This window comes from Bombyx mandarina, chromosome 05 (genome assembly GCF_030267445.1).
Source record: "Bombyx mandarina strain Sakado chromosome 05, ASM3026744v2".
NCBI lineage: Eukaryota > Metazoa > Arthropoda > Insecta > Lepidoptera > Bombycidae > Bombyx > Bombyx mandarina.
In genome coordinates, this window is record NC_143212.1 from 6,126,315 (window position 1) to 6,414,672 (window position 288,358).

Here is a 288,358-nt window from a genome sequence, read left to right on the forward strand (position 1 = left end):
CAGTTTGCTATAGATATATTTTTACACAATACAACATATTTTCTAAGTAGTGGTGGTAGGACGTCTTGTGAGTCCGCACGAGCCGCCTATTTCTGCCGTGAAGCAGTAATGCGTTTCGGTTTGAAGGATGGGGCAGCCGTTGTAACTATACCTACTGAGACCTTAGAACTCATATCTTAAGGTAGATGATGGCATTTACGTTATAAACGTCTATGGGCTCCGGTAATCACTTAACACCAGGTGGGTCGTGAGCTCGTCCACCCACCTAAGCAATAAATTAAAAAAAGTAGGTAATAAGTACCTACTTCTTTTTTTCTATGAATATTTATTCGTCCAGCTCTTTCAGCAAATAGGCTGTAATCACCGAACTGTGATAAGGACTTGCTGGTTAAAAATAAAAAAAAATTAAAGGCAGTCAGTTCTCTGAATGCACAAAAAGAAATATAGGTATTAGTTCAAAACTTCACAAACTTCTTTTTATTTTAAAAATACCGACCTATTCTTTTCGACCCTTCTTTTTTTGTATTTCAGGGTGATCAATATTTAACTGAATTAAGATACATTTATCTGTGAGAGCCTGGTATCGTAACTAATACATGTCCTAGGGAATGGTACCTGGAACACATCACATGGAATTGAAAATAAATAATTTTAAATAGAACATGGTTGTCGATTTCTATCGACCCCGTGTCGTATAGTGAGTAATAACATTTTTAGCAACTTTATTTATTAATGCCGTCAAAGACTGACGATGAAGGTCAGTAGTGATTATTGTCTAGTAAAAACATAACCGACGCTAGAGATTAGAGGACCAACGAACGAATGACCCGGACAGAATGGAAAGCAGTCTACGTCGCCCCAATCACGTCATTTAGGATCCTCACGATCCACTAACGGTGCTTTTAGGTACCTCAAGCACTGGTCATCATTCTCGTCGAGCCCTTCGTCGCGAGCGACGGGTAAATTAACCTGAGGGTTAACGGCCCACTGAGTTTCTCGCCGGATCTTCTCAGTGGGTCGCGCTTCCGATCCGGTGGTAGATTCTGCGAAGCACAGCTCTTGCTAGGGTTCGTGTTAGCAACATCGTCAGGTTTGAGCCCCGTGAGCTCACCCACTAGTTAAGGTTACGCTGAAATAGCCTCTCAAGGCTCTCAGCTTAGGTAGGAAAAGAAAAAAAAAACCTTTATTAATCTAATATTAAAAAAATATTCTAATATTTAAAAAAAAAAAAAAATATGCCCGCTGAGTTTCTTGCCAATTCTTCTCAGGACGGAGGCTAGTTCTTGTGAATTAGTGGTAGTTCTTTTGACGTTCAACAAGTATGCACTTTCATTTATGTTGAATAATTTTTTTTTGATTTGATTTGATTTATTATTGGAATTAAGTTGTAAAACACAACAATAAATTAAATTATTATTTTTGCGTTTATTATTCCTAGTGCACATCTATTTTATACTGTGGTCTATGTACGAGGAAGTTCTCTGAGAAATTATTTAAAATAATCCCTCGCATTTCCTGTTTTTGAAACAAATTTGTTAATTGGACACAACAGCGAACGATGACATTTAGGTGTATCATGATATATTATATATGGTTTCCTGTAAGCATTAACACTACATTCAATTTAAGTTCGGTCGCCCGTTGACGCCAGTAAATTGCACCAAATGAGTAATAAACACCAAAATCGGAAAATTTCTAAATTTGCATAATTACTGGCTATCAGACGTACTGTAACGACGGTACTATTATTCTGCCTATTTCAGCCCCTAAGCATTACCTTGTTTCCAATTGGAAAGGTGATACATTACAACTAATAGTTAGGCCGCCTGTCAGAAGATTGATATTCATGTTCTAATGTTGTAAGGGTTCCAACGACGACTAGGTACATACTGAAGAAGTGTAAGCTTGTCCACAAAAAAAAATCAAGAGTTGTACTTTTCCTGTTTCTATACGGTGTATATAAAGCTGTGTGCGTTGTTTGAAATATATTCGAACGAGCCGCCGAATGTGAATTGTGTTCCTACCTACGCATACATTTTAACCAAAAGAATGCAATCTTTAATTTAAAATCCCAAGGTTAAATGACTTGCAACAGGTTTTGTTACTGCATCGGTTATGATTTAACCTCTAGGAATGATTAAAGGTTGCTCAGTCGTACGAATACATTAGTTGGATTTTTTTTATTTTTTTTATTTAATTCATTTATAACTTCACTAGCGACCCGCCCTCGCTTCGCTTCGGAAACATTAAAACACACATGAAACCAAAAAAATATATATATTTTTTTTTTTTAAAAGTAGCCTATGTTCATCAGGGACAATGTCGGCTTCTAATGGAAAAAGAATTTTTCAAATCGGTCCCGTAGTTTCGGAGCCTATTCGAAACAAACAAACAAACAAATCTTTCCTCTTTATAATATTAGTATAGATATAGATTAACTTCATATACTAGAAAGTATAACGGAGGACTTAATGCCACAGGCATTCTCTAACAATCTACCTTAGGGGAGTGCAGAGATGAAGCTTGGTAGGTGTAGTGTGTACTTAAACATATGTGTATATCGACGGCAAAAAGCAAACCTGCTGTAACCCACATCAGTCACGATTTTTTTTTTATTTCATATTTGGAATCAGAAAAAAAAACTCAGTCGAATGGTTCTATTCCCGTGGCTCAACGACGATTAGAAATTTTTGTACAGCAATAGAATTAATCCTATTTTTTCAAAAAGACAACTGGTTACTTGAAGTAAATAACATGAAAAACAGCATTTTTCTAGCATTTGTTATTTACACCAATTTTGCTTTTCCTAATAAAGTAATCATTGTAGTTACAGCACCGTTGTATGCTGGTTAGTGCGGTTTACAGCAAAATTGCATATTATTTTTTAGTAAGGTACCACGTTTACGACATTTAGTATATAATAAACAATTGATCCTTGTAGTGTACTACAAGAATAACAACTATGATATTGTAGACAATCGCTAATTACGGCAACATAAACACATAAAAGTTTTTAGATTCCTGTTATCTATGCCATTTTTAATACAATATTACTGTGTTGATTATGTGCGTTTACCGCCATTAAATACGCGCGCTCGCGCTCACTTGGTCTCGGCTTACCGCGTCGCTCAGTCGCTTCGCGGCACCCAGGAAGGTATGACGTATTTGCTGTTACTGTGTGTCTTCGCGGAATTGGAGTGACTTTAAAAGGTAAGTATTGTTCTTGTTATTATATAATTTAAAAATGTTATGTTAGTTAGTTTCCTACCCACTGCAAAGCAAGTTCGTATAACTATAAACATTAATTGATTTCAGATGTCTAAACGCCGTCTTGATTGGAAAGAATCGCTAAAACCGGATGTTACTGTTGGCAAAAAAAGAGGAAAAATAAACATTTTAAAAGATGAAACCTATAAAAATGAAAATGGTAAATTGACTCTTGTGTCTAGTATTAAGACTAAAAAGACATCCACGCAAACAAATACGATTAATAAAAATAATACCATACAAGAATGCACAAGTACACTCAGGTCAGAAATTTGTACTCCTGAAATGTCTCATGTTGAAGAAAAATTTCAATTTATGAACAATGATGTGGTCCCCACTAACAATGATACTGATACACAAAAACAGGACAATGAGAATATTGAAATGACTCCCCGACAGTTATCACGTAGATTAGATGTAGAAAATTTAACTCCAACATTCAGATAACCCGACTGTTTTTTAGCAGAAACTAAAGAAGTGATGAAAATTATTACACCAGTAAAATTATTCCCTACACCATCCAAGACGCATATAAAAGAAGCCTTTAAAATTATTCTTCCGTACGATTCTGAAGAAAATGAGGAAATTAAACATAATTTTAGTAATTTAAATAACATTACATTAGCGTTGAATGAACAGAATCATGAGGATAATAATGGTGAAGGGAAATTTTCTCTAGACTTAGACTCTAGACAAATACACAACGAGCCTAGATCAGAAAATGAGGCTAGTAAAGACCACCATGAAATTGTAAAACAATGTTATATTGAATTTGGTGATGATATAATTAGTATAGCCGAAGATGAGACGGTCTCTGTCTTACCCAGACCCACGAACGAAACATCAATGTCTAGATCTGATGTCAAAGCTATCAATTTCAAAACTAAGTATTGCTACCTTCAAGAATCAAGAACCCAACTTGATGTATATTAAAAATTCAATGTTACCTGACGCAGAAACCATAACAATTCCTTTGAGTCCATTAAAAAATACAAATTGTTTGAAGGATATGTTATACCCTACAGCATTAGGAATATCTGCCAAAAAATACAAGGATTTAACGAGTCTAGTCAATAAAAACATAATTCCTTCAAGGTTTGCTGCAGAATACAAAAATTTAAAAGTAAGCATTAAAGCAAAGGATTACTTAATGGACACAGATGAAGAAGACATACAAGAAATAGATAGTGCAAATTGATTTAAAAATTGTTAAACTGATTACATTTTGATTTTATGATATTTTATAATGTTTTTAATTTACCCTAAAATAATTTATTTATTCAACATTTATTGTTCACAAAACATACATAAACTTTTGTTTTTGTTCTTTCCAGATAATTTCCAGATAAATATTTTATTTTGTTCTCACAAAATAAATAAATTTCCATAGTTACAGCGTTATGTTTTACCATCCTTTCAGTATTTCTAGCAGTAACGACAAATGAAATGCATCTAGTTATACACAAGAATATCATTTACTTCAGAATTGACACAGATAATTTATTGGTTTATGTAATTACATCAAATATTCTTTGCGCATAAATGTTTGATTTTGAGTCTCCCATACATTTATATGCTTCATTTACAGCAAATTTACGTAACAGACAAAAAGTTGCTATTGTTGTAACCAACACAAACACATAATAAAACTTACTTCTGGTAAAATCTTAGTATTCGGCTTGATAGAAAACAAAAAAATACATTTTGGTTCTTAAAATGATACTTCTAAGTTTTATAGTTTAGGAGAATTTTTTTTTTTTTAAATAAATAATTTTCTTTTGCCTCTGGTGAACATTTTTCATTTTGTGGGTTATAGCAGGTTTGCTTTTTGCCGTCGATATATAACATACATAATATTTATAGATACAAATACTGTTACTTAAATAAATACATATACATAAATATATACATATACATATAATAAATATATACATATAAAAACATATATAAACAAATATTATCAATTAGATGACTCTGCTAACTCTCTGAGAAACAGTTCTCGAACCTTCGTCTTAAACGCTTCACGTGTAGTGGCTGACCTTATTTTGAGTGGGAGCGCATTCCATAGAAGAATAGACTGAATGAAGAACGTAAAAAGTAAGAACTATGTGGAGGACAGCGAAGAAGAAGATTGTGAGATGAACGAAGATTTCGACTGTGGTCAGACCCTAAGTATTGAAAGGAAGTAGTTAAATAAGCAGGTGCATTTGGGGAGTGCAACAAAGAGTAAAGAGTACCGAGAGCACGCAAGCTACGGCGTATTTGTACCTATTAAACTTGAATTATAATCAAGTTTAAAAAAATATGATCTGCTTCATAGATTAAAACTTCGCTGACAGTTCAAAGACAGTCAAAAACAAAAAGGCGAAAATAAATCAAACAAGTTTCAATAACTACCTAACTGTTTAGTTGGAGAGTTATTTATGTCTGTTTCTGTATTTAATCGAGAAATTAAGTATTTGCGGAGTGGATTAAAATTAAAACTGTTTGTACAACTGTGATGTCGGCTGTTTTATAGAAAAAAACCTTGGAAAAGTTCGATTAATATTGTCGAAGTTTGTAAGTAAAAGAGTTTAGATTCTCGTACTATTAAGACATTTAATGATTTATTTCTGCGATAAAAAAATCCTACCCACTGAACCGACCTCAGACGGTATAAAAGTCGACTTGTGTTTTAATAAGAACGCGAGCATAAAAACACATCTTTTTTTTTTATTGCTTAGATGGGTGGACGAGCTCACAGCCCACCTGGTGTTAAGTGGTTACTGGAGCCCATAGACATCTACAACGTAAATGCGCCACCCACCTTGAGATATAAGTTCTAAGGTCTCAGAATAGTTCCAACGGCTACCCCACCCTTCGAACCGAAACGCATTACTGCTTCACGGCGGAAATAGGCGGGGTGGTGGTACCTACCCGTGCGGACTCCCAAGAGGTCCTACCACCAGTGACACAAATACGATAGATGGCTACACTACATTAGCTCCATGGCAAATTGTACATTATATTATGCTCATTTCCCTTTACCATAACTAAACAAACAAAATAAATAACTATGAAAGTTTTTGTTAGTGTGTCATAATTCTGTTCCTTTAAAATGTTTAAATTGAATCATTTGATTGCTTGTCATTTGTTTGACGCTATGTATAAATACGCTTCATAAACTTAACTTTATAGGTAATTTGATTATTTAGGCAAACGTCTTTTTTTTTCTGAGAGCAATAATAAATAATTTTTTTCATTTGCAGACCAGAACCTAAAAGTTCAGGTGTTTTTAAATAATTTTAGCAGCGTTAGGTATTAATTTTAATAAAACACGATATTTTAAACACCTTTTACATATATTTTACTGATAATATTTACAAATGTTTTTTAGGTGACCACACTTATTCAGCTAGGCGTAGATATTGTATGAAACGTGCAACAAGTTATTACAATGTAATTGAATTACATTAATTATGTAAAGAGTAATTATGTTTTTATAAACTTATATACGGCATTTGGCAGGATTTCGCTTGACAAATACAAATTCCAAATTTCCTTTCTATTTTCAAATCACATAGCACGAACGTGTGATTCAAAAACAACTTTTACATAAAATATTTTATATATTACGTTAAACTGTAATAAATAACAATTGTTTTACAAATAAATATTAGATAACAAACATTTAAATTGATAATAAAATTTATCTAATGAAATTAATTTAATTACACAGCGTGTGTATAGGACTTCAGGGATTGGCACAAAAATTGTAGATTACCGTAATTATTAGTCTATATTTCATATTAATTCCAATAAATAATTACAATTTATGTTAAAAAATCTACAGGAGAGACTTAATATTTTTCCTAATGTTATACTTTGAAAGTTGTATAATCAGTACATTTGTATCTGTTACAAAAAAAAAGGATTTTAAATTAATATATTTTTCTATTTTCTAATACAAAAACATTTTATTTGTTCGAAGCACGACATTACTACGTGATCATAATATCTAACTAAAATAAAATATGTGTAGTAAATTAACAACAAAGCTGAAAAGTGATGGAAAAATTCGCCATTAAAGCGTCATTTCGTTAAATAATTAAATATCTAAAAAAATCTCTATACTATTCACAGTCTAATGAGAAATTTTACTTATAGGAAAAACCGATCTTCTCTAAGCGAACGTGTGATACAATAGCCTCCCCGTGATTTATATTCATTACAAGACATGATAGCAAACCAAATATAACCTTAAATGAGATCCTTCCTCGGCTTGACGTATGAAAGAGCGCGAAAAGAACTTTGTTCCGAAGCGTTACACTTAACACTGCACTAACGCCATCTAGAGTACAACTACAGTAGCTTAGTCCCGTTCACTGGTTAGAACTATTCACGTCATGTATCACGTCTCCTTCTTTTTCTTTTCACATTCAATGATATCGAAACGTATTTACTGCCGACACGGACACTATACGAATTCTGTATTCGGCTTATTGAGTGGTTCTTGGGCCTGTTGGAGAAAAGAAAAAATGTGAATTATATTTATGAACTATAACAATAAACAGTTGCTTTATGACCACGATATGGGTTGCCAACCTGGTAAAGGGCATATGATGTTTCCAGGGTTTGTTGTCTTATCTATAAATCTAATATCGCGTACATATCCATCAGAGACGGTAACCAATTCAGAGGCAATTTCTTGTTTTCTATTTTTATTTATTGCTTAGATGGGTGGACGAGCTCACGGCCCACCTGATGTGAAGTGGTCACCGGACCCTAAAGACATCTACAACCTAAATGCCGCCACCCATCTTAAGGCAAGAGTTGTAAGCTCTCAGTTTTAACAGTAAAACGGCTGCCCCACGCTTCAAAACGAAACGCATTACTGTTTCACGGCAGAAATAAGCATGTAGGTGGTACCTACCCGTGCGGACTCATAAGACGTCCTACCACCAGTAAAAGTAACTAGTAAGACTTCTTTGATTTCAAATTGCGATATTTCTACTAATGTTACTAAACGTGTAAATATTCAGAAAGAATAAACTTAATTATGTTGAATCATTAGACTAAAGGGAATATTGTTCACAATACTTTATGAAGTATTTTTGGTTTCAATAGTTACAAAGAACTCACCGTAAAAAGCCCTCGTACGATAATGCATGAAAAATAATTTGTTTTTGCGAATAAAAGTGTGTCAACATGAAAACATTTTTTAAGTAAGTACGTAACTTAGTCAAACAATCACAAAATAGCTCTCAAAAGGGACTATTTACAGCGTATCAACTACCATTTAGAATTAATAATTTGGCAACTACATATTAATACTGATGCGGTAAAAATGTTGGCACATTTATAAATTTCGCCACGATTAATCTAAACGAAAATATCTTCTATCTTAAATAAATTTTAGTTAATACAATTCTAAATACATAAATACATCAAGTTTTTAAAAATGTCTTAGGCAGACCTTAGTTTATACTTAAACAGAATAGATCTAAATCTGATATTTACATTGGCCGCGTACGGGGGTCTCTAATGTCAAAAGAATTCTTTTGCTAAACTAAAAGAGTGGTTATTATAATTTTTTAATGGTTTAATTTATCGATAGACCCGTAACACATTTTAATTGGCTTATTTTTGGATCGCTGAGATGTTCGCGCGACTTATCTAAGACTGTTTTGTATGTTTAACGTGCACTCCATAGCGGTAAGAGCCCTCACCTCTTCCCCCACGGTGCTCGGGTACAGCTTGCTTCCCGGTGCGTAGCCATTTTTCTCCAAAGCGAATTGGTCTTCTGTTGTCTTGCGGTACACCGGGTTGTCGAAGTTCATCGATGTAACGTTATGATGTACGTAGTGTCTGTACATAACACCTGCGATCTGTAAAAAGTAGTCATCTTTAATTTTACAAGTGCTTCCTTTTGCATACACAATGTGAGGGGGGACCGTAACCCAAAATCGATCAGAGACCGCTGTAACTAACGTAAATTTTAATACTATTATTCATTTGCTTAACACGTTGACTGCCATGTAGGCGAACTGAAGTAATTATCCCGATTTGTCTCTTCGATCTTCTTACTAAGGTACCGGATTTATCTAGTAGGCTCTGGGAAAGACAAATCTGAAGATACCGAGAACGAATCTATTTCTAAGAGACCTAAAATATTAAAACAATGTACCTAACATTAAAACCAACAAAAGAAGGAAAAGTTAGGCAATCCAGACGCTTAGTAATCGACATAATTACTTCAGTGCGCCGCGTAGGGTACCGGTAACCGACATGGCAGTCAACGTGTTACAAGAAGGAATTAATACTTTATAATAAATATTTTTTTGGGAGATAATTTTAATTTGTCTTACATTACCGGCAATGCAAACTCATTTATTATAAAATATAATTTTTGAATTTACCTTTTTGGTTTTATCGTGTTTGGAATCACCAATTATATCTATTATATACCTATTTTCATTTTTTTTTATATTATAATAAATTTGAAACATTGTAATTTAACTGTTTATGAAACAGAAAACGGAATGATGTACTACTTTCAGGAAATCAATATTCATTTACTAAGCATAAATACCCCGTATTGTTTGAATGCGTTTTATATGGCCCAGTAATTATATACTATGTAACGAACAATTATTTCAAATACTACTAAACTCGTCGAATGCGTCAAAGCTAATAGAACAATTGCCGCCAATTAATGTTTCGCCGGCTGGTGGGTATGCCGTAACGTAATGCAATTAAGAATGATTGAAACATAAGTTTGCGATACGATCGCATTCCTTGCTGAAAAGTTAAGGTCGTTTAATTTCGGTAATTATAATATTTTTTCGTGTGCATATTTATTTAGAACAGGTGCGTGATCGATATTTGAGTCGACTATTATCAAAGCCGGCAATGTGACTTTTGGACAATTATTGGTAAATCAGAAAAACGAATTATTGACTTTGTATTCCATTGGCAGTCACAAAACTCTTCTGAACGACATCTTAGATAAATAACAGGTTAAGTATTAACCTTTATTTAATGCAGGTTTTGAACCGTATTCTTTGAAGGAGACGATTATATTCAAATCAATCTGTATTGACATATCAATAACATTTTTTTGTCCAAATGCACAGATTGCCACTTTGAGAATAGACGACCCATTTATAAGTATATTCGTGCTAAATTATTTTATGGGAGAGTCGTGCGGCGCGGCCATATTTGCTTCCGTGCAGTTTTGTACAATATTTATTCCATTTAAAACATTAAAACAAAGATACATTCAAGTTGCTTAGCTATTTAAGGTTGTCCTTGATGATTTTGTTGACGTAGAAACGTGTCGCAAAAAAGAATTTCGTAATTTCTCAATGGTAATCGCACACATGGCACGTCGGTCGATGAAATAAGTAACTCATCGTAAGGACAATACTGAATTAATGAGGTCGAAAGGTAAACAATTGAAGCAGTATCGGGATTGGTTTGATTTGTTTACAAAAAAAGAAGGAAGTTTCTTTAAATAACCACTTAAAGTGTAAAATGAATCTATACTAATATTAAAAAAAGCTGAAGAGTTTGTTTGTTTGAACGCGCTAATCTCAGGAACTATTGGTCCGAAAATTCTTTCAATGTTAGATAACCCATTTATTGAGGAAGGCTATATAACATCACAGTAAGACCAATACAAGTGTAGCACCAATAAAGAATGTTTCAAAATAGGGGGTTTAAATAGTTTCTTAACATTCTATAATTCAAATGTATTTTCACTTTCTATGTAAATGTAGTGGGGATAAAATTTAGCGTTCTGCCAAAGTAGCTAATTATTCCACGCGGACGGAGTCGCGGGCAAAAGCTAGTGATTTATAAAAGAATCCTTACCACTGCAGCCAATAATAAAACTCCAGATATCACTGCTACCACGATACCGGCGACCACTCCGGCATCGCGACCGCTGTTTGAGATTTCTGTTCCGACTTTTGGTGTTTCTGGTACACCTAGAATAAAGAAAAATATATTTAATATTGATTTTTTGGAGCCTGATTTAATGATTGCGTCGACTCCTTCATGAAAAATATGTACCAATGTTATCAAAATACAGTCGAATGTATTTTGTTTTAAAAACGTAGGTATGTTACTTTAAATTTCACTGAGAGCAGAAGCTGTAACATGTTAATTCGATAGTTTATTTAAAATTAAAAGTTAGATACACGTGTAAAATGTTTGAATAATATTAGTATTGAAGCAAATTCCTCCACCAAAGAAATGATCAGTCGAACCACACTCAGACACACTCGACAAAGACACAGAATGCTACAACTTGACAATGATTAGTGTACTTCAATGGATCAGTAGTGAAAACTGGTACAAGACACACGAAATCGCAATGACTAACTGTCGACGATATTTTAACCGTAAAGTTTCATGTCGCGTAGGCGTTCTTACCGGATAGCATTAGGCGTTCTATTTACAGATGTCGTCAATGTAACGTGCCAACTAAGACTATTTAACTAAAATATCTTAGTCTATACTTTATTAGCTTTTATATTTGCGTTTTGTTAAAATATTTAGTCACAATGTTAACAGGAGTATAGAAACAAAAAAAAAACAAAAAACGGACAGGAAGGAAGGAGTTATCAGATGGGATGTTTATCTCGCGATTAGAATTCTTTACAATGGGATGGACCTTTCGCATGCAACCATAGTTTCGCAATTATTCATGATTGAACAAACTGTGAATTGTTAATGAATGAAATATTCTTCTACTAGTTACACTAGTTTTAATTTCTTTATCATAATGTCAGTACGTGCCGAACTCGGATATTTTATACGTATTCCCAACAACCTTACATCACAATAAAATGTTATTAGTTAAAACGAATTACAAACATGCACCCAGAATTAATCTGTGTGTCTTCTTTTCAATGTCTACATTATTTAAATTAATTTATGAAATTGCATTGAATAATACGTTACCATCCAAAATTATATTTTTCAGTGGCAACTGAAATACTTTGGCATATTTAAAATGAGATTCTATGACTGGTTTCTCAGTTGTGTCCGGTATTCGGCCCAGAGATGCGTCTTCCAAATATAAATCGATAAACTGCTGATTATTGTTGTTCAGTTCCTTCTTATCGCTTTCCCAGTAGACCGGCATTGGTTCAGTTTTTTCTGAATCGGTCGTTGGATCTTTTTCCGTTACGGTCTCAGTCTCTTCAGCGGTCTCGGCTTGCTCTGTTTTCCAGGCTTCGTGTGCTTCCTTTGCGAGAAGGACGATTCCTTCTCGGAGTATTTTCAACATATGGTTTAAAACTTCCGTTTAACCGATCACGTACAAAACCGTATGACCACTTTTGAATTTAGCAGTTTGGCATGCCCTGCAAATCAGTCAATGAAATCCCATATTGAAGACACACAGATATTCAATTCATACATTCACAGTATCTAGTTCGGTTAGTAAAAGTGTGATAAACCTTACTGGTTAGTTCGAGAGACAAGCCTCACACCAGAAACTTTCAACTGACGTTATCTTGATAAAACATGATCAATATGAATTTGTTACGATAAAAAAAATATATAAAAAGAAATCCGATTTGTAATTGCGGCGTTTGAATCTTTACTTCTGGCTTCAAAATAAACTTTACTCACTAACTTATTATATTCAGAGAAAATTACTGCAAATCATTTATTAAAATTTGGGCCAGCATCAATCGCCGCAAATAGTTATTAGTCGATAGTGAATGAAGACGTGAATGAGGACAGGATTCAAATCATAATCGGGAATTAGGTTTAAAATACTCACTGCTTATAGGTTTTTTCTCAACTACTGTTCCATTTGAACTGTTACTCGTTTTATGTAACTCTGCATCTCCTTTTATTGCATCTGTAGATATTGCGAAAATAAAACAAACTTTGTTTTAACTGATGATTTCAATGTGCGGATCGTAAATATGTGTTTGTTGTCGGTATTTGGATGGTAGGTTTTAAAAAAAAAAAAGGTTAACACCACACTACACGTTGTAGTCGATTCAAATCATGAAACCGAATGAGGGATCGGACAGGTCGGAGTTACTGGCCGCGCGTTACTACACTGACGTCGCGTCCCCCCTACAATTTCGTACAGCCGGCTAACAGCAGCCACGGCTCGGTTCTCGGTCGACGTGTTATATTTATCGCTGTCCCGCGACTTTGCTTTTTCATTTTGTGTGTGTGTGTTGTCGAATTCTTTGATTTACGTAACGAGGAATGTAAACCTATAATTATATTTTCTTAGACATACGACATAATCCAAACTAACTATCGACGGTTTAATTTCGATTTTTTATTATTAAACTATTTTTTATTTTGAAACACTTTAGTCATAATAGTTGGAAATAACAATAAAAAAGGCAAGATTAAACCGTAATAGTTTGTGTGTACTTCTAATTAAGTGTTATATTTTTTTAAAGTTCTCAAATAGTAAAACAACGGCGTGGCAAACAAAAATTTAAAGTTTACAAACAGCTTTTTAGCAGCTTTAACGTGGAAATATTATTGTTTCAAATCGAACACTATCAACCTTAACATTGCTTCTTAATATATAATATTGTTGTATAAGTTTAACCTGTTTAATTTTTAGAAGATACAGACTGACATACAACCTTTTTTTTATATATAGGTAGACGGCGTTCTGGGTTTTGAACGCACTGACTAAACAAAAGGTGGCGTGATGTCGTGACGTCACGTCGCCTTATTCGCCAGCCGGTGGGTTATTGGGCGTACGGCGCTTCATTTCAACATTTCGTTCTAGGCCTCTATTCACCTCTCACATTCACACGGCGCGTGACACACCTGTAGAGTGAATATTGAGAGAGAAAGAGAGAGAGAGTATTCGTTATTGTACCCAAAAAAAACAAATAAACAGTGCGATACATTAAAATTAAATACAAGAAAGTACAATTGGCGGTTGAATGTTTCTCATTCGACACTTTTATTATACATTTTTTAAATTGCTTTTATTACGGATTAATTACGATTTATTAATATTCACTTAGCACCTCCGAAGGATTTAGATGTCTACTTAATAATGTAATGATGGATTTAGAATTTCTTTTATCTCTGTCAGTCTGCTAATTCCCACTGAAGGTTACGTTTTGCTTAATACATATTATTATCATTTGTATACATTATTATGTCTACTCGTAAATTCACCCACATTCTGAACGATAATGACATACATAAACAATAAGATGACTAATTGTTACTTACTATAATCATTAACGTGTGATAAGAAAACGTATGGAAGGCGTGGTTTATTTCCAATCTTGTACATGGAATTCTAGGTATGAACGTGTATCAATGTTGTAAAAATGTTTTCCGACGATAAAAAAAAACATCGTACGATATGACGCAATCGAGTGACGTGGAGCGTTACGTGTCGACCGTGTGTGTGGCTGTATTTGATATTCGGCATTGAAGTCGCGTTTCAAAAAAAATTACTAAAGAAATGCATTAATGGCGACATAGATCCAGTATGATATTATCATTTAAAAACATTTTAATTAAATTAACAATCAACTTAATGATATAACACTTTAGTGGGTATACACTGTACTAACATTCAAATGGTTTCGTAAACTTGTATCTTCCATAGTAAATAAATATACTAAATGACATTGCTAAGCTTGTTTTAAATTTCCTGTTTTTTTTAACTGTCAAGGAACTCCAGTTCCGAAATTGCTCATCATTCACAAACAGCTAGAAGGTCTTTTCCAGAATCCAATCAAGAACTTCAAGTTAGATTCATGGTTTTTGCTGGTTCCGTCGTTGTTGATACAGGAAATAAATTAGTTATATAAAAATATATATTAAGGTCTACTCTAATATAACATTATAACACGTACACTGCAAGAAAATCATATCAGTTAATGTATTATTATTAAAATTAGATTATCGAATTATTTTAAGAATTCAAATTGAAAAGTTTAAATAAACGCATGTACCGTAATGGCCCAACAAAGAACTCATTGAAATCTTAATCGATCAATCATTGATTCAATGATTCTAAATTTGTATTTTGTTGACCCGGTCAATTGTATCACAGTGGATGCTTCAATAGTATATCTTAATTTTTTATTGGTTTTTTATCATAAATGCGTCTTGAATCAGATTCATTCAAAGGCTTTATAAAATTTCTGCTCAAATAGCTCGTTACATATTGTAATTAAAAATATTAAACAAATTTTACCGATCTGCTGATATAACTTTCGTATTTTAAAGAAATCTTATTCTTTTATCTTCATATAATTGAAAGAATTGAATGAAACGACGTAGGTCTATTTTGCTAACATTTCCTAGGTGCCTTCATAAGACCTTCATCAAATTGAACGGAAATAAATGGGACATAAATTCTTGAAGCACGTGTCTGTGAATAAAAAATGACCTAATCACTACCACGGTCCACGAATTATAAGTTCGGACGCACATTGTGGTCCGACGGCATTTTGGCTGTCAATGCCTGTCTTTTGAGACAAGTAAACACGCTAACGTAAAGATTAGAAGACGACGAATGATCCACCTATTTTCTTTTTCTAATATAAAATGTATGCGAAGAGTATTTTCCAGATGCGCGTCGGTAACTTTTCTGTTTGATTGACAGAGGCCCCCCCGCTCAATACTAACTGGGAGAAATTATGCAGCTTAATTGCAGCTTAATGAAGTGCTTGGGATGGTATGGACGTGTGATGAGATGAAATGAAAATGAGGTTGGTCGGAGAATGTTAACTATGAATGTGGAAGGATATAGAGGAAGAGCTAGACCTAAGAAGAAATGGATGGACTGCGTGAAAGACGATATGAGTAAGATGGAAGTGAGCGAAGAAATGGTATAGAAGAGTATGGTAGGGGAAAACATGTTGCGCCGACCCCAGGTGACTGAGAGAAGGGCAGGATAATGATAATGAATCAAAAAAACAAAATAGCGCAATTGTGTAAAAAAAAATTTTTCGACAAAAATGTCGAAAAATTAATAAAAATTCCAATTGCTTCTCAAAGCTTTCACAGCGAATGTTCCTCTTCGAAATACAAGTCTACTGCGGCCTAAACATCTGCATTCCATGAATATTCCTGGCCTAAACTTTTGTTTTTAGATTTTGGGGACATGGAAGTTAAAAGTTTCCAAATCAGATGAATAAGCTTGGTGGTCAGTAATTCGAAACCACAGTCGCGTGTTTGAATCATCAACTCGGCTGACGTGTGAAAGATTTGATGTTACAACAATTATTTCCTGTCCTGCATTTTTCTATTTCATTTTCTATTTAAGTAAAAGACGCAAAATCGTGCAATACAGTTTCTTCTTTCAATATTTAGAAGGTGATCTAACGTAATAAGATCCTTGGCATTCCAAAAGAATTGATATAGCATCACCTTATCTGCACCTTATTTAATTTGCTTTAATTGGGGTCATGGCCCTAGTCTTTTGTAGCATTTTGTTTCTTGTTTGTTTGACCTTAGAATATAGTGGTAAACTTAGATTCATTGTCCTAAAATAATGATTATCTATCAGATTAGTACCCTAAAAGAAACAAATCACCCTCGATATTATCTCGTCTACTTTTAAATTCTGCAACCCATTATTGGTAGGTACAATCTGCAACCCCCAGTCGTATAAAACAGCAAATTCCCTTGGTGTTGTTTGCTTGGCGTCAAATCTAATCAGGTGTTAATAATTTTTATTAAAAACTAATATGACCTAATTAAATAAAGTACGATGTTCCGATGTCTCCAATATTGATAATCAGGTCGGTACATATATTGGGATTGGTTATAAAATAAGATCTATTTAGTATTATTACTTGAACATTTGCAGTTTAGGAAAATTACAGATCGAAATGTGCTATAAAATTCAATTTCTTTTCAATCCACCCATGTACTACTACTTACTTCATGAGTAAGGTTAATCGAAAGATATTCTTTCTTAAAACATGTTTGAATCATTTTAATACGACTAAGACAGTTGAAATCATAAACAAAAATGTGTGTTGGCCTGAAATAAAGCCGTACTCACTATTTTTATTATCGCGGCTCTGAATAAATGTGAACGATAAGATTGAATGTAGCGAATATCCAGTCGAATCTAGTTTCAGAATAAAGACTAGCTTATAAAATATAATATTATAATCAAATAATTCGAGCTTATTGATTTAATGACTAGCGTGCTTGATAACCGATGTACATACTAACAAAAAACTAATCAATCATAACTAACATCAATTAAGACGCTTTAAATTTCCGGCATATTACAAGGCTATTTTCAAGAAACAATGTGTTTTTCAGTGTGTTTTTTTTTTTTTTTTTTTTTTATTGCTTAGCTGTGAGGACGAGCTCACAGCCCACCTGATGTTAAGTGGTTACTGTGTTTTTCGTTGGAAAAGTTTGTGATCGAAGTTTTCGTGTACGCAGCTCGTGTGCCGCTTATCATCTTCAGTCACGAGGTTTAATTCTCAATTACATAATTATAATATACTAGAGGTCCCGCAGTAGTCGAAATTCGACTATAATTGGAATTGTAAGTTTGTACACTATTATGATTGTATTTTATACTTCTATAATCACAAATTTCGCCAAGGCCACACTATAAAAAAATATTAATAAAGACAAACAATATTTAAATATATTCTCTATTTGACAACAGACGTCAAGAACAAAAGTTTGACAATAAATAGTATGTATGCGTGTGTGCGTCAAAAACATGGTATGTAGTGTGTGTAATGTTTTCATTATTGATTTAATGTATCTTTTATGCATTATTTTTAAAAAATATTAGCACTGTGCACTTCTTCTCTATTTTCTCTATAAGTGTGCAAAATTTCATACATCTCCGTCCGCGCAATTTTCGTAAAAAGGGATACAAAGTTTTTGCTTCACGTATTAATATATAGATAATATAACAATATACATATATTGTTTATTGACTACTTCAAAATTCAAGGTACGGCTAATACAGGCAAACAAGCTCACAATACCGTACACAAATTTACACCTTTACTGGTGATAGGACCTCTTTTGATTATTGGTGAGGACCTCTTGTGAGACCACACGGGTAGGTACCACCACCCTGCCTATTTCAGTCGTGAATCAGTAAAGCGTTTCGGTTTAAAGGGTGGGGCAGCCGTTGTAACGATACTGAGACCCTTAGAACTCGTATCTCAAGGTGGGTGGCTCATTGTAGATGTCCATGAGCTCCGGTAACCACTTAACACCAGGTGGGCTGTGAGCTCGTTCACCCACCAAAGCAATAAATAAAAAATTGCAAACAAATAATATTCGTATTTTGTATCGTTGCACTAACCGCTTCCTTGCTTCGATTGATAAAAACTTATATGCTTAAAACCCATAATGAAGTGTGTAATTGTGACAGGACCCTAATAAGTTGTGAGATCATAAGTAAATAAGGCTGCCAAAAAAGTACCAAATAGCCCACTATAAAAAACTGTTGTTGTATTTTTAAAGTAACATTGAAAATCAATTATAAACCACAAAACATAAATGACAATATAACTTCAAATGTTTACAATTAGTTTTATTGTAAGCTTATGATTAGAAAGATTCAAAAAATTTAAATTTCAATCAAGGCTACTACCAACGCACGACTGCTGTAGCCTCGTGACGAACAAGCCAAATTTAATTTACATATTGCAATTAACGTTGTATCCTTAAACGAAAAAAGAAAAGTATTGACGAAATGCTTCGTGGTTGCAATGCATTTTTCCGTTTTATTATTTAAAACAATACATACATTTATTTCTAAGTTGTACAATTAACTTGAAAATGTTAGAGCTCTAAAATTAAAGTTTTAATTGAAATAAAAACGATTCCGTTCTTAAGTATTAGTTTAATGACGTTAATTTGATTCTTCATAATGTGTGACCTCTACACTCCGTCCACTTGATGATTTCAAACACTTTATTTTTTTCATTAACCAAAAAAGTATATGAGCTCCGTGCTTACAAATCTGCTATTAGGTTTTATGTTGCCCAATATCCTATGGAAGTAGCGTTGGCTAATCCCCGATGCTCCTGAAATTATTATAAAACAAAAACAAAAATAGTACTTACTGTCTTCGACGCACATCTGGTCATCAGGCAGGAGCTTTAGCCCATTGGGACAGGCGCAGGATACGCGAGGCGAGTTGGGACCGAACCTCGGGGCGGGCAGGCACAGGTGAGAGCAGTGACCGTTGACAGCAGCGCAGTGATTCACGCCATCGGGTTGCCGGTACGGGTGATACACGTGAATCACCATCGGGTTTTGGAGCTGATGATGATAGCATATTGTATTAGATCACTGCTCAGACTAAAGCACGAATTTAATGCAGACCTTGAACGATATAATGCGATGAATCATTGAACTCTAAATTTTTTAATATTAGAATTACGTGAACAAAATAGTTTTTTTTATTGGTTAGATGGGTGGACGAGCTCACAGCCCACCTGATGTTAAGTGGTTACTGGACCCCATAGACATCTACGACGTAAATGCGCCACCCACCTTGAGATATAAGTTCTAAGGTCTCAAGTATAGTTACAACGGCTGCCCCACCCTTGAAACCGAAACGCATTACTGCTTCACGGCAGAAATAGGCAGGGTGGTGGTACCTACCCGTGCGGACTCACAAGAGGTCCTACCACCAGTCATTACGCAAATTAAAATTTGCAGGTTTCATTTTTATTACACGATGTTATTCCTTCACCATGGAAGTCAATCGAGAACATTTGTTGAGTACGTATTTCATTAGCAAAATTGGTACCCGCCTGGGATTCGAACACCGGTGCATCACTCAACACGAATGCACCGGACGTCGTATCCTTTAGGCGACGACGACTTCAGTATAGCAGATTATAATGGACGTTGTTATCCTTAAAACAAATCTCTTCCAGACAACCCTGGTTGGGAAAAACCGTGAGCTTAACGTCACATTCGCAACCAATAAAACTTATGTTAATTTCGTATTCAATGTGGTAAATGTGGACGAAAATTTTCGCATGTAATTAAATATTTACTGTTTAACATTCACGTACGTGAAATCAATTCTACAACTAAAGCAAATTTATAATTACTCACTAGAATAACACTGTATTACTGTAACATGAACAATCCTAAAAATTAATTGGTACATAAATACTGTACCAACATCTACCGAATAAACTCACCAGAACTATTATGACTTAATAAAACAATGAAAAAAATATACCATTCTATAAATTTGGTATCTACACTAAAACTTCAGTAACAGGACATATTTCAACATATTAACATTTCAGACATATAAATTTTTGACGAAGCGTTTGAGGTGATTTTATAATCTTAATGCGCCATTACAAACGTCTTAAACAAAAGTCGATAAAAAATAAGCACCTCGCATTATTTCACGTTAACACTTCGACAATTGTTTTCATAATTCGATATTGTTAAAGTGTATATCTCTGAGCAAATTTTTTTTATTGTTTTCACAACTTCGCACCTTTGACAATACGCCATTGACGCATGTTTGAGTACCATATTATGAAGTACCTATTATTTAAAATTTATGTTCGTACACTTCTGTAATTTTCCCATTTTTTGTAGTGGTTAATGTATTCACGAATTGTTCGAATCCTCAGTAAGTAGCAGTCAAAGAAAAATTAACCAAAATTTAGCTATTAAATAATGGAGAGAAACAAGCCTTAGCTCTATTTTGTAACGCATTGAATAAAATACGGTTCAGTATGGCGAATAGAAACGTTGAGAATTGTTGTAGCTCAGAAGACTCAATTCCCTTCGAAACCCAAATAAAAAATAAGTGATAATAATACTTGTATGATAAAAACATACTTTATTACCAAGAAAAACGTATTTTTTGTTAAAAATATAGTTATGTTCATGAATATGTAAGAAAATACCATCATTTAACCTTGAGATTTTTTCAGATTTTCTTGTGTTTAATATTATTTTACTTAGTATCTACATTGTTATCTAGCACAAAACCACGACCGATTCCCACAATGATCACCTTCATGAAGCAATGAAATTAACTCGCATTTTTTTTAAATATTTGGTCTTTAATTGTTGATTCTGGCTAAGGCACCTGAAACTGCACAGATCTTTAATTACCATTGCGTATTTCTAGAACGTAACGGTCGTTCCGATTCTAAGAATATGATAGCCGATATTACGACGGAATCGTATCTCAACTTCGAGATTCGAGATGAGTTTTATTTACGTTGTGAAACTCGAGTCGATAACGACGACACCCATCGTCGGTTGTTTTGTACTGTACGTCCCATTGGGTGCGCTCCGATGATTTGTTCGAGATTCGAGGGGTAATCCCTTTGGCATGGCCCATCACCGGAGCAGAGTTCAACCATATTATCTGGATGAACGCAGTGGACTATGGCCACAGTGCGTTTTCAGATTTCTTTTGACGTGATAACGTGTTATAAATCGATGAACACCGGCTCCACGCACGAAAAAGTGTCACGTTCCGCCCGAGCCTGAGTGTGCAAACGAGAGCGCGAACATAGTGATACAGAGACGATCGGCCCAAGCGTTGGCTTGTGACATATTAATCTCTCTTCTCGCGTGACGTCACAGCTAGCAGTTCAAATAATTCTGCTACTGGAACGCCGCCACGCGAGCTTCTTCGAGAACTTCTACAATAAGCTCCGTAAATCTCGAATCTGTCATCTAATTCATAAAGTATGCAATTTTTCATCAATGTTTTTTTTTTTTTTTTTTTTATTGCTTAGATGGGTGGACGAGCTCACAGCCCACCTGTTGTTAAGTGGTTACTGGAGCCCATAGACATCTACAACGTAAATGCGCCACCCACCTTGAGATATAAGTTGTAAGGTCTCAGTATAGTTACAACGGCTACCCCACCCTTCAAACCGAAACGCATTACTGCTTCACGGCAGAAATAGGCAGGGCGGTGGTACCTACCCGTGCGGACTCACAAGAGGTCCTACCACCAGTAATTACGCAAATTATAATTTTGCGGGTTTCAATTTTATTACACGATGTTATTCCTTCACCGTGGAAGTCAATCGTGAACATTTGCCGAGTACATATTTCATTAGAAAAATTGGTACCCGCCTGAGATTCGAACACCGGTGCATCGCTTCAACACGAATGCACCGGACGTCTTATCCCTTAGGCCACGACGACTTCATTGGACAAAATGCTCGTGTGCCTACACTGGCAATCAATGAAACTCTTGCTTTATAACCATTTAAGCAAAAGGTGAAGAACTCATCCGTCGGTGAAGACCAAATTCATATTTAATGTTATTCAAATACGATTACAATTTAATTTATCCAGTTTAATGTTATACAACCCGTGACCAGCGGTTGGCATTTTGTTTTTGGAACGAAGTTCCTTATGGGGCATATGCGGAGGGGTACCCTAAACGGGAAAAAACGTCCGTAACGTAACATTTTTACTACTAATGCACACAGTGTACGACTTAGCTTTGTTATAACGTACAAAAAATAACATTTTTTTTATCATTCATTGATCATCATGATGTTACCGAATGACCGTGGGTTGTTGCGAATCCTCCAGTTTTATTTTCTTTATACCTCGAATAGAACTTAAAATTAATATTTTTATAATAAGGAGCTTCGTTCCTATCCGGTGTCCCACGACACCACGCATCTTTTTTTATTATGCCTGTAGTAGATTTAGTATTTTATTCGGTTTTCGTGTAGGTATCGTAAAGGCTATTAAAATTGCTTTCACTACTGACGAAATGACGTCAGTCAGTCGTTCGTGACAACAAGTCCGAAATAATATAATGACTATAAAAAACGTTAGAGATTTCCTCGCAACAGCAGTTTAATTATGTAGTAGGTAGATTTGGTTTGTTCGCTCGAGAACCAAACTAAAACTAAAAGATAGATTATAATGAAATTACAAAAGTTGATAATTCGATCGATCACAATCAATTTAAAAGACAGACTGATTTTAATTATTAACGCGCTGTGGCGATAAAAGCTGTATTGATAAATAAAAAACAAGAAAAAAAAAAAACACGCAATTATTTAAAACCTTTGAGGCTATTACTTTATAATACATGCTTTTATTTCTTTATTGACGAATAGAATGTATCTTTTATGCTCTTTGTCTTCCTTTAACAGTTAAATGTTAGTTAGAATAACAATAAGTTAGAATAACAGATAATATAAGAATTAGTTAGAATAGTTAGAATATAAAATAATAAGAATAGTTAGAATATTTACTGGTGGTCCGCGCGGGTAGGTACCACCACCCTGCCTATTTCTGCCGTGAAGCAGTAATGCGTTTCGGTTTGAAGGGTGGGGCAGCCGTTGTAACTATACTGAGATCTTAGAACTTATATCTCAAGGTGGGTGGCGCATTAACGTTATAGATGCCTATGGGTTCCAGTAACCACTTAACACCAGGTGGGCTGTGAGCTCGTCCACCCATCTAAGCAATAAATAAAAAAAGAATAACAATTTTATTGTTTTTAAATACTCACCGTGTGTGTAGATGTGATTGCTTCCACGTCTTTACCGTTGAATTTATTCGCTCGGTACACGGCTGTCTTGTCCCAATCAGTCCAGTAGACCCAGTCTTCGAATGTGGTTATCGAGAACGGGTGTCTCAACACTTCGGTCGAATGGAGAATGAGCCGGCGCCCGGACCCGTCGTAGTTGCACGATGAGATTGTATTCATTTTCGCATCCACCTTTTGTATTTAGAGCGATTTCGTTAATTATTGACCGGTATTTAACGCTATTAAAAGTATGTTTTACAAGTAACTTATATACATATTAGAACATAAGAAAAAAAAGATTTTTTTTTTAAGGAAGGAAAGATTACGGGTGCCCCTATGCCTTTCCAGTTTCACTAGGACAGGTGGGCGAGCAAATGCTCAGCCAAAAGGGTTAGGATTTGCTAATAGTTGCCCGAGCGCCTCCAAAGGAGACTTAACAACTCAAAAGTAGCTGCCTCGCGAATGAATCTACTACCGGATCGGAATCGCGACCCGCTGAGAAGATCAGGCTAGAAACTCAGCGGACTGATGTACGGATTTAGAAAGCTGGATGTTTTTATAGTAAACTAATTAAGTATAAAACAGTAACATAGTATTTTCTCTTAGATTTTTAAATGTATTGGATGCGCTTAAATTTTTGCGCACAACGCATGCTACGATCCTAGAGTGCGATGGTAAAAAATGTTTCCCAAAGCTCCCAGAAAAACTCAGGCTTAATCACATAAACGATTGGTGAATGCAAACAACACAAACAAACTAACACACACAGAATGCTATTTTTCAGTAAATGTGTTTAGCATCTAGTAAAACTCACCCAAGCCCACTGAGTTTCTCGCCGGATCTTCTCAGTGGGTCGCGTTTACGATCCGGTGGTAGATTCTGCGAAGCACTGCTCTTGCTAGGGTCAGTGTTAACACCACTCTGGTTTGAGCCCCGTGAGCTCACCTACTAGTTAAGGTTACGCTGAAATAGCCTCTCAAGGCTATCAGATTAGGTAGGGAAAAAAACTCACCCAGTAAACTCGTTGGCGTACAAGGTCCAGAGTCAGACCGTTGGGCCATTTTACGTCGTAAGACACAATGGTGCTCCTATGTGAACCGTCCATGCCAGCACGTTCGATCTTCGGCACTTGACCCCAGTCGGTCCAGAACATCCAACTACCAAAAATACACAATTTGAAAATGGTTTAATTTTTAAAAAAAAATCTTTACTATTTTTTTTTTGCTTTAAAACAAAAACATTGATAAATGGTAAGACGTTAACACTTAACAATTAGGATTTTTTGTTTTTTATGTGTCTGAAGAACAATATAGATATAAAAAAAAAACCAACTAATCAAAAGACTCTTATTTGTGGACGAAGCCAATAATTTTTCTATTTGAATACTTTAGATTGCAAAAAATCTGTAACTACATTTCTAAATCTAGTTGCTTTAAAAAAAATTCAAACAAAATATCACTATTTTTTAACGTTCATTTTGATTAGATATCAATGTTATCTTACATAAAAAAAATTATCCAAAAGTTGGTCTGCGAAATTATCGAAAATAATCTACGAGTATAATCGCGCCGCACCCACGTCATAATCCACTATCTTATAGTTTTGTTGTCTACAAAATGTCTAATTAAAAATCTTCGTCTACTGCCGATAAGAAACAGATCTTATCGACCTTTCCGTCCAGCTTTGGAATAGACTTCCCTTCGTGGTATTCCCTCTGTACTGAGCTTAGCAAAACCGCATTAGCAAGGATAATTATTGTGAATTAAATCTAAAAATAATGCTGCCATACCCTTCTAAAGGATTCAGTGCAATTGCACGTGGTTCTTCCAGGCGATCTCTGATCAGTATTTTTCTCATGTTCCCTTGTAAATCGGAGAGCTCGATGTGGTTGTGCCCGGTGTCGGTCCAATACAGATGGTTATAGACCCAGTCGACTGCGAGGCCGTCGGATGTAATCAGCTGTTCACCAATGACGACTGTACGTTGAGTGCCTTCATCAATTGGTGCTCTGTAAAGACGTGAATTAAATGTTTTTTTTATTTTTATTGCATAGATGGGTGGACGAGCTCACAGCCCACCTGGTGTTAAGTGGTTACTGGAGCCCATAGACATCTACAACGTAAATGCGCCACCCACCTTGAGATATAAGTTCTAAGGTCTCAGTATAGTTACAACGGCGGCCACGCCCTTCAAACCGAAACGCATTACTGCTTCACGGCAGAAATAGGCATGGTGGTGGTAGCTTCCCGTGCGGACTCACAAGAGGTCCTACCACCAGTAATTACGCAAATTATAATTTTGCGGGTTTGTTTTTATTACACGACTAGCTAACCCGGCAGACTTCATAGTGCCTCAATCGATAAATAAAAGACCCAAACTTTGTATAAAATAAACTTAAAACAAACAAAAGGAATCCGTCCGACGGGGGACACATCATAGGAAAAACAAAATTGTTGTTGTTTTTTTTATTTTTTTTTATTTCATTCCAAGCATTTTCATATTTATCTACCTTTTAAACATTCTCTGGACTTCTACAAATAATTCAAGACCAAAATTAGCCAAATCGGTCAAGCCGTTCTCGAGTTTTAGCGAGACTAACGAAAAGCAATTCATTTTTATATATATAGAAGATGTTATTCCTTCACCGTGGAAGTCAATCGTGAACATTTTTGTTAAGTACATATTTCATTAGAAAAATTGGTACCCGCCTGCGGGATTCGAACACCGTTGCATCACTAGATACGATTGCACCGGACGTCTTATTCCTTTAGGCCACGACGACTTCCATATAATGAGGTCGTCAAGGCAGTAAAGATATGACGCTCGATGTACTGGTATCCAGCGATACGGCTACGCCGGTGTTCTAATCCCGCAGACAGGTGCCATTTAGCCGAAGAATAACATCGTAAAATAAAATACGCAAAAGTTCCGGAATCACTAGTGGGAGGGCGTATTGTGGGCCTGCTCGGTTAGATACCACTGTCTCGCCTATCTCGTCATCTCCGCCAAGTATAGTTCTGCGTCCTGTTTAAAAAGTGGGACACCCATTATAAAATATAATGGAGACATCAACCTCATGGTGGTGGGTTTAAGGCATACATATGCGTTGTGATGTTAATAGCCTGTATGTATCTAGTCCTTAAAAGCTGCGGTAGCCGCTTAATACCAGGTCGGCTGTGAAAACACCAGAAAATCTTAGCTTATTTAATTAATAGAAATAACATCAAAATTTTGAAACATGTACTAACTTGTAAATCTTCTCGTCATTGACATCGCTCCAAAAGATCATTCCGGTTCTGAAGACGTAGTCGAGTGCCGTTGCTGATTTGGTGTCGTTCACAATCGCCACCATTTCATGATGGTCCAGGCTTATCTTGCGAATGTCGTGTTTTCTTGCGAACAGTAATGATGGGTGCCCCTCCGTTGCTTTGCACCTGGTTCTGTCACGAGGGTCTCTGGCGTAGCCAGTATGGCATTCGCATTTGAAGGTACCTTTTTCGTTGATGCATATTTGGGAGCAAGATCCAGGGTCCGCGCATTCGTCTATATCTGGAATTTAAAAACGTTTTGAATTATTATACTTTCATCCAATACTAATAAATTTAATTTTTACACTGAATATAACTATGGGTTTTCTTGATCAAATTGACGAAATAGAAATAGAATTAGCTCTCAGCGATGTTCTCCATTGAGCCAATGACAGTTATAGATGGAGAGACAAGTACCTAAGTGATTCAAGAGTCTCGGTTCTCGTTCGATTTTCAACAATAAAAAGATGATTGAAGAAGAAGAAGTTGGTAGTGACAGATATCTATAGTGAAAACGGTACTTTAAGGTGACCATGGAGAGTATGAAATAAAATTAAATTTAACAGTCATCAAGTAACCAGAAAGAAATAAAACAAACAAATAATATGAACCATCCCAATTACATGACAACTTTACAAAGGCTGCGTCTAGTAAATTTTTGGATCATAAGGTTTTTATTAAGGTTAAGTTTTTTGTTGCTTCCATACCTTCACAAGTCCTGTTGTCGATAAGCTTGTAGCCCTTTTCACAATCACAATAGTAAGCAATTGGTGTATCCACACAAAGTTGAGAGCATCCACCGTTGTTCTTTTCACATTCGTTCTCACCGCATCTGTCTCTTGGCTCGTCCTCAAAGTTGGAGCAGTCCACATGTTTATCACAAACTTTGGCCAATGGGATGCACATACCGCCTCCGCAGTCAAATTCTGTCCTCTTGTCGCAAATAGTTTTTTGTCGTGCTAAAATATAGTATGAACAAGATTGTTATGTATTTTTGCTGTTTTATCATTAATACCGAGAATTAATAAGAATAACATCTAATTAATAAGAAGCGAGTTCGTGAATGGTAGTGCAAGGTAGAGGGGGAAGAGGTCGAACGAAGAAGACATGGATGGAGTGTGTGAATGACGATATGAGAGAGAGAGAGAGGAGTGAGTGTTGAGATGACGGATGATAGAAGATAATGGAAGAGAAAAATTAGATGTGCCGACCCCACCTGTGGAATAAGGTGGAGAAAAAGATCAATACTTAATACCACGAAACATCGGGTGTTTCTTTTTCGCTCTCATTTTTCTTGGGCTTTCTAATGAATATGAAAAGAGAGAGTGTTGCTACATTCGTCTCGTATGTTCGTATGTTTTTTCGCTATCACGACTACGGGTCATTGTATTCTAAAATTATACTTACTGCAGTTGTGCTCATCGCTGCCATCAGGGCAGTCCTTAACCCCGTTACAATAGAGGGCTCCCGGTATACAGCTATGGTCCTTGCATTGGAATTGATCTAGTCTGCAAGTGACATTGCCCCGACATAGTTCAAGAGCTTCGTCACCACCATCGGGGCAATCGTGGTCACCGTCACAGACCCAGGCCCGGTGGACACAAGTAATGCGATCATTGCATTCGAACTCGGTAGAAATACACGGAGATCTGACTTTAGGTGTGGAGACGCATCCCTGAAAACGTTAATAGTACAAAATTGGCTTATTGTTGTTCTGATTAATGTTGTTAAAACAGCTGCATAACATTTTTTTTTTATTGCTTAGATTGGTGGACGAGCTCACAGCCCACCTGGTGTTAAGTGGTTACTGGAGCCCATAGACATCTACAACGTAAATACGCCACCCACCTTGAGATACAAGTTCTAAGATCTCAGTATAGTTACAACGGCTGCCCTACCCTTCAGACCGAAACGCATTACTGCTTCACGGCAGAAATAGGCAGGGCGGTGGTACCTACCCGCGCGGACTTACGAGAGGTCCTACCACCAGTAATTACGCGATTAAATACGTATTTCTATTCTACAACATAAAAAACTTCGACTACATATAGGCAGTTATGTAAATGCCATCAAATATTTCACTTGGCAAGATAATAGAGTTATTCCTGTTGTTATAATTTAACACTGAACCATATAAGCCAAATTAATAGGTATCGATATACAATTTATTATACGCTTGGATTACATCGCCGCCTTATAAATCTTAGCGGATAGTATCTCAGAGATAAGAATGAAGTAACTACTACGCAGTGAATTAGATTACACATACTAGAAATGTCCACAGTTTCACCCGAATTAAATTTATGATTCAGAAATAGTAAAATACATTACATTTTTTCGGGAAAGTCGTTTGTGTCACTCTCTGACCCGAAAAGTACCAATCGATTTAATTTTGTAGGTACCGTATTTCAAATCACGAATCAGCGAGCACAGTGTCGTATTTATTATGTATAGTAGATATAGCCTACGTTTCCAGGGTCATGTCATTATTATGATGAAAGAGTACCCCTTTATTTATCCAGACTACAACGATCCTTGTACGAAATTTCATCCAAATCTATTTTACCATTTTTGTATTGTTGCGTAGCAAAATTACAAACTATAATAGATTATCTATATTTTTATAGATTATAAATTATCACTGTATTCTCTACAATAATTTTTTAGTTCTTAATTTCAATACTATTATCAATTTACTATTGCGGCGTAATTTATAGATGAAAAATACTATTATAGATATTATCTTTTATATTTTATTCCACTGTCCACATCGCACCGTGTGTTCTGCTAAAATGAGGGGCAATAAAGTAAGGACGCTCAAAAAAAAAAACTTTACGCCTCTAGAAGCCACGATAAATTAAATTTGCAAAACAATAAAATACTTAAAAATGATCTAGAAGCAGGACCTTTTAAAAACCTGCGTCTAGGCAGTGAAGGAAACGAACCTGGTGATAATATTTCATCATCAAAGCGGTCTAATTTTTTTTATTTTCTCTGCTTCAGTATACCTAGTCAGGTCATAAATTCTGTCACATGTTTAATGTAAAATAATTGAAACAAGTTTATTCATTATGTAACCATTCATATACCAAAATGAACTTAACAAAACATAGATTCTTATGACACTAAAGTTTATTCAAAATGACCTCCGTGATTTTGAATACAGGCCTTCAATCTGCGCGGCCAGTCGTCTATCGCAGCACGAACGAGGTCCATGTCAATATCGGCGGCTGCCTTAATCAAGGATGTCTTGAGTGACTCCAAATTGGGATGAGGCTTTGAGCACGCCTTTCCCTCCAAGTGTTGCCATATCTTGTAATCTAACGGATTCAAATCTGGACTGGAGGAGGGCCAGTCTTCGTGCCGGATGAAGTCGATTTCACGCGCCGCCAGCCAGTCTTGTGTGCTCTTCGCTCTATGAGCTGGCGCCGAATCTTGTTGGAATACCCAGTGCCTGTTATTGAACATGGTATGAGAAACAGGTTCCACAAGGTTCGTCAGGACTGTATTTTGATACACAACTGCATTCGTTTTTACACCTTTCTCACAAAAATGTACCTCTGTTAAGCCCCAATAAGAAACTCCCAACCATACCATGAGCGAGGATGGAAAATGACCTCGTTGGACACGCGGAATACGGTTGCTCGCTTCTTCACTACTGTGTGCGTACACCTTATCATTTTGTTTGTTGTAGCTCTCTTCTACGGTAAAAATTTTTTCATCCGAAAAAAGAATTTCCCGATTTTTTTTTCCCGCGTACCGCTTCAACAAAGCGCGGCATCTCTTCAGTCTCCGGTCCATTAGACGAGCATTCAATGGATGTCCTGTTTTTCTTCGATATGCCCGAAGCCCTAAGTCTTCATTTAACACCTTTTTCACCGTGGTTCTGCTTAACCCCATCTGAAGGGCCAACAGTTTCTGCTTACGTTTGGGATTTCTTTGAATTCGCGCCTTCACAGCTTTTATCACTGCTGGAGTCCTAACAGACCGAGGGCGACCACTTCTTGACCTGTCATCTACACTAGAGTCTTCATTGTATCGTTTGATGGTACGATAAACGAATCTTTTGGTTATATTCAAATTTTTCAGTATGTTAAAAATTTGAATTGGCGCGTAACCGCAACGATGCAACGCAATAACTGCAACACGGTCTTCTTTAAGCGTCCACTCCATATTTAAAAATGAGTAAAATTCTAAAAGTATACATTTTTATTTTCATGAACAATTCAAAATTCGAATTCAATAAACTTTTTTGTGGCCAGCATTCTAAAATAAAAGTTTTTACTGTGTGACAATACTTATGACCTGACTAGTTAGAGTTATCATGGAAAAGATCATAGTAGGTATATCGCGGTGTATTTTAATTAAAAACGTTATTTATTATAGTTTTATAACATCCACCAAACTGGTCATACGGCATATTGCAAATCTGCACGGTTACATACCCTCAACGTGTCTATTTTAAAGGCGAAGTAATCACGTATTCCGGTTTAAAAGGTATAACAATCGTTGTAAGAATGCAACTGACTTTTAATCAAACTTCAAATCATATTATGTCTCAAGGTAAACGTTCAGGTTGTCTTGTTGGGAATTCGGTCCTTATTTAACATAGGGCGTAAGCTGTATCAAAATAATGAAATACTCGGTCTGCAAAACAATGTGAGGAACTGAAATAGAAAAAAAAAATTACCACTTCATCGCTTCCATCGGCACAGTCGACGTCACCATCACAGTGCCACCACGCTGATATACACTGACCATCTGTACATGAGAAGTGCGACTGCGGCTGGCAAGTTGGGGTTGGACATTTCACTTCGTCGCTGTCATCGCCGCAATCGTCGTCGCCATCACACACCCATCGCATTTGAATGCACTTCCCATTCCCACAGGTGAACTCATCGGAACGACAAGTCTCGTCTGCGTTAATAGATTCGTGTTTATTTTTAAACTAATGTCTTTTAGAGATCATGTCGATGTTTTGCTTTATACTGTGTACTCAAAGAACGCGGTTATGAGGGGAAGGTCAAAAACAGTTAGTGATAAAGCGACATATACTTATCCGTTAATAGCCTAGTTACATCCTTTACGCCATTTTGCATGTTGATACTCGTTATCTGAACTGAACGAAATTACTAATTAGTGTAATCATTAAAAACGGACTACGAGATAAATATTATTATTATTAGTGCAGTAAATCGTATTTCTGAATTTAATTTTATATTAAGGCATGACGAACTAGTGCTATTGAATTATTTTTTTAATAAACTGTCATAAAGGACATAGAAAAACTGGATAAAGTTATTTTGAATAAATAAAAAACTAATGCCAATATTCAAAACGTGAAGAGGCCAAAGCGATGGTACGCATAAGTAATCTTGGTAAGGCTTTCAGCGCATAAGAAAAGCTTACCGATGTTGGAGTACATACGCAACGTCATCGCTCATGCTTCAAAGCGAGTCCGGTGCGGGTAGATAAGAATTTATAGACGGATGAGCCGGGCGCTGATAGAATACAGAGTTTGCTTCGGGGTTCGACCCTAATGATTGATTGATCCCTCCAATGCCAGGCCAATAGTGAAACGTTCTTGCTTTCTCACTCAAGAAATGTTTTCCAATCGCGTGAATACACAGACATAACATAACATAGACACGAATAATTAAACCAATGAAATTTTCAGATACGCATCTGGTTAATGATCTTTGTACTGGTCTTTGCACTAAGCAAGATAAAATGGTAGTATGTAGGTCGGCATCATGTAGTTTCCAGGAATATTGAAATAATGAATTGCGCAGTTTGATAAAAAAACGTTCGATGAAATTTTTATGATTTGTCTTCCACATTGTGTTTTAAATTAACTTGTACAGTTGATATTGCCACCTTAGTGAAAGTTTATACAATATACTACCAACGAACAGTATGCGAGATGATACGTATGCAAGAAGCTACAACCAATATGTAAATTTTAGCCATAAATATCTTTAGCAGTAAATACTATAAAGCATAACAAGGTTTCATGCTAAATGTGGCCTAAAATGCAAAATTTCCTAAAGATGTGCGTGAAACGTGCGTGTGATAATAAATTACAAAATTCAAACACGTAAGGAACTCTAATGTCACATAAACGTTTACACAAACTGAAATATATTTGCGTAAGGACTAATTAAATTACTCGCATTATTTTAATCTGGATGGTTGTACAAAAGTTATTCTTACAGTGAAAAGAATAGATATTAATTAAAGTGACGTATCTACTCATGCGCTATCTGCATAATTGCATTAAGCATTAAATTAGTTTGTTAGTAGTTTTGACTCGTGTTCGGATTCTGAATTGTGGTAAATGTTAATTCAATTGCCGAATTCCCTTACTGCATGCTTTTTCATCTGATCCATCGGAGCAATCGGGATTGTCGTCGCACATCCAAGTGAGTGGGACACATTCACCAGGCTTTCCCCTGCACGTGAACTCCTCCGGGCCGCAAGCTTCCACTTCTGTCAACCCAATTCATGCACATGCTGAATATAACGTTAACGATGGTTATAAAACAGCATCGGACAAAGAACTTCCGTTGCTAGGAATATTTTTATCAAGTTTTATCTCATCCGGCGCAAAGTTGTATCTTTACTATTTAAGTTTTGGTTCATTTTTCGGTATTACACAGAAAGTAGCACTTTAAATTGTAGCACGTAAGTATAAGGTTATTCTTTTAAAAATCATATATGTATTATAAAAAAAATCGATTTATGATTTTAGGTTTATCTATATCTATACTAATATTATAAAGAGGAAAGATTTGTTTGTTTGTTTGTTTCGAATAGGCTCCGAAACTACTGGACCGATTTGAAAAATTATTTTTGCATTAGAAGCCGACATTGTCCCTGATGAACATAGGCTACTTTTTTTTATTTTATCTTTTTTTTTTTTTTTTGGTTTCATGTGTGTTTTAATGTTTCCGAAGCGAAGCGAGGGCGGGTCGCTAGTAATGTATATGAAACGCAATCAATGTTCCTGAAAAATAAAATAACATATTATGAATCCCACAATCCACGTGCGATATTTCCGGTCCATGCTAATGTTGAACTTCCCAATTGTTGAGCAAACTCTTACCGCATTGGTGTTCATCTGAGCCATCGGGGCAATCAGCAGTGGCGTCGCAACGCCACGAACGAGGAATACATAGACCGTCACTTAGACACTCAAATCTGTATTCCTGGCACACCATTTTAGTCGCCGCTGTGTATTTAATTTTGAAATGTCTTATCATCTTTTTGTCCCATTTCATTTTAATAAACGATAAACGTTTTTAGCTATTTCCCAATATTAAATTGCATGGATAATTAGAAAATAATTTAAATTATATTAAATATTACATATAATATAATGAATTAAATTCTAAGACAGGAACATCACAGGTATGGAACGGTAGATAATTACATTACATTCATATAATTAATCTTGACTTTACCATTAGCAAGCGAATTCTCTGAAGTTGACAAGCACGCTTAAAATTCTAGTCGGGTGCCCCGCAAAATAATAAATGCTAATGTTCAGCTCAGGCACGACTAAACCGTAATTAATGATTCTAAACAGTCTTTTATTACAGTATAATGTTGTTTAGCTGTGTACGTAACAAATTAAATAAACATGAACCGAGATTTACAACTGAAGTTTGCAAGTTTTTAGACGGTAGCTGTAAAATAATTTTCATTTCATAGTTAGGAACTATAATAATAATATGTATTCATTACGTTATTCTTAACATATATATTATTATCGTTTTAAAAAAAAATAACAGATTTGTTTTAGTTACGTTTTTGCGAGTCGCATACATGATTAAAACTACTTTTACAGGTTTATTATTGTCTGTAACTAGAACTCTATAACCGGGAACAAAATCACGCACGGTCATTTGGCCCAAAATTAGGATTCCCTATGTTACGGGTACCAGAGGCTGACATACCTTCTTATATAGTATATACAATTAAATATAAACATATAGATAGATAATAAACACACAGACAAAGAGCAAACAAACATGGTCATCACACGAATGTTTGCCCGATGTGAGAATTGAACCAACGACCCTCGTGGTACGGTCAGACATTATCATGTTACTAATTCCGATATTTCTAATTAATTTACCGTTTTTGTGGTCACCTATAATCGAGAAGTTTTAATTATGTAAACTCACTTGCTCAATAACTTTTACTAAAACACTTTTAATCAACTTCCTAATAAGCTGGGAGCTTGATAATTTGAGCATAGCTCAGAATAGAACGAGATCAAGAGGAACAATTTTGGAGCCCGTAAAAACGTGAGCTTTTTAAAATTACTTTATGAAGTTGGCAGCCTGTTTCTTACATAGGTTTAACGTTCGTGGTAGTAACAATACTAATATTTTACAAATTCAGTAATGGTGTTAGGAAACGAAGAATGAGGAGCCTTTAATTTCATTTCCTTGATACTTGCATAGGTAAAATTATACTCTGTGTACTTTTATAATTAGCGTATAAACGAATGACGGCCCGTCCAGAGCTAAGTGATTACTGACGTCCACAGATACAATAAGGTAAGGAAATTTAAATTATACTTATAACATGTCCCTTCTTTCAAACTACAGCATGGTGCTACTAGTCGTGCGGGCTGAATACCTTCCACTTAATCCATAGTTTAAAAAAAAATTACTATTTTAATTCCCAATTTTACTAGCGATTTTTGCGATGAGTGGATAAATATAGGTAGTGAAACAGAATATGTAGTAGAATTTTTTTTATATGAATGAAGGATTACTGGTGGCCCGGAGGCCAGCTGTGGTAGTAGCTCGTATTATCAGCCCACATGGATAAGTACGCTCACTCTTGTCTATTTCTGTCATGGGCTTTGATTCGTTCCAGCTTAAAGTCGTTGATAGGTCAACTGTTTACAAAAATAATGAACATCTCGATGTGGGCAGCATTTTTGCTAAGACATCTTATGGGCCCTGGTCACCACTGTGGCCCGTGAGTTAAAAGGAATACTAAATGCTTTAAATCTCGATCAATGCAATATTTTTTGTCTGATGTAATAATTTTATTACACCCATGCAACGTTCATAATCCATTCAAAGGTGGGGTACCACAAGTGCATAACATTAAATTAAGTTAAACAAGAAACGCATTTGATTTTGTCGTGCGTCTTTTTTATTTTTATTTTATTGCATAGATGTGTGGACGAGCCCACATGGTGTTAAGTGGTGACCGGAGCCCATAGACATCTACAACATAAATGCCGCCACCCACTTTGAGATATGAGCGCCTACATCTCAAGCCTAAACTGTAGTAGCCCAAGCTACGCGCCTCGAAAAAACAAAAATATATTCCGGTGAACATTTTTGATATTAAGACGGAAAGGTCAGAATTCTAAATTTCAAATTGAACAAGTTGAATTGAGTGGTAAAAGGTTGGCTTTAAATAAATTGAATAGCCGATCTGTTCAGTATTGAATCCTAATAGTAGGACTAGTTATGACTTACTGGTTAAATTCTACAGTTTTATTTCTTTTCATTGACATAAGAAATTTCTCATAAAAACGCCGCTTAATGATTCGATTCTCAATTACATTTTATCGAAACGCCCAAGAAGGCGAATGTTTTTCGTTTGTGCCTTATTCTCTTTAATTGGCACTTTTTATTGCCAGAGCGATAGGCTTTACACTCCAAGTGTCGATTACATTATCTATACTAATATTATTAAGCTCCAGAGTTTGTTTGTTTGTTTGAACGCACTAATCTCAGGAACTACTGGTCCGATTTGAAAAATTTAAGTGTCAGATAATGTAACGATTCCAAGCAGACGAAGTCGCAGGCAAGAGCTAGTTTTTAATAACGGGAGTGCAAGTTTTTAAAGTTTCAATTATTTGTATGAAATTTTGATATAAGCTACAAAAAAGTCATTAAAATTACTTACGTAGCCAGGTTCTTATTTATTTGGGCTTATTACTATTATATTTTGCCATTTATTTACGTCAAAATGTGGTAAATGTGTTGTTTAGTAGTTGAGATTGTTTGTTGTAAAATTTTTCAACTGGGGAACGGGTGTTATAAATATTCTGAATCAATTTTCCTCATGCTTCCGATGATAATCCACTTACAAAATTTAATCGATTACTATAATATTTGTTGGTAGAAAATCCACACATTTTGGGTCGGAATCGTAAAAGGCAAGCTAATTTTACGGGTCACTTATGTTGAAAAGTGTATGCGATAAAATTCAGGATTTATGGTAAGACCCTTGTGTGGATCCATTGAATGCTAAAAATAATCCAAAATAGATTCCACAAAAAAAAAAAAACTTTATTAAAGCTTTCATTTTGTAGACGTTAAACGTAGTTAGTTACGAAGGGTTTAATAAACCTTTTAAGTTTACCCTCCTTCGCGCCTCGATGTCCTTAGAACTGAGGGTCGTGACCTCCAGGTATAATTTTATCACGAACCATTATCTTCCACATAGTTCTGTTCTCTGCGGTATGTAGACACTCATAAATTCTTTTTTTTTTTAATTGCTTAGATGGGTGGACGAGCTCACGGCCCACCTGGTGTTAAGTGGTCACTGGAGCCCATAGACATCTACAACGTAAATGCGCCACCCACCTTGAGATATAAGTTGTAAGGTCTCAGTATAGTTACAACGGCTGCCCCACCCTTCAAACCGAAACGCATTACTGCTTCACGGCAGAAATAGGCGGGGTGGTGGTACCTACCCGCGCGTACTCACAACAGGTCCTACCACCAGGAAAAAAACATTAAAACACTAAACAGTAAAAAACGCTTAACATGTGATCCCCAAAAGAAGAAAAATTGAGAACACAAGACTTGTTTATAATTTTTTTTTTGTCTTCGAATGAAAAAGTCGTTCAAGGCACTTCTGAGGCCTTGCGCGAAATCAAAGTCACTACTAATATAATACATTCAATTGTCAATTCAAATTCCAACAATTTATTTATGTCAGGCTCGTTTAGGGATAATAGTTCTGACGTCAACATTTCACAAATCAGTTGCCTCCAATCACGACGCCACCTTTCCAATATTGGCATAAAAATTATATTTAGTGACTTGTTTGTTGACAATTTCAAAGGAGACCGTACCTAATTTGTTTTGTGATTGAGAAAACGTTTCAATTTACCAGTATTTAGTACCCCTACCCCTGAGAAGCAGCTCGTGAATTTGGTTCTTACTTTTGGAAAACATTAGTGTAACGAGCCGGTTTGTTTGCTCTGTGTCTAGATTTTTTTAATATCTACCTATACTTATAACTTAAATGTATTATATATTTGGCACATATGAGCATGTATAACAATCTGTGTTTTACACAGGAAACCTTACGCTGGGTTCAGATTTGTCCCGGACTTTTTTATTTACTTTGTGTGATGACGAGCATTCGGCCCACCCTGAAAACGACGACTAGTCACGACTAGTTTTTACTGGTGGTAGGACCTCTTGTGAGTCCGTACGGGTAGGTACCACCAACCTGCCTATTTCTGCCGTGAAGCAGTAATGCGTTTCGGTTTGAAGGGTGGGGCAGCCGTTGTAACTATACTTGAGACCTTAGAACTTATATCTCAAGGTGGGTGGCGCATTTACGCTGTGGATGTCTATGGGCTCCTGTAACCACTTAACACCAGGTGGGCTGTGAGCTCGTCCACCCATCTAAGCAATAAAAAGTAAAATATTGCATTTTATTTTAACGTAATGGTCTCATTTTACGTAACGAAATTGGAACAGCTATGATCGGAGCACCAACAAATGTTCAGTTCATTTTGGGTAGAACGCAATTTATCAATTCGTTTGTTTCGAATGCGAATTATGACTCTCCGTGCAATTCACCGCACGAACCGCTCCGTTATTCCGTATATGTACAATAAATGAATTACGACCTTCGAAACACCCTGCGGAATGTTCAAATTCGTACGATGTGTCGGGTATTTAAATAACCGGGAACTTTGGGGGAAATTTATTATTTTCATGTCTTCCAACTTCGCCGTTTTCAACTTTACATTATGTGTTCATTTATCGAGAACATGTCGAATCAATGTGTAATTCAACAACTAATCTCAAATGAACGCTGTTTAAGTAGACATTTATTAACGTTAACGTAAATTACGAACTTTCATCGATTTGAGTATTGGTTCAAACTTTGAATAATTTATGCTCAGACTTTTTTTTTTTTATTCCTTAGATGGATGGACGAGCTCACAGCCCACCTGGCGTTAAGTGATTACTGGAGCCCATAGACATCTACAACGTAAATGCGCCACCCACCTCGAGATATAAGTTCTAAGGTCTCAGTATAGTTACAACGGCTACCCCAACCTTCGAACCGAAACGCATTACTGCTTCACGGCGGAAATAGGCGAGGTGGTGGTACCTACCCGTGCGGACTCACAAGAGGTCCTACCATCAGTGAAAAAAGACTTTGTTCGAATTAACAGAAGTATATTATACATAGCATGCTTCATTTGAAAGAATATTTTTAACGAATCATGACGTTTTTAAATGAGTACCTATACTTTAGGTATTTTCACAGATAACACCCATCTGGGTTATCTGTGGATTTTTTATTCATAAATGAGCGCGATAAACAAAAGATGTTGTTTTAAAACTTTCAAACAAGGGCATTCAGGAAAAAGAATGTTATAATTCTCAGTGCCATACCATAATATATGTACCTTATAGTGTTAAAATATATCTTTTATTGCACGCCCACGGGCTTGACTATTTCTGTTGCGGACCTGTCGCGCGGTCAGAAGCAGGTACGATACTCCTATTAATATACTTCAGCTTGGTGTCTAAATAAATAGTGTGGACGGCGATATACAATAATTGCTAGGCTAAAGGCTTCAGTAGCCCCTTTAAGGTAATCAAAACGAAGAAATTTAAAATTTAACACTTCAAAGGAAAAACGGAGGAAGCCAAACATTTATCCAAAAAGTTTGTTATAATTAAGATTTAAATCTCGGAAGCTTCTGTAATGAAATGTATGTTCCGATTACTTGGAAACTTTTACTGTAAATTTTACTTTTTAACTTTTCGATTAAACGTAACTGCAAATAACAGTTTTAAGAACAAAGATTAGTGAATTCGATAAACACTTATGTTTGGTAAATGAAATACTAGTCGAATGTTCTTAAAATAGAGAAACAACTTACGTACATAAGTAGATCTTTCGTTAGCAACGAACACAACCCTTGGGGTGGGTTTACATTAGTATTGTCCGACTCTGCCGTGAAATCCGGCTTTGTCGTTTCGCGACCTTGTTTTTTTTTTTCATTTTGCAACATATAAACACAATAGGAACAGGCTGCCAACTCGCTCTTGAGTAAATTTGCTAAGGTAACAATGTCCGTTTATTTATTTTTTGTCTTTATAGTCGTCCCACGTTAATCTAGTACTTCTACAATACTTGTATTGTTCATCCGAAAATTATCACGTGAACCTTCATGTAATAACAACTTATATAAATGTTGGTTTTTGTTTTAAAAAGATAAAAAACTTATCTGTTCTTTCTTGAACTTTTTGTTCGTATTTTAAATTTAAATATTGAACCATTATAAAATACCGAAAACAGTTTACTTCAAATCCACCAAGTTTCGACTAAAACTTTAGGATCAATACTAACTTCACCTGAAATGGACATCTTTTTTGAGTTTATATCTTATTTATGAAATTATTTAAGAAAACTTACTGCAGACGGTAGGGTCCTCGTCAGAACTATCCGAACAATCTTTTTCGTTGTCACATTTCCACGATAATGGTATGCATCTTCCAGTTTTGCAACGGAACTCCGAGGACGTGCAAGTGCGGCTCTCTGAAAACAAAAAAAATTGAAACATGAACGATGTTATTTTCTTGTTATATCTCATATTTACGCTCTCCATAAATATTATTACGAGGAAAACATTGTTATTCTTCTATTCAATAAAACTTTTTTTTTTTTTTTCTCCTACCTATGCTGATAGCCTTGAGAGGCTATTTCAGCTTCGCCCTAACGTTAGTAGGTGAGCTCGCGGGGCTCAACCGGAGAGTTGCTAACACTGACCCTAGCAAGAGCAGTGCTTCGCAGAATCTACCACCGGATCGGAAACGCGACCCACTGAGAAGATCCGGCGAGAAACTCAGTGGGCTGTGTCTATGGGTTAGTTCGCTCGTCGAACCCTTCGTCGCAAGCGACGGGTTCGACGAGGACGGTGACCGGTGCTTGTGGTGCCTAAAAGCACCGTTAATGGATCAGGAGGATCCGTAATGACGTGCTTTGGGCGACGTCGACGGTTTACCATTCGGTCTACTGGGTCGGGTATGTAATTTCCAGCGGCTACGATGAGAGGGTTCTCATGTCGTGCCGCCTTCTCAAAATGGCGCAGCGATGCCGACTGTAGATACTTACTAAGGGAGTCGAGCTCCAGGTCGTCGTGGAGATCCACATTCCTAAGGAACCAAGGCGCTCCGACGGCTATCCTGCAGAATCGTGATTGAATAACCTGAAGGGATTTCAAGTTGGTGCGGGCTGCGTGAGCGAACACTACGCTTGCATACGTCATGACGGGGCGTATACAAGTTTTGTAGAGAGTTACCTTATTACGGAGGGACAGTTTGCTTCGACTACAAAGCATTGGATAGAGTCGTCCTAGAATAAACGCGGCGCGGTCGCGTACCGTTTTTATATGGGGACGGAATGTCATCCCTCTGTCGAGGGTGACGCCTAGATATTTGACCTTCGAGACCCACGGAATGGGCTGGCCAAAGAGAGTGATGGGACTAACGGCGGAGGTGTTTGCGCGCCTACTACGGAGTGGGATGCTCGAAGTGATGTTCGGAGGGCGACCCCTTTTGAAGAGCACCGCTGCGCTTTTCGTGGGGTTGATGTCTATTCGCCACTTCCGGAACCACTGTCCCAGGGTGGCTACTGCGATCTGGAGTCGCCGATGAAGCAGCGACATCTTCCTACACGAGTAGTAGATAGCCGTGTCATCGGCGAAGAGCGCTAGATGGGTCTCCGGAGACCGGGGTATATCATTGATATACAAACTAAATAATAACGGGGAGAGCGCGGAGCCTTGCGGGACTCCGGCGGTCAGTTGACGGGGACGAGAACGAGTTCCCTCTACTCGATATCGAAACGAACGGTTCGACAAGAAGTCTCGTATGATGAGCACGAGTCTGTCTGGCACTCCCATGTTGTACAGTTTATAAATTAAACCGTTGTGCCAGACTTTGTCGAACGCCTTCGCGATGTCGAAGAAGAGGGCGCCGGTCGGGATTTGTTTACGCCTATTTAGTCCTATCAGAATGTGCTCCGTGAGGCGGTGCACTTGTTGTACGCACGAGTGTTTTGAGCGGAATCCGAACTGTTCGTCAATGAGAATTTTGTTCGCGGTAACAAAATCCCAGAGGCGTTTCCTAAGGAGCCGTTCGTAAATTTTTCCTATCGTCGAGAGGAGACTAATCGGACGGTAACTAGAAGTTTCGTTTGTCGGTTTGCCCGGCTTATGTATACCGATAACGTCCGCTTCTTTCCACACCGCGGGAAAGATGCAGTGCGTCATAGCGGCATTTAAAATTGTAGCCAACATTGCTATCAGTTGGACTGGCAAAAATTTTAGCGCGCGGTTGTGGATGCCGTCGGAGCCGGGTGCCTTCCTAGGTTGTAGGTTGTGGATCGCGTCTCTAACTTCGTCAGTGGTAATGGGGGGTAACGCGTCCGAGGGCGGCAGGGAAGCTCTGCGCTCGACCTCCCTGTCGACTAACTCGGTGTGTTCGGGGTCCGCGTGTTGAGTGCTGGTGGTGCACTGCTCTTGCAGTGCATCGGCCAGCAGCTCAGCTTTGTCATCGTCATCGAATGCCGGTGGTTGGCCTGAAGGGCGTACGAGGGGAGGCATAGTAGCGGTAGTTTCGGATTTGAGAGTCCTAGCTAGTCGCCAGTATGCTTGGTGGGAGGGCGCGAGTTGTTCTAAATAACTATGCCAATTATCGTTACGCGCGTCGCTTAAGCGGGAGTGGACTTCGCGTTGTAGACGACGCATCCGAATCCGGTTTGAATGCGTGGGAAGACGATCGTAGGCCCGGATTGCCGCGTTCCTAACTCTTAAGAGATTCCTAAGATCGGGGGACAGTCTGATGCGGTGGAAGCTGTCCTCCACATCGACTTCTTTAGAAGATCTAATAATCGCGGAAGATATGTGATCGGTAATGATGTTTATGGATTCGACGGTGTCCTCGGGGGATAGATTCGAATCCGGGCCGTAAGGGAGGATTGGCGGAGCGGTGTCGGCTAGGCACGTGCCCAGCTTATTCCAATCCACCATGGTCCTCGTAACAGTGACTGGGTTGTGGGGGCGACCGAGCTGCATAACGACAGGTCGGTGGTCTGAGTCGAGCTCTGACATTGCTTCGATGGAACGCAAGCGCAGAGTTACGTTCCTAAGCAATGCCAGGTCTATAGTGCTCGGACGGAGCGCGATGTTATACGGATAACATGTTGGAGTTGGGGGACCGACTATTTCAAAGGTGAGGTCGTCTATAAACGCGTCGAGACGCCTACCGTTGACGTTTGTACGATGGCAGTTCCACCTAGTGTGGTGGCAATTTAGATCGCCTGCCAGGATGACAGAGTCTCCCATGCCGAACAGTGACTCGATGTCACTGCTCAGAAGGGGCTTGTCCGGGGGGAGATAAGCGGATGCGATGACGATCGGCTGGTGTCCCGTCAGCGAGATACGGCACACTGACGCCTCGATATGTAAGAGCGAGGGAGTATCGAGAGGGACAACGTGCAGGGCCCGTCTATAGTAAATGGCAGTCCCGCCTTTGGAGGCGGTGAGTCTGTCATTCCTAACCATGACGTAGTTCGCGACTTTCGGGTCGCGACGCGAGGGCTTCAGACAGGTTTCCTGCACTAGTAGAATATCTACAAGATTATCGCGGAGGAATTCGAAAATTTGATCGCGTTGCCGCGCGAGTCCGTTAGCATTGTAGAATGCTAACGTAAGGGAATACGATTTTTCTCTACCTTTTTGCGCCATTGATTACCGGTAAAGATTTTTATAAAGTGCGGGACACGGACTCGTATACGTCCATGTGATCGAACGCGGCGGCGAGTCTCTGTTCGGGGGTTACCGACCTACGTATCGCGTCTGCGAACGATCGCAGACGGTCGAAGTTAACAGCGGTGACGAAGTCGCGCACGAGCGCGAAGTCGTTGACGGCAGAGGGTTGCGGGGGGCGGAACGCGGGCGCGGGGCGAGGTGCGAGCAGGGGCTGGGGCGCGGGGCGTGTCGCGAGCGGGGGCGGGGGTGCGGTTTGCGTTCCCGCCTTCGTATACGGCAGCGGCTTTTTCCACGCTGAAACCGTGGGAACTGCAGCCGGCACGAAGGCAGGTTTCGGCACTGAGGGTGCCGAAGTCTTTGGGCCGACGGTTCGCGGAGCTGGGAGGGTTGAACGCTTGCGCGGAGCCCTAGGACATCCACGGTAGTTCGCGGGGTGCCCTTGCTTAAGGCATAGGACACAGCTTGGAGGTTCGGTCGCGGTTTCCCTAACTCGCGAACAATCTAATGTGGCGTGATCGCCGAGGCACTTTACGCAGCGGGGGCGCGCGTGGCAATTACGAGCCGAGTGGCCGTAAAGCTGGCATCTGTAGCACTGCCCGGGAGTGCCACGTTTATGGGGGGCTTCGATGGAGACCCCGGATAGGCCGCAAACTGTCGAGAGGCATGAGATTTTCTTTTTTGCCTCCGGGGTTGGCTCCAACGCGACGAGAATCATATTATAGGGCTGCTTGCCCCGCCCACTGTGCATCCGATGCACACTAACTATAGGGAGTGACTGAGCGGTCAGATCCTCCTTTATGTAGTCAATGTCTAACTCCTTGGGGACTCCGCGTATCACTACGCGGAGCTCGCGGTCCTCCTGAAGAGCATAGGTGTGAAAACCTATGTTCTCCTTTCGGAGGTATGAAGAGAGGGCCCTATGGTCGCCCGGCGTTGCGACCTTTATCTGAATCCCATGCGCGACGTTACGCGCATGGGTGTAATTAATTTTGTTGGCCTGAAGGGCCTGGGACACGCGATTCCACGCTGTCTTCTCTTGAAGTATCAGCGGGGGCGGGGCAGCTACTTTAGGAGCGGGCGCGGGCTTGGGACGCGGCGGTGGAGTTACGCGGCGAGCGGAGTCCGACTCCGGTGTTACGACTACCTGCGGGCGGGAGGCGGTCGCGGATTTAGTCTGCTTCGTCGTGGAGCTCCGGGACTCCACGGCGCGAGAACGCTTTTTACCGCGCGTTACGGTTTGGAACCCATCCGAGGTTCCAGGCTGAGGGCTTGACGCGGATTCGAAATCCATCTCCGATTCGGTATCGGAGCCTGAACTCGAAACGATCGAGGTCGCGACGGACGAAGCGCGCGATGACGTAAACGACGCGGGCGCGGGGGTGGGGGTAGCGTTAGGCGCTATGTGAGCCGCATCGTCGGAACGTGCGCTCGAACTTAACGCGGCGGCGGGGGGCGCGCGGCGTGCCTCCGAGGCACGGTTGAGAAACGCGGCGACGGACGCGGGGGGGGAGGGATTGCCACGAGAGGCCCTATACCTAAGATACTCGGCCCTAATTGTCGGGTACCTTTCCCGGAGGAACCCGACAAAATCACTGTCACTAACACTTTCACTATTGTCTTCCATGCTTCGGTCTTCTTGCCCGGGGGGGGCGGCCCCGGGACTTTTGTTGAACTCGCCGAAAGGCGAGGCCCCGGATAGGATTTGTAACCCCCCTGTGCTGCAGGACAGCAAGGAGCAGGGGGGGGGAATGCCTATGCCGTGAAAACGGCAATCGGCGGGGAAAAGGAAAGGAACCCGCTCGGGCTGTATAGTGCTACAGCAGGCAGAATCGCGAGCGGGGGTCTAGTCTTGAAAAAGACTGTTGTTTTTGGGAAGGGTTAGGAAATCGCTAGCCTGTGAGTGCCACAGGAAGCTGAACGTAGCGATTGGTTTTGCCTTGAAAAAGGCAGTTGGTAAGGGTGGGTTCGCGGTTACAAAACTTTAGCGCACAAAAATGGACCTCGATACGCAGATCGCAAGCGACCAACGGATCGGCACGTCCGCACTACTGAATTGTACGCACGATGTATTCACGGTCACTACACTGTCGAGCACAACTGTGAGTTCTGAGACGCAGCTCGCAAGCGGGCCACGGATCGGAAAGCACGTCCGCGCACGACCGAGTCGTGAGCGAGAAAAGTCAATAAAACATTTTTCAATTGTGTACTTGGACCAACAAATTCACGCCTCATCTGGTGTTAAGTGATTACCGGAGCCCATAGATATCACAGCATGAACGTCACCGCCCATTTTGAGACACGAGACCAAGTATCAATTGCATGTACTACATAGCGTCTGTCCTACCCTTCAAACCCCGAACCAAGACTGTTTTTCCGCAGAAAAATCAGGTTGATGCTCACAGTACTTTGGTATAATACTAAAAAAATGTTGCTGCCTATTCTCCAGTGAATCACTTAGTCGCCTTTCACGACACCCAGGGGATGGGATGAGGTGTTACCATTTTTGGCCGACACGACACAGCAAATTTATTACTACCGCTTGCGTTAATTTATATATCAATATAAACTCCCTTGCCATTGCTATAAAGCCCTTGTACTCTGCCCTTGTACTCTGTATCCTTATTGTCGTGTTTCTTCTAACAGTGGTGTACAATATATATTAAATAAAATAAATAAATAAATATCCTTTAGCTTTAAAGAGCCACGACGGGCTTTCAGGGATACTACCTTCAGCAATGAAGTATGCGACTAAGAAGAAGGTTTAACAGAATATTTTAAACGCGGCGAATTTTCAATTAATACACGCACTATGAAAAAATTACTGCCAGTATAAAATGTTGTAGGTACATTCGAATTATCATGGCGTTTTGAAAGAGAAGCCACATGGCACAATCAAGCGCATTAAGATATGAACTATACGACTCTTCAGTTCAAATGAAGTCAATAAATGTATTGTTACAGCCACGCGTGCGTGGAACGAGAATTATGACCTGATGTTAAGTCTTGCTGAAAGGACCATTCTCGGCTCTATAATAGAACATGGTAATTCAATGTAACTCACCCGATAATATAAAAACATTATTAGGGATTTATGAAGTGTATCCAGAATGAGAAGTAGACATTTTTGCATTTTAAATACCGTCACCAAAAAATGAGACGTTGCGAAAGCGAGGTCAATATTTCAAATAAAATGCCTTCATTATTAGGCCATTCTAAAAAGAACTTAAAATACATTTGAAATTAGATGCTCTTTGGCATTCGTATTCAATAAATTTAGTGGGGAATTCAGAAGAATTGTTAAGAGACTTAACTACCTTCTCACGAATCGTATCTTGTTACACCTGCATCTGTATCTTAATACTTTTTCACAAAAATATGACTCAGTTTCTCTTTCATTCGCTGAAACCGGATATTGATGTTGTATTCCATTAACAAATTAAAAAGCTTTAAATTAAATCCGGTTATTTTACTTTTAAAAATATTGTATACTGTTAAGAAAATTAAAATCACTAAAAGTCACTAAATTTTGTTTGTAAATTGGCTCCTGAAAATTATTCCCTCCCATTACGCATTGCCTAAGAAGCTATTTAACTTTTACGACCCAATTTCAAATTATCTTTTAAGTAATGATCAGTACAAGTTACAAATTCTGTTAATTATGTAATATTAAAATGTATAACACGAAACATATTGTTTTCTTTCGAACACAATTTCGGCGGGATCTTTCCTTCATTGTTTTAATACGAATCGTCTTTTTAATACGAATATTACGTGAGGAGCCTGATATTTTTCTGTGAAAACAAAAGATGTTTATACCTATTTATTTATTTATGTACACACAAAAATGAAGACATAGTACAGAGTAATTGGAAAATTATGTACAAAGGCACTGCTATCCTATCAATATTCCGGAACACTGGTCTAATACTAATCAGATGGAGAGAATTAATTAATGATAGATTCAAAATAAAATTGTATAGGTACTTTATTTTTAAAATTGTAACTGTAATTATCAAACTTAACTTGATGTCAAACTTTTATAAAAAGAAAATTAAAGAAGTAGGTACTTCTACTAAAACTACTATGAGTTAAATACTCGAAACTAAACAAATAGGAATAAAACAAGATCCATACAAGTATAAGGTTCTCAATTCTAAAACAAAGGATCGTATTCATCAATTTCTTGTTGCTTTTCGTTTTTCTCATTTCAGAATACGAATTTTTCATCATCGTAGCCAGAAGGGCAAGCTATAAACAGGATCAATCCATTTACGTCCGAAATAGCCGTTCAAGTTGCGCATAAAACAGGGTTGAAGAAAATTATCGGTGGGTAGCAGCAGCCAGCTTTATCTTGAGGTGATTCAAGCCGAGGCACGCGCAACCGAGCAATTTGCAAACAAAAAGCACCCCTGTTGAACAACAATACAACCCTAGCGAGGAGTACGAAGACCTTTCAATGTAACTCGACCGTTAATATAACAAAAATATTAGAGATTGATGAAGCGTTTCAAGAATTTGAAATAGAAAGTTTTATTTTCGTGTTTTGAATACGGTCACCAAAAAGGGACGGTGTGACAGCGAGCCTAATATTTAAATTAAAGTGCCGTCGTGATCATGCTATTTTAAAAAGAAATTAACAGTCATGTGGAACAAAACCCTTTCTGGCGAATTTGAATCAATGAATTCACTGTCGCCTTTATTGAATACATTCGTATTTATTCCATAAATTTGATGGTGAATTCATAAAAGTGCATTATTATGTGTCTTGAAATCGATCTACCTTTCACGATAAAGGAAACTCTATTTGATACCTCTTCGCTTTTCTCTATTAAGAGATTTTATTCAAAACAGCCTTTCTATTGGTTTTCGATATTTAACATTAAGGTTATAACGTTCAGCCTTGATCATTACGTTAAAACGTTCCAAAATAATTAGGGTTTCAAGTTGTGGATTCCTTTTTTATCTTTGTATGTAAAAATAATGGATGGTAAATTTAATCCATCATAATGGTAAAAATCACATAATTTAATTTATAATAGGCATCACAACACCATTCACTATTTTATACATATATCTAATATTGCCTCCATTCACAACCCTACTTATATAACTCAAGCACTATCTGCGGAACAAAGAGATTACTCGCGATCGCAGTTAATTAATCCCTAGGATACGGTCCTATTAGTTGACGGTCAACTGCATTATGTGGAAGCGCTTGAATTTAGATTTCGTGTAGAGGTAACTTTGACTTATGACATTCAACTATGGAGTTGAGCTTATAATTTCAATATGGAAAATTATTTCAGTCTCTCCTTGTTTTAATACAAATTAAAACTGATGAACTCTACATAATAATATGTACGATGAGAAATGAAATAGGAAAATTTCCTTCCAAATGCGAAACAAGGCGAATCATCTAAATCAAACGATACACAAATCTATAAAGCTACAAACGACGACTGAACCCACATACAACAATAAAATTGCACTAAATCAAAGATCACTGGTTAATTCAATTTAGATTTTGTCATTGGGCAAGAGAAGTGACCCCCGATGCAAGTCTATTGTCTAAGCTTATCTGCTTGTAGTGTGTATATTGACGGCAGATTAAAAAAAAAAATATCGACGCTTGAGAGGCAAACGTGACTAAGAGACAATGCGTGAACTTTACAGAAGACTAATTTAAAGTTGAAATTAATTCAAAATATAACTGAAAAATATCTGAAAAAAATTATATTTTAACGAATCTAGCTGTAGGATTGAAATGATTTTAATAGACCTAGAAATATATTTCTTTGCGCATCGAATATGGTTATTGCCTATCATTTATGTACAAAGCAGTTATTGTCGCTTAGTCACGTTTGCCTTTCAAGCGTCGATATATATATCAAGTAGAATTTAAAAAGATGCAAGAGAGTTAAACAACGAGTGCTAGAGACGAATTAAAGTAAATCGATGATTGGAGACGCTGTGCCAGCCCGATAAGCTAGTCCGATGAATATGTCTTTTGTGGAATGAAATCGGTCTGACGTGAAATGGCGACAAAAATTGTCGTCCGCGAAATTGCTTCTGAGGCCCTTCGACTTTGGATTTCTATTGAAACTCGAAAGACTGAATGTTATAAGTTTAGATAGGTACCCTCGTCCGAGTAGTATCTATCTAGTTCTAGATAGAATGTATTATAAAAGTGTATATTGAGTAATACGTTTTAAGAATCTCGAAGCATATTAAATTGACATGGTGATTCCCAAAATCTAAAGCATAAAAAAATAACCTTATTTTACAAAAAGTTGTACAGGGAAGCGTTGATGTAGAATGGCCTCAAGCAGGGAGAGATGGCGCGACATCGTGAGACGCATCAAGTCTGCCCCTTCCAACACTACATGACGATCACGACCACTCTGTCAAGAGTGACACGACTGAGAAGAAGAAGAAACAAAAAGTAAAGACGTTTACGACCATCAATTGGATCAATAACATAAATTTTTGTGCTGTCGAATTCATTAAAAAACACACAAATACTTATTTATCTAGTGAAGTTACTCGGTAGACTGACCCTCGGAATGTTGTTATTCGAGATGTTTATAAATACAAGCTTATCTTGAAAATTTCGTTAGTGACATTCAGATATTTGTTAAATATCTTGCGTTCTATGTTAGCTACCCGCCACATGTGGTACTTTCTTGATCTGTGTATTTCAAACACTTATATTCGTAACATAAGTGTGTATTGAATATAAAACATCTTCATTCGATTTTATTTATGGTGAATTTTTTTATTGCTTATATGGGTGGACGAGCTCACAGCCCACCTAGTGTTAAGTGGTTACTGGAGCCCATGGACATCTACAAGGTAAATGCGCCACCCACCTTGGGATAAAGTTCTTAGGTCTCAAGTATAGTTACAACGACTGCCCCACCATTCAAACCGAAACGCATTACTGCTTCACGGCAGAAATAGGCAGGGCGGTGGTACCGGTACCCACGCGGATTCACAAGAGGTCCTACCACCAGTGAATGGGCAATTTCCTTCTAGCTTGTTACTTCCGATCCAAATTGTGAATGCATTAAATATTGATTAAAAGGTATATATTTTCAACATCACAAGAGTTGTCTCGAACTTATTAATTCATAAATATATTAACCCATTCTCTTTTTCCTTGTAACATACGAGATCATTTCGAATAATAAAAACGAACGAACAGGGGTTTTGTGTTTCAAAGGGACTTTGCGGCGGTCGATACGGGTCGTATTCAAAACGGGCTAGTCTCAGTTTTATTTTTGATCCACTTTCAGTAAAAATACCCTTATTCTTCTTTTTGTTCTCATCAATTTTCAACTCTACAGACTTTTTGTTATTTAAACAGTTTTGTTCTTGATTGAGTGTATAGTATCCGCCATTAAGTATTGAATAATTAGGTACAAATATCAAACAGTTTACCAAAGCCTATTAATCATTATTTACTCCATAATATCAGTTCCGTTTCCACAAAATATTCTAAAAGAACTGTTGAAAGCGCTGGATGCACAAGCATTAGGCCAAATTGGCCCCAAGATTGTAGTATCGTGAGAGCAGCAGGAAATTGTATTACCGAGTCTTACTTGCATGCGATGGCGACTAGTGCATCCATTACGGCCGTAAGTGTATGCTTTCGAGGACTTTTACACATGTAACCAGAGACTCGTACCAACTCTATAATTTGGGCATTATGACTGTATATCGAAAATGTTAAATTTACCTCAATCAACTTCAATGATATGATTATATTGCAAATTAATCATTTATTATTTTACAATTAATCATTAGGGTACTCGGTATTTAGTGATTAGTTAGATTTTCGCGAGTCATATATAAAACGATAACAACAATAAAAAACGTGGTGCCAATTGATATCATTATCTTGAAGTATGTTTTGTAAATATATTTATGGTTATATCGAAAAAGGATATATTTTTTTATAAATGAGAAATAATATCGTTAAAGTAGTCACCGCTACACTTTATACTAGTGGAATATATTCGGTAAGACCTTACTGAGTAAAAATTGAAAAATCTCAGTCAAACTCTGATTAAGAAACGCACTTTGGTATTTAAGTATTATTTGATGAGTTATTATTCTGATAAACAAAGAAATTAAGACGAGTTTGATAAATTCTTCCACGGTTATTAGCTACTTACAATATTTAAAGAGATACAACTCACGAAAATAATTCAGTTTTCAGGTCTTCGAAATGCCAAAAACGACAATGGGTACAAATTTCATTGATATACATACAGGAATTAATTTTATAAATAAAGAAATACAATTTTAAATAAGACAATACATTTGATTACGTAATAAATGTTACTTTTAAATGGATCGTTAACTAGACAAAACGTTCTTTCACAAGAACTGAACCAACTCACACACTAAGAAGAAGTGCCTAACTAAAATCTAGTTGCGAGCTTCGATAACTATTGCCTTGGAGGCTTCGTTACAAAACTCAATTCGAGACGGGACTCAATTGACTACGTTCCGAAGTCACGACAATAGAAATAAAATTGGACTCACAATAAAATATTTGGATTGTCAATAAAATGTATTTGGTTTCAACTTTACCTGAACTTTTGTAGTCGTAAGCCTTGGTGTAGCTGTCGTAATCGTCATCGTAAAATGTCGCTTCCGTGATAACGATGAATGTAAAAATCAGGACACACACCCGTAGATACATTCTGTATCGAGTTTTCAGCCTCGTAAACAACCTTATTCGAAATGTTTGAAACGTTTCAACATCAGTCGTGACTGGCAAAAAAAAGATAGAAATTCATTGAACAAATTCCATTGTTAAATTTCCTAATGTGTTTTTACGATTCCTTGCGTTGGCGAGCATACGTTTACATAAAAGCAACACGTTTTTCCTAAATAATAACGTAATCAATCAGTAAATAAAATAAACAAAAAAAATATTTTTTAATTTCTAGAACAAAACTACATATTTACTAAGCTAGTTTAGTGAGAGAACGCAGTAGTGTATCAGTCGTCCGAAGTTAAATTATGAATCTACTGGGAATACTCTGCATTACATAGGTAGCCAGGATTATCCCTTGAACCCTTTGTCTCTCATAGGTGTAATCCTAAACTTTTTCAGCTATAAATATTGTGAGAATTCGTGTTTATTTAGACGGGGAAGTTAAAACCGTATATTTTTTTTATGTTTATAGTGAAATTGGATTGGGTTTTAATTTAAAATAAACATTGCGCCGTGTTAACACACTTCTAACCCCAAATTTATTACTTACCTAAGACTAATTGATTAATCAACAAATCAGTAACAGTTATTCACAATGACAACACATTTGGTTTATTATCCACTTAATTCTAAATATTCACGAAATACACAAGAACTTTTCCGACTTAAACTAATAGCTAGTTGTCTTCGGAACAAAACCACTACTCCTAACTAATTTTCCTTTATCTATCTGCTATAAATTTCTTCATTCACGTCATGATTGAACGAACCACGTGATACCCCTTAATTTATGATTTCAGGGCGAGGGCCTTAAATGGGTCAGTGATTATAGCAGGAGCATTTTATTAAACAGCGTCATGATTAATTGACTTGCATCGGCTAATTGTTTTACTATTTTCAATCGGATTAAGCTTCCGTAAATATATCTCAGCAAATGCACGATGGAATATAACAGCGCTTAGGGCTACTTCTTTTAATTCCCATGTTTGTGTTATTATATGTTTTTCCATAATAACTGAGATGTTAATATAGCAATATGATGCAAGTTGATTTGTAAAAGTTGGAAAGAAAACAACGTTCTTTGATTGAGATAGGTAAAAGTACGCAATAAATAATACGGTCCGCGTAAAAATATTTCATTATATCATCACTTTGCGTAAAACGATAGCCCATAGGAAATACATTAACTACAAAAATAGTGTATGCACGTTTTATGGATACGATAAAAGCTTTTGCTGCTATTCATTTCATTCAATCCTTACTTTACTAAACTCCGTGAATACAAACATGAAAATTCGGTACAGTTAGTCGCGAATAAACAAAATTGTGATTTTTTGAATTCTACTTCGGTATATACGATCTGAATTTTATCTTATTATTGGGGTTCAGAAATATTAATAGGTACATATACGATTACTGCTATTCTATAACACAATCCTAAGTTAGTGCGCGTTATCGATTTCGCTTTACATACTGTTATTAAGGTAAGTATTCGAGGGTAACGTTTGGTAAAATTATCCCACATTCCTGTGAACGTTTTAAATCGATGGGCAACTCGCAATAGCTTGGTTTTATCGATATACATTAAGGTTAGTTTATCGAAAACTGTATCTATAGGCAGACCTTACGTTCCAAAACAACCACTATAGGTTGGCAGAAATAATTGGAACGAAGTTCCTTATGGGACGATGTGGAGGGGTACTCTAACTGGGAAAAAACGTCCGTAACGTAAGATTTTTATCAGTAATGCACACAGTGTACGACTTAACTTTGTAATAACGTACAAATTAGTAATGCACACAGTGTACGACTTAACTGTGAAATAACGTACAAATTAGTAATGCACACAGGGTACGGCTTAACTTTGTAATAACCGTGAATGAAGTGTACCACAATAAGTTCGCACGTTACCGATTGACCGTGGGTTGTTGCGAACCCAGTTTTATTTTCTTTATACCTCGAATAGAAATTAAAATTAATATTTTTATAATAAGGAACTTCGTTCCTATCCGGTGTCCCACGACACCACACATCTTTTTATTTTATTTAAGTGACAATAAAGAACAAAAATATTCGTATGACTGGCTCGCGCTATATATTGCCAGGATTGAGTTACACACTTTCGCGGACTTCACTGGCTCTAAAATATAAATTTTGAATATATGTAATAACCAAGTGCCATGTATTACGGCTATTCTGAACACGGAACGGAATTTCAATTATTTAGTAAGAACCATCAAAAATCGGAACCAATCACAAGTAATCATTCGAATCGATTCATTCAGAATGCCTGGGTGGTTCGGAAATTGAAACCAGGAATCATATTGTATTGCCAACACAAATCTTCTGGGATCTCTTGAACCGACACGCCAGCGCCATGCCCAATTTAATTTAGATTGCAACTCCGATAGGCGCATGTGAATACGGGACTTGTTTGTTTTCAACCCACTCATTAAATGTGGTGTTAGCAAGCATTTATGTGACAGTGTATTTAGTTTTAGGAAAATTATATTGAGATACTTATCTCTTTCATGTTTATACTAGATCGTGTTTCTGATGAAAGTCCTGTACATTTTTATTCATATTTAATGGGCGTTTTGGGTTGTGTTAGATATACCTACTGGTCTGATGCGGAATGCTATCCGTAAAGATTTAGTCTTGTTTAAATATTAAAAGGTACAACGCCGAAAAGTGACGTAACTACCAAACTATTCATTGTACACAGTTATCAAACGCATTTTCTCGCTTTCATTGAGTACTGTTATATCAGCAAACTTTGCCACTACAATTCCATTCCAATCAAACCAATCATGGTAGCTTCGCTTGATTGTGCTACCTAAATTTTGGACTAGAACATTAAAACAAACTTAAATATTAAACAAACTAATAAATTTCTTTTTTAAATAGGTATTTACAGTAGTCAGAACTACGCGCCGAATACGAATTTTTATAAATCCCACATAAATTCTGATATATTGGATCGAGTAAAAAAATAATTACCCAGAGCTTCGGGGACCCGTCAGTTACGTCGCGTCTACATTGGACGCAGATACGCGACAATGGTCGTATAACCGAAATAAAATTATATTCAATATATTTTCTAAAAACACTTTTTAAGAAACAATGTCATCTTTTTTTTAGTTTTTATTCCTGGCAATCCGTGCATTTAATCTTAAAATATTCGAATAAAATGTATTTGAATCGGCAAGTGAAGAATTAGTATTAGTTAGTAGTGGTCACTGCTTATTTTTGCTGCGAAATAGTCATGCTGGAAGGCAGAATGAAGGGAGAATACACCTGTTATCTATCTATCCATACTAATAAATATAAATAGGAAATTGAGTTTGCTTTCACATCTTAATTGCTCTATTGATAATCGCAACATTTTTCGTACACTTTCATCCAGAAAGGAGTAATATTCCCGAAGGATTTATTTTTTTCTTGATGCAAGTGTTACCGCGTTTAAACGGCGGATAGCTGTGATCGAATTCGTGAGCACTATGGGATCCTGTAGCCAATTGACAATCCTTAATCTGTTAGCTCATTTATCTTACTATTTATATAAATAAATATAGTACTTATAACACAGATAGCCCCCAATCTGTGACTTATAATAATAAAAATTCGATATTAAGCACTTATTATTCGCCTATTAGAATTTTATCGATTGCATGAAATATAAATAATAGATTTTAACTAAATCTAGATAAATTTTTCATCAGCATCTAAAAATTACAATATGATGTATTCTTGATTTACTCAAATATTTGTTGATCGATTAAAGGCTATATATTAATTATGAGGCCGTCAGCGCAAAAGTGGCTTAAGCTTACTATAGTTAGTAGTAGTATCGAAATAAGGCGTGGATTTATTTTTACACTGCTTCGCAGGCAAAAACAATACTCGCAAACATAATGTTTACAAAGCCATCTGTTATCAATGGGTGAAACTAGGGATAGGCCGGTTTTGCATCAAAATGTATTATGTTTTAAATAATGTAATACATAAGCATGGATATGAAAAATTGTGGGTTAGGCCGCTTTTGCACTGACGGCCTCATATATTGAAGAAGTTATAGAGAAAATTTCAAACCTAGACAAATGTAATTCTATGCTTCTATTGAGTACATCTTTCTTGAGAATAAACACACAACAAGGCTATTTATTAACTACAGTGGATCTCGCAAATGAAGGTTTTAACAAAACAAACATTACTGTAATGCGGTCTGTACTATATACTAAGTTCGTGTTCATTTTATAAGTTTCGCTGTCAAGTGTGAAGCAACAACTAACTTATTAACTTTCGGACAATGTCATTCCGTTCAAACAGTTTCGAAGAAATAACTAGACACTTAATAAAATTACATTTCTTCGACTTCGAAGGAAAATGTGAAATATAATAAATAACATTTGACCTTAACATTTGTATTCAGTTGTAGCGCTACGTAAAATATATTTTTTTAACAATAGCCTAATTATGTTTGTGCTTACATCACTCAATAGTCTAATCCAAAACTACGAAAATATTATATGTGTAATTCTCCCAACACTATATTATACCTTTAAACGAGCAATTCTTGTATATTAATATTTATATATAATCTGAATCTCGGAAATGGCTCCAACGATTTTTATAAAATTTAGTACCTATACGGGGGATTTCGGGGGCGATAAATCGATCTAGCTACGATTTATTTTCAGAAAATGTTGTTTTATTCGTGTTTTCAATAACCAACTCTTCCCGACATCTATTGGCGAATAATAATACAATTTTACTTAATTGAGGGCAACTAACCGCTTTAAAGACACAACAAGATGGCGTTATAAAAAAAAACCGAGCGAAGCTCGGTCATCATCTAGTGATTTAATTATGAAAAGTAACCAGAGTTCCACTGGCTCTGCTAATCTTTATTTTAAAGTTACAAGTCTTAGCAGATTTTAGGGAAAAAAAATCGGCGTTTTGATGAGGAAAGAAAAATGTTCGTCGAATATATTCGAATTTCATTTTGGGGCATCGTTAAGCAGTGCGCATGTTAAACGAGGCATTGACTGTCGTAATTTTCCTTCAAACCACGAGCTCCCCGATCGACGCCGACAGCCATACAATTAACAGCGTCTGACAAATTTACAGCGATCTCTCCCCCGCAGATTCCACCCTCTGCAGTGTAAATCCTCAGATGAATAGGAACCAACGAGGGGCGACTTTTTACACGCTAGCCTCCGATATGTTCCCAAGGAATATTCTAAGTTTCAAATCGAAGTTATAGAGATCGCCGGCCGTGAAATTTGAATTAAATTTTCAATAATGAATCAAAACTTTGACTGAAATGCGGTCCGTGCAATTTTATCTATCTATATTTTTAAAATATGACCGATTGCTAGTTTCAAGTCTAAGGTCGTAAATCACAGACGGACTCTGAGCTCATTACCCCGTAAATGCAATAAAAACTCCCTCTCATCAATCATCTTAAACACTTTGTCTTTACGACATCAGAGCTTATAGTGAGAGCCTCTGTTCTCTATGGCTTCCACCTACCGATGTCTGAAGTACATACGAAGATCGTCGGCTGAGCGACCATGACGGAAATCGTATTATCGGTCACTGATCAGCTGGAGATCTCCACGATACCATACATGTCATGGATAAAGCTAAATTCGAATATTTAGCGGTGCAGAAAATATTTTTTATTTAAATGTTAAAGATCGAGAAATACGGAAGTCTGTTTTTATAGGGATAATGCGAAAACTGCATATCTCGTTTAAGAACATATTGAATTGTTATTACATTTTACGTCGTAAAAAAATCGAAGCTTTTTTTTGCATTTGTACAAGTTTTTTTTTTTTATTGCCTTTGTATGCAGACGGGCATACGGCTCACCTGATGGTGAGTGGTTACCGTCGCCCATGGACTTCAGCAATGCCAGGGGCAGAGCCAAGCCGCTGCCTACTGATGTATATTGTATATTGTAAGTCGTCGTGGCCTAACGGATAAGACGTCCGGTGCATTCGTGTTGAGCGATGCACCGGTGTTCGAATCCCGCAGGCGGGTACCAATTTTTCTAATGAAATACGTACTCAACAAATGTTCACGATTGATTTCCACGGTGAAGGAATAACATCGTGTAATAAAAATGAAACCCGCAAAATTATAATTTGCGTAATTACTGGTGGTAGGACCTCTTGTGAGTCCGCACGGGTAGGTACCACCACCACCCTGCCTATTTCTGCCGTGAAGCAGTAATGCGTTTCGGTTTGAAGGGTGGGGCAGCCGTTGTAACTATAATTGAGACCTTAGAACTTATATCTCAAGGTGGGTGGCGCATTTGCGTTGTTGATGTCTATGGGCTCCAGTAACCACTTAACACCAGGTGGGCTGTGAGCTCGTCCACTCATCTAAGCAATAAAAAAAAAAAAATATATATATATATACGTACATATTATACGTTTTAGGATTATCTCTATTTATTTATTTTAATATTCTAAATAATTAATAATAAATTAACGTTTGACACGTTAGTGTTACATATACAAAGATGAAAGCTGTATTAATCAGTGAAGACTTGTATGTAGCTGTGTCAGGTGCTCGCTCAGTTCCCTCAGTAATTGAAATTTCCAATGAAAGAACAAACAAAAAGGTACAGTGACTGCGCTTCCAATACAATAATGGATGTAGGAATCATTTGCATTTGTTTTAAATCAATAATACCCTATTACAATAATTTTTTACAATAAAATTATTTTATTTTTATTACGTGCATTTTCTACAACGCTATCAGAGATGATTTTTGTGCCCATTTATAATACAATTTTTTGAATTACTTATACTGGAAACTTTACTTTTATTTTACAATCGACACTGAAAAAGATACGCCATTTTAATTGTTTATGTTTATTTCTTAATATGACGTTATTATATGTGTTGCTGTTTATATGTAGGTAAATAGCTGTCAAACTAATTGATTATTATCAAACGTGCTTAGAGTAAAAACGGAAAATAGAACGATAATCAAATCTAATATTTTTAATAATTTCTAATCTCTCTCAGTCAGAGCATTCTTGTTTTCTTCGAGAACATTCCACAAGAAATATTTGTCGATTTTGTCAGTAACGGTACAAAGATTTAGAAAAATCAAATTGTATTGTGCATGTATTTTGTTGGAAAACCTAAATAAATAAAAGCGAGCTGTTCGTTCAAAACGAGGGTATTTAAAAATTTATAGGAAAATTAGCTGACCCGGCAGACTTCGTAGTGCCTCAATCGACAAGTAAAAGACCTAAACTTTTGTATAAAATAAACCTAAAACAAACAAAAGGAATCCGTCCGACGGGGGACACATCACAGGAAAAACAAAATTGTTATTTTTATTTAATTCCCAGCATTTTCGTATTTATGTACCTTTTAAACCTTCTCTGGACTTCCACAAATAATTCAAGACCAAAATTAGCCAAATCGGTCCAGCCGTTCTCGAGTTTTAGCGAGACTAACGAACAGCAATTCATTTATATATATATAGATTAATTCCCAAACCGGCAGTACTTTTTTTTGTTATTCGGTATAAAATTAAGTCATTCTATATTTTTAAGTACTCCACTTACATCAACCAGCTTTGTACTTACTCAGACATTTCGCGAGATCTTTACAGTAAGTACAGTTCAATTATTTATCTTGTGTTCGAGGTTATGTATTACAAGACGTTCCTTTGTATTTCCAACTTTTTCTAAATAAGAATCCCTTCAACGGTTTTATACAGACACGAGGTAATAATTGTTTTTGGGAGTATGTATATAAATACGCGCTATATTTTACGTCTTCTTATTGTACGAATTATTTCAATGAATAAATTATGAACAATTTTACTGATACTCGTAAAAGAACTCATAGAAATTGAAGTAAAACAACAAACAACCGCCAACACTCATATATACACATGTTATTGCAAGGAAGTATTCAAAAGAAACCGAGGTAATTTAATTATAAAGAAATTAAAACTTTTCCGTCTTCGCGAAGGAAATATTGTTTAAATTTTTTTCATGACCAAATAAAGTGTTCTTGTGTTCGATCTTTTTTATACTGAATAGGTAATAAATCGTGTCACATGTACGTACAAAAATAGCTATATATCATACGATAACTTCGTTGGAACGGTCGCAGTAAATTGTAGTTATCTTCGAACCTATTACGACGGTAAATCTTCTAGGATATCTGAAATCCGAAATCGGGTAATATCTACACTAATATAGTAAACATTATATGATTTCGTTTAGCTATTTATTTTTTCTAATTATGTTATGTACATGATTGTTTTCATTGATGTACTTTGTCATGTAATAATATAAATATTACACTATATCGTAATCATTTTTTTTTGCTTTTTTGGTATTATTAAGTGGTTACTAAAGCCCACAGTACAATTGCCGCTCCACCCTTCAAACCGAAACTGCTTCAAGGCCTTTAGATACATAGCTTTATTTTATATTTTATACGTTAGAACAATGATTAGCTTTCTCCTAATTGAAAAATAAGAACTCATCATTTTTGCAGGATAGTGGAGATAACATAAAAAAATTAAATACAATAAAGTATGTATATCTATATAAATATAATTATACTTTTATTTTGAAATGCTTAAAAGAAATCGACAATTTGGGTTTTTGGGGTGAGATATTATGCTTTGTTTTTTATTTAATTTCTTACAATCAAATAGCAAGTAAAATTACATCATAAGAAGTCTTTCTGATAAAATATTTTCACTATACCTCGCAGACTCCCTGAGACTTGATAGATCGCTCATTCTCTTGTAATGTTTGCATTAGAGAGAGATAAATATAGAGAAATTACACTATGAGTCCATCCTAAAAATCGGAAATGAATTTTTGGCGTGTCATAAGTTCAAAGCGCTGGAATTCGATCGTAATTTCTTATACAGTTCTGGTCTATTCAATTTAATATTGAGGTTCGACAGTAATGATAATAAGAATCAGTTAGAAAACATTTTTTGTGACATCTTTTTATTGCTAGGACGGGTGAACGAGCCCACGGCTCAACTGATGATAATGGCTACCAAAGCCCATTGACATCAACAACGTAAATACCGACACCCACCTTGAGACATATTTTCTAAGTTTTAGTCTAGTACAAAGGCTACCCCACCTTTGAAACCGGTCCGCATTACTGCTGTGCGGCAAAAATAGGGAGGGTGGTGATAATTATTGATGCAAGCTCAATAGACGCCTTACCGCCGTTAGATAAATAACATTTGTGGAACGAGTGAAAATCATTCACTAGAAGAAAGTACACGACTTTAATTGAAAATAAAAAAAACTCAATCGAGAACCAGGTCGACAGCGAGGTTTCATCTTACTAGAGACACGAGACTTCATTTCTATTTCCCAATAAGGTAAGTGGCACGCACTTAGTTTTTTATTGATATAGGTACATGCGAAGACAAACTCAGGCTCACATGGAATTAAGCATTTATTAAACCTCATACACTGAATGTCTATCTACGGTGATACACTGATGGAATGAATATCTTAAGAGGAAGTCTGAAAGACCTGTGACAGAGAAGTTGCGAAGTACGCGTTTGGTGGCCCGGACGCGTTTACAGTTTCACCAGGACAGGTGGGCGAGCAAAGGCTCAGTCAGGAGGAGTGGGATTTGCTAACAGCTGCCCGAGCGCCTCCGAAGGAGACCTAACAACTCAAGAGCAGCTGATTTGGATGGTATGGACGTGCGGTAAGACGAAATGAAAATGAGGTTGGTAAGAGAGTGTTAACTATGAATGTGGAAGCATATAGAGGCAGAGGTAGACCTAAGAAGAAAGGGATGCATTGCGTGAAAGAGGATATGTGTAAGAAAGGAGTGAGCGAAGAAATGGTATATGATAGAGGAGTATAGAAGGAGAAAACATGTTGCGCCGACTCCAGGTGACTGGGAGAAGGGCAGGATCATCTTACCGATTATTGCTAGGAAGCTTTCGTCTATTCCGGTGGTGAAGTGAGATAGCCTTGAAAGAATTCCGCTGGGACTTCGTTTTGTGGTAACCCGCAAAATTATAATTTGCGTAATTACTGGCAGTAGGACGTCTTGTGAGTCCGCGCGGGTAGGTACCACCACCCTGCCTATTTCTGCCGTGATGCAGCAATGCGTTTCTGTTTGAAGGGTGGGGCAGCCATTGTAACTATACTTGAGACCTTACAACTTATATCTCATGGTGGGTGGCGCATTTACGTTGTACATGTCTATGGGCTCCAGTAACCACTTAAAACCAGGTGGGTTGCGAGCTCGTTCACCCATTTCAGCAATAAAAAAAAAGTAGCCGTAACAAGAGCGAAGTCTGTTCCTATAGAACAATAAAAAAGTATTCCTAATTATTATTAAGCATTCCTCAATACAAGTATGATACGGATGATAATATTTTTGTTTTATTTCCCTTGAACTTTTTAGTGACCATGAATCATTTAGTTGATATTATTAGTAAACAAATTTAGTTCGACATTCAAAGTTCACGCCTAATCACGAAAGTTATACGATTCAAAATCATACAGACTTGAGTAATTAGAGCGATAATTTGATATTAATGACAATAATTGACAACAGCTACGAATGATATCAAATCGAAGCAACAGAAAGGTCAAGTGTTAAATTTAACTTTTGTACAGAGTTGAACGATTTATCGGCGTTTTGATACATTTGGGTCATGAATATATTCATTATCTTGATTAGCTTATTTTGTGCTACAAACCTAATTTTCTATTTGTGTTAACAGGTCGTTGGTACAACAACAGTATTTATGAAGTGCAAGAGCGAATGCTTTTTTCATTTCATATATAAAATTTAAGGAATTGTATTTGCGTGCATGCAAATTGTTACACCCACGTCACTCACTATCTACAGTACAAAGTTCATCTTCTCTGGATAAGTGACCGGCGTTATTTAGCAAAAATTTATCAAAAAAAAAGTAAATTCTCATTTGTAATAAACCCTATTCGTAATTAGTATGTGCTTAAATTAATTGTGTACGTAAATTAATTACCGAACACAACATTAAACTCATTAAGATTTATTTAACATATACATATTAGTAAAATTTAGAATTAATTAGCGCTATTTAAAAAAAAGTCACTTATGAGTATGGTGCATACCTTATTTTGACTAAAATTATAGGTATTAATTTTTTTTATATATTTAAGACAAAAAATTTAAACCTATAAAGTTTCTAAGCCAACGAAATCGTCACATTATTTTCTAAAACAAGATCGAAGCAAACAATTACTCTTGTTGTTTCTTTGTTTTCCAATGCAAATTTGTTGTCTAGTCTGTCTGGAGAAAGTTTAAAGTGAAACATGAATAGATTTATCGATCGAACTTATTCATTTGACTTGGCAAGTTGTGCCCGAATTCGTCGGGAACAATGAATCTTGTTCATATATTAGGTGACCTATTAATTATCACTGGGTCTAAGCAAACGTGAGCCTATAGACATCATTATATGTAGCCCGATAATTAAAGACGAGCTAACATGAGCTCAAACTTTAAACTATTTTCCTTCAAACTAGACTCTAAATTTGCTTTAAAGCAAAAATAAGTAAGATGGTGGATAGCTATGAGGACTTTATACCCGCGCCACAAATAGCTTTCAATTTTAATAGTTCCGAAGGTACAAGCTTATCAGCATCAATATCGTACTATCATGAAATAAAATAGAGAAGAAAATAAGTAGAAATAATTATTCGGAGTCCTATTTCATTTTAATTAAATATTATTTTGAAATTAATTCGAAATTTATATTTTTAATATCCTAAAATTTTCACTTTGGATTTTTTTAACGATCACCTTGGAAAAGAATCGTAAAAACACACGTATTTAACACTCTGAGTATTCACAACAAACCTTTTGGCACAATTTAAAAGCAACTTTTGATATTTAATTAATTTGTAGCGCGTAAAGGGACCCTTTGTGGGAACCGCGGATGGCACACGATCGGGCGCGCCGAGTGTCGGGACGCAAGTGCTACTCTGAACGCGGGGGCGGGAATCCTCCACTAACATAGAGCTTTTCTACCCCTCCCACCCCACTACTCCCCTCTACGCCCCCACATCTGATAACCTGCTACTTGGGAAGTCACTAAACTCCATCATGAATGTTACCAAGGCACCAAGACGCCTGTGAAAGAAAATGTGGATTTTATTGAAACGGGGTCGATGTTACGTCTTTAACGTCGTTATGTGCGAAAATCGATGGTTTATAGTCGATTTGGTGTTGCAAACTAAACACGTGTTGTGGCGTAGAAAGTGTTGCGTACTAAAGGTTTTGTAAAGGCAGCCCTGTTACGTTTTGCGGTAATAAAACCCTTTTCATTGCTACAAAGTCGAGAGTTTCTTTTCTGAGGCATAGGCCTTTATTCTTGTACGCTCCAATTCGTTTTATAGTATCCGCCTCGTGTACTAAAGTGGAATTTGTTGTTCTTAGACATAGTACAGGAAATAAAATGCGACGCACAAATATTGTTTCGCAAGCTTCTAAAAGCATAACCAATACAAGCATGGATATGATCTAGACAGGGAAATATAAAAATTGTTTTCACTTTATACATAATAAATTTTTTTCGGGAATAATTGAAAAAATTAACTGATCCCATTTTTGTTTGTTGATAACACTATCTCGCTCGTTAATTGCTACAAAGAAAATCGGTTAAGAAACAGAAGAAAAAACTATTATTTTCCTTAACTAATATATTACATATTAAATTAAACTAAAACTATTATTAAATAAATAAAACTTAAATTATTATTTAAAGTTAATTATTAAGTTCTATAGAAGTCGTATAACTCGAAGAAGTAAACACAATGGTAAAAGAACCGCTAAGAAGAATATCCGAAAAACAAGTTTTCAGTAAGCAGGTTTCAAGACAGAACAAAGAATTTGTACAGAAGACTAATATGAATATAATGTTTTGTGAGTTATAGTTACGAAAAATCTGGTGGTGGTATTATCCTGGTCAGTATAAATACGGTCAAGCAGCGAAAAGAAAATTTAAATATGTTAAAAAATTAGTAAAAGAACAAGTTGTACTTCTACAAGAACAGACAGTACAGCAGTAGAACAAGAAGAGATAAGAGATTTAATATCATATTAGACAGAGAGTCAATCATTTGTAACATTAACGTTGAAGTTCAAGAGTGTTATACGAATTCTATACTATTCCATGACAATGTAATAACTAATAACCATATTTTTATAAAAACTTGTCTAGGAGAGACCGCTCTTAGCTATGAGACCGCCCACATTGTACTTTTCTATTAAAATTGTTTGCATTTGTGTTTATTTTGGGATACAATAAAGCATACTTTACTCTGTATATTGTTATGAATTCACCCATCCATCCCAAGACATGGAATTGAAGACCAAATTTTGTTGCGTAACGGCTGTAATAGTAAGAGGCAGATGGCTAATAGTAATAGGCAGAATGGTGGTGCCCATCCACATTTTTTGCATACAGCAATTAATAAGTCCTAACATGAAAGTAAAATTACATTCATAAATGATTATACGGCAGAAGCAGTAATGCGTTTCGGTTTGAAGGGCGGGGCAGCCGTTGTACCTATACTGAGACCTTAGAACTTATATCTCAAGGTGGGTGGCGCATTTATGTTGTAGATGTCTATGGGCTCCAGTAACCACTTAACATCAGGTGGGCTGTAAGCTCGTCCACCCATATAAGTAATAAAAAAAAGTATTTATACAGTTTCGGTCTCTTATTGGCGGCAGTGCGGATTTCATGAGGCAAATAGCTGAGCGGTACTTGAGAGCTACTTGTAAGCGCAAAGCAATTAGCAGCGTTCTCGTATGTTAATGTTATTAAAGGTGGAAAATGGTTATTTTTTTAGATGAATTTCTTGTCGGCGGCGTCGGATACATTACTGGTTATTTTCTTGTTCCTATCGTTTACTTTAAATACGATGAGTTTTTTTTTTATTGCCCTTGTAGGCATACGAGCATACGGCCCACCTGAGTGGTTACCGTCGCCCATGGACTTCAGCAATGCCAGGGGCAGAGCCAAGCCGCTGCCTACCGCTCAATACTCTCCACAAGCCTCGTTTGAAGAAGGACATGTCATAGCGCTCGGGAAACACCGTGGAGGGGAGCTCATTCCATAGCCGGATGGTACGTGGCAAATAAGACCTCTGGAAACGCACTGTGGATGACCGCAGTAGCTCCAAGTAGTATGGATGAACTCTACTCCGATGGCGGGCGGTGCGATGGTAAAAACGAGATGCCGGTATCATCTCGAATAATTCCTCAGAGCACTCTCCATGGAACGGTACAAAATACAGAGGGAACCGAAGTCCCTCCGCAGACCCAGAGGTTCCAACCGATCCGTGAGAATGGGATTATAATTATCAACAATCCGAACGGTCCTCCTCTGTATGGGCTCAAATGGAAGAAGCTGGTATTTGGGAGCCCCGGCCCAGAGATGGGAGCAGTACTCCACGCGAGGCCGTACTTGTGCTTTGTAAAGCAAAAGCCTTTGTCCAGGCGTGAAGTACCGCTTCGCTTTGTTGAGGACTCCCGTTATTCGTTATATTATAATATGATGTTTGGCGTAAGGTTAAGTTGAGTAGTCTTCTTAATTTAGATCAAGATAAAACCTAAAGCTTTTAAGCAAATTACTTCTCTTCGGTTTTTGCGAACCTAAAAATCATTAAAAGCATGTACCTTCCATTTTGTCCCGTATTCAAGGTTGTACATAGAGTAAGTAGACTTGGAAAATATTCGAAACTTCAGAACTTGTAAAACACAAAAATTATAAGTGAATGGAAATGAACACGTGTGCGCGATTCACTTCCGAGACGGAGGAATAACTTCGAACAATCAGACCCGGAAAATAAATTTGCATAGCTAGCCTCGTGGCCGATCGTATGGAGAGTATGTGCCAACACCTTGGTACCTGGTATTTACTGTCCTTGACCGATGAAGAAAAATCGGTACTTGTAAATAATTTACGGCTGTACGTAAACTGCTTCTCGGCAGAAATAGGCAAGGTTGGTAGCTACCCGTGCGGACTCACAAGAGGCGCTACCATCAGTAATTACACAAATTATAATTTTGCAGATTTGATTGTTGTTACGCGATGTTATTCCTTCGCCATGGAAGTCAATTGTGAACAATTGTTGAGTACGTATTTCATTAAGAAAGATTGGTATAGTAACCGGCAAACATCGTGAGCAAATGACCTTGGCTGCGCAGAACCGAATTTTAGATCACTTTGGTGGTGAGGGTGAGGCGCGACGGCAGGGGAAATCGTATCGAGCGCGTTATTGGTAGATCAGTCGAACCTTGCGTAAAGTACGCTTGCGTACAGTGAAAAATCTATCGTTATTAATCGTTAAGTTATATTTTATTATAATTGCTTGTTGACTTTGTTGCCATTGCTATTTGTTGAGTGTTTGTTGATTTTTTATAAAAAATACACTATGCCGCGACAAACTGGTGGAGTATTCAAAAGAAAGGGTAGAAAAATTGTGTACGACGTATATTGCTTCATTATAAAACAGGGGAAGAATGATATTATGGAAAAAGTAAAACAGACTTCGGAAGCAACAAAAACATCAGTGAGTACTGTTAGGTGCATTATTAACGAAGCTAAAGGCTCTGGCTTGCTCATCGTGCTTGGGACTCCGGGTAAGAAAAGATCAGGGAAGAAGAAAGTTACCGGAATGGATAGTTTCGTTCAATCTGTAATAAAAAGGCTTCGAAAATTTTAAAGAAGATATACATTTTAATGGCTCGGAATGAAGTTTACGACGAATTATGAAAGAGCTAGGCTTCAGATGGAAAAAAAAACAGAAAATAATCGGAAGCTGGTAATTGAAAAAAGTAACATTCGATTACTACGAATCGAATATCTTCAAAAAATAATAGGAGTGCTTCACGTGTCCCTCTTTAGAATAAAGTCTTCGCCGGTAAAATGGATTGTGGCTGTGAATATGTGGTTGCTCCCTAGTTATCGGAAGCAATAAAACATGCTTTAAAGACCGTCTGCAGTTTATATTTTCATACTTACAATGTATTCGACTTCTGCATTAGCACGCATACAATTCAATGTTCGTGTAGATAGGGAAGTAAATATTCAAAGCCACACATCGGTAATAATTAATTTATTGAACCATTTATTCAATGAGACCCGCTACAATAAACATTACAGTTGATTTATGGTAACTATTAATATTTAATTACACACATTATGCAGTTGTTGCGGTTTCGCATTTATTTATCTGTAACGTAATCTGAACTTGATTTTGCCCTTTGATATCGTTCGAGCGTAATATTAAACAATTTAAGCAGCGTCATATGCTGATGATGTATGATGTACTGATATAATGTTTTCCCTATTCTATTTTTATTTCAATTAAAGCCTTTTCACACTTAATTCATGGTGTTATTTAGTTAATACACGACTACTTTATATGGCAGACTCGCGATGAAATTTCTCATTACACATCGAGATAATGGGCGCTATGCATTATACGTTTTAGATATTACTAGTAGAAAGCTTATCAACAAAATTATAATTTATTCACTACAGCTTTCTTCAACTTTGGCGCCATATTGATTTGTTAAAAATTTTTATTATGTCAAATTTTTTAATTTTAATTGGGTACTCGAAAGAAATTTTATTTCATTAAAAAAACTGGCCATTATTGATTACTCCGTAACGATTTGTACGACAGCAACAAAACAGATTAGTGTGACCCTTAACATTTAATCTTAATTATTTTTATAATTGCAACATTGTAATGTTCCAACAACTCTTGTGTTAATGTCCAATAAATTAGTCAATTATGATTCGATAAAAAACACATAAATTAAATATGAAGATAGATTAGGGCTTGTGACTGTAAATAAATTATTTTGAAGTCGTCGTGGCCTAAAGGATAAGACGTCCGGTGCATTCGTATCTAGCGATGGACCAATGTTCGAATCCCGCAGACGGGTACCAATTTTTCTAATGAAATACGTACTTTTTTTTTTCCACAGGAGAAAATCGCCGGATCCCCACCCGCACGGCAGGTATGTGGGAGTCGAACCTCACTAAAAACTCCTGCCGCTCACAGGCGGCACCCTACCCCGGACCGGGTGGGAACCCAGTCGGAGCTATTGAGACGGCGGGACAGGGTTTACGCAGTGCACATTACATCCATCCCGGACCGGCGGTCGCCATCAACACGACCGCCGGTTCCCTCGGTCGACGGGAATGAAATACGTACTTAACAAATGTTCACGATTGACTTCCACGGTGAAGGAATAACATCGTGTAATGAAAATCAAACCCGCAAAATTATAATTTGCGTAATAACTGGTGGTAGGACCTCTTGTGAGTCCGGACGGGTAGGTACCACCGCCTTGCCTATTTCTGCCGTGAAGTAGTAATGCGTTTCGGTTTAAAGGGTGGGACAGCCGTTGTAACTATACTGAAACCTTAGAACTTATAATAATATGTCAAGGTGGGTGGCGAATTTACGTTGTAGATGTCTATGGGCTTCAGTAACCACTTAGCATCAGGTGGGCTGTGAGCTCGTCCACCCATATAAGCAATAAAAAAAAATTACGCTATAACATCCAAAAAGATATTTTTACTGGTTGTTCGAAACCAATCTGTAAGTTTTGAATTTTTTACCACGGCAGCACTGGACGCGAGTTGACGCGGGCGTTCATGACTAGATTTTTGACACTTCTCGGTTGGCAAACTAGATTCGCGGGTCGGCCGCGCTGCCCCTACTTTTATTAATTAATTTTTAGTCATCATCTTTATCATCCAGAACTCCAGATGAGATACCCTTTTAATTGGTATAAAACCGTAACAGTGCCCGTTCCAGTAGACCCTATAAACTGAAATAGGTAAGAAACCTGAACGCTAAATTTCTTTTTTCTGTGATTCGTCCCCCAACCCACGTATCATCGATTTTCTCATAAAACACTCCTCCCTTTCGCAGCATTATTGTTCGAGTTATCAAACCAGCTCACCAAAAGATTATCCATTTTTAAGATCGCACTTTTCGAATGAATCGTCTCGGGTACAGTGCGATCTAGGTTTTTTAACTTTTCATCCCTAAAATACAATCATTTAAAGTAAGTTTTGAGTCATTTAGGATTAATATAAAAATTTCCAGATCAGATTGTGAATCAGTATTTCGAAAACTAAGTTTTTTTATTAATTTTTTATTGCTTAGATGGGTGGACGAGCTCACAGCCCACCTGGTGTTAAGTGGTTACTGGAGCCCATGGAAATCTACAACGTAAATGCGCCACCCACCTTGAGATATAAGTTCTAAGATCTCAGTATAGTTACAACGGCTGCCCTACCCTTCATACCGAAGTGCATTACTGCTTCACGGCAGAAATAGGCAGGGCGTTGGTACCTACCCGCGCGGACTCACAAGAGGTCCTACCACCAGTAATAATAATAGTGATGAATAAGCAGTTCTTGTTACTAAAGCTGCATTCAGACTGCGCTATAATATAATAGCATATAGTATATAGCTCATAGCACAACAATATCGCGCACCATACATTGTTATGGACACGTTCACACTGTACCGTACTATATATTATTGCCTAAATATAGGCTGCTGTACTATATGGCACTATAGCATAGCGTAGTCTGAAAGCAGCTTAATTATGAGGATAAATATTTAAAGTATTTCATATACAATAATGTAAAGTATGTATAGCTGCAGCTAGGGTCACGGATTCGTTGTGTTAATTGTATTATACAATAGTTATCTACATATTATGTGGATACTTCTTGTTTTTTTTTGGTTTTTTTTTTTTTGCACTGGATGTTGTAATTTTATTTGTAATTTTGTTTTCAATAACCAATTTGGATGCTCGCTTGCTATGTACACTAATATGGGTTTGCTAAGTGCACATGTCATTTAGATAACAATCCAGATCAGATTTAGGTAACATTTGTACGTCTTAGTTAATATGTAATGTAATGTTATCATTGTGATCTGTTTTGTGCATCAATAAATAAATAAAATAAATAATGTAAAACATAATTTATTCATATATACGTTTTCCAGTGCCCACTAAATGTGTTAGAAACGTAATGATTTTTCGACCTTAAAAATAACTAGACTTATTCGATGAGTATAATTCGTTTATTTTTCGGCCCATTATAATATCTACGCATATTAATTCATACATTTAACTTAATAAGCCCTGCAAAAATATAAGGAAAACGCAATTACAATTTCCGTGTGTACCATTCTGAAATCCAATTTTAAACAACATAATATCATAATATTGGCACGTGATAAAGAAAATACCAGGAAAAGTTTCATTAACGCCAAGGGGAGTCAAGTGGGGTAAATATGAAATAAGCCCTCATGAACCTCGGATTAGGCTGGGTGGGTGCTAAATTGAGGAATGAATAGGGTCACCTTTCGACTTTGTTTAATCCAACAATAATATTTTTTAGACTTCGTCCCGCTGTTATTATAAAAAAGTTTCTGTTATTTTTTGCGATTCCATTATTAATATTTTCGTTCCTCAGAGTATCTAGTACTATTTGTATTCCCACTGGTAAAGAGTGGGCAAGTAGAAAAAATGTCACATCAAGAGAATAGATTTCGAAATTCACACAGTAACTTAAATGCAAATATTATTTGCTTTCTGAACTATTTATTAAATATTTACGAATATCTTACAAAATGATATAACCACGGGTGTACTAATTTACCAATAATACAACAAACCGCCAAAGGGTAATATGGTAAATCCTAATCATCCCTCAACGGTAAAACAGTAGCAACATTTACTAAAGTTGGCTTAGAAATTTTCGCGATATGTAACCCGAGATTAAGGACGGACATGTACTGAGGTACCCTCAGTAATATATTAAGGGCTTACACGGCTGACATCAGCGGTAGTTGAAACTTGGCTGTGATAAACGCGTTGAATAAATAGTTTCTGATTTATATAAAAAGCAATCATCAAGTATACTCGAACAAAAAACGACTTAATAAATACTCAGTTCTTGAAAATTCGAACGAGGTGTTCGAATGTTTGAGGAAAAGCAATTAATAAGAATGGTTCTATAAAAATAGAGAGATCGTGATGAAAAATATCAAAGGTTTTAAAGGAGGAAACCACTAGCTACAAACGTTACGAAGGAAGATTAAAGAGAAAGCCAAAGAAGAGCCAAATAGTTATTTATGTAAATAGACTTTTCCAAGCTAACATGCATCCTACAAATCTTTATGTCTATCATTAATCTTTGTCTAATAAACTAGGGACAAGCGTTATTGTAGGACACAATGTGTGTTGTTTGACTTTGTTACGTAATATAAAATTAGAAGCGTGGCGTCTGTCTTCGATCATTATATGGTCATCATACTATGGTTAATTAAAACACTTTTTTTTTTCTAAGCTCAGTAATTCACCTTACTGATACTTCGACTTTTATTAGTAAATTATATCTACACATTTACAGCAGCTATTTCATCTCCTAGATTCAACTTTTCCTAAAACGCCAGAGTTTAATTGAAACAAAAAAAAAACATTGTTATAGAGATAACGATCAAATTCATGAAAATAAATTCTCATTTCGCAGATTTTGCTCAAAGAGATTTCAGAGAAACAAATAAACAGAAATTTTCCCATTAAACTATATAGTTGTTTTTAGCATGTAGATAAATACAAAGGCTTATTTCATTAAAATAACCTGTTCCAAATAATCCTGAAGCGGACCAAAAAGATTGAAATATCTTTTTTATACGATCCGAAATTATTTAACACATAGACAAGGTAGCACTATACTAACAAAACACAAACAAATAATATGTATATTTGGGCTAAATGGAAGTATAAGTGTAGGCAAATGTTGATGCCAGAGTACTTATTATCACGCGTGGTTATTTCGGTAAATTACATCTACTTTCTGATACAGAGCAAATTGAAAAGTGCTTCTAATAATGCACGAATATAATCAAGAATTTAATTGTAAAAAAATACACCATAAAAAATAATATAAACGAAAATTAAAATAAAGAAATACAAAAAATTCCAATGTTATAAACAAATCGTTGTTAAGTTACAAGAGTGAAACCGAACTATCGCTCCGGTTGTTATAACAATAATCTTAACGTTTGATCATTCAAGATATTGTGTTTCAAAGGCGCTAATGTGTATTGGGAAGTTACGAAAGGAAAGGAAAATATATAATAATAATATATGATCATAAATATAAGGAAAATATATCAGTTTTGGGCCAAAAGTTTGGCACTTTTACAGTTTCGACTTCTTATAAATTGATCAAGAAATAAATCATACTAGTCTTCCCGTTTTCCACCTTAAAGTTATCGAAGGGGTTGAAAATGCTATGGGCTATATTATGATCAGGTAGACATTAATTTAGTGTCGACAACGTGACTGAATCCATTAAATGTATTTTGCTCACGAATTAGTGTTACGCTTTTGTGTTAACTTGGTACACTATAAGTAGCCTTTGGATAAAATTTGCTTGAGTTTTTTGAGAGTTAGAAATATTATCAAAACCAATTAAACTGCTTTAGACTCAAAATCGGGAAGCGGATATTCAGATATAAAAAATATTTATTAGAATAAGGACGACGAGAGGACGTGTGTCATTGAAAAAAAAATTACAAATTATCCAACCCAATTCGACATTACAGTCGCATTGAAGTTCGCAAGATTTTTAATGTAGTTAGCAAATCGAATCAAATTATATGATGATATAATGATCATATAATTTTGAATTTTGAAATTGAATTGTAAATATTGCCACTAGAATCTGTATGTGCAGTAAATTTAGAAAACAGAATGCGAAAGTAAAGAGCTGAAATACATTATATCTTGAAGTTTAGTGAAGGATGTTTCAGCTCTCGTTAAGGTTGCCTTTAAATCATACGTAATAGAATACCGAATAAATATAAAACTAGTTTTCCAGAATATACCAGTTTCAGGAAAACTTATTTATATCACAAATTACATCTGCAATGTTCGGTAAGGGATAGCACTGTAATATATCATACATAAATTCGTTTTGAACAAAGACCGATCGCATTCCTGCTGAGGCAAAAAAACAATTGCCATTTCTCGGTATACCTCAGTACCATATTATTTTGTAATACGTATATATTAATACTTCGAAACGAAAGATATTGAATGTAATATTAATTAATTTTATTTAAAGCTATAATCTAAATTTAAACAAAGCCGTAACCGAGAGGAGGTAGGCAAGAGAGTTACCATGCAAATACCTGGCTCACAGTGAAATTGGCGTCTAAATAAGTCCAATTTCACAGCGAAGACGCTAATCTCGCTCTTGCAGCTCGGTTTTCATTAGCATTTGTGTAATTTCATCAGTAGCTCTCAGTACTCCTGTAATAAATAACGGGTAGTAGAGAAGGCTCACGCCCCGGGGCACTTGTTGAGCCGGCAACCACCCGCTTTTGTTGTGTACTATCCATTATGTTCAGCACAATATTTTTGTAATATTACAATGACTTTTCTGGCGTACTTAGTGTTAATGCCGTCCTTTGTGTAAGTATAATCAAAATAACTACGTAATCCTGAAATCTTCGACTTTCGCCTTATAAATATATTTGAGAGGTAGTCTAAAATTTGACAAGTTAAAATTCACAAAGTCGCAAAAAGAGAATTTTCGACATAGATTAATTAATAAACCAAATACCTTCAGTGGGTATATCTTCCGCAAATAAATGTAGTTTTACCCATAGCCCATACATATACTTATTAAGTCTACTAAGCAAAGTTCTGCACTGCGCTATTATTAAGTTTTTTTTTAGTTTTGGGTATCTAAATCGTAATGTGCGCTCGGTACGTCAAGCAAACCAAATAAGTTTGACGAAACAAATTTTATGAATACTTTTAATTCTTTAAAATAACTGCATTTAAACCATTCGAAGGAGCCAAATATATTTTATGTGGCTACTTCCTAACAGTACAAGGAAAGTAGCCTTTCTGAAGAAAATTAATATTTTTGGGCTGCAGAAAACAGTTTTACAACGATACCCTATAAAGTGTCGCACCCGCTTTGTTTCTGTCCCATCCTGTTTATTTCAATTGTCAAGTCTACTTTTCTTTCGCTTTTAAGTCTACATCAAATTAAGTTTTCTCGTTTCAGACATTCAATTATTCAATTCGATTATCCAGGATAAAAGACATTCTAATTTTTTTTTAAATTTATTTAAATGTTGCTTCTTTGTAAAATTTAACCTGTGAGACGCATTGTTTTATCGCAAAGGAAAAAAAACTGTTTTGTTGAAATCAATTATGAAATTATGTGTATTGTGAAAATTATAGACTAATCGAAAATTTGTGAACAATCTATCTTCATAAGATACTTAATGTATACTATGAAGATAGGTAGAAATGTAACAGATTCTGTTTTATTAACTGTTTAATTTGATGCGTGCACAAGCCTACTTACTATAAGGTCAACCACCCAGTGGTATTCTCGAATTGATTTAAACGATTTCACTTTGGTTCAAATCTCTAGGCAGACTTTAGTACCTGTTACTGCTACATGCTGACGAATAACATTGACGACGATTACAAAGTCTCACATTTTCAAATTCAATACTAAATTGTCCTTGACGAAAACTACAGTAATAATAGAATCGTACTAACTACTACTAATGGCAATTACCAATATCAATATCAGACTTATTCGTTCGCGAAATCTGTAAACTAAGTTTACAGAACACTTTAAAATTGATACCTTCGACTTCAATATGAACTTTGTGTTTTCTTTTTGTTTATTATTTTTCAGCTTATTTACCTCACTTAGGGATGAAGTTTTTTCACCACACCTAACTTCTACTCCTTGTCTCTACTCGGGTATTGCCGCCACACACCTTGAAGTGTCACCTTAGAGTGAAATATATATTGTATTGTATTCATAACGGTCGTATTCGTCATTTAAACTAAAACGTATGATTCCTTTGAGGCAGAAATAAGCAGGATGGTGGAACTCACTTGCGCGGGCGTATTAATGCGCAACTGTGTATCACCAAGATATAAAAATTAATTAACCAAACGTAGTACTATATTAGGTACTATATAATCCACCATCTGTTAATAAATGGGGCTGGTTCAGAAGGCTGTCGGATATTTGCGGCACGGCGATATCGTTCCCTTGTTCAGCTTACTTGATTTTCCATTAGGATCCAAAAACTTGTCCCATATTTTACGTGAAAGGCAGCAATTACCCAACGTCGTGGTCTGTAATGGACGCCGAACTTAGACAAATTAATGAAATTCAAAATAATGAAGGCTGTGTCGTAAAAAGTTTTGCATTTACTGGACACAGGTTGACGTCGCGGTGCTAAAGCTTATAAATGATTGGTTTATTTTGGGTCACAGCAATATTTCGTTTTTTCTAAAAAAAAAAGTTTTTAAAACTTAGAAACGTGTTTTAAAATTGTCTTAAAAAAACGTAATGTCAACATTATACCGGTTTATACTTTATATTATGGATTATATTATTACGCAAGGCCTATAAAGTTTACACAGCCTGGCTCTGAAAATGCTAAGACCCCTATACGGCTTAAGGGAATAAATACATGCTTACGCGTCAAACTAGACGAATAGTATGAAGCTAAGGCCTTATGTACATCTGACAGGCATATCTAGTCGAGGGCAGGCCGCATTGAATAGCAATTTGCCGTCCAAAAGACTCCCTCGGGTACCTATAATGCGGACCTTAGAATTCGACGCCAGGGAAGTGGAGTGCGGATCCACATGACGTCATTATTATTACGATTTTCAGATTGGACCCTGAAGAGCTATAAAATATCGATCCCCAAAATCTGCAAGGTACACGTGAAAATCAGCCTTAAGCTCAAGAAGGTGAAATGTTATTTCTCTAACTAAGAAAATACAAGTTTGTTCCTACATTTGTCTACTCAAATAACGTGATTTGGAAAATTCACGTCACATTCTATTTGGCCTTTGAAAGCCGAACTAGATTTGGAGTGGCAGTTAAGACTCGGACCTCATGTCTCATGGTGGGTACACCATTCTTCCGCCAATCTTCTACTTAGTCAGAGCGGTTGTGGTTGCACTGATGAAGTAAACGTAGAAGAAGCATTCGTTTTGAAGGTGCTTATTAACAAATTCGTAATTCAACCCATTTTTGTTGCTCTACTGGTAAACAGAGCGACATCTTCACAAAGGCAATGGCAGATGTTCACTAACAAGAGCTAAGAACACTTGATTTGATTATCTGTGAGAAAATTTTAAGAAACAGTGAACGGGCAATTCATTGTCATGACAATGAATTGAAATCATGATTATAAGTTTTCGAAAAAAAATTCTTTTAAATTACCTACGTAACCTAGTTCTGATGAAGTGTGCGATAAATGGAACCCCAAGAGACTGTTTCTCGAAAATTCAAAGATACGATACATGAATATTTTGTTTTATATAGTGAAACCCTGTTACGCTGTGACTGACTGAAACGTGAAGATTGCTAAATATACGTAAACCATATAAATACAACCATTTGTAGACATGAGAGATATTGAGATACATTAAATTTGTTTTTATTTGTGTACTTACTTACCTACTAGTGTTTCCGGTCGGACTCCAATGTGACAGTCGCTAATTTTGTGTAATCATAATATATTTCATTAAACTAATTGCCACATATCGTACCTTGACGGTACCTGACGGTACATGACAAAAAATCCTTAAATGCCAACAATACCAAGCTTTATCTAAAATACAAATATAAAAACATTAATTTTCATTAAATACTTGATAGGTGAATAATAAATAGTTGATACCGAGTTCACCAAACTTTATTATATTATAGTTAATTGTTTTAATTGATATAACACAACGTTTATAGACTAAGTAATAAAAGAGTCGTCGAACGCACGTGTTATCATTATAATATTGAAATTGTATTTTTTATTACTTTCAATTAAAAAAAAGACAAGCATCTTTGTATTGCTATTACTGAATCAACATCATAAGAATCGAATAACATCAATAAAAAACCCAAAGTAGAAAAACAGACTATCGTAACTGGATTACTACATCAAATTTAAGAGTATCCCAAATTTATTGTACAGAACAAATCAGTAGCAAATTAGTAGTAGCAAAAAGGAAGAGAGGCCGCCCCAGAACAACTTGGCGTCGCTCGGTGCAGGAGCTAGGGGTCTTGGGCAAGACGTGGGAGAAGCTAGAACAGACTGCCCAATACCGATGTAAATGGAACAATTTGAATCGAGCCCTACACCCCAGCAGAGGGTAATAGGAAAAAATGATGATGATGATGAAATTAGTAGCTATCAGTCTCCGTTGTTCGTATTAAACTCTACTTTAAAGCATACACTGTGGTTAAATTTTAAAGCTTTAATTACAAAGTCTGATGTACAAAGTTTGTGTTGCACAGGGTTATGCTACGTTGATGCCGTGCGCGTGCATAAACACCGGTGCTACCGTCGGCCATTAACGATCCACAAACACCCTCATTTTTATTACCTGAGCGTAATAAGAATGAATTCACTTCTTTCAGGCTATTTTACGTCGTTAACTCCCGTTTTATTGCTATTTTAATATGTTCCTGTGATATAAAAGTTACGGAATGGCGTGATTTTTCTGCAATAATCGATTTGTTTAATAGTAACTTTATTTATGTTAAAAACAATAAAAATAAAACATAATCGTATCATAAATTAATATTAATTTCTTAGAAAACGGTCCGTAATGTTTGTTGTATTTTAACTTGTTTCTCCGTAGTCGTTGTTTATTTATCATGTCTTCATAGGATCCGACCATTATATTTCAAAACAACCCTTCGAGTCCAACGTGAAAAGATTTAAGGTATCTTTAATCAAATTTGCTCTTCAGTAATTTTTATGCCCGCTAAGAAACTCGGTGATAGGACGAAATTTTATTTTCTCTTTTCTCATTATATTAAAGGCACGGAAAGATTTTCTTACTCGAAGAGATCTTTATTTTTACGTCCGCAAATAAAAAGCCCTATAAAAGTCATATTGCAGTCCCAAAAAGAGCTCACAGTGTGTTGTTTTTATTATCACATCACGGGACAAATCTAAGCACCCCTGCGTCTTTGTCTGGTACAATACTTATCTGTGGGCAGGTTGTCGGGCGATAAACCTCTGACTTAGCAAATAAATAGCGGGCAGCCTTCGTCGCTCTAAGCACGGGCCGTTTGAGAAATTTATTGTGTGCACTTAACCACAAATAAATTGGCCACTACCATGTGAATCAGCCCTGGGTGCCGAGCTTTTAGTTGCATCGTCTACGTCATTTGTCGGGAACAAAGTCTTCTTTACAACTTCTATTTTCTTTTATTGTTCTTATATTTTTCATTTAGCTAGATTTGTTGCAAACATGTTAGTATCTAATTCAATGATACTTGAGATCTTGCCGCAAAAATAATTTTTGAGACAAACAAAAGTTTAATTTCGTTTGCGTCAGTAATTTTATGAAACTGCATCGTTTTTTACAACTTTTATCGAAGCAAAGAACGTTGAATGATTAAGACTTTTTTTGTTTTCAGAAATTCACAACGTATTTCCACTTACTCCATATTTTTCTGAAGCACTCTTGAATAAATTAAACCTTTCTACAAAATCTCTTGTAATTTATTTCTGTTTTCATAAAGGCTAAGTACAATTCTGTAAAAACAAGATTCACACAATATCTCGGCCTTTTGTCCCCAATGAATGGTGAACCCAAGTGAAATTTCGTTATTGGTCATAAGCAAAAAAAATACAATATATATTTTAACATAAACCGTCATTTGCATGTAGTCAGTCATCTACGGCTCTTTTTCTCCATGGTGTAGATAAGCTGATGCTCGCCTGGTATTAAAACAGTCGCTAGAATTACACTGTCATTTACACTGTCTTTTATCAATAATACGATAATTTTTAAATTTTGATCATTTTTTAAATGTTTGTTTGTTTGAGCTAGATGAACTCATTAATTATAATATAGTTGTATAAAACAGATCTTTTCAAGCAAGGAAATGCGGCGTTATCCATTTTGAATATTAAATCCATACAAGAGACGTCGAGGTACCCGTTTTTACCAAAAATTCGGCGAATAAAAAGCTTAGAATACGTACAGTAACATAATATAGGATAAGCCAGTCATAACGTAAATTGAATTTTGTCTCGAGTAAACTAGATCAATCAATAATTCGCCACAAAAATGACAACGCAGTACGTGTTCGACGGGGTCGACGCAAACAGTAGGTACATACAATTCGGCTGAGGCTTATTCTTATACATATTTCGACTCTTTTTATTTTTCGAATTCATATAATGTTACCCGCTGACATTTACAACATAGTAATTGAAATAAACGACTGAAATTCGACGTTAATTTCTGTGTTATTGTTTTGTTACAAACGTTTGTGTAAGGCGTCGAAATGAAAACAGCCTGAAAAGTTTGTTGCGAAAACCTTGTTGCAAAACAACACGAACCACATGCTACGTCACTAGACTGAATTGATTAAAAACGTTCAGCCAACGTTGTTCTACTTTTCATTCCTTTAACGCCAATGCAGAGAAAATCTTATTTAATTTTACCCTAGTGAATGTAATCGGTAAACTTGAAGTAGTTTATAGATGTTCGATGCCATCAATTTTCGTGATGCTAATACAGTTGGGTGAGTGTAAAAATAAAATACATCCTCGGCGAACTAAGCTGCCCTTAAAGTAGTGATGGCTTACAGAGTAAACTTCGCACACGTACAGGGCTCTTCGTTACCTAACACAACGCAACGTCAATCTTGTTTCGGTACCTGAATGTGTAGGTGTTCAGGGTAGGTGTTAGTGTTCATTCACTAGAAAAGCCGGTTTAGCGAATAAGGGTGCTAAAAAGCCTTAGTTAGGACGTGAACTATGTATGTATTTACTACGATGGTGGTCCATAATGCACGAAGGCACTTCTAAAAACCAAATCCACAAACAAAATCTTGGGGTTAAAATATATCACGGAGTTTCTAAGTAAAAATCATATTTGGATCGAGTCCTTACAGGGAGTTTTGCTACTGGAGACCACCTAGTCCACCTACCTACAATCTGGCTAAAGATGTGACTTGTAGATGTATGAAACGCACTCTGTGATTGACAAGCTGGCAAAGACGAAAATGGACATTTACCCACCAGATAACCCAACAAAGTTGCTGATAAGCTCTAATCTCGAAACATCACTACAAAAGTGAAGATTAAAAGTCAGGGGTATGACTTAAGATCCCGGTAATCGAAGCTTCTGGTAATTCTTACCTATCTCCTAATAGGTTTCTATTTTTTATTTTCATAACGTTGATGGATGAACGAGCTCAAGACCCACCAAGTGTTTGGTGGTTACCGGAATCCATAGATATGACACTTGGATGCCGACATTCTGCCAAATGCTTACATAAGATTGGCGTTTATTTTAACAGCAGAATACGCGATATGTAACATACATGATATAACTTAGGCCACAACGTCCGTGACTTAATCGGTAAAACGTCCAACGCATTGCATCGACTGATGTCACTGACGGTCGGTGTTCAAACGAAACGGATAATCTGATGGGTTTTGAATTTTTCAACACAACCGTTTCTGACACATGTACACAGATAACTTCCATGGCGACGGGCCATTCTATAAAGATGTACGAATATATGTCTGTTCATCGCCTTATATTTTTATTGCTTAGATGGTTGGACGAGCTCACAGCCCACCTGGTTTTAAGTGGTTACTGGAGCCCATGGACATTTACAACGTAAATGCGCCACCCACCTTGAGATATAAGTTCCAAGATCTCAGTATAGTTACAACGGCTGCCCCACCCTTCAAATCGAAACGCATTACTGCTTCACGGCAGAAATAAGCAGGGCGGTGGTACCTACCCGCGCGGACTCACAAGAGGTCCTACCACCAGTAAAAATTATTACACAATATTACGCCTTTAATCTATGAGTTACTAGCAAACCCGGCCACACGTTGCTGTGGCTAAGGTTTTTGTTTCTGAATAACACGTGGCCGGCTATGCTAATACCAAAAATTAACAAAGTAAGAACAATTGGATTTCACTGTATTGCGTTTACTACGAAATAAATTTCACTTATACTTTAGCCTCAGTAACACGTGGCGTTTATGCCATTATGTTGTAGCTTATGTGAAACGTTGGTACTTTTAACACAGCGTCATCTATGAGATATTAATGTTTGAAAAAACTAATTTAAGGTGCCATCTGTTTTAGACTTATGAAACTAATCAACATAAGAAATCATTTTATTGTTAATTAATAAATATTGCGACCATTAATCGAAATAAAAACCATCTTATGGCCTAAGTTGGAACAAAGCACATATTAAAAAAAAAGTTAAAATCGGTTCAGTAGTTTAGGTGTCCATCGCGGACAAACAACGTGACACGTAATTTATATAATATATTAAGATGTATAGCTGGGCAGTTAGCAACATCGCCGTTTTACATATTATTATACGATGAATCAGCCATGTCTTCCGGCTTGAAGGACGCGGTAACGGGCATACATTTGGAACTTCGAATTCATTTTTCATGATAAATGCTGCCATCCATATTGTCTGTGTAAGAGAGAGACTGAGAGAGCGAGAAATGGAGAAAACTTTACTACAAAAATACAATTTACATCGTAGGTGGTTCGACTCCCGGAAAAAAAATATCTTATTTCTTTCAGATATCTTTGTTTTCATAGAGGGAAATTCTGAAAATATATGGCAGGTATGTAACGGTGTACTATGACTAATAATAAAAGACTAAAATATATACTATTTTTGAGTGGGTTTTTACCACGATATTTTAGATTTACTCCATTTTCGACATTCCAGTGCTGCTTGACACACCGTGGTGCACTCATCGTATCGACAGTGTATGTGGTGAGTCCGTTGATGTATTGTCAGCCAAAAGCGGAGTAGAAAGAGGACAGATTTTGTTGCCATTGACAACCTACCTGCAGACCTCAGTCAATCCGTGATCATGGCTCTTGCAACAGCATTAAAATATCGAAACTGACTAAAACTAAAACCCGTGGAAGAACTCTTCTTTACTAAAATCTGCGATAAATAGTTAAATATCAGGTGGATTATATACAACATCTTGTCCCACTTATCTATCTACCCACTAATCAAGAATTAATGATTAACATTTAAGAAAAAATCCCTGCCGACTAAAATAAGCACTTCAGTTGAACTTTGAAAACTAGACATTACCCATTGGTGAGAGAAATACAGTTTTATTAAATTCCGCGTATTAAATTATCTAAAATAGCTGTACTGAGTTTATATTGCATTGTTTAATAGTAGTGATGATTACGTGAATTTTCCAGTATCCAATCCCTCATTTATATACAAGTACTCTTTTACGTCTGAGCTGCCACGTCTTTCTGTATTCAACAAAGCATTATAGAACTTATTGTTTGAGAGAGTTGCAAAGAAAAGTTCGACGGTTCCGCGGTGCAATTACGCTGCTACTTCGTTATAAAGCCGCGTCTGCCATCCGTCTACTTTTTCTTAGCACTTATTACAGTTGAGGGCTGCGCTAGAATAATTTTGTTGCATCTCTGGGCTGAATGTAATCTGGTGCAAAGCGAGTTTTCTTTTTGATCTTCGTTCGTACGAAAAAAACGATTTTTAACTGTCTTAGAAAAGTCAAATCAGCCGTTTTATGTATGTTACCTTATTTCTTTTTCTAGGGAAGCCAATTTCAATGATTTTTTTACTTAAAAGCTGGTTTGCTTCGTTGTTAACTATCCTTAATGATATAATTTTTAATTTACTAGTCGATGTGTCGGTTTTCTTTATTATTAAATTCCGAATTTAATATCGGCTAATAGTTTCCTAAACTAATTGGTCGAGTGAGCAGGAACGTTTCTCAAACGTTTCACATTCCTGTTTCATGGCGGTGTGTTTCGTAGACTCGCTAGCAATCTGTAAATGCTTTGTGCGGGTCACAGGGCTTACGTATCCTACCTGCTATTGCACTCTCTGGACTGGATAATTACTGCTAATAAACGCACGTGAATACAGCAATATATGTTCTATAGCAAGGTTAGACTTTATATGGCACATTAAGCCATGAATTAATTCCGATGCTAGACATTATTGTTCGACAGTTATGGCTTCTGTCGTATTAACACTTAGATTTTAACGTCAACTGATTTCAACTAACAGTGATTGTATTCAAACCATAAATTTTTGGACGAAATGCTTAGGAAATTGTTTCGGTTGAATGTCTAAATAGCTCTTAATCTGTTAAAAGAATTGTTAAAATAACTCTTAATCTGTTAAAATGACTCTTAATCTGTTATTGTTTGTATAAGGTCCTATGGCCCGCGGATGGGTAAAAGGGCTTCGACAGTATTTCGCCATCGCGAACGGTCTTGGGCCGTTTTACACGCCAGTTAGCTCTATTTTCTTTATCTCTGCTGCCACAGTGCACCGCCAAGTTAGTTAGAACGGCCTATTTTCCACTTGGCCTAGGGGGTTCACTCCAAGGTTTGTCTCAGGTCGTGTGTCTCCTGAGAGTATGACCTGTCCATGCCCATTTGTGATGCAAAAGCTGCTTGTTAATTGGCATTTTCCGATTCACCTCCCATAGGCGTTCGTTGGCGATCTTTTGAGGCCAGAAAATGCCAAAAGAAAATATTGACCATACTTAAATTCAATACTTCAATTTCTATTCTGGGTACAAGTGCTATAAATAAAAGCAAGCGTACAGATCAAAAACCAATCAATTCAACCAAGGTCGCCATCAATTGGATATTCGTTTGGGAGCAGTGCGCTCAGTTCACCGCGACTAATCCAAGCAGATTCGGACAAACCCCCATTACCCTGATTGATTTTCGTTGCTTCGGCCATGGTTACAAATACAAAGGTCTGGAGCAATTTGGGAGCGCTTTCAATTTGCACTGAACCGCTCGCCTCTCAATTTGTGGCATACGAAAATCGGCCCGTTGCGTGACGCTTCTGACCGACCGCTCGTCCCCCAAGCCTTGAATGTACACCAATTTCTGATAATCCTACGATTGACATCTAAATCCGAGCACATGTATCTAAATCGTTTCCAAATAATGATTATGGACGGCGAGGAAAATCCGGGCTTCGTTTTTAAATTGGTTTGAATTCATGAATATTTACAAACACACGTTCGCGCTTTGACACGACCTGTGTATGTCGGTGTGTAATATATATATAACAATATGATTTTTTTATCTCGTCAACCAGCATAGATATACATTTCAGCTGAATTCATAAACTAGTAGGCATACAGCGACAGATAGGGGTGAATATTGCAGAACCTGCCTACTGTGAAATTCATGACGTGTGCCGGGAATACTGACTGATTGAGCTCGTACGTATGTTGGCAGTCGTATGTATAGTCGATGTGACTGAGATAATAAGAAATGTATTTATTCCATTTGATATTCGCTGCCAATAAATGAGTGAAATCAATAGATTGGCAACAAATTTTGAATGATCTTCAATTGAAGTTTAATAATATTACATTTCTGCTGTGATTAACATAGATGGACCGGAAAACGATATTATTTTATTTTTATATTTCCACTCTTTTTTATTTATTTATTGCTTAGATGGATGGACGAGCTCATAGCCCACCTGGTGTTAAGTGGTTACTGAAGCCCATAGACATCTACAACGTAAATGCGCCACCCACCTTGAGATAAGTTTTAAGGTTTCAGTATAGTTACAACGGCCCCCCCATTCAAACCGAAACGCATTACTGCTTCACGGCAGAAATAGGCAGGGTGATTGTACCTACTCGAGCGTACTCACAACAGGTCCTACCACCTCATACTTATACTCATAATTAATTATATTTGATAAAATTGTTTCAATCAATGATTTTTCTTTATTGTACGATTGAACGTAGATCATACACCTCTGAATACGTCATCTCTCTCTCTCTCTCTCTCTCTCTCTCTCTCTCTCATTATTAGTTCCACCTAATTTTCACTTTGAATGAAAATTAGGAGTTCCACGCGAATCCAATTTCACAGGAGCGGTAATCTCATTAGGAACATCAGACGTCTGAATTTCATTAACATTTATACGATTTTCGCGAGAGAAAACTTCATGAGACTTTCGCCTTTCCGTAAAGTTTTGATGCAATAATCTAAATTCCAAAATCTGGCCGCAGGTGCAACGATAAAGTTACATTGAATTTGCTATCGCACTATTCTGAAGTCTGAACATATGCAGAAAGCTGACAACTTTTGAGTTTCTGAATTTTTTTATAATTCAATTTTTATTTTGGGATTAATTTACTACTAATAAAAATCCTGGTAGTGGAAGTATTGTACATATGTGTAGACCACCATTCTGCCTATTCTTGTAGCGAAGCAATCAAACGTTCCGCAATTCTAAACTCAACTTTATTACCAAATTTTCAATTCGTTAAACAGAAGATTTAAATATTCATTTAACAAGCCCAGTGTCACTGCCATATCAATATCCATATTATTTTTGTATTGGATCACGGTTTTTTTTTTCGAAAATGATTTGAAATCGCATCCTTCTCAACTATTCGATCACACTAGTAAAGTTAATAAAAGCACTGAAGCTTGAAACCAACCTGACACCTGCACGTGCTTATTTATGCAGTGTTTGACTACACACAAAGATTTCCATTGACACCACATATGGCCCGGCCATATAACTCGTACATATTCAAGAGAACGACCTACAAAAAGCGGAACAAATGAACGGAATATGCTCCATATGAAAATGCGATCCCAGCGCAGTTGCGCGAGAAACGTTATTGCAATATTTCTTTGAGCACAATACAGTATTGCGTTTTTCGCATAGCTCTATACGAACTGAAAACGACAGTAATTTTACTGGCAGACGAAATAAAACGTAAACATAAAACTTCCATGGTGACTGATATTTGCCATGAAAAGATCAACGTATAAAATTTCCTTCTTCACCTTTCCATGTGATGTATTAGGTTTGGGACGCGCAAAACGATCAACTAAAGTGTCAGACTCGATCGCTCAAATGATGACAGTTTGTGCCTTTGGGCACATGGTCATGACTTTGGTCATTTAAGAAATGGTGAGGCCTACCTGTGAGCTTGTCAAACATCAAATTTGTGAAAGTTGAGTTACTTCGAATGAAACTTCTACTGAAAATGATGTGAACATTAATTTTTTTTTTTTAGTATACATGATTTAATTTGTCAAATAAAAAAATTAAACAATGAGAAATCACAGTTGGAGTGCTTAGACCAGACAAACCAATGACAAAACGAAAGAGTTCAAATGAGGATTTCTGTCTGTAGTTACAATCAACCAACCTCTCATTTAAAACCAAGACAAAGCCGAAGGAAAGCAAGTTTCCTCATTTATCGTCGCGGAGATCCCGGATAGATGGTACATTGCAATCCACCGGAAATAGAAAGTCAAGTGCGGAACGGTTAAGGATCCCGAAGATAAGTTCTTGCAAGATAATGCACGTACGGCTTATACCTTCTCACTCTGAACTGAAACGGTTTTCTGGCTTTTTTATTGCCCTTGTAGGTAGACGATCGTAAAGCCCACCTGATGGTGGTGGTAAATGAAGAAGGCACGAGTGGGAACCTCAAGATGAATAACGACTAAAAGTAAGATAATAACAAGAAAGTAAGATTAATAACAAAATAATTACAACATGAAACGAAAATTTATATCAACGATAAGAAAATATTGAATAAAAAACCTTGTCGAAATAACAAAGATAGTGTAACAGAATGAATAAATGATAATTTAATCACTAATTAAGTTGTGTTTCCTCGTTCTTCTTCGGTTTTGCGAAAACATGGGAAAATGTTAATAAATGATAAATTTCCTCATTGTTATTGAACGCTATAAACAACGTACTAATTGGGAATTAGCCTATTTCGTATTTCTGAAGTATAAAAAATTCAGATCTCGCTCGATCCAGTATTCTAGGCTACACAGTTAATTCCACTCAAGGTCACTTAGTTTGAATACGGCGTAATTCGTAGCCACGTGATTAATTCCTTTAAATGTGATGTCTAACTCAAACAGCTCTCCATCATCCGGCATAGTTATCAAGATGCGACGAAGTACGCGCGTTGGGTTATCATCAGTAATCGCTATGACCAGACTTAACCCACGTCTGACCCAATTACTTATCGTTTGCTTTATACATTTGCTTTTGTCTCTTTGTTTAGAGGTCTCCGTTTGAACGATATTTAACCTTGGCTGAATTACTTACTTACTCTATTGCGACATTTCTTCATGATATCCAAGCGCTGCTTACCTGAAAAACAAAAACAAGAAATATTACTTACGTGTAAAAAGAAAGATTAAAATTAAGTAATTTAAGAATGTTTGAAATAAAAACACAACATAGTTTTTACAGTAAAGAAATGTGTGTGAGTTTACCTGTGAGATCTAGAATAGGGTAGGGCCCTATCTCACCACAGGATGGGTGGCAACATTTTCTGAGTGTTATATCAGTATTCTGTGTATATAGTATACTCTTGAACAGGCATTTACTCATGGCAGTCATGCGTTTTGTTTCGAAGCGTAAGACAGCCGTGATACAGTAAAACTGAAAGTTCGTTTCTTAAGCTGGATGATGGCATTTAGTTTGTGATGTGTATGATAATTTCTACACCAGATTTTTTTTTAATTGCCGTATAGGCAGACGAGGATACGGCCCACCTGATAGTGAGTGGTTACCGTCGCTCACGGACGTCAGCAATGCCAGGGGAAGAGCCAAGCCAAGCCGCTGCCTGGCCCGTATGCTCGTTCATTCACTTATGCAATAAAGAAATTAAATAATTAATCAAAGGAAAAAAGGTGAGTGGTGGGTGAAGGGGTGGTCTAGTCCAATCTCGTACCTTTTGATTAATATCCGTAGACATTATTATCTTTTAACGTCCTCTGAGTGGCCGAAGAGAGAAATTACCATAAGCCTCGTTTTGTGGAAAATTTTGTTTCCAATTGTTAGGGACATGTTAGGGACTTCTATTTTAAAACTATTATAAAAAAAGCTGTTTTACGGCATTAGGTACATTCCTTTCCATTTCTTTGCATTCAGAGCATCGGCAATTAAATTTAAGCTGAACTTCATTACTTCTAAAATCAAAAAAATCAAAATCAAAAAAGTTTTATTCAACATAAATGAAAGTACATACTTGTTGAACGTCAAAAGAACTACCGCCAATTCACAAGAATTAGCCTCCGTCCTGAGAAGAATTGGCAAGAAACTCAGCGGGCATGTCTTTTTTTTTTTAAATATTAGATTTTTTATTTTATTTTAAATTTTTTTTTTTTAAATATTATGTTTACAGTAAGTAATTATAACATAACAATTATTACAATATTGAAATGCCCGGAGCGAGCAACTCATTCCCACTTTGTGCAATCTTCTAGATAATCATTGACTTTATAGTAAGCTTTATTGCACAGATGTTCTTTAATAGTTTCCTTAAAGCTATGTATATGTAGGTTCTGAACATCTTGTGGGATTTTGTTGTACAGGCGCACAGACAAACACCCGAATGAATTTCGTATCTTATGTAACCTACTCATCGGCACAACAAGCTTGTGTTTGTTCCTAGTATTTCTATTATGTATGTCCGACATTTTAGGAAACTCCTCAATATGTTTACGAACATACATCAAATTTTCAAAGATGTACTGGGATGGCATAGTGAGAACTTTAATTTCTTTAAATTTTTCCCTCAGAGATTCCCTTGAGTGCATGTTATAAATAGCACGTATAGCTCTTTTCTGCAGAATAAATATCATTTCTACATCGGCCGCATTGCCCCATAGCAAAATGCCATAGGACATGACACTGTGGAAGTAACTAAAGTAAACTAAACGAGCCGTGTTCGCATTTGTTAACATTATAATTTTTTTTACTGCGTATGCTGCAGAGCTGAGCTCTGTACTGTCATTCGACGAATGCTTTATCGTAGTTCTAAAGCAGTGTGGATAAGAACGTAGTTAAGGTCTGCCTACAAAAGGCGTGACAAAAGTAAAATCGAATCGAAGAGAGAGTTACCAATCAATTTAGATAGAGAAAAGAACCGGTTTTTTTTATTGGTTTGATGGGTGGACGAGCTCACAGCCCACCTGGTGTTAAGTGGTTACTGGAGCCCATAGATATCCACAACGTAAATGCGCCACCCACCTTGAGATATAAGTTCTAAGGTCTCAAGTATAGTTACAAGTGGTTTGCGACCGTATATTAATAAAAAAGTAAATGTTGACGTTGAAATCCTACTTAATGTCTCAAAGAACATCATGAAATATCGTCGTGCCAACACCACTCATTTGTACCAATACAAGGCCATTATTCAACAAAAGCCAGACTTACGACCTGAAGCTCCCTGGTATTAATTTATGTCTTTTTCGTTCTACCGACATTAACGTCAGCACCGTTTATCTCAGTTACGAAAGGAAAATATTGTAAGTTATTAAATCGAACATAATGTATAATATAAAGTATATGTACATATGTTAATATGTGCATGTCATTTTAAATGTGTGTGTTGCTTTAATTTTTAACCCTTTAAAATAAAGAAGGTTCTCGAGTCGAGTGGCATTTTTTATGTCAGTTACATCAGAACTTTTTCATAAGTGAACAGATTTTGATGATTACGTTTTCATTTCACAGCTGGGGCTTCTCGTATGATCCCATTGAAATTTTGTCAAGATCTGAATTGTAATTTTTAGTTTTAATGCATATTTTATTGAATTGGACTTTTTTTTTCTTAGATGGGTGGACAAGCTCGCAGCCCACCTAGTGTTACTGGAGTCCATAGACATCTACAACGTAAATGCGCCACCCACCTTGAGATATAAGTTCTAAAGTCTCAAGTATAGTTACAACGGCTGCCCCACCCTTCAAATCGAAACGCATTACTGCTTCACGGCAGAAATAGGCAGGGTGGTGGTACCTATCCGTGCGGACTCACAAGAGGTCTTACCACCGACAAAATTACTACATTAATGATATTCTCATTTTATTTTGCTGAAGCTTTGTTTTCGTTTTTTGTTCAAATATTGTACAAGTATTAGACATATCTAATTTTGCATTTAGCGTATGCCAGTTGGTATCAACTGACACAGTATTTGATTAGATCTGACGTGATTTTTTAAAATTCTTTATCTAGGTTTTATTAAAAATCCTCATGGCAGAGCTTCGTCCACATGTTTCCCGTGATAATTATTGGGCTAATCATGAACATTTGGCTTTTTTTACAAGGATTTTCTTTTTTCTGATTTCCATAGAAATGATATGAGCTGTATGGAAATTAACCTTATAATTTATTTTGTAAGCATTTGAAAGAGTTGAAGTCTGTACTAGGTTCAAAGACCTGTATTACCGATCTACAGGCTCCCTCCTTCTTAAGATAGATTAGGTAGGTAGATAGATATAAATTCGGTTTTCCCCGATGAAAGTAAATTCCCTTAATGAATAATTTATTTACATAATATAGCTTTTGTTGTTTTTGACATGTGCACAAAAATTCATGAAAACTTTAACAAAACTTGATAAAAATTTTTGATGTAATTCGAAAATAAATACGTGTTTGTTAGGTTTCATGCCGTAGATTAACATATTGCTAACGAGCATTTCATTGAAGTGACCAAATCAAATTCAACATAATAAACAAACAGTTCACGAATTCTGCAGATAAATTTGAAGACTGTTAACTAGACCAGAAAAAAACGAAGCAATTATTATTAATTAATGTGATTTTGCGAAATTACGTACCAATAGTAACTTAATCCCTGATTCCCGATAATCTCATTAGACGCTGGGCTTTCCAGAATGTAATATGTTGCGGTCAAATTTGCGTACCGAAACATCAATTAGTGTATCAAGTGAGCGAAACATATTCAGTATATTATGTGATTTGATTGAGTATTGATCGTATCAAAGCGCACCGGCTTAACTCAATCAGAGCGGAATTCGGGTGATATCCATGTTTTGGAAATAGGCATGTGAACGAATAGGGTGAGATTTCAAAAACTATTCTGATTTTGAAGTGTGTGAATACATTCTTCTTCTTCTCAGTCGTGTCACTCTTGACAGAGTGGTCGTGATCGTCATGTAGTGTTGGAAGGGGCAGACTTGATGCGTCTCACGATGTCGCGCCATCTCTTCCTGCTCGAGGCCATTCTGCTGCACTCATTTAGGGGACCTCCCACTGCAGTTTTAATTTGGCCGGTCCACCGCATTGGTGGCCTCCCGCGCGGTCTTGTACCATCAACGCTTCTCTGTACAACGACAATACATATGGAATGATTAAATCGGGTATAAGTCGGGTACTTCATTTCTATACGAGACCGTGCTACAAAATCAGACACAATGGATTTAAAAGCTGTTTAGCATAATCGTACAAGACAATCACGTCTTTAACTTAAGAGACTTACTGTAAATTACGTTTCGATATCAGGTCGAGGGAATTCGTTTCTATCACTGTACAATTTCAGCCGAAGTTCTGCAAGGCTCCATCATCTCCCCGTTTCTGCTCAGTTTTTTATATTAATGGTATCGCCAGTCACCGTCGAACAATTAGATAATACTATTTTTTTACTACTCCAATAAGACCGAACCGAAAAATCAAGGGATTGCAAAAGCTCTTCAGTCCGCAGCCGGAAACCTAGGAGAGATATTGCATAACAGGCTCAACGTCAATCTCCTCCCAGAAGCACGAACATAGACATTTAGGTACTCAGCGATGACCGATCATTACAATGTCAACAATTATTTCTGGTTTTTCCTTTTGCGGACCAAGGCTCTAAAATATTTTTTACTTAGTTATTTTATTTATTATATTTACTATAAATATTAAAAATATACACAAGTGTGTATGTATATAATTCTCTGGTTCCCATTATATTATCCTATTATAGGGCCAGATTACCGTATGTGATTTGTTCCGAATTATGTATTTACTATAAAAAGTACTTCTAGTGAATCTGAATCTAGTGAATCTAGCATCTGAATTTTAGATGTGTAGTTGAATGTGTAGATGAATTTTGTTCCCGTAAGGAAAACAACTTTAGTGTTGCTGCCTACTTCGAGCTGCGCACCTAAACCTCACAATTTCAGTGCCTGATCGTTTTTCCACTGAATTATTTATGTCGCATTTCCACTGATGCGTTCGCCTATCGGAAACGCAAATGTTCGGCGCGAACGCTTTAGGCAACATAAAAAAGCACTTTATGTAGACCTGAGCTCTGTACATGAGGCGAAGTGAGGCAAATACAAAATTCATGTGAATATGTGACGCATACATATTTATTAAGCCTTTGATTTGCGAATATGAAATTCAGAAATTTATTTAAAAAATTCGAACCAGCTCTGAGTTTTTTTGCTGATCCTAAATAATGACTCCCGATCGAAGCTTGTATGATGCGTAGGACCGAGAGATAAAAAAAAAAATATCGGCTTCTAATCTTTCCTGTTGTTTTTCAAAGCCAACGAACAGTACGTCTAATATTTATCGCTGTTAGTTATAAAAGTTATAACTAAATATTAATTCTATTTATTCCCCGTAAGATCGCTTCGATCGATTTCATTTTCCCATCTATGAATAAGTTAAGTAATTTAATTTTCATTCAGTCGGTCGACATTTTCCCGTGACTATTATTGAATATTATTTCAAAACAATTTTATTCGCGAAATAAAAAAAAGACATATTTCGAATACTAATCAGGCAACTCGAAACAAATAAAATGAATTATCGTAAAAAATACACAAATTTCTTCACCCAATTTACTCAAAGATAACCAACCAACCAACCCTCCCATGTACAATCACGATAAAAATGTGTCGGTGACATTTTCGGCTATTGTACAAACCGTAGTAAGCATTCGTCGGAAGCAATTTCGATGGCCCTCGAGCGAGGGTTGGCCGCCTTGACATCGTATATCCGGAGAGCATTTCCACGTTGTCAGTGCGGACCAAGCCTCTCGGGAAAGAGCAGTGGTCAGAGTAGCCATCGGCAGGAAATTGTGTGTCGACCCCCGTCAGTATTGCGAGCAACAAAAAGTAAATACCCGAAACGAGGTATCCCGCCGTTACAACGCAGATTTATAGTCGCTTCCTCGTTTAAATTTTCATCAAAATTTAATAGGTCCGCAAGATTCTTTTGCCGTTTTCCTTTACGAGGTACAAGTAAATTTTCCATAACAATAGATTGAGGGATCGTATTTTCTGTGCATTTCAATGTGCTGACGACCCACCTTGTCTTGAGTATTGTTTACCGGTCCATAGCTGCCACAAAGTTAATACCTCCGTTTACCCTGAGATATGAGATAGTGTGATGCTTAAAGATGCGCGCTGACCGTGCTACAATCTCGATCTTTCCCGGTGGTAGGACGTCTTGTAAACCTACACGAGTAAGTAACATCCTACCTATCTATGCCGCGAAACAATAATGAGTTCCGGTTTGTAGAACGGGGCAGCCGTTGAACTGTAAAACTAAGACTTAGAACCATGTCAGAAGGTGGGTGGCGGAATGTATGTTGTTGATGTCTATAGGCCCCGGTAACCATCTAACACTAGACGGGTCGTGAGGCTGCCTAAGGATCTAAGTAATAACTGTAATAAAGTTTATGGCGAGAGTTCATTCAGCCGTCTGAGCAATAAAAACAAACCAAAACTGTACTGTTTTTATTAAAATTGCATTTGTTGAGTAAATCTCACGATTCACCTGGTAAACTACTTTACGAAGCTCACTGGTATTAATTATAATGCGAATGCAGTGGCCCATCTTAAGAAATTAGTTGGAAATTTAATTTTTACTAATGATGTACTCTTAACAAATACGCATCCTGTCCACTTATTCTACGAAACCATCAAGGGGATGGTTAAATACTACGGACTAAACACATTCATACCAAAAATACGTTTATTTGACACATTTATAAGGACATTGTTAAATTACATACAGGTTTTCTCACGAGTTATGTAACAAACCACAACTTCTTCTTATTCTTTGTGTCCACCTTATCCCACTAGGTGGGCTCGGCACAGCGGGTTTTTCTATTCTATTCTCTTCTATCAGCCGTCATCTCAACACTCACTCCTTTCTCTCTCATATCGTAATTCACACAATCCATCCATGTTTTTTTTATTGCTTAGATGGGTGTACGAGCTCACAGCCCACCTGGTGTTAAGTGGTTATTGGAGATAGACATCCACAACGCAAATGCGCCACCCACCTTGAGATACAAGTTCCAAGGTCAGAATAGTTATAACGGTTGCCCCACCTTTCAAACTGAAACGCATTACTGCTTCACGGCGGAAATAGGCAGGGCGGTGGTACCTACCCGCGCGGACTCACAAGAAGTCCTACCACTAGTAAATGTACCATATCTTCTGCGGTCGACCACTTCCCCCTCTACCTTGCACTACCATTTCCATACATCTCCTAGTCACGTGCATCCCCTCTCTACGCATCACATGTCCATACCACTCTAACCGTCCGGTCTTTACAAACTACAACATAAGGTGAAATTCGTACTCCTCTTAAGGTATCCTGTTTAATGCACTCTGACTGACTCGGTGGTGCAGTAGGTAGAGGCCCTGACTATTGCGCCGAGGGTCGTGGGTTCGATTCTCACATCGATCAAACATTTGTGTGATGAACAAGTTTGTTTGCTATTTGTCTGGGTGTGTATTATCTATATATGTATGCATATACAATTTTAAACGTATATAAGTATGTATATCAGTCTCTGATATCAATAACACAATGAATCCTAATTTGGGGCCGAATTTTCGTGCGTGATTAGTTCGCAGTTATTTATGTATTTATTTGTTTAATACAAAGAATATCCTTGAGCATAATTACCTATGCCGTGTATGTACGTATGTTAATATCAGTTTACATAACGATGAACTATTGTTATGTTTAGACTTAGGTAAGCACCGAGAGAATACTTAATTAATTAATTAATTAATTACCTACTATCTTTGTTTTGCAGTTGTAAGGGTTCATTTGAGCTCCATTCATAGATAACACCTAGACAACTTGTCTAATTTTACCACAAAAGCATTTCGGAATTCAGGGACGAATTTTCCTTACATTTCAATATAGATCATAATATGATAAATAAGTATTAGTATTTAATATAATAACCGTGACTATTTCAATGAGATTGAACCAAAATTTATGCTTCTTAATTGAAATATAATATAAATAAAATAAATGAATAATCTCAAATAGAGATGTGAAACGGAGAAAACAAATTCAAGTAACTCCGAAGATTCTCACAGATACAAATTCTTGGTGAGTCTTATCAAAAGATGACCCGACATGTTATATAATCGGTAGTCATTTTCAATTGTTTTTATTACGAAACAGAAGAGGATAATATTTTTTCAATTCCCCACCGGCTACTCTTCAATTATCCAAGATATTATTACATCTATCGATTTATTACCTGCACACAGAGCAGAGTCCGGACCACTTTAAAAAACAACCAGAGTACGAACGGAAAAAGGGCTTAGCTTTTTATAGTTTACACGAGTGATCACTATATTGGAGTGATTTGGGACGATGCCAGAATCCGAATGGCATGCCATTTCACGAGCTTGCTGCAGGCTTTACTGGTGCTCAATCGAGGTAAATGAGATCGTACGACTGTTCGTTCAAATAAAAAAATAAACCTAAGGCTACTATTGTCGAACATAGTAAACGAATCCAAATGGCAATTAAATAAAAAGGGTTTAGACGCGTCCTTACTGTGAAGGATGGGTGCATTTTGAAAGGGTTTACATGCTTGTAAATGGTTTACCAGAGCACTCTCTTGAAGAGAAACAAAACAATTCATTGGCGAATTCATTCATTGGTGTAATATTTATGGTTATTCCAATACATTTTCGGTAGGCAGCGGCTTGGCTCTGCCCCTGGCATTGCTGAAGTCCACGGGCGACGGTAACCACTCACCGTCAGGTGGGCCGTATGCTCGTCTGCCTATAAGGGCAATAAAAAAAAATTGTACTACCAGTCTTGTGGAGACATATTTCTTATTCACTCATAATGCGCCCATGCTTGCGGTAAACGTGACTAAATGCGCCACCCACCTTGAGATATAAGTTCTAAGGTCTCATTATAGTTACAACGGCTACCCCATCCTTAAAACCGAAACGCATTACTGCTTCACGGCAGAAATAGGCGGGGTGGTGATACCTGCCCGTGCGGACTCACAGGAGGTCCTACCACCAGTAATTACGCAAATTATAATTTTGCGGGTTTCATTTTTATTACACAATGTTATTCCTTCACCGTGGAAGTCAATCGTGAACATTTTGTTGAGTACGTATTTCATTAGAAAAATTGGTACCCGCATGCGGGATTCGAACACCGGTGCATCGCTCAACACGAATGCGCCGAACGTCTTATCCTTTAGGCCACGACGACTTCAAAGTCAATTGTGAACATTTGTTAAGTAAGTATATCGGGTAACTCACTCAATTCAAAATTCAATTGAAGAACAATATTAAGTTAACATTCAAATTCGTTCTCGTGAACACATAATGATTTTTATGGTAGGTATGCCTAAAAAAAGTAGTAATTTTTTACGCAAAAATTTTGCTTTGTTATAACTCAATTAGAAATTTAAAATATGCAAATATCTCACGGCGGGCGGTGATACTCGCCGCTGCTAGTTTCAGCTTCAAACGACGTGCCGTAATAACCAAACAATATTACAGGAAAGTTCGTAAAATTTATGAGGCGGTTATTCGCTAAGACGTAAACACGACTCTGGCTTCCGTTGAACAACAACGAATTTTGTATTCGACACCAACATTTAACCCAAAAGAACATAATATGCGACGCGAAAAAACATTTTTCAAGTGATAACTGTATAAATCTACTCTTAAACAATAATTATATTTTACTTTTTTAAATATAACACGTTATTCGTATCTAAAACTAGCTTTTGCCCGCGACTTCGTCCGCGTAGAATAGTTAGTTTGGCATAACGCTAAATTTTACCCGCCTCTTCATTTACGTAGAATATCTTCTTTATAAAAACACCTTCACAAATAATGCTTTATTTTAGAACAAAATTTGGTTAGCATAAAAAACCTTATAGAGAGCCAACCTTAACATATAGACATATGCTGTCGCAGACTTTTCTTTAGATCTTTGAAAGGGGAACAATTCTCTCATACATTATTTTAGCGAAACTTTAACAGTTTCCGCAGCGCACGCAGTGGAAGCTCTCAAAAGGGGAAAAAAAACCCGATTTTGAAACATTCTTGCTCATCATTCATCGATGTTAGGGTGATGTTATATAGCCTATAGCCTTCCTCGATAATTGGGCTATCTAAAACTGAAAGAGTTCTTCAAATCGGACGAGTAGTTCCTGAGATTAGGGCGTCCAAACAAAAAAACTCTTCAGCTTTATAACATTAGTATAGATAGATTAAAATTATGAGTTGTAACTGAGAACGCTATATGTACATAATATACAGATATGTATATAAAAAGGCATTGTGCGTTTACCTAATTTCCTCCCCGCTTTGCAACCACTTCAGTTTCCCTCGATCTTCGTCTTCCTTTGACGATAAAAAGCCAAGGTTACTAAGTTACTTTCGTACAAAAGTAAATACGTTCTCGAGTAATTATACAAGGTATTTAATAAGCGTAGGTGCGTGTTTAATATTGCTTTTCGAAGATTAATTAATATACAGAGTTACATCTTTCGGAATTTGGCGAAGGCCTTGATTAAAAAAGTTTTTTTTAATTCTCTACACGTGTAAACGAACCCACGACCCGACGTAAAGTAACTTGGTAACTAGCCAAAGCCCGTAGACATCATGACGAGGAGCCATCACCCACGCCTTTAGATTTGAGATCGAGCCGGAACTCATAATTAATTCGCGGTAGAAGCAGGCTGGATGGCGATACCGACCCGTTTGAGCTCACGTTAAGCCCTATCATGAGTAATTAAGCACATTTATAAATTATACTGGATAGAATCGTATTTTTTTTTTATATTTTTACGTTTTCTTACAAACAATCGATAGGTATCTCCTAACGGAATCCGAACGTGTGTACATTCATATCGCTCGATACGAGTAAACCAATATCTAAAAAACGTATGCATAAATCTATCTTACATATATAAAAATGAATTGCTGTTCTTTAAGTCTCCCTAAAACTCGAGAACGACTGGACCGATTTGGCTAATTTTGGTCTTGAATTAATTGTGGAAGTCCAGAGGTTTAAAAGGTAGATAAATATGAAAATGCTCGGAATTAAATAAAAGTGACAATTTTGTTTTTACTTTGATGTGTCTCCCGTCGGACGGATTCCTTTTGTTTGTTTTAAGTTTATTTTATACAAAAGTTTAGGTCTTTTATTTATCGATTGAGGCAATACTAAGTCTGCCGGGTCAGATAGTGTACAATGAGTAGGATTTTTAGGCACTTGAAGACGTGGGGTTATAGAGTAAGAGGCCGTGAACCCCAGACCTTCGTTATTTTATAAAAGCTGAAGTTTGTCAGCGCATGCTCCCATTATGTTTGTCAAGCGTGTGTATGTTTAGATGTCTAATTGTTTGGCGCCCTTTACAACCTAAAACTTGTAATATACTTCTACATGTGTACATATATAGTTTCATTGCATTCTTCTCATTTTTGGGAGTAACATAGGCTATAATATTTGGTATATGGTATTCGTTAAACTGGTTTTTGGCTTTTCGTTCTTCATAATGAGGAACGAAATTTGTCTGATTTTATTTTTCTGTCATTAACAGAATATCTTTTTGTTTTCTTACTAGAGCATATTGGAAGCTTATACGTGTTCGTACTACCGAGTTGTTTATCGTTGCGGTGAAGTAACCATCCTTTTCAATTTGAACGCAAAACAAAGTAATTTTTCAGTACATAAAAGTCGACACCGGTATATATGAAGACATAAGCCAAATTTGCTTTGCGATATACCTAAGTAAATAAAAGACAGGATGTAAATAAATTGTAATACTTGTAACACTCTAATTAGTTTTAACAGAACATTAAACGGTATATAAGCAATCCACCTAAAGTATTAATTATTAATTTGACGAGAAAACATCCGAAGAAAGCGTAGGCCTACACCTGTTTACTAATTATGAACATCGGAAAATCTTTCATCCCGTTATTAATAATAACGTACTTACTAATTAATTACTTAACTAAGCTGTATAAAGAGATTTAATGTTTGAAATTTTGGATAGCTAAGATATTCGTGATAAAATTACTTTGTTAATTCCATTTCTTTACTTATCTTTCAGTTGAAATGAATCTGTCAAAAGAAACTTCGTATCGTAGCTATGCCGAGTTAGAAGCCTTTGATTACAGCTTTAAAACATTTTTTTTTGTTCCCTTCTTTTGGCAACGGCAGTCGTGTATTATATTTTTATTAAGACTTTACTAAGAAAGCCATTCTTACAATAGCTGTGTCACCGCCGATTGCTCTGCGGCCGTAACAGCTAAAGCCATTGGTAAGTAAATGCAGAATGGGGAGCGTGGTATGCTATATTTAAATAACGCTGCTTCCCTTTTTCCCTTAGTACCATCAGCCATCGACTACACCCACGAAAATAGACGGAGTGGTCATATTCTTGGACAACACATAGCATTACACATTCGAATCGATTTCAATGCAAATGATTGTTCCCGTAACTCTCTTGGCCTTTAGTAGTATTAAAATTTCTATGACCAAAAGAAAAGTGAACGGCAAATAAAACCGCACTTATCCCACACATAATTATACATACAAATTTAACTGAGTATATACAAGAAATAGCGATAATTCTGCAAAACGCAAAAACTCAGAACGCGGGTGAGCATGGAAACGGTCCCGGATTTCATTTTTCAACTGGAAACCATATATCTCCCGCGTGACATGCGAAAACAATAACTTCTCAAGTGCTCACTGCGAGCCGACACGTGAAAGTACAAAGAGTCGGTGCGTACGTACTACGGTATACATTTTAAATGCCTCCGTGTGTCTTGATGTAAACTTTTTTGTGTACTGCTAAAGCCGTCAGAATAAATAAGTTTGTTTGAAAGATGACAAAACGTTCGTGAAGTACCGGAGTTTTTTTTTTTTTCTTTTTCCTACCTAAGCTGAGTGCCTTGAGAGGCTATTTCAGCGTAACCCTAACTTTTGTAGGTGAGCTCACGGGGCTCAAACCTGATGACGTTGCTAACACGAACCCTAGCAAGAGCCGTGCTTCGCAGAATCTACCACCGGATCGGAAACGCGACCCACTGAGAAGATCCGGCGAGAAACTCAGTGGGCTGTGTCTGAGAGTAATACCGTAGTAAGACGCCCAGTAGACGCATATCAATGTGACAATGTCGGTCCTCGAAATCATCAGTTTTATTAACTAAATTGTTATTTATTAGGCACTTGTTCGTACAAACCAAAAACGTATGAACGACTTCCATTTTACAAATACAATTGGAGCTTCAATCTAATGTCTCAAACTACGCAATTGTATTCATTTTGTTGATTTTTTCACACGTGGTATTACGTAAACGTATCGGATATGTTAATATTTACTAAGAAAAAATGTTATGATGAACGCAGTGAGAATTACATACTATCATTATTCGGCACATGTTTTTAGAATCCAAATGTGTAATTATTCAAGTGCTTTCGGGAGATGTCACGTAAAGGGCCCGTGCGAAGTGCGCCATAAATTTTGGATGTCACAATAAGAGTCAACCTTTTTTTGGGCAACCCTAAAACTTTATCGGGCCGTTTTAGGTACTAACTCTTTGACAACTCTAAGTACTGTCGTGTCGGATGTGACAAGAGCAGTACGGGTCCATTCGGGTAGCTTTAAAATAATACGAAGAAACAAAACAATATTGTGTTTTTAAAAAGTATTAAGGGCCTTTTTGCTATTTTTAAAATGTATGTGGAAGAATAAGGCAGCTTAAATATCTCTAGGGCAAATCCTAAAAAGAATGAAAATTGTTTAGCAATTTCGTGACCTTTATTATGAAAGATAACAATAAATTTCACTTTTATAATGATTAAATAAATTTACTATTTTTTATTAATTTTTTTATTGCCCTTGTAGGCAGACGAGCATACGGTCCACCTGATGGTGAGTGGTTACCGTCGCCCATGGACTTCAGCAATGCCAGGGGCAGAGTCAAGACGCTGCCTACCGCAGCCAAGCCGCTGCCTACTTACCTACCTACCTACCTACTAAGAAAAGAGCAATAAATGCGCATCGGACAGTGGCAGGGTTCCACTGGTTCCTTGATCTTCGGTGATTCTTCGGTGAATTCGCACTTAAAAGTATAAAACTAATTAAAGCTAAATCATATTGTTCACATTAAATCTATAATGAAAACTGTCTAATGTTTCTTGATATATCTATATAGAAAACTAGGCATTGACTCAATATACATATTTTAATATAATATGAGGGTACTTCAGTGACATTCACAAAGCTCCTTAAATTATTCCGCTGAACTCGTTTCAATTTTTTTCTCAACGGCTTTAGGATTCCTCGACAGCGTTTCCATCTCGTTTTTGCCGAAACCCATTTAATATTCAAATATAAAGAGTGGCTCCGTAGTATATAATAATTTTACAATAAACAGAGTGAGTAGGTAAGTGAGAATAAGCAACAAAAAACATTACTCATTTGTATAAATAACAGTACATTTATATAAATAACCAAGTTTCCTGCTTAAACATATATATATCGAAATACACAAAAACGACATTTTCATTATTATATTCTCCAAGATAATATTAAAGAAACAAAGATAAAAAGGGAGTTATGAGACATTCCTGTGAAACGAAATCCGGGAGTGTTACACCGAAAACATTGGGTGCCCGTAATAAGAGGCTCTGCGGGTGTTGACGCGATAAACCTCCCGTGAATATTAAACTGGGGCTAGTGCAAATTTTATTATTACACAGATTATGTAAATAACGAGGTTGGTATTATCATAATCTAGTATAAAAGAGCAATCTGAGTGATCAACTGAAATACTTTGTTCAAGTTAAAATGGATTTCGCTTTTATGTACTTTATATTCCGACCGAATTTAGATTATAATGGAGCTTAATTATTTCAAAGGTTATAACTTTTAATGATACAGTCAGTTAAATAACAATTTACTCTTTTATGTGATTAACCTTTCCTTGTTTTTTTCCTTCTTAATTAATTAGCACGTTTTAGGGTCCAGAAATGTTTGAGCGTATTACACTAAAAACAACTATCAAAGTACTATAATTAATAAGTACAATAAAATTATCGGAAACTCAATATTGAACTATTTACTTTTGATATAGATGAGAAGATAAGCATACGATCAGCTTAGTTGTATTAAATTACGGAAGTCTGTAGACATCAAAACATTAATACCGTCACAATCCTTGAGTCCTGAGACTTCTCACTTGTAGCTACTCGGATTGTAGTAACGGCTTTCCTACTTTTCAAACCGGAGCACATAAAACAGTTTTTTTATTAAGTAACCGACAAGGGGTTGAAAACGTTCTACTAAATATTCTTGAAAATCAAATTGAAAGTAATTACACAGCCACAATGTGGATTTCGCTGTTCCCCTTCAGACTTAAGGTCCAAGATTCATATATAACTTTTAATAATACAATCGGAGTTCTCGCTGAAGACACTGAAGTCAGCACAAACAGTGAGTGGCAAGCTACTCGTAAATGTAGCAATGGCCTTATCAAGAGAAGGATGTTCCTAATAATGACAGCACCTGTATCCCTTCCATTTGAAGCTAGTACGTTGAACTGTATTTTTTTGTATCTTCGTTTTCCGAATTTCCAGAACTAATTTAAGCTACTTTTACGGTTTCATTTTGTGTTATTTATAGTTATTTTTTTAAAATACTTTGTAGTTTTTGTGGTAAGCCTAAGGTTAGACTAAGATCGGGCATTTGAATATTGTGCTAACTACCGTCTACTTCTCTATAAAAAAATGTTTCTACACGTTTTGTTTCACACAGAACAAATATATTTTATTTTATTTTAGAAATTTATTTTTTAGATCATGAACCTCGTGTGGATTACCGAGCGCTCGCGATTGGAATACTTTTAGAAATATATTTACATTGTCAATGGCGCGGCGTAGGTAACACAAGCCGTCTACTTGTATGCCAATATAAGTTAATAAATAAAACAGTATTCGAATAAATCAGTATTCTGTTAAATTTTTAGTATACTCACGAGCTGAAGCAGTGGTGTTAAGCTCTGTGAATTTAGTCGATGCATTTTAAAGAAGGCATAAAGTACGCATAGCACTTTATGCATATTCTAAAACTTAAAGCAGATGTGACACTTCAATTTGCTTCTCATGTGCCAAACTCACATAGTGTTTTCTCATTTTCAAGACTCGTTTTTCAGATACTGTCTAAGGACTTCATCAGTTCATTAATTACTGTTAAATAGTAATAGATATATTGTAGCTGAAAGTAAGTATTGTACTTTTTGACGAAGCGTGTTACGGATAATAATATGTACTTTTAGGTTATTAAAAATAAAAAAGTAAGGTTTGATTGTTATTCAAAAATTTTTGCTTAATGACCTCTAAGTGGTTATTTTGCCTACATTGTAATGATAAAAAAGAGACAAATAAAACAATTTATAAAAATAATAGATAAACAAATGTCTGATTTCTTCAGCTGCTACATTGATAAACTATTAGCGCCTAAATTTAATTTAGTAATTAAAAAAAAACGTCCAACAAGATAATTATAATCCGTACCGGCCCAGACTTAATTTCAGTGAATTACTTTATTCATAAAAAAATTAAAACTGTACTTTTAACTTATCATATAAATGTTCCTTTAAATCTATTTTTTGTGTATAATATTAGTATAAACAAAATCCTTTTTTTTTCCGAGACATCAATTGTGTCAACAATATACTTTGTTGTATATTTTTATTTAGTTTCTGGTTTTATAGCTTTTACATGTTGCAGGCAAATTTTAAACGAAGCTTTGTTAATTTAAGCAAATTTAAGCGAATTTAAATGAACTTGTGTCAAAATACAACGTAGGGATTACATTACCCTTGTTGGAGCTACATACATCGGTAACCAGCCAGCCTGACTTAATTATTTTATTGCACTAGACGAGTAGACGAGCTCACCACATGAATTTGGCCACTCAGTTACAGTTTAAAACAGAAGATCGAGGTCTGTTTGTTTTGTATATTGGCTGATTCACTTTTCAAACAGAATGCAGGATTCGATTGCCGCAGATGTAAACAAGATGATGTTAGATGCTACCTCCCGGACGAGTTCAGAATGCGTCCACCAGTGTGCTTAGTGCGAGTTTTTTTACGTTCTCGATAGCGTAAAAGTTAGTCCAATTTTGTATGCAGTTGGAATAGAGCCTTTAGCGGCAAACGTAGGCAAACGATCCCATTCCATACAAATATGAGCTAACTTTTACGCTATCGAGAGCGTTAAAAAACTCGCACTAAGCACACAGTATTACAAATTGTTATTTGTCATGACGTATTTTAAAGCATCCCACTAATTCATCGAATATACCTTTCAGAACGAATCACCTTCATGTTTCGGCTGTCTCCTTGACACGGTGACATCCATAACATCATATTCCGAAAATTATATCGTTACGTACCCCACATAAATAAAATGTTGCAAATAAAGCATGGAAGCGAGCCATTATTCACGAGGAAAAGTCTCGAAGGTGGAAATCTCATGCTAATTCTGGAAATAAGAGGGAACAAGCATATCAGTTGCACGGCCGCTCCGAAGGTAATGTTGCAAGAAAATATTTATTACACTCTTGGTAATTTGTGCTTCATGGAAAATGTAACTTTGTTTTTTAGTCATGCCAAGAACGTATCTTATTACTTGATTCTTAATTATGATACGGGTATTCTGAAACAAATTAAGTGCTGAATGGTTTAGTTTTTTTATTAATGTTATTAATTAGTATGGTAGTATATAGATCTCCCTGACGGGCCGCCTTGACCTTAATTATCATCACAACATGAATCGCTCACCTTCAGAAGAAAAGTCAAAGTTTGTGTGTATGGTGGCAAACATTAGCAACAAACTAGATGATGATCGAGCTTTGCTCGGTTTTTTTTTGATAATGCCATCTTGTTGTGTCTTTAAAGCGGTTAGTTGCCCACAATTAAGAAAAATAGTATTGTTATTCGCCAATAGATGTCGGGAAGAGTTGATTATTGAAAAAACGAATAAAACAACATTTTCTGAAAATAAATCGTAGCTAGATCGATTTATCGCCCCCGAAATCTCCTGTATACTAAATTTTATGAAAATCGTTGGAGCCGTTTCCGAGATTCAGATTATATATATATTAATATACAAGAATTGCTCATTTAAATGTATAAGATTTAAAATCGTCGATTGATTCAAAAAACTTGCCACCAACTCTGTATGTGTGTTTGCATTGCTTCAATTAAAAAGTGAATTGTTCTCGATTCGAGCTCGATCGCCCTATTCGCCCCTACGATGTCTGACGACGGTGTTTTAATAATAGCGGCTTCTCCGACATACACATATATGTCGTGGATAACGACTTTTAGTTGTCGTGGATAACGACTTTTAGTAATATTAAGACGGTGGTTTTGATTATTATTTTAAATGACGAAATGTTGTTTTGATAAATATCACAAAATTAAGGGTAGACTCCGTAACGCCACAGTATAAAATGGCGGTACGTGGACAGAGTCGTGGCATTCCGTGTCAGACAGTCATTCCGTCCGTCTCAGTCAGTGAGTCTCTGACAGTCAGTCAGTCAGTCAGTCGGTCTGTCGGTATGTGCAACGAAACTGTCGGTTTACCCTGTCATTGTGAAATTTGTGTGTGGTGAGTTTCAATAATTATTATTCAAAAAGTTTTATTGACTAAACTGAGTTCAACCAAATACGAGTGATGACGGAAACTACCGCTCAGCCATCCCTGACGTGTGCCTACATATATATATTTTTTCATTATGCCCACGTTGAAACATAAAACGAATCTAAATTCTGAGACGTCAGAGATTTCGGTTGTATTTCAATTATTGGGCGAACACTTTAATAAAATTAAATTTCGAGAAACATTGTGACTTCATATATGTCTAATTGACTAATTGTCATGCCATTTATAAATACCATTTAAACTACCTTTCATTATAATTTGCCTTAAAACAATAAAGAATAAAATAGTAAATATTTTACATATTGTTAGCGTCGATAAGCAAGGAAGCTTATCGAGTTATGTAAAGCGGTTACCGGATCGCATAGCGTTTAAATCGCCAAACTGGTATTAAGTAGGGCCTCGTGTGAATCCGCACAGATAGGTACGACCGCGCTGCCTCTTTCTGCCGTGAAGCGGTAATGCGTTTCGGTTTAAAGGGTAAGGTAGCCGTTGTACTGTAAAACTGAGACTGGTAACTCATGTCTGAAGGTAGATGGCGGCATTTACGTTTTTGAAGTCGACGGGTTCCGGTAACGACTTAACAACAGATGGTCCGTGAGCTCGCCCATACATCTAAACAGTAAGATCGAAGTATCAACTGCATCGGTACACATCGGTATAACCGATTATGAAAATTAAAATCCATCAATTCTATATCATAAAATTAACATTATAGTCTGGTGTGTAATCAATAGGTGACGAAAAAATAACAATATACCAACAACAAAAGCTTCATGTTAGATCTAAAGTTATACTTTAGCTCGGAATACGTCGAATTTAAAACTAAAAACTGTCCACAAATAGAAGTAAGTTAATTTGTCTGTAAGCTTTAAAACAGAACATAGTTCCGCCCAGTTTTATGCAAAATTTTATAGTATGGTTATATTAAGATACGTTTGCAGTAAATTTGGGGCCAAGAGCGAGTTATTTGATTTAATTCTCATACTTACTGTTACCGTAATTATAAATATGGTAAATTTGTTGAATATTATATAATAATATGAATAAATGAATTATTTACTTGATAGTGATAAATTGAAAATTAGAGAAAGATTAAATTCATGAAACCGTTACTTTTTTGGGCGCAAAATTGAAAACGACCCGAATATGGTCGACGATTTGAATGTAATTGGCATCGCTGGTCTAGTACTTTTTAATTCTTATTTCTGCACGGGGCCATTACGTTTCTCATAAATGTTTGGCATTCGGGGTCTGTTCCCGGCATTTTGACAAAGAACAAACAAAATACTAGCTGTGGCTCGTGCTTGAGAAGCGTTTAAATTTTTCTTTTAATTTATTCATAACAACAATTATTTGTTGTATATAATATTCTATGTATTTCTTCTTCATTAATTTATAATATAATGTTCGTAAAAGTTTGGTATATTTTTATTAAATCACTGTGGAATATTGTTAATAATGGTTACATTGCAACATACCTGCTGCATCTTTTTCAGAATTTATTTGTTTTTTTTTTTTTTGGTATCTCTATTTTATAGTATCAAAAATCTCAATCAAAACGAACCAAATCAGGTAATATAGAGTAAGATTTTCAAACTGACTTCGATGAAGCTGTTACGCCATATTTACATCTACGAATGCGGCGTGTCGGTAATTCTGGCAATAAAATCTCACAACATTATCTGAACATTGGCGATGATCCAGAAAGCAAAGAACACGTTTCTATGATCAAACCAAAGTCTTAGTATTATTTATGAAAGTAAATACGCGCTTAAAATATAGTAACGAACAATTGTCACATTATAATATTATCATCATCGTGTAACAATAACGCACTCCACAAAACTTTTAAATTTAACTGGAGCTACTTGTGGTTGGACGTATTGAGTACAAGGACTGGTGTACATCACCATATTGGGTAATTCTATTGCAATACAGTGGGATAGTTATACAATACGTTATACAATAAAATTAAGTATTAATAATCCTTTTTTCGTGAGTTTAAAATGAGTTAATGGCGACATTCATGTTACTAAGTCTATAGTCCGGTTACCACTTAATACATACAAAACAAATTTGTATGTTTTATTTGTAACTACATAGTATTGTAACCAGTTCAATTATTTTTCCTTATCCTTTAACACTATACGTTGATGGCCCTCAACGAAATAAATCACATTCACTAACTATTTTTATACAATTTCGTATGTATTTTCTCTTAGTTTTTTTTTCGTATCTTAAATACAAGTCACGTAAAACATGTAATAAAGTGTTCACACAGTACGTTTAATGCTTCATAGTTTTTTTTGTACTAACCCAAACATATTATAATACTAGAAATTTTAGATATAATTTTAAGTCAAATAAATAAACAGTACTTTATTTATTTAGCTGATTTTTTTGGGATAAAGTGTGTTTTGACCCTAGATAGGTTCGTCTGGTGCGATGCAGACATATCTTACTGTTAAAGATGGGACAACCATTAGGTACCAGAATACAAATTAATGGCCTCATATCTCAATGTAGCATTCAACTTGTGAAGTCTATAATAACCCGTAAGCACTAAAAGCCGAAGTCTCATTTAACCACTTATCGAAAAAAATACTCATTAAGTGTTTTTTTCTTGCCCTTGTAGACACACGAGCATACGGCCCACCTGATGGTGAGTGGTTACCGTCGTCCATGGATTTCAGCAATGCTAGGGGCATAGCCAAGCCGCTGCCTACCGGGTAAGTAAGTCCGCTCATGCTCTGCTCTGCTGTTTTTTGCTGAAGATCTTGGAAAATCACCGTGAATTTAAAGTTTTAGATTTACTTAGATCTGTAACTGAATAAATTATTTTTGACTGATGTCATTTAACTTTATATTTGGTGAAAAAAAGAGGAGCTTAACGATTAAACCATACACCGAAGTCGTGCATAGTAAATGCGCTTATTCCAATATTCTAAACTTTGCATTTGAACCCTGAGGCGCTATGAAAGAGCTTTCTGTAGAGCATAATAACGTTGAAATTCAATAATGCCGTCGCAGTGACGTCAATTTCCTGTAGTTCCCTCTACTCGAGTTCTAGCTACTCTATTCAACGTCTTAGAAGTAGGTACATTCTGCGATGGGCAACAACACACACACACTTTATAGGGAACGGAAACCAAATTTAAATAGTTATGCCAGCCAATAGAACTAAGATATCATTGTAAATAGGCATAAAGTTATTATTATTAATGTTGATTAATAATGGTTATTAATAAGGCCTTATCTAGGAAAACTACAGCACGCTTTTATTGATACATAGCTTCAAACACGATCCAAAAAGACGAAACAATTGTGAGTTAAAATTAGTAACATCAGTAGGTAATAACAGCACTAGTATTTTACAAAAATTACAGCCAGATTTTATTTATTAATTTTATTAACAAATACAAACATGACGTCAAATCGTTTCAGTATACTATTTTAATAATTGCCAGAAATAATTGAGTTACAATTAAAAATACAATTTAAGGTGAATTCATTCTTATTATATATGTATTAATATCTCATATAGTCTGTATTATGCAAAGTAATTTAATCCCTTCTTACTGTGAATCGTTGGAAGTTAGGACGTCATAAATCAGAACTTTCAAGTATAATAGACTATCTACGTCTAGCTTCGGTTTATCAAATCTTAACTTACTTTGAGATCCACAGTCCCGCGTTAACAGAATGAAGTTAACTTGTATGCTATCTTCACCGAAGCGAATATTGTTCAGTATAACGAAAAAGACTTGTACTGGCTTGACTTGTAATTTATCTCTTGTTGAAGTTATCTTAAGGGACATCATTCTAAGATTTTAAAATATTTTCAATAGATAAATTTATTCTTACTTCTAATAAATATTCCAGTGTTTAGGTTAAAAATTCTGTATTTGTATGGGAACTGTTTATGCGTGAAACGAAAATCTAAAATATCTTTTAAATAGGGAAGTACGATTAATATAATTTTAAGAAATCTACATTTTGTACGATAAGCACTAAACACTTTTTGACTGTCGATGTACCAACGACTAGAAACAAAAGCACTCTGCTGCTTGTTTTAATAATACTTTATAATAATAATAATAATAATAATAAAACATTTATTTCAGAAAAAATCCATAAAATAATAATAATACAATAGTCAGCACACAAACAGTTCAACAATACAAATAGAAAATGAACAATATACTAATTCAATTAATTAAATATACAAAGGAAATGAATTAGAAACACATAATTATATCAATACAGTAGTAACCACTCTATGTCAATATTAGCTATCATTATGTCAATGTATTCATTATGTAAGGATATGTCAGTCTTGTCCGGTAATTATACACATCCATTTATGTTGGATCGGACAATCAGCACCAATATTAATACATAATAATTATTATTAAAACAGCACACGAGAAAAGACATATTATTTCATGATTTACAGAACCTACTTATGTTACAAAATTACCCAGTAACAATTTGGAATACGCGTGCAAAAATAAAGACAGTAAATGGTAATTAAAAGTATTTTTACTGCGGTCTAATCTGGTTGACGTGATCATGACGACATCTGACCGGTTGCCCGTAACCACGAAAACGTTGACACTCACACGAAACGTTTTACGAGATTAAACCGTAAAAGAAGTTTTAATTCTCTCTAAGACTTTGGAAAACCAGAGGCAATAATACAATAAATAGCGTTTAAGGTTTGGAACCACACAGTATGGTTTCTAGAAACTTTTTTTTTTTATTGCTTAGATGGGTGGACGAGCTCACAGCCCACCTGATATTAAGTGGTTACTGGAGCCCATAGACATCTACAACGTAAATGCGCCACCCACCTTGATATATAAGTTCTAAGGTCTCAGTATAGTTACAACGGCTGCCCCACCCTTCAAACCGAAACGCATTGCTGCTTCACGGCAGAAATAGGCGGGGCGGTGGTACCTACCCGTGCGGACTCACAAGAGGTCCTACCACCAGTAATTACGCAAATTATTATTTTGCGGGTTTGATTTTTAACTGAAACATTGTTAAATAATACACTTTATAAACCCTCACCTTTAACATGTTTGATGAGTATTCAGAATAGCGTAATGCTTCTGTTTTGCGATATTATTATTATAACGAGAAAACCGAGACTGGTCGGACTTTCCCAACAGTTTGAGCTCCAACAACAAATTTCAACTAGCTAGTATAGAAACGGCCTTGTTATGGCAGTGGATAGTTTCGGTACAAAGCCTTTAACGAATAAATTTACAACAGATTAAATATTCCAATATTCGTGGACCGTTTCAATTGCGCTAAATTTGAAAAGGATCGTATGCGGTCAGATCGTAAATATCAGAATTAGTTCATTACGAAAAAGTATAATACAATATCCAGAACTTACTCTAATTTACAGAAACTTCATAGGAATCTATATATTAATACGTGAAGCTAAAAATGTGTACCCCTTTTTACGAAAATTGCGCGCACGGAGGAGTATGAAATTTTCCACACTTATAGAAGAGAATATAGAAAAGAAGTGCACAATGCTAATATTTTTTTTTAAATAATGCATAAAAGATACATTAAATCAATAAAGAAAACATTACACACACTACATACCATGTATTTGATGCACACACGCATGCATACTATTTATTTTCAAAATTTTGTTCTTAACGTCTGTGGTCAAATTGAGAATAGATTAAATATTGTTTGTCTTTATTAATATTTTTTTATAGTGTAGCCTTGGCGAAATTTGTGATTATAGAAGTATAAAATACAATCATAATAGTGTACAAACTTACAATTCCAATTAATTATAGTCGAATTTCGACTACTGCGGGACCTCTAGTTATTATTAAAAAAGCGAAATGAGGGAGAAAATTCTAATGACCAATAATACCCTTGAAGTTGATTTTGCGATTTTACATTCTGTAGTCCTACCTTTAGTGTTCTGTTATTACTCGTAATAGTTTTGATGTGCAAACGTAAGCAGAATTTAAATTTACAACCAATTACAACGAATCCATGAGTAGAAGGTATATACTATACTATACGTAAGACTTACTAATCTTAGTTGATTCCTAAATAACATTTTATTGTGTAAGAAACCGAAATTTTGCTCAAAGAACCTAATTTATCGGAGCTATCAAATATCATTGTTGACCGAGGGCCGTTATAAGGGTAAGTGAATAGCTTGTTGACACGAAATACGGGCCGTGTAGTTTCATTGAAATTTGAATTATTTTATGCAAACCTCATTGCTGCCATGTCAAAGCGAAATAAGTTTAATCCAAAACGAGTTAGGGTTCAAAATCAAGCAAGCATCATCAGGAAAGACCGAAGAGCTTTAACGGATGGGTAACTCACAATAATTAATAATTACGTAGCATCCTCCCGACGACTCATTATTAAATTTGTAAGTGGAAAGGGAAATTTTGCATCCAACAACTGGCTGAAATTAATTTGTAAGAAATGGCCTGCAGTTATACGAGTTCGTTGGAGAAGATGACAACTTAACGAAAGTCATTTTGCTTGTTATAAACAATACTGGAGGCGAATAAAAAAACTTTTTTTTATTATAATTTTTTTATTGCTTAGATGGGTGGACGAGCTCACAGCCCACCTGGTGTTAAGTGGTTACTGGAGCCCATAGACATCTACGACGTAAATGCGCCACCCACCTTGAGATATAAGTTCTAAGATCTCAGTATAGTTACTTGACTTGGGTCCAGTGGGATGCAAAAGTCTGATGGAACGCCAACCGCGATGAAGGACGTAGAATCGTTTATGCCAAAGAAGTAATGTCTTCAAAGTCAAAGTCAGGAGTCATTATGTAATCATGTCTAGTCATAGTGTTTACCGCATTCTGCCCGGACATGCGGAAGATCGCATAATCAGGCGCGAATGCGGGAAGTTGTTTAATGAGTGACTTTGGTTCTAGCCCTGTTTAGTCAGAGATTCCAACGTGGCCCAAAAAAAATACAGTCCAAAAGTCCAGAAAAAAGGGTGATAAAAGATAGCAAGCACCCGCTTTTGGCGTCAAGATCTCTAATTATTTAGTCCAGGATTAAAACAACGTGGGAAAAAGGCCGGATATAACAGAGCATAAAACTTTTATGTCCATCGCTACCCTTCCTAGTGTATGAATTTGTTTGCGTATTCTTTAATTTCCAACTGAGCACATCTCTCGGGAAATCAATAGAAAGGCAAACGACATATTAATTAGCTTGTGTACGAGTATCTATTGACCTGATTGCTATGTAATTATATGTTTTTTTTGCGTGTATGATCACTGTATGGCAAAGGTTAAAACTACTTTTATATACCTATAAGTCTGGTGGTGAGTGGCCGCTTATGGTCATCAGCAATGGTAGGAGCATACTTAAGCGCTGTCTGGCGAAATATCCGTTATTCGACGGAATTATGGTACCAAACAATCATGATTTACAATTTTGACAGTACGAAAAATAAATAAAAATCACACATTTTCCTAATTTGAATTTGGAATTATCTTCTTTAAAATTTTAACTTTTAATGATACCAAAACCAGCCAGGTACAAGTAGTATAGCCAAAGAGATTTTATTACAAGTTCATACATACTATAATGCGAAAAGACTTTTCCCCAACCTATTATTTATTACGAAAACTAAAGCTAATATAATGTCAGGTAAAATCACATTAAATATTTAAATAACGTACTGTTTGAGTAAAACATATTCAAACTAATTTCTGTATGAAGCCTTCGAAACGCCTGGAAGTTCGCATAGTTATGTTGCAACGTTGCAACGTGCAAACAATGTTCCCGTCAGGCTTCCCCGTTTGTATAATTTTGATTGTACGAAGCCACAAATTAATTTACCTACAACTAGCTAGATCAATAATAAAGTGGCTCCATAGTTATACTCGGAATTGTGTGTAAAGTAAATTTAGCATTCAGTGTTGGAAATTGGACGTCTTTGTTGGCTTTTGACCGAAAGAAACCAAATTGTTTCACTTGGACATTTGTAAATGCATGATATTCTTTACATTTTAGTAGACAAATACAGTATATTTTTAAAATGAATTCTGTTTTAGGGCAGGTCCAATTAAATTAACTAAGCGTAAAAAACATTTGAGTAAAAATATTTCGAAAATAAACGTGTATTTTTGTTAGGTGAATTCAAAGTTTTTTGTGTTCAGTACATCGATCATGTCTGGTCTGGCTAGATTTAAGTTCAGATAAAATTCTATGCATAATAAAAACATTGCTTGACTTTTAAATGAAATTATTTCGTGAAAGTTGCATTGGAATTTTAAAATCAATTTATTTGGAATTTAAACAGGAAAATTAGAAACGTCCGTGGACTAACAGATAAGATACTCGTTGTTATCATGGCGTAACACCACTACGGTAGTGTTCATCCTGGAGACAGGAACATTTTCATCTCAAAATTATATGTTTAAATAGTAACTGATTGTACAGAGCATTGTGAGCCCCCACAATTGTACCTGGCACAGACTACTGATGCCGCAATGCCTTAATACTTTCCGATATATAAGGGTGATACAACACGTTATAAAAAAAATTGAAATTTAGACCTTATATCTAAAGATGGATAGTGGCGTTCACTTTGCGATGTTTATGAGCTCCAGTGGCCGGTCAAAATCAGGTTGGCCGTGCGATCATACAACTGTCTACGATATTACGTTCTAACTTTTTACTAAAAACTGCAGACAGAAATTAAACACAAAATTTAATTCGTGTAATTCTCGATACAATAATGTATTCGGATAATGTTTTTTTTTTTATTGCCTATATGTGTGGACGAGCTCACAGCCCACCTGGTGTTCAGTGGTTACTAGAACCCATAGACATCTACAACGTAAATGCGCCACACACCTTGAGATATAAGTTCTAAGGTCTCAGTATAGTTACAACAGCTGCCCCACCCTTCAAACCGAAACGCATTACTGCTTCACGGCAGAAATAAGCAGGGTGGTGGTACCTACCCGCGCGGACTCACAAGAGGTCCTACCACCAGTAATTACGCAAATTATAATTCTGCGGGTTTCGATTTTTATCACACGATGTTATTCCTTCACCGTGGAAGTCAATCGTGAACAATTGTTAAGTACGTATTTCGTTAGAAAAATATTAAAAATTTACTAACTAGGTAGTTCAAGCAGCTAACAAAATTGATCAGTAAACAAACGGACTCTCTGAGCGGATCCTTAAAACAATGTTAGTTCGCCCTGAGAACTGCGCCCAGATTGTCGGTACAAACGAATTCCTAAAATATTCAGTTCTCGTTTCCTACGCGGACCCGTACAGTGCAGGTGCAAAGTTTGTTTGAACGAAACATACAAACTAAATAAATTTCCGAGCTATATGTATGTAAGTACAGCTACGAGCTGTTAGAATATACATGTCTTATCTATACTAATATTATAAAGAGAAAAAATGTGATTGTTTGTTTTTTTACTGGTGGTAGGACCTCTTGTGAGTCCGCGCGGGTGGGTACCACCACCCTGCCTATTTCTGCCGTGAAGCAGTAATGCGTTTCGGTTTGAAGGGTGGGGCAGCCGTTGTAACTATACCTACTTGAGACCTTAGAACTTGTATCTCGGGGTGGGTGGCGCATTTACGTTGTGGATGTCTATGGGCTCCAGTAACCACTTAACACCAGGTGGGCTGTGAGCTCATCCACCCATCTAAGCAATAAAAAAATAAAAAAAAAATTGTATTGAATTGGCTCTGAAACTACTGAACTGATTTAAAAAATTCTTTCACTGTTTGCAAGCTACACTATCCCCGGGTGATATAGGCTATATCTATTATATTTTCCAAAAAATTAGGGATCCCTACTGAAATTCCTATAATGTAGCCCAATGTATAAAAAAATCACCTAAAATTACATCGCTTGCGCTACTACTCAAGCGAAGCCGGGGCGGGCCGCTAGTTCGGAATAAATTGGTATACTTCATACAGATATAAAAATAGATTTCAAATATTTTAAGTTCATAATCATTGAGTGAAATTAAAAGCTAATAATAAAATGACAGTCCCAAATTTCATAGAGAGGAATACAGTATTCTTTTGTTTGTTAAATTATTATTTTACGTTTAGAAATAATGTTAAGATAAGAAATTAAGTTTCTTCTATTAAATATTAATTCGGCGAGGGACTGAGACGTCTTTAAGCTTCTCGGGTCAAGGGATTAGATGAAGAAGGACAAACAAAACTCGCTCAGGGTTTTCTCAAACAAAATTATCGTACGGTAAAAGTAATTTAGAAATTTCTTTTCAGAGCTAATTTTGTTTGAGCTCCGAAGCAAACTTTAATAAACATAAAAATTATTAGCAAACTTCGAGCGATTAATAAACGTATGATGTATGAGTTTATTAGCTAAAGTACCTAAATAATATAAAACTTCAGAAGCCCGGGGTCCATTTTTGGTTTTTATTTATTTATTACCTGCCTTTTTTACCCGTTTATACCTATTTGTTTGTCAGATTTTAAGATTATGACAACCGTGATCCAACTTCCAGGTGGATGGTGGCATTCGCGTTGTGATATCTATGGACTGCGGTGACCACTTTACATTAGGTGGGCCGTGAGCTCGTTTACCCATCTAAACAATAACATCGAACTCAGGTATATCTATAGCCTTTACCAAACATGAATCAAGTTCGCGGATTTACATCAAAGTTAGGAGTGGTACACTAGAACAAGAGCCCGTTATATTATTCTCGACGTAAATATAGGACTATGGTTAACGAAGCCACATAAGTTTTAAGTGGCCCCCGGGGCTCCCAAGTTCCCCGTCCGTTTATCCTCACAACAAAGTTATTTGTTAGTCGACCTAAAACGCTCAGAAGCCTACAAAACTTACCTATAAACAAGAGAAAGAGAAATGAACTCAAAAATAATTGAATGTGATAAACAGCATCTCAATTTAGAAATATAGCCAATGATAATGAATGAACAAGTTGAATATTTTTCATACGACATTAATGTTAAAGATATTTTAAGTACTCGTAGGCTTTCGTACTTAAATTATGATAAACTAGTCATAAGCAACATAACTAGGCTAGTAAAATAATTACACTACTTTTGTAGGTAGTGTGCAGTAAGACCGTATTTCATTATTAGGTATTATTATCATACACATAAATTTTACCTTCGTTTTGATGTAGCTTTGTGTTGTTACCAAATACCTGCTTTTTAGATTACATACGCACAGTTCATGCGTAGCTTTTGACGAGGCTCATAATATAGGTACCTAAAAATGTGTGAAAATTTGATTACGCTAGTATGTAAAAAAAGAACTCTATAGACCATAATTTATGGTCTATAGAGTTAAATGACTAATTAATCACGTAGAAAATACTTAAACAAAATTAGAAATCGGTCGTTGTTTTTGAATATGAAAAAAAATTAAACGTTCCTACGGTAGACGAAATTTTTAAAACCCCATCCACGCAATTTCGCCATGAATAAATCCTAACTTTTTGTTTAGACATGATTAAAAAATACTTTATATTTTTATGCTGTAGGTATATAAGTAGATACTAGAGTATTATATGTGTCTGCTTACCTACCGTCAGACCCCCTCCCGCCCTAAAAGGCCATGATTCAGTAAAAGGGAAAACGATGTCAAAAATTCCCAAAAAAAGGCTTTGGGCAACAAAACAATGCAACAACAAGCAATTTTTGTGGTAAAAGCGAAATAAAGTATAAACTCTGCCCAGTACAAGTTCATATTAATGAGTGGTTTCCCACGAAGGTTGCGTGCGTTCCGAAAACGAATCCCAACGTTATTGTAATTAATAATAGACGTGTGCGTGAAATGTACGTTACTGTGTTATTTGTTACTCTTGTGCGGTATGATTTGAGCGTTCTAGGTAAATATTACGTTTGCTTTCCACAGAAATACTTCAACAGGCTTAAGACTTCGACTTGTTTTTGTTGTTTTTTACTGTTGGTAGGACCTCTTATGAGTCCGCGCGGGTAAGTACCATCACCCTACCTATTTCTGCCGTGAAGCAATAATGCGTTTCGGTTTGAAGGGTGGGGCAGCCATTGTAACTATACTTGAGACCTTAGAACTTATATCTCAAGGTGGGTGGCGCATTTACGCTGTAGATGTCTATGGGCTCCAGTAACCACTTAACACCAGGTGGGTTGTGAACTCGTCCACCCGCATTAGCAATAAAAAATAAAAAATTGGGTCGGATGGGCCATTCATTTGGTATCTCAATACAGATCTATATTTGGCAATTATTAGTAGATAGGTATTAGAATAAATTAATTGATTAATTATAAATAATAGAATCAATTACACAATGAGCCCAAAAGAACTGTATGCCTCTTGCCATAGTACCTATCTTATATTTTTTACAAACAAAGCCATAGAAGTACTAACGCGAATCGAGCGAGTAGTTCAAGACGTTACAACTGTACAAGAAATAAACTTCAAGTACAATTTCCAAGTCATTCCGAACTCCACTCAGATCCGACATCTTGCTCTGTTCCACGACTCTTGAATTTTCTTGCTTTGTGAAAAATTGTGGTTTTAAACTTAATGATTAGTATTGGAAGATTTGTGGGAGTTTTTATTGTCACAAAACCTAGATGAGCATATTTACCACCTGGTACAGTTTGTTTATTGAAATTTAGTAATACCACAAACATAGCTAAGTCGTTGCTAAGGGCTATTTTTAAATCTGGTTTGAAGAATAGCATTTCTTAAGTCTGCAGAAGCATTGTAGATGAGTTCATACCAGACATGCGGATCGTGAAATAATTATCTCAGGAATTTTGCAATGTAATTTTCACTATCTTCGAGACTTAAGAAGTTTCTTATATTTTAAATCATCTGGTATTTATATCATACAGACAAAACTCTATAGATAATGGATAAGCTATAGTGAATTTAAGCAAATATAAAAGGGTCGTGGGTATTGAGAGGATTACATTCTATTATAGCCTGCATCTTGAAATATTGATGTAAATATTTACGTATCGGCAGGTAAGATCTATTAGACTTTGAATAAAAAAAGTAAGGGGATCAAATCCTTTATAATCGGGAATAAAAGCTAACCTTCGTCGTATGTTGTCATCGTACCCTTCTCAAGACCTTTGAGGACGTGCATTCAACTTATAAATAATATTTTGAACTTTCATTTTTATGAGAAACTTACCTTTTATGACGTAAACGGGTATGTTGTAGTGGTGAGGGTATTTATTCCGAAGTAGACTCGAACATATATATAACTAGTCAGGTCATAAGTAATGTCACACAGTAAAAACTTTTCTTTTAGAATGCTGGCCACAAAAAAGTTTATTGAATTCGAATTTCGAATTGTTCATGAAAATTAAAATGTATACTTTTAGAATTTTACTCATTTTTAAATATGGAGTGGACGCTTAAAGAAGACCGTGTTGCAGTTATTGCGTTGCATCGTTGCGGTTACGCGCCAATTCAAATTTTTAACATACTGAAAAATTTTAATATAACCAAAAGATTCGTTTATCGTACCATCAAACGATACAATGAAGACTCTAGTGTAGATGACAGGTCAAGAAGTGGTCGCCCTCGGTCTGTTAGGACTCCAGCAGTGATAAAAGCTGTGAAGGCGCGAATTCAAAGAAATCCCAAACGTAAGCAGAAACTGTTGGCCCTTCAGATGGGGTTAAGCAGAACCACGGTGAAAAGGGTGTTAAATGAAGACTTAGGGCTTCGGGCATATCGAAGAAAAACAGGACATCGTTTGAATGCTCGTCTAATGGACCTGAGACTGAAGAGATGCCGCGCTTTGTTGAAGCGGTACGCGGGAAAAAAATATCGGGAAATTCTTTTTTCGGATGAAAAAATTTTTACCATAAAAGAGAGCTACAACAAACAAAATGATAAGGTGTACGCACACAGTAGTGAAGAAGCGAGCAACCGTATTCCGCGTGTCCAACGAGGTCATTTTCCATCCTCGCTCATGGTATGGTTGGGAGTTTCTTATTGGGGCTTAACAGAGGTACATTTTTGTGAGAAAGGTGTAAAAACGAATGCAGTTGTGTATCAAAATACAGTCCTGACGAACCTTGTGGAACCTGTTTCTCATACCATGTTCAATAACAGGCACTGGGTATTCCAACAAGATTCGGCGCCAGCTCATAGAGCGAAGAGCACACAAGACTGCCTGGCGGCGCGTGAAATCGACTTCATCCGGCATGAAGACTGGCCCTCCTCCAGTCCAGATTTGAATCCGTTAGATTACAAGATATGGCAACACTTGGAGGAAAAGGCGTGCTCAAAGCCTCATCCTAATTTGGAGTCACTCAAGACATCCTTGATTAAGGCAGCCGCCGATATTGACATGGACTTCGTTCGTGCTGCGATAGACGACTGGCCGCGCAGATTGAAGGCCTGTATTCAAAATCACGGAGGTCATTTTGAATAAACTTTAGTGTCATAAGAATCTATGTTTTGTTAAGTTCATTTTGGTATATGAATGGTTACATAATGAATAAACTTGTTTCAATTATTTTACATTAAACATATGACAGGATTTATGACCTGACTAGGTATATATATAACATTTAAATATACTTAAATATATATCACTTATAGTAAGTCGTACAAAGCATCTGTTTTATTCCCTTTGTTGGCAAACGTGCATATGGCCTATTTGATAGTAAGTAGTCACTGTTGTTCATGAACTTTAACAATGAAAAGCTCATGGCCAAATCAATGCCTTATTTTTTTTTTGAAAATGCATTTTTAAAAATACAGTCGTAGTTATAGAGTAGAGATTATATCACGGAAACTAGAGATGAAAAATTGAATAAAAAGGGGTTCATTAAATAAAATAATAGCATCCAGATTAAGATACAAACTGTTTCCAAACAGTAGCTATTTACGAAATGAACGTCTATATACCGAGGGTAAAAGGCTATTTGGTCTAACCGACATTTTTGCAACTTTAAAGGAGAACCATTCAAAGGTTACAATCTGAAAAAAAAATGCATAACAAAAAACTTCTTCAGCTATTTTAATGGGGCAAATTTAATTGAAGTTCAATTAAAAACATCTTATTGTTGATGCTAATACCAAATAAAAGGGACCTTTGATTACAAAGATCAATGCCGCGTATTACGCGAAATATGACCCGTCGATATTATATTTTGAAGGCAAATTTCAGCAAGATACTTAGATTAAAAAAATTTGAATGACACCTAGCTCTAGTCATTAAACTAAAAATGATTAAGCAGCACATTCTCGTTGGAGCTCCACTCCAAATCATAATATCGAATGGCCACGTAATAAGATTTATTATTTCCATAGAGGAATATCGAAATGTCAAATCGCAAATATGGCCGAACACTCGACTCTGCGAAGCGAACCGGAAAATTGATTTCCTGCAACACATATCATTTTCATTTATGAAGATTAATGACGTCATCGGCAACGTCTTTTATTCTATTTTTGAATATTTTGATTACAAACTATATGTAGGTAGGTATAAGGTTATTTTAAGAAAGATATCTCAATTAGAATATAACATCTTTTTCCACAAAATTTTAACTGAATTTCGTTAAGACAAGATTGATTCCTTCTCGTATGAATTAAAGTTCGTTAAAATAACATTACTTTAGGAAATATTTGGTTTTGCAACATTTGTTATTAGTGATCATAGCTTCTCATTATGTATGGTAAACATTAGGTTATGTATGTTACATTAAAAGTTTGCGGAGTTTTCGATAAAATTTATTATTAGCTTCAATTTAGAATCAATCATTTTAAAATATCATTACACACTATCATTACACTAGTCTTAAAAGTTAAATTTGTAGAACTCAAAAACGTATGCAAATTATTTAAAAAAAATCCTTGGCTAAATATATGTAAATTAGTCTATTGGATGTAATTAATGCACATACTTTTAAGTAAGTATAATATGCAGCTTATTCTCATATTGTCATCTCACTCAATGTGTAATGCGGTCTCAACCTCGTTCCTCACCTCAAATTTGGTATGGAAAACAAGAATTTGATGAGAACGGAAACTGAACTTATACTGATTTTCGGTAGGCAACAACTTGGCTCTGCCCCTGGCATTGCTGAAGTCCATGGGCGACGGTAACCACTCACCATCAGGTGGGCCGTATGCTCGTCTGCCTACAAGGGCATTAAAAAATAAATAAATAAAAACAATAAGAATATTTATTGCCTCAAAGCGACCCGTGCAGTTGTGACCTTGCTGCAGTGAGTGACATATGAAAAGCCCAGGCTTCTGAACGTCATATTTAGAATACTGTTGAAACATGCACCCTGTACACCAGAGAAGTGCACACCCGGTGCGAACTTTGCAAGCATCCTCAGGTACTATAGAAACTTAGCAGTTTCACCAGTGTTCGGTACATCACGCTACTTCGCACTCGTCCGTCGCCCCTAACCTGATTGTGGAAGCCGAACTTCTACAGGGACTGGAGTTGGACATAAACTGTCCTTCTGCCCTGGGTCCTACAGGTGGGACAGGCGGCGAGTGTACGCTCCGCCGCGTCCGAAACGCCCTATCAACAGCTGAAGCAGCCTTATTCCGAAAAAACCCGCGTCACCCGAAGGTAAGATAACCTCAGTCGCTTTGACGGCCCAAAAGTGGCGATCGGGCTCTTGAGACTACGAAACTACGCACAACTAAATACGATATTGCAACCACTTTTTTTTTAACTTTAGAATTCATCGACTAAAATATATCATATTTTAACCTTATATGTATGTGTACATGGATAACTAGATGAAGTTTAGTCGGATCAAGCGGTATCGGAGCTGTCAAAATCTTTCTCGTCAGGTCTAAAGTTGGATATGTAATAGACAAATGGGGTAAGTTTATCAGTCTGAAAGACGCTTAAACTTGGCCAATCTTGGCCGCAGCAATCGATTAATCCAAAACTTAGCGGGGTCTGAACGCAACGCACTTATGGGCATCGGAACATAGTTTTGGAATGACTTTGGAACTATCCTACCCACATTGAATGGAATCATTCTAAAATCAATCAAATGGATATTACGGATCAAAGGGCTGCTGGTGTTGATTAAGGAACGATTCAAATGCGTTGTTGGTTCAATTATAAGTTATCTTATTGAATTGTGATGTTAAGCTGTTTATTTAATAAAAAACCAGTACTTATTTTATTACTGCTTAGATGGATGGACGAAGTCACGGCCCACCTAGTGTTAAGTAGTTACCGGAGCCCATAAACATCTACAACGTAAATGCCGCCACCTACATTGAGATATGATGATCTAAGATCTCAGTTTTACAATAAAACGGCTGCCCCACCCTTCAATCCGAAATGCATTACTTCTTCACGGCAGAAATAGGCAGGGTCGTGATACCTACCCATGCAGACTCATAAGACTTCCTACCACCATAAAGTAAGTAGGTCAGTAATATTTAACGAAACATACGTAGTTGGGTTAAAATTGTGTAATTTTAAGTAATTTATGTAATTTAAATACCTAATTAAGTATGAGTATGGTAGGCAATGGACACGGCCGAGCACACGCTCGTCATCTGCCCCACATGGGAGGGGTGTCGTCGCGATCTCGTCGCAAAAATAGGAAACGACTTGTCGTTGCCGAGTGTTCTGGCACCGATGCTTGGCGGCAATGAGTCGTGGAAGGCGACACCCGACTTCGGCGAGTGCACCAACTCGCAGGAGGTGGCGGAGCGCGTGAGAGGCGCGCGTGACAAGTCCACCGCCGCCGACCAGGGGCCAGAGAGGCGGATCTCGCCCAAGCCTCTAAGTGTTTCTCGGGTCCCCCTCACATGTCGGTCTGGGGACTGGCGAGGGGGCCTAAGACGAGGTGCAAGCTGCTCTATACGCGTTTTAGGCAAGAGCATTCGGGTGATGGAAGGCCGGCTATCCCCGACCCACGCTGGTTCTGACCCAGTGCAGTGTTCGGTAGGATAATCTATTCTAACCGGTGCCATCTAGGCGGGCTCTGATAGCCTGCCGATCGAGAGGACTTGTGGTCGTAGCACCGACAACCGCCGTTCCGGCATCCCGAGGGGGAGGGTGATGGAAGTGATGTGCTCCGCATTAAATACTTCACTTTCCCGCGTTTGCCTTTTCATGAGTTCTGCCTCATACGAGGTTCGGACGTGGGTTGTTGAGCGACAGGGGGTTTTTAGTCGGTTCGACTAGAACATGTCGAGTCCCCATCCCCAGTGGAGGGCGGAAGTTCGGCGATTTCCTCGTGACACAAAAATAATGGTAGGCAATATCAATAGTGAGTATGGTAGATAAATAAAGTCAATGATTATGTCGTCTAAAAAAAAAACATATTTGACCACAAACATTGGATAATAAAAGTATTTTTTTGAACAAAGCTGAATTTCTATAATCAGCTAGTATATTCCTAAATATGATTTTTCAATGAATGAAAATAAAACTAAAATTATAAAAGTCAAATCTGCATGAAAATCAAATTCAGTAAAGCAAAATCTTTTAACTATTGTAAATCGGATTCCGGATTCGTTTTCCGGATTCACGATCGAAATCAATATATATTTAAGATATTTGACATACATGTCCTGGACTTAATTGTTTATGTATCTTATGTACGTGCTAACAGTAGCTATCATCACAAGAGTTAACGCGAGAGTGAGGTCATTAAACGGAAACGCCATCACAATGAATTATCTTTCAAAGATTTTAAAGAGAAAGACGTTTTCATTTGTTTTACAGTGGAAATAAAATTTCTATAAAAATTTCATTACTGTTTTCATTAACTTTATACCAAAACATAAACTTTGAATACGACCGCACGGAGGCCGTGCGTTTTGCACCGAACCATTCGAGTAGAAAATTGAATCTGCCTTGTTTCACTCGGAGAGATTAATTAAAAAGCTGCGGTCATCAATACTATACGATCCTAGAATGGATCTCTCAGAGATTTACGCTTTATGCTTCGAAACATTCCAATTTTGGAATAAATAATTTGACTCAAAATTAGTAACATCCACGTTTTCTGTTGAAAATGGAACGATACCTATCAAATGTTTTTAATTAAAAACAGATAAATTACGCAGATAAAGCAGTATTGCTTATCTCTACGAGTAAACTTATAAAAATAAACACAAAAGCCTATAAATGAAGCACTGAAATTTCATTGAAGACTGCGATGAGAGAATTCGAGAAGGCTTTGACTCGCATGCCACCAAAACAAAGGAGGTCCTTGGAGGCGTACCCTACGAATGGCAAAACAAGGACAAGGAATTTTAATAAAATCCTGGTTATCTATTCACGACGGCAGTTACGTTCTTTTACGAGCTAAAGGAAGTTTAGTAGCAAGATCGCTTCACGCTTTCTTGTCACAACTTCGCTAATATCTTCGGAAACATTTGAACCGGGACTTAATTGTTCGTCGACGATGGGCGTATACATTTATACGATACATATGTTACTTTGAGTTGTATAAGTTCGAAACGACACCACAAAGCTTTTAAGTCTGCTCGTTTTCTTTGTAGATGCGTTGCTCTCTCCACAATTCCAGAATTAAGGCATTAATCTTGATAATTAACGTACTTTTTTCGGTATAAATGGTAGTCTCAGTTCCATTAGGATACAAAAATAAAATACACTCAAACTATACTAATTCTATATATAACCTTTAGGCTGGTAATACATTTGGACCCAGCTTCATCCAACGTGATAGGCAATTTGACATAAGGCAATTGTTACTACGAGTTAGTACTGACTACGAGTCGCTAATCTTGATTAGCTTTTGTGGATAAAATTTTAATAATGCAGGACGCCTTAGATTTGTGTTCAAAAATCGTCACCATTGTGAATTGAGACTGGTCATGACATCAAGGAATTCAAAACGATGGTGAGGTGCACCAAAAAATATAACTAAATATCTTGGCTGACGTTCACGAGGTCAAAAAGTTATCCGTACTAATATTGATCGAAACTTCCATACATTACTGCTAGCCTTCACTCAACGAACAATTTCAACATGTAAGGTCTGAAGTTAAAAAAATTAAAGGTGAACTGGAGAAACAATCTATTATTGTTGTCAAAGTAATAAACCCATAAATACAGTTAGTATTATTTACATGGAGTTTTTAATCAAAAAACCGTATTTTTCAATTTCGATTCCGATCCCAATATTGAAACTTTTGCTCGACTGTATTCCATTTTCATTTCAAATATGGAACAAAACAAAACAAGGTGAGTAAAACAACACGATAAATGACAAATTGTGGCGCAAATTCCGCCCGTGTTTGTCCGGATGTCCCCCATTTGTCATTGTCATAATCTTCCGTTGGAAAGAAGCACATTTTACGAGTAAAACCAATTTTTGTATCAAATGTTAATAGATTGGACAGGACCTGATGTCCGATATTTATTTTCGTGTTTTAAATGGATGCTTGCGTAAATCCGCTACCTTATTTTGAGCAGATTGATTGCGGTATCTATCAATTAGAAGAATTTTGGGATGAAAAGATCGTGCACTGAATTGTTCATTAGCTTCCATCATAGAACTTTTAGTTATTTATTGCTTAGATGGGTGGACGAGCTCACGGCCCACCTGATGTTAAGTGGTTACCGGATCCCATAGACATCTACAACGTAAATGCCGCCAACCACCTTGAGACATGCGTTGTAAGGTCTCACTGCTAACAGTATAACGGCTGCCCCGCCCTTCAAACCGAAACGCATTACCTACTGCTTCACGGCAGAAATGGGCAGGGTGGTGGTACCTCCCGTGCGGACTCACAAGACGTCCTACCACCAATAATTACGCAAATTATAATTTTTGCGGGTTCGATTTTTATTACACAATGTTATTCTTTCACCGTGGAAGTCAATCGTGAACATTTGCTAAGTACGTATTTCTTTGGAAAAATTGGTACCTGCCGGCGGGATTCGAACACTGATGCATCGCTACATACAAATGCACCGGGCGTCTTATCCTTTAGAGTACGACGACTTCAAACGTGGGTTTCAGTTTCAGTTTGCGTCCTTCTTCACCACTCGACAATTCCCGGAGACGAAAGTGATTGTGAAACACAATGCGGTTGGCAATTATGTAGTTGACTTTTGAACATGCGAGTAACGAGAACTTCTTATTTGAGAATTAATTAAGTTTATTTAAGTAATGCAGGATTTTTTACACTTAATTTTTTTTATTTCTTCTTGGTGGTAATTATATATTGTTCACAAACTACAGATGTAACTCACATAGGATTTATAGTTACAAATCCTTTTGCAAGCGTTGTTAAAAGATGGCGCTGAAAATGGAATTACATTATGATATCGAAGGCTATGTGGTTTAAGAGACATTTCGCTTAATACCCGACATTTATCTTTGTAATTAAAGGTGATTTTTATTTGGTATTAGCATCAACGGTTAAATGTTTTAATTGAACTACCGTTAAGTTTACTCCTATCAATTAGCTGAAGAAGTTTTTTTTTTGTTAAAATATTTTTTCCAAATTTTAAACTTTAAACGGCTCTCATGTAAAGTTCTCATGCACAAATGTCGCTTAAGCCGAATAAATAGTCTTACCTCTCTATATATTTCAAGGCTAAATGTTTACTTTTGGGGAGAACGCGAAGAATGAAGTTGGATGAATTGTTTTATTTTGTTAATTTAGTTTTCCTTCGCGTTTAAATATGTAATAAGAGTGGTTCATTAACTGCTTACATTCTGTGAAAGTTCACATTTGTGGCAAAATGAAACAAAGCCGCTAGAGAGAGCTTCTAGAGTTCTTCCAAAAACACCACTGAAAAATGCTCAGTAAATAACCACTATTTTACTGAGACTTTATTTCATCCCATCCCAACTCGGCTCACCTATTTTTATCCCAATTGATTAAAGTCTCAGATTAATCAACTTTTTTCGCTTCATATCATTCATCATTTAATTCCATATTATTTTTATTTAACAGAAAATATGTATATTATATTTTAATAGGTATTTAATTTTTTATAAGCTAGATAGAGATGGCAATAATGCCCTCGAAGTAGCCAATTGCCATACTTAAAAAAAGAAGAAGAACTTTAAATGTTAGGGATATTTGTTACTAGTATCTTATGTAAATTAATTTTTTTTCAGTTGTCTGAAGTCAATATGCACTGCTGTTATTAGGTGAAGTATCCGGTGATTTCTTCACATGTCACTAAACGAACAATCTTTTTTCTTTCTGATCGTTCCCTCAATGCTGAGGATCGTGACTGTATGTCAATCTTCTCCACTCGGTCCGGTTTTGCGCCATATGTACCGCTCCATGTATCTGGCCTCCAGTCACCTCCTTGAGTTGGTCCACCCATCTAATTTGCGCTCTTCCTCTAGCGCGCTTCCCCTGCATTTGTGCGAGAATGATGAGTTTCTCCAGGCTGTGCAATGGGGATCGCATTATGTGCCCAAAGAAAGTCCGGATCCTTTCCTGGCACATAGTCAGCAGGCGTTTGGTGACCTACAGCTCTTCGAGGATGGAGACATTGGTTCTCATAGCTGTCCAAGGAATGCATAGTAGCTTTCTCCAGCAATACATTTCGAAGGCATCGATCTTTTTGCGTTCCGTTTTCCACCTCCCAAATAAAGCCAGCATTACAGCTTTGTGTAATTGCATGAATAATTTCGGATTCCCAGGAACACGAGGGCAACTTGTGGGGAGCAATCTCGATACGTACCTTAACCTATACGAAAAGTCGAATAAATTTTTGATTACGGTCGCGGGTTCATTTGTATTCTTTGGAGGGTGTACCGATACGACCTTCGAGCTGGTTCTGCACTTAGCGGTAATTTACAGTTTAATTACTCGTCCCGGATATCGGGAACGGAGGGTTCTTGAATACGAGACACGAAATTAAAGATGGGAACGGTGTGATGTTTAAAAAGACGATATTATCTTTTCTTCTTTTCTTTTTAATCACATACCAATGTTAAACATGTTTTTTCTTCAGTTACATTTTTTTACATGACTTTTTCTTTAACTCTGAAATCGTTTTTGAATAAGTGTCGCTATTTACATAGCCACACATTGTGAAAAACGTTATTGAACGAACACATACAGACAAAGCATGGTTCGCAAAAATGCCAATTTCATAATAAGTATCAAATATTTTTTGGCATTAGATATGTACCTAACTAATTTATCGTATAAAATATACAAAAAGAGAAGAAAAGATAAAAGCAACTTTTCTTCTGTAAATAGTTTAATATTAAATTATAAATTTCGTGAAATAATATTGAACGAACATATAGAGACAAAGCATGGTTCGCAAAAATTCCAAGTGATGTTTAAAAAGACCATATTATGTTTTCTTCTTATATCTTTAGTTACATATGAATGTTACACATGTTTTTTCTTAAGCTACATTTGTTTACATGAATTTTTTTTTAACTCTGAAACCATTTGTGATTATGTATCGCTATTATACGTACCCACATATTATGAAAAACGTTATTGAACGAACACATACAGACAAAGCATGTGTTCGAAAAAATTCCATTTCATAACAAATATGAAAAAAAATTGACATTAGATATGTACATAACTAATTTATCGTATAACATATACAAAAAGAGAAGAAAACAAAAAAAGCAACTTTTCTACTGTAAATAGTTTAATATTAGCTGAAACCATTTCCCTATTTATCGTAACTGCTTAAAAAGTTTAATTTATGCATCAAATCGCACTATGTATTTATTTCTGTTTATATGCAGATATAAGTATCGACACTCAACATTTATATTACAGCAAAAAAATTACGACTGTTAACATTACGGTTCTCAACAGTACAGTGTAAAATTTAGTGCGACCGCAGGACTCGCAGCTATAAACCTTCATGTCTCAGGAAAGCTAAGTTTATGTCGTAGAATAGAACAGAGGGTAAAAGGCAGTAAACCCTGTAACCTAAAAGACATACCTACAGTTTCTTGTTTTGTATTTTATTACGGAGAGCATCAAACCGAAAACTCACTACTTGTTAATCCCCTTGAGAACGTTGTTCTCTTTTGATTTCCTTTGTGAGATTTTTATTAGACGAGGAAGAAAGTCTGCGAAAATCTCGGCGGTGGCGTAAAAACATACTTTTTATTAGCATTGACAGACTTGAAAAAGGGAATTCTTCGGTTCGAATCGATTCACAAACGTGATTTATCTGATCGAGACAAAAAGTAGAAAGTAACATTTATATAATCGGTAATGTTTTTTAACGAAAATTGTTTAACAAGTTCGGTACACTCTGAGCTTTACAACGAATTTAAGAGGCAGCTTTTACCCGAGAAAAATAACATGAGTAAATAAATATGAATTTTTGAACAACTCAATTATATTTCAATATCCATGGGAAACGTACAACGTATTCACACGTACAACAAGTTCAAGTATGTAACATCATCCGCACAAACATATCTGGTTTCTACCAAAGCCGAAACACCTAAATTCATTTTAATGAAAAGTTTATTAAAAAAAACGTCGTCTCGTTTCCTTGCATAATCATGGTCACCCGCACTATTATATCCTCTTAAAGCACGAGAAAGACACGCGCGACGTCAGATGACTCGACAAATGGCGCCCCGCGCTTACTTAGTACATATATCACTTTGATCTACGTCAATAGGCTTTGATAGATTTTTGGGAAATTTCAAAACACATCTTTCAGGTTTCGTTCATAACAAATAAGACCCTAAGCACGCACCGTTGTCCCCGCAATACCTAATCAAATTAGTTAACATAATGTGTCTTCTTCTTTTTCTCTATCACACTAGATGGAGTCGGCACAGCCAATTTTACTATTCCATTCTCTTCTATCAGCCGTCATCTCAACACTTACTTCTCTCTCTCACTCATATCGTCATTCACACACTCCATCCATGTCTTCTTCGGTCGACCTCTTCCCCCTCTACCTTGCACTACCATTTCCATAGATCTCCTAATCACATGCATAATGTGTGTGTGTGTGTGTGTGTGTGTTTTTTTATTACTTAGATGGGCGGACGAGCTCACAGCCCACCTGGTGTTAAGTAAATGGACACCCCCCTTGAGATATAAGTTCTAAGGTCTCAAGTATAGTTACAGCGGCTGCCCCACCCTTCAAACCGAAACGCATTACTACTTCACGGTAGAAATAAGTAGGGTGGTGGTACCTACCCGCGCGGACTCACAAGAGATCCTACCACCAGTGTGTGTGCAGTTATTTTTGTTTTTCTACTGATAGTGCAAATACTCACATATTATCATATTTTTTTAAATAGTCCGTTTCTAAAAGAACAAATGCGGTTGCAGGTTAGCAGAGAGCGATGCACTACGACTGTTTGACTCTCCAACCACGATGTTTTCGGCTTAGTGGATTTAGAGGACGGTATTCGGACAACGCGCTGACTGAGAGAACCGACGGCCGTTAAGCCGACGAAACATCATGCATATATAGTAGTAACCCCGCCAACAAACGGAGCGGTGATTTAATCAAAGCAAGAATTGTTGTTAACTTTTACTTCGAAAATTTTAAACTATTTTTGATTGTTAGTATCCCATTTTATTGCTGCTGACCTGGCAGACTTCGTAGTGCCGCAATCGATAAATAAAACACCTAACTTTAGTATAAAATAAACTTAAAACAAACAAAAGGAATCCGTTCGACGGGAGACACATGAAAGGAAAAACAAAATTGTTATTTTTATTTAATTCCGAGCATTTTCATATTTATCTACCTTTTAAACCTTCTCTGGACTTTCACAAATAATTCAAGACCAAAATTAGCCAAATCGGTCCAGCCGTTCTCGAGTTTTAGCGAGACTAACGAACAGCAATTCATTTTTATTTTATTGTAGATGGCGATCGTTGCTTACGTACCTACCTACATATACATATATCTGTAGCACCGGGCGGTGAAATTTTTCATTTTCCGTGTGAATTAGCTTTTAGTCGTTTACTAAAGGTCAATAACTACGACTCTTAAGACATAATCGTGTTATAACTGAAGTTTCGAAGCGTAATAGCACATTTAATAGACCAGCTCCATAGCGTGATAGGCCGTAAAACGGTATCTCTGTGAAGTCACGGGATGATCTCAGCATCTTTTCAATGTCCATTCAAGACCCATTTATATAACCAATATAAAACACTCTAAAACCTTCACTTACTTATTCTGTTTTGTTGTTATTATTTTGCTGTGTATTTCTTTACATTGATGTTCATTTATATTTTTTTTTAAATTAAATTTACAATATTTTAAACGAAAGGATTGAAACATTTGCCGCTGGTTGCGCTTTCTTTGACAAAACACTAAGGCCATCAAAAAACAAAAAACAAATAATGACAAACAAAGAGAACTCACTAAACTAGTTAAACGAGGAAGCAATCCAAGGCGTGCAACGGTCGACATTGAAAAATCGTCGCCAATAAGTCTCGTTTCGCATTCATTCGGATCGTTCGTCAATGTCGGTGACGGTCGCTGTCCTTCCCAGCCAATAAACGTCCGCCTGTCCTTGCGTGTGCTGACTGAACAACTTCAAACTACGCTATGCTAAACTGCTCTTAGCATACATTCTTGTACAACAAACAAACGACTTTGAACAACGCAAGATATACTAGGAAAATTGATTAGTACAGGTTACTAGCTCAGTATGAGCGAAATAAATGGAAAAACGAAGAGAGTCGGAAATGTAAACATTTCTAATATTGCGGTAGATAATCAATAGATTTTTACTGGTGGTAGGACCTCTGTGAGTGAAGCAGTAAAGCGTTTCGGTTTGAAAGGTGGGGCAGCCGTTGTAATTATACTGAGACCCTAGAGCTTATATCTCAAGGTGGGTGGTGCATTTACCTTGTAGATGTCTGTGGGCTCCAGTAACCACTTAACAATCAGTTGGGCTGTGAGCTCGTAGCTCTTCCATCAATAAACAAAAAACAAAAAAAACAGCCAACAGTCCACCTAGCATATATTATAATGCTTTGATAGACACTACCAGCTAATCACCGAAAATAACCCTGGTTTAATAAAGTCGACACATCTATTCAAACTATAGTACAACACGGAAGAAAGTTATGAAATGGCGGACCTGCCGATGCAGAATCTTCTTGGCTTCTGCTATTGCCAATAAAAGTGTAAAATGAACGATTTGGTTACATAGCTCAGTACAACGCAGCATAGCTTGATCTCGATTAGTTATCCATATTATGTACCTGAACATCGAGACTAACTTTTAGATTAATCTCATTAGTTTTTCGAATCGTCATCTTCTTTTTAGACATATTTCAATTTCAAAGAACTCAATGACCCTTTACAATAAGGGTAAGTATATAATAATATATTAAGATTACTGATTTTTCTTAGATATAAAAGTGAATTACAAACTTTCAAAATTTAAAAATATACAAAAAAGTGTACTTAAGAAAATTTAATTTGATTCGGTTAATGTTAATGTAACGTAGGTAGAGCCACTGGATATAAGGTTTTTAAAATTACGTACTCTCGTATGAACATAAGTTTCAACCACAGCATGTTAAAGTAAATGTCATGACGAAGTACTAAATTAATAGTTGAAAGCAACATTCAGTATATGCGAATGAATTAAATCTGAGACCAACAGTGTATATATAAAAAAAATTCAAAATCAGATACTCGAATCGGTTTTATGCGAACGATTCATTTATTTTCCACGACATTTACATTTTACATTGGATCCACATAATCTTCATTTTGTATTGCAAACTATTCATTACTTGCTAAATTCACGTTTAAAAGAATCTCAAGGAATAATTCATCTGGCTTTATTATATTATGTATTTCCTCTTCACTCAGAGGTTTACGTAATATCCAGATCTCTATATATAAAAATGAATTTCTGTTCATTAGTCTCGCTAAAACTCGAGAACGGCTGAACCGATTTGGCTAATTTTGGTCTTGAATTATTTTTGGTAGTCCACAGAAGGTTTAAAAGGTAGATAAATATGAAAATGCTCGGAATTAAATAAAAATAACAATTTTGTTTTCCGTTTATGTCCCCCCGTCAGACGGATTCCTTTTGTTTGTGTGTTTTATTTATCGATCACTACGAAGGCACTACGAAGTCTGCTGGGTCAGCTAGTATAGAATAAAAATCTGAGTAGTATTTCATTGCGCGCTGCTTTCGATGTTTGTACTTTATTTAATGATTACCAAGAAATTAATACTATATTTTGAAAAAATGTAAAAAACAAAAATGTACCGGAAAACTAATTCAGACTTTTACAATGGAATACGGAGGCAGTAAGTCTTCCAGAAAGAGACAACGTCGCAACATACTAAGGTAGAGAATTGCATGTTAGGACACATAATGCACTTGGACAAAGCAAGATTTATCTTAGGTGCTTTTCAGTCGGATCTGTGGGATTGCTGTTATGTAAGACAGGACATTATTCAAAACATTGCTTTGGAGAAGAGCAACCTTTTTGCTTCAGTTCAAGCAAGCCGTTTACATAACCTTTTTCTATTACATATTACGCTTTGGAGACGAGAAAAACTTAGCAGTTAAATTATCTAGTTATATAGTATTAAAAAGTGGTTAGTTACCACGACGTTTGATTCTAAATCGATTATCGAAACCAATTATAAAAAGAATATATTGCAACAAACAGGTTTACATTTATAATCCATCAAAAAAATGGAATGAACAAGGTAACAATAATAAAATGGGTCACGTTGCTTGCTACAAGGTCAATAGAATTAAATTTCCTTTTTGTTTGCTATATCTGAGCAGCTGCCTTTGTTTCCAAGTAGATTACTTCCGAAAGTCGACACTTCCTAAAGTTTTTGATTTATGTAGTTCACTCGAGTTTCACACATTCGCTATACTCCACCATTTGGCCGAAATGGTGCGATAATGCCGGAGGCTTTAAAATTTATCGATAAATTCACCTCGTAAAACTAGTACATTAAATTCAACAGAAACATGGCGGAAACGTGATTTTTATTTTGCCTCCTATAATTTCACGAAAAGGGTCGAAACGGAAAAATTATTTGTGATTTGTTTAGGTTTAGAAATTGAAATTATTTACCACATAAAGGTTGTTTTTAAATGAAGCTAGACTTGTTGTACTCGCATCAAGTGATGCTAGTGTTGTAATCGACCAATCATGTACCTTTTTTCCAAGTCAATACTTTCTTAGAGCATGCTTCACGTACGACTACCACGATGAAAGAATAATATCTATACTAATACCTATATATAAATCTGCAGTGTTTTTTACGGATGTTCCGTTATAACTACTGAACCATGCATCGGATAGACTTGAAACTTTATATCCATGTAGAAAATACATGTAATTAATGGATAGGCTAATATAAATATATGAGCTCATATAAATATATGAGTAATCCTAATAATAATGACAATAAATAATAATGATAATTTTAAATCCCCAGCGAATACGGCTAGTCGTTAATAATAAAAATCAAACCCGAAAAATTTCAAAATAAGTATTATGCGTAATTATTAGTGGTAAAGCGTAGGTATTATAATCCCGAACTATTCAGCCTTTTGTCTCCTACGAAGCAGAAATGTCTTCCGCTTTTAACAATATCACAGCCGTTATACATCGATGTCACTTTGTTTATTTCTAGTAAATCCAAACGTTTTCTGAAGCCGAGATTACCGGTAATACGAACGGACCTTTCACCTACATGTGACAAAAGAACATCACGGAAGCTACAGAGCAACTACTAAAAATATTTTCACAATTCAAACACACTTTTCACTATTTAACTCGCGCGTATATGTACATATGTATTGAATACAACAACCATTTGCGGTCATGGGTTAATTAAAATTGAGTTTGGACAATATTCGGTCGTCGGTTGCGGTCCGACATGTGTCTGTGTTAGGTAATCGAAACCGATGATACTGCAAGGACTATCGATACTAAATGTAGCAATAATTATACCATTAATATACCAATAATTATACCATGTACCCCCAAAATGTGGTTTTCTGTAATTTTTTTGAAGTTATATTCTTTAATATTTAAATTAAAAAGAAATAAATTTAATAAAAATAAAGTATAACTTCTTACGCGCGTACATAAGTACACGCACCCTTTTTTTATGTATTATGTCAGTACTTTAATCAAGCACTTCAATCATGCAGATACACGGATGTGGACAGGTTCGTCAGACCTTAATAATAGTTTAAAACAGTTAGAATTATATTTATAAATGACGTTCGAATACCATATACTCTCTACTGAGAGTTATTTTTTTCGTTTATTCAAACAAAGACATATCGTAGCGCACAGAAAAAACCGTAAAGGAAAATTGATTCTGAAGTCGAAAGATACGTGACAAAAATGATATCTGGAAACGAGTTGTAAATGAACGCAGCGGTTCGAGGTAGTAAGGACAAACTGTTCCGGTGATGCGTGGCGTAAGAGTAAAAACAAAATGACGGGAACATCTCGATGCCTCCAATGAACACTACGCTAACTCCAAATTCGTAGGTTTACAGGAGGAGCGTTTAAACGAAAAAAGTTGATAAAATCTTTATTATTGCAGATATATTTATGTTTTTATTGGTGTAACTAGCTGATTTACTCTTGCTTCGAACCCCATCAATAATGATTTGTAATACTTTTAAAATAGTGAAGCTATTTGCGTGAAAAACGAAAATTTCAAAATTTTGAGTTAGAGTAGTGTTCACTGGAGGCATCGATCTCAAACAATTCTGCAGAGCTCTCGAAACGGAAAACATTGGATACCTAAACATTATGTGGATCCAGAGGCATCAAACGAACCGTGAGATTAAAAAGTCTTAGTGCTTGTTTAAATTTTATATTATTCATATATTTTTATGGAGGGCGCCTTGTAATTCCGCACGGGTAGGTACCAGACTATTTCGGTCGTGAAGCAGTAATGCGTTTTGGTTTGAAAGGTGGGGCGACCGTTCTACTGTATAAATTAAGCATTGACGTCATATCTCAAGGTAGATCATGGTATTCACGTTATTAAAGTCGCCGCTTACCACTTAACACCGGATGGGCCGTGAGCCCGTTCTGCCATAAAAGCAATAAAAAAATTCAATTAGCAGAACGATTTGAACTTTTTTCTGTTTGAAATACTGTACTGTACTTTCCAACTGTAATATACACAAATACTGATTTACCAATAAATTCGAATCTGAATTTAGATTGGATTCTAGTTCCAAGGTCTTAAAGGGACCTCAACTAAACAATTGTGAAGGAAATTCCATCAGAATACATTACACGAACAGAGTTTAAGATCATGTAGCGTTCGTCTGATATCGTAACTTTATATTCGCTGAGCAGGAAATTCACGAAGTTTATGCATTATGCAAGCAAAAGAACAATTGTTACATCAAAAACATTCTAAACCAAAAAGTAGACGAACTTGGTATTTGAAAATTGTTTTATGCAATAATAGATTTTATTCTTATTTAAATATAATCTTACAAGATCCCGTATAGGAAAAGAGACGTAGTGTTTTTTTAATTTTCTGTGAAAATCTAAATATTCTATTAAAACATCGTTTTTTTTGTTCAACGAGCACTCTACGAATTAAGTAAAACAGTAGCGGACCAAACCGTCTCAATTGGTCATATCACGACAATGCGAACAGAAATTGAAGTACAAATTGAATGCAAATATAATAAACGATGACAACAAAAACAGCCCGCCAAAATAAATTTCACTAAGCTCATAGCCCATGTTTTAAAAAAAAATAAAAAAAAAAACAAAAATGTTAAAAATAATTTTAATTATGCATGAGAGACAAACGCTTCCTCTATCTGGCGACAAATCTGAAATATAAATATTCCGGGAATTCGGAAGTCCTCTGTTCTAATTTAAAAGTCTTTTGTTATATTTGGATGAAGCAGTTGCTGCTTGTGGCTTTTAAGTTTCCAGGCGCTTGTTATGCTAATTAAATTATATTCGCGCCAGATCTCTCTTATTTTATTTATTCAAACAATTATACAAATAAAAGCTGAAACCAATTTTCAGAAGTAAACCGCTCGTTTGCCTTAGAAATAAGTAAATAAAAAGCCCATTAGAACGGCTTTACTATTCAGAAATGATTTATTTAGTCTGGTCAGAGGTATGCAGGTTGGCATTCCAATGATTCCGCCGATGGCCCACAGAATGCGAGCCGCCCCTTGGATCCTAATCACGAACTGCCCAAATACCGGAGCGGTAGGACTAAATTAGTGGACAATAGGTATGTGGGTCAATTACGACCGTAGTCTTCGCTCCTCCGTTAAAATATACGTGCGTATAACCAACAAATATTTGTTATTATCACTAAATATTTATCGAATAGGAGCTTTTTATGATAAATTTATGCCTGTTTTTATCTGTCTAGAAGGCATCGGGGAAATGGCTACTACTCATGACGATTAAAGTGTTTACTGCATATCTTAAAGTTTGATCAGTTAATCCCGATGTGTTATTTGGATGGACAAGATAAGGAATGAGTGTATCAGAGGCAGAGTGAAAGTAGCCCCGGTAATTACAAATTAAAGAGTGGACGATTATCGTGGTATGGACATGATATGCGTAGAGAGAAGATGCATGTGACTAGGAAATGTATGAAGACATGGATGGAGTGTGTGAATCACGATATGAGAGAGAGAGGACTGAGTGTTGAGATGACGGCTGATAGAAGAGAATGGAAGAGAAAAATTTGCTGTGCCGACCCCAGCTAGTGAGATAAGGTTAAGAAAAAGAAGAATCCCGACGAGTTATTTCTTTGATAGCCGTATCATTAATATTTCCAAAAATAGCATACAAGGTTATTACTTAGTATCAAAAACCCGCCAAACATTCCAGATTGTTTGTGAGACGCACTATTATTTATAAAACAATATTCATTCATTTTCAAATTAAGTTAGTTTATAGATATTGTGAAAGTCGTCAACTGCGTAGCTTTTTCGATCAAACAACGCTATAAGCGTATTAAAAAAACACGACGTATATGAAAATACCCCTCCTCGGGTCAAAGGTCGCGATACCGTATGGTATATATCGGAATGGGGCTTAAAATATAAATAGATGTCGACCACAGATTTTAATTCCAACCGACCCATCAGAATCCCCACTTTGAACTTTGTCAGTCAAGAAAGAATGCCGCATCGCGGTTAACCCTTTTTACCAAAGTTCGTCGAATCATAAATGAGATTTCACGAACCAGAATCGGCTAATTTATTTTATGAAAAAGATCGAATCAGCGGAATTCAATTTAAAAAAGTTGGACGTTTTATTGCTTTTTTGTAATTTGCATAGAAAAGGTAAACTTGTTTATTGATAAAACAAAATTCTGGACTTAGAAGTAAAAGAAGCTTACGCCCACGTATCACTAAATGAGTTACAATAATTCATAATTAATACGTGAAGCAAAAACTTTGTATCCCTTTTTACGAAAATTGCGCCTACGGAGGAGTATGAAATTTTTCACACTTATAGAGAATATAGAGAAGAAGTGCACAATGCTAATATTTTTTTAAAAGAATGCATAAAAGATACATTAAATCAATAAAGAAAACATTACACACACTATATACCATGTATTTGACGCACACACGCATGCATACTATTTATTGTCAAACTTTTGTTCTTGACGTCTGTTGTCAAATTGAGATTAAATATTGTTTGTCTTTGTTAATAGTTTTTATAGTTTAGTCTTGGCGAAATTTGTGATTATAGAAGTATAAAATACAATCATAATAGTGTACAAACTTACAATTCCAATTAATTATAGTCGAATTTCGACTACTGCGGGACCTCTAGTAATCCATAATTTCTTCAATAAAGATTCTGAAAACTGGATTTTTATTCTACACTAGCTGAGTCCCACGATGTTACCTGCGGTTATTGTCATACCGCGAGTGACGCCGGGAGGCGAAGCTAGTCTAAAAAAAGTTACTCCTTATATGATCAGCTACATATTAGTGAAAGTCTCGTCAAAATCGGTCCAGCCGTTCCAGAGATTAGCCGGAACAAACACAGACAAAAATTGTAAAAACTGTTATTTTGGTGTATGTACCGTATATATTATTATATTGATATGCATGCAGTAAAACGCGCTTATTTCAATATTACAAGCAGACACTCGAATTTTATTTATATGTATAGATTACCTATTTTTTGTTGTAAATGTTTAATTATTAAAAGCTCAATTTTAAATATGTTCTAAATTTGAAATGATTAAAAGTATTAGAATATCACTATCATTTGAAAACCTGTAAATTTTCTCCAGAAAATCCCCCTTTACTTTTAAATCAAAGAAGAACGTATGCAATCCTTATTCCAGAAACATAAATTCTTTTATAGATAGATATAAAGGATTTAGTATTCTCAGAGTCCCATTCCTCGCATTACCATACTTTACTCTTTTCCGTGACTTTTACAGAGTAACTTGCCAAAAACGCAATTTCAGGGGTACTTATATTTCGTAAAGCTTGAAAGTTTAGTTTTATTCAAACAAACTCACGGAGCACTCATCTCAATTCTGGACGATAGAGCGCCACCTGGCGTTAAATTTATACGGAAAATGTGGCATGCAAAATGCTTTCATGTAAAATTCCTATTTCGTTTGGGTAAACTAGGTCCATTAAATGAATGTCGAACTGTAATTATCTCAATGGAAATTAATTCAGAAATAAATGAACTTTCGTAACTTATTCTATTTTATATTGTCACTTTATTTAACTTATAATTTTGAGGCATATAACATAATAAAAATATATAAGAGTAACTCTTGACTACACATAATAATATAACACAACTCTGTAGCGAACCTTAACCTAACTACCTAATAATAATTAATCTACAATGTTCAGTACATATTGAGAGCCAATGTATAACAAAACTACAAATATTGTTAGTAAGGTGAGACATCGAAAAAGACAATCGACAAGATCGAAAGACGATCGAAATAGGAATATTTCGTTTGGGTAAACTAGGTCCATTAAATGAATGTCGAACTGTAATTATCTGAATGGAAATTAATTCAGAAAAAAAAATAAGTTTCGTAACTTATTCTATTTTATATTGTAACTTTATTTAGCTTAGGTATAGTTTTGAGGCATATAACATAATAAAAATATATAAGAGTAACTCTTGATTACGTATAATAATAGAACACAAATCTGTAGCGAATCTTATGAGACATCGAAAAATCGTTTTTTTAATTCTAAAACGAGTTTAATCCGCTATTCTTGGTCAATCTGCATCTTCATAAAAAGGGCAAATGCCTTTCAAGTCGTAAGTGGAAGTTTATTAATACTTTACGAAATCTGCTTTTATTTTCATTTTAAGTGGCGTAACGTGTTATCATTTTTCAGACGCTTAAAATTAAAAAGCAAATGTGTTTTTGTGGATTGCTTTCTTAAGATAGTATCTATTTAAGCCGAGTTTAATTAACATGGAGATCCCAGATTCAGATGGTGCGTCTCTATTTATCTTTATAAGCACTGTTATTACGGTTTTTTTTTTTGGAAGGAGGTATTACTGTTTCCCGCTGGCATTTCAGGTTTCACCAAAACAGGTGAACGAGCTCGGGCTCAGCCAAGAGGGGTATTAAGGCATATTTTAGGCCCGCACATGTAGGAACCATCATGTTGCCCATTTTACAGTGAAGCAGATGCATTCCGGTCTAAATGGTGAATGAGACAGCATTTAAGCAATTGAGTCTTCAAGCCCAAGGTGGATGGTGAATGAGACAGCCTTTAAGCAATTGAGTCTTCAAGCCCAAGGTGGATGGTGAATGAGACAGCCTTTAAGCAATTGAGCCTTCAAGCCCAAGGTGAATAGCAGCATTCACATTGTGACGTCGATGAGCTCCGATAACCAGTTACCAAATAGGCAGTGAGTGAGCTCGTGCACCTACTTCTAAAATAAAATGAAATAATAGGCCTTATTGTATTATATTTTTTTCAGTGTTTATCATATCAAACGGTGTCCATTAAGACTGGTGAAATAATGGTATCTGGGCCACAATCTAGCTACCCATCTATCCCGAAAAAAAAATATTTCCGGATAGTTTGGTCGAATTTCCAGATTCGGTGCTCGTAACTTTAATTGATCGATCGATTAATCGCTTCATTGGTCTACTGGCTCGTGGACCGGATTACTGAATCACAGGATTTGGGTTCAATTCCAGGCCACAATCAACATTTTCATCACTGATATTTTATTTCAGGACTTGGGTGTACTTGTATTTGCTGTCCATAGGTTTCTGCTATCCACAACACAGAAAAAAGGCTTAGAGCTAACTATTGAATGTTATTAACCTATTAAAACCGACATAAAGAATGTCCTTACTGAATGTTCACCATATTTGAAAGAAAACTTTTTCTGCATATTTAGATAAATATTATATCAGAAAGATAAAATGAATGAACATTCCATCATTACTACAAATAATGTAGAAGGAAATTAAAAAAGTTGTTAATCCCTGAACAGAATTAGAAAGAAACTGTTTCCCGTATACTCTAACTTATTCTTTTCCTGAACTAAAACTTTTAATTATAAAGGTAGTTTTTCGTCACTTACCGGTCGATATATATTTTTGTTATCAGATCATAAAATGTCAGTGTTTCTTCGAATTATCTACCTTATTTTGCGCTCAAAGAGGTATGTAATGTTTTGCAAGTAATTTTACTACAATAACGTATTTTAGTCAAAATTTTATTCGATTCAGAGCTTACTTTTTGAAGCTCACAAGATTAAGTTATTACATATAATTAACAGTCTGTACATAAGTAAAGATAAACAAAAGGAACTGAGCAATCTTTATTACTCGATCAATCGAGGGAAGTTTGGTCACAGTTGGCTTCATTTGTTCAGCGGAGGTTGAGGGCAGATTCTGCAAACGTGACCCGAAGGCTTAAGCCGTTCGGGACAGAGGTAAAAAGGCTATATAATTAAACCTCATTTATCCGTATTTACGGCGTCGGCTAATCCCTTCGGATAGTTCCGTCGAGGTACAGTTATATTTATTTTCATTCGAGCTGGTCGTGAGACGAATACTATAGTTTGCCGGCACGTGCCAATGGTACCTCATCTCTTGGTATAATATTTTAATTAAAAATGGTCAGCGGATATTGCACAGTAATAGTCAATCGGCGCGTTAGTCAATCAGTATGGACACGACTTAATCCTCGTATGGCTGTTACTTCCACATTTATCTGCAGTAATATCTTTTTTCCTCTACTTAATCGTTGGTAGCCTAAGGAGATATTCTAACTACTCGCGGACCGCAATTCGAGCTCACTAGCCCAACCTGAGAGAATTCATAACACTAACCTTACCAAAAGCAGTACTTCGGAGAATCTACCATCGGATCGGAATCGCGACCCACTGAGAAGATACGGCGGGAAAATCAATGGGTGGTGTCTTTAGACTATTTCTCACGTCGAACTCTTCCTCGTAATCAACAAGTTCAGCGAGGACGGTAAAGTAACTTCCTCACCTTTTCTCAACTAACTTTAGTTCTGTCCCTAATTTCTATCTTCATCGTTGAATACATCTAGATTCCAATAGTGATTGAGTGAGTGAATTATTAAGTAGTTCTGATCTTGAAGTTTAAAGCCGATTTCTTTTATTATTTACATAACAAATTTATTATTAAAATGTTCGGAGATCTATTATTTTTTCAATAAGCAATGTATTATTGAAAATGTTTCTGTAATATTATTATGTCAACTCCCTTTTAATGTTTCAAACAAACTATAGATTCGTAATGCACATATTTTAAATTGTATAAAGAAATACATGTTGAACCAATTTTTAATTAATTTCTCTGTCAGTGTGTATAGTCTTAGCAGTGTATAGTTTAATAATAGAAATTGCGATTTCTGTTATGTGCAGACCTTGTTCTTGTGACCTTCCTTATAAGATAAGATATTACAATCTTATCTTATCGATCAAAATTGACTCAAATGTGGAATACTGATGCAAACAGGTATAAACACTTAAAAAAATCTTAGCAAAGAAATGACGAAACAATATTGCGTTACTTACATAAACATCATTTTCAAAATAGAAACATTATCTTCTAAACGCTGAAATAACAAACTGTGTTTGTGTGGGTGAAATTTAATTTAGGCTCAGTAAACTACGTTCATACTCTTTGACAGCGAAAATTTAAATTTCATAATAAGAAGAAAAAAAATTCACCGAATTTCATAACATTTCGCGTTAGAAAAAAAAAAAGAGTGTTTTGAAGCTTCGTTTATCAAACAATAAGTTCAAACACTAAAACAACACAATAATGTATACAATTTTATTTTATTCGATTTGTTGTTTTCAACTTAGTCATGTATATAATACTGAAAACCCGTTTATAGACAATATAAGGCTTCATAAAAAAAGAGTGTTGAATAAACAAACAAAAAAAAAACAACTAATAAAACAGAGAAGGGGACACGCTTTCTCGCGCATATCTGTCCCGTGCGACCACTCATATCGCTCGAGCCTGTTTACCCTAGCTTTTGCCACATTATTTACGGCCACCAGCACTTTACATTTTATTACACAAAATATGTTACACCAATTTCTTGAGTACAAGAGACAAATTTTGTAAGCGTAAGTACCTGAAAATTGTTTGATAACACTCAGGAGATGCAAGTGATGATAGTTTGTTGGTATTTATGTTCTGTTTTTTTTTATTGCTTAGATGGATGGTCGAGGTCACGGCCCACCTGGTGTTAAGTGGTTACTGGAGCCCATAGATATCTTCAACGTGAATGCGCCACCCACCTTGAGATATAAGTTCTAAGGTCTCAGTATAGTTACAACGGCTGCCCCGCCCTTCAAAACGAAATGCATTACCTACCCGTGCGGACTCACAAGAGGTCCTACCACCAGTATATGTTTCATTACGCTTCTGTTATAAAGTTATAGAAAGTTAAAAGTATCACGGAATCGAAGATAATTAATTGTACTAAAATCAATCTAATACGTATTCTCGTATTCACGTATTCTGTCCTGTGTGGGTGGAAATTTTGAAGACAGGGACCATCGCTGTTCACTACTGAAACACCTCAACTTACCATTCCTTTACCAAGATTTTCACGAGATGTTCGAAGCTTACCTGTAAGAAAATAGATTCAGTTGTGAAATAAATTTAAATTAATACACTTTATTTTTGTTTAATCCACCTGTAGCACACATACGAAGATTGTTACTTATTAAATTTTGTGTAATTTTTAATAGAGACTTGGTGGCGCAGTGCTTAGGGTCTATGACTGCTGGATCGAGGATCGCGGGTGTTCGATTCCTACTTCGTGTGACGAACATGCTTTGTTTGGTATTTGTCTGGGTGTTTCATCATCATTCATCATTATCCTGCCCTTCTCCCAGTCACATGGGGTCGGCGCAACATGTTTTCTCCTTCCATACTCTTCTATCATATACCATTTCTTCGCTCACTCCCCTCTTACCCATATCGTCTTTCACACAATCCATCCATTTCTTCTTAGGCCTACCTCTTCCTCTAAATCCTTCCACATTCATAGTTGACACTCTCTTAACAACCTCATTTTCATTTCGTCTCATCACATGTCCGTCCATACCATCCCAAACGTGCACTCCTCAGCTTCTCTGTCACAGGTGCCACTTTCAGACTTCCTCTAACATATTCATTCCGTATTCTATCCATTCTCGTTAACGAGAATGGTGTTTCATATCTATATTTAATCGTATATTACTGTTACATCTGATTACTGGTATTAAGCCATATAGGGAACCACACTGGTAAATAACACACGTTCCTGCCTAGTTTTGCCAAGAAGCAATCATGCGTTCCGGTTTTAAGGGCGATATTCATGGTATGGCTCCGGTATTCACTTAACACCAGATATATTATGAGCTAAAGTCCGTAATTATCATAGTATAGGAAAAAAAGTAAAAAAAAACAGTCGGAGGGGAGCTGATGCCGCTCGTAAGGAGTAGAGAAGAGAAGAAAAAAGAAGCCGAAGCCATACCAGTATAGAATAGAATAGAATATATAGAAAACAAGCAAACACATCACCTCTGCCTTGTTAGGCAGGGACCCTACGCCTTATCAGAAGGGGTTGCCCCTTCTTTCTTTTTTTATCGTTCCAGCTGATTGTCTCGAGAGACCATGTCAGCGTCACCGGGTTAGTAGGTGATCTCACGGGGCTCAAACCTGACGATGTTGCTAACACGAAAGCTAGCAAGAGCCGTGCTTTGCAAAATATACCACCGGATCGGAAACGCGACCTACTGAAAAGTTACGGCGAGAAACTCAGTGGGCTGTGTCTGTGGGTTAATTTACTCGCCGAGCCCTTCGTGGCAAGCGACGGGTTCGACGAGAACGATAACCCATGCATGCCCCAAGGGCCGTTCCGCGCCCTCGTAAGGGAACTCGAGGGCTCGACGATTCCCTACAAAATATTTCTAAATTCTGGTTTTTTCTTTATAAATAAATCGCAGTTTCTTCTCAAGACTGTAGTCGTTTAATAATTTTATCTTACTACCTTAGGCCAAAGTTTGTTGCGATGAATGTCAATTAATAGTATACGTATGTACAGAAACATTATTGACATATTGACACGTGTAACTAGAATTTACGCTTTCCATGAATGCTTTTTCAAAGTAAACAAAATAACTGTTGGACACAATAAAATTAAACAATGAAATTCCGACGGTAGATTTGAAAAAGCGGGATCGCGCATACTGGAAAATAAATGAAACATTTATCAATGTCGGACTTCTGAGCCGGCCACCGACCCGACATTACATCAACGGCTTTGAACAATAACCCTCATTCGTATACAGATGCAAACGCACAATTTGAATCACTGACAAATTGCTCTGTGGAATGACACTCGGCTCGGAGCTAGCACACATTACTATTATTTATGGCGTCCTCATAATTAAAGTGGACAGACAAAAGTTTCAGAGATCTTTTGTTTTTTTATTATTAATTTAGCTGGGTGGACGGGCTCACAGCCTACCTGGTGTTAAGTGGTAACTGGAGCCCATAGACATCCACAACGTAAACCCACCCCTTCAAACCGAAACGCATTACTGCTTCACGGCAGATATAGGCAGGGTGGTGGTACCCACCCGCGCGGACTCACAAGAGGTCCTACCACCAGTAAGCCTTCATAGTTCGGTTTTTCCATTTGTTTTATTCAAGACGTCCACAACTAACCTCCGTATCTTTAGTCGTTTACAAGGCTTAACTCGACTCTTTTTTTTTTTTTTGACTCGACCTCCAACGTGCGTTTTGGTATGCTTAGTCGTAAAAATAAACTCCACTCAAACATCCTTAGAAATTTTTCCTCACCGGAGTGGAGTAAATGAACTGTCAAGTCAAGGTACGTCGCGACGTACCTTGAACGTTTCTCAGGGCTGGTTTTCTATCAATGTCCAAATAGTATGTGGACTGCAAATGGAAATACAGGGTGGCCCATAAGTCCTTTGAAAAGTAAAATTTGAATAAAACGAACAGGGCGCGCGTGAGCGGTGCAGGGGAAGCGGGGGGAGTAACTTCGGTTTCTGGGAATTTAGTCGCGATGGAGCGTTTTACCGGAGCGGACCGTGCGTTTTGTGTGCGCGAGTTTTATAAAAACGACAATTCGGCAACCGTTGCGCGGCGTAAATTTCGAGAACACAAAGGTTTACACAACTTTGACGACACTCCAACTCTTCAAACGATTAAGAACTGGGTTGCTAAGTTCGAGGAGACCGGTTCGACGTTAGATAAACCGCGGTTGGGTCGCCCAAGGACGTCACGTACGGAACAAAACATAGACACAGTGACACAGTCTATTCGCGAAAATCCGACACAGTCAACTCGTAAGCGCGCCAGAGCATTAAACGTATCCAGGACATCGTTACAACGGATTTTGAAGAAAGATTTACATATGCACCCTTACAAAATTCAGTTGGTTCAAGAATTAATGGAAACTGACGGTATTCAAAGACAAAATTATGCGAATGAAATGTTGAATCGGTTTACTTCCTTCAATAACATAATGTTCTCTGACGAGGCTCATTTCCATCTTAACGGGCATGTTAGTAAACAAAATTGCCGCTATTGGAGCCTCATCAATCCAAAACTTAAGCATCAGAAGCCCTTACATAGTCCGAAAGTGACTGCTTGGGCCGCTATGTCAGCCCATGGTATCCTAGGGCCTTACTTCTTTGAGGATGGCAGAGGGCGCGCAGTTACTGTTACGTCGGAGCGATATGTGGCTATGATCGAAGAGTTTTTCATACCAGAATTGCAAAACTTTTCAGGCTTTAATGCCAGGACGTGGTTTCAACAGGATGGGGCCACTTCTCACACCTCTAACACTGCTATGCCCGTTATCCGTCAACTTTTTCCTGGCAAAGTTATCTCTAAGAGAGGAGACATTTCCTGGCCTCCACGTAGTCCAGATCTGACCCCGATGGATTTTTTTTTGTGGGGCTACCTTAAGGCTAAAGTATACGACACAAACTCGCGGTCAATTGAGGCCCTAAAAGAATACATCCGCAGAGAAATGACAAGCATTTCAGCAGTGACGTGCCGCGCAGTCATCGACAATTTTAGACGTCGTTTGCAAGAGTGCCGTGATCGCAACGGATTACATTTAGGAGATGTTATTTTAAAAAAATAATTCCCGTTTTTTAAGGTTTTTATGTAAATAAAAATTTAATTCATAATGTAATTAGTTTTATTTTAATAATTTTTTTTTCATATCAAAGGACTTATGGGCCACCCTGTATATGATATTGTTGTGCAATGGCCTCAATCTATGCATGATTCGCGCATATTTTGATAATTTTTATTAATAAAGTAAATAGTTCAAGGTTACTCTTGTTTAGACTCGTGGTTAGACATTTGAACTCCTTATTTTATTTACCTACATAAGAGTCATATTTTGCTTACTACCTAATAAATAAAGTCAATGCGATGATAAGTTTTATTTATATAATAATAAACTGGTGGTTGTGGAAAAGCACTTCAACAACACGATGCAATCAAAATCACACAAAAACGGCGAATAAAAATACAAAGCCGGGTCTGAAAACTTAAATAATAATGGATTAGGAAATAAATGATACACTTTCAAAATTTACCGCATGCAGACATATTTACGAATAACTCAGCAACTAAAACATCAAACAAGTTCAATGCTTCTGGTGTCAAACAGACAGCGGCAGCTTGACTTTGACATTAAATAATCATCATAGACTACAGAGCTCTATGGGTTTGATGCTAGCTTGATCAAATTTTCCACAAATTGATGTTGTCGTGGTGACGCAATAACACGAATCTACCTCACTCGAGGACAGTTGAGGAATATTGTAATGGTCGACTAAAAATACCAAACTCGAGTAAGTTTGGGAGGAATGCTCGAGCATCATCGGATGAGTTAAGAGCGGAGGACTGTTTGACGAAACGTCTAAAGATACGGGCATAAGTCTTTCAAACGTAACTATGGTCGTAGCCCAATCCAATAAGCAGCGTCCGTATCCCAAAAAGTCAGATCCCTAGTATACATGCTCGTTTCAAATGACGGGACTACGTTGAATTTCAAATTCTGGGTCAGGTAACTTTGCAATAAATATGTGTTATACCTAACTACATGTTCACAAAATTACTTCCACATTGAAGGAAGAGCTTATTAGAAAAGTTCCAAGCCCTCGTGTGTAAGTATACGGTCTCTTTCTACACCAATGATACCCGAGGGAAGTCACAACTCTAGTCGGTATATCAGGAAAGGTAAACAATTCAAAACTAAGTATGTTAGTTTACCCCGCTGTATCCTTTTTTAATAAGCGGCACTTTATGGTCTAAGAATTGTATGTAAAAACATTATTTTTTGGAAAACAAAAGAGCACACGGTCCACAGTACGACAGAAATACCAGGGACCTAACGAAGCCACTCGACTCAGGAGTGTCGAAGCTTCACAGTTGCGTAGGAAACGACAAATAAACAAAAGTATGTGTTAAAATACCAAAAATCCGATTAAAAGGATGTGTTATTAACCGGTGATGTTTCGATCGAACATTAAAATGAGAAAATCAGCTGAATAAACGAACGCTAATGAACTGTTCGCGCGCTTTTGACTGCTTAACATCGTCGTATTTGCTCGACGATATAACGAGACTTTCGGGAGTTGAATTTCCGTTCAGCTATATCATGATAATTGCAATGTGAGCAAACCGTTGAACTTGAGTCGTACAGACGAAAGGGAATGTACGGATCTAATGGATTTTTTGCAATGAGCTTTGTTTTATTTTTATGTCAAAAAGGATAAGATCACAGTTTCTTACACTTCTTTCGGATTGACGTTATCTACCTACTTCTTTTTTTTTCGGGCCGGGGGCCGAACCTCCTACGTGGTCCCCACCGCCTAGGGGGCGCACGGGGTATGTGGGACATGTCGATCTGCAGGTGTTGGGAGCAGACCGTGAGACCAAGGAATTTTAGGGCCCTATCGCACTAAACGACTCTCTTGCACTCTTACACACCCGACGTCCGATCTCCGTCCGGGGCCAGAACCCGGTCAGAATAGGGGGGTTCCCGCGGTCAGACGTTATCTACATCTGTTAACTATTTTAGAACTGTAACAGAATTGTTTCTGTGCGTTTTTATATGATTCTACAAATAAGTTAAGAAGTTTACGTATTTTTTTTCTACATTGCTTTTTTCTGTGTTCGATGCTGATTGTTTTAATCCAAGCATCATGCAAAATATTGACCCATTTAATTTAAATACTGATACATTTATCTTACTGCTATGATTAGACACGTCCGGTGAAGGTAGCATAACCCCTCGAGATTACTAGCAATAGGCAGGAACAAAACTGAAGACTTATCTTTAAAATATAAGCATATTTCATATAATTTATTCTAAATACATATAACGCCAGTGACAAATCTCATTTAGTTAATAACAAACACTGTCTTTTAACATTTAGCCAGCATTAGTCGTTGAAATCAGTTTTTTATACAATTACGTGGTAGTGATGATCTTGTGAGGAGACCCCATCACTCTGCCTATTTATGCCATGAAGTAGTAATGCCTTTCGATTTGAAGACTGGGGCAACTGTTGTACTGCAAGACTTAGACTGAGAACTCATGTCTTAAGATGAGTGACGCCATTTATTTTTTTGATGTAACCACTGATGTAGCGCCTGTAACCACTTAACACCAGATGGACCATGAGTTCGTACACCCATCTAAGCTATAAAATATATAAAAAATATGTTTGTAATTTAACACATCATAATTCAGCCTGTTTAACTAAAATTATAACAAAATAAATACACAAATGTACCTTCATTATCGCTTATCGCTCATTCTATAAGTATAAACCGAATCAAAATCTACTATGTTTAAAAGAATTAAGCATAGAAATCGATAAAGGTAGACAGCGACTTATTTTAACAATATTTCATGGAATAGAAACATGGTTATCTCGCTAGGTACCTACTTCAATAATGAAGCAAATTTCGGAGTCAAACCCCGTACTAATTTAATAACCACCAGCCATTTCCAAGAAAGGCCCAAAGATGGCTCAAAGAGCCGATCGACTGTGCGACCGATCGACGCGAAATTGCCCTAATTTTCAGAACGGAAACAAAAATAGATATTTAAGTAGCGTCAGAAATAAATTTGTTAGCTTTTCATGGTTTGTGTTGCAGTGAACGTAATAAGAAATAAGGGAGATAGAAGATCCCTTTTGACGATGGTACGTCAAAGTACGGTTACTGGTGGTAGGACCTCTTGTGAGTCCGCGCGGGTAGGTACCACCACCCTGCCTATATCTGCCGTGAAGCAGTAATGCGTTTCGGTTTGAAGGGTGGAGCAGCCGTTGTAACTATACTCGAGACCTTAGAACTTATATCTCAAGGTCGGTGGCGCATTTACATTGTAGATGTCTATGGGCTCCAGTAACCACTTCACACCAGGTGGGCTGTTAGCTCGTCCACCTAAAAAATACTTACTATAGTCAAAGGTCTTTAAATGGGTCGCAGAAAGGATCTGGTGTTATAACCCTGGCTTTTTTTCGAGACATACACGATTATTTCTTTGTTTATCAATTTATATGTTAAGGTGAATAAAGTAATGTACATTTATTTTTCACTTAACTCTGAGACCTATCGTTACTTTATCTGGATCAAATGTAAAACGAATCGGAATAACAAAAAATGTTTTTATTAATCACGGGTAAAATAAATAAAAGAATGCATTGAACATAAATACATCTAATTAACTTTTCATTAATTATATTTTATGTAACAAAATCGAAATTTGCCTTTATTATTGTTGATAAACCTGACTGGTAAACAAGAAGCCAACAAAGTCCGGTATTGATCTAATTTTGTTATGCAGACGGCGGAAGTCGAGTACTTAGACGTAATGACGTCATTTACTTTATAATAACCTTATTATAAGGAACGGTAACAGTTTTTTATAAGGTTTTTAGTGAACATATGATCGATCAAATGACATTCGTTCATTCTTACTAAGATCATATTCAGTGCTTTTAACCGTCTGTGATCCAAAAAAGTTGTTTTACCAAGGGATTGTATGTAGGTTGAACACGAATACCGGTTGCATAATTACTGGTGGTAGGACCTGTTGTGAGTCCGCACGGGTAAGTACCACCACCTCGCCTATTTCTGCCGTGAAGCAGTAATGCGTTTCGGTTTAAAAGGGTGAGGTAGCCGTTGTAACTATACTGAGATTTTAGAACTTATATTTCAAGGTGGATGGCGCATTTACGTTGTAGATGTCTATAGGCTCCAGTAACTACTTTACACCGTACTGTGAGCTAATCCACCCATCTAAACAATAAAAGAAAAAATGTTTTTTTTGTTTGTTTGTTTAAAACAATGCATTTACACACTTGTTCTAGATAAATCTTAAACTTACAGAAGACACTCTCATTATTCATGCGTAAACAACATAAGTTTCGTAGCCGCGTCGTAATTTTATTGTCAAAGTTTAAAACCTCGCGAGAAATAAAAGTAATTTTAGTACGGCAAACGTTTTTAATGACTGTCAAAACAGCCCCGTGCCCTGCCCTGTTTGCGAGGAATGTTTAAAGTCGGAAACTCATTTCCTTCCGCGCTCAGATGAAACATCCCCCCAAATTTGAGTTTCCTTGTCGTTTTCTATAACAACATCAAAACATGTTTTCAGCAAAAACGTATTACGTACTTTTGTTGCCAGTTTTAATACTGCGGTCGGTACTGACGATTCTTAGCTTCCTTTGACATCGCATTGTCGTTTGTGCGCTTAAAATTTAACTTTGGAACTAGAGATTAAATGTACATAGATTGATCAATATTATAATGTACATACTATAGATAGATATTCGAAAAACATAATTCGAATTTGTTGATATTCTTGGTGTATTTTTCAGTAGTTGAACTACAATTTAATAATAATAATAATAATCATGTTTTTATTGCAAGTAACCATGACTCATATAAATTGTTAATAAGACTTAGACCTATGTTAGTAGTTATATTTACATCACAATGAATTACTGTCGTAACATCCCATGGGAGATGGCACCACAGCGACCCATGTATACACAGTTCAGCCTGCTTGCGATCATCCTCAGGATACTGTTGGAGCTGGCCCTCACTCTGCTTACCAGAGATGCACACCTCTTACGCAAACAATCTATGTGCGCGTCTGCAAATATCCCTAATGCGCTACAAAAGCGGGGCAGCACCACCAGCACCCTAAACGCGTTATTATATTAAACACGGAGAGCGTTGTACGATCTTTGAGTATATCCAGCCCACAAGCTGCACGTGTAAAAGTTAGTACAGTAGGCCCTAAAGAGGGTGACCTTGACTTTAAGTGAACACCGTGCAAACCTGCGAGCTATCATGTTTGCTCTAACCGACAACGCTCTCTGCTCTTGTTCAATATCTTCATCATCTTTGAGATCAGGGGTCAACACATGGCCGAGATATTTAAATTTATAAACTCTTGTCAATGGCGTTCCGTTGAGTACTACGGGAGGTATCTTATCATGCGTCCCACCCCTGGTCTCAAAGACCATGATCTCTGACTTTTTACAGTTGTACACCAAACCGTGTGATTTGGCGTATCCCTCACAAATTTTTTTTTTTTTTTTTTTCCCTACCTATGCTGATAGCCTTGAGAGGCTATTTCAGCTTCACCCTAACGTTAGTAGGTGAGCTCGCGGGGCTCAACCGGAGAGTTGCTAACACTGACCCTAGCAAGAGCAGTGCTTCGCAGAATCTACCACCGGATCGGAAACGCGACCCACTGAGAAGATCCGGCGAGAAACTCAGTGGGCTGTGTCTATGGGTTAGTTCGCTCGTCGAGCCCTTCGTCGCAAGCGACGGGTTCGACGAGGACGGTGACCGGTGCTTGTGGTGCCTAAAAGCACCGTTAATGGATCAGGAGGATCCGTAATGACGTGCTTTGGGCGACGTCGACGGTTTACCATTCGGTCTACTGGGTCGGGTATGTAATTTCCAGCGGCTACGATGAGAGGGTTCTCATGTCGTGCCGCCTTCTCGAAATGGCGCAGCGATGCCGACTGTAGATACTTACTAAAAGAGTCGAGCTCCAGGTCGTCGTGGAGATCCACATTCCTAAGGAACCAAGGCGCTCCGACGGCTATCCTGCAGAATCGTGATTGAATAACCTGAAGGGATTTCAAGTGGATGCGAGCTGCGTGAGCGAACACTACGCTTGCATACGTCATGACGGGGCGTATACAAGTTTTGTAGAGAGTTACCTTATTACGGAGGGACAGTTTGCTTCGACTACAAAGCATTGGATAGAGTCGTCCTAGAATAAACGCGGCGCGGTCGCGTACCGTTTTTATATGGGGACGGAATGTCATCCCTCTGTCGAGGGTGACGTCTAGATATTTGACCTTCGAGACCCACGGTATGGGCTGGCCAAAGAGAGTGATGGGACTAACGGCGGAGGTGTTTGCGCGCCTACTACGGAGTGGGATGCTCGAAGTGATGTTCGGAGGGCGACCCCTTTTGAAGAGCATCGCTGCGCTTTTCGTGGGGTTGATGTCTATTCGCCACTTCCGGAACCACTGTCCCATGGTGGCTACTGCGATTTGGAGTCGCCGATGAAGCAGCGACATCTTCCTACACGAGTAGTAGATAGCCGTGTCATCGGCGAAGAGCGCTAGATGGGTCTCCGGAGACCGGGGTATATCATTGATATACAAACTAAATAATAACGGGGAGAGCGCGGAGCCTTGCGGGACTCCGGCGGTCAGTTGACGGGGACGAGAACGAGTTCCCTCTACTCGATATCGAAACGAACGGTTCGACAAGAAGTCTCGTATGATGAGCACGAGTCTGTCTGGCACTCCCATGTTGTACAGTTTATAAATTAAACCGTTGTGCCAGACTTTGTCGAACGCCTTTGCGATGTCGAAGAAGAGGGCGCCGGTCGGGATTTGTTTACGCCTATTTAGTCCTATCAGAATGTGCTCCGTGAGGCGGTGCACTTGTTGTACGCACGAGTGCTTAGAGCGGAATCCGAACTGTTCGTCTATGAGAATTTTGTTCGCGGTAACAAAATCCCAGAGGCGTTTCCTAAGGAGCCGTTCGTAAATTTTTCCTATCATCGAGAGGAGACTAATCGGACGGTAACTAGAAGTTTCGTTTTTCGGTTTGTCCGGCTTATGTATACCGATAACGTCCGCTTCTTTCCACACCGCGGGAAAGATGCAGTGCGTCATAGCGGCATTTAAAATTGTAGCCAACATTGCTATCAGTTGGACTGGCAAGAGTTTTAGCGCGCGGTTGTGGATGCCGTCGGAGTCGGGTGCCTTCCTAGGTTGGAGGTTGTGGATCGCGTCTCTAACTTCGTCAGTGGTAATGGGGGGTAACGCGTCCGAGGGCGGCAGGGAAGCTCTGCGCTCGACCTCCCTGTCGACTAACTCGGTGTGTTCGGGGGCCGCGTGTTGAGTGCTGGTGGTGCACTGCTCTTGCAGTGCATCGGCCAGCAGCTCAGCCTTGTCATCGTCATCGAATGCCGGTGGTTGGCCTGAAGGGCGTATGAGGGGAGGCATAGTAGCGGTAGTTTCGGATTTGAGAGTCCTAGCTAGTCGCCAGTATGCTTGGTGGGAGGGCGCGAGTTGTTCTAGATAACTATGCCAATTATCGTTACGCGCGTCGCTTAAGCGGGAGTGGACTTCGCGTTGTAGACGACGCATCTGAATCCGGTTTGAATGCGTGGGAAGACGATCGTAGGCCCGGATTGCCGCGTTCCTAACTCTTAAGAGATTCCTAAGATCGGGGGACAGTCTGATGCGGTGGAAGCTGTCCTCCACATCGACTTCTTTTGAAGATCTAATGATCGCGGAAGAGATGTGATCGGTAATGATGTTTATGGATTCGACGGTGTCCTCGGGGGATGGATTCGAATCCGGGCCGTAAGGGAGGATTGGCGGAGCGGCGTCGGCTAGGCACGTGCCCAGCTTATTCCAATCCACCATGGTCCTCGTAACAGTGACTGGGTTGTGAGGGCGACCGAGCTGCATAACGACAGGTCGGTGGTCTGAGTCGAGCTCTGACATTGCTTCGATGGAACGCAAGCGCAGAGTTACGTTCCTAAGCAATGCCAGGTCTATAGTGCTCGGACGGAGCGCGATGTTATACGGATAACATGTTGGAGTTGGGGGACCGACTATTTCAAAGGTGAGGTCGTCTATAAACGCGTCGAGACGCCTACCGTTGACGTTTGTACGATGGCAGTTCCACCTAGTGTGGTGGCAATTTAAATCGCCTGCCAGGATGACGGAGTCTCCCATGCCGAACAGTGACTCGATGTCACTGCTCAGGAGGGGCTTGTCCGGGGGGAGATAAACGGATGCGATGACGATCGGCTGGTGTCCCGTCAGCGAGATACGGCACACTGACGCCTCGATATGTAAGAGCGAGGGAGTATCGAGAGGGACAACGTGCAGGGCCCGTCTATAGTAAATGGCAGTCCCGCCTTTCGAGGCGGTGAGTCTGTCATTCCTAACCATGACGTAGTTCGCGACTTTCGGGTCGCGACGCGAGGGCTTCAGACAGGTCTCCTGCACTAACAAGATATCTATAAGATTGTCGCGGAGGAATTCGAAAATTTGATCGCGTTGCCGCGCGAGTCCGTTAGCATTGTAGAATGCTAACGTAAGGGAATACGGTTTTTCTCTACCTTTTTGCGCCATTGATTACCGGTAAAGATTTTATAACGTACGCGACACGGACTCGTAAACGTCCATGTGATCGAAAGCGGCCGCGAGCCGCTGTTCGGGGGTTACCGACCTACGGATAGCGTCAGCGAACGATCGCAGACGGTCAAAGTTCACCGCGGTGACGAAGTCGCGCACGAGCGCGACGGAACGCGGGCGCGGGGCGAGGTGCGAGCAGGGGCTGGGGCGCGGGGCGTGTCACGAGCGGGGGCGGGGGTGCGGTTTCCGTTCCCGCCTTCGTATACGGCAGCGGTTTTTTCCACGCCGAGACCGTGGGAACTGCAGCCGGCACGAAGGCGGGTTTCGGCACTGAAGGCGCCGAAGTCTTTGGGCCGACGGTTCGCGGAGCTGGGTGGGTTGGACGTTTTCGCGGAGCCCTAGGACATCCACGGTAGTTCGCGGGGTGCCCTTGCTTAAGGCATAGGACACAACTTGGGGGTTCGGTCGCGGTTTCCCTAACTCGCGAGCAATCTAACGTAGCGTGATCGCCGAGGCACTTCACGCAGCGGGGACGCGCGTGGCAATTACGCGCCGAGTGGCCATAGAGTTGGCACCTGTAGCACTGCCCGGGAGTGCCACGTTTATGGGGGGCTTCGATGGAGACCCCGGATAGGCCGCAAACTGTCGAGAGGCATGAGATTTTCTTTTTTGCCTCCGGGGTTGGCTCCAACGCGACGAGAATCATATTATAGGGCTGCTTGCCCCGCCCACTGTGCATCCGATGCACACTAACTATAGGGAGTGACTGAGCGATCAGATCCTCCTTAACATAGTCTGTCTAGTTCTTTCGGTACTCCGCGTATTACTACGCGGAGCTCGCGGTCCTCCTGAAGAGCATAGGTGTGGAAACCTATGTTCTCCTTTCGGAGGTATGCTGAGAGGGCCCTATGGTCGCCCGGCGTTGCGACCTTGATCTGAATCCCATGCGCGACGTTACGCGCATGGGTGTAGTTAATTTTATTTGCCTGAAGGGCCTGGGACACTCGATTCAACCCCCCTTGTCTCACCCCGCACTCCAACCTATACGGAAGAGACAAAGCCCCAGCCCATCGCACATTGTTGATCTGGTTCCCATACCAAAACTTGAGAATATTGTTTATTTCCGTGGGTAGTTTAATATTTTCCAACTTTTTCCACAAGAGGTCATACATAGGAAACCAAATCAAACGCCTTGGACAGATCGAGAAAGCAGGCGTAAACAGGTGTTCCTCGCCGCGTGTAGTATTTGACAGCATGCTTATGACTTAAGATTGCACTCTTTTCCTTTGAAATTTCCAAAATTCTACTACTTCGAAATACTCTTATATATTTCCACACGTCATTATGGATCCTCCTGATCCATTAACGGTGCTTTTAGGTACCACAAGAACCGGTCACCGTCCTCGTCGAACCCGTCGCTTGCGACGAAGAGCTCGACGAGCGAACTAACCCATACACACAGCCCACCAGAGCAGCCCACTGAGTTTCTCACCGGATCTTCTCAGTGGGTCGCGTTTCCGATCCGCTGGTAGATTCTGCGAAGCATTGCTCTTGCTAGGGCTAGTGTTAACAAAACTCCGGTTTGAGCCCCGTGAGCTCACGTACATGTTAGGTTGAAGCTGAAATAGCCTCTCAAGGCTATCAGCATAGGTAGGAAGAAAAAAAAAAAAAAAAAAAATATTTATATTACCTAGTCAGGTCATAAATTCTGTCACATGTTTAATGTAAAATAATTGAAACAAGTTTATTCATTATGTAACCATTCATATATCAAAATGAACTTAACAAAACATAGATTCTTATAACACTAAAGTTTATTCAAAATGACCTCCGTGATTTTGAATACAGGCCTTCAATCTGCGCGACCAGTCGTCTATCGCAGCACGAACGAGGTCCATGTCAATATCGGCGGCTGCCTTAATCAAGGATGTCTTGAGTAACTCCAAATTGGGATGAGGCTTTGAGCACGCCTTTTCCTCCAAGTGTTGCCATATCTTGTAATCTAACGGATTCAAATCTGGACTGGAGGAGGGCCAGTCTTCGTGCCGGATGAAGTCGATTTCACGCGCCGCCAGCCAGTCTTGTACGCTCTTCGCTCTATGAGCTGGCGCCGAATCTTGTTGGAATACCCAATGCCTGTTATTGAACATGGTATGAGAAACAGGTTCCACAAGGTTCGTCAGGACTGTATTTTGATACACAACTGCATTCGTTTTTACACCTTTCTCACAAAAATGTACCTCTGTTAAGCCCAATAAGAAATTCCCAACCATACCATGAGCGAGGATAGAAAATGACCTCGTTGGACACGCGGAATACGGTTGCTCGCTTCTTCACTACTGTGTGCGTACACCTTATCATTTTGTTTGTTGTAGCTTCTCTTCTACGGTAAAAATTTTTGGTCCATTAGACGAGCATTCAAACGATGTCCTGTTTTTCTTCGATATGCCCGAAGCCCTAAGTCTTCATTTAACACCCTTTTCACCGTGGTTCTGCTTAACCCCATCTGAAGGGCCAACAGTTTCTGCTTACGTTTGGGATTTCTTTGAATTCGCGCCTTCACAGCTTTTATCACTGCTGGAGTCCTAACAGACCGAGGGCGACCACTTCTTGACCTGTCATCTATACTAGAGTCTTCATTGTATCGTTTGATGGTACAATAAACGAATCTTTTGGTTATATTCAAATTTTTAGTATGTTAAAAATTTGAATTGGCGCGTAACCGCAACGATGCAACGCAATAACTGCAACACGGTCTTCTTTAAGCGTCCACTCCATATTTAAAAATGAGTAAAATTCTAAAAGTATACATTTTTATTTTCATGAACAATTCGAAATTCGAATTCAATAAACTTTTTTGTGGCCAGCATTCTAAAAGAAAAGTTTTTACTGTGTGACAATACTTATGACCTGACTAGGTATATCCAAATTATATTATATTTCCAAAGAACCACTTTAAATTCAACATAAAGCAGAATACGAACAAAAGAGTAATTGCGCGTATAAAACATTCATTTTACAACTTCATTCGTTAACGTAGGTACCAGGGAAAGTTCATTTTTGATTACCTCGTCACAGACATCAAAATAGTATTACCCGGCGTGTAGTAAACACAGAGAAATAAAATACTAACAGCGAAATGAGAGCCTTGGCGTTTATTATGTAAATTGTACAACATTAAAACGACAAAGAGCCACAGTTACTATTACAAATGGCCGTATTACACAATATTAAATATCAGTTTTTTTAAGTAAAACGTCTTACAAATTTATTTTTTAATTGTCATTATCGTTTAGAACAATATTTATGTCTGAATTCGAATAGTCACTACTAGATGTTTTTAATTTTGTTCTTATTTTAGCTTTTTTTTTAAATCTTTCCTAAGGTGATGGTCTAGAGAGACCATATCAATGTAACCTGAACAAGTAGGTGAGCTCAAACCTGACGACGTTGCTAGCACGAACCCTAGCAAGAGCCGTACTTCGCAGAATCGACCACCGTATCAGAAACGCGACCCACTGAGAAGATCCGGCAAGAAACTCAGTGGGCTGTGTCTGTGGGTTAATTTACTCGTCGAGCCCTTCGTCGTAAGCGACGGATTCGACGAGAACGATGACCGGTATCTAAAAGCATCGTTAGTGGATCGGGAGGATTCGAAATGACGTGTTTTGGGCGACGCCGACTGCTTTCCATTCTGTCCGCAGGATCGGGAATGTATTTTAGCTATTTAGCTTAGATACGCGCTCGTTGCGCGAAACCTTCGAGATATGAAAGGCGAGTTGATACTACAGTTCGTATATCCAAACCCAGCAAACGGAGCACACAGCTAAATTTTCAGTCTCGTCACAATATGACGTCATAAGATGTACGTATCGTGCAATAAATTCACGAATCACAGCTGGCAGGTTATAAATAGCTCTGCTTAGGGCTGTCTAATCATATAATAGATCAAAGGTAGTAGTGGGAGCGAGAAACAAATAAGGATACGTTAACATGGGAGAAAGAGATAAATAAACCAGCTCCGTTCTTTGCTCCAAAGTTAATTTACCCAAACGGTAGCACTGTTCAACTTCGAAATTTAAAAATATTTTCTGCACTAAAGGAACTCTCAGCAGTATACATTGTTATAATATGACTTCAAATATACATATGTATAGGTTTAACATTGAACGTATAAATCATTTTTTAATCACCGTTGGTACTTAGGCGATCTTATTTTGGACTGAGAGCAGTCATCACCGTGATAATAATAAATATTTTAGGAATCAATAGGCAGCAGCTTGGCTCTGCCCCTGGGATTGTTGAAGTCCATGGGCGACGGTAACCACTCACCATCAAGTGAGCCGTGAGCTCGTCTCGTCGAGGACAATAAAAAAAATCAACCATCAAACGTTTTAAATAAGTTAACATTTACATTGACTCCTTAAATAAAAACTTTTCTAAGCTAACACTACCCTAGTAGCACTATTCAATATTAAATCTAATTTACAACTATAAGTAGAAATCGAAACACGCGTCTGGTTAAGACCAGTTTTATTGGGTATCAATAATGCATGGAAGTCCGGTCTGCATTTGTCTGGAAAATAGTTTGAGAGTGTACTGAGCAATAGAGTGATGAAACGTCTCTTCAAATACTTCGTCATTGGTTTCTTTTTTAAAGCCGGCGTAATCAAGATCAAATGATGAGAAGTATTCTTATCCTTACATAACTACCTTCAAGTTCTTCTATAGAACTATCATTAGGATTATTTATAGAGCGTATTATGTGTTCAAAGAAGCTGTTCCACCAACCACTATTTCATACGTTTTAGTTCAGGGTAGGATGGCTGTAATAATTGTTTATTTAGAACCTCTCGATTTACGGAGGGTCTTCGGTTTACTCTGTGTTTTGAATTGTGTTTGATGACGAGTGTTTACAAGTTGATACTTGTTTGCGAAATAATTATAAATTGGCTAATGTTGTTACGTAATCCTGTGCTATGAGTGGAATTTATTATTCGAGCTGATTGACAAAGCGCGCGAGACCAATGTCAATGGCAATGTAGCTACTTATTCATTCTTTTGTTTGTTTTTATAGCCTTCATTTATTATTTACTTCAATAATTGCAATACTAATTTGTACGCAATAGTTATTAGTTAACAATTAATATTTTAGCTCTATACATCATTTATTACTGTCGTAAAATTCAAGGCGTTAAACGCTTTTTTTTAACTTATATTTCGGTCTTAAATCAACCGATATAACAATCTAAATAAAACACAATTTCTCTTATATAAACCGGTATAAATCGGTAGTCATTAGCATTTCGTAATCGTATAACAAATACGAGATCCTATACATAATAATAAAAACGAATTGACCGTTAGCAGCCTGAGATGCTTCTGAAATACGCGTGTTTGGAGCTTTCATGTTTTTCCTTATACGTTTTCGATACATTTTACTTTGCAGGTTCAAATAAAGAGTTGTGACGTCATTCCATAGTACTGCCATCCAAGTTTATTTGAGGTACTCCAACGGAAATTAGATGTAGCTTATTTCTAAGAAGATAGCTCCAGTTTATACATAAGACTAGCGACCTGCCCTCGCTTCGCTTCGGAAACTGTAATTTATTATTCATTTCTCCACTATTTAATGGATGTTATTATAGATATAAACCTTCCTCTTCAATCACTGTATCTATTAAAAAAAAGCGCATCAAAATCCGTTGCGTAGTTTTAAAGATTTAAGCATACATAGGGACAGAGAAAGCGACTTAGTTTTATACTATGTAGTGATATATACTAATTATAGAAGAAGACATTTTCATTATGACGTTTTAATTGATAATGACCACTGAAGCGTAAAAACAACTCAAACTGGAAATCCTGAAAACGGTTTTAAATTTTACATTAACACGATGGCATTGATATAAATTTAGGAACAGAAAATTCAAATATATAAATTATATATATACTAAAAACTATAAATTAGATACGAAATCATAGTTATTATCGGTTAATATTAGTTATTCACGCTACCCACTGCTAGTACATCTTATTTACAGGGAAGGAAAAATAGTTTTAATCAAATTCACTGTGGACATAAAATCTCAACTCATAATTAAACACATCACAAAGACATGTCCTTTGCCTTTCCTTCACTTGACTGAATATGTTATAATTCAATCAGGTGAAGATATTTCAACGCTTAATTTTGGAATAGTTTCCGGCTCACCTATCGAAAGTTCTAATTTCGTGATTTGCATGAGTACACATACGAGCTCTCCTCTTTAATCCCATTAGTTCGAGTCACGTGTTCTTACATATTTGTAATTAACACAGCCCTGTTTTAATATAATTGAACTTAGTTGCGATTCTGAAGAGACACTGTATTTTAGTTGATATAATTTTGTTCGTAGCCACGTAATACGAGGGTACTTTACTAATATAATTAGTAATATTTGAGTGCAAAATGGTTATAGTGCCTCTCAAGGTTAAAGCCGCCATCTTATTGTAAAACATTAATGTATTCCTTCTAAAGGGTGATAGCCGTTTAGCCTCGGTCATTAGACCTTATCTCCTCTCTCGGAGTAGTTAGTTAGATTCTAAATTGCTATTAAAAGACAATACTGGTAAATTCTCAACTAAATTGAGATATATATTTATTTATAAACTTACTTTGCTACACGAACCAGCGGCTTGAGGTGCGGTCAATCACGATTTGTAATAAATTTGTTTCTTCTAACCTTATAAACTTAAGATCTGGTAGAAGTTTGATAATTAGACTGCTTAGGAAATCCCGAAGGAATTCGGTAGTGAATCGATATATATTTTTAGATGGACGGAGCATTAATACTGGCGTTCCACTAAGTTGCTCCTCCTCCACCTCCGCCCTATTCAACCTTCGTCTACCCTATTCATCCTTCGTCTGAATGCTATCCATTAATGGAATGCATTGCCACATTGCACGGGAAATGTGCGATATACTAGTCACCATAGTCTCTTTTAGAACCGAGATGCGTTCAAAACTCGTCAATACAATATATTGAATTTAGTTCAATTCATCCCATTGAAGATAACAGTTTAAGTGACTGCGCAGAAGGACCTTTTTGTCATGCCAAAATTCCAAGGAGTATCCCCGTAATCTTCTGAGACATGGACGTTTTGAGCAGTATTAAGTATCAGAGCCATTTGAAGAATAAAACCAAGGTAGCATCTAAAATGTTGGGAGTACCTACTTTACAAAGCGAAGCGGTACTTCAGACCCGCATAAAGACTTTTATTTTACTTTGCAAAATAAAAGCTCAGCTTCCTGTGTAGTACTGGTTACATCTCTGTATTGATCTCTACTTTAATGTGACGTCATCTCCATCTCCAGAAGAGGATCGTCCGGATTATTGATAATCCCGTTTTCAACAATCACGTTTGGAATCTCTGAGTCTACGGAGGGATTTCGTTTCTTTCTGTGTTTTATACCTTATGCTCCATAGGGAGTGCTTAGGAGTGCATAAGGAATAGTTTAAATGATCCCATCACCGCCTTTTTACCATCGTACCGCCCACCATTGAAGCAGAATTCATACTACCTAGAACTAGTGTGTTCATCCGTAGCTTAGGAATGAGCGTCCATAGTACTTTCTAAGCATCACCAAATGTTTTTTTCTTTAAAGGAATTTTGAATAGTATCCTCAGTGCAAAGCCGCAAGTTGCGTCTGCCTCTATCAAAGCTGATCCCCATGAGCGAAAATGTGTATGAAAATTTGTGTCTTATGACTAACAACAAAAGAAACATGTAAAAATGTAAAATCTAACCATCAAATGCTTATATTTCTAAAACGCTGTGCCTGTATTCGATAATATGATAAAATTATACGAAGATTACATCTTGGTCTACCGACTACATTGCTTAAACAATAAACATTTACATTTATTCGTTTTCACTGACACTAAATAATATTTAACCCAGACCAAACATGTTTTCTTTTTCATTTAAGAAATGTATCTTGCTCGCCATCTTACAACTTCAAAACGGTTAGCTATACCGCACAAGTACTACGCCGTAGCAATGTAGCTGTATTTCTCAGAGGTTACGATTTTCGTATACCATTAGAACATATGGATAGGGCTGTAACTCGCTTTTAAATGTAAAGCTGTTTCTTTCGCTACAGCACTGAATTTTTGCAGTTTTTTTATACACTGTTTCTAAGATGCCCATTAATATTAATGCTAATCTAACAGCACTTGATTTTCTTGCATGATTTATTTATGTGCTTACCGTCTGAGCTTACGGATAGGGATTTAACTCGATTTAAATGTAAAGCCCTGTTTCTTTGGCAATAGTACTGAATTTTCGTCTTTTTTTTTTAAAACTTGCAAAGCTACACCCTACCTTCAAATTAATGCCAATGTTCCCAGCGCACAACCATTACCTCTAGCTGAGAGTTATTTTTAAATCCTATGAGAAACAGTATTCTGGAGTTTGAAGATCTTGATTGATTGATAACAGACAAGACCTAGAACAATAGTAATTTATAAAAAGAAAGCTTTTAATTACTAATTTAACAAGAGTGTATCGTATTACTACTATCGTACTGTAATTTATTCGGAGATTAAAACAAATAAAAAATAATAATTTTCTCGATTAAAAATTATCTCCGAAAATATTTTGATGCTCACTTTCGAATTATCCGTTACGTGGATTATATCAGAAATACCCATTTTATCGTCTCAACAAGCGCCTGATCCGGATTTCAATCAATCGGTTAAATGGTAGACTAAACGATTTTTCTCCAAATTGTGTAGGTTTTAGAAACAGTTTATGATTTATATTGCAAAAACGAAAAAAGATTTATTTATTAGGAAACTGGGACTGGCCCTTTTTTGCGTTTTTGCAAGTTGTGTTCTAAAAAAGTAAAATGTCAAAAGACATATTTTTGTTCATAACTAGCTGACCCGGCAGACTTCGTTGTGCCTCAGACGATAAATAAAAGACGTAAACTTTTGTATAAAATAAACTTAAAACAAACAAAAGGAATTCGTCCGACGGGAGACACATCAAAGGAAAAACAAAATTGTTATTTTTATTTAGTTCCGAGAATTTTCATATTTATCTATCTTTTAAACCTTCTCTGGACTTCCACAAATAATTCAAGACCAAAATTAGCCAAATCGGTCCAGCCGTTCTCGAGTTTTAGCGAGACTAACGAACAGCAATTTATTTTTATATATATATAGATTAAAGTGAAGATGAGACAAATAATAGAATTACAGACAATTGATATAAAATGCGATTTTATTTCTTGTACCGACCGACGGAGCTAATCAATTAATATTTAAAAACAGCAAAATCGTCAAGAATCCTTCAAAATGGTTTGTTAAAAGTATCACTCACCAACCTTTTGTCCTCGTTTCTCTGTTATGAATAAGTTAATTACGGTTTTTTTTAAATTACTGTAAGCGGCTAAGACAGCTGATTCCCCTACATGGTAGCCGAAACTGTTCGAATACTAACAATTAGGAAATCAAACCAACAAACTAGAGTAAAGTGGTCGAGGTTACTATTGTATATAATGTAATTTTATGTAATGTAATTGTATGTAACAGATATTTTTACCCTTCAAATCAACATATGTACATAATAAAACTTTCGATAGAAATAGATATCCTCAGAGTTAAACAGTAACACACAAAAATATAAAAACATCAATTTGTGTACATCTGAAACCGATGTGTTAATAAAATCATGTATAAAATAGAACACGGCCCATCTCAATCATCTAGTTTGTGTTTAATAGTATGGTTTGAATTGATTATTTTGCTTTTCTACGACACGAATATTTTGTATACGAGCAAAGATTCCTTTCCTTTTTTATTTAGGGATCCTAAATTAATCATTTTAAAGACCCTATTTCATTTTCAGTAAAATGGACCTACCCACGCTCCAATTAAAATAATAGATTTAATAGAGAAGCCAGTTAAGCTACAGAACTTGCAATAGAAACAGAGACACGTGGACAAGAAAAACAATACTTTCTATCTGGCACAGCTATTTAAAACCAATGCAATCTACGTATTATAATATTTACGTAGAAGGCGAATATTCAATAAACGTATTAGAGCATATTAAATTTTGTAAAGCGCTAATTACTGAACAAATTAAAACAATAAATTAACACACTGTAAATTTTCCTTTGTTTTATTCAAACAAATTACCTACCTGGAATTAACGCGAACTTGCTCAGCTTGACCCAGAAAGTTGGTTTTCAACGTGAAATATGTTTGAATTTTGTATACGAGAAATCGAAAAGCATTTCAACTCATGTTAATCAATAAAACGTGGCCGTTATCGTAATTTGCATAAAGCTTTAAATGGACTTTATTGGGACTTTATTATCCCATTTAAACATTTCCTATTTATTTAAGTTAGTTTTTGCCCATCAATAAGAGCTCACCTGGCGAGAGCGTTTACTGTCGATCATAGACTACTTCAATACGAAGAACGAAATCAAGAGTGCTATTTATCTCTGAGAAATCTCAAGGCTCTGATTTCAAATCCAGCAACGCAACATCTGAGTATCGACATTATAGAAATGTAATCTAAATGAATAGTTCCCCCAAATATTGGAAATAAACAACGCCAGCCGACATCTGACGACTGTGGGGGAGGGGGGACGCTTGTTTGACTCCATTTAGCTATAATTATCTCGTTGGATTAAAAGAATCCTATTGTTGGAGTCTTGGATAAAGCGTTTCTTAGGCGTATTTTAAACGCATGCATGCGATCCTCCCTGCTTCTACGCATACGTATAACTTTGTTTGTCTTTAGACAACCAATATTACAATGCAATTGATGAACTAGTGTCAAGGAAGGTAGCGTTTTCGAATTTAATGCTCGAGTGACCATTTAAAACTAGACGAGCGTTCGTCAACACAGAAATGCCTTTTGTACATATGTCGATATGTATCTATACTATTTTACATATTACAAATAACAAAGTCGTCAAAACACGTTTTGATTTTGCTGTAGGGTATATTTGTACAAATACACTAATTTAATTGTCATCTTACATCTCGGTCGATACTAAAAGACAGTTTGATAAAGATTAAAGTGAACATTTTGGAGAAAAACCGCCAATATATGTTTTATCTTGTTACACACGTTCAAGAAATAAATAAATAATGTTGGTAACTTCAAAACGCTGTATTCTATTTATAAGCTTGACAGTAACGATAGAAATTGTTTTACAGCCCATTCGCTTATCAAATCAATCATAATCATTTACTTTCTCATCTGTATTGAGAAATACAAAAAATATTGAGCGAACTATAACGGAATTTAGTTGCTTATGAATATGTATGAACTGTTATCATCTATCTCTATTTTCTCGTGCTTCTTTTTTGGAAGTAGTTGACCATTAATCTATATTCTGCTTTTTTTTCGTTATTGATAATTTTGGTCTGCGATGGCAACTACATTCCATTCTCAATGTTACTGAACAACAACTATTATCTTGCCATTCGGTCGTATTTCTCTTGTAGCAGTGAAAATCTTTGAATTTTTTTACATACCCTATTACATTCAAGTATCTGAAGAATGAAATTTCTGAAGAATGTCACACGATAAGCGTATTTCACTAGGCACTCTCGTATTGAACAAGGAACTCGAAAACGGTAGTTAATAACGATTTATGGAACCCTTTTGTTCCATGTCCCTTATCTTCGTGTGCTATTCACGTTTGATTTATTGTGTCACCACGTCACCGAAGAAAGATAGGCACGCGATCCCCTGTCTATTATTCACTTAGGATATTACGTCGCATCCGATTTCATCACATACCGACGCACAATGTATACAATTTGTTTAGTAAATAACACGATGACAATTATTTAGTAATTTGAAGGTAATTAAATTTCTTGAAAAAATAAATAAAAGCTATTTGTGAAAATGTCTTACTAACACTAACAGAAAATGAAAAGGTCAAGCAATTTTACGTTCGTCTTTCAGAATGATAACGGTACAATTGTATTTATGTAACAATAGTTCTATTCTTGATTGTTCTAGTGGCAAAATTCCGTCCAGCATTTTTCTTCAGTAACTCGACGAAACATCAAATGGTATATTTTTGATTAATCCTATGTGGATGTGGATTTTTTATTTCATTTCATAAGGAAAGTATAATTAATTTTATTATCGAATCGTATTGCATCGAATTGTATCGAAATTTCATTTATGTAAAATGAAATTTAGATAGGTACTTTAACGGATAGGACTGTTAAAGTAATCTTATCTCCGGAACGTCCTCTCTAGGATGGCTCGTAGAGGCATAACGGCAAGGTTAAACGTAATTTAATCTAAAAGCGTCGCTGGCCCGTAACTCACTTAGAGACGCGCCGTCCGCGACACTGACTTGTGGCGCGCCCGAAAAGAAACATTCTATGAAATAAGCCATTTGGTTGGCACATAAAAGAAATACGTATAAATCAGAGACGACGGCCATTACGGTATAGCCCAAGCCTTATTGTGCTCGCTCCGTCACGTTTATACGACGCGAATGTGACAAAATAAGCGCTATTACAACGACAAACGTCGCTCATTCAGCTCTGGGTTCACTGCTACTGTTATCTTCCATTCATATCTTCAAGCCGACTCTCTGGGGAGACGCCATTTGTTTACGATTTGACAAATATTTTCAGCTCTTTGAAATTTTAATCAGCCTTCATGTTTTGTAATTCGTTAAAATACTTTATATACCCCTCAAAAAGGCCATAGGGATGGATTAAAATAAATTTGCCTATTTATGTGTTTTAAAACATTTCTTGTAAGATTTAATCAAAATTGGATCCTGTGTTTAATAATATTTTCATAAAAAAACTTCCAAGTTTTAAAAATTAAATTGAAAAGTATATGTTATATCTCTTTCTACCCTCTTTGTTCTGTTCCAAGATACAATCTAATATTTAAAATCTCTAGCTCGTCAGGAAATGAATCCGCAATTAATCATAAAATTCCTCCAAATTTGCTCAGAGCGATTCAATTAAAACGTGTTAAAATGGTCATCACAGTATTCCTCATTAGTATAATATAGTATCACAATACAACGTTTAATGATAATAGATACATACTCCCATTGAAATAATTCCTATTCAAGTAAAATTTTTCAATTTTGTTATTGTCACAATTTGTTTGCGTCTTGCGTAATTATTGTGTTCAAATACAATTTGCGATGGCATCGTTTTGTTTTCATGACAGTCCTTCCTGTATGAAATTACTTTTCGTTCTTAGCTTTTTTATATACCGTATACAAAAATATGGAAAATGAAGACTCTAATTCTTCAATTATAATTTATATTATAATCGAAGGAACAATCGAATTTATGTGTATACAAATATTTGTTTCTCGATCATGTAGCAACATGTACAAAAAGCATCCTTAAATACATTTTCCTATTCACGAAATTAATTAATTTCATAATTGAATCAGCTGAAACAAAACCCAATTCAAAACTAAGTTTTTGTTAAGCGATAATTAATTATTTCTCAACCAGTACGCTACATCAAATACGAATGCCCTTTCAAATTAACATCTGCGCGAACACGATTATTCGTATGTATATCGAGACGAGTGATTTTACGTACAATTAGACGCAGCTCTCATTGTGGCGACAGTTGTCACAAACGTTCTGTCTGTCGTTGTTAGTGAAGTTGAGAACGTAATGCGAACATGCGACCTTGTTCATTTACAACGCGAAATGAGGTGAAACAATGAGCTTCGGCATAGTTACTCTAACTTATTGTACTCTCTCTTCGTTAAGTTAACAATACGCCTATATAGTTTCCACTGAACCTGTTATTTGTCTTTATATATATACTAGATGATAATTTTTTTTTGATAACGCCATCTTGTTGTGTCTTTAAAGCGGTTAGTTGCTCTCAATTAAGAAAAATAGTATTATTATTCGCCAATAGATGTCGGGAAGTGTTGATTATTGAAAACACGAATAAAACAATATTTTCTGAAAATAAATCGTAGCTAGATCGATTTATCGCCCCCGAAATCTCCTGTATGCTAAATTTTATGAAAATCGTTGGAGCCGTTTCCGAGATTCAGATTATATATATATTGATATACAAGAATTGCTCGTTTAAAGGTATAAGATACCTCCGAGCACTTGATCTTCAGATAAATAAACTATTCATAAATAATATTTCGATTTACATAGATTAAAAGGCTCAGGCTTCAGGCTGGTTCTCTAGCGTCTTATTAGCATGCGATTCGTTGTGAATAGCTGAAAAACCTGTATAGCGAAGACCTCCTTTGCCTGCCATTGAAACGAACGTAGCTCATCCACTTATAAATTATGTAGCGAGTACGAAACTGAATCGCAAATTTCGCGGCAGAAGCAAACACTTTTGACGCACCTAACGAAAACGTAATTTATTACTTCATAAAACTTTTATATCCTGAATATAAGATTTCGCGCTTCCTCGATTTAAGTGAGGACCCGTTTTGCTTGTTTCACACGTACGATTGCGTTTCGGAATATAATTTTATAACATATTTATACTACAATTCATATTTTCAATCAATTTATCTGTTATGAAGGTTTGCAGGAACAAGGTTAAGTTAAATGCCTCTCGCTTTTATTTCAAAAAAAATATACACAGAAATTTTACCTCGGCTATATAAAAGTTAATTTATACGGCCACGGTAAAAGCCAATCACGACCGGTATCCTCCGGAAATACGTTCGTACGTAGACAAGCGTTTTTTTTTTTTTGCTAAAACCCTGAGAGTTTCGCGGTACGTGAGCCGAAAATCATCGAGGACGCTTACGTAGTACCCCTCGTAATGAACTGAACAGTACTCAAACATCGACGACTTATATTTGGAGAGAGCACAAAAATTACGTTCCTTAATTGCTTAGCAATCGTTATTTGTTTTGTGAAACTGGCTTAAGCCCTCGACCTGTTTTCGACTTGGCTAAACTAATAATTTGCCGATAACTTTTTCGTTGCTCTGTGATTTTTGAATATAGAAAATTACTGTTACCTTCGTCTGACCCGGCGTGGCGGTGCAGTCGTTAGCGGCCCTGACTGTTATAACGAGGGTCGTAGGTTCGATTCCCACATCATCATCACAGGGCAAACATTGTGTGATGAACAGGTTCGTTTGCTCTTCCTCTGGGTGTTTATTTCCTATATTTACATTTAAATATGTATACATATGTTGTTTTATACAGGGTGGCCCATAAGTCCTTTGAAAAGTAAAATTTGAATAAAACGAACAGGGCGCGCGTGAGCGGTGCAGGGGAAGCGGGGGGAGTAACTTCGGTTTCTGGGAATTTAGTCGCGATGGAGCGTTTTACCGGAGCGGACCGTGCGTTTTGTGTGCGCGAGTTTTATAAAAACGACAATTCGGCAACCGTTGCGCGGCGTAAATTTCGAGAACACAAAGGTTTACACAACTTTGACGACACTCCAACTCTTCAAACGATTAAGAACTGGGTTGCTAAGTTCGAGGAGACCGGTTTGACGTTAGATAAACCGCGGTTGGGTCGCCCAAGGACGTCACGTACGGAACAAAACATAGACACAGTGACACAGTCTATTCGCGAAAATCCGACACAGTCAACTCGTAAGCGCGCCAGAGCATTAAACGTATCCAGGACATCGTTACAACGGATTTTGAAGAAAGATTTACATATGCACCCTTACAAAATTCAGTTGGTTCAAGAATTAAAGGAAACTGACGGTATTCAAAGACAAAATTATGCGAATGAAATGTTGAATCGGTTTACTTCCTTCAATAACATAATGTTCTCTGACGAGGCTCATTTCCATCTTAACGGGCATGTTAGTAAACAAAATTGCCGCTATTGGAGCCCCATCAATCCAAAACTTAAGCATCAGAAGCCCTTACATAGTCCGAAAGTGACTGTTTGGGCCGCTATGTCAGCCCATGGTATCCTAGGGCCTTACTTCTTTGAGGATGGCAGAGGGCGCGCAGTTACTGTTACGTCGGAGCGATATGTGGCTATGATCGAAGAGTTTTTCATACCAGAATTGCAAAACTTTTCAGGCTTTAATGCCAGGACGTGGTTTCAACAGGATGGGGCCACTTCTCACACCTCTAACACTGCTATGCCCGTTATCCGTCAACTTTTTCCTGGCAAAGTTATCTCTAAGAGAGGAGACATTTCCTGGCCTCCACGTAGTCCAGATCTGACCCCGATGGATTTTTTTTTGTGGGGCTACCTTAAGGCTAAAGTATACGACACAAACCCGCGGTCAATTGAGGCCCTAAAAGAAAACATCCGCAGAGAAATGACAAGCATTTCAGCAGTGACGTGCCGCGCAGTCAGCGACAATTTTAGACGTCTTTTGCAAGAGTGCCGTGATCGCAACGGATTAGATTTAGGAGATGTTATTTTCAAAAAATAATTCCCGTTTTTTAAGCTTTTTATGTAAATAAAAATTTAATTCATAATGTAATTAGTTTTATTTTAAAAAAAATTTTTTCATATCAAAGGACTTATGGGCCACCCTGTATAAATATATACATATATCAGTCTTTGGTACCCATAACATAGGGAATCCTAATTTGGGGCCGGATAACCGTATCTTATTTGTTCCCAGTTATTTTTTATTTATTAATATTACTATTATTACGCATTTTACTGGTGGTGAGGAATATTGCGAGCACCTTTGGGTAGCGGCTGCCGCGACGGAGTCATATGTTTTGGTTTTGTATTTCATACGGGCACTCATGACACGACACAATTGACAATTCTGCGCAATGTAGCTTATTACAGTAATTCTAAGTAATATGAGTGAACTCTAGTCTGTTGAGACGCTCAGACAATGATAAAAACAAGATGACGATATCGTCTCAAGCGATTCCACAGAGCATTACCCAGATTGAATAGGAGAAAAAATTTACACGGACATCTTCTTTTATGTTATTTTCGTAGTATCATCAAACGAAAATCATTCGTATTATGTATACAAATCATTATAATGCTACGAATAAATAATTATTATTTATTCGTGGCTTTTATCTCATTTTCGTAGTATCATCAAACGAAAATCATTCGTATTACGTATACAAATCATTATAATGCTACGAATAAATAATTATTATTTATAATGACTTATTATATTATTTATAATATTAAATAATTATTATTTATTCGTGGCTTTTATGTCATTTTCCCCCGCTGATGACGCTTAACAAATAAAACCGTTTTTAAAAGCGAAAACTACGATATCACTCACGCTGGCCATCATTATAAATCCTCGCAATGATTTTGTTACATAAACAATTGAATTTAAGCATCATTTACCGATTTCTGAAACCGCCGAAGGACGAGAACAGGTGTATTAACTCCGAACTGAAACAAAAGCTGAGAAGTTTTGTAACGTTCAACACTCGGCAGCGGGTAATGGTGTGGAAAATATACAGAAACGCTACCGATATCCAACAATATTATTTTAAACTTGTATTTTTGGAGACCCGTTCCGTATTTTTGTTAAAATATTTTAGGCATACTTTGTTGGAAACACGCCGTTTTATTTCCCTATTAGCTTTTTTTTTATTGCTGTAGATGAGTGAACGATCTGACAGCCCACCTGATATTAAGTGGTTACTGGAGCCCATAGACATCTACAACGTAAATGCGCCACCCCCCTTGAGATATAAGTTTTAAGGTCTCAGTATAGTTACAACGGCTGCCCCACCCTTCAAACCGAAACGCATTACTGCTTCACGGCAGAAATAGGCGGGGCGGTGGTACCTACCCATGCGCACTCACAAGAGGTCCTACCACCAGTAATTACACAATTTTATTATATTATATATAATATATTATACAATATCAATAATTAATTTAGCTTGTCTACATCTACAAAGATTTTATTCGTGATAAGGTGTATTCTAAGTCCGCATAGGTGAAATGTCTAGTTTTACCGCGAAGCAATCGTGTGTTCCGGTTCGAAGGACGGGGGTAACAGTTATGCCATACAATTAAAACTTAGACCTCCTTTTTCAAAGTGGATGGCGGTTTTAATATGGTAATAGACTCCGCCGGTTAACACACCTGTAGTCATAATGGACATGAGAACATCCGTCCCGTCTTTGGATGTTGGTATTCGCTGACCACTTAAACCGAGAATATAAGGCCGTTTTGCCTAAATAAAACAAAACAAAAATTGGTTGGTTTACATACGATAGTTTTACTAAAATTACTAACTAATACTGAATTATCGTTATTTTATACAATACAAAGTATTTAATTGAAAATAACATTTTTTTCGATATTTTTGCGCTTGGACCGATCGTGCCTCTCTATCGCTTGTTCCGCGTTCTCTCTTGCACGCTCAGGCTCAGGCGGAACGTGACAGTTTTTCGTGCATGCAGCCGCTGTTCATCGATTTATAACATGTTATCACGTCAAAACCAGATTAGTTTGTAATAAGATATTTCGAAAGAAAAATTCCGGGTTTAGGTTAACCCTGCAACGGTATTGCGCGGCTACGGTTAATGATTTGAGAAATCCAAGGGTACCTTACCGCGCAACGCATTATGAAGTACGTTCCAGTATTCTGACGTTTAATTTACGAGTTCTCGGAACGGTTAATTGCCTGAATGTATATATTGAGGGTTGAATTTAAATGGTACTGTTTTATCAAGATTCGAAGAAAGCGGAAGGCGCGAATGTGATTTTTACAAGATTAAAATGACTAGGAGACGTTAGTATGCCTTTGGGCTTTATGATACAGTCTATGTCTACAATTTTTTTAAGAAAACGTTAAGGAGACTTCATTTTATTATCGTTAATAACAAATGACTATCCATTATTTTTCGGAGGTAAATTTGGTTAGTTGGCATCAAAAAACCTAATAAGAATGACAGTTACAGTACATTATTAGTAATTACATAATCATAGTACATTATTATTACTCCATTTAATGAATTTCATGATTACTCATATCTCTCTCTCTCTCTGCTTCTCTCTCTCCGCTATCGTTCTCTTCCTGTTGGGAGTAACCACTCTATTAAAAACGGTCTTTGATATGCTTTTTCCTATGGCTTAATTGTGCTTTTGGCATTGATGATGTTCGTGCGTGACGGTATGCATAGGATGGGTCATAAGCTCATCGGCTATATAGATTAAGAACACCTCTTATATTCCCAGACTATCGACTTGGGCGAGTACTAAGTATGTTACCTACGTTAGTTATTGGTTGTGTTGGTAGTTACTAATCACTGGGGGCTTTCTGTCGTCCTGTTCCGAGTAACTCGACATAATCTCTCAAGATGAACGGGAGTTCGATCGTAATGTAAATCATTGGACACTGAATCGCCAGTTCCATGCGACTCTTACAACATACATCAAAAAACAAAATAAGGCTTTTTTTCTTCTCACAATATCATTCCGACATCGCGTGATTAATATCATACCAAATCTTTAAATTTCGACAAATTTAATTTCCATCGTATCAGTGACATGCCTGTTTATTCAATTAAACAATTTACAGGCAGTTTACAGCGTGTTTTAATTAATTTTCATCGGCAACGCAAAGTACCTAGTCAAATATCATCAAGCCCCTACTTATCGCGTGGTGCACGTTATGACAAAACATCATTTATATACGGTAACGGATATGCATAAATGACCTTTATATAGTTAGGGGTTGTGTTCGTTTTTAGTTGAACTCGTTCTTCGGTTGCAATATAATGAAACAGTGGACTTTGTAATTATAAAATTGTTCAGCGGTCTGTTAAGCGTTCTCTGTCGTGCTAATAAATTATTACAAGTTTTATGTAAATATTACACAAAATCCGCCCGGTGATGGTTTCGTCAGAAAAGAATGATAAGTTTTTTTAACTAACTACTTAAATACTTGTTTGAAGACTTCAATTAATTACATGGATTACGCGATTGTAATTTTAAGATTGAGTTACAAACCCTTTTTTTTTTGTTATCGGTAGGAATTAGCGCGTATTTATTATATTGATAGATTTGTTTATCTACTTAGGTTTGGAGTATTTCACGACCTACGTCTAACTGTTATTTAAAACTGTTATTTGTTTTTATTAGGCTTTCGCGTCTCATAGACATAATTACAACGACTTACAGTGTAGTCTCGCATTTAATATTATTTCCATTTATACAAAACGTTGGGTACGCGAGACCCTTTAAAATAAAAATATACGCCAACTTTTGTATAGAAAATTTTCGGCGGTTATCTTACACCTTTTTTGGGTCAGGAGGAAATCGCTGGACTTCCGCCTATAGGGTGGGAAGCGATAGACGTAGCATGTAAGAGTTGAACTGACTAACGGCCGTTTTCAATAACGTATCTGAGTTTTCGGATAGATAGCTATCTCCGAATATCAGCAAGAGCGTATCTATCCTTAGTTTGCGTTTCACAATCACGGATAAGTGCTATCTCTCTTTAACCAACAGTAGATAGCTTCTTCCCTCCGATTTATCCGAGCCTCTTGATACGTTTCGTTCTACTATAAATACGAAACAACATCAGGATCAAGACTTATTTTATTTTATTCTAAATTATATCTATAATTTAACCAGCATATCGTAGACTATCATAAACACATTTGTTTATAACAAAAAGTAATAAAAACATATGTAGATTTTTTTAAATTGGACGTATTGCTATTTTTATCCTAGTCGAAATTATGAAACGAAACGTTTTGACAGTCCGTTTGCCAATAAGCAGTGATCAGTTTCTTTTGTTTGTTTTTCTATTGTTTACCTATTATATTAGATGATGACTTACCTCCAAAACGCTTTAAAACTTTCGTTTATAATTCTAAGTGTGTTTATAATTAAAGAGCTACAGTGAAATAAAATGAATTCTGTAAGTATCTATGAACTACATTGATAATAATAATTTTACTTTGAAAACTTTGAGTTCAAGTTTAGAAAATATATCTTTTTCAGTCAAGAAAGGCAGCACCCATGACAAAAGATGAGACGATGATTCTAGCAGAACTTGTGGCGGCGAAAAAACATTTCAATAATAAGGCAACAAATGCCACAAACAATAAATTGAAGGAGCAGGCTTGGCAAACCCTTATAAATGATTTTAATTCGTCGATTCGTCGTTTCCGACGAACTCCATCGCAGCTTCGACTAAAATGGGAAAACTTAAAGAACGCTACGGCAACATAAGAAACAACCTTAGTAAGGTTAGTATAATTAGTTGATTGTTTGTCTCTAATAACACATTGATAAACATGATTTTTTCTTCAGGTTGCCGTAGTATTTGAAATAATTATGCTCTTTGTTACAGGCTGGAGGTGGTAAGGATTGCAGATGAAATTTTGGATAAAGCATGCACATTGTTGTAGGTCACATATAATATTTTTAACACTTATACAGCCAAGCGGAAACAAGATGGAAGAAAAGAAATGCAAGGCTAGCATAGGGACAATGCATTAGCAGAATATCTAATAGCAAAAAAGAGACTTGACTTGGAAAATAAATAAAAGGAGATTGTTGTAGCAAAAGTTAAGTTAGATTTAGATAATGCTAGTTTAAAAAATTAAAAATTACTTAAAAGGAATATTAAATTTCATAAATTAAGTAGGCAATAATAATTTTATGTTAGATAGTTTTTTAAGTATATGTACAAATTCTAAATTAAATATCTTGCATGTACTAACTACCATGTAATTATCATTTTGGAAAATAAAAAATTGTCAAATTATCTTTGGAGTTTATTTTATAAATTATCTTTGGAAGCAATTATTTATAAGTACATAGTTGTATTTCAGATGTAAGTTTTGAAAAATTGTTACAAACAATTATATTATTTTCCTGTAGTGTATCTGCGACTGAAATTTCTGATTCTAATTCTTCTAAATTCATACTTCTGACGATATTATGCAGCATGGCAGCTATAATAACAGCTTGCATATTTTCTAGTTTTAATCTACTTTTCAATGATATACAGGGAGTCTTCTTTTACAAACACCAATGCATCTGAAAATTATACATTATTCGCTTACATTATTTTACAATACAGTATAACAAACTCTTAACTAAAAAAAAAGATTACCTCTCTATAGTATTCCTTGTTTGAATATGTGATTCATTTTAAATCGTTCCGATTGAGTATGTGGGTTAATTAATCACGTTAAAAGATAGGGTTTTGGGGATAGCCTCTATCGGCAAGCAAATAGCAATTTTCAAGTCCACCTTGTTATCAATGTTCTCTTGATATGTAGATAATTTATTATAATAGTGTCATATTAAATTCATATAAACACCTAAATATATAATATAAATAAATAAAAATATAATAATAATCTATATATATAAAAATGAAATCCGTTTTCCGTCGTCACGACATAACATGAAAACGTTGAAGTCCAGAGAAGGTTTAAAAGGTTAGATAAATATAAAAATATTCGGAATTAAATAAAAATAACAATTTTGTTTTTCCTTTGATGTGTCCCCCGTCGGATGGATTCCTTTTGTTTGTTTTAAGTTTATCTTAAACAAAAGTTTAGGTCTTTTATTGATCTATTGAGGCACTACGAAGTCTGCCGGGTCAGCTAGTATATAATAATAATAATATAAATAAGGTAATATAAATAAGAAATACCTTTTCAATCAGAATGGTTAATTATAGTTGTATCATGAGTAGACCCAGGCCATCAAGCAACAACATTTTGAAACATCAATGATGCATTGCACACAAATTACACATTCGAAATACACTTTTTCTATTGCTAAATTCCTCTCCTATATTTGAATCTGTAACACAAATATAAAATGTAGAGGTATCAGTGTGTAATAAGAATGAAGGTAAATAGCCTACCAGGTTATTGTATTAGTATATGAATGTCATTTAGGGCACCATGGGAATCCAGCAATATTATAGAATTCCTGTCGAGTGTGATTTTGTAACACAACAAAAATTAGGTATAATTTTGCTATTGCTTTAAAAATATAAGTTGTAATAACGAGTACTTTTATGGTTAAAATTTATCTTACCTTTTTGACGTTACACTCAAATATGGTCTCATTAAATTAGTCAATTCATTCACAACACCTTTGCTCAGAAATCTATAGTCAAATTCGTAATTATTGATCTTCGCCATGTAATTCAGACGATCTTTATTTTCCTAACCATATGATATCGGCCTCACTATCACTATCTGCATCACAATCCATTATCATTTGAAATAATTCCATATCACTATCATCACTGCTACAATATGCCAATATGAAGAGAAACAATTATTAAATTATAGCGATTTACTTTCGAAATATAAACATGTAACCGGCCGATTTTGACAGATAAGCGAATGCCCTTACTAGAGATAGCGCCGCCTACCGGAGAGTTACTTAAAACTCATATTGAAACGGAAGTAAGCACGATTTGTATGAGCGTTCTATCTTTAGCAGGCTATCCGTCCTCCCGACGATGGATAGATAAATCCGATAGGAACTGCTGCCCGTCGATAGGTTATTGGAACGTAAGTAAGGACAAAAATATAGATTTGTCTATCTTTAGTAACCGTAACTAGGGATAGATAGGTTATTGAAAACGGCCGTAAAACCCTCTGTCGTCCAACAGCCCGCACGCAAACCTCGGGTGAATGATTTTTATAACGAAAATGCTAAGTATATCGTGTCCAAAAAATTTCAAAATAATACACGCTTACATTAATTACACTCATAAATTTAAAAAAACACGAGCAAAATTTACGGCCCGCACGGAACGCTTCGAACAGATACCATCGCTTTGCATTGCAACCCAGGTATCACGAAGACAGATAAACCCTCACAAAGTTTTTCTCACTAGCATTACACCATAAACAGCTAATAAAGTCAAAAATTTTATGCTCGCTGCGATATCGAATTTCAATCAAACTCAACCCAATTATTAATAAATGAAATTAATCTTCCCTAATATTCTTCGGTGTATAGAATAGCTCGACATTATAATCGCAAAACAAAGAAGCGGCTTCCCATTCATAGTATAGCAACATATCGAACATCACTCATCGGAACTGACAATATACCGAAGAGAAAATTTAATCTGGTCGTGTAATTTAGCAACCGACCCTCATTACCATTTGAAGGCGCTCAGCAAGAAAGAAATATTCTTCATGACGGAAATTTCATGTAAATTTGTACGAGTACTTGTGTCTTTTTGCTTTCTTAAAATTTCATTGTAGGGTTGTGCTCGCAATTTTACTGTCACTTTAGACTGCGATCTGCGTTACTGAGGAAAGTTAATTTGGAACCTTCTCGGCGTTGTCATTTCTGAGACTTCCTCGATGTTATCTTTGAGAGGCGCAATCATTTAGGATTATGATGAGAAATATTTTTCTTGTTTTGTGAATGTTGATGAATATTATTGTTATTTTAAACATTACTACATGTTGAAAAAAAAAACAATATTTCGGTACGATTTTGGTCACACTAGGCTACGGCTGCTCCACCCGACAAATCGAAACGCATTACTGCTTCACAGCAAAAATAAGCCGGGTGGAGGAACCTTTCTTCGCCGGGACATAGTTCCCCCTCTCGCGGAACTCGCCTCGTCACACAAACGTAAATAAAACGGAATCCTAAAAAAAAAGACTATTCAAAAAACCGGATAAATTAATTTAAAAAACCCAAATAATCACCGAAAACTGATTGAGGTGTGGGGAGTAGATGTTGTTGATTGAAACACATATTGTCTCTACGACGACCTTTATTATACTGCACTATAGATTTACAAACTACATGATAGAGCAAAACACAATTACCAATAAAAAATATCGATAGCATTGCAGTTAAAAAAAACAGAACCGGTTAACCTTTTAACTTGGCGCTTTTATTTACCGAGCAACGTTAGCGGTAATAATTGGAACAATAAAATAGGGTAGGTCTGTTTCTGGGTTGAATTGGAGCGCTCCGTTCATTCGAAAGTTGAAAGAAAACGTTGTCTGGGAAAGAATAGCCAGTCGAGGTTTGGTTTAGTTTTGTTGAGCTCATCACGCGGCTCATGGATCAATCTTTATTCGAACTGCAATATTCTGAACTGTATCCGCAACTGTATACATATTCACAAGTTTCCAGATAACATCATTTCGATCCGTACTAGTAGGCTTCTTGTCTTATTTCCTCGTATTGCCCCAACCAATGCCTCTTCTAATTTTCGGATTTACGACCTGCTATGGGCCATATGAGTAACTTTAGGCAAGACGGCGAATCTTTTGACGACGTCACAACTCGCGATGCGAGTACGCGTTGTATTAATATGGCCTTCCGCCTTTACCTTTGGCGAGATCCTGTGGGCTTTATGGACCCTAAAACAGCATTTAGGGAGCCCGCTTTCAAAGTGAAAGAGCAGAGCGAAATACCTTTTGCCCCCGACATATTGGTGGTAGATCGGTGTGGAACGAGAAGACCACACATAGGTACCACAACCTCCTTTGTGAAATGGAATTCGAACAACGACTTCCACCCGCTGCTATAGAGCATCGTAGCCACAATTGTTGGCAAAGACAGATCGATACTAGTAACCCGATGAAATGTAGATAAAAGGAAAAAAAAACAAGTATTATCAATTAAATGTAACAAAGAGGTGTTGTAAGTTTCCAAAAGAGTCATATTATATTGATCCTTAAATTTCGTGCGCTATGCATTTCAGTCGTTTTCAGTAGACAACAAAGCCATGTTTCCAAAAAAAAACCGTCATCCCCACAGCTAGTTTCGTTAAATTTGTTATAGTACATCGCGATCATCCAGCTGCGTACAGTTTTACAGCACTGCAGCCCGCCGGCGTTCGTGACGCGACTGACAATAAGCAAGTTATAAGCAACTAGGGTTGGCAAATAACTCAGGCAAATTTTATTACTTTCACGTGACAATTGCGATCATAATTGAATTGATCAATGAAATACCCGTTATTCACTTCCGGATCGTAGTAAAACGGTACATTGTGATAATTTTGCGGAGAATAATTAATCGTCCCTACACCGTTTGTAAGTCGTGACGGTACTGGCAATGAGATTCTAAAAATATAAACTTTTCTACAAAATAAATTCAGGTATATAAAATCTAACATTTTATCGTTGGAATGTTAAAAATCCTTCGTAAAATAATTAAAATTTAGAAGAATTGTAGGCAGTATTTCCATTTAGAACAAGTACACAATGCACTGCATCTTATTTTGACAAATACCTATACTTTGTATTTACCAACACTTTTCAATTACGACGACTCGCGAAAATCGAAGAAAATACTGTATTCAAGGGTAGCAGAAAAAAAAATGTCAGCCCTAGCCGTTCGCTATCTTGTGACACGCGTGCCTGTGGCAGGGATATGAGACACGTGTCTTAACTGCTACAGTTTTCATAACTTTGCAGGCGACAGATACTTCAGATGTTGTCGTGAAAAAGTCACTTTTACGATATCATTACATATTGTTTGTATACAATATTTATAAGAAGAAAGCGCACATGACTTGCCCGTCTAATAGTCTTACCCGTAAATGAAACGGAATTTTTGGAATCTAAAAATTTACTTTCGTCAGAACGATATAAAATTAAAATGATTTTCTAAATCGAATATTCGATTTTTGGGTGAACAACATATACTGATATATAAAATTGCAAGCGAACATTGACTATGACAATTAATAAATCTTCTCTATAACGGCTACTGAACCCACTTTAAAAATAAACGAGAAGGACAAAGCAATCAATGGAAGATTTAAGGCCGAAAACTTGGAGCCACTAAAATTTAATGTCGACCTCGGTGCTTGGGACACCACAGTTTATGGCGGCAATTACGTTTCAGAGTCGTATTAGGATTCGGTTTTGGGGTTTAAACCTTCGTCCAAGTGATCTAGTATATTTATTTGTCGAACTACTATTAATATCTAGTGATCGTATTGTAACGACGCAACTGTGTATGTCAAAGAATATTCCAAAAGACATTCCAGATTTGAATGATACTACCAACGAAAGATAAGTTAATTGTATTAATGATTAATGGTTTTTTTTAAATCAATAACATTTTAAACATTTCAATAAAGACAACTAGGTCATTTTTATTATGACAGCCAAAGTAATATACATAAAAATGGAACAATAAAGTCCGTCCAAATTAGCGCTCCTGGTTACAGCCTTACTAACCTTCCTTCATCTTTGAAATGCTCTTAAATTGAGCTACCTTTTATTGGTTTTCGGGAATAGGACCGAACCGAACGAGCCTCAAATATTGCAAAGCATTACTTTTATTCTCCAATGGAAACTTTAAAATTATTACCATACCGACAGTTATTTGAAAAGTTTTACGATCATGAGGACAGTTAAACGGAAAGCTTGATATTATTGGTTTCCATCACCCTCATTTTATAGAAAATCGATACTTATAAAATCGGTTAGTATTTTTCATTTTCATATTTTGCCTATGATACTCAATAAGAGATAACAAGCATATAATAGCAAGAGTGTTCACTCAGGACCTAATTCAGTAGTGTAGTGACTCCACACTACACTGGGGGTCCCACACATCCAGCGCGCCTCTTCACGATTGAAAAAAGGATATGATACTAACGGTGCATACTTACTGGAATGACTACCTTAGACAACGACTAAACTGAACCCACCACATGGCTAGTTAGTGGTCATGATGGACAATAATCACTTACGATTAGATAAAAATAATTTTCTCCAAAGACAATTAAAAAAGACTGCCATTTCCTTTTTGAGCAATCCTTTTATTTGTCCTTTACATATTATTAGGACCGTCACTTTGCAAATGTTTTTCCTGAGAAAATTATATACACATATAAGTATATTCAATTTTCTTTGTTTCTCATCTGAAGCGGCTGAGTAAAATAAGAGATGAGTAAGATAAGATAGTATAGGCAATAAATAAATAAGTATAGGGAAAACAGCAGCCGGTCTTTCAAATAAATACAAATTTACTTTAATGAAGATTAAAGATTAAATGCTCGCTGTAGATAATGTGTCGTTCAAGTCACATTACTTTCTCCTAGTAGAAAACTAAATACATAATGTTAACGACGTCATTACCCTTACAAGTTCCAATAATTCTTTGACACTAGATAACTCTAGTATTCAGAAAAGTGATAAATTATTTCACAATTAGCAATACACATATTTTTTCATTCCATTGGATTCTGGAAATACTGATAGATTTTTTAAGTTATGAGATATGAAAATTTATTTTGATAAAATTAAAATTTCTGTTTTTCAAAATTCGGAATAGCTTTATTGTATATTTCTGTGGTAATTGTGTTTCAAATACATCAAAACACAATTTCCATTCGCTGATTAAACTCTAAGGATTTTAAAGTCATAAAAAATATCGGTAACGATTTCAGAATTAATCTCTTGGTGCTCAGTCACGTCGGAAGAGCGTCTTGCAAATTACATTATTATAGCTACCACCAACTTCTGAAAATACGCTGTCTATAGATCAGAATTAGACAAAATTTAAATAAAACAAAAGCTTATCTTGTTCTGATCCATAGTTTAAATTATTTAAGATTTTTGTTTTCAGGGTATGTAATGGTATATTTTTACGTAAATAAATAACATATAATCAGCCTATTATGTGAATTATTGTGAAATGCAAAAAAATTCATAATTTATGACGCCATAAAATGTCAATGTTATTACACTTCATTTCCAAGTATCACGAAAATTAGATGTAACTCGTAAAATGTTCGCTGTATCATCAAGTGCTTGCCTTCTGCCTCATTACTTGTACCCCACTTTATTCCAACCTATTGGAAGAAAACAACTCATATATTTAAATAAATACATCAAGCGAAAAACGTTTTTATCTCGTTTGCATTTAGAGCCAATATTCTGTGTAACAGCAAAGGATATCCTCGGAAAGGGTTGTCACTTTATATAAAGCTGACGTGGCCGCAAACGCCAGTTAATGGGGCATAAAATCACAGTAAGCCTGACACAGTAGGTATAATCATATTTATGATACTTTTATTTTTATGTAACTCGTATTTACTTTCGAGTTTTTCGTTCAAAATGTAAATTTACATTATCCTTTATTTAACATCAATATTTTTACATAGGCTTGTAATTTACAAATATTTTTACAGAAACCTTTTAACAGCAAGATAATTTGATTTTTCATATCTTAATATTTGCAATTAATTCGAAATCTGAGATTTTCAAAATGACATACTACTATATGTCGTCTGTTTAACGGCCGTCTGGTGTAGTGGTAAGTGACATGGTCACTACACAAGGGGGTTGCGGGTTCGAATCCCGCCAAGGGAAGATATTTGTATGATAAATATAAATGTCTTTTCCAGGATTATGGATGTATATTAAATATATGTATGTGTATAATAAAAATCTTACATTTATTTCCGTTATCTGGTACCCGTAACTTTTTTTTTTTCCTACCTAAGCTGAGAGCCTTGAGAGGCTATGTCAGCGTAACCCTAACTTTAGTAGGTGAGCTCACGGGGCTCAAACCTGACGATGTTGCTAACACGAACCCTAGCAAGAGTCGTGCTTCGCAGAATCTACCACCGGATCGGAAACGCGACCCACTGAGAAGATCCGGCGAGAAACTCAGTGGGCTGTGTCTGAGAGTTAATTTACTCGTCGAGCCCTTCGTCGCAAGCGACGGGTTCGACGAGAACGGTGACCGGTGCTTGAATTACCTAAAAGCACCGTTAGTGGATCGGGCGGATCCGAGATGACGTGTTTTGGGCGACGTCGACTGCTTTCCATTCTGTCCGCAGGATCGGGAATGTAGTTACCGGCGGCCACGATGAGAGGGTTCTCGTGTCGTGCCGCTTTATCGAAGTGACGCATGGACGCCGACTGCAGATACTTACTGATGGACTCTAAGTCCAGGTCGTCATGGAGGTCGACGTTCCTGACGAACCACGGGGCTCCGACGGCTATCCTGCAAAAACGGGATTGAATAATTTGGAATGATTTCAAGTGTATGCGGGCCGCGTGAGCGAACACTACACTTGCATAGGTCATGACGGGGCGTATGCAAGTTTTGTAGAGTGTCACCTTATTTCTAAGGGACATTTTACTTCGCCTACATATCATCGGGTAGAGACGTCCTAGAATGAAGGCGGCACGATCGCGTACCGTCTTGATGTGGGGGCGGAATGTCATCCTACTGTCGAGGGTGACGCCTAAATATTTGACCTTCGGGGCCCACGATATGGGCTGGTCGAACATCGTGATCGGGCGAACGGCGGGGGCGGGGGTATTGACGCGCCTAGTCGGGAGGGGGATGCTCAGCGTGGTGTTCGGAGGGCGACCCCTTTTGAAGAGCACCGCTGTGCTTTTCGTGGGGTTAATGTCGATGCGCCACTTCCGGAACCACTGTCCCATGGTGGTAGCTGCGGTCTGAAGTCGTCGATGAAGCAACGCCTTCTTCCTACACGAGTAGTAGATGGCGGTGTCATCGGCGAAGAGCGCCAGATGGGTCTCCGGAGACCGGGGTATATCGTTGATATACAAACTGAATAGTAACGGGGAGAGGGCGGAGCCTTGCGGGACTCCGGCTGTGACGTGACGGGGCCGGGAACGCGTTCCCTCGACTCGATATCGGAACGAACGGTTCGACAAGTAGTCTCGTATGATGAGCACGAGTCTGTCTGGCACTCCCATGTTATACAGTTTGTATATCAAGCCGTTGTGCCAGACTTTGTCGAACGCCTTCGCTATATCGAAGAAGAGGGCTCCTGTCGGAATGGGTTTCCGCCTGTTCAGCCCTAGTAAGATGTGCTCCGTGAGGCGGTGCACTTGATGGACGCACGAGTGTCTGGCGCGGAATCCAAACTGCTCGTCTATCAGAATTTTGTTCGCGGATACAAAGTCCCAGAGGCGTTTACGAAGGAGCCGTTCGTATAATTTGCCTATCGCCGGGAGGAGACTGATGGGGCGGTAACTCGCGGTTTCGTTATTCGGTTTGCCCGGCTTGTGTATGCCGATAACGTCCGCTTCTTTCCACGCCGCGGGAAAGATGCAGTTCGTCATAGCAGCATTTAATATCGTGGCCAACATCGTTATCAGTTGGGCTGGTAACAGTTTTAGCGCGCGGTTGCGGATGCCGTCGGAGCCGGGAGCTTTCCGTGGTTGTAGGCTATCGATCGCCTCCTTAACCTCGGAAGTGGTAATGGGGGGTAACGCGTCCGAGGGCGGCAGGGAAGCTCTGCGCTCGACCTCCCTGTCGACGAACTCGGTGTGTTCGGGGTCCGCGTGTTGAGTGCTGGTGGTGCACTGTTCTTGCAGTGCATCGGCCAGCAACTCTGCCTTGTCATCGTCATCGTAAGCCGGTGGTTGGCCTGAGGGGCGTACGAGAGGCGGCATAGTGACGATAGTTTCGGACTTGAGGGTCCTAGCTAGTCGCCAGTATGCTTGGTGAGTGGGCGCGAGTTCTTTTAAATAACTATCCCAGTTTTCGTTTCGGGCGTCGCTCAAGCGGGATTTGACCTCCCGCTGTAAGCGACGCATCCGAGTCCGGTTTGAATCCGTGGGATATCGATCGTGGGCCCGGATTGCCGCGTTCCTGACTCTTACGAGGTCCCTAAGATCGGGGGAAAGTCTGATGCGGTGGAAGCTATCCTCCACATCGACTTGCTTAGAAGATCTTATGATCGCCGTCGAGACGTGATCAGTGAAGATGTTTATGGATTCGACGGTGTCCTCGGGGGATGGAGTTGAATCCGGGCCGCAAGGGAGGATTGGTGGAGCGGTGTCAGCTAAGCACGTGCCTAGCTTCTTCCAATCCACCATGGTCCTCGTATCTGGTTCGCGGTTGAGGGGGCGACCGAGCTGCATGACGACAGGTCGGTGGTCTGAGTCGAGTTCTGACATTGCCTCGATGGAGCGCAAGCGCAGAGTTACGTTCCTCAGCAGTGCCAGATCTATTGTGCTCGGACGACGCGCGGCGTTGTACGGATAGCACGTGGGGGTCGGGGGGTTGAATATCTCGAATGTGAGGTCGTCTATGAACGCGTCGAGACGCCTACCGTTCACATTCGTGCGATGGCAGTTCCACCTAGTGTGGTGGCAATTTAAATCGCCTGCCAGAATGACCGCGTCCCCCATACCGAGCAGTGTCTCGAGGTCACTGCTCAGGAGGGGTTTGTCAGGAGGGAGATATACGGATGCGATGACGATCGGCTGGTGTCCCGTCAGCGCGATGCGGCACACTGACGCCTCGATATGTAAGAGCGAGGGAGTATCGAGAGGGACGCAGTGCAGGGCCCTCCTATAGTAAATGACAGTCCCGCCTTTGCGGGTGGAGAGTCTGTCATTCCTAACCATGACGTAATTCGCGACTTTGGGGTCGCGACGCGAGGGCTTTAGGAAGGTCTCCTGCACCAGAAGGATGTCGATGAGATTGTCACGGAGAAACTCATATACTTGGTCGCGCTGACGCGCGAGTCCGTTAGCATTATAAAAAGCTAACTTTAAGGAACGCGGTTTAACCCTACCGTTGTTGGCCATTGATTACCGGTAATCAAACCAGCGTGCGCTGGACGGACTCGATGACGTCGATGTACTCGAACGTCGCGTTTAGGCGGTCTTCGGCCGTGACCGCTCTGCGCATGGCGTCGGCGAATGCACGCATGCGGTCAATATTTATCGCGGCGATGTAGTCGCGAATAATTGTGAAGTCGTTTGAGTGCGCGGGGCCGGGGCGAGGCGCGGGACCGGGCGCGGGCGCGGGGGCGGGGCGCGGCGCGAGTAGAGGTTGCGGCGCGTACCGCGGTTGGGGTGCCGGTGGTTTCCCTGCCAGCGTGAGCGGCAGCGGTTTTGCCCACGCGGAGACGGTGGGCACCGGTGCCGGCACGAAGGCAGGCTTCGGCGCACGGGGCGCCGAAGTCTTTGGGCCGACGGTTTTTGGAGGCGCGTTGGCCAGACGCTTCCGCGGGGCCTTGGGGCATCCGCGGTAGTTGGCTGTGTGGCCCTGCTTTTGGCAGAGCACACAGCTCGGAGGTTCGGTCGCGGTCTCTTTGACCCGCGAACAGTCGGCTGTCGCGTGGTCACCGAGGCACTTTACGCACCGTGGACGCGCGTGGCAGTTGCGCGCGGAGTGGCCGTAAAGCTGGCAGCGGTGGCACTGCCCGGGAGTGCCTTTTCTATATGGGGCCTCGACGGTGACCCCGGATAAGCCGCAAACGGTGCGGAGGCTTGAGGCAATCCGTTTGCCTTCGGCGGTTGGTTCTAACGCGACGAGAACCATATTATACGCGAATTTATCGCGCCCGCTGTGCATTCGGTGCACGCTTACAATCGGGTACGCCTGCCCGATGAGGTCCTCCTTGACCAGCTCGACGTCGAGCTCCTTCGGTACTCCGCGTATTACTACGCGGAGCTCGCGATCCTCCTGGAGCGCATAAGTGTGGAAGCTTATGCGTTCCTTTCGGAGGTGGGCTGTCAGCGCCCTGTGGTCGTCCGGTGAGGCCGTTTTTATCTGTATACCGTGCGCGATGTTACGCGCATGGATGACGGTGACGTTTTGTGCCTTACAGGCACGGGATACGCGATCCCACGCGGTCTTATCTTGTAAAATTACCGGCGGCGGCGCGGGAATTTTGCGGACGGACGCGGGTTGGGGTCGCGGCGACGGGGTTGCGCGGCGAGGGGAGTCGGGTGAGACCACGACTTTAGGACGCGACGCGTTCGCGGCCTTTGGCTGTTTCGGCGCCGCGGACGGTTCCACGGCGCGGGCGCGTTTTTTCCCGCGCGCGACGGTGGTGAACCCTTCCGAGGTTCCCGGTTGGGGACTCGCGGCGGACTCGTACTCCATTTCCGACTCGGAGTCGGAGCCGGAGCTTGATGCCGCGCAAGACGCGATCGACGCAGGCGCGGGGGTGGGGGGCGACATCGGCGAGTCGCGAGGTACCGGCGCGGGGGGCGACAACGGAGAGTCGCGGAGTGCCGGCGCGTCAAGGCCGGCCTTGTAAACTTCGAACCTTGCGATTATGTCCGGACAGACGTCGCGGACGAACTTCATGAATAGCACAGCGTTGGTGTCACTCATGGTGACGTGTGCCCGGGGGGGGCGTCCCCGGGACTTAAAGCAAACTCGCCGAAAGGCGAGTCCCCTGAGTGGGAGTTCACCCCCTGAGCTTTACCAGCTCCAAGGGGGGGGAGTGCCTTTGCCGTGAAAACGGCAGTCGGCTGGGAATTGGGGTGGAAAGTTGGGAAGGTAGGGCTCCACTGGGTTGTGAGAATGCCACAACAAGCGGTGATCTCAGTGGAGTTTTAGTCTCGAAAGAGACTGTTTTGCTCGCCGAATATATAAATGAATTTAATATATGAAATGGATGGGTGATAATGAGTTAGCGTTACGAGTGCACAACTCAAGTACAAACTGTTTTTACAACTCAAGGTCGCGACGCCAGCGACAGCGCGTCAAGAATGCACAACAATGCCGCGATCGGTGCGACAACGACAATGTTGGACAACTCGAGACTCACGTTCGCGACGGCAGCGACAATTATTTGCAAAAACGCGTCCGGACTGAACGGCGATGCAATCGGAACTGGAATGATTTACGAACTTATCAAAACTTATCACGGGACCAGTTAACGTGGCGTGATTGTTAGTAAATATTTATTTATTATTATTATTTATTATATGCGCAGACTCATGGTCTAGCTGATGTTAGGAATACGTTCGATATGACATGTGCTCGATCAATTTGCTCGCCGTATCTCAGCGGATAGCGATTCCGATCCAATGGCAGATACCATGCTTGTTACATACCATGCATGTTAAGTGAATGCCCTTGAGATTTTAGGTACTCGTAATTGGTTATCCACACCAAAAACACTTTTGTAATTTCAAGCTAATCTGACTGACTCGGTTGTGCAATAGCGTCCCTGACTATTGCACCTCGAACCCACGACCCAAGGGTCGTCGATTTCCACATCTGGTAAACATTCGTGTGATGAACTGGTTTGTTTGCTCTTTGCCTGGGTGTTTATTATCTATAAATGTATATATTTAAAGGCGTATAAGGAAGGATGTGAGTCTATGGTACCCATAACACAGGGACTCCTAAATCAGGACTGGATGACCGTGGGCGATTTGTTCCCAATTACTATTTATTAATTCTAGTAACACGTCGGAGTTCTTTAAACATAAAGCTTTACTTTAAGTTTCCCGAAAATATTAGTCTTGGCGAATAACTTTCCAATCAAATTTCCGCTATAATTAATTTTATCAAAGCAGTTTTTTTACGTTTCAGTGGAGTCTGTAAATTTGACGTATTCGTGCGTCTGTTACGTTCATGATTTCCAAGAAGCGATTTCGTCTTTGAGTACAGAAACCAGCACAGAAGCTAATTAATCAGCCAAATCGAAAGTTTAAAGACGCCGAAAATCATTTCAGATACATATTAAATACTTGCTATTAAAACATATATTTTTTATTATTGCTTAAATGGGTGCACGAGCTCACAGCCCACCTGGTGTTAAGTGGTTACTGAAGCCCATAGACATCTACAGCGTAAATGCCACCACTCACCTTGAGATATAAGTTCTAAGGTCTCAGTATAATTACAACGGCTGCCCCACCCTTCAAACTGAAACGTTTTAAAATCTTGCCACTGAGGATGTAAATGAAAACAGTAATGAACTTATACGAGCAGCGAAAAAGGAGAATGGAAATCAAAGCACTTATAATTATGTAATTTCAATCGAACTGAATAGAAAACAAAACACAATCTTATTGAATTCAAACACGTTGTTTTTTTGTCTAACTTTATTTTCGTTCCAATGAGCAAAATTGGCTAACATAAACAACTTTTATGATGAACCCATAGTGTTGAATATTAAAAATGTACAAAACACACGAGTATGAAAAAAATGTGTTTTATTAAAAAAAAAAGTTTTCATTAAACTTTCTAGTAAAGGGTGCCTACAGTGTGTTAGGCTTATTTCTATGAGTAGCAATTTGAATGATAGAACAGTCTTTTAGATATTTATTACTAGTGTGAGTGCGTAATATAAGCTAACACGGATGGGTACCACCAAACTGCTTTCTGATCCCAAATGTAGGGTATGGTGGGTAGTGACATTCACATATATAGTGACATAATGAAAGTACATACTTGTTGAACGTCAAAAGAAGTACCGCCAATTCACAAGAACTAGCCTCCGTCCTGAGAAGAATTGGCAAGAAACTCAACGGGCATGTCTTTTTTTTTTAATATTAGTTTTTTTTTTTTTTTAATATAAGTTTTTTGTTAAATATTCATTTTTATAAAGAGTATTATAACATAACAATTATTACAATATTGAAATGCCCGGAGCGAGCAACTCATTCCCACTTTGTGCAATCTTCTGCCGTGAAGAGGTAATGCGTTTCGGTTCGAAGGACGGGGCAGCCGTTGTAACATACTGAGACCTTAGAACTTATATCTCAAGGTGGGTGGCGCATTTTTGTAGATGTCTATGGGCTCCAGTAACCACTTAACACCCGGTGGGCTGTGAGCTTGTTCACCCATCTAAGCTTTAATAAAAAATCTATATATATAAAAATGAATTGCTGTTCGTTAGTCTCGCTAAAACTCGAGAACGGCTGGACCGATTTGGCTAAATTTGGTCTTGAATTATTTGTGGAAGTCCAGAGAAGGTTTAAAAGGTAAATAAATATGAAAATGCTCGGAATTAAATAAAAATAACAATTTTGTTTTTACTTTAATGTGTCCTCCGTCGGACGGATTCCTTTTGTTTGTTTTAAGTTTATTTTATACAAAAGTTTAGGTCTTTTATTTATCGATTGAGGCACTACGAAGTCTGCCGGGTTAGCTAGTATTTTAATAAAAAAAAAGACAATAATGAAATCGTTTTTACGTTTCGTTTCCGATACAAACGCAAATCCGACCAAGGCGACTGGGCAACGTAAAGCCGCCATCGCTCGAAACATGTCTTGTCGGTTCCCCTGGATCCACTCAAATTCAAATTCAAAATCATTTATTTCAACTTAGATGTCAGTATAACACACTTGTTGAATGTCAAAATATAAATAACCATGTTAACTCTACCACCGGTTCCGAAAAAAGCCACAGTCCTGAGAAGAACCGGCGAAACAAACTCAGCGGGCCTTTTTTTTTTCCTCCCGATGCTTTTAGGCTCTTCAAACACCGGTCACCGTCCTCGTCGAAATCGTCGATTACGGTGAAAGGTTCGACGAACGAACTAAACCACAGACACAGCCGATTGAGTTTCTCGCCGGATCATCTCAGTGGAACGCGATTCCGATCCGGTGCTAGTTTCTGCGAAGCACTGCTCTATTTAGGGCTGGTGTTAATAAATTCTCTCAGGTTGAGCCAGGGAGCTCACCTAATCGTCCGCGGAAGCAGGAATAGCCCCCTAGGCTACCAGCGAATAGCCGATACCATAGCCAGCGAACAGCGAATAGTTTGAACCATACATTCAAACGTATGACTTTTGAAATCCAGTAAACCAAGTTCTGCTCTATTAAATCGTATAATCTTAATCTGTTTATAAATTATTTAGGAATATTGAAATTAAAGTGGGAGGATCTTCCACTGAAAAGTCTTTCTAGCTGTTAACCACCTTATACGCTATACGTACGTACGTACGTTATACGTTAACATGTTATACGGAAGCCAAGCACATCTACTTTTATTACAGCTTTTCCTTACATTTTCGGTAGCAGTTATATCTTCTATAATTACCTCCTTTCTCGCAAATTCTCCCCATTCCCCTAATCAATTTTTTTTAATAACCTGCCTGTATCTCTGTAATGAAACAGTCGTTTATTCCAATCCGAAGACTTGGATAAAGTTTTACTAATGGGACTTACGTCTCGTGTGGGTATCGTGGTGAACTATTCACTTTATGAATTTTATGGAATATGATAAGCATTTAATAACATGTAAGCCATGAATGCGTTTACTAATGTAACCAAAATACAATAAATATAATTTTCAGGACACAATTCATACACCTAAACAAGAGTAAATGCCATGATCTCTCTAATGTTTGCTCAGGGAAAATTATTATTATTATTATTCTTTTTAAAAAACAACTCTCAACACATCCTTGGGGTAGACAAACTTTGCTGTAAAATTATATGATGTCTAGAAAATCAAGTCGAATAATAAATAAATTATTCCAGACAACGTGACTTAGGCAGCTTCTGAATTTATTCCAAAGGCAGTAATTTCATTTGTTTGGAAAGTTAGTAAATTACTTTAGGGAATACCTAAGATGGATGAGTTAAAATATTTTATTTTACTTAAAACACGGACTAGATCTACATGTGTTAAAAAAATTAGAATAAGCAGTTTTTATTTTTTTACTTTATTTCGAAACTGTTTTGATAATTCATATTTTGCATGTTGATTGCTGTGCTGTGGAATGGCCGGCTATGGAATGAGCTCCCCTCCACGGTGTTTCCCGAGCGCTATGACATGTCCTTCTTCAAACGAGGCTTGTGGAGAGTATTAAGCGGTAGGCAGCGACTTGGCTCTGCCCCTGGCATTGCTGAAGTCCATGGGCGACGGTAACCACTCACCATCAGGTGGGCCGTATGCTCGTCTGCCTACAAGGGCAATAAAACAAAAAAAAACTGTAGCAGATATTATAGTGGTTTGTTTACCTTTATTCAGTTCAGAATCATACCCGAATCGGCCATATAGAAGTTAGACAACAGCAAACCAAAAGTGCTTCACAGGTAAAAGGAAATAAAAAGACGAAACCTATTTGCAGTTACGAGCGCAATTATGTAGAAGGACGGGTGGAACAATGATTCCTTCGGACCGTCGGTTTCCAGTCTTCACAAATTACGGTGTGCGAATAAAGATAATGAGAATGAACGGAAAGGCAGAAAGACGAGGAAAGCATCTGTTTCGGAAACTTTTAACCGCGCCCGGAAGGAACCGGATTAAGCGGGATCTTTTAACTTTTCGCTCAATGCCATGCCGTTCCCGATGAAACCGTAGAAGTGTTTTGCTTAGTGTGACCCGAGTTCAGATTTCGAATTACAATTTGGTACTTGGTAACGAATGGTTATCAACATGATAAATTGAAAGAAAAATGATAAAATAAAAAAATTAAAACAGAATCGTGATTCTTTATGATAATGATACTTTTTTTATGATAATGAAATTTTTTTTGAAGTTATACTTCTTTAGGCGCGTTATAAAAATTGATGAGAGTGAAATTTTACGATACGCGCGCACCGTGACACAAAATTAACAGAATGAAGTTGCCCACAATACAACCGACGTAACTTGGCGAGTCTGAATATAGCCGCAGGTGAACTTTCGCGCATGTTCACTCGTAAAAAAAGTATTATTAGCTTTTATTTTTAGTAATATAAATGACAAAATTATTATTTAATATAATTCATACAAAATATTATTAAATTATTAACGTTAAATATTTATTATTAATTATTTAATATTTAAAGAAAAAAAAGAAATAAATTTAATAAAAATAAAGTATAACTTCTTACGCACGTACTAAGTACACGCACCCTTTTTTTTTTGGACGAGCTCACGGCCCTCCTTGTGTTAAGGGGTTACTGGAGCCCATAGAAATCTACGACGTAAATGCGCCACCCACCTTGAGATATAAGTTCTAAGGTCTTAAGTATAGTTACAGCGGCTGGCCCACCCTTCAAACCGAAACGCATTACTGCTTCAGGGCAGAAATAGAAATAGGTAGAAAAAGGTCCTACCACCAGTAAAAAAATCTGATATTCTGCAACGCTTTCGTTGTTACTGTTCAAGGTAATACTATCAGTCGAACGAAATTTTAAATTGAAAACTGACGCGTATTACCAAACTATTTAATGGTATGCTCGTTACTATTATAGGACAATTTAATAAGCTGGTATGTTAAAAATTCTGACGCATGCGCTGAGCATAGCGAAGGCGCCGCTCAGTCGTCGCCAGTCATCTCGCGTCAATAAAGCCAATAGCAATCAAACCAGCAACCACATACTGTGAACATGACTGTATTTTCATAGGATAAAAATCGAAAAAATTTCCTTCTACTGAAGACAAATGTGATTTCTTATTCGACATTGATACGCTTACATACGTAAATAATATATTTTCACACATCGTGAGCGTATTTCGCATTTATTATTTTGACCAAATCTTTGATCGTTCAATGGATCTGGTAGTAATTTAGTCCCGTCTAATAGACCGTGCACACCGCAATTTTTTTCTTGGCCTTTTATAAATCTTCAATGAATAGCGAATATAACAGTTTTCTATCGCGATATCTAAAGTACTATTGGACGAGTATGTAAATATCTCGATATTAAATACAATAGACATGTCAATAATGCCAAACCCGTGGTAAGTCTGCATAAAAACGAATTGAAAATCATTTGGTCGTGGTCAACGTGGTCAACGAATAAAATCGTGTAGTAAGTTTGCCCAGTAAAATTTATAATGTTATTTTATAGTATTTATATTATGTATCCGCACGAATGGAAACTTAAGCTGCCTATTGCCACTGCGAAGCGTCATGCATTCCGATTCAAGCGGTAGGACAGCCGTTGATTGAGCATTCGATCGATTCATGTCTCAGGGCGAATGACGTCATTCATATTTTGGTGTCTGTGCCCACCATTTAACGCGAGGTGGGCCGTGATGTAAAGCGATTTTTTTTCTGACGAATTAATATAAATATAACTTAGGTCTGTAATTTCTTGGCCGATCACCGTCCTCGCCGAACCCGTCGGTTGCCACGAAGGGCACGACGAGTAAATTAACCCATAGACACAGCCCAGTGAGTTTCTCGCCGGATCTTCTCAGTGGGTTGCGTTTCCGATCTGGTGGTAGATTCTGCGAAGCACTGCTCTTGCTAGGGCCAGTGTTAGCAACACTCCCGGTTTGAGCCCCGTGAGCTCACCTACACGTCAAGGAGAAACTGAAATAGCCTCTCAAGGCTATCAGAATAGGTAGAAAATAAAAAAAATTAAAATCCTTGGTAAAGTATCCAAATAATAAACTTTGTTATAAACAGCGTTAGCGTTAAATTATATGTATACATACATACATACATATTATTATGTACGGTTGAGACAAATCGCATACCCTTACTCGTCAACATACTACGCCATAAAACCTCCCCGAAGTGCCAACAACAACCACATAGTTTAACAACTCAGTCGTACAAACAAAACACAAACAAACGCAATCTTGTATAACAACAAAGAAACTTAAAATCTACAAAACATTTTTTCAATGTAGATTCTAATAAATCGAACGATTTCTTTTCTCTTCTATACCAACGAAATTTCTTAATAAATTTTTGCCTTTCCGACGTTAAACTACAAAAGTTCATAAAAGTTTGACAATTGATTGTTTATTTTATATATAATAACTACCCTCTTTACTAAATTTGGATTATCCATTTTGTCTTCAATTGGAATTCTGTTAATAACAAAAACCATTCACTTCAGTAATCTTTTGCTGACAAGACTCCTTTGTTATGTAAAGAGGAATCTCTTTGTGTATACTTCACCACACACAGAATAATTTGCAATACCGTATTTTACGATAACTATGTGTGTACGGAGAGAGAATCTTTGTCGCTTAGTAATTAAACTTGGCAGTCTCATATTACTTAGTGGTAGACGCGAAAGGTCTTTGATCTGCGTCTCGTGTACACTTATTATTCAGAATCCTCGAACTTTATTAATATATTTAACTACCGTATTTTAGTTTGATACAATAGTAGCGATAGGTATATTTTCACTAGTATAAGTGTCTAGCTAAAAGTTGCTTCTTTAAGCAACAACTTGAGACACATGTGTCACTTTTTGGTTCTGTACCTTTTGCTGGCTTGTAGAATACGTTGGTACCAGTATACTCTTGTTTAATTAGAGAATATTATAAATATGTTATAGATAATATTCTAAATATATTTTTCGTTCAACCGTATTTTTTGTATTTTAACGCTAATGATCTTTGAATATTGGGACAATTTGATTAGAGAATCTTAATAGCGGATTCACCTAACTGGATATTCTGTAGAGACACCGTGTATCAAATATTTATTGCCCTTCATTAAATATTTAGTCAAGAAGCAACTTTTGAAAATTGAAAGTCGAAATTCTATGAATTGTTTATTAACTTACACTGAAAACGTATTATGTTCAATAAAGGTAGCAGGAGGCGCGTCAACAGTAATTTATAACTGAGAGTTAAATTGATTTGACCTTGATTACTTATGAATATAATGTTTTGTCAACAGTCTCAATAATACGATGACAACAAAACAAAACAAATTTTTTATTTATTTTATTGATTAGATGGGTGGACGAGCTCACAGCCCACCTGGTGTTAAGTGGTTACTGGAGCCCATAGACATCCACAACGTAAATGCGCCACCCACCTCGAGATATAAGTTCTACGGTCTCAGTATAGTTACAACGGCTACCCCACCCTTCGAACCGAAACGCATTACTGCTTCACGGCGGAAATAGGCGGGGTGGTGGTACCTACCCGTGCGGACTCCCAAGAGGTCCTATCACCAGTGATTACGCAAATTATAATTTTGCGGGTTTGATTTTTATTACACGATGTTATTCCTTCACCATGGAAGTCAATCGTGAACATATTTTGTTGAGTACGTATTTCATTAGAAAAATTGGTACCCGCCTGCGGGATTAACACCGGTGCATCGCTACATACGAATACACCGGACGTCTTATCCTTTAGGCCACGACGATATTATTATATAAATAAAACAGGTAAAATACTTCGGAGCCTTCTTCTCTTCTGTTGTGAATATAATAATATACCAAATCTGAACCTTGAGGTGGCATGATCGACTTTCGAATACTGACCGCTTATAAGGACTGCCGCCAGTCCAATGTTTGTATATATGTACCTAATAAAAAGAATTCGTGTATGTGTGTGTATTCTCACGGTTAGCTGTAAAAAATATGGCGCGCGAATAGTATCAAGAAATGACTGTATGTATTTGAACTTTGATTTGATATAACATTTTGCGTTAGTCATAGTGCTGAAGTACATGATCCCTGTACTGACTTAACAAATAAAAAATAAAAACCTCGCTTTGGCAAACGTAACGAACCCCGGCTAGATGGAGCGATGACTTACGAAGGTTGACTGCCAATAAATGAATGAAGAGAGCCGAACACCGGGCTCAATTATGTAAATTGGGAGATACTTATGTCCAGCATTAGACGACTACCAATGATGATTATGTTAAAAATTATCTTTGTTTATCTGAGTTTCATGCTTTTGCTCATCATTTATTCTTTTAAATTGTATAATTAGTTATTGCGATTGACACTTCTCATATAATTGCCAACACAGTATTATACTCAACGTATGACGAGTGATGAGAATTTGCAACAAATGTATCTGCAAATGTATCATGTTTCTTGATAGTAACAGCGAATTGGGATCGTGTACTGTAAACAAGACATATTAGAGATCCTCAAATACGGGATTTAAAATGAGAACACCTACATACCTTTACATTCCTCTATGCTTTCATCAGAGTTATCGCCGCAGTCGTCGTCTCCCTCGCACACCCAAGTCATCGGTATGCATTTCCCGTTCGCGCACTGGAATTGCTTCATTGGACATGCGCCATCTGAAGCAAACATTGCAATCATTACAATATGAGGAAATTAAACACTTTAATGAATGAATTTATCGCATTGACAGTTTTAGCGTTGATCAGTAAAATGGATTCAATTTTGTTTATATAACTAAGCAAGCGCTTATGTATTTAGCATAAATAAATATGAGTGGTTGGTATGATGGCTAGCCCACGTAAAGGGAATTTTCCCGAGGCCCGACCAGTGCCCCCACAAGGGGTCAAGACGACCAGACGAAATGCCGGGTACCAATTTTTCTAATGAAATACGTACTTAGCAAACGTTCACGATTGATTGCCACGGTGAAGGAATAACACCGTGTAATAAAAATCGAACCCGCAAAATTATAATTTGTGTAATTACTGGTGGTAGGACCTCTTGTGAGTCCACAGGGGTCCACAATGCGTTTCGGTTTGTATGTAGGGTGGGGCAGCCGTTGTAACTATACTGAGACCTTACAACTAATATCTCTATGTGGGTGGCGGCATTTACGTTGTAGATGTCTATGGGCTCCAGTAACCACTCAACATCAGGTGGGCTGTGAGCTGGTACACCCATCAATACAATAATAAATAGCATTATCGTTTGCACTTTACCCAAATCAATTCTCAAGATGACAATAAAAAAAGGCAAAATTAAGACATTAATCTTTGTATTCAGAAACCTAAAAGCAGAACACGCCCAATGTACATACTGATAATAAAAAACATAATAGAAGGAAATAGGCTATCAAAACTTCGCTTATAACTCAAACGAGGCTGTAACGTCGAGAACGCGATCGGACATACATTTCCATGATCCTAAGCAGTCTTTGTAAGTCCATTATGTAATGGACAGAAAGGAATTGGACTGGTCGATACAATAGCCAGAGCTGCTCTGTTCGTCCTTGATTTATGTTGCAATATTTTCGAGAAGACCGTCCCAATTGTATGCTATGGGCTATCGGATGTCGCCGTAAATAAAATTTATGTCAATGATTTTAATCGTTGTTTTTCGATTTAAAAACAATTTCTAAAAAGAACTTCAGTAATAATAATGTTTACCTACCTATGAAGCTATGAAGAACCTATGAAGGTGCCGTTTTACAATACTGGCCATTTTAAATGTAATTTATAAGAAAATTCTAAATTTAAATGAATTTTATTGAAATAAAAAATTTGATCCTATTTTCGAATTAAATTATTGGTTTATTAATTCGTGTTTTGTATTCACTATATTTTACCCTTTTTAATGAATACGATAAAAAAACTAGTAATTATGGAATATGAGTTCCTTCCTGTTAGCAATGCGCATTAAAGTGTGCCTTGTATTGCTCAACAGACACAGAAGCGAAAGGATTCTGAACCGCACTGTCACTTGCGATGAATAATGGATTCTTTTTGATAATCGTAAGCGGTCATCATGTTGGTTTGACCCTAGAACATCACCTAGGCAATGCGCCAAACGAAAACTAACCTTGTACGGGTTTGTCCACACAACCCTCTGCTGTGATAATGATAACAACTGCAATACTGATTAATTGTTTATTGATACGGGTATGATTACACTGATTATGATTATTTATATGATAAAAATGACATTATGCGAGTACGCGACGCCTTGCTGATAGCGGTACACGAATTGACTCGAAAATGAATGACTTTGATGTAAAATGCATCGGTATGCAATATTATGTGCGCGCTGGCCCGTACAAACCTTAAAGAAGTCATGGTCACTGATTGGTGGTCTAGCGGTGGTATAATTCACCACAGATTCCTACCAGTTTTCAGCACCATTACTGTCTATGTGTACTATGAGGAACTGGCCGCAACGATGCGAGATGCCCGTGAATCTCCGACCAGTCCTAGTTAACCGCTCATCCCGGCTGCTTCAGCACAACAGACGGTCTCTAAACTGCAAGAGCTTGGGATGGAATTTTTGTGCTATTCACCGTAGATAATGACCAGCACTTGCACTGACAGACTTTAACTTTTTCCTATGTTGAAACTTAGATCTTATGTTTTAGTAGGATTGATGCGGCATTTTGTAATATCTACGAGTATAGGCATTCTGAATTCATATAATGAGTTCGTTGTTATATTTAAATGCATTAAAAACGTTATCACATTGCTATATAACGTCTACTAGTTAATCAAGTTTGACTCGGAATTTCCTAGAAAAGCTATACACACTTAAGTGGTTCTAAAAGAAAAACAAAAAAAGTATGTGTAGGTATGTGTGTTTCTAATTGGTTTTTGGTAATACTTTATTAATTTTCGCGAGCAAGTTACATGTTTTGTAAAGCATTAGAAAATAAACACCTGAGACACAACAATTACTTTTGAATGCGATTAAAAGTTGTTTCATGTTTATTTAGCTTTCAATAACATTGCCCTTTAGATACATGTTTGCTTTTATAAATTATTCAGGTGAAGCCATAACATGGACTTATTTTTTGGGTCAGGAAGAGGTTGGGTGAGGAAATCACCAAACTTCCTATCGCTCACGTCTTGGGGGCGACAAGCAGGGCATGACGCAGTTAATCCGACTAAAACCACATATAATTTAAATAGTTCTATTCGAAGTACATTTTTCACTGCCAACTTACACCCATAGGACGCTACGGCGTTGAGCCCAAAGACCACCAGGTCTCTGTCGGCTATAGCTGACGTATACGGAGCAGTTTACTCGTACTGGAGTTAGAATTGTTTTTTTCCCTACCTATGCTGATAGCCTTGAGAACCTATTTCAGCTTCTCCTTGACGTGTAGGTCAGCTCACGGGGCTCAAACCGGGAGTGTTGCTAACACTGGCCCTAGCAAGAGCAGTGCTTCGCAGAATCTACCACCGGATCGGAAACGCGACCCACTGAGAAGATCCGGCGAACTTTTTTTTAGAAAAAAAATATTGTCTGTTTTGTTTTATTATAACCTTTACATATTTTGCTCACATTGTGTGCAACATCCGCTTGTGTTAACATTTACTATAATGATAGTATTATATTCCGAAAACAAGGAAATTCGTTTTATAGCACCTACAGATATACACTAAGAGTATGGTTTGTAATTTTCTTGCAAAATCAATTTAGAAATGAGGAGATTCACGAGAATTAGCAATCGAAAGATACCTTGATTATAGAACGGTGGGGTAGTCCAAAAAGTACTCAGGATAACCATAGGCCCTCAAAAAAGTGACCGACGAAAGGGACCAATGAAGAGGTCGGTTTTTCCTGTTATTAGCGCGAACTAATCGTGTGAATAAATGTCAAGGTGGATACTCCCGTCAGGGCGTAGCTGGAATAGCCCCCTAGGCTACCAGCGAATAGGTAGGGAGGAAAGTGGATACCCTTAATTAGATTTCAATAAATAAAGGCTTTACAACAGGATAAGACGTCCGGTGCATTCGTATCTTGCGATGCACCGGTGTTCGAATCCCGCAGGCGGGTTCAAATTTTTGTAATGAAATATTATACGTACTTAACAAATTTTAATGTTCACGATTGACTTCCACGGTGAAGGAATAACACCGTGTAATAAAAATCAAACCCGCAAAATTATAATTTGCGTAATTACTGGTGGTAGGACCTCTTGTGAGTCCGCACGGGTAGGTACCACCGCCCTGCCTATTTCTGCCGTGAAGCATTAATGCGTTTCGGTTTGAAGGGTGAGGCAGCCGTTGTAACTATACTGAGACCTTAGAATTTATTTCTCAAGATGGGTGGCGCATTTACGCTGTAGATGTCTATGGGCTCCAGTAACCACTTAACACCAGGTGGGCTGTGAGCTCGTCCACCCATCCAAGCAATAAATATATAAATATAAAATAAAAAAAATAATTAAAAAGCCTGTAAACCTGTCTGATCATTCATGCTTAACTGTACCAATAAGAAAAACTATCAAAGCAGCACTAATCTTATATTTGCTGATTGTTCTAAAAACTTTGCCCGACACCTAATTAGCGTTTATAACTCATATTGAAAGCAAACCATTCAAACAGTACATTGTACCAACATTACACAACCGCAGCTATCTCACAGAACTGCATCGTGTGGAATTAGTCTCGTAATCTTAATGAACGTAACAAACTTTGGTCTCTCTTGGAACATAACTGGACCGAAACACAGTTTCGTAGCGTAGAAATTAAAACATAATTTCATTTAAGTGCACAGTGTTTCGAACCCATTATCAGTTCTTAAACTATTATGTAGCCTTGTATATTCAATAGTCTCTTTTTATTTAATTATTGTGAGGCATACAAAAAAATCTCATGTATTTGTGTATGCTCCTCAAGCGGCGCTGCCAAAACTACACCTTTTTTTTCCGGGTGAAATCTTCATGGACTACCTCCGCCTGGGGAAAGGCGGAGGGGCATGCCGGACTCCTACCGGCTAAAACCACCCCGGTGTTTCCACACAGGTGCGCGCGGGGCCGCGGGAATCGAAATTCTTCCGCAGCCCCACACCAGGGCTGGCCCGGTCTGTCCAGGCCTCGTCTCCTGCAAGGGGTAGTGAGGTGTTCAGCTACCCCGTGCATCGCCTCAGAGGCACGCGCCGACACCCACACGCGCCTCCGTCTCGGGTCCATCGAATAGGGGGCGGGGGCTTTCCCAAGTCCCTCGCCCCTGGACCTATTCATGGGGGGCGGAAAAGGGCCTGCGGCCGGTGCGCATTCTGCAGCCGGGGAAGGGAATCGAGATCTCCCTCTCCCGTTCCGCAGTTTCCTTCTGCGACATCACGTCGTCGCAGAAGGACATCACCGCGTCCCACGACTCTGCGCTGCCGACCATCCTCCGCACTACGGCCGGCAACGACAGATCGCTTCCTACTTCATTCCAAAACTACACCTTGAGTTAACTTCTTTGTCAACAGGTAACTGGTGATCCCCACTAAGACGTACTTTTTGTTAATGTTAGTAAAATAAAAATCATTGTGCCAGTCACTTAATACGAAACGTTAAACACCGTTTCTGGACATAAACAATGGCAGACTGACAATTCGCCACTGTTTCTATGGAATAATCTTATTTTTTACAAAGACTAACGCTCGCTTAATGTGTAAAAAAGAATTCAATCTATAGTTGTAATTATGTGTGATAATCTAGTTTACAAAATGAACAGTTTATTTCTACGTAACATTTAATGAAAATGCAGTGTCAGAATTTTAAAGCAAGAATACCTATGTGACACAGTCTAGTTCCAGCCAAAGGACAGTAATTACTTTAATCTGGAGGGCTGTTGCGCTAAAAGCAGACTGACATCCAATCTGCGTGGAGAGCTCTCATGTCTGTCTCATTGAGAGCGAATCGACCGAACTGGACTGAATTTGTAGGTTGGGTTTACATGAACCACACTCTTCTACGCGATATCGACATGTTTGTAATTAATATTAATTAAAGGTAATAATATTGAGGAATCAATATTGAATAAAAATAGTAGATTAGGCAATTAAAAAACTTATAATGTCTTTATTAATAATATAATATAAAAATATTAAATAAATAATAAATTTTTTAATTAAATTTATTATTTAAGTATTTAATATTTAAAAATTAAATTTATTAAAAATTAATTAAAAAAATCATACAATCATACAAATTAATTAATTAAAAATTAAATAAAGCAATAAAAAAAAATTAAAAAAATATTAAACGCAAAAATTGTAGTGAAGTCTCATGAGATATGGTAACCTAACAATGGTTAAACTGTTATTTGTGTTTTCGGCTGCGACGAAAAATACCTTTATTTAATTCCTCAATATCATACTCAAGTCTAGTTTCGTTAAATTAAATCACGTGCTAAATCATGAATAGTAAAGACTCAAAAAAAATTGTTCTTCACATGTGCCAGGTGTTAAGTAAAATTTTTAGTAAGTAGGTCTCCTTTTGACTTGTCTGTATTTTGGTGAATACAATGTTCACGACAATACGACAATTTTTCTTTTTTGGAATCCAATAATTTCAACTGAAAATTATCTTGAATTATAATTAGTAATTCACAAGAATTCGTCTTTTGATCGGCACGAAGTTTCGCCACAGAGCACAATACTAATCCCCGGAAAGTTCTTATTGGCTTTCGAAAAGGGGACTCGCTCAAGAATTTATATTAAATAATTTTTAATTAAAATGAGCAGACAATTACGATTTCCCATAACACAATATTGGTGCTTTAATCACTTTTATAAGTTGTCTGAAATTATATGATAATAAGAAAGCGAGTCTTGGCTCGAACGCTCAAGAATTACGCTATCGCGAGTGAGTTGCACGTCTGTCATAATTTTAAACTTTATCTTGTTGACTTTTGCCTAGGCCAGAAATATTTTTGATCTTTCTTATTAACTTTAACTATTATTATATCACCGTAACAAACAGTTAATGTTAACTGAAGTTGTGACTTTGTAGTTAGTAATGCCTCAAGCTACGACTTTTTTTCATTAAGCTGTTATTGGTGGTCGTGTGATTGTGGGAAGGTTTGGTTGGTTCAATCGTCCAGAAGATACTATCGGTGAGCAATATGGTTTGAAGAATAGAATAATTACTCCTATACAAATGAGTCTTCGACCTCATGTCTTGAGGCTGACAAAAATTACTTGTGACACTATATTTTGTGTGTTTGTAAAATTTGTCAAAATCACTCTAAGAAGAAGCGTTGTGTGCTTGTTGCATAAAGGATTCCTTAGTAAATTCTAAGAAGCGTGCTCGGTTTTCATTGCATCATCGGAATATGATCCATCCAAAACAATTTGAAGCCAGACAACGTATAATCGCATTCTATACTCTCACAAATCGAATTATCTGGAATAAACTTGTGACTTTTTTGCAGCACTCTGTACCGATATTACCTATTACATGAACTGTGTTTATTGTCACCTGTTTTTGTCCGTGTCATGAATGTATTCATAGATTCAGTAAATGAGTCAACGCTATACATCATGCGCAGCACAAATAGGAATGAACCATGATGACTAATTTTCAATGCCTTCGATTCACGGTACACATTTAACCGCAGCAAGAAAACAACAAACAGACTTCATTTCAAGTGCTTGCCGTAAAATTTACGAAGATATTATAAACTATAGTTTTGTCACGCTTAAAAACAGAAAACGTTTGTTCACTAGCGGATCCATGGGTTTTTTAATACATCAATGAGCGGATCTTAATACTTGTAAGATATCGGTTCCTTCCATAGCTGTCTAATTCGCAACTCCATGATCTCCTATTGAATACTGGTTTTCTGTACTCACACTCATTCTGCGGTCAAGAAGATTTTCACGAGAATTCCTTACCATTTGAACATTTATTTCAAAAATTTAAACCAAAAAGAGTTCAATGTTACGAAATCCATTAAACCGTGCAATTATGACTTGAACCTTATCTCGCAAGGTGGAGTATGTTACTTATAGCTTACGGAAACTATTAGACGGGCCGTAAATGTATCTATCCAAGATAAAAATGTAAACGTGGTCAATATCCTGAGGGTTAAAAATGAGGCTTTGAGTACCTAAGATAACAATACTGTATTTATGTGTGTCCCTTGTAGCCATGATAATAAAAGTAAGCGACTTTGATAAGCAGATGATAGTGAGGCCGATTTAAATCCTGGATTGGATAAATACTCCTCGACCACTGAGCCGGGTTCCTCTGTTTGAATACAAATCGAGCGTTTATCCCTGAAGCCAATCTGTATGTAAATTACAGACCCGTTTAACTATTCTCGTTAGTTGCTCATTTTCGGTATATCTGCATTTTCAGTTTGTTCAAAAACTAATCCTATCGATTTAATGCTAATCGTATTTCGGTAATCCAGTCTTTCATCAATTTTGAAACTGGCTTAGGCATTCCCAAGATTGATTCTATGAAATTATCGAAAATTATAAGCATTACGTAAGGACGGTGTATAATGTTGTGTCAGAAAGATGTTTTACAAATATAGTTGAGCCGTTTTTCAATCTCAAGTATTAAAAATTATATAAAACGTAGTTGAATGTTGATTTTACTGGGTATAAATAGGCAGAAAGCCTTGAACAGAGCAATCTGGAGAAACATACTGGACCAGACTAAGGCCTAGCCTGCGCTGTAAGGCCTAAGATGATGATGAAATAGTTTCCCACTTAGTTCCATCATACAGTAAGTATAATAAAGATCGTTACGTTACAAACAAAAACCCTAGAAACAGGTCCATTACTCCGATTCAAGAATTAAATTTTTAACCGAGCATAGAAAGTTGAAATCCGGTTTTAGTGTCTACGAACGCAAAACTTTCCTTAACTTTTTCATCCCCTTTTTCCGGTCGCGCTAATGCGCAAACTTTCCGCATCAGAGACGCCAACGCGCCGCTCGAGCAACGTTCAAAATTTCATGAGACTCCATAAAAAGTAGGTAAGCTTAGTGATGAGCAACGGAGATGTGTCGGTGAAGAGTTTATTGCTGCGAAGTTAGAGACGAATTATGGGATGTGTTTTATTTAAATGTAACTTTTTATTACTCACAACAGTACATTGTACGTGTTTACGAACGAATATAAACATCCAGCGTTTGTTTAAGAAAGATACAGAATAAGAGTGTACACAATATACTTTCTAGGGTGGGACAGCTGTAATCCACTTTAATTGAGAATTCGAACTAATATCTCGAGGTATCACTACCCGATATTAGCGTTAAGAGCACTAAACAAACATCAAATAATTTGTAACATAGTTTGCCCTATATACTTTTAGAAAACAAAAAGCATAACGCAAGCTCTAAGTTAGTTAACAGCGTAACTCGCACGGCAGGGGTAATTTTTCATACTTTTGTGCAGACCGTAAACTTTGTAACCTAAGCTATGCGAATTAGCCGAAAGATATGAGTTTGGGTCAGCTAAGCATGCCAATCCGTTGCTACGTAAGCTAAGCTATGCTTCTCCCGTCAAGCGGCGTACCCTTAGGAGCATTTCAAGAATAATTGCAGAATACTCACTTAGCTTAGTTGATTGTGTGCATGACATAAAGGGGATTGCCCACTCTCCATAGTGTGCTAGGCCCAAGATGGACATCAAATATTACTATAAAAATGTACTGATTCAAATTCTTAAATGTATTGGATATCTAAAAAATATATTGAAATTGACGCCACTATTATAAAAAATATAATAAAAATAAAAACTCGTTTTGAGGTTAATTTTCTATATAAATAAGTGTCGGATTGTGAGATACTTCAAGAACTTTTCTTTTCTTAATGTTTAAGATGTTCCTAATGTATTTTTATCCAATAGGGTATAAAAACACACTTAATTCTTTAAATATCTATATTTTCTTCATCTTCATACACAATTAGTATCATCTAAAAATAGCAAAGGAGAGCATATACACGGTTTTAAATCTCGGTCAGGGTAAAACCACAATTCACACAATGTTTTTTAGTCGTAGTATGAAACGTTATTGATAAAAGTAAAATAAATCGAAGAAAAATCAAAACACATCCATTTTGTACGCAAGCACAACACCACAAGCAGCAAGCGAAGTATCAGTCAGTCAGATTGAATTCAGTGTTGTCAGTATAAAGAAAAATAATTACATGAAATTCATATATCGATTATTTTTTTAAATAACCGATTTTATTTATATCTTAATTTTTTTTATATCTTAATCGATTGATTTATATCTTAATCTTTTTTTTACGAGTACACATTATTTTTTATGTTTTTGTTTTAGTTGTACATATTTAAATAACAATACTAGTAAAGTTTTTTTTATTGCTTAGATGGGTGGGCGAGCTCACAGCCACCCTGGTGTTGCTAAGTGGTTACTCGAGCCCATAGACATCTACAACGTAAATGCGCCACCCACCTTGAGATATAAGTTCTAAGGTCTCAAGTATAGTTACAAGTTAAAGTCCAATGGGTATGTCTTCGATGTTATTTTATGTGCATAAAATTCATTAAAATCGTTTGATTAATGATAATACTTAAAATGATTTATTTATATGTATACTCAAAATATTTACTTTATACGTAAAAGGATTTGAAGCTGGCAATATTTTTCCCGCAAAAATAAAAATCCTTGTTTTTTCAATAGAGTTACTTTTTTTAAACTACTTATTGTAAACTGTAGTGGCGCTTATTTGCAAGAAAGTAAATGCATATTTATTTATGACAAAATTAATGCAATAAGTATTTTTTCTATAATCTATTGTCCGCTTTGGGCCTAAAATGGGCCATCCCCTTTGTACTTTATCTATATCGGGTTTTAACTTAATCGACTCAAAGATACATACATTAATCGACTCAAATCGACTCAAAGATACATTAACATATATATTAATCGACTCAAAGATACATTAACATATTATATCTCTTATTATATCTCAATTTTTGAAGTGCAACCAACTTTATTTCCTTCCATATCACATATCATACACCGATAGCAACCACTAATATGCTCTGCATTAATTACTCTATTTTCATCTACCTTTATTAACGAACTAGCTTTCCCCCGCAGCTCCGCCTACAGGTAATACAATTTATATCGCACAGACGGAGACCCGTGCCCAGCAGTACCGTGAAAAAGTTACTTATATTATGTTTCAGGGTTGAAACTATTTGTATAAAATTAAACATGTAAAAAAATATTTTTTTGTTGTTAGTAAGGCGTCTTGTGGGCTCACACGGCTAGGTTACTATCTCTGTTGAAAAGCTATAAGTAGTACGTTCCTGTTTGAACGGTGAGATAGCCATTGTATCATACAGTAAAGACCTGAAACGAATGACCCAAGATGGGTAGCCAAATTCACTTAGTGATTTTATAGACTCCAGTAAGTACTTCACTAGGGGGGGGGAGGCGGCATAAAAATATGTGTTTTGGATATAAAAACGTGTCAGACAAACATATTTATAATTTAATATATTAATAACATAATTTAGATATAAATAATACTTTCAGAGGTGCAGACGCGCAGGATTATATGCGCCGTTTTGTTGTGTACATTGTATGGAAAATTATGTAACGTACATTATTAGTATTATTACCGACAGACACATTATGACTGTTTTTGCTTGTCTTCGAATATCTTTCAGTACCTAGATAAACGATATTTAAAATGAATCTTAGAGAGAAACTTCTACTCGCTTTTATTAGTGAGAGAATTGGGTATGTTTTTATTTTATTTTCCTATATGTGGCCCACGATTTATACGGGACTCAGTGGCCGAAGATGTTATAGGCGGGGCCAAAAACGTTAATATCTTAATCTTCTGTTCATCTAGCATAGTAGGATAGTAGTCGTCGTGGTCTAAAGGATAAGACGTTCGATGAATTCGTATCTAGCTATGCACCGGTGTTCGAATCCCGCAGGCGGGTACCAATTTTTCTATTAAAATGCGAACTTAACAAATGTTCACGATTGACTTCCACGGTGAAGGAATACAATCGTGTAATAAAAATCAAACCCGCAAACTTATAATTGGCGTAATTACTGGTGGTAGGACGTCTTGTAAGTCCGCACGGGTAGGTACCACCGCCCGGCCTATTTCTGCCGTGAAGCAGTAATGCGTTTCAGTTTCAAGGGTGGGGCAGCCGTTCTAACTATACTGATACCTTAAAACTTATATCTCAAGTTGGGTGGCGCATTTACGTTGTAAATGTCTATGACTCCAGTAATCAGTTAACATCAGGTGGGCTGTGAGCTCGTCCAGTCATCTAAGAAATAAATAAATAAAGCTACTGCGCTCACTGGTTTTTGAACGAACCTAACGTAGGTTACCTAATTACAAATCACCCTCATAATTACTTACAATAATATATTTACATGTACATTGTATTTATGTTTACAAAGTCGGAAGTTAGATTTCGTATATTGATTTACGAATACATAAACTACATTTTCTTCTTGTGACAACTAGCCATACCTTCAAGATCAGTGAAAACAAATAAAGCACGGCTTCATATATATTATAGCATGAATACAAATTTCCAGAAATACACCAATAATTGATTTCAATGAATTGACAACTCAACTCATTGTTCACATATAACCGATGTGTTGTTGCTTATACATATGAACAAGCGTGCCGGAAATTTGTCCCATTGAATTTGTGTGAATATGTTAATCGAGAACTTTCCCAGAGGGAGTCATACTATTAGACCATTATGAATGTGTAACTTTACGTGAAACAATCATTTTGAAGTGTATACGACATTGTCTTTATTAGATATATACCTAATTCCTTATAGATCTTTTCTTTTCAGTCTAGATCTTTTTAAACCTCGTTTTAAAAAGGTATAGCTCTTGGGAAGCACTGTGGAGGGAAGTTCATTCTAGAACGAAATTATTATTATAATTTGTTTTCCGGGCAGGGCGCCCATCCTCATTTGAGGTTTCCGCGCCTAGGGGGCGCAGGGTATGTGGATCTTGACGGTTTGCAGACGTTGGGAGCAGACCGCGGGCCCAAGGAAGTTTTAGGGCACTACCAACTAAGTGGCTCCCCTTGCACTCTCTCTCAGACGTCCGATCTACGTCCCGAGTCAAAATCCGGCCAAAGTACGGGGGTTTCCGCGGTCAACACTTCCAGACAGCGGCACAACCAGCCTCGCAGTGTTAATCCGAGATCGACCGGATTACAACGCGATCCACCGCCGACCGGGTTACTCTTCCGAATGACATCCGGGAGACGACGACGGCCACGATTACGATATAAAACTGAGGGATAATCAAAGAACCCCTCCAGATCCACATTTTTTTACACTATTTATTAGTCTATGATCTATTCCAGGAACGCGCGGGTAAGTGAGCTCACGGGTTCAACTTCAGAGAATTTCTTAACACTTGCCCTAGTAAGAGCAGTGCTTCGCTGAATCTACCACCGGATCAGAATCGCGACCCATTGAGAACATCCGGCGAGAAACTGAGTGGGTTGTGTCAATGGGCTAGTCTTCAGGTTGAACTCTCCGTCGTATTCGACGAGTTCCACGAGAACATTGACCGGTACTTGAGATCCTACAAGCACTGAGAGTGGATCCTAAAGGATCTGACAAGACATGTTATGTTCGACGGCGGCTTTGCGTTGCCCCGTCGCTTGGGTTGGATATGTAGTTGCAGGCGGCCACATTCGTTGTGATCACGATTACCGTGACGCACCGCTTTTTCAAAGAAAAGACCCACAAGTTGCAAGGTAAGATTTCTATCACAGTACATTAGTTATATTAGTAGTATCATAACATAATGCGATGCGATTTAATTCAATAAAAAGGTGTATTTTAGAATGATACGTGCCTCTATGACCACTAATTACTAATTACCAAATAGAATATTCACGTTTAGCTGGAAAATAAATATAAAGAATAAATGAATGGTATTAATTTCAAGTTAGATCTCTATCTAAATGATATAGACAAAAGAGCAGAAAAGTTCAGGAACTAAACAAATAATAGTAATATTGAAGAAAGTTTTGTAATAAAGTCGTATCACAGAATAAAACTTTGTTATTTGGTCTTTATTCATATTTAAGAACTGTTACTATTGGAAGTAAATTTAATTATTAGTGAACGAAAACAGACCCAAAATTAATTGACATACTTAATACGAAATATCAAAATGCGACATTAAATGCGACAAAACCTTGGGACTATGAATTCTTAGTTGCTAAATGTGTTAATGTGCCAAATTAGTTTTGTGTCCCAGCACTGACATTGCTTTTAGTTACAGTTTTTTTTTTTTTTTTTTTTATATTCTTTTGAGAAACTAAAACGGGCTAGACATTGAAATATTAATACACAAACAACGGCACAAAAACAACAATAACATTCGATTGGCACTGGTCGCTTGCATATCCGCAGCATTCGCAATTAATACTCGCTGCGAGCCAATAAGTGTCGCACACACATAACGACATATAGTAAATCCCCATTCAAAGGACATTAGATCTTACACCATTTAATTGAGTGGTCAAATTCAAATGGGAGTTTCGATATTGAATTCCAGGGCTGAGATCTAACCCTCGTTTATCGGACGCCGTCTGTCTGTATCAGCAACATAGCATACAGCAGCAGTGAGGCTTAATGACAACGGTTCAATAGGATCGAGGTCAACGGTAAGTGTCGCATTGGACTTGGCAGCGGACCCTAATTGAGCCGTTATTGCATATGCATTCCAGTGTACAATGGATAATCTATGGAATTATTCCTCATATTGGAACCACATGTCGATTTTCAATCAATACGACGGGTTTCTTTTCAAACGACCTGTCAACTGCAGCCATGAGAGATTTTTATGTATAATAAATACAACTAACTCTTTTTCATTAGAAAAAACTATCTCGGCTGACCCTGTCTCAAATGGACACCGAAGACTGCCAACACCAAAACGTAGATGCAGCCTCCTATTTTGTGAAGTAGCACACAATAAAGATGTAAGAATACCGCCGATCTATGTATGTACGAATACGGAAATAGTATATGTTTACCAATTGAGCAAATAAAACATGTACCTATTGAATTACATAATATATTTTCTATCAACACCTTTTTACATTATAATCTCCATGAGTCGATGATTATATAATAATGACGAGTACCTACATAAACTTACATAAGGTTCTGAATTTAAAATTATGATTCTTTGATCTTATGAACATCGTATGATCCGATTCGATTATCGTAAATCGATATATAAATAAAAAATATTAAAACAGTTGAATCCGATGTCTCCGGACTGAGGAGAGGAATAGAAGAAGGAAATAGAAAGGGTAAAGAAGGGTAATAGAACATGAATAAACCTTTTCTTAGAATGTTTTTCTGTCTTATTGTTTGTTCGCGGACTACTGAAGGAATTATCATGTAGTTTTCACAGTTAGACAGAAATTAATTTGTAATAGACGTATTTTATTAAAATCGGAACTTACAAAAATGCTTTAACAATTTAAAGAGGTAGATAATATAATTTTATACTTTTGATAAGACGATTAACAGTGTACTCTAGGCAGAGGAAGCTCATCCATAATTAAATTATAGTACTCACTTACATTACTGCAGTAGATTTAATAGAATAATTAATTACAAAGAATTTAGTAATGCTGTTAAAACCGGACACGTTTATCCAAGTAAACCGGAAAACAAAGTTAGTAAACAACTTTGTAATAATACAAGAGAGAGAGAGTAACTAAACTGTAAGTGTTTGGGTAGTATCATTATTTACTGTTCTACCTAAATCCACAGCATATGCTGAATATATAACATAAGGGTACTTCATTGTAATAACTTTCGCTTGAATATGTGGTACGTATTTAACGCTTAGTGATTGCTTTTGGGTGAATTATTTAATATTTATCCTGTACAGTAGTACATTTTCTTTAGCAAAATTATTTGCAACCAATTTAGTCATCGAATCTGTAATGTTATCGTAGCTTGCTGATCGTGGGGCGTATTTTGAATCTGCACATAGTTAATTAGTTTTTCTACCAATAAGTACCATTATGCACTCATGATGCCGTCGTGGCATAAAGGATAAGACGTTCGCGTAGCGATACACCGGTGTTCGAATCCCGCAGGCGAGTACAAATTTTTCTAATGAAATACGTACTTAACAAATGTCCACGATTGACTTCCACGGTTTTTTTTATTGCATTTGTAGGGAGACGAGCATACGGCCCATCTGATTGTGAGTAACCACTCACCCATGGATTCCAACAATGCCAGGGGCAGAACCAAGCCGCTGCTTACTAACCTAAACTACGGTGAAGGAATAACATCGTGTAATAAAAATCAACGCCCGGAAAATTATAATTTGCATAATTACTGGTGGTAGGACCTCTTGTGGTAGGACCTCACGGGTAGGCACTACCACTCTGCCTATTTCAGCCGTGAAGGAGTAATGCGTTTCGGTTTGAAGAACTCATATCATATCTCAAGGTGGGTGGCGGCATTTACGTTGTAGATGTCTATGGGATCCGGTAACCACTTAACACCAGGTGGGCTGTGAGCTCGTCAACCTATCTAAGCAATAAATAAAAAAAAACTCATTTTAATATAAAACTTGTACTACTTTCAATACATTCAATAAAACATAATAAAAATCCATTTACGTAACCGTCATGTCTTAACCAGTCAAATTAGAAATAAAACGTGTTCTACTAGCTCGATTCTTTTTTAAGACAATATGTTTATTATCTTAACCTGTTTCTGTCTATTTAAAAGAATATTTAAACGTAATTTTGACCAAACTTCAAGTCGATAAACTGCGTGATCTGCAAAGAAATACTTTGAAAATCAAAACGTTGAACTCAGCTGATTAATTTTTAAGTACGTAAACCTAATTATAAAAGCTATCAAAGCCTACATAATAGATCAATATTCTCGGCACTTCGTTTTAATAGTTAAACATGGGCAAAAGGTTAGATAACTGATAACTAATACGGAAATCTTGTCACAGGTATGATGTAATGTCACAGGATGATAGTAAACTGTTACCATTTACCAGGAAATCTAATAGTGATCGTCTCTAAACACCAATTTACGACATCGCAAGAGCGACTTGGCGTCCACAGTAAACGCGCATTTCGTTTGGATACGAAAATAGCGCGATAGAAGTTGTTTTGTTGTAAATTAAACAAATACGCAACTCTGTACTTACGACAGAGACCGGAAACTCACTATCTCCCTTTTATTTGCATACGTTAGAAGAGGATGAAGGAGTCAAGTTTCCGACATTTATTTGAGGCTAAACGACGTATGCGTGAAATGATACTAACATGGACAATTAGTATGAGTTCAAGTTTCGAGCTGTTGTGAATTTGTCAAATTTAGATACATATATTACTTAATAATATTATATTATTACTTAATATTATTAATACTTTAATTAATTATTAATATTATATTAATGTTATAATATATTGATAAAATTCAAAACTGGCCGTTGTACGTCAGCTGTCTTCGATAATGATATTTTTATCTGATAGCCAGTTATTTTATTACGTTCTCGTATTATTTGAAATTAATGTTGATAAAACGTCCCAAATTAAACATAAAAAGTTGTATTAATTGAAGATACGTTAATTGACTTATTTATTATTCTTTAAAACGAATGATTGATTGATTCCCTTGGATCTATTGACAAATTCTCAAAGAAAGGTTCAAAGAGAATAAAATCAAACAGCTCCAAATAAATTTGAGCTGAAATATGACAAGGGCGATTCGTTTTTCATTTTCCACATAATGATGGTTCCTTCGAACACAATGGTCGTTTTGTAGCCCTCACAATGTAATTGTGCTCTTTCATCAGCGGGACGTTTGGCGCGTCAGCTTGTTGGTCCAAAAATCGAATTGTCTTTCATTGTAATTTACTGTTTCAGCAATCAGGCACTTCATGCGGTGAAGAGCGTTAACGTTTACCTCGTAAAGGTCAGTGTCGTCGAAAAAAAAAAGGAGTAAACAACTATGCGAAAATATCCGTACGGTATATTGGCTTTCCGCCACTACAGTTGAACTTTGTACTGATTCAGGAAAAGTGACGTCTTCGGTCACTTTCGGCTATTTGTTTCTTCTCTATTTCTGTATCTTGGCACAAATCGAATTTGCAGGCGTACACGTCATTACTTATGTTGTGCTGAAATTCGACGACGAATATTGAGCAATCTGATAAGTTACAATAACCTATAAACAGAAATATGTTTTCAAAATCATTCACAAACATAGAATACATCATTTATTGTACAGAGACCTACGAGGGCGGCACTGAAAATTTCGGGAATTAACGAAGTGACACAACATTACTATTTAAAAATGTATTTATTGCTTTTCGAAGTATTCTCCGCGAAATTTGACACATTTTTCCATACGATGGAACCAATCATTGAAGCAACCATTCCATTCGGATTTTGGGGTCTCCAAAATAGCCGTTTTGTAGGCGTCCACAGCTTCTTCAGGTGATGAAAATCTCTGTCCACGCAATTTATTGTACAGAGACCTACGAGGGCGGCACTGAACATTTCGGGAATTAACGAAGTGACACAACATTACTATTTAAAAATGTATTTATTACTTTTCGAAGTATTCTCCGCGAAATTTGACACATTTTTCCATACGATGGAACCAATCATTGAAGCAACCATTCCATTCGGAAGTTGGGGTCTCCAAAATGGCCGTTTTGTAGGCGTCCACAGCTTCTTCAGGTGATGAAAATCTCTGTCGACGCAATTATTCTTTATTTCAGGGAAATTATAGAAATCATTAGGGCTTAGGTCGGGGCTGTACGGCGGATGGTCTAATAATTCTATGTTTTCTTGCTCTAAAAACTCTTTTGTTCTGTGCGCGGTGTGAGAACTCGCATTGTCGTGATGGAGGATGATGCGGCGGTTGCAGTACTCTTTACGGAGTTCAGAAACGACCTGTGGCAAACAAATGCTAGCATACCATTCTGCATTAACCGTTCTTTGTCCCTCAAGAGGAATAGTCGTAACATGGCCCGTTTTGGAGACAAACGTGACCACCATTTTTTTTGCAACACTCCGTGAACGAACAATTTTTGTTGGCTTTAACTCATTTTCGAACACCCAGACTCGTGACTGGTGTTTTGTTTCGGGTTCGTACGCGTATATCCAGGATTCGTCACCTGATACAATGTTGTATACAGCATTTGAGGATCCTGCGTGGAATCTTTCGAGAGTTCTGACGTACCTACCAAGTAACGCGAGCCGCTTTTTGCTCGTCACAGAGCGAATGCGGTATCCATCGGGAAAACAACTTTTTTACACCTAATTGTTCATGCAAGATTATTTGTATTTGACTCATGCCAATGTCTAAAGTTGCCTGAATTTCGCGGTATGTCACATGTCGATCTTCCTCAATCAGCTTACGCACAGCATCAACGTTTTCTTGGGTGACTGCAGTTTTTGGACGACCTTGACGGGGATCATCACTGAGCTTGACACGTCCACGTTGAAACTCAGCAAACCAGCGATAAATTGTGGTTTTGGATGGGGCTTCATCACTAAATGCAGAAATCATCCGGTCAACACACTGTTTTTATGTTAAACCACTTCGAAAGTCATAATAAATCATCGCTCTTGAATTTTCTCGAGTCAATTCCATTTTCTCAACGACTAAACAAGTTTGACAAAACCTCGTGACAAGACCGAGAATCTTTTTTTAAATAAATAAATGGTATTCGATTTTTAAAACCAAGGAGTTTTCAATTAAAAAGATTTTAATATGACAGGAACAGTGGAAATATTCCATTCCCGATACTTTTAGTGCAGCCTAGTACATTGTCACATATTGAAGAGTACCTACTCTCCAATATAGTAGTAGTAGTAGTCTAATACAACCGATAATTTAGTCAATTACTACACCTAAACAATATAGTATGCGATGTTTTCTTATTTGGTAATAAAAACGAAATAAAGAGTGAATATAATTTGCTGAAAAAATTCTTATCATTTTTACTATGAAAAGTAACTGCTTCTAACCAAATTACTTCGCGAATCGGATTCAGACTGAAAAACGTAAAACTACAATTTAATTTTGATTTACTTGTGGTAAGGCGTACAAGTAAGCGCAAAGTCCTGCCTGTTTTTACCGCGAAAATCATGAGTTCCTGTTTGAAAGGTGGGACAACCGATATAAATTACACTTGAGACTACAATTCAGTCTCAAATTTCAAAGTGCCTTGAGATTCGAGGTTATAATTTGGGCGGTATTCATGTGGCGAAGTATACGGTAACCATCTAAAAAGTGTAGCAAACAATTAACCTCAAAAATAAGAATAGGTATATTGTGTAGTTGACCCTTGCAGGCAAAATCAAAAACAAAATTATCTAGAAAGTAGTTAAAAGGAGTCTTAATATAATATCTTATGGAGTCTTAACATTCTAAGGAAATTAAAAAATTTGTTCGATAAATTATTTTTCGAAATTGTAATAGGTACTTTTAAATTAAATAACTTTAAATTACGGTCTAACATTTTTTCCTTAAACTACACTAGACTAAACGAAAAGCTAAATAGTTCTAACAACGGTAACAGTATATACCAGTAGTATTAGTAGTCGTAGTAGTAGCTAATCGTTCTCGACGAGTGAATTAACCCATAGACACAGCCCACTGAGTTTCTCGCCGGATCTTTTCAGTGGGTCGCGTTTCCAATCCAGTGGTAGATCCTGCGAAGCACTGCTCTTGCTAGGGCCAGTGTTAACAACACACCCGGTTTGAACCCCGTGAGCTCACCTACACGTCAAGGAGAAGCTGATATAGCTTCTGAAGGCTAACAGCATAGGTAGGAAAAAAAATCGTTTTGTATTAATGGATAGGTTATAGTTTTCTCATTTATTTTGGCCCCATATGAAATAAAAAATAATGAAATTACGCTTGGTAGTAGGTATTTTGTGAAAATTGCGCCGTAATACAAAAAAATAAGAACTGCCTGGATCTCTATTTTATATATATATTTCATTGAAGTCTTGAAATATAATTGGGATTTTCAATATATTTGAAAACAAGCCCATCAATTACATTTTCCTTGCAAGATCCTTATTCTTAACATCTTCGCCGACGTAAGTTCATCCACATAAAATTTCCATTAGATGTTATATGTAAATGACCTATTCAATCATTACCATCCAAATGTTAATCATTACAGGAGATGACATTATTTAAAAATAATCATGCGTCATCAATAAATCTCAAACATTTGTAGTATTTTATCAAAATGCAGACCATTTGGATCTGGCGATTCCGTAATTAAATAACTATTTTATCATATACGACAGCAGACCATTTGGATCTGGCGATTCCGTAATTAAATAACTATTTTATCATATACGACAATGTAAACGAGAATCATACATTGTAAACATTTCAACGAATTTTACGAGAAGCAGTATATAACACGTGCGTTCGTTGAATGACGGTACTGGAACTACGTAACACGTAACAAACAAGTTCTCGGTGTGTGTAGGAATAAATAAAATCTTAATAGGGACACGCTCAGGTGTTCGCAGCTGTTAAAAAGCATAGAATGGAATCTATCGATTCTTCTTATTATTATATTTGTTTACATACTTTACAATAACACAGCATGTATTTTAAACTTACTAAATTGTGACGATATTTTTTTAAATTTTTGATTTTTTTTTAATCTGCTTTTATGAACACTATAAAAATATATCAAAACAAAATATGTATGAGTACTTACTTTCAGATACTACGTTGGTATTGTTAGACGCTGCAGCTCCAAACGTTTTAACGTTTATAACACATAAAAAACATATAAACCACCACATTTTGCCACAAATATTTTGGGCTGCCCGTTGACAGCCCACGAAAAGGGACATTCGTCCGCTGGAAACTTTCGATTTTAACAATACCACTTTTGTTAGACACTGTTCTGCAAAATTTTGCTTGAACCGAGGTTATGTCACGTTCACAACTCAGTTTTGTGTCTGTACAGTCAATGTCACTGTTATTAATGCATCGAAGGACAGTATTTTATGATTTGGTGTACGCAAAGAGCGCTTTGAGGTTAATTGTACGTGCCAGTGGTGCGAGCGCGACGGAGAAATGTCGTGCGAGTCAGACAGAGGCAGGCAGGCAGGTGATACACGATTACAGAGCTTGCCGCTAGATGGCGGTGACGCATGCGTGACGTACAGTACAGTATGGTTACCGCGACCGAATCGTGGCGCTGCGCTGCTCATTCTCGCTACAGATTTTTCCAACGCACCACGCGAACTTTATTTCCTAAAGGCATCCTCACAATGATCCATAAAAATGTCTGAAATAAATATGATTCTATTTGAAATAATTTAAAATTTTTTTCTTCATAAACTATTCCCTGTCTTCTGCGACGGAGGAGCCATCCCTCAATTTTCTCTGCTTTTTACTGAATTTAGCACTTAGTACCGACAGTATTTAAGATTTACTAAATAAAAAATTATGGTTTTCTCATCATGTGAGCGTAATCGATTCTTTTCATTTTGGCTTCGAGAAAGGTCACTTCAAACTCTGTGTAATCGTTCTAAGAATATAATACTTCTCAAATTTGTTATATCTTCTAACATTGATAATGAACACGTGTACATGTATGCTATTCCGTCATTCTGGAAAGTGGCTCGCTCAAACGCAGTTCATTGAAAAGATCAATCACTGTGATCTCACCTTTACAAGAGAATTTCTATTGCGCGCGCATCCTAAATAACCGGCCCGTTGAAGGCGCCGTGGGAGGCGTGGCGTTTACTCGTTACGCACCCCACTACGCAACTGTAAGATAAGATACGAAACTAACCGACCGGTTTTAGGATAAACCCAAAATGAGACCAAATACTCAAAGGCTACGGAACTTCTTAACGTTGTCAGGTATCCCATTATTGAAAATTCCACAGTGCGAGCATCTTGATTCTTAATTTCCTGAACCTCATCTTTGAGCCGGAATGAATTTGATTCGATTCTTTTATTTATTCATTGGAACAGTAAAATTTACGTTACATTTCATTGTATTACCATTAACAATTTTAGTTATTGATGTAGTAGAGTTGAGCTACTGTTATAATAAATCGACTGCATTTTTTATTATATCACTAAAATGTGAGGAGCAACGAAAAGTAAATAATACATGCAACAACAAAACAAACAAAAATTAATATTAATACTCATCTTTACGTGTCAACAATCCTATAGTACGTTTATAAATATTTTTAACGAGACGAATGTTTGTATTTGCTTAGACGTAAGTACCTCAAAAGTTTTATGAACTGCGTGATTGTTATAAAAAAACATTAGGTAAATTTAAAATAAGTATTTGGTTTGTAACCAAAGGAATTTTAAATTACTATTAGGTACTTAGCAATAAAAAACATGTATTAATGAGTTGCGCAATGCACGAAACTCCCAGAAACTCACTTCAATTTAGTAGCAACTTTTAAACACAGGTAACAGTCGATTGAGTAGTTTTGGTGGGACGTTAAACAATTACAGAGACAAAAGGAAAGACGGAGCAATATAAAAAATGCGAATTTGGAGTCGACTATAAATCTAAATTTTATTCATATTCACTTATTCATATGTTGCAAATACGACTTATTGAGCTCACAGTTTAACTAGTGTTAAGCGGTACCAAAGCCGATATCACAACGATATCAGGTTAGAATCTCACTTGTATAACATAACGGCTGTCCCATCCTTCAAGCTTGAATTCATTACTGCTTCGCTGCAGAAATAGGCAAGATAGTAGGATACTAGCCCTACCTAAGTAGTACCTAGTCTTGCGTGCTCACAAACCGGTCTACCACAAGTTTTTTTTTTATTAATCTTCGAATATATAGTATTAACTATAATAGAAGACTAAAACGAAATGTAAGTATATTTTTACAATGCTTGGACTTCCGTCAAATGAAAATGAATAATTTTTTTGCGATAGATTATTTCAGCATTTTTATATTGTTCCAGCGACATTCCCCATTGAACGATCTCGTGGCCCGATTCTCTCTCAATCAATCCTCCAGCATGAAAAGTATATAGACACAACTTTTCGCGAAGTAGGGGACACTCAGGGGACCTCTCGGTTGTTCTTTTAGTCTTTAGCTTCGTCTTAACTACTTAGCTTCCTCGCCTTGACGAGGCAGTTACACTAAATGGATATAGTTTTTGTGTCTACCTTTTTTTGATGTGTTTAAACTTTCCTATTTCATTTTGTTGTTGGATTCGCGTAACTTTCGGTCAAAACATGTGAAGTGTTTGCCCGGTGTCTGCTCTTCTGTCATAATACAGACTCTTAGGCAAGTAATAAGATAATTAAAAGGAATTGCCTCCTAGACGTAAAATTCACTCACAACTTCAATTCAACCCGCAAAATTAGAACGTTAATTTACGTATATCTTAAGATAAGGCGTGCCTTATAAGTCCTATGCCTGTGTACGTATGTACTGTTCACATGAATTGATAAATGAAATTGATGTAGCTTCAACGAAATCCCATTAAAACCGCTACAAAAACCGCTCATAAAACGTACCCACGTACGTGTGGTCGCATTAAAATGCATTTACAGTCCCGTCCGAGAACTGACGCACGATTATTTATTATCCGGCACATTTTATTAGGGTCGCAAATGGGATTGTTTCACTTTCCTCGTCTTAGCGGATTACTGAATGGAGGAAAGGAATTTGGCATATATTTTATAATAGAGAAATGTCTACTTTATAAAAGAGAAGAAAGAACAGGAAGACAGATAATTCAACAACTAATTCTGATTTAAAAGGTTCTGTAATGTTAAATATCTAAACACAGACATTTTTTTTGGGTACCTATGCTGTTACCCTCGAGGGGTTATGCCATACAATTACCACGTATCTTATATCACTTATATCGTCTCGTACATTTTCTAACTATTTTTTTAATTATTGCCCTATTGTCAAAAATAAAGTCTGGAAGATCTAGAAATAGACTCAAGTTATATGTTTCACTAGATTAAAAAAATATAAAATTTTATATTCATACATACCATTATAAGATTCAAGAAGAAAAAATAGGCATGAAAATTACGAACAAAACTAAAACTTACAAATAAAATGAGTATTATACACTCATACAAATAAATAATAAACCTAAATTAGATTATTAATTTAAGTCCACAGACAAAGGTAAAAAGAAAAAGTTATAAATAAAACTATTTATGTATACTATACCTGTATACATCATGTCATTTTTCTTTAAGTATTTAGAAATCTAGCCATTTAAATAATACATAATCACCGAACTAATGACACGATTAACTAATTATGCAGATTAATTTCCGTGTTGCATCAAAGTAGCTGCTGTAGCCAAACATTGATCATAAATTCCGAATGTGACAGAATAATGGGCAGAAGCTTTACCCCGCACAATGTTAATACCATTGCTAACACTGATTTAGCTACCAAATATCAGGCTTTACATGGTTAATTAATTAAGCATGTAATAAGGAGTTTAGACTTGTTTTTTGGAACGAAGTTCCTTATGAGACGATGCGGAGGGGTTAACCTTGAAAAAACGTCCGTAACGTAAGATTTTTATTAGTAATGCACACAGTGTATGACTTAACTTTGTAATAACGTACAAATTAGTAATGGACACAGTGTACGACTTAACATTCTAATAACGTACAAAAAAAATCATAATAAAAAATGTATACCCGAATAATTATTTTCATTATACCTCGAATAGAACTTAAAATTAATATTTTTATAATAAGGAACTTTGTTCCTATCCGGTGTCCCACGGCCACGACACCACACATTTTTTTTTCTTTATCGAACGTCTGTTCAGAATTAAAATGGCAAAATCTAATTGAAAAAGGCTAAGTTCGAAGACCTTTGAAATATAATGATAGTAAGAATTTTATTGTGCGGTCGGAAACATTAGTCATCTAATCCTTTTGTCATCATAAACATTGAAACGTAGTTAATGTGAAAATATTTACTATGGAACAACAACAGTGACTACAAAAGCCGACATTCTACCGGGAACTAATCCCACATTTTCATTGTACTCGAAATAACAGTTTCTTTATGATTTAAATTTTGAGGCAACTTTTGCATCCTTTGTTCTATGCGGTGTGCACCGAGCGCATGCTGCTCATTAATACAAATATAAATATTAAATTAAAACACGAGTGTCGTTATTTATTGCTTAGATTAAAATCTTTGTTTTATTGTTTAGATGGGTGAACGAGCTCTCGGCCCACCTGGTGTTAAGTGATTTCCGGAACCCATAGAAATCTACAACTTAAATGCCGCCACCCACCTTGAGACTTGATTTCTAAGTTCTCAGTTTTAATAGGAGAACAACTGCCTCACCCTTCAAACGGAAACGCATTCTGCTTCACGGCAGAAATAGGTACCTACCCGTGCGGACTCACAAGACGTCCTACCACCAGTGATTACGCAAATTATAATTTTGCGGGTTTGCTTTTTATTACACGATGATGTCCTTCACCGCAAAAGTCAGTCGCGAACTTTTGTTAAGTACGTATATCATTAGAATAAAAAATCTTAATACCTATATATTCCGGATCAATTAAAACTCCATAAATCGATCAGGCTTAAATTACTAGAGTAAAATTGATTATCCATTCTACCTATACCTACATGTATAGTCATTCCTACAATTCGATTAACTCACGCATCTGAATGTTGGGTGGAGGATAGTAGGTTTCATTTATGTATATATGTATATGTATATGTATGTGCGCGTATATCGCAGTTTGAGGCGATACTGGTACGATTTAACTGACTTGTTTTAATGTTTACGCTTCTCTTAACATTGAATTTATAAGGTGCGAAAAAGGAAAGATCACGGGAACTTGGGGTCATGAGCACTGATAATCTGGTCATGGATTAGTATAGACCGCAGCTGTGTAATCAGAAAGTGAGCGTATCGTAGGATCAGGAAGAGCGGTGAGTAAGGTGCGATGCTGATTTGCTGTGAAAGGACTCGTGTTAATGGCCTTTTTTTTTTTTTTTTTTATTGCTTAGATGGGTGGACGAGCTCACAGCCCACCTGATGTTAAGTGGTTACTGGAGCCCATAGACATCCACAACGTAAATGCGCCACCCACCTTGAGATACAAGTTCTAAGGTCTCAAGTATAGTAACGACGGCTGCCCCACCCTTCAAACCGAAACGCATTACTGCTTCACGGCAGAAATAGGCAGGGTGGTGGTACCCATCCGCGCGGACTCACAAGAGGTCCTACCACCAGTAATAAATGATTTGAGTTTCCTGATTTGAGTTGCTCGAGTGTAGGAGTTAAAATAGCTAATATAGACGACACATTAGTTTTGTAGTATGAAGGCTGTAGCTATATCAGATTAACCAGCTTGTTGAGAACCACAAAGGGAAGATCTTCTGATGCGGTAGGCCGACTGTAACTTGCATATATGCAGGATTTTCTTGATAATTTTGCTAACGCGAATGATGTTTTCCAAAAATATCCTCGGTTCTATTATAATTATCAGTATAGACGTCATTGTCTATGTACTCAGGCTATCACTTAACTTAACGACAATTAATTTGAAACATACATCTTACGGCTCAATGTAGGTAGTGTCGTTTAAGTTGGGGCACCTATGGGCTCCTATTTAATAAAAAAGGGAATAAAGTTTTGTAAAACACCAACATATCACTGTACTTATATTTAAACAACAAGTTAAAGTCTGAGTGTATTACTTTCTTAATTTTTAGACAGAAAAAAAAACAGTAAACCCTACTTTCTAATGGAGATTCCTAAAAGCTTTAAGTAGTCTAGATCTACGCAAGGTCGACTAAAAGCCAAACAAAGCATGAGATTATTCAAAGAGTTTTGTTTAAAATATTATTCGGTAAGAATCAATAAAGCATACCTTGCTAATGATGACGGCGAAGATAATCTTATTTCTATGGGCTTGAATGTATTTCCGGAGCGCTACGATTGAGGTCTTTCTTCTTTTTTCAAGCGATCGCCAACTAAATTGCCTAAGGCAGAATTGCGATATTGGCTCCAGCACTGATTGGTTTAACTCAAAAATATACTGTCAATTATTTTTTATTAGACTTAATGTGTTGACAAGCTCACCTATTGTTAAATAGTAACTGAAACCAGTAAATCACAAAATGTCTGTCACCTGTTTGTCTTTTTTTAGGAAGGAATGATTATTGTTAGCCCGAAGGCCTTTCTAGTTTCACCAGGACGAGCAAAAGCTCACACATGAGAGATGGGATTTGCTAACAGCTGCCTGAGCGCCTCCATAGGAGACCTAGCAACTCAAGAGCAGCTGCTTCGCGGAGTCAATGTCCTGAGGTCGAAATCTAAATTGTTCTCGGCAACATCTGTCCGATCATTAAAACCGGATAGCATGGCTGGTCCATGGCCGTAATAGACAAAATGACAGTTACCTTCCGATCGCAGTTTTTATGTAATACACCGCTGTTCGTTACCTATATTACAACCGCCAGTAAAATATATGATTCATATGAGACTTCACTTCAATATAGAACTCCTATTTACACGGAATTGAATATAAGCGGGCTTCGCAGCCCTCGACAGCGGAAAACTGCAATTACAGAAATCGCGACATCAGGTAATTGCCGCCTTTAGAATCCCACAAAGGATCCGTGCTGAATTCGAATTCGAATGTGCTGAACGAGCGATTACGTTTGCAATTCAAGCATATGATGGTTCAATAGGTTTGGGAAATTAAAAAAATATGAAGAAGTACGACTTTAAAAATAATTGTTAAATCGAATCATAGCTTAAATAAACTAGGTGAACCTAATCGATTCTACGGAACTTGAAATGGGTACACTTATTTTTACTAAATCCAAAGTCATCTGCGCACTGTCTCATGTATATACTTCGTACTTATAAGTACAAGAAGAACAATCTAAAATGGATTGTTCTTGTCCATATTTTCATGTCCACGCTTTCATTAGCTTGATACATGTGTTGTATATAGGTCATCCATCTTCACCCGGCTTCAAGACGTCAGATTAAGTAAAAAAATTGCACATGCATTAAAGATCGATGACAATCCAACAATTTTATAACTTCACCCTAATATTCTGACCAGTATCAATAAAATAAAAAATATGAAATTCATTGTTAGTTTGGTTTGATATCTAAGTGTGTGTTTTTGTCTATTTTAAACTACATATATATAAATCATAATAAATTAAAATCCCCTATAGTTGCGCATATTGCTCAGCGGGATCATAAGTGCGTGTCGGCGATACGCCAGGATTTTCACACATAAGATCTATTATAATGAAAATACAACACAATTCTATGAAACCCTAACATTGCTTGATGATTACAAAAAGCCACGTCTTAGTTTTTACAAAATTAGCTATTTTGTGTCGGTTATAGCAACTACACCTTCATTTATAGAAACAAATCGAATTACTGTGAAACAATTCATAAAATGTCATAAATAAGTATGTATGAATTGATTGAATTATAAATAAACCCAAAACGTTTTTCTCCTCATACCTTAAAAGTGTGAGATGAACTCCCTCAAGTTTTTCCTGGAAGTCATGACTTATTTCTGCTTTCTAAACGAAGTCGTTTATTTATTGCGTAGATATGTGAACGTATAGGCAACCTACTTCTTATTAATTGTTTATCGGAGCCTATAGACACCACACCATCTCTGCTACCATCCGAGATACTTAAGTTTCAATTGCATTCAACAATCTTTATATTTAGACTCACTTGCGTGAAAACATTTTAATATTTATGAATAAAGTTAAGAGAACAATGAGGGTAACAATTGTGTTTTGTCATAAAAGTATTGAAGACTATACCTAGGCAACGATATAGTTGTGACATTCGCGATGACTACTTTCCATCAGGTGCTTGAATTCCAAATAATTGATGATGAAAAAAATTGGCCCTCTAGTGTAGTTTCAACTTATATAACATAATGTTTCGTAATTGTCACAGTGGGACGTGACCAAGTTTTATCGATTCTATTACCGATAATTAACCTCACATCAAAAACTTGATGATCATATTACGATGTTTTAAATTAATACTGGTTTTCAAATTAAAGAAATAGGTTTGGTAAGAATCTATGGTAATTTTTTGAAAGTTCATCGGAGATCATCAAATTAAAATTCTTTTGTTCGTCTTAAAAATATAACAAGCATGTTGAGAGCTATTATTTCTTGATTCAAAATTCGTCATGGGTGCACTAAAATAAGTTATATCTACAAAAAATGAGCGGGACTTGTCATAAACCAAAAGATTTCCTGTTAGTCAAGACTCGGGGGAAATCAAAGAAGGTGCCCCAGCACCGCTTTCATTCAAATTAAGTCGATTTCGTCAACTCAAGCTGCTAAGGAACACGTTATTAATTAATATTGCAAGAAAAATCGTTTCAAATTATTATTCTTTACCAATTAAAACAAGAAGAGGTAGTTCTCATTTAGATCGAACGTTTTTTGTAACGACAATTTGTAACAATTTCATATAATTTTTTATTTATTGCTTACCTTAATACTCTCCGCCAACCTCTTTTGAAAAAGGATATTTCCTGGCGCTCAGGAAACAGGAAGTAAATTCGTGGAGGGAACTTCATTCCAAACGCAAGGTTACGCATACATGGCAAATGAGATCTCTGGAAACGCGCTGTGAATAAACGCAGTGATCCTAGATAGTATGGATGAGATGAACGATGAGATGAGATGTCGAGATCATCTCAAACATTTCCTCAGGGCACTTGACGCACTCCTTGACGCTCAGAGCACAATGATTAACCAAAAATTTTTCAGAATTATATTTTTGATTGACTTAAAAGGTGATTAAGTTCACGACTTTATCACAGAACTTCATTCCAGTGTTGTTCTTAATCTTAATAGTAAAAATTTTTTCATCCGAAAAAAGAATTTCCCGATATTTTTTTCCCGCGTACCGCTTCAACAAAGCGCGGCATCTCTTCAGTCTCAGGTCCATTAGACGAGCATTCAAACGATGTCCTGTTTTTCTTCGATATGCCCGAAGCCCTAAGTCTTCATTTAACACCCTTTTCACCGTGGTTCTGCTTAACCCCATCTGAAGGGCCAACAGTTTCTGCTTACGTTTGGGATTTCTTTGAATTCGCGCCTTCACAGCTTTTATCACTGCTGGAGTCCTAACAGACCGAGGGCGACCACTTCTTGACCTGTCATCTACACTAGAGTCTTCATTGTATCGTTTGATGGTACGATAAACGAATCTTTTGGTTATACATATTCAAATTTTTCAGTATGTTAAAAATTTGAATTGGCGCGTAACCGCAACGATGCAACGCAATAACTGCAACACGGTCTTCTATAAGCGTCCACTCCATATTTCAAAATGAGTAAAATTCTAAAAGTATACATTTTTATTTTCATGAACAATTCGAAATTGGAATTCAATAAACATTTTTGTGGCCAGCATTCTAAAAGAAAAGTTTTTGCTGTGTGACAATACTTATGACCTGACTAGTTATATATAATCTGAATCTCGGAAACGGCTCCAACAATTTTCATAAAATTTAGTATACAGGGGATTTCGGGGGCGATAAATCGATCGAAATTTTGTATTATTCGTGTTTTCAATAATCAACTCTTCCCGACATCTATTGGCAAATAATAATACTATTTTTCTTAATTGAGGGCAACTAACCGCTTTAAAGACACAACAAAATGGCGTTATCAAAAAAAAAACCGAGCAAAGCTCGGTCATCATCTAGTAACAGTTTATTACAGACTAACAGATTCAGCGCATCAGAGGTAGCACTTTTGTTGCCGAATTTCGTTCTTAAGTTACTAAATTGTTCTTTAAGATGAGTTGTTCAAACTGTATTTACACAGGGATACACGAAGCGGCGGTTCAGATTAGCTTCTCGAAAGTTTTGCAATTTGTTCAAGGAACGATTTCTTATTAATTTGTTAAACATACTTCTATTATACTTAAACTAAATTACGTACACGGGTAAAACGATAGCAGATTTATTAGTCTAACAAACCTTTTATATTTCGTAAGGCAAAGACGTAAATTTTTAAACAAGGAATACTGGATTCACAATTTCTTCAAAATACAGATGATTGCTTATAGCTTTTTATATATGTTTAACTAAAACTACTTTTACAGATTCGTTTTGCGTTTTTTATCGTCATTGCATTATTTCCGACGTTTCAAATACTTTTTCAGTTTTCGTGGTCATGAAAGACTGATTTTTGTAACGCATAGACAAGAGAAGTAAGCCACGACCCACTTGATTTTAAATGCTTACCGAAGCCATAGACATTACAACTTGAATGTATATTTTTTTTAATTAGACCTTATAATTGCGAATGTTTAGCATTGAAAACCCTCAATAGCTCATATATACTAATCGCAACTTACTGTAACACACACTTGAGTACAATAACATGTTATTTATCAAGTGGAAAGAGATACGCGTTACAACTACTGTATTACAGTCGCTTTGAATCGATTGTTACAAAAAATCTGTCCAAATATCTCGAATGTTCTGACCCTTTTACGTTTTCCGATTGATTTAATCCGAAAAGCAAATACTTGAAAGCGCGTCAAGCATGCTCCTTCACATTTCGATGGTAACTCATTTTTCTACGTGACAGCATATTCTTTTGTTAGACGCATATACATATCATGTTTTTAGTCATGCTAACAAAATACCTTAGAACTAAAATACATTATGAATAGAATATTTTGAAAAAATTAAATAAAGCATCTACTTTGAGGTTGAAGTCTCAGATAAATTGCTAACTGGTTTTTATACAAAAAAAAATATCAAAATGAATCGCAGAAATAGGCTCTAAAGTAATAACGTTAGTAAAAACACAAATATGTATTAAGTTATTTTCAATATTAATATCGAATCTTATAATTTTAGAAAATAATATTTTAACCGTAGCTTCGCTCTTTTTAATATAGATAGAAAATGTCTGAGGAATAAATAGTTTTTCAGGCCAAAACTCTGTTTTTTGTACCCCTAACAAAAACACATGATAATCGGTTAAGTAGTTAAAAAAACAAAAAAGCTCACTTTTAATTTTACCATATTACAAGTAGGTCTAAATATCGACACAATGTCTAAATATCGGATTTTCCAGAACAACACGAAAACCTAAAACATACATGTTTACGATACAATCAATATATTTTACTCCGGTATAAAGCAATGTTCAAATCGAACACTGTTATTGTAATCTTATTAGTGAATCTATTGATTATGTGAGTCTCATTCCAAGCCAATGAGTACTTAAATTTAATTTCTACACGACGCTCCGGGCTCTGACCTAACTTCAATATAATTTGAAATAGCTTCGTTGTATCGGCTCACTGTTTGCTTTTCGCTACGACTTTAATTAATCATATGTACTTGCTGCTAGCACTCAGTTATTAAATTTCATAACTAACCGGCACACAGCCTAGGTTCACTACGCAAATGGTCCCTTTATTTGATTACTATAATTGAAACTCAAATTGTGTTACTGCCGTTTGCTAAGTAGACTAAAGAGCAATTTTCGTAGAAAATTGCGAAACTGAAGTCCAAAAAAGCGGTTACCGTTAAAATTCTATGAATAACAAATCAGATAAATACAAAAATGGCACAGTATTAAACGGACGTGAAGAAAAAAAAAGAACTCGCTGGACCGCGCAAAACCCGACAAAACGCTTCCTGACTCGCATTGCATTACCTCTAAGAATTTTTCGAATTCGCCTATTACCAGAGCTGTAAAACAGGAGGCAATAAAAAGAACTTTATTTTCCCGATCTTTGGACCGTAAAAGAGTAAGCATCGTTTTACTATGTAATTCTCTTTTACGCTCGAACGTATCGCGTGCGCAAAAACAGAACTCATCTAGAAATCTTTCTACAGCGTAACAGAGCCTCGAAATTTAAATTAGTTCTTTGCTCATTTTGCGAACAGCACACAATTTATACTCGACTTTCCAACGGATGTTCCTGAATGTTGGTTTAGAATTTTACAAGCGTGAAATTTTCTCTCTTGAATCCGAGCTGTTTGAGTTTATCTAGGTCGGCTTAAAGTTCGATAGCTGTAGGCATAACTTTGAAAAGCAACAATACCCAGTTTCTCTACTTCAGCTTACCTTGTATTTTTGACTTTGTATTTTGGTAAGTAAATTGCAAATGATTATCAGGCTGAATTTAGTTAATTTTCTGTTTTTTTTTGACGTTCACCTTCCCTGTTGACTGAGAAAAATATAAAATGCTAATTAGGTTTTTGACTGAGAAATAAAATAATTGCACAACGTCTACAAAGACATGCTTATTGCAGTTAAATATAGACATCGTCAGTCAGGGCCATCTTTGAATATACAAATACCAGAAATCAACACCACGACAAGGATCATTACAGAACTCTCCCATTTTGCGCTTCTGTTTCACTAAATCATTTACAACATGAGAACTATACTGTTTATAATTATTATTATGTTTTGTTTCAAATAATATTCATAATTCTGATATTACCGGTCCAAAAAAAGCGTGAAGTTTGATAATAATAAATCGTGACATTCATTTATAAACGCGCCCCTTGTTTCCTTTTTTCATTTGGGTTCTTTTTTTTTTCGTCGAAAGCAAAAAGTATTATAGCTAAGGGAAATAGCCTCCTCATTGTTTGTGCCGTGTGCGTGTCCTTTATTAAGTATAAAACTTGAGAAACAGCGAAAGGAATACCAATGAGCTCAATCACATAACTTGCGAATAAAAAGGGTATCCCTTCGGAAGTTTGTCGTCGAAACTCAGCGATGTAGGGCACATGCAAATTGATTGAACATGGATTGAATCGGCACTTTCCCTAGTCAAACACGTATGGGATACGATGAAACATAAAAGACGGGAACTGTGGTTATCTTTGCAATTTCTAACATTGTTTTTTTTTCTCCCTTGAACTTCAAATGAATTGCTTGCTGCGTACACATTGTGTACATTGCTAATGGAATTTTTTGAATCTTTTGTATGTATAGCTCCTTCGTGTACTACACGTAACAATACGCAATAATTTGTTATTTGTATTTTTTGTACCAAATTAAATACCAATATAAATTAGTATCTTTTTGTAAGTAAACTGAAGAATAGTACGTATTTCATAAAGAACAGAGACCGGCATATTTTTTTTTATTGCTTATATGGATGGACTAGCTCACAGCCCTCCTGGTGTTAAGTGGTTACTGGAGCCCATAGACATCTACAACATAAATGCGCCACTCACCTTGAGATATAAGTTGTAAGGTCTCAGTATAGTTACAACGGCTGCCCCACCCTTCAAACCAAAACGCATTACTGCTTCACGGCAAAAATAGGCAGGGCGGTGGTACCTACCCGCGCGGACTCACAACAGGTCCTACCACCAGTAAGAATTGCATTACCTTGCAGTAAATTAATCGAACTGTGAACTCTTACAATAACGAAAGGAAAACTTCAATTCAATTAACAGTCAGTTGCTTATTGATTCTTTTCACTGGCTTCATCGGTAGTTCGCTAACTAGTTGAATATTTCACAAGCCCCGCAACGGAAAACTTATCCTATAAACTCCCTACTTCGGTTCTGCTGGAGAAGTCGAAAAAACTTAAGTATTCTCAGTGTGTTGTTCGGCGCTAAGACGTATGAGCTCAGCTTATCCCGACGAACAAATAACTCCTTTTACCAACGAAAACAACTGCAACATAACGTTGCATGGCTTGTATGTAATGTTTTTATTTTTATTGCACAAGACGAGTAAACGAACGGCTTACCTGTTGTATTTTAGTGATTACCAAATCTCGTTTTAAGTCAAAAGATGGAAGTCTCCGTTGTACTGTATCGCTGTTCCATCTTCAAACTGGTGTGCTTAGTGCGAGCTTTTTAACGTTCTCGATAGCGTAAAACTTAACTCAAATTTATAAGGAGTTCGAACGTTGGCTTACGTTTGCCGCTAGGGATACTGTTCCAGCCAGTATGCCCTTGGCATTGCTGACATCCATGGGCGACGGTAACCACTCACCATCAGGTGGGCCATGTGCTCTTTTTTATGCCCTTGTAGGCAGACGAGCATACGGCTCACCTGATGGTGAGTGGTTACCGTCGCCCATGGACTTCAGCAATGCCAGGGGCAAAGCCAAGCCGCTGCCTACCGCTAAATGCCTACTGCTCGTTTGCCTACAAGGGCAAGAAAAATAAATCTGCTCTCCGCCCGAAACGGAACTCGGGTTAGAGTAGGAAGGGGGGGTTCCGCGGTCAAAGTTTACTGGTGGTAGGACCTCTTGTGAGTCCGCGCGGGTAGGTACCACCACCCTGCCTATTTCTGCCGTGAAGCAGTAATGCGTTTCTGTTTGAAGGGTAGGGCACCCGTTGTAACTATACTGAGATCTTAGAACTTATATTTCAAGGTGGGTGGCGCGTTTAGGTTGTAGATGTCTATAGGCTCCAGTAACCACTTAACACCGGGTGGACTGTGAGCTCGTCCACCCACCTAAGCAATAAAAAATAAAACATGATGACGCACCTCCGATATTAGCTTCCTATAATTATTACCTCTCAATAGTTGACAGAAATTACCTGAATCTTTTAGACGAGACAGCAAAATCTAACCATTCTTCTTAATCTTTTCGAATCTGAAACTTTTCAAGGAAACAATTAAAAGTTTTTAATGAAAATTCACTTGACGAAAGTCGTAGAAAGATAATAATAATTGCTCCTGGCGGCACTTGAAGCAAAACTCGTTAAAATCTAGTGCTCTTCGCGCTGGCAGACAAGCCAGACGGCGGACGACAGTAAAATCAAATCAATGGGGCTTAATGAAAAAACCAAATGAAAAAAAAAACGCAACACACATTTATAAGGCATTTTTTTTTTAATTTATTATAAATGCTTCTGAAATTGTTTGAAGAAATATGTACTCTCTTGTTTTCATTTTTTAATTGATGTTTCCATGCACTTTAACAAATAGAGCGATCTGACTACCTAACTGAAATATTTTTAGCAACAAACACTGACAGGTGAATCAGGAATGTTAAAAATAAAAAATATTAATGGTCTAGTATCTAGTATTTTTCTTTGGATCGGTGACCACGATGATTGACCAATAAAACGTAGATTCTATGCCCTTAAGGCGTAACGTTGGAGAGGGATGCTTCCAATTCGATCCGATTGAGACTGGATCACTGTATAGTATTGAAACAATATTTTCAAGGATATATTCAGAGCAGATTTCATCCACACTATCTAGACCCATTGCGTTCATCCATATCGATCTTCTTTCTTTTATGTGGTTTTTTGATTCTTAATTAAATAATAATTCGAACGATTTTAAACCTAATCAACAAAAATCCAAAAAATAGGGGAATCGAAACATTTATGTTAATATGGCCGATTAAGTTTACAAATCGACTCCCAATAATGTTACCAGACTAGTCCGGTACCAGTGTTACCAATCCAATTTTCATTAAGGACTTCAGCTTTTTTTTGTTTCCGTAATTATTTGATGTCATGTTTTCTAAAAACTATACTGGTAAAGCATAATTTCCGTGAAGTAACCATGCTGACTTTGCAAATTAAAGAACACTGAAAGTTAGTACAATTTGAAAATCAAACAAAATGTTTAAAGTACACTTAATCCTGATTGGTTCGAAGACTTTGGAGTACCGCTCAATATACCGCGGTCGACTTCATAAATATTAATTTAGTTATCAAAATTCAAAAGTAGCTTTCCGTTGAGCCTAATAAATATAGATAAGTCACTTATAATTTTGATTGAAACGAATAAAATGTCGTTCTTGAATACTGATCATGAACTTCTTCACCTTTTTTCCTCATAATGAATTCTAATGAAACGAGAATTCGTATCAAAATTTTACAGTGAGAGCCTGTAAAATTATCAGGACATCTCATGCAAACTTCGATGAGTTCACCACATTAGCACTTCCAGCACATCATTTATTCACCCCCGATTACTCTCTTTAGACAACCCATACCCTGGGCCAGGAAGGTCAAGTACCTGGGCGTTACCCTGGATGCATCGATGACATTCCGCCCGCATATAAAATCAGTCCGTGACCGTGCCGCGTTTATTCTCGGTAGACTCTACCCCATGATCTGTAAGCGGAGTAAAATGTCCCTTCGGAACAAGCTGACACTTTACAAAACTTGCATAAGGCCCGTCGTGACTTACGCGAGTATGGTGTTCGCTCACGCGGCCCGCACACACATAGACACCCTCCAATCCCTACAATCCCGCTTTTGCAGGTTAGCCGTCGGGGCTCCGTGGTTCGTGAGGAACGTCGACCTACACGACGACCTGGGCCTCGAATCGATCCGCAAACACATGAAGTTAGTATCGGAACGTTACTTCGATAAGGCTATGCGTTATGATAATCGCCTTATCGTTGCCGCCGCTGATTACTCCCCGAATCCTGATCACGCAGGAGCCAGTCACCGTCGACGCCTTAGACACGTCCTTACGGATCCATCAGATCCAATAACCTTTGCATTAGACGCCTTCAGCTCTAACACTAGGAGCAGGCTTAGGGACCTCGGTAACCGTACTCGTCGAACTCGACAAAGAGTTCGCCGTGCAACCTAACCCATGAATCAGCTCGCTGAGTTTCTCGCCGGATCTTCTCAGCGGGTCGCGATTCCGATCCGGTAGTAGATTCATTCGCGAAGCAGCTACTCTTGAGCTGTTAGGTCTCCTTCGGAGGCGCTCGGGTAGCTGTTAGCAAATCCCACCCCTCCTGGCTGAGCCTTTGCTCGCCCACCTGTCCTGGTGAAACTGGAAAGGCCTCCGGGCCACCAGTATTACTTCAAACATAAAAAAAAAAACATCATTTATTTTTTGGGAATATGACCTCTCACACGAATATTTTAATTTTGTTGAAATTTAATAGAATATACGTGGCTTCTGGTGTTAACACCTTAATAATCCGGATTGATAAATTCATACTACAAACTGAAAAATACGAGTTTATATGATACACAACAGAAATAAACGGTAAGCAACCGTATGGGTACGGTGCTCAGAAACAAACCCGACCGACCAAACTAATCATCAACATAATAGGTTTAGTTATGTCTTAACTATCGAGAGACACACATAAAAAAGATCTTGATGGAGAAGAAAAAAATTAGATGAGAATACTGAAATACAGCAGCAATTAAGAACTGTAGCTTTTAGTAGTATTTCCAGGTCTCGGGAGCCGTATAATTCAGTTAATGGCCTAAGACATTCTGGTCATAAATTTAGATCTTCTGTGTTTACACGAATTAGATACTACATCAATACTCAAAATTATTCCAACTTATTGGATAACTTGAAGCGAACTTAAACGAGTGAATGCAAGCAAAGTCGTGCATCGCATCCAAAAACGGTACCTAGTCGCCAGAATACATTATACAACTCGGTAAAGATTAATGATTTAGTTCGGGAAACTAATCTCAACTCGACTTGCAGAATCCAAGTCAATTGCAAGTTTTAATGGGCGTTTCCTATGCGCATGCAAAGTCTTGGCGATACATTAGTGCTGAAGTGTTTATAATGTGAGCAATAATATAACTCCTCTACATTTATCTCATTTTCAGTCACTGTTTGTCTTGTATTTTATTGGAAATTGTTTAAAAAGGTACCACCTAAAATTAGGTACTTTTGTTTTCTATGTACTTTGTAAAGCATGTTCCATTAAGGAGTTTTGAGGGATACATTCTGAAGAATTGATTAAATTATTCCGTCATCATCTTCTTCCTATCGTGCAACCCACCTGTGGAGAAGAGTTCATATCTAGAACTATCGCTATGTTATCAGAGATAATTTTTGCTATATACCACCCTGCTCTGAAGGCCCTATACAAAAACATGATATCTCCGAGAGCTACAACCTGTCGTTTTTCAAACGAAGCTTGAATGTTGAATGAAGAATGTTGAAGCTTGAATGAAGCTGTCATTAAGCAGTGACTGGCTATGTAGAATTACAATGTTGCCAATAAATAAAAACACTTTATACTAAATGTTTCTAAAAACTGCTATATTTGTAATTTCAAAAACAGCCCGTAAGGTATTCTAAAATTATGAATCTACGATCTTCCGCTATCACTAAAATGATGAGCTTAAACCTGCTGCTTCTACGACACAAAACTACAACTACCTACGCTAGTAACCTCATGGTGCTCAGCCTGTAGACTTTGCCAACACTAGCCTTAGCAAGAGCAGTGCTTCGCTGAATCTATCACCGGATCGGAATCATGACCCACTGACAAGATCCGACGAGAAATTCAGTGGGCAATAACAGAAATCAACTAAGACGACTTTTTCAATTTATGAACAATCTAAAGAGCCTGGCAGACGGTATTATCTCTTGAAATAATCCTCCAATCTAATCGCAGCGCCACCAATAAAGCCAATTGTAACTATATACTATCTACAAATCCTTTTTTTATGATTGAACGTTTACCGGTGGCCCGGAGGCCTTTCCAGTTTCACCAGGACGGGTGGGCGAGCAAGGACCAGCCAGGAGAGGCGGGATTAACTAACAGCTGCCCGAGCGCCTCCGAAGAAGACCTAACAACTTGAGAGCAGCTGCTTCATGGATGAATCTACTACCGGATCGGAATCGCGACCCGCTGAGAAGATCCGGCGAGAAACTCAGCGAGCTGATTCATGGGTTAGGTTGCACGGCGAACTCTTTGTCGAGTTCGACGAGTACGGTTACCGAGGTCCCTAAGCCTGCTCCTAGTGTTAGAGCTGAAGGCGTCTAATGCAAAGGTTATTGGATCTGATGGATCCGTAAGGACGTGTCTAGGGCGTCGGTTACTGGCCCCTTTGTGATCAGGATTCAGGGAGTAGTCAGCGGCGGCAACGATAAAGCGATTATCATGACGCATAGCCTTATCGAAGTAACGTTCCGACGCTGACTTCATATTATGTTTTCGAATCGATTATAGGTCTAGGTAGTCGTGTAAGTCGACATTCCTCACGAACCATGGAGCTCGGACGGCTAAAATGCAAAAACGAGATTGTAAGAATTGGAGGGTGTCCTGGTGAACGGACATTTTACTCCGCTTACAGATCATCATGAGGTAGAATCTGCCGAGAATAAACGCCGTGCCGCGTTTGTGTCGCGTACTGATTTAATATGTGTGCGGGCGGAATGTCATGGATGCATCCAGGCTGAAACCCAGGTACTTGGCCTTCCCAGCCCAGGGTAAGAGTTGGCCGAAGAGGGTGATCGGGGGTAGAACTCATGTCAAACACAAACAAAAAACAATCGAACTACCCATTTAAGATGCTAGTAACTAAAACATACGTAGGTACTTAAGAAACATAGGGAAAGATGACCTCTATACTTTAATTATTCACATTCAGAGCCGTACATTGTGGCATTTTCCATTTATTATGGACATACAAAGAAGTCTCTAAAGTGCTCCTGTGTGTGATACGTGAGTAATACGCTGCGTTAACATCCCAACGATATGCGGTTACGCAAAATGAATACCGGTCAGAGGCTCTTTGCAAGCCGGAAAGGAAGTAGGTGCCAACCGCCAAATTTATGACGTTGTCAGAACCGTAGACCTTTGTACTGAACTCTTGCTCCGTAGAGCAGAAAATAACATGAATTTAAAAGTTAAATTGTAGTGAATGCATTCAAAGAGACATTTGGTTGCAGTTGCATTTTGAACGCAAAAAAATATGTGAGTATCGTATAAATCTGGCTTGTAAATCTAATTTGATAAAAACTGGTTTATCGAAAACCATACGTTTTGTTTGAAGGGTCGGAATCGTTGCTATTTAATAGACATTGAAAATAATTGGCTTTCGTTTTACATAATCAAGTTCTAATGGGTCTCGATGATTTTAATGAAGTAATAATTTTTGCTAAATTCTCATAATTTAACCATAGCTACTCACACCTCAATAGTCATTATACTTATATACTTGCATTTTATTTATAATATTACATTTCTCTTTTGGTTGTTAGGAGAGTGTTAACTATGAATGTGGAAGGATTTAGAGGAAGAGGTAGACCTAAGAAGAATGGATGGATTGTGTGAAAGACGATATGGGTAGGAGGGGAGTGAGCGAAGAAATGGTATATGATAGAAGAGTATGGAAGGAGCAAACATGTTGCGCCGACCCCAGGTGACTGGGAGAAGGGCAGGATAATGATGATGAATGATGATTACATTTCTCTTTTACTTTTAATCGACAGTTGGAAAAAGAAATGACCATTTAAAAAATAGACGATAACAATAAAACTCGTAAAATTTTACTCAACAGAAAAAACGGTTAACAACGACCGGAGAAAATGGTACTTAACGTATTTTCCTTTTCTAAAGAAATAAACTATTTCTAGAATATTTTTATTGATAACACAGCTTGTTAATTGGTAATAAGCAAAAAATAACAAAAAGAAAATCGTTTGACAAATAAAAGTGAAAACGGTACTTGATGTTATTTTTATATAGAGACTTTGATCGTAAAGATTAAACTTTGGTAAATTGAAGAAATCGAATAAATTGCTATCGAAATTCGAGTAGGCGTACGAAAAAGTACACTACAAGGAAAAAAATTAAATTGTCTGTTCAGCTTTCGTACATTTCATTAATTCCAAAGTATGCAGAGGATTGGCTATCCCCCGGACATTCCTGATGCCCATAAGCGATAGCGCGACTACTTTCCATTATGTGTGTTTTTATTTATTTATATTTCATTGCTTAGATTGGTGGACGAGCTCACAGCCCACCTGGTGTTAAGTGGTCACTGGAGCCCACAGACATCTACAACCGTAAATGTGCCACCCACCTTGAGATATCAGTTCTAAGGTCTCAGTATAGTTACTGCTTCACGGCAGAAATAGACAGGGTACCTACCCGCGCGACTCACAAGAGGTCCTACCACCAGTAAAGTACCACGAGTACCACCAGTGTGTACTCTCGTCTGCCTGCAATAACAATAAAAGAATTTATTATAAGTTGCTTCGACTATTGTTAGCAAGTCCTCCCAAGCTGAGCCCAGTGAGCTCACTCACCAAACAGTGCCTAGCTGGAATAGCCCCATAGGCTCTCAGCGATTAGGCGAAGAAATGCTTCGCACTAGTGCTTTGTTTATCGGCTTGAAATATAAAACTTTCTAGCGTCTTAACGTAAGACGAGTAGTGCGCGAGTTGAAACAACAACAAAAACAACAACAAATTGTCGTTCCCATATTTAACGATACTCACTGAAAACTGATAGGTTACAGTATACCTAACGGCTGCCCACCCTTCATACCGAAGCGCATTACTGCTTCACGGCAGAGATGGGCAGGGTAGCAGTGTGGGTACCACTACCCTGCCTATTTATGCCTTGCGGGCTCACAAGACGTCCTACCACCAGTAGTTACTCAAATTATTTTGGGTTTGATTTTAATTATACGATGTTATTCCTTAACCGTGGAAGTTCATGTGTAAACCGTGTAGTCAACACCAGGTACATAATTTATGACTGCAGTACTCTAGGAAGAACTAATTTTCCAATACTAAGATGGCTATAAGGTTTTATATCATAACATTTACAAAATCCATGCTATCCGTGTTTGAAATCGGAGAATCGAGGATAAGGCAGTAGCACAAAGGACCCTCAAAGGTCAAACTGTTAGGATATTTAATCTAGCTTCCCAAGATAATTTAAAGTCCTAGATATAAGACCATTTCCGCTTAACCTTAGTCTCCAAATGGGGTGAATTGAACTTGGTTCCCTCTGTATTTTGTACCGTATGTTCCATGGGGAGTGCTCTGAGGAATTCTTCGAGATAATAGCGACATCTCGTTTTTACCATCGCACCGCCCGCCACCGGAGTAGAGTTCATCCATACTACCTGGAGCCACTGCGGTCATCCACAGTGCGTTTCCAGAGATCTTTTTTGCCACTTACCATCCGGCTATGGAATGAGCTCCCCTCCACGGTGTTTCCCGAGCGCTATGACATGTCCTTCTTCAAACGAGGCTTGTGGAGAGTATTAAGCGGTAGGCAGCGGCTTGGCTCTGCCCCTGGCATTGCTGAAGTCCATGGGCGACGGTAACCACTCACCATCAGGCGGGTCGTATGCTCGTCTGCCTACAAGGGCAATAAAAAAAAAAACCTTAACCAGTAGGTGAGCTCACGGGGCTCAAACCTGGCGATGTTAGTAACACAAACCCCAGCAAGAGCCGTGCTTCGCAGAATCTACCACCGGATCGGAAACACAACCCACTGAGAAGATCCGGCGAGAAACTCACTGGGCCCTAGATATGAAATACTAACCAAAGGTCAGGTTAATGAACAAAAAAGTGGGCCCGTCCAATTTGTTTACGATTCAAATCATCTGAAATGTAAATATCCTATTTGTTTTTATTTTTATTAAAATAGAGTCTCACGTGATCACAAAACAGTGAATGTGTCATTTTAACATGACACACAAAAATTGTGTATTCTGTTACAAATTTTCGGTTCGCCAAAAAACGCTGTGATGTTTCAGTGTTATTTGAACAAGCTTCATTCAAATATTGAAACACTTTACATAACTTAATAAGGTACGACAAATAAATTCCAAATGGCCTGAATCATTTATAACAATTCATTCCATGTACTGAATATAAATTGGCTTGCGGTGCCACATTGAAGCGATACCGTGGATGTAATATTATAATGTACAAATGTGTGCCCGTGATGTTGTACGTGCAAATGGGATCTCAGCTTATATTAGTTAGTTGCAATAGGTTTTGAAGAAAAACTCTTTGCGTCTATTATTGCGACTATGGTCATCATTGTGAGATGTCCATAATATATAATTAAAAAAAACATTTCGAACGAACGTATTCATAGTCATTAAAGTATTTTTTTTATCAGATAGACGTAATGTCGAGAATTCTATATTTTTCTTTTAGTTATGTATGTTTGCATTAAGTTCTTCTGTGGCAAACACTGCATATATATTTTATTAGTTTTGGATTTCTAGTTCGAACATTCTAGTAGGAAGTCGTCGTGGCCTAAAGGATAAGACGTCCGGTGCATTCGTATCTAGCGATGCAATGGTGTTCGAATGCCGCAGGCGGTTAGTGGTTTTTCTAATGAAATACGTACTTGACAAATGTTCACGATTGACTTCCACGGTGAAGGAATAACATCGTGTAATAAAAATGAAGCCCGCAAAATTATAATTTGCGTATTTACTGGTGGTAAGAGCTTTTGTGAGTCCGCACGGGTAGATCCATCTACCATCACCCCGCCTATTTCTGCCGTGAAGCAGTAATGGATTTAGGTTTGAAGGGTGGGGCACCCGTTGTAACTATACTGAGTCCTTAGAACTTAAATCTCAAGGTGGGTGGCGCATTTATGTTGCAAATGTCTATGGGCTCCAGTAGCCTCTTAATACCAGGTGGGCTGTAAGCTCGTCCACCCATCTAAGCAATAAAAGTAGGTTTTGGTGCTTCTAATGTATTTGCTTTTCATGAAGCTCACGGTCATTGCTCATGACCCATTCGATTCTAATGATTTAAATGTCAGTTTCTCCCGTACTATGTGGTTCACCTGTTTCGACGTTACAAGCGAAGTGAGCGACTTTTGCAACGCAGACGTTGACAAATGTGACATTTAAAACTAATTAAATAGATATTTTTAATGCCCTGTAAATTATTGTGATCTATATATTAATACGTGAAGCAAAAATTTTGTACCCTATTTTACGAATATTGCGTGGACGGAGGAGTATAAAATTTCCTACACTTATAGAGAATATCTCTATATTGTAACATTTCTATATCAAATATTTTTTTTTTAAATTCTGCATTAAAAAAATACATTAAATCAATAACAAAATATTACACACACTACCATATATTTGACACACGCATGCATACTATTTACTTATTGTCAAATTTTTCTTTAGAAAATAGATTAAATATTATTTGTCTTTATTAATATTTGTCTAAAGTGTAGTCTTGGCAAAATCTGTGACTATAGAAGTATAATGTCATTGTCATGTCAAGTCTTTGACAATAGAATCTTAATAGTGTACAAACTTATAATCTCAATTAATTATAGTCGAATTTCGACTACATACCGGGGGATCACTTGTTCAATTAAATCTTGTTAAAAAACATATTGAATCTGCTGATATAACAATATTATTATCGAGTCGTATTGAATTTTATCATTTTGCCGTCTGTTAATATTACCTCCATGTTAATAACGTTTGTGTTGGTCATTAACTGAACCGCCGCGACCACCCTTCGTATCTACAACAGACAAATCACATTGCTAAATTATGGTTTCCAGTGTTCTATATAAAGTACGAAAGTATAAAATATTTCTCTAGGTAAATTTTAAAATTAAGTAAATAAATATAATTTATTATATTTAGTTTTCATTTTATTCATTTCAGAGGGATGTTATGTTGTGATTAAAACTTCATAAAATCACTACACCATATAACTGCAAAATAATCTAAACTAGTGGTCGCCTAGTGCTCGAAATTCGATCATAATTAATTTAAATTATAAGTTTGAATATTATTAAGGTTCTATTGTCACTAAGCTATACTTCTGTACTATCCGATTTCGCGAAGGCTTACACTATAGACAAATAATATTAAAGACAAGCAATATTAATCTATTCTCAATTTGACCACAGGCTTTAAATAAAAGCGTATATATAAGTGTGCGTGCGTGTGTCAAATACATGGTCGTGTGTGTAATATTTTTATTCATTGATTCAATGTAAAATACCATAGTACACTCTTTCTCTGAATTCTCTATAAATGTGGAAAATTTCATACTTCTCCGTCCAGGCAATTTTCGTCAAAAGAGATACAAGGTTTTTGCTGCACGTAATAATATATAGATTCTTTAAGTTTACCTAAGTTTATAACTTATGATTATATTGAGATTCATCGAAGTCAAAGAGAAACCGTCACATCCAAAGTCAAGGTATGCCTCAAGAACAATTACATTTGTCTTTGAGCACTTTGATAAAGCAACAAAAGCAGAAAAATAATAGAAACACTTAGACAACAAAAATGCACTTTGTAAGCATGTCACGTATACTGCATTTATGTTAAAGAACTTTTGTTTTATAGACCGCATCGAATACATTCAAGACCATAAATGATCGTCACGGTTTTTTCAATTGGCTTTTGATCTTGACAACCAAAGTCATGATCGGTGATATTAGAAATTCTAAAAACTGGACTAAACAATAAATACTTAAATAATTGAAGGTTGTGCATTGTTTCAATGAATTGTCCTAATTATAATGTAAATAATAAAGTGAATTAGTTCATCTATGTATCTTGAATGGTCTTGTTTTTGCGAAGAAAGTTCTATAGGCCGGTAAGTGACTATGAAACTTATTGAATCACAAATAAAAGGAGGCTATAACTGCAAGGCATAACTAGTTTACCATAAATGTGACACACAGCAATACCCTCGAAGTATTAATACAAAAGGTACAAAAAAAATAACATAAATTTTATATAACTTCCAGTCGTCACGGCCTAAAGGGTAAGACACCCGGTGCATTCGTGTCGAGTGATGCAACGACGTTCGAATCCCGCAGGCGGGTACCAATTTTTCCTAATGAAATACGTACAAGAATAGTAGTACGTACAGGAATAACATCGTATAATAAAAATCAAACCCGCAAAATTACAATACCACTACCCCGCCTATTTCTACCGTGAAGCAGTAATGCGTTTCGGTTTGAAGGATGGGGCAGCCGTTGTACGTCAAAACTGAGACCTTATAACTCATGTCTCGAGGTGGGCGACAGCATTTACGTCATTCCGATAGAGGCACCCGTCACGTGCGGACGTGCTCATCGACCACTCGATCGCCCGGTCTTTGTTCGCCCGGCTTTTGTTAGCCCGGCCATTGTTCGCGCGGCCTGTGTTCGTGATACATCTGCCGACCAAGTGTGTTTCCTGGAAGCTTTTATTTGTTTTGTTTTAGTTATTTTTGTGTTCGTGGAACATTTGCCGACAAAGTGTTTTCCTGCAAGTATTTATTTGTTTTGCTTCTTTTTGTAATTTCTGTTTTGTTGTGCTTTTTCTTTGTCCTGTAGTAATCGCGCCGCATTGCCACCTGTGTTCAATAGAACCGCTCAGGTCCGAGAAGTTGGGGCCTCGCCGCAAGGCGAGTGTTTTCAAGACCCGGGGCCGCCCCACCTGGGTACTCAGCGATCATGGACGCTGTATTCGTGGAATTCCTCCGACTTCGTCACCCACAGCTCGCCTCAGAGTTTCTGGCTTTCAAGGCCAATCACACTGCGAGCTCTCTCGAAGACTCCGCCGTGCTCGCTGCTCCTGCGTCGCCTGTACCTGCGTGCAAAGCGTCTACATCGAGCACCGCAGCCTCCGTCGTGCCTGCCGTTCCCGCGTCGCCTATACTGGCGAGTAAAACTACTGCGTCGTCCGCCGTGGCCACCGTTCCAGCAGCGCGATCATCCGCGGCCTCCGTCGCGCCCTCCAAAACTCCTGCTTGTAGGTCACCTGCGCCCGCCTCCTCGTCCTCCGACTCTGACTCGGAGATGGAGGTCGACCTCGCCCCGCCTCATCGACGGATGGATTCACCCTGGTACAAAAGGGTAAGAAGCGTGCCGCGGAGTCTCGAGCTCTCGCGGCCGCTAAAATTAGCAAAGCCGCGAACGCGTCGCGCCCCCGCCTTCAGACTCCCGTTGCGCCTCCAGCCCGTGCCACTCCGTCGCCGCGACCGGTGGCGCAATCTAAAACTCAGACCCCTCCCCCGGTTATCCTTCAAGAGAAGGCAGCTTGGGACCGAGTTTCCCTGGCCCTTAAGGCCAAAAATATTAATTTTGCCAGCGCCCGTAATCTCGCCAACGGGATTCAAATAAAAGTAACGACACCCGACGACCATAGGGCCCTCTCAAGTTACCTCCGAAAGGAGCGTATAAGTTTCCACACTTATACGCTCCAGGAGGAGCGCGAACTCCGCGTTGTCATACGTGGAATCCCGAAGGAGCTAGATGCCGATCTCGTCAAGGCAGATCTGATAGAACAAGGCCTACCAGTAAATTCCGTGCACCGCATGCACACCGGCCGCGGTAGGGAGCCATACAATATGGTTTTAGTCGCCCTCCAGCCTACCCCCGAGGGTAAGCAAATTTTTAACATTCGAACCGTCTGTAGGCTCTCCGGTATTGCCGTCGAAGTCCCCCATAAAAAAGGCACTCCTAGTCAGTGCCATAACTGCCAACTGTACGGGCACTCTTCCCGTAACTGTCACGCGCGCCCCCGATGTGTTAAGTGTTTGGGCGATCACGCCACGGCCCTCTGCGCTCGCGACCAAAAAACCGCGACGGAACCGCCTAGCTGTGTCCTGTGCCGAACACAAGGTCACCCCGCGAACTACCGTGGATGCCCCCGAGCTCCAAAAATAAATCGCCGCGTCGCCCGTCAAAACCGCCTCCGAGCTTCCGGCCCAGACATCAAAGCCACGGTACCCTCTGTGCCGAAGGCTAAGCCTGCTTTCGTGCCGGCGTCGGTGCCCAGCGTCTCGGCTTGGGCTAAACCGTTGCCGTACACGAACACGGCTACAACTCTCTCCCCCGCGACTCGTCCCACCCCCGCGATACGTCCCTCCCCCGCGACCTGCCCTCCGACCGCGTCCGAAAATCTCGCTCTAGCGATCGACTTTTTTCAGTCGATCAACTTTGAGCGTGTTAACGCTTTGGGTGACGCCATTCGCGCCGCCTCCACTGCACAACATTTCATCGCCGTTGTGCAAGAATACGCTGACGTATACGCGTCGTTAAATACGTACGTCCTCCCCTCACTCCGCCGGTAATCAATGGCGTACATTAGTAGAATAAAACCCTTATCCGTAACAATAGGATTTTTTAACGCTTACGGTCTCGCAAATCAACGTGATCAGGTTTGTGATTTTTTGCGTGACCATCAAATTGACATTTTCTTAGTGCAGGAGACCCTACTTAAGCCCGCGCGCCGTGACCCTAAAATCGCGAACTATAACATGGTCAGGAACGACAGGCTCTCTGCCCGTGGTGGTGGTACCGTTATTTACTATAGAAGAGCCCTGCATTGCGTCCCGCTCGATCCTCCCGCGCTCGCTAATATCGAAGCATCAGTGTGCCGAATCTCACTGACGGGACACGCGCCGATCGTTATCGCGTCCGTTTATCTTCCACCGGATAAGATCGTTCTAAGCAGCGATATTGAGGCGCTGCTCGGTATGGGGAGCTCTGTCATTCTGGCGGGCGACCTAAATTGTAAACACATCAGGTGGAACTCACACACCACAACCCCGAATGGCAGGCGGCTTGACGCGTTAGTCGATGATCTCGCCTTCGATATCGTCGCTCCGTTAACCCCGACTCACTACCCGCTAAATATCGCGCATCGCCCGGATATACTCGACATAGCGTTATTAAAAAACGTAACTCTGCGCTTACACTCGATCGAAGTAGTTTCAGAGTTAGATTCAGACCACCGTCCCGTCGTCATGAAGCTCGGTCGCGCTCCCGATTCCGTTCCCGTCACGAGGACTGTGGTGGATTGGCACACGCTGGGCATCAGCCTGGCTGAATCTGATCCACCATCGCTCCCGTTTAACCCGGACTCTACCCCGTCTCCTCAGGATACCGCTGAAGCCATAGACATCTTAACATCACACATCACCTCGACATTAGATAGGTCATCGAAACAAGTTGTAGCGGAGGACTTCCTTCACCGCTTCAAATTGTCCGACGATATTAGGGAACTCCTTAGAGCTAAGAACGCCTCGATACGCGCCTACGACAGGTATCCTACCGCGGAAAATCGTATTCGAATGCGTGCCCTACAACGCGACGTAAAGTCTCGCATCGCCGAAGTCCGAGATGCCAGATGGTCTGATTTCTTAGAAGGACTCGCGCCCTCCCAAAGTTCTTACTACCGCTTAGCTCGTACTCTCAAATCGGATACGGTAGTAACTATGCCCCCCCTCGTAGGCCCCTCAGGCCAACTCGCGGCCTTTGATGATGACGAAAAAGCAGAGCTGCTGGCCGATACATTGCAAACCCAGTGCACGCCCAGCACTCAATCCGTGGACCCTGTTCATGTAGAATTAGTAGACAGTGAGGTAGAACGCAGAGCCTCCTTGCCACCCTCGGATACGTTACCACCCGTCACCCCGATGGAAGTTAAAGACTTGATCAAAGACCTACGTCCTCGCAAGGCTCCCGGTTCCGACGGTATATCTAACCGCGTTATTAAACTTCTACCCGTCCAACTCATCGTGATGTTGGCATCTATTTTCAATGCCGCTATGGCGAACTGTATCTTTCCCGCGGTGTGGAAAGAAGCGGACGTTATCGGCATACATAAACCCGGTAAACCAAAAAATCATCCGACGAGCTACCGCCCGATTAGCCTCCTCATGTCTCTAGGCAAACTGTATGAGCGTCTGCTCTACAAGCGCCTCAGAGATTTCGTCTCATCCAAGGGCATTCTCATCGATGAACAATTCGGATTCCGTACAAATCACTCATGCGTTCAACAGGTGCACCGCCTCACGGAGCACATTCTTGTGGGGCTTAATCGACCAAAACCGTTATACACGGGAGCTCTCTTCTTCGACGTCGCAAAAGCGTTCGACAAAGTCTGGCACAATGGTTTGATTTTCAAACTATTCAACATGGGCGTGCCGGATAGTCTCGTGCTCATCATACGGGACTTCTTGTCGAACCGCTCTTTTCGATATCGAGTCGAGGGAACCCGCTCCTCCTCACGACCTCTCACAGCTGGAGTCCCGCAAGGCTCTGTCCTCTCACCCCTCCTATTTAGCTTATTCGTCAACGATATTCCCCGGTCGCCGCCGACCCATTTAGCTTTATTCGCCGACGACACGACTGTTTACTATTCTAGTAGAAATAAGTCCCTAATCGCGAAGAAGCTTCAGAGCGCAGCCCTAGCCCTAGGACAGTGGTTCCGAAAATGGCGCATAGACATCAACCCAGCGAAAAGTACTGCGGTGCTATTTCAGAGGGGAAGCTCCACACGGATTTCCTCCCGGATTAGGAGGAGGAATCTCACACCCCCGATTACTCTCTTTAGACAACCCATACCCTGGGCCAGGAAGGTCAAGTACCTGGGCGTTACTCTGGATGCATCGATGACATTCCGCCCGCATATAAAATCAGTCCGTGACCGTGCCGCGTTTATTCTCGGTAGACTCTACCCCATGATCTGTAAGCGGAGTAAAATGTCCCTTCGGAACAAGGTGACACTTTACAAAACTTGCATAAGGCCCGTCATGACTTACGCGAGTGTGGTGTTCGCTCACGCGGCCCGCACACACATAGACACCCTCCAATCCCTACAATCCCGCTTTTGCAGGTTAGCTGTCGGCGCTCCGTGGTTCGTGAGGAACGTTGACCTACACGACGACCTGGGCCTCGAATCAATTCGGAAATACATGAAGTCAGCGTCGGAACGATACTTCGATAAGGCTATGCGTCATGATAATCGCCTTATCGTTGCCGCCGCTGACTACTCTCCGAATCCTGATCATGCAGGAGCCAGTCACCGTCGACGCCCTAGACACGTCCTTACGGATCCATCAGATCCAATAACCTTTGCATTAGATGCCTTCAGCTCTAATACTAGGGGCAGGCTTAGGGACCCCGGTAACCGTACTCGTCGAACTCGACAAAGAGGTCGACGTGCAACCTAACCCATGCATCAGCCCGCTGAGTTTCTCGCCGGATCTTCTCAGCGGGTCGCGATTCCGATCCGGTAGTAGATTCATTCGCGAAGCAGCTACTCTTGAGTTGTTAGGTCTCCTTCGGAGGCGCTCGGGTAGCTGTTAGCAAATCCCACCCCTCCTGGCTGAGCCTTTGCTCGCCCACCTGTCCTGGTGAAACTGGAAAGGCCTTCGGGCCACCAGTAAACTTTCAACCATAAAAAAAAAAAAAAAGCATTTACGTGGTAGATATCTATAGGCTTCGGCTACCATTTAACACCAGGTGGGCCTTGAGCTCGTCCAACTATCTAAGCTATAAAAAAAACTCTTTGTATTTGTCGAAACGGTATAAAGGGTGTTTCATATTGCAGTATGTATTCTAACGTATCGTATATATCCAATCTTTACTTAAAAATGTTCACTACATACCTACTTGAACACTGTGACAAGTAGACAAAGAAAAAATCTGAATTAAATAAAAATGTTCAAAGACTTTTAAATAGCTGCAGAGATCACACACTGTATTTTAATACTTTATGGTTGAATTTATGTGTGAAGTTAATCTTAAATATCGTAGAGTTCGTTCCGTCACACACTTTTTAACAACCACATTAAAATTTATTTATTTAATTAACTATATGAACTTGTTTAACTTTTTGTTTTATTTCCAAAAAGACCAACATATAAAAACCAACAAAATACAAAAAAATAACCAACGTATTACTACGTCTAATTTGTCAGATAAATAAATACGACGATATATCGTCCGTATTTTTTTACAATATGTTCATATGTTTACATGCTTACAGGGTTCATTTTGATATGTACAAACATAATGCTACACGTGTGCTATCTGCTTTCAAATATTTCGCTGGCTTCACTGTACTTATTAATGTCTCGGCCATTACAGAAATAAAACGATAGAAGAAATCACACAATACTCCGTGAGACACGTGTAGTTCATCATATTTCATAAGAGTCTTAACTCAATACACATGTACATAATATGTAGGTAAGGTGTAAACTATTTTTTGTGCGATACGCATATTCATTGAATTAATGGTATTGCCGTCGTTATAATATTTTTAGCAACGGCTTAATAATTTAAATAAATAAAAAAAAATACAAAAGTGGGCAGGAACGATCGACACAGAATATTAAACCTAAGACAAGTGAACGCTGCGCGCGCTTCCAGCAAAAGTGATCCGAGGTGGCGTGATGTCCCCGCTGGTCGGTCGGTTGCCCCTCCAGATGACGAGTTGCCCCTCCAGATGACGTCACGAGTCCACGTGAGTGCTCGTCGTCAATGGCTCCGCCCATCGACTTTGACTTAAGAGGGAGTCGCCTCTAATACGGCCTCTCCTGACTGGTGGACGTCCACGTTCACCTCGATGTCATGACCGTCTTCAATCTCTGACGATGCAGGACTCACTGTGTGCACAGCGTTGCTATCGGGGTGTTCTATGATATCGTCATAGAAATAGATTGTTTGCATTACAATCATGATTTTGGTACCATGAACCATTAGTAAAAGTTAGTAGTTTTTGTGAGCATTTTACATCACATTTCAGTGCGTTCATGTATAGTAGGCTCTTGTTGAGTTACGTTAGATGTACTGACGACACGGCACTGTTACCATATCGGGTGTATAATATACTGTGAGAGTAAAGTCTGGTTGACATGGCCAAGTTAACATGTCAAGCTAATACACTCGTAACGTGAACTGCGTTACCACGTCACACCTTTACGTGAACTTTGTTACCACGTCATAACATATACGTGAACTATGTTACCACGGTACAACATCTACGTGAACTATGTTACCACGTAAATCTCTGCGTGAACTATGTTACCACGTTACAACATCTACGTGAACTATGTTACCACGTAAATCTCTGCGTGAACTATGTTACCACGTAAATCTCTGCGTGAACTATGTTACCACGTTACAACATCTACGTGAACTATGTTACCACGTAAATCTCTGCGTGAACTATGTTACCACGTTACAACATCTACGTGAACTATGTTACCACGTAAATCTCTGCGTGAACTATGTTACCACGTAAATCTCTGCGTGAACTATGTTACCACGGTACAACATCTACGTGAACTATGTTACCACGTAAATCTCTGGAAGCATGCAGTCAACCCCAAGAATGTTTGACATTACGCGTCACTGGTGACTCAACTAGTGCCTGAACCCTACGAGGACTCGGCCTAACCTGACCTCCACCAAAAATTAAATCAACTCGTGAATCTGTAGACTAGCGTTCGCGAGTCAACCAGAGGGCCCATTATGCCCCGTATCATTATTAAAGTTCCGAGTTTGTCAGTCAGACCTCTGACCATCTTAATACAGAGCAACGATCTCCTGGCGCACTCGACGTATGAGGCAAAGCAATCTGATGCTAATTGCATAGCATTATAAAGAATATTGGCATACTCTAACTTTCGCGGACACAACGGCTTAAAGTCTTTTACGAAGTTACCCCACGTCCGGTCACTAGACAATCACACGTGTAACCAAGTACGCTCATCACTCTTAAGACAGCCCAAAACTCGTGACAAATACTCAGTGCCTTCCCAGTTAAGGATCTAGTCCATTCTACTTCCTTACACAATGTGTCTATGTATTGCACGGCAGGGTAAAACTTAGAAATAAAGTAACCATGAGCTAGATCTGAATTTACGAATCTAATGGATTCGGTTAACTTCCGTGCTGATGTGGTAGTTGCCTTTTTATTGTTACAACGCGTGGTGGAACTATTTTACATCTATTCTCAAACGCGGGTACAATCGACACGGCGATGGAGCAACACGGCGTCCCGTTTGCATGATCACCGACCTGGACAGTCGGACTGTTGTCTAATTGACGTATTGATGGAGTGTGTTGCCGACTAGTAACATTTTGAACCCTTCGAATGTTATTTCCACCCATCGAAACTGAGCATTCAGTCTCGAGCATGTTCTATCGCGTCAATAAAAATAGACCGTAAGGTCGGTTGTGATAAAGTCGTTGAGCTAGTTACTTGGTGATTTATTACATTTCATAAGAGGGTATCCGACAAAAAAAAATCTACTTCGCACCAAGAATCGATATCATTAACGCTGGGGTCAAAATTAGAAATATAAAAATGGTTCGACCTTACTTTGGACAGTGCACTTAATGCTCCGATGATCCTGTCTGTAGCGTCGTACGCGCGGGACTCTGACGGCGGCGGTGATGTGATTCCCAACGCCATCACGGGTCCGGCGCCACCACCGTCCGCGGTCGAGGGACGTGCGTCTTCTATCTGCGACCCTAGCGGGCTCGACTCACGCGCAACGTTCACATTTGAGTTTTAAGCAATTAAACGCGCCAATATTATTCTCCAATATTGGTCTCGAACATTCGGCGAATGCGAGCGTCCTCCTACCCTGCTTCCAGTTACACGTATATCGGTCATTACGTTGTTAATTTAATGCAAATTTAAAAAAAAAACTGTACGCCAGGATAACCCAAAAGCGGATAGGGCACAAGCCCTATCCCACTTCTGATTTTAGCAACGGCTTAATAATTTAAATAAATAAAAAAAAATACAAAAGTGGGCAGGAACGATCGACACAGAATATTAAACCTAAGACAAGTGAACGCTGCGCGCGCTTCCAGCAAAAGTGATCCGAGGTGGCGTGATGTCCCCGCTGGTCGGTCGGTTGCCCCTCCAGATGACGAGTTGCCCCTCCAGATGACGTCACGAGTCCACGTGAGTGCTCGTCGTCAATGGCTCCGCCCATCGACTTTGACTTAAGAGGGAGTCGCCTCTAATAATATAATTATTTAGTAATTAACTAGTGATCAAAGAACATAATACTGAACATAAATTTATGTTTAATAATTTTACCAAACAAATTCTTCTTCCACTTTAATTACTAAAATTTGATGTACAATCAATAAATAAATATTATTATTATTTTACTGCATCATGACAAAATGCTATAAGTAGCTGCCTAAATAGCAAAAAGGTAAACAATAATTAAAAACAAAATAATACATGAGGAATCAATTAGAAGGTATATTTGTATAAACACAAAATACGTATCACCAGGTGCAAATGAACACACAAATTGCCTAATTAAACAGGTCATTTAGGCATTGTCATTTCCGACAGTTACAAGTATGCCTCAATCACAACATGCTTCTACGTATATTATTGGCATTAGCATTCGCATGTCCGGAAATTTGAAATTTATGCAAATTTCGATCTGCCTATATTTTAAGGAAATGAAAATTATAAAAACCTAAGAAACTAAATCTAATGTCGTAGACTTTTCCTTATATCTTACGGTACATAAATTTGTTCGGTGTCTCTTTGATTCTTGGGAGTTTTCTAATAAATTAACGCTCTTAATCATACTAATAGAAATGTACAAAATTAATCACTGAATTTTGTTTAAATGTTAAGAAGAACTATGTATTTCCGCCAGATATTCAATGCCATTGGCGTTTCAAAGCGGAAGTCAAACAGAGAGATACCTCGGTAAATATGTCACTCGCTGTTTGAATATAAGCGATCTTTTTTTCCGCAACGCGACAGTTTACGTGGTCTATAACCCTTATCAAGCTTCAGCAATCTTCGGACTAACGCCCAGGGGTATACATTTCGACCTATAAAAAGCAAAACATTCGTACCGATCGTACTCAACTGTGACGTAAAAACCTATAGCCAATTTATCCAAACAAATTGGCTCAGCTTTAAGAATTGGATTTAAAACAGGAACCCGAAAGGTTTTTTATTTATATTAGTCGAGGGGAAGCGTTTTTGTCGAGGCTCTCGTAATGCCAGGCTTGCATCAGTTTTTCAGGATTATAGAAGAAAAACGACCGTATTATCGGATCTTCGAGGAGTAATCGCTTGCCCTCGACTGTTTTCTCATTATCATTCCTTCACGCTACAATCCCTATTACCAAAGTCAGGTCTTAACAAAGTACTGCGGCTCCGACACTTAATAGCACCTTAGAACGACTAAACGGCTGGCTTAGACTGTCCGATTCAGCAGCACTCCGACAATTTATCTGTCGCCTTAGAAAGGTCATTCTCATTTAAAGCACCTGAGTCTATGCTTTACAACAATTAATTTCACTAAATCTACTTGGGATTTAAACTAACAGATTATAAATTAGGACCTTGAATAAGTTCTCGCTGTTTCTTTTTCAAAATAAAAGCTTTATTCAAATTATAAGGACCAAAAACATTTTATTCAAAGTATTATTACCCATCGCTAGCAACTACTTTCTCCCATCTTTCTGGCAGTATATGAATTCTGCGTCGGAAAAACTATGTGTCTTTTGAGGCTATCAATTTTTTAGCTTATTCATGTGAATGCAAGCACTGGTTAGCTAGGCCATGTGCCATCGAACGGAATAGGTGAAAACCAGAAAAGGCTAAACGTCAGATAAATACGGCTGGTAGGGTCGAACTTCCCATTGAAGCGTTTCCAGCTAGGTTTTCACTGATTGCAAATATGGGGCCGAGCGTTGTCGTGTAGCAAAATCACTTAGTCGTTTCTCTGCTCGTATAGCGGCCGTTTTTCTTTAAAGGCTCGACTTAAACGTATCAAGTCGATAGCGATCCCCCGTGACATTCTCATTCGGTTTGAGCAGCCCATAATAAATTACACCCTGTTGATCCCGCCAAATACAGAGAAGAAGCTTCGACCCATGGATATTTGGTTTGCACGCGATGTTGGTGCATGGCCTGGCGTACCCTATGATTTTCTACGCTTTGGGTTATCATAGTTATCACTCTTCATCGCCAGTCACAATGCGGTGCAAAAAACTAGTGGTAGGTAGTGACTGCGGGAACCCCCTACTCTGACCGGGTTTTTACACCGGACGAAGATCGGATGTCGGGTGTAAGAGTGCAGGGGGGTCCTTTAGTGCGGTAAGGCCCTAAAGCTCCTTGGGCCCGCGGTCTGCTCCCAACATGAGTAGAACATCAAGTCCCACATACCCCACGCGCGCCCTAGGCGCGGGGACCTGGTAGCAGGTTCGGTCCCCGGCCCGAAAAAAAAAAGGAAAGTACTTCACGCATGAGAAAACGACGTTCGACGTCTCTCGGCTTCAATTCATGCGGTACCCAATGTCCTTGCTTCTGGATCATTCCTAAAACTTTTGACAGTTGACTCATCTACTTGTAATGTTTTTCCAAGTACTGCTACCGATTGATTGATTGATTGATTGATTGATTGATTGATTGATTATGACATCAGTCTTGATCGAGTAATTCCTTCAATTTTTCCTCTTCGAATTTTTTCAGTGTACCAGAACGTTCTTTATCCTCAAGTTCAAAATCATTATTTTTGCAGCGTCGAAACCAGTCTCTGCATGTCGTATCCAACAAAACATTGTCATCATAAGTTTCAACAAAAATTCTATATGCTTCAACTGCAGATTTCGTTTGAATAAAGTAGTGCAATAAAATTCCCCGCAAATACACTGTATTTGGTACAAAAGTAGACATTTTCAGAACTTTAAAATAATAATTTGTTTACACTAAAGTGAACTACCAGACAAATTTAGAAATAATAGAAAAGGGTATCGGTATATGTTTTCTTCGTTTTTCGCGAATCGTAGACAAAATGAAAATTATTTTTACGATTGAACCTTGTGCTCATCATTTTCGATAATGTCAGTCCGTGGTCGCGAAAACTGTAAAGCATTCGAAACGCCAGAAATAATAAATGCGAGGAGATTCAATGGAATCAATTCACATAATTCCGCTTTTAATTATTTTTTATAACTTATATTTAAATAAGATAATAGAGTATCTTGTTCGTTATATACCCATGTACTCATAATCTATAGTAACGTCACACAAACGCGTGGCATAATATTTCCGTTGTTAGCGTCTTGGAATGGAACAACTGGTTAGTTTTGCCCCAGTGTGTTAGTAGTGCGACCCTTAGGACCACAATTTATTGTCTTTTCCACGACAATAAATAATCCGGAACCTTGTTTGTGACTCTATACACGAAGCGCAGATGTTACATGAACGACGAACGGAAAGATCCGATCATATGAAGAAACACAATATCTCGATGCAGATATTTCTTTGCAATGTTTGATCACGATTTATTCTACATAACGAAGAATTCCTTGAACTTCTTACCATTGCGAAATTTTGCTGAAACTGATTTAAGCGGACTTATAAATTCGGACACCAATATATTGAGTGAATAATACTTCTTTCTGGCAGAAGTTGTTGTGAATTTTATTGCTTTAATTTAGCGGATAAGCTCACAACCCACTTGGCCATATATAAACACTGGAGTCTATAGATCACAACGTGATGTCACTTGCCCACCTTAAGATATGATGTGGAAGTCCCAGTGGTATCATACAACGACTATCCTGTCTTTAAATCGGAGCGCTTCTCGATAGAACTATTCAGGTTGGCGGTACACGCCCGTGTAGGCTCACAAAATACCCTGCCAAGTATAACTGTAATCTACTTGGTCTACCCATGAAGAAAACAAAAAAAAATTAGGAAAGTTAAGCTTGTAAATTTAAAAAAATATTCCAAATTCGTTTTGCTTTCGTTTGCTAATTGCAACTGATATTCGTGTGTTGCTTCTTCTTCTTTTTTTACTATTACCTTCTGCTGGTCTGTAGGGCTCGAATCAAATCCTTCTATTTACATCGGTCTGACATAGAAAAGTCTGTTTTAGCTCCTCCCACGTCATGCCCAAGACACCTAGTTACTACTCTATTGAGTGACGCCAAGCTGTTCTGGGACGGCCTCTCTACCTTTTGCCAGACACTTTCCAAGCCAATGGTCTCTTGGATAGGTGGGTATCGGGCTTTCTTAATGTGTGACCAATTTAATGCCACTTCCGCGTAAGGATCTCCTCCTCCATCGGTGTTTGCTTGGTGATCCTCCGCAACTCTTTGTTAGTAATCGTCTAAGGCCAAAAGATTTTCAAAATTTGAAGTAAGCATTTGTTCACAAATACTTTGTTTGTTTATTAAGTCCTTACGAACAAACCAAGTGTTGCATGTCAAATATGTTCATTTGGGTGCTCAACCAAACTAATGGTATAAATTGTAAAATGATAATATAATAGCCTAAAGTCTTAACTTTAATTACAAAGAACAGCTTGTGGAGCGAGCTATAATAATTCTGTTCATGTATTATTTAAGCTAGTTTGTAATTATTATTTTTTTCGCTGAAATATCTCAAGCATCGAAACCTCCGTCACAAATACAAATGGGTCAGCAGTATTATCGGATGTATAATGGCTCATAAAAGGTAAAATTTACGAGAGGCCACCCCAGAGGTAGCGCGCGTTTCCGAATTATCTGATCACACGAACAATATAATGCTGTCGCTTCTAAAAATATGTAGGTCTACCTACAGCTTCCTGATAATTGTTTGCGCTGATAAGAATATTGTACTGAACGTAATATATTGTTTTTTTTTTTATGCGCTAAGTGATCCGAGTAGATCTTTTTTGATCTAGATGGACAAATGATTTGACGGAAGGCTAGATGTTATTGGATCACAATAGCTCATGGTCATAAGCATTAGCCGTTTCGTGAAAGGAATGAGCACGATTATGGTAAATGCCCGTATCTGTTCGAATTCTCAATAATTCATCCTACCACCACTAGTTATATATAAACACTTCCATTGTTATATGATAATAACAGCAGCCGCTTAAAGCCGCCAACATCGAGACGGTACTTGAAATTTTAACTCTAAAACCTCAATGCTTAAGTACAGAACTGACTGGAACAGTCGTCGAGTTATCACTGAAACTTGACACTCGTAAGTCTAAACTTCCTAACGTATGACATTCCCGAATTAGTTAGACGAGTTAAAGGCAGTCGGTAGACAGGTGGTGTCATTGTGACATTGTGACGCACTTGATAAATAACAAGACCGAGTTGCTTTAAGTTGCGACCTGTTTCCAAGGGTACTTACAAGAGGCCGCTGATTTTAAATCAAGTGTACAGTACAGTGTTTATGTTCGGTTTTCTTATTGGCTGTACTATTTAAGAAACTTTTAGAAAATCGAGTGGCTTAAATGCAAACGTCACTCATGTCGTTCCTTTTTCTATTTCTAATGATGGTAGAACGTATTGTGGTAGTCCGGACGAGTAAGTTAGTATTAGTAGCACAATCTTGCCTATTTCTGCAGTCATGCGTTTCGTTTGGGTCAGAACCGTTACACCTATAGCTGTCGATATATGATATATGTGGGAATATTTAGGTGTAACCATTGGCCACACCGACCTGACAGATGACAGATGGTGCATGAAGTATAAGTGACAGATTGATTAAGACGAAACAAGAAAAGACGTATATTTTTGTGAACTGATGATTAAATAAAATTTAACAAATTCGCTAATTTCATTGTGCACCGCGATCCCACAAAACTCTGGGGGCTCGTCCGGGATCGAAATAGACATCAAGATCGGTGATCAGTGTACAAAAGTTGCGAACAAAGACTACGCACACGGGAAAAAGTGAGGGTATTTTCACATTTCAAATTTCACGTGAAGACGTTTACAAAGAATTCTATTGATAGTAAAATGCCTCGGAAGGGTGCTAAAGAAGACGAAGAATGCTTTGCTGAACCTGCTCCACAAATTTCCTTCTGCGAATTAGAAAAATCTATGACTGCATTTTCTGGTGACGATGCATACGGCGTGGATATCTTTATAAAGGATTTTGAAGATATCGCTAATCTCATGCAATGGACGGGCATTGAAAAAGTGATCTACGCAAAAAGGCTTTTGAAGGGGACAGCAAAATTGTTCCTGAGATCTTTGACTGGTACGACTACATGGGAACTTTTGAAAACGGGATTAAAAGAGGAATTTGGACTACATCTGAACAGCGCAGCCATTCACAAGACCATATCAAATAGGAAGATGAAACCAGGTGAAACCTACCAACAATATTTTTTGCAACTCAAAGAACTAGCAGTACTCGGAAATATTGAAGATGACGCCCTAATGGAATACATCATTGATGGCATCCCTGACAATGAAATGAATAAAACTATACTATATGGAGCTTCCAACATCAAAGAATTTAGGAAAAAACTTGATTTATATGCTGAAATAAAGAAGAAATGTCGAACGTCAAACAAAGCTTATAATCAATCAACAACATCCAAGCCTACAACATCTGGATGGAAGAAACCATTACCTAAGAAGAGATGTTTCAACTGCGGAGACCTAGATCATGAATCTTCAGGCTGCTCTAAAGGAATAAAGTGCTTCCGTTGTAATGACTTTGGACATAAGTCAACTGACTGTTCCAAAAATATAAAGAAGACTCTAGAAATAAAATGTAACAAGGAGAATGATAGCCAAGCACCCTAAAAAGAAGTTATGATCAATAATGTTATGGTAAAATCACTTATTGACACTGGCAGTGATGTGAACCTAATGAATGAATCTACATTTACTCAAATACATGGTGACACTTGTAACTACCACCCTGATTTAGTACAAAGTCTGACAGGCATTGGTGACTGTGAGGTGCATACAAGAGGCTCATGTACTCCGAGAATTGAGATTGATGGTTGCCAATGTGAAGCAACGTTCTATATAATTGAAGATGACAAAATACCAGTTGATGTAATAATAGGGAACCCAATATTACAGGACATAGAACTCAGTTTTAAGTCTGGTGTTATTTCTGCTAAAAGAATTTTACAACTCACAATGTTAGAGGATCAGACTGAGGAACCAATGATTATAGGAAATTTCAAATATAAAGATCAGATTGAGAAAATACTGACAGAATATGACCATGGAAAATGTTGTAAAGAATCCAAAGTTGAATTAAAGTTATTACTTACTGATGAAACCCCAGTGTACCAGAATCCACGACGTCTATCACCTTTAGAACTAGAAATTGTAGATAAACAAATTAAGGAATGGCTAAAGGATGGTGTAATTAAACCAAGTAATTCAGACTTTGCAAGTCCAATAGTACTGGCAAAAAAGAAGAATAAAGGATATCGACTGTGTGTCGACTATCGAAAACTAAACAAAAAGATAATCAAAGAGAGATTTCCTCTTCCACTCATAGAAGACCAGATAGACAGGTTGAAAGACGCTACAATGTTTACAACATTGGACCTGAAAAATGGATTTTTTCATGTTAATGTTTGCAAGGACAGCCAGAAGTATACATCGTTTGTGACTCCTCGTGCCCAATTCGAATTTCAAAAAATGCCTTTTGGTCTCTCCGTTGGACCCTCTGTGTTCCAGAGATTTGTTAATGATGTGTTTCAGGACCTGATCTTAGATGGTGTGGTGTTGACCTATTTAGATGATTTGATCCTGCCATTTAAACTTCCTAAAGAAGGTATTGAGAAGTTACAAAAAGTTTTATACAGAGCTGAAGAATATGGACTAACTTTCAACTGGAGTAAATGTCAATTTATGCAGAAGAAAATTAACTATTTGGGTTATATCATTGAGGATGGTAAAATCAGTCTATCAAAAGAGAAAGTGACTGCTGTTGCTCGTTTTCCAACCCCGCACAATATTAAGACTTTACAATCATTTCTTGGACTTACAGGATATTTCAGAAAATTTATCAAAAATTATTCTCTTATAGCAAGACCGTTAACCAACCTTTTGAAAAAAGGTGTTATTTTCAATTACGACGAAGAATGTGAGAAGGCAGTTGAGACCCTCAGAACTATTCTGTGTCAATCACCAGTTTTGCAGATCTACAATCAAGACTTAGAAACCGAACTCCACACTGATGCAAGTGCTGACGGCTATGGAGCTGTATTATTACAAAGAAACCTGAAAGATAATAAGATGCATCCAGTTTACTACATGAGTAGGAAGACTTCACCTGCAGAAAAGAAGTATCATAGTTACTATTTAGAAGTTTTAGCTGTTGTTGAAGCTATCAAGAAATTCAGAGTTTACCTGCTTGGAATCCATTTCAAAATAATCACTGACTGCTCTGCTCTGACAACAACTCTAAAGAAAAAAGATTTACCTCCAAGAGTAGCACGCTGGGCTCTGTTGCTTGAAGAATATAATTACACTATTGAACATAGACCTGGAATAAGAATGAAGCATGCTGACGCTCTCAGTAGACAACCTGTCGAAAACATCTTTATACTTACCGACACAACCGCACGCCTCCGTAAAGCACAAGATGATGACCTAAAAATAAAACTGATTAAAAAGGTATTAGAAAAAGAACATTATGATGACTTTATGATTGAAGCTGGAATATTATGGAAAATAAAAGATGGAAAAAATTAATGGTGGTACCTAAGAAAATGCAGAATGAAATTGTTAGAAAAAATCATGACAAGGGACATTTTGGATTAATTAAAACAGAAGAGTTGATTTCCAGAAACTATTACTTTGAAAACATGAAAGATAAGATCAAATCAGTATTAGAAAACTGCATAGAGTGTATTTTAATTTCACATAAAAAGGGAAAATCCGAAGGTTTTCTGCATGCCATAGACAAAGGAGACATACCACTATCTACTTACCATATTGACCATTTGGGACCGTTGACATCAACAAATAAGAATTACAAGTACATATTCACAGTTGTAGATGGGTTCACAAAATTTACATGGATTTACCCAACAAAGACTTTGTCCACTGATGAAGTTATTGACAAACTGAAGATTCAACAACAGACTTTTGGTTCACCACAGAGGATTATTAGTGACAGAAGTACCTCCTTTACATCCAACACTTTTAAAGAATTTTGTGAAACTGAAGGAATCTTACATCACATTATTACTACTGGCCAACCTAGAGGTAATGGTCAGGTTGAGAGAGTCCATCAGATAATAATTGATGCTCTAAGTAAATTATCAGCAGATGATCCCACCAAGTGGTACAAACACATCAGTAATATCCAGAGATGCTTAAATGGTTCATTTCAAAGAAGCATTAAGATGTCACCCTTTGAATTACTGACAGGAGTCAAAATTAATAATAAAAATGAAGCTATCTACAATTTAATTAATGAAGAGAATCTTAAATTTTTCTGTGATGAAAGAGAAGACTTGAGGAAGAAAGCAAGGGAGAACATACAAAAAATTCAAGATGAGAATAGAAGAAATTTTAACCGAAGACGAAGAAAACCCAGGGAATATGAAGTAGGAAATCTTGTTGCTATCAAGAGGACACAATTTGTGCAAGGCTACAAACTGCATCCAAGATACTTAGGACCTTATGAAGTCATGTAAAAGAAGAGGAACGACCGTTATGATCTCCAGAGGATTGGTCAAGGTGAAGGACCCCATCACACCAGTAGCTCCGCTGATATGATGAAACCTTGGGTTGCTGATGCTGTCGAGTACGAGTCATCTGGGACAGACGACTGAGCAGGACGGCCGTGTGGGAATATTTAGGTGTAACCATTGGCCACACCGACCTGACAGATGACAGATGGTGCATGAAGTATAAGTGACAGATTGATTAAGACGAAACAAGAAAAGACGTATATTTTTGTGAACTGATGATTAAATAAAATTTAACAAATTCGCTAATTTCATTGTGCACCGCGATCCCACATATATATTATTTAATTTATATGACCTTTAAATAAAATAATAAACTACAATATGCTATGATACTTATATTTATAAATCTCGATCTTATAATAGGGATACTAGAGATGAAATTACTTTTTACTTTAGACGGTACTTTTAAAATTCTCATTCCTATTTCTCATCAAAGTTTTTGATAGAGGTAGGGCATCTAGGCAGGTAGGCATACAAGACGATATGTAAAATAAAAGAAAATTACCTTATGCAAGAGTTTATATGCCCGTCACCGCCTGACTCAGGATTTTTGGTAAACCAAATGATTCTCATTTCGCTACTTCGTCGTAAGGTACAGATTTTTTAAATGTGCTATCTTAATTCTTTTTCTAGGTAAGCCAATTTTGATGACTCTTTTTTTAATTCAAATTTCATGAAGATCTGTCGAGTAGTTTTTGAGTTAATATCCATAATAATGCATATTTATTTGACTTAATATTTCACATTGAGTTCATATTTTATTTTTTTTAAATCGATTTTCTATCGTGACGAAATTAATTGTAATTTTTTTTTTAAATTAATTTTTTGTAACTAGCACACGTAACAGCAATTTTGAGACTGGCAATAGTGTGAGTAATGTAGTGTAAGACAACATGTACAGCCTTATTAATAAACCTGCTGTCACTAAGTATCTCTTTCGTTTGCGTCTGCAACTGACTGTGTAATGCCATGTGACAATTAATGCGTCATAATAAGTGTATTGCTAAAACTGATTATGATTTAGAATCCGCATTTTTCAAAGGGAGCGTTGATTTTGGCTTGTCCAAAATGTTGGGGTTGGCTTTAACACCTTAAATGCGAAACGAGGTCTATCTAATACGCATCGTCTGAATCTCCCTTGCGATGGTCTAAGAAAGACCTAATCTTTTCTGTCGGAAGGAGGTCGTGATTTCAATTTGATTTAGTATATGAAATATATACATATAAAATGGCCTTTTAAAATAGAATGTCTGCTGTGAAGGGTTTATTGGACTATGTCAGTTGTGGTGGAATTAATATGGTATTGTTGTAACTATTTCTGCCGCCACACACCATGACCTGACAGGTCAAAGTTTCTATTGTGTTTGTATAACGACTGCCATATCTTTCAAACTGTTTTTATTCTTCTATCCGTTATAAGAAAAATATATTTTTATGACCGGACTCGTATGACATGATAGCATAATTTAACAGTCATCTTTGAGTTCAAAATTTACTCCGATGTTTTAACGAGATTAAAGATTGGGGAACCAAATATTTGGTGTTCTCAAATATTTCCACATTGCCATTAATAAAAATATTTATAGCATGTATTAATTGAGGAAAGTCGTTAATTATTTTAAAATACTTGAATTTAACGATATAGACTATTAAATTTAATCGCTATAATATAATTGTGGCGATTTTGGCTTTTAATGTCAGTTTTTCAAGTTACGGATATATACATAGTTCCGTTTGTTTAATTGGATCGATTTGATTACAAAGGGCATTTGTTACAATTATTCCCGAAGCTGAAACAAGCCTTATTTCAACTCATTTAATCTCATTTTCATTTCAACTTAAAATATTCATTGTCATCTTGTTAGGAACAACCAGTACATTTTTTAAACGGTCCCAGTATATTCATATCTGCAGCAGGTTTTGCAGTAAATTTTTGCCACTAGTAAACTTAAATCTTTGGAAAACTCTTCCGTAATATTAATCAGCTATGACCGAGGTCAGGTACAAGGTGACTTTATTTTAATGAGTTGGCAGCATTTAATTGTCGAACAATATCGAAAATTTTATTCACACTACGACGGTATAATATCTCTATATATAAAAATGAATTGCTATTCGTTAGTCTCACTAAAACTCGAGAACGGCTGGACCGATTTGGTTAATTTTGGTCTTGAATTATTTGTGGAAGTCCAGAGAAGGTTTAAAAGGTAGATAAATATGAAAATGTTCGGAATATAAATAAAAATAACAATTTGATGTGTTCCCGTCGAACGGATTCCTTTTGTTTGTTTTAAGTTTGTTTTATACCAAAGTTTAGGTCTTTTATTTATCGATTGAGGTATTACAAAGTCTTCTGGGGCAGCTAGTATAATAATAAAAGTTGTAACAACCTATTGTATGAACAAGGACAATTAACAAGCTTATCTTTTTTTTATTGCTTAGATGGATAGACGATCTCACAGGCCACCTGGTGTTAAGAAGCGGTTATGGGAACCCATAGACATCTACAGCGTAAATACGCCACCTACCTTGAGATATAAGTTCTAAGATCTCAGTATGGTTACAGCGGCTGTCCCACCCTTCAAACCGAAACACATTACTGCTTCACGGCAAAATAGGGATGGTGGTACCTACCCGTGCGGACTCACAAGAAATCCTACCACCAGTAAGTGTCTGGCCTGAGCCAAAATCGTACGCTACCTGTTCCAGAACATTCCAGTAACTTCTAAAAAATTCTTCATATTTTGAGTGATACTAAAGGTTCTGATTTTCGTCTGCGTGAGATCGACCAACTTAGACTAATATCACCCGATCTCTTCCGTGGGTTTCGTAAAAGTTGTCTTAGGAATTCATCGATGAATGGTCAGCAGAGCTCTCTGAGTACTACGGCTTACTGTTGGTAAGTCATATTGTAATCTTGTGCGGATAGGTAACACTATCTTGCCAATTTCTAACGCAAAAGCCTGCATTATAATTTGAAAGACATGGACAAAGATAGATAATACAATTCGACATCTAACAAAGTCGGTGGCGGCATTCCCTTTGTGACATCTGTGGGCTTCACTAATCACTTAATACAAAGTGAGCCGTGAGTTCGTTCATCCATATACGTAGTAAAACATAAATATAAGAAAACGAATACCATTCCAAACTTATACCGTACAAAAAGTAAGTATTTTCTGCTATAAAATCTAAATCGAAGGTCATCGAATCGGAGTATTCAGAGCACATACCCCCGAAACGGAAACTTCCACGACTTTCTATCGTACGCAATAATATGCAAATATGTCGTAGCGCTGAAGCAAAATCGCGAAGATCCGAGTAAAATTCTCAGTTCCGTAAATCTTGCTTTACTAAATTGTTCACTGACGTCTTTCGGTAGAGCTATCACGAAAAAATACAGTAGCTTCATATTATTATTTCTCATTCCACTTAACTCAAAACGCGCAACTTCACGGCCTCGTTTACATCTCATTTTAATATTATTCAGGGAGACATAAAATTTTGGGGTTTTTTTATGTCGGTAGACTGGATAGTTAGTAAAAGCAACTAATCTAAAATTACCTTGGAATAAGTTATACATTTTTTTTCCTACAGTAACATCAGCAGACTGTTTATCAAAGAAACCCAATTATGGTTTGATTGCGTTCTATTGAAAGTAAATTGACTACGCTACGAAGTGTTTTTACGTTGGCAGTACAAAAAAGTTAAAAGCTACGTATTTATTAGTTAAGTGTATCAATGAACAAACTTTCATTGTCCAAGTGGCGCATATTATATGACTGAACCTGTTCGCCATCTTCGGAAATGTCAGAGTCGTGCATTCACTATATACATAATATATATATATATTTTTTTATAATTTGATCAAACGCTTAGAAGAAAGTCAGTAGGTACATCTATCATTGTCATCATCATCATGTCAGCCTATAGCTGTCCACTGCTGAGCATAAGCCTCTCCAACCGATCTTCAATCCAGCCGGCCCATTGCCACCTGCATCCAACGTGACCCAGCGATTTTGACTAGGTCGTCGGTCCATCGGGTAGGAGGCCGTCCCGCACTGCGCTTGCCAGTACGTGATCTCCTCTCAAGAATCTTTCTACCCAATCGGCCATCCGATCGTCAAGCTATGTGGCCTGCCCACTGCCACTTCAGCATGTTAATCCTACAGACTTATCGTTTTGAAGTCGTCGTGGCCTAAAGGATAAGACGTCCGGTGCATTCGTATCTAGCGATTCAACGGTGTTCGAATCCCGCAGTCAGGTATCAATTGATGGATCGAGTCAGAAATGATGAAATCCGTCAAAGAATCAAAGTAACCGACATAGCCCTAAAGATTAGCAAGCTGAAGTGGCAATGGGCCGGACATACGTGTCGCAGAACCGATGGCCGATGGAGCAGACGTGTTCTAGACTGTAGACCGCGTACGGGTAAGCGCAGCGTTGGGCGTCCACCTGCCCGTTGGACCGATGACTTGCGGCGATATGCTGGGAGAGATTGGATGCGGAAGGCGGAGGATCGTTCATTGTGGCGAACTATGGGAGAGGCCTACATCCAGCAGTGGAGAGATGCAGACTGATGATGATGAATAAAAATCAAACCCGTATAATTATAATTTGCGTAACTACTCTCGTAAATCCGCACGAGTAGATACCACCGCCCTGCCTATTTCTGCCGTGGGGCAGTAATGCGTTTCGGTTTGAAGGGTGGGGCAGCCGTTGTAACTATACTGAGACCTTAGAGCTTATATATTAAGGTGGGTGACGCATTTACGTTATAGAAGTCTATGGGCTCTAGTAACCACTTAACACCAGGTGGGCTGTAAGTTCGTCCACCCATCTAAGCAATAAAAAAAAAAGACCACGGTAGTATGTAATGAAAATTTATTTATGTGCCATGGATAAACGCAAGCTCATTCACCCATGACTTCACAGTGGGGCATTTTGGTCGAGTTGAAGCTTAGAAAAGTCTGTCTGACGGTGGGTTGCAGCATTCACATTGTAATGATTATGGGATCCAGTTATCTCTCTGAGCCGGCTAAAAAGCAACCACTTTTGTTCACCTATCTCAGTAAAAACGCCATCGAAATTTTGATGACGTCACAAACACGTTGGGGGACACAAAAGGTCTAGCGTCTTTACATTCCGCTACTTCTCCAATCTTTGGTTCTGAGCTGGCAATTTTATTCCGACCCCAAAAAACGTCTCCAAAAATACTTTCATACGAACTTTTATTTTTCCAACTGAAAGAGGATACGTGATTGAGCTTTTGGGCAAAAGGGAAATAGCATATAAGAGCAACAGAATAAAGGTTATAATTTATCTAAAATAAATAATTGACTTAACAATACAAAAATATGTCTATCAAAAACCCTACTAAATGACGCCGACTATTAATGCCATTGGGCTACATTTGCAGTTTAACATTTCACTGTGTCAAAATCCCACAACATATATATTTCCCACGAAATCTCTGAACTCCTAAATACATAGTTAATAACTCTGGATTGAGAGTATTGATAAAGTTTGTTGTACACTATGTGCGAAATTAACAAACTTAAACCGCGTCGGTTGTATTCCGAACTACAGTGTCTCTGGATCACATGAAAATTTCACTACGTTTAATGAATCCTAAGCTTTGTGTGATTCGTACCATAATTAATTATTTGAAATATCGGGTGTATATTTTACTTAAAAAAAATACTCGTAATGGTGCGCGCGCAACTTGGTGCACGTGGAAGAAGTGAAACTTCTTTTGCGGCGTGTAGTAATGTGGTTTTTTAAATCAAATTTCTCTTGTAAATGGGGAAATGCTGTGTATAAAAGAAACAACCAAAAGGTCGTGAAGACATCATTTATAAGTATATAAATAAATTTAAAAAATTTGTGAAAAAAATTTAAAATCCTTCATTACAAAAATATATATAAGATAGTTAATATGTTACTGCCATCTACAGGAGTAATGAGAAACGAATAACAAGCCATCTAGTGACCGACGCCCGTAAACAGGATATGTATAAGAGAAACGACGTAGCTCGCTTTCTCCCTCTCTACAAGGTCCAGTGGTTCGTAAGACGCTCTGTCTATTTTCTCACTCTCGGTCGTCCTAAATTGTATCTTTTCTCTCTAGCCGTAACGAATCTGTCGCGAGTTAAATTTTACTCTCAACGCACCTAAAGTAGTTTCACTTCAAAAACTTGCATGACGGGCGAACTAGCTCACGGCCCACATCTGGTGTTAAGTGGTTACCGTAGCCGTTAAGATCACCACGTAAATGCCGCAAATCACCTTGACACTTGAGGTCTATGTCTCAATTTTTAAGTAATTACACATATAACAACTTTTGCGAATTTGATTTTTAATTATAACTAGCTGACCCGGCAGACTTCGTAGTGCCTCAATCGATAAATAAAAGACCTAAACTTTTATATAGAATAAACTTAAAACAAACAAAAGGAATCCGTCCGACGGGGGACACGTCAAAGGGAAAACAAAATTGTTATTTTTATTTAATTCCGAGAATTTTCATATTTTTATACCTTTTAAACCTTCTCTGGACTTCCACAAATAATTCAAGACCAAAATTAGCCAAATCGGTCAAGCCGTTTTCATGTTATGTCGTGACAACGGAAAACGGGTTTCATTTTTATATATATAGATATTATGTTATTCCTGTATCGCGAAAATTATTCGTGAACGTAACGTGCGTTATGTACGCATTTATTAGAAAAATTGGTACATACCTGCCTGCGGGATTTTAACTTGTAGACACGCCTTATCGTTTAGGCCACAATTAGTCTTCAAATAAGTAATTGCACGTTACTTTAATTCAATTATTTCTTTATTTGAGGATTGACGAAAGAATAACGAAGGTAGAACTAACGACAGTGAAGAATTAAGTGCGCTTTGATTTTTAATTTAATTCAGCTTCAAAGTAATAAAAAGCGATGTTAGTTTGAATTAATTATAGCGCTGGATGACTGATTTTTCAGCTAATCTTTTAGTAGACGGCTGTAAGAATTGCATTTGTAGAAGTATTTATTTTTTATTTTTTATTCGAAAGAAATTCATCTAACCCAATCCATTATGTATAGAGTATATAACTATATGTTGGCACCCGTCAGGGATGGCTGAGCGGTAGGTTCCGTCATCACTCGTATTTGGTTGAACTCAGTTAATAAAAAGTCAATAAAACCTTTTGAATAATAATTATTGAAACTCAACACACACAACTTTCACAATGACAGGGTAAACCGACTGTTTCGTTCCACATACCGACAGACAGACCGACCGACTGACTGACTGTCAGAGACTCACTGACTGAGACGGACGGAATGACTGTCTGACACGGAATGCCACGACTCTGTCCACGTACCGCCATTTTATACTGTGGCGTTACGGAGTCTACCCTTCATTTTGTGATATTTATCAAAACAACATTTCATCATTTAAAATTATAATCAAAACCACCGTCTTAATATTACTAAAAGTCGTTATCCACGACATATATATGATTATTATAGATTAAGACTGAATATGGACAGAAATATTTAGGTTACGAAATATTACCGCCTCTCTAATGATATCCCCAACTTATATACTTATCCCACCCTAGAACAACCTATAAGTAATGTTATGTGAAACTTCTTACTTATTGAAAGCCTCTCGTTTCTTTTATGGGTAGGTGCATTAGAAAGAGGATAAGTTAAGATTCTTATGGCGCAGTGTCGAGGCGCTTGCTACCGTTAAGAACTTAGACAAACCTCGCTTGAAGAACGAGGTATATTCGCGCCGCGGAAACACCGACAATGTCTGGCCGACTGTTTTTCAGTCTAATATTAATACTCCCTAATGTTAGTTGATCAGAGCGCTTTTTTTTAAAGGAAAGAATTGGCGTTCAGATTTCACTCAATGAAATATCTAATTTTAATGTGTAAAAGTAATGAGGAGAACCACAAATCTATTTGACTCTTCATATAAATAACTCAAAAATAAATTCAGTAATTAATGCGAAAAGATTGTTGTAAACTTGAAAAACAAAATTTAGACTGTATTTGACTTTTCTACTGTGGTATATCGGTGGCAAGGCTTAACTCTTTCGATTCGTGATGTTATTTTAGTTTCCAAATTTCAATAGGCAGAATGAAGAAGAAGAATTTAAAATGTAATTTTATACAACAAAACCATTATAGTGTAATAGATACAAAGTATGTACCTATTGTTGTTTTGTAAAGTCATCTCAACGCAAGTTTTGAAGTACTAATACCTTCGATCAATAATATCGAAGACTAATACGCTAAAATCTGATAACAATAATGCGAGTACTACATAGCTTTACGAGATGTATTTACGAAAATGCTATTTACATACGAAACACAAAACTTGATCCATATCATTAGGGTTGTGACGAACATGTACGATTTAAATTTATAATAAATAAATATTACATTATTTATGTTGGTTTTGTATTCCTACCTACTTATTCGTTGATAGCCTGAAAGGTTATTCCAGCTGCGTAGGTAGGTGAGCTCACTGGCTCAAGCTGAGAGAATTCGCTAACACTAACCCTATCAAGAGCAGTTCTTCGCAAAATCTATCAGCGGATCAGAACCGCTACTCACTAAGAAGATCCGGCGAGAAACTCAGTGGACTTTGTTTACGGGTTAGTTCGCTCATCGAACTCTTCCTCGTAAACGACAAGTTTGATAAGTGGTCGGTGCTTGAAGGGCCTGAAAGCATCGAGATTGGGTTCCGGGGTATCCGACAAGACAGGTATCGGGCGACGGCGACTTTTGTGTTGCTCCGTCACCTGGATATGGTTGATTTTTTTAAAAGCAAAAAAAAAAAAACAAAAAGTGTATTAAGAAAAAGGAAAACAAACAATAAAAACAGTAACCGATGCTTACAATTCATGAATAACTCAAAAGGAACCATCATTTAGTACCTTAAGGAAGAGTTGTGCAAGCAACGACGCGCTTAGTCGCTAAAGAGTTCCTTCAGCGAAGTGCTTGCTCAAACGAAGTTAGTAGTTGCACAGGCCAAATAAATTTAACCTCGCATTTATCCCAAAATACATTGAAAATGCTTCATTCATAATTGAAAATGAGTATACACAGTAGATGTTGACAAATTGTAGGAAATTCTTGGAAATCTTAATCTACAATTTTCGAGTGTTTCAATGGGACTCTTACTTGTGGTAGGGCGTATTGAATGAATGAATGAATGATTTATTTTATTTCAGACAACAACAAGTCCATTTAACGGCCGTCTGGTGTAGTAGTAAGTGACATGGTCACTACACAAGGGGGTCGCGGGTTCGAATCCCGTCAAGGGAAGATATTTGTATGATAAATATAAATGTCTTTTCCAGGGTTATGGATGTATATTAAATATTAAATATATGTATGTGTATAATAAAAATCTTACATTTATATCCGTTATCTGGTACCTGTAACACAAGTTCTTTCATTCCGATAGAGGCACCCGTCACGTGCGGACGTGCTCATCGTCCACTCGATCGCCCGGTCTTTGTTCGCCCGGCTTTTGTTAGCTCGGCCATTGTTCGCGCGGCCTGTGTTCGTGATACATCTGCCGACCAAGTGTGTTTCCTGGAAGCTTTTATTTGTTTTGTTTTAGTTATTTTTGTGTTCGTGGAACATTTGCCGACAAAGTGTTTTCCTGCAAGTATTTATTTGTTTTGTTTCTTTTTGTAATTTCTGTTTTGTTGTGCTTTTTCTTTGTCCTGTAGTAATCGCGCCGCATTGCCACCTGTGTTCAATAGAACCGCTCAGGTCCGAGAAGTTGGGGCCTCGCCGCAAGGCGAGTGTTTTCAAGACCCGGGGCCGCCCCACCTGGGTACTCAGCGATCATGGACGCTGTATTCGCGGAATTCCTCCGACTTCGCCACCCACAGCTCGCCTCGGAGTTTCTGGCCTTCAAGGCCAATCACACTGCGAGCCCTCTCGAGGACTCCGCCGCGCTCGCTGCTCCTGCGTCGCCTGTACCTGCGTGCAGAGCTTCTGCATTGAGCACCGCAGCCTCTGTCGTGCCTGCCGCTCCCGTGTCGCCTATACTGGCGAGAAAAGCTGCTGCGTCGTCCGCCGTGACCATCGTTTCAGCTGAGCGATCATCCGCGGCCTCCGTCGCGCCCTCTAAAACACCTACACTTGCTCGTAGGTCGCCTGCACCCGCCTCCTCGTGCTCCGACTCTGACTCGGACATGGAGGTCGACCTCGCCCCCGCCTCATCGACGGATGGATTCACCCTGGTACAGAAGGGTAAGAAGCGTGCCGCGGAGTCTCGAGCTCCCGCGGCCGCTAAAATTAGCAAAGCCGTGAACGCGTCGCGCCCCCGCCCTCAGACTCCCGTTGCGCCCCAGCCCGTGCCACTCCGTCGCCGCGTCCGGTGGCACAAAATAAAACCCAGACCCCTCCCCCGGTTATCCTTCAGGAGAAGGCAGCTTGGGATCGAGTTTGCCTGGCCCTTAAGGCCAAAAATATAAATTTCACGAATGCCCGTAACCTCGCGAACGGCATTCAAATTAAGGTTCAAACACCCGACGACCATAGGGCCCTCTCTTCTTACCTCCGTAAGGAACGTATAAGTTTCCATACTTATACGCTCCAGGAGGAGCGCGAACTCCGCGTTGTAATACGCGGAATCCCTAAAGAGTTAGATGTAGAGCTCGTCAAGGCCGATCTGTTAGAACAGGGCTTTCCAGTGAATTCTGTGCACCGTATGCACACCGGTCGCGGTAGGGAGCCATATAATATGGTTCTAGTCACCCTCCAGCCTACCCCGAGGGTAAGAAAATCTTCAACACACAGACCGTCTGTAGGCTCTCCGGTATCGCCATCGAAGCCCCCCATAAAAAAGGCACTCCTAGCCAGTGCCATAACTGTCAATTGTACGGGCACTCTTCCCGTAACTGTCACGCGCGCCCCCGATGTGTTAAGTGTTTGGGCGATCACGCCACGGCCCTCTGCGCTCGCGACCAAAAAACCGCGACGGCACCGCCTAGCTGCGTCCTGTGTCGAACAAAGGGTCACCCCGCGAATTACCGTGGTTGCCCCCGAGCCCCTAAAATAAATCGCCGCGTCGCCCGCCAAAACCGCCTCCGAGCTTCCGGCCCAGACATCAAAGCCTCGGCACCCTCTGCGTCGCAGGCTAAGCCAGCGTTCGTTCCGGCGGCGGTGCCCAGTGTCTCGGCCTGGGCAAAACCGCTGCCGTACACGAACACGGCTACAACTCCCTCCTCCGCGATTCGTCCCGCCCCCGCGACTCGTCCCTCTCCCGCGACTTGCCCTCCGACCGCGTCCGAAAATCTCGCTTTAGCGATCGACTTCTTTCAGTCGATCAACTTTGAGCGCGTTAACGCTTTGGGCGACGCCATTCGCGCTGCCTCCACTGCACAACACTTTATCGCCGTTGTGCAGGAATACGCCGACGTATACGCGTCATTAAATACGTACGTCCTCCCCTCACTCCGCCGGTAATCAATGGCGTATATAAGTAGAATAAAGCCCCTATCCGTAACGATAGGATTTTTTAACGCTTACGGTCTCGCAAATCAACGTGATCAGGTTTCTGACTTTTTGCGTGACCATCAAATTGATATCTTTTTAGTGCAGGAGACCCTACTTAAGCCCGCGCGCCGTGACCCTAAAATCGCGAACTATAACATGGTCAGGAACAACAGGCTCTCTGCCCGTGGTGGTGGTACCGTCATTTACTATAGAAGAGCCCTGCATTGCGTCCCGTTCGATCCTCCCGCGGTCGCTAATATCGAAGCATCAGTGTGCCGAATCTCACTGACGGGACACGCGCCGATCGTTATCGCGTCCGTTTATCTTCCACCGGATAAGATCGTTCTAAGCAGTGATATCGAGGCGCTGCTCGGTATGGGGAGCTCTGTCATTCTGGCGGGCGACCTAAATTGTAAACACATCAGGTGGAACTCACACACCACAACCCCGAATGGCAGGCGGCTTGACGCGTTAGTCGATGATCTCGCCTTCGATATCGTCGCTCCGCTAACCCCGACTCACTACCCGCTAAATATCGCGCATCGCCCGGATATACTCGACATAGCGTTATTAAAAAACGTAACTCTGCGCTTACACTCGATCGAAGTAGTTTCAGAGTTAGATTCAGACCACCGTCCCGTCGTTATGAAGCTCGGTCGCGCTCCCGATTCCGTTCCCGTCACGAGGACTGTGGTGGATTGGCACACGCTGGGCATCAGCCTGGCTGAATCTGATCCACCATCGCTCCCGTTTAACCCGGACTCTATCCCGTCTCCTCAGGATACCGCTGAAGCCATAGACATCTTAACGTCACACATCACCTCGACATTAGATAGGTCATCGAAACAAGTTGTAGCGGAGGACTTCCTTCACCGCTTCAAATTGTCCGACGATATTAGGGAACTCCTTAGAGCTAAGAACGCCTCGATACGCGCATACGACAGGTATCCTACCGCGGAAAATCGTATTCGAATGCGTGCCCTACGACGCGACGTAAAGTCTCGCATCGCCGAAGTCCGAGATGCCAGATGGTCTGATTTCTTAGAAGGACTCGCGCCCTCCCAAAGGTCTTACTACCGCTTAGCTCGTACTCTCAAATCGGATACGGTAGTAACTATGCCCCCCCTCGTAGGCCCCCCAGGCCGACTCGCGGCGTTCGATGATGACGAAAAAGCAGAGCTGCTGGCCGATACATTGCAAACCCAGTGCACGCCCAGCACTCAATCCGTGGACCCTGTTCATGTAGAATTAGTAGACAGTGAGGTAGAACGCAGAGCCTCCTTGCCACCATCGGATGCGTTACCACTCGTCACCCCGATAGAAGTTAAAGACTTGATCAAAGACCTACGTCCTCGCAAGGCTCCCGGTTCCGACGGTATATCTAACCGCGTTATTAAACTTCTACCCGTCCAACTCATCGTGATGTTGGCATCTATTTTCAATGCCGCTATGGCGAACTGTATCTTTCCCGCGGTGTGGAAAGAAGCAGACGTTATCGGCATACATAAACCCGGTAAACCAAAAAATCATCCGACGAGCTACCGCCCGATTAGCCTCCTCATGTCTCTAGGCAAACTGTATGAGCGTCTGCTCTACAAACGCCTCAGAGACTTCGTCTCATCCAAGGGCATTCTCATCGATGAACAATTCGGATTCCGTACAAATCACTCATGCGTTCAACAGGTGCACCGCCTCACGGAGCACATTCTTGTGGGGCTTAATCGACCAAAACCGTTATACACGGGAGCTCTCTTCTTCGACGTCGCAAAAGCGTTCGACAAAGTCTGGCACAATGGTTTGATTTTCAAACTATTCAACATGGGCGTGCCGGATAGTCTCGTGCTCATCATACGGGACTTCTTGTCGAACCGCTCTTTTCGATATCGAGTCGAGGGAACCCGCTCCTCCCCACGACCTCTCACAGCTGGAGTCCCGCAAGGCTCTGTCCTCTCACCCCTCCTATTTAGCTTATTCGTCAACGATATTCCCCGGTCGCCGCCGACCCATTTAGCTTTATTCGCCGACGACACGACTGTTTACTATTCCAGTAGAAACAAGTCCCTAATCGCGAAGAAGCTTCAGAGTGCAGCCCTAGCCCTAGGACAGTGGTTCCGAAAATGGCGCATAGACATCAACCCAGCGAAAAGTACTGCGGTGCTATTTCAGAGGGGAAGCTCCACACGGATTTCCTCCCGGATTAGGAGGAGGAATCTCACACCCCCGATTACCCTCTTTAGACAACCCATACCCTGGGCCAGGAAGGTCAAGTACCTGGGCGTTACCCTGGATGCATCGATGACATTCCGCCCGCATATAAAATCAGTCCGTGACCGTGCCGCGTTTATTCTCGGTAGACTCTACCCCATGATCTGTAAGCGGAGTAAAATGTCCCTTCGGAACAAGGTGACACTTTACAAAACTTGCATAAGGCCCGTCATGACTTACGCGAGTGTGGTGTTCGCTCACGCGGCCCGCACACACATAGACACCCTCCAATCCCTACAATCCCGCTTTTGCAGGTTAGCTGTCGGGGCTCCGTGGTTCGTGAGGAACGTTGACCTACACGACGACCTGGGCCTCGAATCAATTCGGAAATACATGAAGTCAGCGTCGGAACGATACTTCGATAAGGCTATGCGTCATGATAATCGCCTTATCGTTGCCGCCGCTGACTACTCCCCGAATCCTGATCACGCAGGAGCCAGTCACCGTCGACGCCCTAGACACGTCCTTACGGATCCATCAGATCCAATAACCTTTGCATTAGATGCCTTCAGCTCTAATACTAGGGGCAGGCTTAGGGACCCCGGTATTAGGTCTCCTTCGGAGGCGCTCGGGCAGTTGTTAGCAAATCCCACCCCTCTTGGCTGAGCCTTTGCTCGCCCACCTGTCCTGGTGAAACTGGAAAGGCCTTCGGGCCACCAGTAAACTTTCAATCATAAAAAAAAAAAAAAAAAAAAAAAAAAAAAAAAAAAAAAAAAAAAAAAAAAAAAAAAAAAAAAAAAAAAAAAAAAAAAAAAAAAAAAGTTCTTTACGAACTTATCACGGGGCCACTTAACGTGGCGTGATTGTTAGTAAATATTTATTTATTATTTATTTATGTGTACATAGTATCATTGAAACATACTTAACAAAACCAATCAAATAAAAAAGATACATTTATTAAAAGCCAAGCCAAGTATCATCAGATACAAAATTTGTTTAGAGTAGAGATGTTTAGTTTGTATTTTGATGAATTACATGAAGTAATTAAGTATAGAAGCAAGAAGCTTGTATAAATTGAATTAAGTAGGTAGAAAAAGAAGCGGGAACGACATTGTTCCTCGTAAAAGTGTTAAGAGACAGATTATATTTTAATTACAGAGTAGTTAGCTTAATATAGATTATAGACGACACGCAGATACGGCAAAGGCGTTAACAATAATTATTAGTTGAATACATTTCAAATATTCCATTCGACTGATACTTTCTTCGAACAAACCATTTATTATTATTTATTATTATGTATTGTGGGCACGCACTGGTACTTCTAGTCTTGTCCACTTCTGTCGCGAAGCGGTTATGCCTTCAAGTTTCAAGGATGGAACAGCCATTATTACACTATGCAATTCGAATACATGTCACAAAATTGACAGAATGTCTTTAAGCTGGAATAAACTATTAATATTTGACATTTTTTTTATTTTTTTTATTGCTTAGATGGGTGGACGAGCTCACAGTCAACCTGGTGTTAAGTGGTTACTGGAGCCCATAGACATCCACAACGTAAATGCGCCACCCACCTTGAGATACAAGTTCTAAGGTCTCAATTATAGTTACAACGGCTGCCCCACCCTTCAAACCGAAAAGCATTACTGCTTCACGGCAGAAATAGGCAGGGTGGTGGTACCCACACGCGCGGACTCACAAGAGGTCCTACCACCAGTAATTACGCAAATTATAATTTTGCGGGTTTCATTTTTATTACACGGTGTTATTCCTTCACCGTGGAAGACAATCGTGAACATTTGTTGAGTACGTATTTCATTAGAAAAATTGGTACTCGCCTGCGGGATTCGAACACCGGTGCGTCGCTTCAACACGATTGCACCGGACGTCTTATCCGTTAGGCCACGACGACTATATTCGAACGTGGAATTATTTTTTCGTTTCTATACTAAATACTTTAAACGAAAATTAGAAACGTTTCAATCACAGCCAGAGATACTCATAATGTCATGTAATATACCTACAATAGAATGGCCAAAGTACGTTACTTCTAAATTAATTTCGACCATTTAGCAACGAAATTGCCACTTAATTTAACATAACTAGATATTTGATGGATTTTAGTATGAATGGTAGTACTGGAATTTAGTAGTACTGGTGGTAGGACCTCTTGTGAGTCCGCACGAGTAAGTACCACCGCCCCGCCTATTTCTGCCGTGAAGCAGTAATGCGTTTCGGTTTGAAGGGTGGGGCAGCCGTTGTAACTATACTGAGACCTTAGAACTTATATCTCAAGGTGTGTGGCGCATTTACGTTGTAGATGTCTATGGGTTCCAGTAACCACTTAACACCAGATGGGCTGTGAGCTCGTCCACACATCTAGGCAATAATAAAAAATTTAAAAAAAAATGGGACACCTTAAAATAATATTTAGAAAAGAAAACTGGCTGCGTCGCCGAGCCCACAAGAGCATCGTGTTTTTTATTAATTAGTAACTTCCCGCCCACTGCTTTGCAAGCATGACCTACAGTTCGTAACGCGTTGAGACCAGCGCTGCTCAGCAGGGAGATGAAAGGTACATAATATTCTTTCCCAGGACTCAGTTTATTCCCATACCGTATTTTGTCAAAATCGGCTCAGTGGTTTGGGTGTGAACAACGTAACAGACAGACAGAATTACTTTCGCATTAATAAATATACAGTTTGCTATGTAATTTCTAATCTAATCTAATCTCACTAGTAAAAGAGTGAATTTCAAAGAAAAATGACGAAAAGTTATATTTTAAAACAATATAAGTCTCTTCTTTTTATTTTTTTCATTAAATAAGCTCTATATTAATATCTGTCTGGCAGTAAGCAAAGCTTGAAGAAAATACGTTGAATAACGCCAGAGACGTTCGCTACTAGTATTTTCAGTTTATTTTTCTTCTTCTTTATACAAACACACAGAATTTTGTCATTTCATATAAATTATTGATATCGATGATGGTGAAGTTACGTATAAACGCTACCGAATAAATTATATGAAACAGGAAAAAAGACGAGCAAAGTTGATATACGAAGGCACGTAAATTACTCTCCAGTCGAACATCGAAAGAGACGTTAACAAGATAAGTTTTTTACTGGTTGGTAGAACCTCTTGTGAGTCCGCACGGGTAGGTACCACGACCCCGCCTATTTCTGCCGTGAAGCAGTAATGCGTTGCGGTTTGAAGGGTGGGGCAGCCGTTGTAACTATACTTGAGACCTTAGAACTTATATCTCAAGGTGGGTGGCCCATTTACCTTGTAGATGTCTATGGGCTCTAGTAACCACTTAACACCAGGTGGGTTGTGAGCTCGTCCACCCATTTAAGCAATAAAAATAATAATAATAAGTATTATTAAAATAAACACTGAAATAGAAAAGCAATTCAACATTTTAGAAACTAAATTATTATTACAAAGAAGCGATGTGCTTCCAAAGAAATCTATTCAGAAGGAAATACTTTAAATTCATGGGCAGGTGTTGTACATTTATCCCACTGGGATTACGAACGAGCAGCTTTAGTATATCCGATGAGCACCGACGCTGCATGCAAATCAAAACAGCTGCCCATTCCGATTGCAGGATCTGCTTTATTTTTCAACAATGCCTGTATGTCTCGACCAGTATTAATTTTTTTTTAAGCAACATCCTATAGAATGCACAAAGATCACAATTTTTATAACATAAATCACCTCATCTGTGAAAAGTAGTCGAAACGTGTCTCACGTTCTAACACAAGTATCACGTGATAGAAAATCATAACTCTACAAATCACATTAAGTCGAACATTTGTGGAAATCATTCATCAACACATAACGTCATGCTTGCTATTACACGTGATCAACGAGTAAGTGTGTCTTCAACAATATGCATTAAAACATCCGTAGGGTACTGGACAATATACATGGTGTATCGTCATCCATTTGAAGTCGTCGTGGCCTAAAAGATAAGACGTCCGGTGCATTCGTATCTAGCGATGCACCAGTGTTCGAATCCCGCAGGCGGGTACCAATTTTTCTAATGAAATACGTACTAAACAAATGTTCACGATCGACTTCCACGGTGAAGGAATAACATAGTGTAATAAAAAAATCAAACCCGAAAAATTTTAATTTGCGTAATTACTGGTGGTAGGACCTCTTATGAGTCCGCACGGGTAAGTACCACCACCCTGCCTATTCCTGCCGTGAAGCACTAATGCGTTTTGGTTTGAAGGGTGGGGCAGCCGTTGTAACTATATTGAGACCTTAGAACTTATATCTCAAGGCGGGTGGCGCATTTACGTTGTAAATGTCTGTGGGCTCCAGTAACCACTTAACACCCATCAAAGCAATAATTAAAAAAAACCCACATCGAGCCTCGCTACAATGTGCACAAAATCCTTGCATTTAGGACTTCTTGAGAGCCACACGGGTAGGTACCACCACCCTGCCTATTTCGGCCGTAAAGCAGTAACGCGTTTCGGCTGGAAGGGTGAAACAGCCGTTGTACTGTAAGACTGAGACTGATAACTCATGTCTCAATACTGATAGCGGCATTTACGTTGTAGTTGTCTATGGGCTCTGGTAACCACTAAACACCAGGTGAGCCGTGAGCTCGTACATCTAAGCAAAAAAATCAAATTTATTTATTTATTTATACTTTTTTTTTAAACCATAACATTTTGTTAGTAAGAATTACTTATAATCTATGTTAGTAACTTAAAAAATCTAACACATAACCATCATTATATACATTTTATATCATTACATTTTTTTTCCCCTTCCAAGTGCCTGCTGCAAAGGCTATTAATCAGCAGTCCCTCGATCTTGCTCGATATGATTTTCAAAAAACTGTTGCCACTGTCAAATATTTTTATACAGTTTGCTATACCTAACATGTGTATGCAATCGACTTCCAGGATCAAAGAATAATTTTACGTACTTATTGGTGTTGTGAGTGGGTTTGTTTTTCTTCGTATTCCTATATCAATGTATTCCAGTTTTAATGTTCCGATAATGCAATACAATTACGACTTCCATTTCCACTTATGTAGTGGCATTCACATTTTGGCATCCATGGACTCTCCAAATCATTTTTAATATAAAGTGGGTAACGCTTCTCATGTCCTGTTGTCGTAAATTAGCTAAAATTGAATATTGGTCATAAACTGTGAAAAAACATTTTTAATAACAACACAAATGATAACCACGTCCAGACGATGAAAGGGAATATTATCAATTCAGTAGGTACTTTTCAGGCTAACGAACTGCGTCGTCGAGCGTTCATTATAAATTGAAATTACTGACGATTTGTCGGGTACTATAAAGAGCTCTACGAATAATTTTGTAATATGATGAATGACAAAATCAATCAAGCGGCTACATACGTCTAATTGGTGCTAATCGATCGACGGGAAACTAATTGAAGTCAAACAGTATACATATGTAGAAGAACAAACTGGCACATGGAATTCTACAAAAATATACGAAGGCTTGTGGAGAGTGTTAAGCGGAAGGCAGCGGCTTGGCACTGCCCCTGGCATTGCTGACTTCCATGAGCGACGGTAACCACTTACCATCAGGTGTGCTCGTCTGCCTGCTCGGGCAATAAAAAAAACTCAATGTAATTCGATTTCTATTTTATAATTAATACTAGATCATTATTTAAGCACGTTAATATAGGGAGTATTAACTGAAAACAGATTTGTTTCATTAGCATATACCTAGTCAGGTCATAAATTCTGTCACATGTTTAATGTAAAATAATTGAAACAAGTTTATTCATTATGTAACCATTCATATACCAAAATGAACTTAACAAAACCTAGATTCTTATGACACTAAAGTTTATTCAAAATGACCTCCGTGATTTTGAATACAGGCCTTCAATCTGCGCGGCCAGTCGTCTATCGCAGCACGAACGAGGTCCATGTCAATATAGGCAGCTGCCTTAATCAAGGATGTCTTGAGTGACTCCAAATTGGGATGAGGCTTTGAGCACGCCTTTTCCTCCAAGTGTTGCCATATCTTGTAATCTAACGGATTCAAATCTGGACTGGAGAAGGGCCAGTCTTCGTGCCGGATGAAGTCGATTTCACGCGCCGCCAGCCAGTCTTGTGTGCTCTTCGCTCTATGAGCTGGCGCCGAATCTTGTTGGAATACCCAGTGCCTGTTATTGAACATGGTATGAGAAACAGGTTCCATAAGGTTCGTCAGGACTGTATTTTGATACACAACTGCATTCGTTTTTACACCTTTCTCACAAAAATGTACCTCTGTTAAGCCCCAATAAGAAACTCCCAACCATACCATGAGCGAGGATGGAAAATGACCTCGTTGGACACGCGGAATACGGTTGCTCGCTTCTTCACTACTGTGTGCGTACACCTTATTATTTTGTTTGTTGTAGCTCTCTTCTACGGTAAAAATTTTTTCATCCGAAAAAAGAATTTCCCGATATT

General features: G+C 37.8%; 1 protein-coding gene and 3 long non-coding RNA genes across 12 annotated transcripts; 3 read left to right on the top strand and 1 right to left on the bottom strand.

Moving 5' to 3' along the window:
• The first annotated feature begins 2,849 nt into the window (after positions 1-2,849).
• LOC149502924 (uncharacterized) lies at positions 2,850-4,514 on the top strand. Its single transcript, XR_016323120.1, has 2 exons — positions 2,850-3,210; positions 3,316-4,514. It is a non-coding gene; the product is annotated as an uncharacterized LOC149502924 (long non-coding RNA).
• A 2,075-nt stretch (positions 4,515-6,589) lies between these two features.
• Positions 6,590-224,328, bottom strand: LpR1 (Lipophorin receptor 1). Of its 8 annotated transcripts, XM_089727598.1 has the most exons (17): positions 223,850-224,325; positions 202,591-202,713; positions 40,801-40,923; positions 34,190-34,315; positions 33,451-33,573; positions 31,775-32,001; positions 28,492-28,759; positions 27,792-28,043; positions 27,025-27,325; positions 25,566-25,784; positions 24,789-24,933; positions 23,759-23,968; positions 19,338-19,536; positions 13,046-13,126; positions 11,122-11,237; positions 8,976-9,134; positions 6,590-7,765 (listed from the first exon to the last, which is right to left on the bottom strand). In XM_089727598.1, exons 1-17 carry the CDS (start codon positions 223,986-223,988, stop codon positions 7,724-7,726), a joined length of 2,853 nt encoding a protein of 950 aa, XP_089583724.1. In that variant the 5' UTR covers positions 223,989-224,325; the 3' UTR covers positions 6,590-7,723. The 8 variants fall into 8 exon arrangements, 7 of the variants coding, with proteins under 7 accessions (XP_089583724.1, XP_089583717.1, XP_089583718.1 ...); XM_089727591.1 differs by lacking the exon at positions 33,451-33,573 and having other exon boundaries at positions 223,850-224,326; XM_089727592.1 differs by lacking the exon at positions 34,190-34,315 and having other exon boundaries at positions 223,850-224,324.
• LOC149502925 (uncharacterized) lies at positions 179,389-180,798 on the top strand. 2 transcript variants are annotated; one of them, XR_016323124.1, is made up of 3 exons: positions 179,389-179,946; positions 180,030-180,277; positions 180,382-180,798. It is a non-coding gene; the product is annotated as an uncharacterized LOC149502925 (long non-coding RNA). The 2 variants fall into 2 exon arrangements; XR_016323123.1 differs by having other exon boundaries at positions 179,389-180,277.
• Positions 215,724-217,113, top strand: LOC149502926 (uncharacterized). Its single transcript, XR_016323125.1, has 3 exons — positions 215,724-215,837; positions 216,647-216,755; positions 216,970-217,113. It is a non-coding gene; the product is annotated as an uncharacterized LOC149502926 (long non-coding RNA).
• Positions 224,329-288,358: the final 64,030 nt, after the last annotated feature.

Excerpts from the sequence above, each read along its gene's own strand:
- LpR1 (XM_089727598.1), bottom strand. The coding sequence starts at position 223,988 with ATGTCCCTTTTCGTGGGCTGTCAACGGGCAGCCCAAAATATTTGTGGC. Across the intron at positions 40,924-202,590 it reads AAGCATAGAGGAATGTAAAG|AGAGCCGCACTTGCACGTCC; the intron begins GTATGTAGGTGT and ends TTTTGTTTTCAG. Across the intron at positions 24,934-25,565 it reads GCACTGAATCCTTTAGAAGG|TTGGATGTTCTGGACCGACT; the intron begins GTATGGCAGCAT and ends TATTTTTGGTAG.